Raw genomic sequence first — 288358 nt, forward strand, 5'->3', positions numbered from 1 at the left:
GCGCTGAAAACACACATGTATGAGTACATTTTGTAAAGCAACTTCCTGTTTTTATTTCTCCAGCACCTAGCTATAGAAATTAGCCAACAGCAATTTCTTTATTTAATTGTAATTATATATACATATATACAAAAGATTGCAATGATTGTATTTTCGTCGTTAATTGATTGTAAGCAGTGAATAGGATGGAAAACTTCCATAGTTACTTGAAGGATTGCAATTCTTCTCGTTGCAGTGTCGTTCCCACGCACTTCCGGACAAGATAGTTTCATCAAGCAGTCTAATACATTGATATTTTACATTCACTCCTATATGGTATGATGATTGATTACATAGCAGGCAGCAGTGCTCCAGTAGGGACACACTAGGAATACAAAACAAATTAAAATGCATATACACATACGTCATACTAACGGTAAACAGCGTGCAATCACCTATGTCACCGTGTCCCATGGCGCAATCGACTGAACAAATCCGCTATAGAGACAAACTCGTATTTTGATGATGAGTTCCGGGTTTTATATCTGTTCCATCTGAGTCTATAGCTTGTAGAGGTCATAGGTCTCTATGGTGTTATTAAACAGTGGGTGAATATACCAGAGTGCATCCAGTCAGTGAAACGACAAATTTGAACCATAAAACAAATCGATTCCTTATAAACATTGATTTGTTGTCGGTCGATTATGACTTTCACTTTCAAGTCGTGTCAAGGTTTGTCAACAACGCGAATCATCGTCGAAGATGTAACTATCGCAAGAGTATATATAAATTGAACAAAATACGAGCGAGGGTTTGTCTTTTTAACGTGCCACGGTGCCAGGCGAAACTATTAATTTACAAAAAAAAACGTCTGAGAAACTTGTTCTTCTTAGTTTCGGGGTGCATAAATGTGTGTAGAAAGATGTGAGATTATTGAAACCATATAACTTTTATTATTTGCTCTCAAGCTTGTTCGGATAACATAGTCATATATTCGTGACAACCCGCGCACTTACATAATAGAGAGTGAAACAGATCGTAGTGTGACGTCGTAGGTGACGTAGATGCGTTGGCCATATCTCTCGGTTTCAGTTTGCTTCAAAAGATATAAGCTCTCACGTCTTCGTGTCAATAAATAACATCGAGTAAAAATGACAGTTAATGAATGCGTGAATGACCAAGAGTGAGTGAGTAAATGAATGAATGAATGAATGAAACGATTCGCATGTGCACATTGTTATGAAAATTAAGACTTCGAGTCGAATAGTTTTCATCATCGTTGTGTTTTTCAGATGGCAGAAGCTTGGATTACAGAGAACGCATTTAAAGCGGAGGGTCGTCACCCCGGCCCGCGCGTGCGCGAGAATTGAGTCCCAAGCGGCGATAACAACACACGCTAAAAAACCAAAGGTTTATGGGTAGACGCTTGTTTGTAAACAGTGACACGCTATGACAATCTAACGCATGCGCAGGTGACGACTTCCCCGCTTTAAATATTCCATGATAGTAAAGCTTCTAATTTGATTTCAGAATTATGTTGGATAATATTTCTCACGAACCGTACGCAATCCAAAGCCTGTATAATGTGTGTATGGGTCAGTGAGAGGATTTCTGCGGGAATGACCTTTAAGGTAATTCGAATTTATTAAAATATACCTTATTTCTATTTCTATATCTGAATAGCATTACATGGTACATGGCCATCGTATGTCATAATAATTTATTTTCAATTTCCCGCCTAAATTCTCGACAATTCCACAACATACGTCCTGTTATAAAAGCGTATGATACAATGAAATTTTCTTTTTTTTCCTCAGCGTCGCGAAAAGTAGCTCATCGTTAAGTTATGAAAACGTATAGAGTGTAGAATTGAATCTGAAACACGAGGATATTGATTATCACTTCAATACATTGATATGAAGGTGAAATAAAAACCGAATGCTTAACGACTGACTTGCTTGAAAAAAAGACGCGACAAACAACAACTAACAAAACCGACGCATGCGCAATTTGCGTAAGAATCGAGCTAGAAGCATGCACGATGCTCATAGAAAGAAACGTGAATAACTAACCTTTTTGAAATGAATACAAAATTACAAAATGAAAACTAGACGCATCTCCGAACATTGTCTGGTTTCTGAAACCCTATCTGTATAGCGATTCAGAGTTGAAGGCTAGTACTCGTCCCTGTTTCTAACTCGGTTTATCCATTTTTGTTTCAATATTTGTTTAAATGGTCTGTTCACTCTAAAATGGTTTCTTTTTCCAATAGCAAATGTGTCAATTGACATTTGACATTTGACATTTGCTTTAATCGTTGATGGCTCGTTTCGCCACAATTTAAAAAAATGGATAAATAGGTACAATTAAACATGATAAAACTATTAAATAAAAACGTCTAAACTTGTTCAGCTTCGCTGATCCACTGCACATATTGATGCACAGTCGTCTTTTTTTATTTTTAATATATTCATCTTTGTAAAATTAAATGTCACAATTTGTGTATGACTTTTTTTCTCTCTTATTGAATTCTCACTTTTTCATTGTTAATTGATATGTATGTGATTATAGACTTATATTAGACCAACACGGATTATGATTTCCGATTCCGATTATGAACACATAATCACGCAAAGAGGCAAGTGTCTCACCACTGAAGACAGACGCACAGCACACCACGCCGCTCTACACGACCCAGAAAAGACGGCTCGAAATAGAATGTAATGAACGCGTAATATTACATCCGAGATATGGATATTTATTGTACGTGATTAGAATTATTATAAGGTTACGATGTCATTAGAGGTTTATACAGAATTACATGTTTAATCAGAACTGGCAGCTCTGTGAATTCAGCAATCAGGCAACCAAGTATTTATTAGATGCTCGATAATCGTACATATTGCCGGTGTTTGCTCACACCCGTTTCTAACTGAGTTGGATTTGACAGTTAAAGTGATGCTTAGTTTTAAGAGCACTGGTTTGAATTGAATTGCCTATCATGTTTATCCATTAGCCAGTTTCCTATGCTTAGGCGGTTTTTCTTTCCAATGTGAAAATCAGTTGACATATTGAAAGAATATTTATTGAAAATAATATTTAATACTCTATGTCTAACAGTTAGATTGCGCCCGCTAGCGTCGAATCGTTTCTGTGACGTAAATATGTAAAAGTATACTGTGTTTTTGTCTAGGTTGCTATATTACAAATGTTGAACGACTACTCGACCTAAGCGAGCTTTTTTTGGACGAAATTGGCCATTCCTTTTTACGTCATTATTAGGGAGGTAACAATAAATTGTGTGGTCATCTCATATATTCTAGTACGCTCGTCGCGTGGAATAGAATAAATCACAGTATAACCCCTCCCCCAACTTTATGCAATCAACACTGAATGAATGTCGAGTAAACTCCCGAATTTGTGATGACAAAACAATTATTAACTGTAAGTTTCGGGTATAAGAAGATTTTTTCCCTCGATATGACTAATATTCACTTCGGCTTCGCCTTATTTATCTTGACCATCTATAAACTATCAAACCAGAATGCTGCTGCTGATGTGTTTTTTCTAGAATGTTTGATATGGAAATTATTGCTGTACAACAATAACACATAACAAATGTAATGTGTTCAGTATATGTCGTATGTTTGTGGTTAAATTAAATTTTGCTATGATTTTGATGCAAATTAAAGATGGCTGCCGGAACTGGTCACGTGCGTCACACGTGACCTCAAGATCTTTTTTTTGGCCAATACACATTTTTGGAATAATTTAATCTGACCTAGATTCATCCCAAGAAAATTAAGAGACTTTTATAACTGACAGATATTTGATTAGCGGTCTTGCTCCAATTCGTGATTTTAAGAAATATCAAATTTTCAAATTGCGTATTAAAATTGAACTGTATCAACACATTGAAAACACGCATGACGATTGACAATAAATCTTAACAATATAATTTTGGGAGTTTTTTTTGTTCATCACCACCGGAATCGATACAAACAACGATACAATTATCAATAAGAGAATATCTCACAAAGTTAGGTAAACATGTCAGATGGAACGCGAATTTAAAAAAAAATATTCAGTTTGCCAATATATAAAATAGCTTCCAACATAAAGCTCGGTGAAGGGGTAGGCGGCGATGGCGACAGATGGCAATTTCATACTGAAAGCAATAATGAATCCCTTTGGCGAAATATACTATACTACGACATCTGGAGAGCTTTCAGTGAAATGGAGAACGTATTTTGCGTTTACGCCATTTTCTTTTCTAAAATAATGATTCGAATTGATAATCGCGGTCTGAAATGTATTAATAAATGCATGCATGTATGTTATGGAATTATTTAGTTTTAAAACAATGAATGCTTTTTGGTATCTATGGGGGGGGGTATTTTATTCAAATTGTTAAATATTTTTAAATTCAATTCGATGTTATATGGCAAGACGCCGAAGGAGGATAGTATGGTTCTTAAGAGTTGCATTGAGTCAGATAATATCTGTACAAATGACACTAGCTTACTAATGGTTTATCATGATAACGTATTCTGGACATTCGTTGAGTCAAACGGATATCAATTTCGTGGGGGTCATTAACAGTGAACTTTGACATACCAGTTCACGATGGCATTTTGATGCATATGTGACCTGTAGATATTTTATACTATACACGTTTTCAGAATTCGAAAAAATCGAAAAATTACGAGACTTTCATTCCCGGGGAGAAAGAACATTTATCAAATTTGCCATAACTGGTTGATATTTGATTAGCGGTCTTGTTCCAAATCTAATTGTGTATTAAATTTGATCTGTATCAACACATTGAAGACATGCATGACGATTGGCAATAAATCTTCAGTTTCTCAAGGTGTCTAATGAGCACAGTAATCGTATTATATACTTTAATATAAATGACTACACCCAATGTTACAAAGGTGATTATATATATGGAAATAGGATAGGAGTATGTTTTGTCTGTGTGTAACAATTGCTTAAAGCGGTGGAGTCGTCACCTGCGCATGCGTCAGATGGCCATAGCGTGTCATTGTTTATACACAAGCGTCTACCCATGAGCCTTTGCGTGTTAGCGTGTGTTATTATCGTCGCTTGGGACTCAATAACCGCGCGTGCGCAGGTGACAACCCTCCCGCTTTAACCCTCGGAATATATTTGCTTTATTTTTCGAAAAATTGAATTTACACAAACAGGGAGTACACAATTCGAATTAAAATTAAAATCTTCAGTGGGAAATATTATGTGGAAAAACGTGTTATTCTTCCAAATCGCTTGGGGTGGACTTGTAGAAAGAAGCAGTGGTAACCAAACAAACAATATCGTCTACAAATCTAATGTCGGTTGCTGGGGTTGCGCGTTTGAAACGTGTGGGGTTAACTGACCTCCTTCGGTAAAGATTGAAGGTGAACTGGTTTCTTCTATTGATCCCTTCAGTACCCTATATTAAATGACCCGTGAACATCATTTTAACGCTAATCTTTGAACCGCTTTAAAGTACTAGTTTTGTTCTCAGACAACCAATAAATTTATTTATTGGTTGTCGGGGTTTTGTTCAGTACACCCTCGTTTTCGGCGTCGCACAATACATAAAGAATACTGGGAATATATGATGGTAAGATACTGCTTCATTGTGGGTTAACTGGCACCCTTCGCTAAAGATTAGGCGAGAACTGATTTCTTCCTCCAAGTACCCCTACACTATGGCATGTGAACCAATCAGCGATCATCATAGAAACTTCTGTCCAATCAGAAACAGTATAGTCCATCGCAATTAGGCTCTCGCACTTATCATGCTGATAAGCATTATTTTAAAGGGCGGCAGTCGTCGTGCCGCGTTCTGTTCGATATGGGACTCATAGCAACGTATACAACGCGTGTAAAATACATTGTTTATTTACATGAAATTCGAACACGCGCTGCGCAACGACCACCGCGCTTTAACGCTAAATTTTCGAACCACTCCAAATACTAGTTTGTTAACACGAAATTCTAATTCCGCGCACATGGTGATCTTACAGTGCAGTAAGTATATGTAACACCACGTGATTAAGGGGGTCTTGTGAGGGCATCGACCCATTTATATTACTAGTATTTTGACGCCAAAGAGACGCATCTTATCACTAGAGGGCGCAGTGTATAGATGTTTTGCACTTTGTAACAAGTACCGCACGATTCGTGTTTAATTTGAAGTAATCTAAATCCCACGCTCTGCGTAGCGTGGGCGTCTTGGAAAAATGAGTCTCTCACAGCTCAGACAAATGCCTTTCAACAAATTATATCAAAATGTCAACATTGCTTATAGCCTTAACAAATTATTTCCAAATGTCAACCTTTTTAACGTCGAAGAAAATGCCCCGCGTGCAGCACAAAAGTAACAGCGTTGGTTTTCTTCATTTCTGACCAGGTTGAGTAAGATAAGGGTGATTTAACTGGAGGCATTATTCCCGCCAAGCTTCTTTGAAATTAATCTAGTGTCGTATACTACGCAATTTGCGACGTGTAGGTGTACCGCATGGAGATTATAAAACAACAACAACACGTAGTGGAGTAGAATGGTTAAAGTAGTTTAGAATTCAAGGCTAGATAAGACGGTTAAAAACACCCGTTAGCCACGTAAATATTGTATTCCTTGCTAGGTGGGCGGTAGATATGGCAATTACTCTGCGAACAGACCTGCGCGCAATATATACATATATGAGTTTTATGATACGTATTTTTATGGTAAATATTTATTTTTCAAATGTGTATGTAACCGCAGTATTTGATATAGAAATTTAAAAAATTTAAAAAAGATGTAATGTTTATTTTCAAGTTGTGTTGAGAGAGTACAAGCTGTTGTGTTTATGCATATTTACTGTTACGTGATATACACCACCTTATACTAGAAAAAGACATGGTCGGAACTCAAATCGAATATGGACAAACAACCGTTGAAATGTTACAATTATTATCATACCGTCAAGTCTCCGTAATGTATCCGAACAAATGAACGTAAAGCATTACAGTTAGTACATGTCAAAGGTCAACATAATCCCACCATCTCAAATGATGGAGTAGAGTAGAATCCTACTTGTGCGGTTTTCGGCATGTGCGCATATTTTTGCGCATGTAGAGATGACAATAATTCGTATTCAAATATGTCTACAATTAATCGTTTGGGTATTTGTCAACAGTATGCAAAATATATTTTTGATTTTATTGCCCAAATATCTGTCATATAATATGCATAAAATGACAATTTAGCAGCGGTTTCCATATTCTAATCTGGAAACTCACTACATCATTAAAAACTCATCATACATATTTTTTTATTACTTCCAGACACGAGCAATTACACTGTAAGACACAATAAATGCACCTGATGTTACCGACCAACATGTTTTAGATATTGAGATATATTCTTACCATATAAAACATGTATAAATGTCCTAAAACGAAAAATTCTTTTTTTCATTCTATTTTGTACATAGATTTTTGTTTTCTACCCGAATACGATGACCTTATATTTCATGTCACATATTTGAACTGCTCCACGGCATAGTGGGCGCATTATAGAGGTATTGTTTAAAGATATATTTACGCCCCGGGAGTTGTAACAATATAATATTCGTATAGCTATTAAAATGACTTTAAAATATATATTTTGTCTTTTTTTATGTATTGTTTCATCAAAATCTCAGTAAATCACATACGTATGTGACGATAAATGATAACATACATTTTAATATGATGCGCTTTTTTTAGTAACGAGTCAGTTTTTATGACCGAGGTGAACCACACAATATGGTAACTTTCAACTGTTTTCGTAAGACCGTCGACATTATTTAAAATATATTATACAGACAAAAAACAAGTAATACATTATGTATAATGTTTGATAGTCATCGACAAAATGACACAAAAACGGCAATTGTTCGTGCGAACGAATTCAGTCCCCCGGTATTGTGCTTCGCATAAGCTTGTACTGTAGCTCCCTGGTTTCGCGATCACTTCATAACGGACAAAATATTCCTATCGGCGATAAAAAAAAACTACAGAGAACGAGAGAAAACCAAAGAACTGCAGTTACGACGATACCCGTGTCATAGTTGGTGGAGTCATCTTAAACCCCGCTCAACTTACACGTAAAACCAATGACTCCACAGTTTACGCGATTCGATGTTCTGTATATTTTTATTTTTTACTAATCCGATAAACTGCTAAGCTGCGCTCTTTTCCCCAATCTTACCCTTTTCATATTAGTCTGCTTAGTGTACTGTAAAATATGTCTTTTTCGCGAGCATGTCTTTTTCGCAAATTTAGCGAGAGAACTGAGTCGCTAAATCAAGATGTCGCTGATATATTATAAATTCAAAATGGCCGCCATACAAAGAAATCAACAATGACAAGTGAGATTCGCTAAATCAACATTTCGCTATTACGTCATTTTACCACAATTCGCTAAAATTGCATGCCACTTTTTCAACATGTTTTACAGTATCTACACTTTCTGTAAACACTAACGTGGCTCGGCAAACAGCCATACAAGATATTTCATTTACGCAAGCAGCCATACAAAGTATTTCTAATATTATTAAATCAAACCCTTTGCTCCTTGACATGACTTTACGTGGCAGATTAAAAGACATACAATTGTGGACACAATTTTAAAATTTGGGTATTAAATATATTAGGTCACTAACATTACAAAAACTAAAAGCAGTTATTTCTATCAATTTTAAATATTTATTTAGGTGCTCACAAGTAAGTGAAAGGATAATGTCGCTTACAAAATTTAATAAGCATGAGTAAAACACTTTTCATTTAATAATATTTATTGTATTCCAAGTATTTTTGAGGAAGGCTCATCTAATGTATCTTCTTTCTTTGGGTGGGTTGAACATAATTGATGGCCGGGGGTGTCATTATTTTTTGTGAAGATTTCAGTTGCCAACCTCTGCCATTAATGAGCCGTCTCGTATGTCCCGACAGAGTAGTGTCAGAAATGAGATTGAGACTAAATATTTAACTTAAAATACAATATTTAATACTTAACACATCTCTCGACCCTCAATGGTCACGTGTCCACGCGTGACACCTGTCCACGCACCATGTGTACTTGAGACAACTCAGTCCTAGTTAAACATTCTCGTTTAAAAACAGAACAAAGCAACTTTTCTTAAATTGAAAGAAAAACCACTACAAAATGACATAATCATTTAAGATACAAAAAAAAAAAAACGTTAAAAGATCACAATATTCAACATGAAATGTGCATCGATGTATATCATGTGGTATTATGTCAATGAAGCGATGTGTTACAGATTCAGATTAATAATAATAATAATAATAATAATAATAATAATAATAATAATAATAATAATAATAATAATAATAATAATAATAATAATATAAACATTTAACAATCGCATATGTTTTATCCCACAGTACGGAACGATAAATACAATATTATATAGTATAGGAACTCTCAACACATCCGCCATGACACTTCTTAGGCACGAACACGCTTCAATACGAGCATCCGACATGACTGATACTTTTTTGTGAAATAGATAATCAATCGAATAAGATCAAATAATTGCGTTATGGAGTAATACGTACGTGTACGTGGCCGCGCCACTTTTAAATGTTGTATAAGTGCCTCTCAAATCAATATATTTATACTGGCAAAATAAAGGAACTCTTCTAAAAAAACACATGAATTGATAACTCTCAAAATCTCTTGACAAACTATGTGTTGCAAATACTTCATCTTCAGAGAAAACATTAAATTTACCAACATAAAGGGCCTCGCAAAGTTATCAAATATCTGTAATGAAACTGGGTTGCCTCCAGTCCACATAATGTGTGGGAAGGTTTCATTCCCACGCATCATGCGGGCTCGAGGCAACCCAGTTCCATAACATGGTACAAGTCCTCCAGGTAAAACATCCTCGTTTTAAAAACAAAATAATAATTAAAAAGAATCTAGTTTCTTTTACAATGAGTGACACGCATCATGTAAGCCACAGCCAACCAAGTTGTAGAATATCACGCAAAAATATAACATCACAAAAATAGTTCATAAATCGGACAGTATTTTTAATAATCCCTGTAATCAGTCAGGTGTTTTATTCATGCATTCATTCATTTCTCGAATATCATATCATATGTGAATTGTATTGACTCTACTATAATATGTACGATCCGTTCTGTAGCTAGTTGAGTTTCATGTAATGTACACTTCTAGCGGCACTAGGATACAGTGTACGCAATAACAGTATACCCAATTCCAGTTATTTCAAAATACTAGTATATAATTTACAAATCAAAGAATACCAAACAGACAACAAACAACTTACAAATTCTCTGCAGTACATTGTCATATCTGCGAGATAATGATATACGCTGTGAGGCAATCCAAGTCACTATCAAATGGTTTCTGAAAAAGGCTCGCGGTCTGCACCAGACTAATGGTATTGATCACTTCTGGAATTCATAACAAGAAATATGAAGGCAATTCATTCTCTTATCAACAAACCCTCTAATTTATCATGTCGACTAAAATGTTTGCCATTTTTTTCAGATTCGTTTTCACCAAATAAAAGTACATTCTATAATGTGTTAAATATATATGAATAGGAGGCAATTTCATTTTGTCGAACTATGGAATTCAGACATTAGTTTAGAATGTTTTTTAAAAAAAAAAAAAAAAAACCAACACATGTGTTCTCCTTGTCTTGGCTTAGCGAATGGGATAGGGAATATATATTGTTTACATCGGTAGTAACATTATGGTGACAAATCTTCTTCTCACTGCTTTCGATTACGGTGTGCCAATGCACTCCAAACATTTGTAAGTCGGTATGTTGATAATGCTGTATCTTTGATCCTTTTTGCTGTGAGTCACTGAGCATATTGTGCTTATCAGTGTCAGTAGCTTATAAGTAGACAGTGATTGATGTGTCATGTAGGCACTATATTCTTCGAGGAGCATTTCTATTTTTTCTGGGAAGGTGGTGACTATATAAATGTCAAATTCTATTTATCAACTGCTCAGATGTGGTATTCGATTTTGATTTTCCTTGTCATCTTCACACGTTCTATGAATATTCTTGAAAGTTATTTCGATTTGTAGCTAGATGGTGACTTACGTGCAATTGTTGTAAAATAAATGTGGTTAATTCGTCGATGGAGGGGCGCCATCTTGAATACCGCTCGAATATCTTTCTTTTAAATGACCTAACCTCGCGCGTGGACGTACTACTGGCTTGTATCAAAGTCAAAATAAAGCCAGTTACAAAAATCAGACATCGCAATTTGCGTGTATCTTACTTTGCAAATAACACTCCAAATAATATATCTAAAATAAAACAAATGCCAAGTATGAAGTCGGCGCTCTGTTTTCCAACAACACACAATCAAATTTAACAACTCATATTTCACAACCCTGCTGAACCTGATTCTAATCACAGCCAATCAGCGACGGTCTTACAGCTAGGTGACAATTTCGGTTTCAAATACCCCGGGAAAGTGTTCTATGTTCTTTGTGTAATTAGGTGTTTATATGCAAGGGATTTTTCCACACAAAAACGCCGAATTCGACCGAATTTTGTTAGCGGTTGGCTTAATATTATCCCAATAGTTCGTTTGGCTGTGAACGATCTGAAAATGCGTTTCACAACTTGTCTCTTTATTTAGTTTCATGCCATATTCAAGATGGCGGCCCATATAGTAAATATCGCATTAATTTTGTTATCACTTGTGTGCGCCAACTGACTGTGCTTCTAATAATAATATCCGGCCTAATGAACCTATTAACAGTCCGCCTGTAGTTGCACCCAGTAATTTGTCAAGATGTATGCACTACCAAATCCATATGCAAAATATCAAAAATTCTTAAAGATTGGGAAAAGAACCACGTGATATTTAACATAAATAAACAATATTTATATTTTGTGCAAACCAAACATCCCCGCCCCAATATCTAAGTCAAAAATACCAATAATACTACTGATACTCCTTCAACCACGGCGTATATCACTGCAGAGCAAACTACAACTTTAAACAAACACACTGCAGAAGGACTACTCACTAACAGAAAAAAGACCCACCCTCCTTATGGTCCCGCATCGTCGGATAGTCTATCCTAAACTCATCACCTAACACTATACAGACTTCAACCAGCATGCAACAGTGATACGTGTAAATCTTCAACTCCCCCAGGAACATCCTCAACTCGTGAGAGTACTTCTGAATTTTAACGTACTATAATCTCGGCTTTGCTGCATTCAACTAAATCATCAAATTCATTGACATCATTGACCTCCAAGAAGACTGGTTATATAATCCTGAGAAGACATTTTATTACATCCATACATTGGTGGTATTGCATTTATACGGGAAAAAAAACCCACAAAAAAGACCCACCCTCCTTATGGTCCCGCATTGTCGGATAGTCTCTCCTAAACTCATCACCTAACACTATACAGACTTCAACCAGCATGCAACAGTGATACGTGTAAATCTTCAACTCCCCCAGGAACATCCTCAACTCGTGAGAGTACTTCTGAATTTTAACGTACTATAATCTCGGCTTTGCTGCATTCAACTAAATCATCAAATTCATTGACATCATTGACCTCCAAGAAGACTGGTTATATAATCCTGAGAAGACATTTTATTACATCCATACATTGGTGGTATTGCATTTATACGGAAAAAACCCCCCACAATTACTAGACTCCTGATTCCCATACTCATAACATCAACGTTATTATTATCATAATCAATATAAAAGACACCTTTTTTGTTATAATTAATTCATACATGCCTTCAAGGGGCGATTCTAACTCTGACAAAGCTTCCTTTGCTATTCTCGGTATAATACTCAAAACCATTGTAAAATATCAATCTACATCATTCTTACTGATGACATGAATGCATCAGCTCATCGAGAAAAGCTGACTGCTAAAGATAAGTCTTGTAAAGATTTCTACCAAATACATAATCATCAAATCTCTTCAAAAGTATCCTTAAAACTTAACTTTTCAGCATTCAAATAAGATTGACTCTTTACAGATTGACATTATATCCCGTCTCAATTTCCTACCATTCTGCTATAATTGCTGAATACTTTATCCTTAATGAGGGGTCATCATGTTCCAGTTCTTGCAGTCGCTATTCTCCCCCGCTTCCAAATGATTGAATGATATTAAGACCCTTCCGAAATCACAATCCACTATTGCTCTAAATATACATTAATGTAACTTGAAGAAACTAGATCTGCTTGACTTTCTTGGCTCTTCTTTTTCTAAACCTCTCATCAAATATGGACACAAATGTTACAACCAGTCACCTGTTAAACGTACTGCACAAAGCTGCCTCCAGCTTTTCAAATAAGACGGCCACAACAAAATTGCGAAAATTATCCATAATAAAAAAAAAACTGCTGAACAGCTCCTAATTAGGGAGTCATTCCGCTTGTAGAATCATTTACTAAGTTAAACGTGGGTATTTCAAGAAATAATCCTGCATATCGACTTTACCATTTCTGCCAGCCACAATGCAAAATAAATAAAAGCTTGTACTCTCAGTCAATTGATTAAAACATAGCTTTCAAAACAATGACATGTGTTTTTGTTTTTAATTAACAAAAATTTATTTTTTCACTCTATAAAAACATCCAATTCACCTTATTTTCCTACTGAGTGTTTGCTCCTTGTAGTTCAGCATTGAAAAATACAAAAAAGTAGAATTTTGTTTTTCAAAGCAAAAAAACGTCTACAGGATCCTTAAACGCCTTTGTTTACCTTTCTAACTACTTTATCTAACTTGTATGCCAGTTGACTGAGAGTATTTGTGCAAGATTGGACTATGAGGGTTTCCAGTTGGATAGTGCTCTGGGGGGGGGGGGTCTCGTGGTTGTCTCTACAAAAGGCGATATAGCAAAAGGCGATATATAAGTGGAACGTCCTGTGCCAGTAGTCGATCCTCTCTTTGATAAACACGTTGGAGAACAGTCTCACCAGCATACATGTTTCAGAATCTATTTATACCCGTTTTATACATTATCAATTATGAATATTCAAATTAGTTGTACAGCTGAAGTAGCTGAATGTTCTGAATAGTGTCGCCATAGTGATCAGATAAAGATGTTCACATAGTGTTGAATGGACAACGCCAAACAAATTTATATTTGCTGGTAGGTGATCGTTGGGACATTTGAATATGACCCAGAGAATATTATTAGAATTTACTAGGACTAGTGGTGTGACGTAGCATGACGTAGGTATTTGGTATGAAAACATGATAGGAAATCGTGCTGAACAAAAGAGTTTGTCTAGCACGTCCCTGATGGGAATATTTTTAAGTTGTGCTTCGTTAGTTTTTTTCACCTTCAATTTCGAGTTTTCAATGTGTGAGCAAATTTCTACAACGTACATGTTTGTCTTAAAGCAGGGAAGTCGTCAGATGGCCATAGTGTGTCATGTTTTACAAACAAGCGTCTACCCATGAGCCTTTGCGTTTTTAGCGTGTGTTGTTAGCGTCGCTTGGAACTCAATTCTCGCGCGTGCGCAGGTGACGACCCTCCCGCTTAAATGTATATCTTTCGCTTTACTCTTTTGAGCGCCAATTTAAACTTTTGTCACCTTTTACAGAATAAAACCCACATATTTGTTGTTTTAAAATTATAAAACACATTTTAAACAAAATACGTTAATTTAAGAAAATGATGGCGCCTAAAAAGATTGAGGCACTAAAGAGCAGTAAACCAATCAAATTGCTTGGAACATTTTAGAGATTTTGAATAATTTTCTTGTTTTTGTAACTGCTTAATTTCGAAAAATCACGTGACAGTGAGTACAATTTCCAGCATGAACACAAATCGTATACTGGCCGTTACGTACTGGACTGTCGCATACTGTGGCGCGCGTCCGTTTACACTAGCACGGTGCGCTGCCGTGGTCGCGGGTTGTAACCTCATGTGTACGTGTCTATATGTTCGTAATCAGCCTGTATGTATATTGTAGGCATGTTCATTTCAATTATGTGATAAAATAACCACAGCAGTAGATTCGTTATTTATATCATTATTTCTCAATATTTAGTCACCCGTGCTTGTGAACAAGGACTCAACAATTGTATTATAGTGAAGCAACTTCACCTTCCTTCATTTTTAAAATGTGTTTTACTGTGTTTCGTATTTCATCACGTACTAATTTACTGTTGTATTTTCATAAAAGAATAAAAAATAAATAGCTACTAAAAACGTGACCCAAATGTCGGCTCACCTTTAGCATTAACTGAATATACAATAACAACAGTCGCATATTCACCCCTAAAGGGTTTCCAGAGGGCATAGATAAATGAGCATGAACCGAATTTAGTTCCGTATCTATAATACGACACGCCATATCACTGCAGTATCCTCGGGGCGGACATCCGGGCATTTTCTACCGCCTGGCAACCCTCGCGGTGAAAACAAAGACCAACAACTCGCAGAAAACAGTACTTTGCGATGGTTGTTGAGAGTCCCCTGAACAGTGTAACAAGATTAGCCTTACGTGTGTAACATATATAAATTTGGTTGTTCGGGATTACTTCAAAGTTTGTGTTGTTTTCTCGAATTTTCACCGGCTCGACCGGCGTTCCACAGCAGCGCGCACAGTCACTTGGGGGCTGAAAATCAATAAATACTAATTTTCAAAAAAAATCATCCGCTATACGTATATTAATAAACAAGTTGTGAAACACGGCACCTAGTAAATCGACACCCTGTCGGTTTCAAATGTCGATTTCTTACCTTAAAATGCGAAACAAAATTTTTAGAGGGGATCAGGTGTTACGTTAATGACCATTGTTCATAATCGCTAACTTGGTTTTATTCAAAACTGCACAAATCCCGCGTTTTCTGATGATATCCGACGATTTCATGAACGAAAATGGCCAGCAGCCAGAATCAAGGGGGATTCGCACAGAGTTCTGGGTAAATCAAGGAAATACTCGCTGTTACGGCACGCCTGATTGGCTGAAAATGAGTATGCGCACTTGATTTACCCAGTGACATGTGCAGATAGACAATATAAAAAGTTCTAAATAGAAATAACAAATTTAACAACAAAAGGACGTTGAATATTGCATTTGCACTATTCTTTGCGTGAAAATACACAACACACAGAATGGCAGACATAACCAGTTGAGTCGAAGCATATATACAACGCAGTATTTGATACGTCGAAAAACCCACCAACAAACAAGCTGCTCTCTGATTGGTCTGTCTGCTAGGTGTTAGGGTTTGGTAGCCAATCAGGTACAATCTTTTAATAAGCTTCGCAATGACTCGACGTATCTATACTTCTGACTTATGAGAGACACGCGACGTGAACGCCATAAGATATCGTACACAGTATAAAAACTTTCAAAGTGGAATATGTTGTACAATTAATTTTTATCACCCCCTCCTTCCCCGAAGCACTCACATACATGTACACATTTACCTGCTGTCGATGTATCACTGATGTAACATGTACACCTATCAGTGAAGCGTGGTGGTCGTCGCGCCGCGTTCTGCCAGTCGATATTCGATTAAGGTAGTTTGCTACCATTAAAAACTGTTCAGAAATCCTTGAAATCTAGCAAGAGGGGTTGGGTTACTGTAATGTTCAAAATTCTGAAATAAAAATATAGGGTCACCGAACTGAGTTTTCCACAGAACGACCTTTAAAATTTGTTCGAATAGTTTACAATTTTTTCCTATGGCAGAAACATTCAATCACAACACACACTTGAACTATGCTAAATAAATGATATGTAGTGCTACGCGGGCTAATTATGGCTGTCACGATAAAATGGAGAATTTTGAATAGAAGTATTCATAAGTCCATGGAATATTGTGTTTACATGGAATCCTATGGAAAATGTTCCAAAATGACTACTTTGTAGATTATTTTTCATATGTTTTCCTGGAAACACATCCTTCTTTCTCCGTGAAAACTTTAAATATGAATGACGTCCATGTATGCGGATCATCACACAACAATTTTTGAATGATTTACTGTGATCAAGTTTTTCCATGTTTTAATGGTAGCGATCTACCTTAATATAAAAAAAGAGATAAGAGAACCACCGATACCGTGCCAATCGCACGTGCCTCTGCTCCCCGATAATCTGTTCCTAATCTAATGTCCATAGGGAGTATACTCAGATAACTTTCTATTGGAGGTATCACATTACGTTAAAGTATGACTACTCCAAATGCTATTGTGATTGATGGGGTACCGCTGACAGGTGTTAACACAACGTGCTATTTTTAACTCTCTCTCTCTCTCTTGCTATTTTCCTCGTATTTATACGTTGATCTATCGATTATCTTTTGATTTATGGGATTTTGAGATGGTAAAATAGCGTCGTTCAATTTATTTATCATTTTGAAATGAAATATTATTCCAAGTTGCAATGCAGCTTAAAAATGGTGAGTGTTTCCTCAGTTTAACCGTGACAGAACTGACCCTGAATACATATAGCTATAATTCGGAGTAGTACTTGTATATTTGGAACATTAAAACGTAGTTTAGATAATAAATAATGGCAGCTATACTACCTATTCTATAGATATACAAATTGTCGTATCTTTTTCGGAGCAGGTAAGTTAAACAGTTTACATAATCTGAATTAAGAAATGAACGTATACTTCATATATTTCATTCAAAGCACACCAACTTAAAAACCCTTTCTGTATCTGCTCAAGGTCGTTAGTGTATGCGGCTTGCCGTGGAGACCATATATTACTATCCTCGGGGGCGGAGCTACGTCACAAGACGTTCCACGTTGCTATGGCGCGCACCACTGTACATGCATTTCTATTGGCCCTGTGCGCGCTGCTGTGGAACGCCGGTCGAGCCGGTAAAAATTCGAGAAAACAATACAAACTCAACTTTGAAGTAATCCCGAACAACCAAATTTATATATGTTACACACGTACGGCTAATCTTGTTACACTGTTCAGAGGTATTTCAACAATCATCCCAAAGTACCGTTTTCTGCGAGTTTTGGGGCTTTGTTTTCACCGCCGCGGGTTGCCAGACGGTGAAAATGCCCGGATGTCCGCCCCCGAGGATAACACTTTAATTGGCTTCTGACGCAACAAACATATGCATGTTTAAAGCGGGGCGTCGTCACCTGCGCATGCGTCAGATGGCCATAGCATGTCATTGTTTACAAACAAGCGTCTACCCATGAGCCTTTGCGTTTTTAGTGTGTGTTGTTATCGTCGCTTGGGACTCAATTCCCGCGCGTGCGCAGGTGACGACCCTCCCGCTTTAAATAAACCACATGTACGCTTCATAACTCCCATCATTTTCTAAGGCTTTTCAAATAAAGCCATGTTTTGGAGCGTTTCAATCACCACGCTAGCTAGGATTGTGAGTTAATAACGGGGCTTAAATTACTAAGAAACACTGTCGCATATGGGAAACCAATTGGTGCGCTAGTTGCTGGAGATTGGAGCAGAAAACCACTGCAGGGATCTTGTCAAACAGCGCTGGCGACTCAGTCGTAGATTTTGGACCGTTAATATTTACCGTGGAGGGCAGTATACAAGTAATTGATCTGAAGGCATATACCAAAATGGGGATAAACGCTTCTATCACAAAGTTAAAAAGGACAACATTATGGTGAACCGGAAGTTCTTTAAAACTCGAACTCTACCAAATGTGATACACTTAGGAAGTACACTTAGAATGTCCACACAAATAACCACTGAGTCGTATAAACAAAAACATCCTGAAGAGCTCGAAATTGGGAGGCAGGTTGATGAAAGAAAAACTACTTCAAAACCGAGAAAACAAAGAAGACTACTTTTTAAGTAGAATTATAGACAGTATATTCTAGTAACTAATGTGAATATCGGCAGACCATAGAGGGCGCACTAATGTATAGGAGATTGAACATGACATATTTAGAGTACATCATGTCTGACACATTTAAAGCGAAATAGGTCTAAGACCGGAGTATGTATGTTAAATACGTAAATCATATCCAGTCAGTAAAAAGTTCTTATGTTGGTTATTAACAAATTGATTCGGGGACCGCTAGATGTTTCATCTAACGGCTTCTCATTTTTCAGTGCAAATTGATTGGATTGATTTTAGGTAGGGCTGTAAATATAATGCAAATTATCAACTCTACCGATTTGATATCAGTAAAGGGCACCAGTGCAGCGTGGGCTCGGGTTTTGTGTAAATGCTGCGTCCATATCGAACGCGACATTGCACAGCGACCTCTGTCCTGTAAAGTCGCAGGTGAGCAAATTAACGCGACCGATTAGGCGGTACGCGGTATTGTATACCAGTACGCCAAGAGGTTACAACAACAGTAAGAACCTGGAATGACGTCACGATGTGTTATGGACTCGTTCTTCTTTAATTGGAAAATTTGTGTTACATTTCATCGAACAGTTTCCGTTGATTAATCGTTTATCAGGCATGGCAACCGCATCGTAAATAGAACACTTGACTGAAACTGATCACAGTCATTGGTTGACATAATTGCGTAAACTGTTTTTTTTTTTTTTTTTTGCTCTCATTTCGAGTTGTTGTGAATGGAATATCCATGCGCATGCCCTTAAGTAGTAATATTTTAGAAAGTAGATTTATTTTAAGAAGTAATATTTTAGGGCAAGCAAATAACTACTTATCACTTTCTACAAGTACCTAAATCATACTCGGGTGTGTAAATAGAGAAAATATCAAGACAAAATAATAAACAAAATAATTGAACACTGCATTCTTTGAAACATTGGGCCTTTTTTTCCAAAGACGAGCATCCTGGTACTAAGTTTATTAGGGAAAATAGCCACGGCAATCAAGAACACATACTACTCATGGCGTCGTTAAACAAAAGTCACGTGACCTTTAATTGGTTCTGTGACGAGTACGGTAAATCATTATCTGTGATGATTTCGTGTCGACTATCACAGCTGCGATCGCTTCCACTGCTCAATTATGAAACAGACAACTGATTCATTTTACATATGACGTCACGTTCTACCTCTAAGGGGCTTGCAATGTACGTAAATAAAAAAAGAAATATAGCCAAGAGAACTCGGGCTCGAGGGATGAGTTTATAGGCAATCGGAGCGAGATAAAGAGATAAATGTGGTATTGTGGTGACATCACAATGCGCTGTTCAAAATTGCAAGATTGATCACAAAATTGTAAGATTAAGTGCACCTTTCTAGAAATACCATGGAAAGTCATAATTAATGCAGAAAGTAAGGAAAATGGAAGAGTCTATTTAAATGGTTTTGCGCAGTCGCAGATCGTGTGTACTTTTATGTGTTCGAGAATGTGCGCGGGTAGTATACTAGTATGTCGTAACACGGTTATAGGTTAGTGCGCGCAATTTTATTCGCGCGCTGATTTTCTTTCGGAAATCCGCGAATTACGCGGACAATAAAACTGTGCAAAAAATGTCAACTTCTACACTATGAGATCAAAGTGCCGACAGCATAGAAGGAGCAGCCTTAAATTACATTTAAAATTTCACTTGCTTTTCAAATTTTGACTTCAGTTCAAACTTTGACGTTCATTTTCATTGAGATTTTGACTTGCACTAAGATGTTCCTATGCTCCCAAAGCCCAGACTGCAGTCATATCCATTAAATAATCTCGCGAATTGATTTTGCTGCAACTAAACGTAACGAACAGAGACTGTCCACATGGGTTCATGACGTTAAATTGAAAGGTCGTATAAATGCGCGGAATTGCGAAATATTACAAACTCAAACAAAATAATCCCCCATGAAAGGATTCATAAAAGCAATCTGCCATTATCATATGAATAAATCAGTTATCGATAACCTCATAATATATATATTTATATATCTCGCCTTTAAATAGCTGAAAAAGACACCCGGACAGGCCGAGCGTCCCTATGACGTCATTTATAAGAATATAAGTGCAATTCAAAGTCAAGGTGATACGCAAATACAAATTTCAATGCAAGTGAAATTTCGTGGTTTACGAGCATAATTGACACGTGGATTTTAAAATGTTATGCCATCATTGGTGTTATGGTTGCGCCATCTGCTAACAGCTTCGTTAGTAGCTATCGGTAGCGGGCGCAATAATCTGTGTGAAATCACGTTTGCTGGCCGTGGTGGAAGTATCCCCATCATGATGGCAGCGGGCCACTCAAGTAAGTATCTCCGTGGCATTGGGCCACTCAAGTAAGTATCTCCGTGGCATTGGGCCACTCAAGTAAGTATCTCCGTGGCATTGGGCCACTCAAGTAAGTATCTCTGTGGCATTGGGCCACTCAAGTAAGTATCTCTGTGGCATTGGGCCACTCAAGTAAGTATCCCAATAGCACCGGGCCACTCAAGTAAGTATCCCCATGACAGCGGGTCATTCAAGTATCCCCATGGCATTGGGACACTCAGGTAAGTATACCAGTAGCACCGGGCCACTCAAGTAAGTATCCCCATGGCATTGGGCCACTCAAGTAAGTATACCAGTAGCACCGAGCCACTCTAGTAAGTATACTTTGTTTATCTTTGAAAAGGCGTTCATAATCATTATATATCTCCGAGACGTATGTATGCGAAAAGCGTGATTAGGATGAAACTGTAATTCCATGTCCCATGTAGGACTGGGACGATACATGGGGGGGGGGGGTCAGTCGTAGTAAATGTTGCATGCTTCAACGCGTACATCATACATATTTTTGTATTGGAGAAAGTAATCCGACGACGTACCGGGGAATGGTAGGGGCATTCCCCTCGATCACAAAGAAAGTGTTTATTTATGTGAAAACGCAGTACGCAGGTAGCAGTTTCCCGTCTTTTGTTTGACGCGTACAGTACAGTACAGTACGCATAGTCTGAGTTCGTATGCAGTGTTTTAAAAGTTAAAATAATGCGACTATACACTGCAGCATTCTGCGTGATCTGTATGCTGCCTCTCCACACAGGTACGTATACAACACCCAACTCGCGATTCAGCCGTAGTAGTCCGTTTTTGCGTGCCTCAACTCCATATACTGACAAATTCTCGGAGGCGGAAGTTCGCGATAAAAAATTACATTCTAATGCTTACCACTCATTTAATCATCATGTAACTGGCATTCAAATTGTAAAAACAAAAACAAAAAAAACAAAACAACAAAACAAAACAGAAATCTACATTAAATTAATCTGGCTGTTGATTGTGTTGGCTTCTAACATATTGGTGTAACCATGGAAGGTTACACAACAGAATGCATGACGCGTAAAGTCGTAATTTACGAGATTTTCAAGACGAAAATGACTTACGTGTCTGTACTTTTGCTTTTATTCAAGTTGGTTTCGATTCTACTATTGAAATTGTACTATATAATCACGTAACAAATGAATGAATAGTTCATCATGTCAACTTGAACGCCAGTTGATCAAAAAGACTGGTAGAATTCAATTTGACCAATATTCAAAAACGATATATGACGACATCATCGCAAGTTCTAATTAATATTAATGAGCTGGTTCAACGTCGTCCAATCACCACGAACTTCATTTCAAAGCAGCTGCTATGTCACTCGAAGTCTTGCGCGCGTATTTACTAAAGGCGGTAGTCTAATGGAAATCACAAGTACGAGTTTGGTCCTAGGCGTCACTTGCACTAATTACCGCCGGCGACTCATTCGATACCTTCCAACCACAAAAAAAAAATCAAAATTAAAGCTTGGTATAAAAACGTAACCTCTCAGTTTGTACTCGTTGGTGTGCGCAGAAGTCAAAATCGCCATCTTTGTTTATATGAGACCCATATCCCACGCATGCGTGGCGCTACGACCACCGCCCTTTAAATATTTGGCTGAAAGTTGTTGATCGGTATTTATAGATTTTTGTGTGAATATGTTTATAAACTGGAGTACAACTTTCTGCCTTTCTTTCTTCCATTTTCGTAGCAATATGGGTATATATACGGGTTACTTAGGTATAAATGTGGTCAAACGTTTTAGGGCACTTCTACCCAACTATGGGTTTAGTACATGACCCTACAAATTATCAAGTAATAGCTTACATTTAAGTTTGTTTTTTCTCAGATGGACAGATGAATCCTCCAAGCTTGGTGTGGGTGGCCTACCGCAGCTACGACGCTTACGCTACTGTGCGAAGTCTTCCGGCGGATCCCGAAGACTATATAAGCTCGCCGTCGATCACTTCCCCGACGCACTTCTCTCAGTACGGCTCACAGTGGGCGGCCCTCGACAACCACTTTTCCGAGCGCGTCCTCTATTTCAGCGACTTGTCGAATGGCGGCATAATCAAAGGAAAGTTTGACGCTCAGCACGTATCCCAAAGTGCCGACTATCTGGTCCGTGGTACGTCTGTTATTGACGGCATCGCTATCGATTGGATTTCTGGTAATGTTTACTGGAGTGATATGCATTATAATTGGATAAAAGTCACCGACAGCACTGGTAGTAAACAGCAGATTGTGATCAAAAGTGGTTTAGATATTCCACGTGCTGTGGTGGTCTATCCACAAAGAGGGTAAGTGAGGAATTGGACCTTTAACAAATAAATACAGAAAATACAGTGGATTTTATGGAGGAATGAATGTTTTTATGTAAAATATTTACGGTTGATAAGAACTTGAACTTGAGCAAGCACAACGTGTCAACGGATACATGGCAGAAAACCCACCAATGATTGAAGGCACCTCGCAAAAACTGAGTAGCAGACAGCTTCTATAGCCAATGGATTCTTTGTGTTTGAATTATGCACACGGATATTCCAGGGTAAATGTTTTTTTTTTTAAACTTTCACAAAAAAACATTTAGGTTTTCATGGTATTAACTGTAATATAAATGAAACATTACTGTGAAAAAAATATGCAACAAAACGAGAACAATTAGTTAAAAACAAAACTTAATATTTGAAATGTAATCTCCAAAAAAAACAACGTGACTGCGATCTACTGAGGACTATCATCAGTTAAAGCGGGGGAGTCGTCACCTGCGCATGCGTCAGATGACCATAGCGTGCCATTGTTTACAAACAAGCGTCTACCCATGAGCCTTTGCGTTTTTAGCGTGTGTTGTTATCATCGCTTGGGGTTCAATTCCCGCGCGTGAGCAGGTGACGACCCTCCCGCTTTAAACATCTAGAAGTACTTCAAACAATTTACAAACAAATGCATTCTTCCACATACACAGCCGCGCGTCACAAAAATAAAATACACTTTTTACCGAATATAAGGCCTAAAAAAAAAGAAGGTGTGTTTCAGGTAACGAGCTAGAAAAAAATAGGTAGGGTAGGTCAGATTTCTTTTTTTTTTATTAATCTTTTTTTTTTCCATTCAAACAATTTCGACAAGTTGAAATACAATTTGCTGAAAAAATATAATTAGCATGAATATATCTGGGTCTTTATTCAATACCCAAATATTAATTGAATTTATATTTTGAGATGATAAATCTTTCTATTGGTCAAAATTGCTCACATTGGCAACTGATATTAGTTAGTTTCAAGTTAATGACACCACCAAGATATCAAGTATCATACTCAATGGATCTTGTTGATCTCAGAATTCAAAAACAGCCATTGAGGACAATTGTTGATATCTAGTTCAACTGAGGCCAACTAAATAGAATGTGAAAAAAGACAAGTTTCAAAGATGTTCAAGTTTTATTCAAGTTTCCATGTTCAATGTTCATTTATTTTCCATAGGGTCTCGTGCAGCATGGGAGATACCCTTCACTGGTGCATGCAGCTCATCTTTCCTTGATACAAAATGTATACCTGCTGCATTCTTCACGTCCGAACTGTAAACAAATATTAAATTGACCTACAACTTGCAAGTGTGTTGTTTTTAGGATATAAAAAATATATAGTTATGCTATTCTAATTTTTTACAGTTGTATAAAATCAATTAAAAAAAGACTATTTATAACATTTATTGCTATAAAACACACCGTTTTTACATTAAAATAAAGTTTGCAAATATATATAGGTACACATAAATACGTCAAATTCCCGGAATAACGAAGCCTACTTAATCTTATAATTGGACAAAATAATTTGTAGGCACTTTATATTAAAATTTAATGGATTGTCAAATTCAGTTACAAATTAAAAGTAACTCATTTATATTTCCTGAATACAGGTAAAAAATAAATACCGAACGTTATTTATAAGAGCGCCATAGTTTATACACGTACTTTGAGGTTTTGATCAATGGTAGAGACTTTTTCTTAGTCGAAGCAGACATCAGTACTTAGAATGGATTGTTCGTCTCTGGCGATGCGGGTTCTGTGCATTTATCAAGTCCCGAACACATCGTGCTGTCCGGCTCAGGGACACAAGTGAACTTTATGAATTTAGTCCCAAATGAATTGACAACGCTCGGCACGGGCGATTTGAACATCGAGTCCGTGTTTTCGATTTTTGTTCACGGCCCATGTTCGTTCTCTGCTAACGCAAACTCACAGAACGATTGTCCCGTACATGCGTACAAATCTTTTAAATCCTCAAAAGTTTCAGTTGTTAGAGAAATAAACGACCTCGATGTCCGAACATTGTGCTTTGAACATACATTTTTTATCGCACAAACGACGGCCGCACTTGCACTGGAGGCGGCCATTTTGGAATCTAAAAATAGGTAAAATGGTGGCACGTGATGTGGTATGCGATCGCTGATTGGCTAAAAGACGCATCATCGACCACACATTTCCAAACACCATCGGAAGTCGGGACGAGACGAAACGTCATCATCAAATAGCAAGTTTTTATTTTTTTTTTTAAATTTAAACTGTGCAATAAAATTAAAATCTTATATATGTTGAAAAAAAAATTAGGATCAGGACGTATTTTTAGGTAGGGTCGGGTTACCGGAAACACCTAAGCAAACTGTAATGTTTGTACTTAGCGCCATGACAACAGCAGGCGTCTCTCTGCACCCAAGTCTCACAACAAGTCTGGGAAAGTTGTCCATATCGCACAAATCACGGTCACTCAACAAATCATACTGAGTAGCAAGGGTCACGCGCCACCCTGCGGTAACGTCGCTGTGTTGCCTGGAACTGGTTTCAGAGAATGCGACTGGCTGTTAAGTCGTTCGTCATCGGGAATATGGTAAAATCTCCCAACAACATAATCCTCATTGATGAACGATTACAGATCAAAATGATATCGACAATTCGAGCGGTTTTTGTGCCGCCAATTCACGCATAGGAAGCGGTGTGTCACCAGAGGGCTCGATTTATGGAAAGGTGTGTTAGAAACACTTTGCCAGTGAACCCGCCACCCTGCCAAGTTATTTCAAACAATAAATAGTGTGGTTATTTTTTACATGAAACGTTGTATGGTGTATATATAGACCATTTCTGCAAACAGATAGGTACAAGGTAAAACTTATGTACCACAAACTGATTTTCTAGGAACTACTGATCCTCGGGGCGGAGCTACGCCACAAGACGTTCCACGTTGCTAAGACGCGCACCGCTGTACCATGCATTTCTATTGGCTCTGTGCCCTGCTGTGGCATGAACGCCGGTCGAGAAGCCGGTGAAAATTCAAGAAAACAACACAAACTCAACTTTGAAGTAATCCTGAACAACTGAATTTATATATGTTACACACGTAGGGCTAATCTTGTTACACTGTTCAGGGGAGTCTCGACAACCATCCCAAAGTACCGTTTTCTGAGAGTTTTTGGCCTTTGTTTTCATCGTGATGGTTGCCATGCGTTGAAAATGTCCGGATGTCCGCCCCGAGGATACATGGATACATGTCCCCCTCCTCGATACGGTTTTAGTTTTGACTCTAGATGGCGATGTTTCTGAAAACGCATTATCTGGTTTCAAATCATGGTGTTGCAAATATTTCTCGAAATATTTTTTGTTCACGAACTGTGAACATATCATCGTCGGCTGTTATAACAACAGCCTGTTAATTGCGAGTTTGCCATATGTCACGTGGCCGCATAATTATTCTGATGATTTGTGCTTAAGGTAGAAGCCTAGTCATATTTTTTGACAAAATTAGTCATAAATCGCATGACAATGTTCATTAGTTTATTATGTACAATCATGAAGCTAATGTTCCATGGTATAATGAAATAGCATTATTTTGTGTGTTACAGTTATGCTTTTTGAGAAACGTGTCCCAATATTTCTTAAAAATTGCTATTTTTAGAACAATTCCATAGAACATAATGTTAAAAAAAAATTGCATTTTTTGACACTTTTTAAAACCCAGATTTTTTTAATAATTCAGAACAACAAAAGGTACCCCATTATTAACAATATATGATTTTTTCAGCCTATGTCACCAGGCTAGATTGTGAGATATTGCATAATATCTCTGCCATAGGAACCTGTGGTAAAAGCAATATAATAGTGTCAAAATGGCGACTTTCTACTAAAATACAACTATCCATTTCTCGAAAAAAAGGCTGGTGACCCCCAACTTTTTTTAGGTCAATATCCTTATATTGCTTTGGAGTACAATTTATTGCAAAATGAATAAATTCTGGGTTTTTTAATTTATGAGTAGGCTTCTACCTTAATTGTTGATATTCGAAACTACTACCACCCAACATCAGGTATATTGTAATTGTTAGACGTAATTCTGATTAATTACATTTAAAAGAAAGGACAAATCAGACCTGGCAAGAATTGTGTCCTCTACCCGGTTGACAGAGGCGCACTTTTCTAATTCCAGCCAACTTCCAATCTGTTGCTCCCTCTAGCGGTGAAACGTCTCTACGACGCAAATCTTGTGTCTATGGGATCAATGAGGCATTCCGCTGAGAGTTAGCAAATTTAATGCAAAACAAACGCAGCCCTGACTTCAGTAAGTCTTATTTACACACAACACATCCAACAATCAGTGAACAATGTACACACAGTTACATAAAGTAAGTTTCATGCTAGGTTGTGGCCATGTATACACAGTCTAGTGAACCATTTGTTTGCCAACACACACAAAAGTAAAATATAATGGCAACATTGCATGTAGTGCACAAATTAAAAATAAACAGGGGCGGATCTAGGATTCTGGAATAGGGGGACGATAAGTTGGCCGAGGGCGAAGTTCGCGAGCGCCGTTGGCGCGAAGCCCTGTTGGTTGTTAAAAATAGGGGGCCGCGGCCCCTCGGCTCTTTCTAAATCCGCTCATGACAAAGCCAATTCAACTAACATTACTGGAGGGATAAATACTTACTTTTACTAGCACGCCGACCGCCGAGGCCAGGAAAAAAACCGATGGAGGGAGACTGGTGTACTCCATTGTGACAAACTGATACAAGAATTTCAAGCAAATTAAATTAAAAACTGCAGCATTACAAGACTGGCATATACTCTAGAATATAGAACCCCTGTCCCACACTTAAATACTCTCAGTCAATGCGTTGTCAGAAGATAATTGTTCGTAAAAAAGTTCAAATCAGTGTCACAAAATTGGTTGATTATTTTTGTTTTGACACACTGACGAGTACCTCGTTCAACTACAACTATTAGTCGCGTGTATGTATTGTTAAAACTGTAAGTGGCGTTAAAATATGAACACATTTAATCATAATCGAAAGTCAACTGTTGTAACATTTCACAAAACAAACCCGTATAAAAATCAGAAAAATCTTGTAGCAAGTGGGAAATTATGTCTGAAAATTGGAGGGAACTGGCAAAATGCTAACTGAAAATTTTGGCGCGAGAAAAATAGTACATAATAGTGGCACGACGGGGTCAGCAACACACATACGACATACATAAATGTATGCAAATGAACCAATACGATAAATAAATAATTAAATGCGCCACCTACGTGGAGCGATAAATAAGAAACTCGGCGGAGTACACAATTAACGCACAAACGGAAACAGTGGGGGCTTTTAAACTATTTCCGGTTGCTTTCATGATAGTGTTGATTGTTGTTTTTCAGTTTGACACGATGTACGTGCGCCGTGGTGAGTTTGTACATGTTATGTGCGCCGTTTTGCACGACCTTCAAGAAATTTATGAGACACTGAGCTGTAACGCAGTTCTGTTAAAAATATCCTACGTTCGTGGTGTACGGAGGTAGCCCTGAATACAGTCCTGTAGGTTGGCCTAATTCCGCTAATCATTCGGCCCCCACAGTCGCATCGACACTATGTGAAGAGCACAGTCAGCTGGCGCACACGTGATAATAAAATGAATACGATATTTACTATATGGGGCCGCCATCTTGAATGACGCATAAAACTAAATAAGAGACTCTTATTTAGTTTTATGCGTCATTCAAGATGGCGGCCCCCATTTAGTAAATATCGTATTTATTTTATTATCACGTGTGCGCCAGCTGACTGTGGTGAAGAGCTGTATCGGGCGATTTAAGAGGCATTTAGCTTTGCAATTAAAAAATAAGCATGTTGATACATCTAACTATCTCAAATACCTTAACTGGAAGCGAAATTACATAAAAAAAAATTTATGATCAAATCGACATTTTCTAACGTCAACAGAAAATATACGTCGCCATTTAGTTCTTGACGTATTTATAAACAAACCGTTGTTTTGTTGCGTAAAACTAGCTTTCGCCAATGTTCCAGTGCTGTAGGTTCATGTTTCGGCCACAAAAAAGGTATTTGTGATCGCTAGATTGGTCGATGGATTTTAGCTGGTGGTTACAATCATGAAAACTGCAGAAAGGTTCTCCGCCATAAATTTGTAGCTGGGTGTTAAAATCCCCGGTCTATGCGACTTCTCAGGACTGTGGGGCCGAATGATCAGTGGTAGGAGGCCAACCTACAGGACTGTACTCAGAGGTGGTACGGAGGGAGTGGGAGTATTATCTGCCATGCACGACTGATGTTCTATTTTTTGCCGAATTTTAGATTTCATGAATTTTTGTGAGACATGATAGATATATTTAGAAATAGTATTAGCCAACTTCATGAACAAGTGGTTCTCAATTATAACTTATACATTTGTAGTAAAATATTTACTATTTTTTTTTTTCAGTTTGTTGTTTTGGACAGACTGGGGAAGTGAACCAAAGATTGAGAAATCCAATTTAGCAGGTTACAACAGACAAACCCTGGTGCACTATGGACTTGTGTACCCAAATGGATTGGCTATCGACTATCAAACAAATAGGTGACTATTCCAATATGTAGATTGTATGTGAAATAGGGCAATGAAGTTTTATCATGTGTGAATATAACCCTGGATCCATGACGTTGTTAGTGGGCTTATTATATTCGGTTGCTTGACTGCCCACTCAACACCGCCATGGATCCTATTGCGCAAATTTCAGAGGAATGCGCAGCAAAAAGTAGCGCAGTAGTTGTGGGCTAACAAATGTGCTTGCTGCAAGTACGACTCAAGAAATTAAATATAAATACCCAACTCAGAGTGATTTTGCATTAGTTTGCTGTGCGACAGCGACCAGCCGTAAAACGTTCGGTGTTACAAATACTGAACACTTTGCGCATGCGCACTGTACAATAATAAAATCATATGACCTGTCAGGTGATTGTTTGCAGTTTGCACATGTGCACAACGTTCGGCTACCAAACTGGTTTCTTGTTTTGCGGTTTTTCGTTGTGGTACAATGATCTCGCACAAAATTGCTCTAAAGTCGTATGAATGGGTGATTTGTAGTGTCACATTTTATTGCTAATAATCAATACATTCGTTCTGACATGTTTTAGTCTAGAAAGGAGTACACTTCTATTCCTAGTCAAAATGCTATGGAAGGATCCATGGCGTTGGTAGAGCGGTCAGTCAAGCGACCGATGTAAATATCGTCCACTCGACACAACGACATGGGTCCATGGCTAGTGTGAATAAAGAGAACAGTTTTGATCACATATAGAATAGTTTTATCAGTTGAATGAATGAGGGCAATATAATTATAATATCACGTGTATTGCCGAGGGTAATAGTTTTGATCACATGGATGACTGTATGACCCTGACACTGATGCAGGGATGAGAATTTTCCACGGATCTGCGGAATTCCGCGGATTTCTAAGCTCCAGGGATCGATTATCTGAAACGTCTAAATCCGAAGAGAAAATTTTAGGGCAGGTAAGAATAAAAACCTTGTTCATTCACTGGAAGTAAACACTCTGTCGGGTCATTGTTGTTGGCTGCAAGAGGCCTGTATCAGTGTATGTTCAAAGGGAGACAACTCGCGGTGTCTCCAATGCGGAATGTTCACAACTCTTTTCATCAGTGCGTAAATCTGAAGTGGTTTCGAAGTGTTCGAAGTAATATGTAACGATTAACATGATTGGCTGGGTTTGCTCTGACGGACCAATCAGTGAAGAGCTTTTCACCAACAGCGTCATTTTATTGTTTTAATTGTTATCTGCGTTGGATCGTTGTTTACAAGTTTCATGCAGCAATAATGGTGAAATTGGTTACAAAAGACAACGAGTCAGCTGTGCGAGAGATCGATAAAGACATTAGGAACAAATTTCGTTGAGCATGGCTTGACAAGGAAGTGATTTTGACTGTGCGAATCGGGAAGAAAGATGAAGTGGTTCATCGGAAAGTGTGAGGTCCCGGGGAAGGCGTAATGTCTGTATTGTAATGATTTGATCAACTACGGTTCTCGGACCCCAGCTACTTCACTTTCAGCTGAAAATTAAAATTCTCATTCTCATCCCTGCTGATGTGTATGAAAGAGGGGCAATAGTTTGACTTGTGCAGCTGACAGGACGCATGATGGCACAGTCCTCACAGAAATACTGTAGTCTATAGAAATGTATATTCAGAATAAGCTTAGGCAGTCAATTCGTGTATGAATAATATCTAATGTGATTATAAATATTTGTCTAAATTCAGATTGTATTGGATTAATGTGGACAATGCAATACAGTTGGTCAGCACCATATCATCTTGTGATTTTGATGGCAATGATAAACAAGAACTGCACAGTGAGTCTGTCTACTCAGCATGGTACTTTGATCTCACTATCTATGAGGTAAGTGAGTCTGTCTACTCAGCATGGTACTTTGATCCCACCATCTATGAGGAAAGTGTGTCTGTCAACTCAGCATGGTACTTTGATCTCACCATCTATGAGGTGAGTGAGTCTGTCTACTCAGCATGGTACTTTGATCTCACCATCTATGAGGTAAGTGAGTCTGTACTACTCAGCATGGTACTAAGATCTCACCATCTATGAGGTAAGTGGGTCTGTCAACTCAGCACGGTACTTTGATCTCACCATCTATGGGGTAAGTGAGTCTGTCTACTCAGCATAGTACTTTAATCACACCATCTATGAGGTAAGTGAGTCTGTCAACTCAGCATGGTACTTTGATCCCACCATCTATGAGGTAAGTGAGTCTGTTTACTCAGCATGGTACTTTGATTTCATCATCTATGAGGTAAGTGAGTCTGTCAACTCAGCATGGTACTTTGATCTCACCATCTATGAGGTAAGTGAGTCTGTTTACTCAGCATGGTACTTTGATCCCACCATCTATGAGGTAAGGGAGTCAGTCTACTCAGCACAGTACTTTGATCTCACCATCTATGTGGTAAGTGAGTCTGTCTACTCAGCACGGTACTTTGATCTCACCATCTATGAGGTAAGGGAGTCTGTCAACTCAGCATGGTACTTTGATCTCACCATCTATGAGGTAAGTGAGTCTGTTTACTCAGCATGGTACTTTGATCCCACCATCTATGAGGTAAGGGAGTCAGTCTACTCAGCACGGTACTTTGATCTCACCATCTATGTGGTAAGTGAGTCTGTCTACTCAGCACGGTACTTTGATCTCACCATCTATGAGGTAAGGGAGTCAGTCTACTCAGCACGGTACTTTGATCTCACCATCTACGGGGTAAGTGAGTCTGTCAACTCAGCACGGTACTTTGATCTCACCATCTATGAGGTGAATGAGTCTGTCAACTCAGCATGGTACTTTGATCTCACCATCTATGAGGTAAGTAAGTCAGTCTACTCAGCACTGTATTTTGATCTCACCATCTATGAGGTGAGTGAGCCTGTCAACTCAGCACGGTACTTTGATCTCACCATCTATGAGGTAAGTAAGTCTGTCTACTCAGCACTGTACTTTGATCTCACCATCTATGAGGTGAGTAAGTCTGTCTACTCAGCATAGTACTTTGATCTCGCCATCTATGAAGTAAGTGAGTCTGTCTACTCAGCATGGTACTTTGATCCCACCATCTATGAGGAAAGTGTGTCTGTCAACTCAGCATGGTACTTTGATCTCACCATCTATGAGGTGAGTGAGTCGGTCTACTCAGCATGGTACTTTGATCTCATTATCTATGAGGTAAGTGAGTCGGTCTCCTCCGCATGGTACTTTGATCTCACCATCTATGAGGTAAGTGAGTCTGTACTACTCAGCATGGTACTTTGATCTCACCATCTATGAGATAAGTGAGTCTGTCTACTCAGCATGGTACTTTGATCTCACCATCTATGAGGTGAGTGAGTCTGTCTACTCAGCACGGTACTTTGATCTCACCATCTATGAGGTAAGTAAGTCTGTCTACTCAGCACTGTACTTTGATCTCACCATCTATGAGGTGAGTAAGTCTGTCTACTCAGCATAGTACTTTGATCTCGCCATCTATGAAGTAAGTGAGTCTGTCTACTCAGCATGGTACTTTGATCCCACCATCTATGAGGAAAGTGTGTCTGTCAACTCAGCATGGTACTTTGATCTCACCATCTATGAGGTGAGTGAGTCGGTCTACTCAGCATGGTACTTTGATCTCATTATCTATGAGGTAAGTGAGTCGGTATCCTCCGCATGGTACTTTGATCTCACCATCTATGAGGTAAGTGAGTCTGTACTACTCAGCATGGTACTTTGATCTCACCATCTATGAGATAAGTGAGTCTGTCTACTCAGCATGGTACTTTGATTTCACCATCTATGGCGTAAGTGAGTCTGTCTACTCAGCATGGTACTTTGATCTCACCATCTATGGGGTAAGTGAGTCTGTCTACTCAGCATGGTACTTTGATCTCACCATCTATGAGGTGAGTGAGTCTGTCTACTCAGCATGGTACTTTGATCTCACCATCTATGAGGTGAGTGAGTCTGTCTACTCAGCATAGTACTTTGATCTCACCATCTATGAGGTAAGTAAGTCTGTCTACTCAGCATGGTACTTTGATTTCATCATCTATGAGGTAAGTAAGTCAGTCTACTCAGCATGGTACTTTGATCTCACCATCTATGAGGTGAGTGAGTCTGTCTACTCAGTATAGTACTTTGATCTCGCCATCTATGAGGTAAGTAAGTCTGTCTACTCAGCATGGTACTTTGATCTCACCATCTATGAGGTAAGTAAGTCTGTCTACTCAGCATGGTACTTTGATCTCACCATCTACGAGGTAAGTGAGTCTGTCTACTCAGCATAGTACTTTGATCTCACCATCTATGGGGTAAGTGAGTCTGTCAACTCAGCATGGTACTTTGATCTCACCATCTATGAGGTGAGTGAGTCTGTCTACTCAGCATAGTACTTTGATCTCGCCATCTATGAAGTAAGTGAGTCTGTCAACTCAGCATGGTACTTTGATCTCACCATCTATGAGATGAGTGAGTCTGTCTACTCAGCAAAGTACTTTGATCTCGCCATCTATGAGGTGAGTGAGTCTGTCTACTCAGCATAGTACTTTGATCTCGCCATCTATGAAGTAAGTGAGTCTATCAACTCAGCTTGGTACTTTGATCTCGCCATCTATGAGGTAAGTGAGTCTGTCTACTCAGCACAGTACTTTGATCTCGCCATCTATGAAGTAAGTGAGTCTGTCAACTCAGCATGGTACTTTGATCTCGCCATCTATGAAGTAAGTGAGTCTGTCAACTCAGCATGGTACTTTGATCTCGCCATCTATGAAGTAAGTGAGTCTGTCAACTCAGCATGGTACTTTGATCTCGCCATCTATGAAGTAAGTGAGTCTGTCTACTCAACATGGTACTGTGATTGCGCCATCTATGAAGTAAGTGAGTCTGTCAACTCAGCATGGTACTTTGATCTCGCCATCTATGAAGTAAGTGAGTCTGTCTACTCAGCACGGTACTTTGATCTCACCATCTATGAGGTGAGTGAGTCTGTCTACTCAACATGGTACTGTGATTGCGCCATCTATGAAGTAAGTGAGTCTGTCTACTCAGCATGGTACTTTGATCTCACCATATATGAGGTAAGTGAGTCTGTCTACTCAGCATAGTACTTTGATCTCACCATCTATGACGTGAGTGAGTCTGTCTACTCAGCATAGTACTTTGATCTCACCATCTATGAAGTAAGTGAGTCTGTCTATTCAGCATGGTACTTTGATCTCACCATCTATGAGGTGAGTGAGTCTGTCTACTCATCATAGTACTTTGATCTCACCATCTATGAGGTAAGTGAGTCTGTCTACTCAGCATGGTACTTTGATCTCGCCATCTATGAAGTAAGTGAGTATCTACTCAGCACGTTACTTTGATCTCACCATCTATGAAGTAAGTGAGTCTGTCTACTCAGCATGGTACTTTGATCTCACCATCTATGAGGTGAGTGAGTCTGTCTACTCATCATAGTACTTTGATCTCACCATCTATGAGGTAAGTGAGTCTGTCTACTCAGCATGGTACTTTGATCTCGCCATCTATGAAGTAAGTGAGTATCTACTCAGCACGTTACTTTGATCTCACCATCTATGAAGTAAGTGAGTCTGTCTACTCAGCATGGTACTTTGATCTCACCATCTATGAGGTAAGTGAGTCTGTCTACTCAGCATGGTACTTTGATCTCACCATCTATGGGGTAAGTGAGTCTGTCACCTCATCATGGTACTTTGATCTCATCATCTATGAGGTAAGTGAGTCTGTCTACTCAGCATGGTACTTTGATCTCATCATCTATGAGGTAAGTGAGTCTGTCAACTCAGCATGGTACTGTGATCTCACCATCTATGAGGTAAGTGAGTCTGTCAACTCAGCATGGTACTTTGATCTCACCATCTATGAGGTAAGTGAGTCTGTCAACTCAGCATGGTACTGTGATCTCATCATCTATGAGGTAAGTGAGTCTGTCAACTCAGCATGGTATTTTCCTTTGTGTATACCAGGTGCAGAGGTTTAATGAAAATAAATTCTCGTCACTGAACACAATTGATCGTAAAGCATTTGAATTATTACTTTAATAATGAGAATTCTGTTGTGCATGAAGGCAGTGAGGGATCGCCTCAATTGGCATTACACTATGACCAACCTGATTCACCACACTGTTTGCGTGCATAATACTTTATTAGATTGTCGCCATGACTTTGTATTACATTCATTATTGTGTGTTATCCCAATAAAAATGCGGTAATTTTTAAAGTTCTCCATATTTTTTAGAATTATGTTTTTGTTAGTGATTGGGCAGAAAAAATGAAATGTATTTACAAGGATACTGGAGTTGAGTACTTCGGACTGAATACCGGTGCCAAGCCGTTTGGTGTCAGTATTTATGGTGACTACAACCAACCAACAGCCCCATGTAAGTATCTATCTGTAATGGAAAGTAAAAAAAATGGCTTCCATTATAAGTCAATGAAAGCATCATCTTTGGATTGAGTAATGCTTGTGAGAATCTTACAGGGTGAATGTTTTTTTAAATATTTTATAAATTTATTTTAGGCCAGACTTTTTTTATTCCTTGTTTCTCGAGTTTTTATAAGGCAATTTTTTTGAGGAGGGCAAAAAAAATATAAAATTAATTCTTTTTTTCCATTAGATTTATGTGATTCTCAAAGAATAGTAAGTGAGATCATTGATCGGAGAGAAGAAATGAAATAAAATTTTATTCCATGTATAACCTTGTTGCTAATCTGCGCGAGACTTTCTGTACTTTGATCATGATACTCCCAATAAAATGTTATGCCTTGGGATTGCCTAAAAGTGGTCACTATAGACAGGTGGTTTTCATACACAGGTTGCTCATTTGTTATGCCTTAGGACTATCCTAATGTGGTTTCTATAAGCAGGTGGTCTTTATATAGAGGTGGTCACTAACACAAGTTTGACTGTATGAGGTTATTATGACCACATTTGTGTAACAGATAATACTAATGTATATTTCTTAAACAGCTGCTTGTGCCGATGCTCCATGCAGTGACTTATGTGTTACTGATATTAGTGAGTACACATGTCTATGTACTGAACATGCGTATCTACTGGATGATGGTAGAACCTGTCAAAAAGGTTAGTTTTCAGTTTCCCTCATATCTTGAGTTGTGATGGTGTAAATGTATGGAAGATTATATTTCTTTGGTTTACCATATTTGCTCTGTTAGTAGCACATGTACTCACTTTGAATGACAGAGGTGTGTCTGTGTCTAAAGTAAGTCGTATTTTAATGATTGTGTATACAATACATACAACTGTTGGTTGGCATGCGCTCCTATTGGAGATGTGCTTCTAATAGAGCAAATACAGATAGAAATATAGATAGAGCAGATAGAAAAATGTTTTTTTTTATTGGCGCAATTTTTCGTAGTTATTTTTTGACACGCTCATAAGTCATTGTTTTCATATATTCAGACAACACTCTGCAATCTCCGCTGTTAATTTGGTCCACCACCAATTCTATCTGTACTCTACCGGTTCACATGGGTAATATGCACTTGCCGAATGACACATATAATTACCACTGTTTGCTGAGCGGTGAAGACCACGTAGTGGCAATTGACGCTGACATTCATGGCAAGTTCCTCTACTACTCGGATTACCAGCAGAGGGTAATAAAAAGAGCAAGATTGGTTGACGGGGAGACAACAGTTATTATAAATGGTGGAATCGGTAGTGTAGAAGGTCAGTGTCAACATCCGATCCAAATATTTTTTGTATTTATACATTTTATTAGTCCCTGTTTGGAGGCAGTCTGAAAACGGGGACTTATGTTTTGACCTCTGTGTGTCCATGCTCCTGTGCGTCTGTGGTTCTAGTGCCATATCTATGACTTGCTTTGACTGATTATGTTCAAATTTTATATATTCATTATACATCATATCATAGATATACAGATATATTGGTTTGAAGATCCTATTCGGTTTTTGTGCTAAAAAATCATCAAATATCAAGCATTTCTGGCATTTATGGATGGATTATGTTCAAACTTGGTACATACATTAAACATTACAGGTTCCTGATGCACATCATTTTATTTGTCAGATCGGATTCAGAATGGCTGACTAGCGGCCATTTTGTTTAAATAAAAGAATGGGTTTCTATGCTTTGACTGATTATGTTCAAATTTTATATATTCATTATACATGTATTCAAAATGCCGGATTTTGTTTTAATTAATGCTGTTCCAGGGCAATATCTCTTAATACACGTTTGACGATCAGATACAAATGTCAATAATTTTAATATCAAACAATCATCATAATCATATTCCTGACATGTTTATATTTCAGCTATATTACTATAAATAAAACTACATATCTTAAAATCGATAACCAACGGGGACTGTGCCATGCATGGCTTGTTTTACTGTATTTTTATTGTTTTTTTTGTTTTATTGCATGCATCTTATTTTGTTATTTTTTGTGAACATACATTGTTGAGAAAATGAATAAAATAGCAATAACAACAAACTAGGATTTATTTGAATTTTATTATTTCACATTCAATTCTGGTCTGAGGGGATTTGTCAACCAACTAGAGTGCATCTTACTAAAGCAGGCTATGTTGCTTTATAAAGCTGTTTGTAACAGACGTTCTGATAGGTTACTGATCCTACAAGACTTGACCACAATTTGCATATAGGCAATAAATCTTGGATGTAAGCAGCCAGCTATATCTTGTTGAGGGTGAGAACCACAAGACTCGTTTTTTCCTCTCAAACAGCGTTCCATTTTGTGAAATTTTGAAGATTAGAATGGAAATTTCACTGTTATGAGTTTGCTGTTTTTCCTGCCTTAGGAAAATCGCTGAAAAGTTTACAGAATGTGACATGCTTTCACTTTGAATTTTCAGGGATTGCTATCGATTGGATCAACTTTAACCTATACTGGACAGATAACCACCAAAATCACATCGCAGTATCTCGGTTGGATGGATCATATCGCAAGATTCTTATAACTAATCTTGATCAACCGAGAAGCATTGTTGTTGATCCTATTAATAGGTATGTTTGAAAAAAATGCGTTTTGAAAAACTGATAAATTTAGCAATTTTTCATTATTTTTTGAACTAAAACCAGAAAAATTTATCAGTTTTTAACAAGCGTGTCACAGCGATTGTAGTTCATGTTGTTATCTATTACAAGCTTTTCTTGAGAATAATTTTCTTTGAAAGGAAGTTTGTGCATGATTTGCTTTTATTTGCAGACTATTATGATGGTTTAAATCTTCTTAAAAGCAAAAAAAATTTATGTGAGTTCTGTGTATGGGAAATTTAACCCTTATCCTGCCATCCCTGTGTACTTAACCAGATCAGAGTTAAAGTCAAATGTTGACATTAAGCAAATCCTAGGGATTCTCAAGACTAATATTTTGCCTTAGAGGGGCCAGCACTATAATTACCTGGTGTATTATTGTGGAGGTTGTGGTATAGGGACTAACACCATGTGCCTGTTGTATCGTTGTGGAGAAAAAGTATTTTTTGCTTAGAGGAACAAGCATCATGCATCTGCAGTTGTATTGTTGTAAAGTTGTTGTGGTAGCTTAACTTTGGATGGGACGATGAAGTTGTTGGTTCAGCTTTCACTCTTGACTGCTAATTCAAATTATGCTCTCTTTCTGTAGGTACATGTATTGGAGTGATTATGGAACTTCTGCCAAGATAGAAAGAGCTGGACTTGATGGAACTAACAGGATAACATTTATAAGTGGCCTTATACAACCAATGGGTCTGGCTATAGATTTTTCCAAGAACAGGTAGTCACTTCATCTTAATATAGTTACCTATAATGCTAACTCTAATTCTTCATTAATATTTGCAACATTTTTAGCTCCGCTGTCGACTTTGTCGAGCGGAGCTTATCATATGAGTGATTGTCTGTCGTCCGTGTCAATGTTTTACTTTTTTGACTTCTTCTTGAAAACTACAAGCCTGAATGCTTTGATACTTGGTGTATATGTACCTTGGGTAGACCTCTCTTAGATTTGTTCATTTCATATTGATATCTTCAATTCTCTAATTTCAGTAAATATTTTTGTCATTTTTGGTAAAAAGTGATATTTTCAACTTCTTGTTAAAAACCGCAAGTCCAATTGCTTTGATATTACATATATAGGTACTACATTTGGGCCACTCTCATATTTGTTCATTTCATGATGATATCTTCAATTCTCTAATGTTGATGAATATTTTTGGTAAAAAGTGATATTTTCAACTTATTAAAAACCGCAAGTCCAATTGCTTTGATATTACATACATGTATATAGGTTCTACATGTGGACCTCTCTCAGATTTGTTCATTTTGTAATGATATCTTTAATTCTCTAGTTTTGGTGAATATTTTTGTCATTTTTGGTAAAAAGTTATATTTTCGACTTCTTGTTAAAAAGCACAAGTCCAATTGCTTTGATATTACATATATAGATACTACATGTGGACCTCTCTCAGATTTGTTCATTTTGTAATGATATCTTTAATTCTCTAATTTTGGTGAATATTTTTGTAATTTTTGGTAAAAAGTGATATTTTCGACTTCTTGTTGAAAACCGCAAGTCTAATTGCTTTGATACTATACATTTTCTAATGATATCTTCTGTTCTTTAATTGAAATGTGCATTGCTAACAGCGGAGCTATCTCAGCCGACAGGCTGCTTGTTTCCATATATCATATAAGTTTCTCATACATGTCTATGATACATTTTATATGCAAAATAAGTTCATATACAAATTAAAGCTGTATTTGTTATATTGGATGATTATTGAAATCACCTCTAACTTATACATTGTATTATACTGTAAAATGACTAATTTTCACTGGGTTTAAATTTCACTGATTTACCATTTCAGGCATATTCAGTGGGGCTTAAATTCACGGTTTTATCATTCAGATAATGTGTTCTATATTAAATTTTACATGTTCACTGGGTTAAATTTAGCGCATTTTCCAGTCAGCGAAATAAGCAAAATTAAATCCCAGTGAATAATTAACCCTTTTACAATACCATTGTCCATATTTAGACATATTGTTACATCATTGCTATACATCATCAGATGATAGAATATTTATTGTGTTCCATTGGCCCCGAATCTGTATAACATTTTATTGTTAAATTTCAGTGCTGAATAACCATGTAACTATTCTCGTGGGTTTGTGACATAAAAATATTAATATGAATGAACTCAAAAAAGTACTTTTCATGAAGAATATTTTAACTGTAAATATTTATTTATGATTGATGCAGTGTGTCGTGTTTGTATTCAAGCATTGCATGAGCGTACATTTGTACGGTGTTCTGCATTATCGACCATCCAGCACACTCGTCAGGTTTTGCCATAAAACAAACCAAATTTAAAACTCGCGCTGATGGTATATTTTAATATGCAGCTATTATGCATAGAATCTAGTCCTCATCCATAATGGCACTGAGGGTCATTTATTAAATCTTTTAACCACCAGATTTTCTCCCCCAAATTTTTCTTCTCTTGAACTCTAATTTTAGAGGCAACCGACAAAATTTGAGTAAATTTTCAGTTTTTATCCCAAAAATTTGCCTATTTTTGTCGCTATCTTCTGAAGGAAATTGCAGACTATAAACAGGACTATTTTGTGAATTTGTGATGAAAAGAGATAACTGGGGGTGAAGAGGTATAATGTCATATCCTCGGGGGCGGACATCCGGGCATTTTCACCGCCTGGCAACCCGTGGCGGTGAAAACAAAGGCCCAAAACTCGCAGAAAACGGTATTTTGGGATGATTGTTGAGACTCCTCTGAACAGTGTAACAAGATTAGCCCTATACGTGTGTAACATATACAAATTTGGTTGTTTGGGATTACTTCAAAGTTGAGTTTGTGTTGTTTTCTCGAATTTTCATCGGCTCGACCAACGTTCCACATAGAAATGCATGTACATTGGTGCGCGTCGTAGCAACGTGGAACGTCTTGTGACGTAGCTCCGCCCCCGAGGATTGCTCAAATAAGTAATACATGCATTTTTGGTTTACGGTTTACATGCATGTGTGTCTCTATTACAGATGCACTTTTAATATAGCAAATATGGTATGCTAATTTGTTATAATAATTTTTATAATTTATGAAATTGGTATTATGATTCTGTATGCAAATTCATATAATTTTTTCAATAAAAAATCTAAGAATTAGGAGAAAAGAAGCTGATAATGTCTAATCACTAATCAGTTAATCTGTTGTACATTATTTCACAGAATATATTTTGCTGATAGAGGTAGACAAATGGTTGAATCTGTTGACTTGAATGGTGGTGATAGAACCATTATTATAATAAAGCCTGGGGCAAAATTCTTTGATTTGGATATTTACCAGGTACTATTTGTTTTTGATCTCCATGACATATGTACCAGTTGTATTACATGTTGAAACTAGATTTACTGACCTCTTTGAAATATATATCAGACATGTTAACTAGATTTACTGACCTCTTTGAAATATATATCAGACATGTTAACTAGATTTACTGACCTCTTTGAAATATATATCAGACATGTTAACTAGATTTACTGACCTCTTTGAAATATATATCAGACATGTTAACTAGATTTACTGACCTCTTTGAAATATATATCAGACATGTTAACTAGATTTACTGACCTCTTTGAAATATATATCAGACATGTTAACTAGATTTACTGACCTCTTTGAAATATATACAAATGTACCAGGCATGTTAGCTAGACTTACTGACCTCTTTGAAATATATATCAGCCATGTTAGCTAGATTTACTTGCCTCTTTGAAATGTATACCAGGCATGTTAACTAGATTTACTGACCTCTTTGAAATATATACCAGGTATGTTAGCTAGATTTACTGACCTCTTTGAAATATATACAAAGGTAAGCGGCATGTTAGCTAGATTTACTGACCTCTTTGAAATATATATCGGACATGTTTAACTAGATTTACTGACCTCTTTGAAATATATATCAGACATGTTAACTAGACTTACTGACCTCTTTGAAATATATACAAATGTACCAGGTATGTTAGCTAGATTTACTGACCTCTTTGAAATATATACAAAGGTAAGAGGCATGTTAGCGAGATTTACTGACCTCTTTGAAATATATACCAGGCATGTTAACTAGATTTACTGACCTCTTTGAAATATATACCAGGTATGTTAGCTATATTTACTGACCTCTTTGAAATATATACAAAGGTAAGAGGCATGTTAGCGAGATTTACTGACCTCTTTGAAATATATACCAGGCATGTTAGCTAGATTTGCTGACATCTTTGAAATATATACCAGGTGTGTAAACTAGATTTACTGACCTCTTTGAGGTATATATCAGATACATGTATGTTACATGTTGTAACTAGATTTACAGACTAATATCTAATATAAACTTTTCATACTATTCCTTTCAAAAGGATTATTTATTTTGGACTGAATGGGATGATACAAATGGTATACATTTTGGTAATATGGATCACGGGTCAATTATCCGGCATTTAACGCATTCTGGTACTGCATATGGTATACGTACATATGACGAAACAAGACAACCTGAAGGAATGAGTAAGTAACAGTAAAGATCACTTACAGTCTATCACTGACCTACATTTGTTATATTCAGAACTGTATGAATGAGAGTGTCACACGCAACATAATATTACCGTAATTGGTATAGTACAGGTGTGATGGTTCTAATACCAAAATGGCAACAGTAACAGAAAGACTTCCCTGGCGGCAATGATAACATGCGAACGTGGAGCCAACAGATGAGGTTTCAACTGGTACTGGTATTATTATACTCTGCAAACATCAGTACAATAACGCGGTAAAACTCCACTACTCCAATAACTAGATACTTAAACTCCAATACAATTCAACGAGATCTACGGTCTGAACCCAGTGCTGAACAACTCCCCCATACACACCCCCACCACCCACAAATAGACCACTACATCAGCACACATAACGAGTCCGGAACCCACCACAAATCTCTAGAATGTTCCACCACCCTCCACCGCCTCCTACAGCGTTCCACCGCCTATTCAACCAGTTTCCAAAAAAAAATCTAGAACACTCCACCCAGACACAGCACGGCTCCAGAACACTCTCAGCGACACGGAAGTGGCAAATAAGTCGTATGCGACAGAGAGTGTATCGAATAATTTCAGAAAAAGATAGTATTCATATTCATATTGGCCTATTCATAATTGTATCAATTAAATACTCATCGTATATGCCAGCAAGTTAATTGTGCAAATTCCGTACTTGACCACGTTAGTGCCTGACCCTGGGCGCGCTAACAAGGTCAAGTACGGTATGTTGTTCTGATATGGCGTGAGTGTGTTTTTAACTATGCAAGCCATGGTAAAATACTCTGTATACTATGGATTTTCAGTTTTAGAATTAGGCCCCCAAACATGATTAACACAGTAGGTGCTCAGAAGTAATTTTGTTGACAATGCAAAAAAAAATGTTTGTCATCTGCTGTTACTTGCTCATGAACCCAGAAGTTTTGTTGATCTTCAAAATGTTATCTGGTGTTTGGTACTAATCAGGGTCTGTTTGTTTTTAAAAATAACATCAATTGAGATGATTTTATATGTGTCAATGTTGCCAAACAATAAGCAAAGCCAAAACTTGGGTGCGAATTTGCTCTTCCTGCTCAATTTATCTATAATTGCTGTATGCTAGTTCCAGGGCCCATTTTACAATGCTTCCTAGTAGAAGGTTTTGAGTGCTGTATTATGTGTAACACATTTGTACTTGTTTTTTGAAGCTTTAAAGTTATTTCCCTGTCTCAGAATTACTTTTAAAATGAAGTTGGCATAATGTAATGGCAATAAACCAGCATCAAAGTTGGGTATACCAATCTATTCCCATATACCAAGTATATCCATAACCCACCTTTGGTTCATATCTCCATGTTACATGTATATATATGTACAATCAATTTTCTATTTCGATCCTGAAAATATTTAATGAAAATTTGGTTGGTAATTGGGCAAACAACAAATGGCTAAAAATTTAATGAAAAACAAAATTTGCCAAAATTTGGTTTTCTTGCCAATTTAATGCATATATACCTCTATGTATTAATGAAAATTAAACTGATACTATTGGCCTATATAAATAAATTAATATAATTTGTGTTTTGTTTGTTATAGGTGTTTGTGGTTCTAACAATGGTGGATGTTCTCAGCTGTGTTTACCCCGAACTACCTCAGGATATGTGTGTGAATGTAGTCATGGATTTACATTGCATTCAGATGGTATTTCATGCATTGCAAGTACTTGTGAGTCAAAACTCTAAATATTAAAACAATATATACTCTCAGAGAGGTGTAAATCAGTTCCCATTACAAATATACACACTTCATAAACACATGACAGATAAAAATGACATGTGTACTTATATATAGGAGGAGTATGGAAGAACTCTATATACTCTTGGAGTTTGAAAACAGTGCACTTCCGTTTAGTGGGTGGCACCATTTTCATAAACACATGACAGATAAAAATGACATGTGTACCTATATATAGGAGGAGTATGGAAGAACTCTATATACTCTAGGAGTTTGAAAACAGTGCACTTCCGTTTAGTGGGTGGCACCATTTTTTTTTGTCCCTATTTAGACAAAGTCCGAAAACAGGGACTATTAATTTGGGTTCTTTCCCTCTGTTTGTCCATCCATACGAATGTACGTCCGGAGCTATATCTCAGACACCCATTGACAGATTCCATTCAAACTTTACATGAAGACAATACATAATGTCTTACATATGCGCATCAAGTTACTTTATGATCGGAGCAAAAAAGGCCTACTGGCATTTTGAATGTAAAATTTGCTATTTCTGATACCTAAACTTGTCTGCAGCAGTTTCTCGGAGATGACTAGACCAATTTGGATCAAAGTTGGTATGATGATCATACATATTAGGTTGTAGGTGCACGTCAAACGTTTAAATTTTGTACAAAGACAGTATACCAATAGATCAACATGAACGTTATTTTTGTAATTTGATTCAATATGACTGCCCAATGTCCAATACTCGTGTAAAAGCACTAAATCATAATATGGTTGCATGTCATATTTTTTCTGTGATTCAAACAAATATGGCCGACTGACGGCCATTTTGTTTTTCATGATACCCATGCCTACTTTCCCATGAATGCAATGAACATTTCTGTTTAAATTTTGTACAAAGACAGTATACCAATAGATCAACATGAACATTATTTTTGTAATTTGATTCAGTATGACTGCCCAATGTCCAATACTCGTGTGAAAGCTAGACAGCTTCTTCATAAAGCATGTTGTTAATGATACGGTAATCATTTTCTAGCTGCGGGCTGAAAATAATTCAACTTAGAATAGTGTTTCAGGTTATTTTTTCAGCGACGACACATGACTCATGCGTGGCGTCATCTTGAATTCCACTTAACTTGATCGCGCATGAACTAATAACTCAGCTTCTGCAGTTAATGCTTTAACATTGTATTGTTACGTCAGTTCTGTTTTTAGTAACTCATTAAACTATTCGGTTGTGTTCGCACACTGCACTCATTGCCTGCTACATATTATTAGGGTACCATACGTGTTCTATGAGTAACACACGCACTCACTTTGATATGTGATGTGTGTGTAAGGACAAAAAGTCATGCTATGTACAGGGAGGCATTCACTGGGTTTCACTGGATTCGATGTTGCAGGGATTAGTCACTGGGTTTTAAATTTTAAGAAACAATATTTTCTATTTGCATAATCACTGGGTTTAATTTTAGTGGATTTAAAGTGCCTGTGAAATGGCTGCTATTTTCACGCCTAAAATTATCCATTGATACATAAATATTATTATTTTTTTATGTTTCTAAGCATGAATTATTTTTTTAAGTGAAAAAATGTGTTTTAAACTCAATCTACGGCAACTTTATTTTTGTGTATTTTAAAACGAGGCTCCTCATTAGCTTCTTATTTGCATACAGAAATTCCCCTTGTGACGTCAGAAGGGGAAGTCGCATGGCAGCTTGCATTGCTGATACGTGTAAATAAGGCTAATTTCTTCTGCAGTTTTCTTGTCTTTGACTAAATTTTCATTTATGTACTTGTTCGTCGAGGAGGAATGGACCATAATGAACACATAGTATCAATTTTTGTTGCATGGGGTTGAGTTAGATGCAAAATATGTTCGTTCTGGTGTAGCTGGTCACCGTGATCGTCAGCGGTGCACGTTTGTACACTGTCGCTGGACAAAATAGAATTTGACGTCGGAATTATCTCGTTATTTAGCAGGTTACTAGGCACGTCACTACACTGTTTTATTTCATTGATCGTCTGAGTAAAACTTTCAAAATTAAAATAAAAGAGAACATATTTTGACATTAGACCACAGTGATCACTATAAAATAATTTAAAAAACGACAAATCACAGTTACTAAATAAATGACAGCCGCGTAGAAATAAATTGAAATTTTGTTGAAATAGGTGAACACGTCAGGTCACGACGAGGCGAAGTGCGTTAAAAGCGGCGTTTAATTGGATAACAAAAATAATCGAGATCGACACACATACAGATAAATTCAGAGTGGATTTGAGTTAGTGTGATCCATGGCGTGATCATCATATTAAAACTTTATTTGGTGGAAACACATTGACCAAGCCCGGATTCTTATTTCAGAAATTATTACGCAGATCAAGCTGCAAGCATGGAGGTAAAAAAAGAACAGAGGTGTGAATTCGACATTCAACACAAACCACCAAACAATTCAGAAATATTTAGTCTTCGAAAATGAAAACAATTAGCAGTGTGTAAGGGCTGTGTAATTTCCTGTTTGTCCGACGCTTCGTTTTCGTGTCACTGTCAAAATTATTGCTACCTTTTACTGAACAGGGACTAAATGGTCTCTATAAAACGATAATCAGGATCGCAAAAAAGTCAACTCATTTAAAACACTTGCCGTACGTCTCTCTCTCTTCTGAAATCCGTCTCGGTGATCATGGCGGAATCTATTTCTTTCAAAAGTGTTGCGCCAGGTTTATGTTGTCAGCGTTTCTCTTTAAACCTAGTTTTTTTTTGCATGGACGAGGACAGTTTTTCCGAAAAAATAAATCTGAGGTTAAGTGGCTTTCGTCCACTGATGTCGCACCTTCGGATCGATTAGAAACGTGTGAATACTTACACTATGACTATACGTTTCACTGCAACTGCCCACAACAAAATATCTAAAAACTCTCTCTCTCTCAAAAAAAAAGAAAATAGACAAAAAAAAAAGAAAGAAAAAAAACGCCGACTGAAAAATGTATATCGTTTAAAAGTATACTGAATGACCAGTGTTATTACGGCTCAGGGGTATGACTCCCTCTCACATTTTGGCATTTGGTGGCGCACTTTCGGTGAGAGTCGGAAATCTGGAAACTGTCGACCGTTTCAGGATAGGTGGGGTGGCTACAACACGAGAAATATCCCAAATTTACTTGGATACGAGTAATCATTTTCAGCAAAAAAAATCAATAACTGCCCATTTCAGTGGGATACAGATCTAAAATGGGAAACGTGGGGGTGGGCATTGCACAGGCACTTTAATGTTTTTTGGGTTGTGCTGGCACAAACCTGGTTTGTAAAGACATGGCCCCTGAAATTGATACACTTCACACCTCTTTGAGTTAACCAATCAGATTGCATTAATTTTGATCATTCATAGGGCTTTTTCTTAGCCTATCACTGTAATTCTGTTCGCAATGCGTGAGCGTTCTTGTTGGCTAAATTTTAGGAAATAATATATTCTATTTGCATAATCACTTGGGGATTTAGTATTGCAAGCATATTCTCTTTGTTTTAAATTCACTGGTTTATGGAGAAAAAAATGTATATTATAGCAGAGATTCATTACTTGTGGTTTGCAACGCGCATAGTACTTTATGGTGACATCATGCCATAATCCTATTCAAGTCCCATCTCGTAGATAGCGAGACTGATGCTACGACCTTCTGACATGACATAGGCGGTTTGTAATAAAACAATAAAACATGTATTACCACATTCATAGTGAAAAAAATGTAATACATCGAAAATGTAACCGTGAGCAGCTATTTTAATCCACCTGGACATCCCAGTATTCTAGTTACCTCGGGAATGCGCATTCGCACTTTTCTGAGTTGGAACGCGTATGCGAGAGCGAGATTGAAACAGGATCTTGGTATCATGTCATCGTAGTTGCAAACCCCAAGTACCCATGTATCTCTGATTATAGTTAACTTTGCATACTCACTGGGTATGGAGATGTTGTCTCAAATATTGCATTTTGTATTCATAAATAATAGGAAAGTAATCAGGCAAAATTAGGGCATGCAATTTTTTTTTTAATACTTTTATTGAGAATATGCTTTTAATACAGTAAATATAGTATAGAGAATTTATAAGGGCTTGATAATGATATATAACAAGTGTTAACTAATGGTTTTTTTAATTATAAATTACAGTGCCTGTACTAAATGATTTCATCTTTCTAAGTGACCCATATCTACATGGTATATTTCAAGTCGACTTAAACTCGCCATCATTGGAGTACACTGCTTTATCCATCGATGATATTATTATGGATTACCCACATGCTGTAGATTATGATCCTGTCTTGCAGCAGATTTACTGGACTGATGTTGGTCACAAATGTATCTATAAAGCCAATTTGAATGATTCATCTAGACAAACAATTGTAGAAGGTGATCTAGAAAGTGAGTAGCAATTTTGTGTATGTTAATTAGATCATTTGCATATAGTTGGCATATTTGAGCACATATTCCCACCAGATATACTGGACTGATGTTGGTCACAAATGTATCAATAAAGCCAATTTGAATGATTCATCTAGACAAACAATTGTAGAAGGTGATCTAGAAAGTGAGTAGCAATTTTGTGTATGTTAATTAGATCATTTGCATATAGTTGCCATATTTGAGCACACATTCCCACCAGATATACTGGACTGATGTTGGTCACAAATGTATCTATAAAGCCAATTTGAATGATTCATCTAGACAAACAATTGTAGAAGGTGATCTAGAAAGTGAGTAGCAATTTTGTGTATGTTAATTAGATCATTTGCATATAGTTGCCATATTTGAGCACACATTCCCACCAGATATACTGGACTGATGTTGGTCACAAATGTATCTATAAAGCCAATTTGAATGATTCATCTAGACAAACACTTGTATTCAAGTTATTTACAACACCAGGACATGCTGCAGATTTTGTATTCAACGTCCCGGTATGACTAATGCCAGGTATCGCGCATCTGTTGAACAGTTCAACGTACACCTGAGTGAACTCTTGTATTGCTGATGTGAACTCTTATTTTATTTTATTTTATTATAACTGTATTTGGGTAATACCTTTTATTTAAAAGGAATAATGTACCATCACTGTTGAACGTTAATACATTGTTCATGTATGTGTTGACTATTTTGCCTGTCTTTGAGAAAATAGAGAAAATTTGGTATTTGAAATAATTTTCAGAAATACCGGTAGGATAAATGTAAAGCGTATGTGTTTATTTCTGTTATTTTGGCAGCTCCACAGAGTATAGCTGTTGATTATATCTCTGGTCTACTGTACTGGTCTGATTCTACGCTATCAAAAATAGAAGTTGCTCAATTTGATGGTTCGAATAGGAAGACGCTGATAACTAGTGGTCTAACTAAACCAAGGCAGTTGACAGTAGATCCATTGGAAGGGTATGTTTCTATTGTCTTAACAGTGATCACACTATTTTGGTAAATTTATTTTCACTTTGAAAAATATCATGTACTGTAAAATGACTAATTTTCACTGGGTTTAAATTTCGCTGATTTACCATTTCAGGCATATTCAGTGGGTTTTAATTCATGGTTTTATCATTTAGATAACGTGTTCAATGCTAAATTTCACATATTCCCTGGGTTTTAATTTAGCACATTTTCCAGTCAGCGAAATAAGCAAAATTAAAACCCAGTGAATAATTAACCCTTTTACAGTATATGAGCTAAAATAATTCAATAACACTTCTGATTGGTTCATTGCTGACTGCTGAATTTTTTTTTTTTTTACAAAAATATGGCTCCCCAAAAATTTACTTTCATGTACCAATGAAAATTATTATGAATACTATCTGCCCATCTCAATAATCCTATCAATAGTTTTTTCTAAACCTTAATGCTGTCCAAGTATTTTCAGGAGAAACTTGACTGCTGTGTATGTGAAAATTCAGCTGGTCTATTCTTCAAAGTTACTAGTTTTTTTAGGCAACATTGTGTGTGAGGAAAAAGGCATCATTGCTGCCAAATGCAGTTCTGATTAACTTTAGATTTATATATTTTATACACCAACACATGAATTTAATTTTAATACAATTTCTTCTCACTCATAATTGCTGGACCACCAGAGATTTGAAACAAGTTTTTATAGAAATTTATAACAGAATATTTTGAATATTTCATGATTGTAATTAAACATCTACAGCCTGTTTCGCAGAGAAATTACACTAGAAACTGCCCTTTCCACCACCAAACTTTCTCACCCAAACTTTTCTAAACTTTTTTTTTATATTCTTCAATATTTCTGGAAATGAACTCTAATTTTAGAGCTAACAGACATAATGTGAGTCAATTTTCAATCAGTTTTTACTCAAAAACATTTGGCTATATCAGGACTATTTTGTGAATTTGTGATGAAACTTGTGGTGAAATGGTTAAGCAAGCATAAAATGGAACAATTTGTTTTTGAATTGAATTGAAAATAATTTAATTTATTCACTTAATTTACAGGCAATATTGTTAATATTGATGTTTGTGGATAGTGTTGTGTATGATATCACACTAAATATCAATGTTTGTTGATTCTATATAGCTATATTTACTGGTCAGATGTTGGTAATGATAATATCACCGCTACCATTGGTAAATCATACATGGATGGAAGTAATGTACAAATAATTATCAGTACAGAGATCTCTAAACCAGCTGGATTAGTTATTGATTATTCAGGTGAATTATAGCAGTTTTTGACTCCCATGTGCGAAGCACAAAATGGGAGTCTTTGCAGTTAGTGCGTCTGTATGTGTGTGTGTGTGTGTGTGTGTGTGTGTGTGTGTGTGTATGTGTGTATGTGTGTATGTGTGTCCGACTGTTCCACTGCTATCTCAAGAACCATACATCGGTTTTTGATGAAACTTGGTGCATAGATGCTCTGAACATATGCGCAGATTTGATTAGTTTTTGGTAAAAATCCGTGCATATTAATTACCTAATTTGCATGATAATTAGCTATTTTTTAGTGGTTCCATGACTGTTCCACTGATATCTAAACAACCACTCATTGGATTTTGATGAAACGTGGTACATAGATGCTCTGAACTAATGCTAGGTTTTGATTAGGTTTTGGTAAAAATCCATGCTCGTTAATTACTTAATTTGCATGATAATTAGCTAATTTTTAGCTGTTCTATGACTGTTCCACTGATATCTAAAGAACCACTAATTGGATTTTGATGAAACTTGGTACATAGATGCTCAGTTTTTGGTAAAAATCTGTGCATATTAATTACCTAATTTGCATGATAATTAGCTATTTTTTAGTGATTCCATGACTGTTCCACTGATATCTAAACAACCACTCATTGGATTTTGATGAAACTTGGTACATAGATGCTCTGAACTAATGCTAGGTTTTGATTAGTTTTTGGTAATAATCCGTGGATACTAATTACCTAATTTGCATAATGATTAGTCAATTTTCGGTTTTTCCACTGATATCTCAAGTACTAATCATCACATTTCAATGAAACTTGGTACATAGATGTCATATGACACTGCACAGACCTGATAGTTTTTATGGTAATATCAGTACATATAATTACCTAATTTGCATAATTAATTAATTTTCAGCTTTTGATATAAGTAGTGAGCATTACATTTCAATGAAACTTGGTACTCACATACTCAAGGACTATGCAGAGATTGATTGTTTTGGATAAATATTTGTGCATATTAATCACCTAATTTGCATAATTAGTTAATTTTCAGCTTTTCCATGGGTATCTCAAGTACTAATCATCGCATTTCAATGAAACTTGGTACATAGATCCTTTAGGACTATGCAGAGACCTGATTAGTTTCAGGGTAAATAATTGTGCATATTAATTACCTAATTTGCATAATTAATTTTCAGCTTTTCTACTGATATCTCAAGTACTAATCATCACATTTCAATGAATCTAGAATTATGCAGAGACCCAATTAGTTTTTGGTAAATATTTGTGCATATTAATCACCTAATTTGCATAATTAACCAATTTCCAACTTTCACACTGATATCTCAGGTACTAATGATCACATATCAATGAATGTTTATACATGGATGCTGTAGGACAATAGACAGACCTGGATAATTGTGGGTTAAAATCTGTACATATTAATTACCCAATTTGCATAATTAACCAATTTTAAGCTTTCACACTGATATCTAAAGTACTAATTTCCATTTTAATGAAACTTAGTACAAAGATGCTCTAGGACAATGTACAAACCTAATTAGTTTGGGGTAAAACTCTGTTCATATTATTTCCCTAATTAGCATAATAATTCATAATTTTTTGGTTCTAATCACATTTCAATTAAACTTGGTACATAGAGTTTTTGTTACATTGCGCAGACCTCATTAGTTTTACAATCAAATCTGTTCATGTTAATTTTCTGATTTGCATAATTAGTTTTCAGCTAAGTAATTTCAAATTATATTTAATGTGTCTCCAATACTCTCAGCACATGGGAGTTCTTTCTAAGCTTTCTTTGATTATGTAATGTGATAACATTATAATAGTACAGTGATTTATACATCACTGTTACAAAACAATAATATTAAGTATACGAGGTTATCATGAGAATACTGCAAAATTGTGCACAAAGGCAGTACAGTGTTGGCATTGACTGACATGAAGCGGAGGTCAATCCTGCTTGTATAACGTACTGCCTGAGCAGCATTCCCACTGTCTTTTTTAACTGAGGGTATATGTGTACCCTCTATACAGAAAACTGGAGGTATAACACACATTTTGGGGGTACACCTGTACCCTCTACATCAAAAATTGGGGGTATTTCTAGGAGGGCCAGTATTATTTATCTGCACTGGGATTGGTTGTTGTAGCTCAGAATAAAGATTATACACAAGATTTCACAGAATTTATTTATTTTGCAATTCTCATTTTTAGACAAATTTACACACGGTCTTCATGAAATTTTATAGCTGCTAATCTGACAACCTCATCCTGATTGTATCCTGGTTGCTTGGATGCATACTCAATTATCATTCTATGTACTACTACTAGGCCCTTCACGAGCTTGTGATTAAAATCCACAGCATCTGCCTGCTGCGGGTAAACATCTTCGGGTGTGACTGCCTGTTTTTCGTTTTGAACACCGAACTGTCCATGGTGTGTACCGCTACCTGCCGTAAAATAATTAAATATTGTGTTAATACGATCATGCTGACCCTCGGCTCTGCCGGCCATGGTAGAATTCCAGCACGTGACAGTTCAGAGTTGGCAATTTTTTTGCACGAAAAAACCCATTAAAATTAACTACAGTAAAATTCTACTGTTACAGTGTACGAGACAGTAAAACTCAAACATGTGTTACGGCTTGGATTCCCACATTGTCACTACAATAAACGCATTATGCAAGCAAATATCAATGAATACGTAGTTCAAAATTACAGAGATTACTTTAAAAACGGCGAAAATTATATGAAAACAGAATACATACCAGTTATACAGTTGATATGTTCGAGTTAAACGTGTAAGGTCCTCGCTAACTGCAAGCAACTACAAGCTAACATGCCGCCATTTTATTCTACAATGACCCTCGTTTACGATGACGTCTATGTGTTATCACGTAAACGGTCGTTTGATTGGCTATTTTTCCATCATCATTACAAAATTAACCAATCATTTTTTCTGTTACAAAAAAATACTCCTACTGTTTGGCTTTTCCATCTTTACGTAACTTACAAGCTGGTTGTCAAATGTTCGCGCGGAGTTCAATGATTTTCAGGCTAAATTAACGTTGATGTAGACCTATGAAAAACGTACGCGCAATATAATTTTATACGTAAATGGAACGTAGATGAGTTAAAATTTGGCACGCACTATTTTATTTATACGAGAATTACGTACTGCAGTACGTGAATGGGAATGCTGCTGAGTGCATCTTTTGCGGTATTCTATAATAATTTAATTAGAGAGCAAAGACAACATTTTTCACTGACATGAAACTATTTTTGTCACATGCTGTTGTGCTTCTGTATCCAATGTAAACAAAAAGTGTTTGAATATGATATTAATAACCTGGAACGTGTCAATGTCAGTTTACCCCATATTAGAGAAAATGTCAGAAACTGACCTGGCCCAGTCCAACCCAAACTGACTTGGCCCAATCTAACCCAAACTGACCTTGCCCAATCTAACCCAAACTGACCTTGCCCAATCTAACCCAAACTGACCTCGCCCAATCTAACCCAAACTGACCTGACCCAATCTAACCCAAATTGACCTCGCCCAATCTAACCCAAACTGACCTCGCCCAATCTAACCCAAACTGACCTGGCCCAATCTAACCCAAACTGACCTGGCCCAATCTAACCCAAACTGACTTGGCCCAATCTAACCCAAACTGACCTTGCCCAATCTAACCCAAACTGACCTCGCCCAATCTAACCCAAACTGACCTGACCTGACCCAATCTAACCCAAATTGACCTCGCCCAATCTAACCCAAACTGACCTCGCCCAATCTAACCCAAACTGACCTGGCCCAATCTAACCCAAACTGACCTGGCCCAATCTAACCCAAACTGACTTGGCCCAATCTAACCCAAACTGACCTTGCCCAATCTAACCCAAACTGACCTCGCCCAATCTAACCCAAACTGACTTGGCCCAATCTAACCCAAACTGACCTGGCCCAATCTAACCCAAACTGACCTGGCCCAATCTAACCCAAACTGACCTGGCCCAATCTAACCCAAACTGACCTGGCCCAATCTAACCCAAACTGACCTGGCCCAATCTAACCCAAACTGACTTGGCCCAGTCTAACCCAAACTGACCTCGCCCAATCTAACCCAAACTGACCTGACCCAATCTAACCCAAATTGACCTCGCCCAATCTAACCCAAACTGACTTGGCCCAATCTAACCCAAACTGACCTTGCCCAATCTAACCCAAACTGACCTGGCCCAATCTAACCCAAACTGACCTTGCCCAATCTAACCCAAACTGACCTGGCCCAATCTAACCCAAACTGACTTGGCCCAATCTAACCCAAACTGACCTGGCCCAATCTAACCCAAACTGACCTGGCCCAATCTAACCCAAACTGACCTGACCCAATCTAACCCAAACTGACCTTGCCCAATCTAACCCAAACTGACCTCGCCCAATCTAACCCAAACTGACTTGGCCCAATCTAACCCAAACTGACCTGGCCCAATCTAACCCAAACTGACCTGGCCCAATCTAACCCAAACTGACCTGACCCAATCTAACCCAAACTGACCTTGCCCAATCTAACCCAAACTGACCTCGCCCAATCTAACCCAAACTGACTTGGCCCAATCTAACCCAAACTGACCTGGCCCAATCTAACCCAAACTGACCTCGCCCAATCTAACCCAAACTGACCTGACCCAATCTAACCCAAATTGACCTCGCCCAATCTAACCCAAATTGACCTCGCCCAATCTAACCCAAACTGACCTGGCCCAATCTAACCCAAACTGACCTGGCCCAATCTAACCCAAACTGACCTGGCCCAATCTAACCCAAACTGACCTGGCCCAATCTAACCCAAACTGACCTGGCCCAATCTAACCCAAACTGACTTGGCCCAGTCTAACCCAAACTGACCTCGCCCAATCTAACCCAAACTGACCTGACCCAATCTAACCCAAATTGACCTCGCCCAATCTAACCCAAACTGACCTCGCCCAATCTAACCCAAACTGACCTGGCCCAATCTAACCCAAACTGACCTGGCCCAATCTAACCCAAACTGACCTGGCCCAATCTAACCCAAACTGACCTGGCCCAATCTAACCCAAACTGACCTGGCCCAATCTAACCCAAACTGACCTGGCCCAATCTAACCCAAACTGACCTGGCCCAATCTAACCCAAACTGACCTGGCCCAATCTAACCCAAACTGACCTGGCCCAATCTAACCCAAACTGACCTGGCCCAATCTAACCCAAACTGACCTGGCCCAATCTAACCCAAACTGACCTGGCCCAATCTAACCCAAACTGACCTGGCCCAATCTAACCCAAACTGACCTGGCCCAATCTAACCCAAACTGACCTGGGCCAGTCTAACCCAAACTGACCTCGCCCAGTCCAACCCAAACTGACCTGGCCCAGTCTAACCCAAACTGACCTGACCCAATCTAACCCAAACTGACCTGACCCAATCTAACCCAAACTGACCTGACCCAGTCTAACCCAAACTGACCTGACCCAGTCTAACCCAAACTGACCTGACCCAGTCTAACCCAAACTGACCTGACCCAGTCTAACCCAAATTGACCTGGCCCAGTCTAATCCAAACTGACCCTGCCCAGTCTAACCCAAACTGACCTGGCCCAGTCTAATCCAAACTGACCCGGCCCAGTCTAATCCAAACTGCCCCGGCCCAGTCTAATCCAAACTGACCCAGCCCAGTCTAACCCAAATTGACCTTACCAGTCTTGACCTGACCCAAACTGACCTGATCCAATAGAAAAAAAAAAACTGTGCTGACTTAACCTGACCCATGCCAACCCAAACTAATCTGATGTGACATGACTGAATCCAATCAAAACTGACCTGTCCCATTCCAACCCAAGCTGTCCTGACTTGACCCAATCTGACCCGACTTGACCCAGACTTGATCCAACACAAACTGATTTGATTTGAATTGACCTGACCTGGCCAGACCCATTCCAACCCAAACTGTCTCAACTTGACCTGGCCAGTAAAATTCTTTAAAAATTACAGTTTGTGTTATTCCTTAATAAAGAAAGAAAACTCTACTGGTGTGATTACCAACTCAGCAAACTAGAAAAATGTGATCTTGATGGAGAAAATAGAGTTACACTGATCCAGCTGTCGGTCAATGAAGAGCCATTTAGTTTAGTATTATCTGACAGTTGCATCTACTGGTCTGACTGGAGGAAACATGGCTTGATGAGAGCCGATAAGTCTACTGGTAATAATGTGATCAGTGTAGGATATCAAGAATTTAATATTATTTATCATATCCATCTTCATTCACAACAAACAATGATAACAGGTAAGTGCGTGTATGCAGATTTCTCTCAAAAATATATGTTTGTGACAATAAATTAAAGTGCCTGTGAAATGCCCACCAACACATTTCATGATTTAGATTTGTGTTTCACTGAAATAGACAGTTATTGATTTTGTTGTTGAAAATGATTTCTCGTATTCGAGTAAAGTTGAGGTATTTCTCGTGTTGTAGCCACGCCCACCTATCCTGAAACAGTCGACTGTTTCTATTTTTCCGAATCTAGTCGAAGTAAAAGTGTGCCATCAAAGGGCAAAATATGAGAGGAAGCCATACTCTTGCGCTATACTTTTATAATACTATTAGTGGTTTTTTGGTCAGCGTTTTTTTAAAACATATTTTTGGCAGATGTAGCAATGCATATAGTAATAGTGTGAGAATCGACATGTTTTCAAAGGATCCAAAGATGTGACATCAGTAGACGAACAACATAAAATCAATGAGAAAAAGTTGTACATTCTCCCTATCCTCGGGGGCGGACATCCGGGCATTTTCTACCACCTGGCAACCCTCGCGGTGAAAATAAAGACCAAAAACTCGCAGAAAACGGTACTTTGCGATGGTTGTTGAGAGTCCCCTGGACAGTGTAACAAGATTAGCCCTACGTGTGTAACATATATGAATTTGGTTGTTCAGGATTACTTCAAAGTTGAGTTTGTGTTGTTTTCTCGAGTTTTCACCGGCTCCACAGGCATCCCACAGCAGCGTGCACAAAGCCCATAGAAATACGTGGTACAGTGGTGCGCGTCTTAGCAACGTAGAACGTCCGTGACGTAGCTCCGCCCCCGAGGATACCATCGTACCGCAGATTCGCCAAACAACTACCGGTATATCCTGATTTATAAAAGAACAACATGGATTTATAAGGACAAGTGCTGAAAAATTAGACCTAGCACAGTACTCTCAAGTCCCAAATAAACAAACCCCGGAATAAATAAACCCCCCGGAAAATTTCCAAAATGATCGGTAAATTGTTCTCTTGCTTCTAAAAGGTGCAATTGCAAAATAACCCCCAAGATATAATAGGATATTTTTTTTTATACATGCATATACAGGTAGCAATGGTTGTTCTGATGCAAGAAATGGAGGCTGCAGTAGTCTGTGTTTACCAACCCCAACTGGCAGGTCATGTGACTGTCCACATGGGGTAGAAATGAAAGATGATGGGACAACATGTCATGGAGGTAACATTTCCTCTATCTTGTTGTATCTGACCAATACAGAATTTCTGCATGTGTCCTGACTACAATGCACATCTAAACTTCTTCAAATTTGAATCTCATAATTGTCCTAATTTGGGATTTTTTCATTTCATTTTGCTTTCATTTTAATAATTTTTTCATATATTCAATCATTTCAAAACATGTTAAAAATAAAATTAAAAGACAATGCAAAACTTATTTTTCTATATATTCAATCATTTCAATTTTATTTTGATTCATTATTTTTTTTTGCTGATTTATTTGTTTTTTAAGTAGGTGATTAAAAAAAAGCAAAAAATAATAAATAATAAAAAAATATGTTAAAAATAAAATTAAAAAAAAAATGCGCACCATAAAATACTTTAATTAAAATAAATTAGTCTGATTAAACTATTTGTCATATAAATTCAGGCAATTTTTACCTTCATTCTAATACTCTTGTTTTCTGGAAATATTCAAGAAATAATTATCTTGGTGTTAATTTACAATCTGCTGTTTGAGTGTATTTGTTTGCACCATCTTTGTTTTTGCTATAAGTAACAATTCTTCTATGCCATATTGCAGTTGAAAGATGCCCAGCTGATTTCTCACATGGTAGCGTGAGACCAGATTGTATTACATTACCGGGGTATACATGTACCATACAATGTGATCCAGGTTACCAGATATCCTCCAGTGACCAGATAACATGTTTAGCTACCGGACAGTGGGATACAAACCCATCAGTTTATTGTGTTGGTATGTATGATTCACTTACTTAGATATGAAATTTAGAACACCTTATTCATTAACCTACCTATAATCCGGTGCTCGATCAGTCAATTTTGTTATGAATGTGCACGCTTACCAAGATACTTACCATGACATTTAATACATATCTATTGTAACCACTGACAATAACTGGCAGGAAGGTGTTTTCGTATTATTGTTGGTTGAGTGTCACTTAAAAGGAGAGGGTCGTCACCTGCGTACGCGTGGGAATTGAGTCCTAATCAACGATAAAGACACGCTAAAAACACAAATGCTCATGGGTAGATGCTTGTTCGTAAACAATGACATGCTATGGCCATCTGACGCATGCGCAGATGACGACTCCCTTGCTTTTAATATTGGACATGGATGCAACAAAGCGTTCAACATTCACTACAAGATCGCACGTTATGTGGGAAATCAAACCTTAATACAGGACAAACAAAGGTCATAACGTCGTACTGGCATCAAAACATTGCGTGGGATCCAACAAATTCAAAGGTATTTTTTACGTATTTCTATGCTTTAATAATGCGATATACTTGGACATACATTTGATGATAGACAATTATTGAAATAATTGCATCTAAATATTTTCTGCTGAAAGCTCAGCATTTAAATATTGAATTATATAAAAAAAGTTCAAGATCAATTCATTCAGTTTTTGTAGAAGATGTTTGACCAAGCTTTTCACACATTACGCAAAATCTCGCAGTGAATGGAAAATACCTTTTGTATAAGTTATACCAAATTGTAGCAGGGAAAGGTTTCAATAGTTTTGCTATGTTTTATCTTTGTTATGAATTGTAGCATGGCAAGGTTTCAATATTTTTGCTATGTTTTATCTTTGTTATGAATTGTAGCAGTGAAAAGTTTCGATAGTTTTGCTATGTTTTATCTTTACAGCAATTCAGTGTTCAGAATTGACATCTCCTGTTCATAGCAGCACAGTGTCATGTCCGCAACCTCTTTATGGTTCATCTTGTATTCATCAGTGTGATGTAGGATATGTGGTACTGTCTGGAAATGAAGAACGAATCTGTCAGGCCAACGATACATGGTCTGGTACCACCTTGGTGTGCCAAAGTAAGTTTTAAGAACCAGTCATGGTCCGGTACCATCTTGGTGTACCAAAATAAGTTTTAAGGACCCATGAAGGTACATGTACATGGTCCACTACCATCTTAGTATACAAAAGTAAGTTTTAAGGACCCATGAAGGTACGTGTACATGGTCCGGTACCATCTTGGTGTACCAAAATAAGTTTTAAGGACCCATGAAGGTACGTGTACATGGTCCGGTACCATCTTGGTGTACCAAAGTAAGTTTTAAGGACCCATGAAGGTACATGTACATGGTCCACTACCATCTTAGTATACAAAAGTAAGTTTTAAGGACCCATGAAGGTACATGTACATGGTCCACTACCATCTTAGTATACAAAAGTAAGTTTTAAGGACCCATGAAGGTACATGTACATGGTCCGGTATCATCTTGGTGTACCAAAGTAAGTTTTAAGAACCCATGAAGGTACGTGTACATGGTCCGGTACCACCTTGGTGTACAAAAGTAAGTTTTAAGAACCCATGAAGGTACGTGTACATGGTCTGGTACCATCTTGGTGTACCAAAATAAGTTTTAAGAACCCATGAAGGTACGTGTACATGGTCCGGTACCATCTTAGTATACAAAAGTAAGTTTTAAGAACCCATGAAGGTACGTGTACATGGTCTGGTACCATCTTGGTGTACCAAAATAAGTTTTAAGAACCCATGAAGGTACGTGTACATGGTCCGGTACCATCTTGGTGTACCAAAATAAGTTTTAAGGACCCATGAAGGTACATGTACATGGTCCACTACCATCTTAGTATACAAAAGTAAGTTTTAAGGACCCATGAAGGTACATGTACATGGTCCACTACCATCTTAGTATACAAAAGTAAGTTTTAAGGACCCATGAAGGTACATGTACATGGTCCACTACCATCTTAGTATACAAGAGTAAGTTTTAAGAACCCATGAAGGTACGTGTACATGGTCCGGTACCATCTTGGTGTACCAAAGTAAGTTTTAAGAACCCATGAAGGTACGTGTACATGGTCCGGTACCATCTTGGTGTACCAAAGTAAGTTTTAAGAACCCATGAAGGTACGTGTACATGGTCCGGTACCATCTTGGTGTACCAAAATAAGTTTTAAGAACCCATGAAGGTACATGTACATGGTCCACTACCATCTTAGTATACAAAAGTAAGTTTTAAGAACCCATGAAGGTACATGTACATGGTCCACTACCATCTTAGTATACAAAAGTAAGTTTTAAGGACCCATGAAGGTACATGTACATGGTCCACTACCATCTTAGTATACAAAAGTAAGTTTTAAGGACCCATGAAGGTACATGTACATGGTCCGGTACCATCTTGGTGTACCAAAATAAGTTTTAAGAACCCATGAAGGTACATGTACATGGTCTGGTACCATCTTAGTATACAAAAGTAAGTTTTAAGAACCCATGAAGGTACGTGTACATGGTCTGGTACCATCTTGGTGTACCAAAGTAAGTTTTAAGAACCCATGAAGGTACGTGTACATGGTCCGGTATCATCTTAGTATACAAAAGTAAGTTTTAAGAACCCATGAAGGTACGTGTACATGGTCTGGTACCATCTTGGTGTACCAAAGTAAGATTTAAGAACCCATGAAGGTACGTGTACATGGTCTGGTATCATCTTGGTGTACCAAAATAAGTTTTAAGAACCCATGAAGGTACATGTACATGGTCTGGTACCATCTTAGTATACAAAAGTAAGTTTTAAGAACCCATGAAGGTACGTGTACATGGTCTGGTACCATCTTGGTGTACCAAAGTAAGTTTTAAGAACTCATGAAGGTACGTGTACATGGTCCGGTATCATCTTGGTGTACCAAAGTAAGTTTTAAGAACCCATGAAGGTACGTGTACATGGTCTGGTATCATCTTGGTGTACCAAAGTAAGTTTTAAGAACCCATGAAGGTACATGTACACGGTCCACTACCATCTTAGTATACAAAAGTAAGTTTTAAGGACCCATGAAGGTACATGTACATGGTCCACTACCATCTTAGTATACAAAAGTAAGTTTTAAGAACCCATGAAGGTACGTGTACATGGTCCACTACCATCTTAGTATACAAAAGTAAGTTTTAAGGACCCATGAAGGTACATGTACATGGTCCACTACCATCTTAGTATACAAAAGTAAGTTTTAAGAACCCATGAAGGTACATGTACATGGTCCACTACCATCTTAGTATACAAAAGTAAGTTTTAAGAACCCATGAAGGTACGTGTACATGGTCTGGTACCATCTTGGTGTACCAAAGTAAGTTTTAAGAACCCATGAAGGTACGTGTACATGGTCTGGTATCATCTTGGTGTACCAAAATAAGTTTTAAGAACCCATGAAGGTACATGTACATGGTCTGGTACCATCTTAGTATACAAAAGTAAGTTTTAAGAACCCATGAAGGTACGTGTACATGGTCTGGTACCATCTTGGTGTACCAAAGTAAGTTTTAAGAACCCATGAAGGTACGTGTACATGGTCTGGTATCATCTTGGTGTACCAAAGTAAGTTTTAAGAACCCATGAAGGTACGTGTACATGGTCTGGTATCATCTTGGTGTACCAAAATAAGTTTTAAGAACCCATGAAGGTACGTGTACATGGTCTGGTACCATCTTGGTGTACCAAAATAAGTTTTAAGAACCCATGAAGGTACATGTACATGGTCTGGTACCATCTTAGTATACAAAAGTAAGTTTTAAGAACCCATGAAGGTACGTGTACATGGTCCGGTACCATCTTGGTGTACCAAAGTAAGTTTTAAGAACCCATGAAGGTACATGTACATGGTCCACTACCATCTTAGTATACAAAAGTAAGTTTTAAGGACCCATGAAGGTACATGTACATGGTCCACTACCATCTTAGTATACTAAAGTAAGTTTTAAGAACCCATGAAGGTACGTGTACATGGTCCACTACCATCTTAGTATACAAAAGTAAGTTTTAAGGACCCATGAAGGTACATGTACATGGTCCACTACCATCTTAGTATACAAAAGTAAGTTTTAAGAACCCATGAAGGTACGTGTACATGGTCTGGTACCATCTTAGTATACAAAAGTAAGTTTTAAGAACCCATGAAGGTACGTGTACATGGTCCGGTATCATCTTGGTGTACCAAAGTAAGTTTTAAGAACCCATGAAGGTACGTGTACATGGTCCGGTATCATCTTGGTGTACCAAAGTAAGTTTTAAGAACCCATGAAGGTACGTGTACATGGTCCGGTATCATCTTGGTGTACCAAAATAAGTTTTAAGAACCCATGAAGGTACGTGTACATGGTCTGGTACCATCTTGGTGTACCAAAATAAGTTTTAAGAACCCATGAAGGTACGTGTACATGGTCCGGTACCACCTTGGTGTACCAAAGTAAGTTTTAAGAACTCATGAAGGTACGTGTACATGGTCCGGTACCACCTTGGTGTACCAAAGTAAGTTTTAAGAACTCATGAAGGTACGTGTACATGGTCCCCTACCACCTTGGTGTACCAAAGTAAGTTTTAAGAACTCATGAAGGTACATGTACATGGTCCACTACCATCTTAGTATACAAAAGTAAGTTTTAAGAACCCATGAAGGTACGTGTACATGGTCTGGTACCATCTTAGTATACAAAAGTAAGTTTTAAGAACCCATGAAGGTACGTGTACATGGTCCGGTATCATCTTGGTGTACCAAAGTAAGTTTTAAGAACCCATGAAAGTACGTGTACATGGTCCGGTATCATCTTGGTGTACCAAAGTAAGTTTTAAGAACCCATGAAGGTACGTGTACATGGTCCGGTATCATCTTGGTGTACCAAAGTAAGTTTTAAGAACCCATGAAGGTACGTGTACATGGTCTGGTACCATCTTGGTGTACCAAAATAAGTTTTAAGAACCCATGAAGGTACGTGTACATGGTCCGGTACCACCTTGGTGTACCAAAGTAAGTTTTAAGAACTCATGAAGGTACGTGTACATGGTCCCCTACCACCTTGGTGTACCAAAGTAAGTTTTAAGAACTCATGAAGGTACGTGTACATGGTCCGGTACCATCTTGGTGTACCAAAGTAAGTTTTAAGAACTCATGAAGGTACGTGTACATGGTCCGGTACCATCTTGGTGTACCAAAATAAGTTTTAAGAACCCATGAAGGTACGTGTACATGGTCCGGTACCACCTTGGTGTACCAAAGTAAGTTTTAAGAACTCATGAAGGTACGTGTACATGGTCCGGTATCATCTTGGTGTACCAAAATAAGTTTTAAGAACCCATGAAGGTACGTGTACATGGTCCGGTATCATCTTGGTGTACCAAAATAAGTTTTCAGAACTCATGAAGGTACGTGTACATGGTCCGGTACCATCTTGGTGTACCAAAATAAGTTTTAAGAACCCATGAAGGTACGTGTACATGGTCCGGTATCATCTTGGTGTACCAAAATAAGTTTTAAGAGCCCATGAAGGTACGTGTACATGGTCCGGTATCATCTTGGTGTACCAAAGTAAGTTTTAAGAACCCATGAAGGTACGTGTACATGGTCCGGTACCACCTTGGTGTACCAAAGTAAGTTTTAAGAAGCCATGAAGGTACGTGTACATGGTCCGGTACCATCTTGGTGTACCAAAATAAGTTTTAAGAACCAGTCATGGTCCGGTATCATCTTGGTGTACCAAAGTAAGTTTTAATAACCCATGAAGGTACGTGTACATGGTCTGGTATCATCTTGGTGTACCAAAGTAAGTTTTAAGAACCCATGAAGGTACGTGTACATGGTCTGGTATCATCTTGGTGTACCAAAGTAAGTTTTAAGAACCCATGAAGGTACGTGTACATGGTCCGGTACCATCTTGGTGTACCAAAATAAGTTTTAAGAACCCATGAAGGTACGTGTACATGGTCCGGTATCATCTTGGTGTACCAAAGTAAGTTTTAAGAACCCATGAAGGTACGTGTACATGGTCCGGTACCATCTTGGTGTACCAAAATAAGTTTTAAGAACCCATGAAGGTACGTGTACATGGTCCGGTATCATCTTGGTGTACCAAAGTAAGTTTTAAGAACCCATGAAGGTACGTGTACATGGTCTGGTACCATCTTGGTGTACCAAAATAAGTTTTAAGAACCCATGAAGGTACGTGTACATGGTCCGGTACCATCTTGGTGTACCAAAGTAAGTTTTAAGAACTCATGAAGGTACGTGTACATGGTCCGGTACCATCTTGGTGTACCAAAATAAGTTTTAAGAACCCATGAAGGTACGTGTACATGGTCCGGTACCACCTTGGTGTACCAAAGTAAGTTTTAAGAACTCATGAAGGTACGTGTACATGGTCCGGTATCATCTTGGTGTACCAAAGTAAGTTTTAAGAACCCATGAAGGTACGTGTACATGGTCCGGTATCATCTTGGTGTACCAAAGTAAGTTTTAAGAACCCATGAAGGTACGTGTACATGGTCCGGTACCATCTTGGTGTACCAAAATAAGTTTTAAGAACCCATGAAGGTACGTGTACATGGTCCGGTATCATCTTGGTGTACCAAAATAAGTTTTCAGAACCCATGAAGGTACGTGTACATGGTCCGGTATCATCTTGGTGTACCAAAATAAGTTTTAAGAGCCCATGAAGGTACGTGTACATGGTCCGGTATCATCTTGGTGTACCAAAGTAAGTTTTAAGAACCCATGAAGGTACGTGTACATGGTCCGGTACCACCTTGGTGTACCAAAGTAAGTTTTAAGAACCCATGAAGGTACGTGTACATGGTCCGGTACCATCTTGGTGTACCAAAATAAGTTTTAAGAACCAGTCATGGTCCGGTACCATCTTGGTGTACCAAAGTAAGTTTTAAGAACCCATGAAGGTACGTGTACATGGTCCGGTACCATCTTGGTGTACCAAAATAAGTTTTAAGAACCCATGAAGGTACGTGTACATGGTCCGGTATCATCTTGGTGTACCAAAATAAGTTTTCAGAACCCATGAAGGTACGTGTACATGGTCCGGTATCATCTTGGTGTACCAAAATAAGTTTTAAGAGCCCATGAAGGTACGTGTACATGGTCCGGTATCATCTTGGTGTACCAAAGTAAGTTTTAAGAACCCATGAAGGTACGTGTACATGGTCCGGTACCACCTTGGTGTACCAAAGTAAGTTTTAAGAACCCATGAAGGTACGTGTACATGGTCCGGTACCATCTTGGTGTACCAAAATAAGTTTTAAGAACCAGTCATGGTCCGGTACCATCTTGGTGTACCAAAGTAAGTTTTAAGAACCCATGAAGGTACGTGTACATGGTCCGGTACCACCTTGGTGTACCAAAATAAGTTTTAAGAACCAGTCATGATCCGGTACCATCTTGGTGTACCAAAGTAAGTTTTAAGAACCCATGAAGGTACGTGTACATGGTCCGGTATCATCTTGGTGTACCAAAGTAAGTTTTTTAAAAACCAGTCAGGCTGATGCTGGACAATTAAGACAATGATGGTTTGCTGCACAGTGAAAAGCATTAAGTTTTTCACTGTCTTTTAAATTCACAATTTTACCAGTTCCACTACCAGTACCAAAATTAAAACTCGGCGAATGTTTAATATGTTTACTGTATTTATAATCTATTTCAACCAAGGTGCTCAAGCAATTAATTTTGTTTGTTTTTTATCTAGGTCAACCTTGCCCTCCATTAATGCCTCCCACCAATGGATTCTATACTCCATTATCTTGCCAAAGTGAAGGAGGGTCTTTCAATGATGTGTGCCAGTTGTCATGCCAACAAGGATATCAACTTGAAGGTGTTAGTGTTTTTATATCCCAGAGTTGCTTGGCAACAGGAGAATGGAGTTCCTCTAATACCCTTCCAATGTGCCAAGGTATGATGATGATTTTAAAACATGTCGTTATGACATGTTGCGTTCAGTACAAGTCTCATGCAACATAAAATGCATCTTTTGTTTACATGAAATTTGAATGGATAAAATTTGGTCTTAATTCTGTCTTTATGAAATTTTTTTTTTTTTTTTTGCACATGACAATTGCATTGAAAAGGATGGTAACTATGTAGTTGGTGCAGCTTAATTTCTAAATTGGTGTAAAATTGTATATGACATTACGTGTGTTGTATCTGTCGCGTGGGACCCACAACGTACAAGCATTTTTAAAAGAGAAGTCAGTTCTGCAATTCTTTCACTTTGTTATGTGGAGGTGATTGGACTGTGACAAACTATAAAAAGTAAATGCAAAATTCTTTCTAAAGAAACCACCCCTCTGTTAAAAAAATGCCAATCGTGACATGCAACTTCCCCCTGCTTTACACCATCATGTCTGTTTTACAGATGTTGCCAAACCAGTATTGGCCAACTGTCCATTAGACATGACAGTTATGGCAGCCAGAAATCAACAAAGTGCCATTGTAAGCTGGGCTATTCCAAGTACTACTGATAACTCTGGAGAAGTCAATCAACTTAACTCATAGTGTACAACCACCTGTTGAGCTCAGTAATGGGCAGCATGCTGTTACAATCACAGCTACTGACCCCTCTGGTAACTCAGCTGTTTGTCAGTTCACTGTCACAGTACAAGGTGAGATATTCTTATTTTAAACTTTTGTCACAAATAAAAAGCACATAAATTTTGGTGCAGACAATGTAGACAAAGGAAGAGTAAGTCCATTTGGTTTAAAATTAACATATAAACTACAAGAACATACACAAAAATGTGAAAAAATGTTGCGCCAAATTTTTGCATCTTGTTTAAAAAAAGCATTCAAATTTTTTACCAAATTCATTCAGTTCAAGAATCCATATTTTATTTTTGAGTGATTTAATTTCTGCAACATGAAATTGTGATATGTATCTATTTCAGAAATTCTTCCCTGCACACATATAATTATAATTACATTATTTTAATTTCCTGTACAGTCATTGATTGTGGCCAACCATTGGTTCCATTACATGGTACATTGTTGCCATGTACAACCCACTATGGATCTACCTGTACCATCACGTGCAACATTGGATACGCGATTACAGGGTCAGGTCAAAGGTCATGCGAAATTTATCCCAATAGGCAACCATATTGGAGTGGCACCATTCCCAGGTGTAACAGTAAGTGCCTTTATATGTACATTCTGTCTGATGAAAGTCTTGGCTGCCCAGGATAATGTGAACAGCGTCCTCTATAGGTTTTTGGTTGAAATCTTTTTTTTTTTTAAATTGTTCAAAAAATGCATTATAGAGAATTTATGGGGTATGAGAAGTACCATAAATTTATCAATTTTATATCTGCTCTATTAAAAACACATGTGCTTATGTAAATGAAAGAGGAGAATCTATATTGTCAATATAATGATTTAGCTCAAGTCAAAGTCAAGATCTTCAGCATTATTTTCGATGCCATGTTGTTTCCTAGACGATTAGACCTGCTACAACTCCTCTTCTCCTGATAGGTCAAGTCTGTTATTAACTAATCGGAATGTTTTTTTGTACCAACGCAATGCTTTGGGAATTGGAAAAGTCAAACAACACTCAAAGACAAGGTGTTATGACTACGCTGTCAAATTTGGGGCTTGTTGTAAAGATTGAGCGCTTAGTTGAACATAACCCTGAAAATAGAAATGCTTAAAAAGTGGGGGTGGGCCCTAGCTTAGTCAAGCCTGAGCTCGAAAGTAGATGAGTATATTATGCTTTTCTATCAGGGATGTGCTTCTCCTGGAATAAATACCGTATATCAATACCATTTCTGTTTCTTTAAAAAAAATGTCTTGTCTGTGTATGTTACTATATCATCTGTATTTCCCTTTTCTGCCCTCTTGCTACAAAAAGAACATGACCAGAAACATAAAAATATGATTTTTAAAACAAAGTTAGTTTTAGTAAATAATTATGATGCATTACAAATAATTCATCGCTTTTTTTTTTTTTTTTTTTTTAGTTGTAGTATGCCCTGCCCCCCATATACCCCCACATGTTGTACAATCTGCTTGTATAGCACCATTTATCTATAACAATGTATGTACACATAGATGTGATATTGGATATGATCATACTAGTGGTAATCAGACTAAGATATGTCTGTCTAATGGAACGTGGTCCGGAGAGTCAATGCAATGTACAGGTATGAATCACATTCGTTTATGAATTCCACAACCTTTTAACTCTCATCTTAACAGCCTCATGTACTTGAACCTTGACTTGACCAAATAAGGTTTAAATCAACGCAATAACTTTCATAGAATTTGCTCTTCCAATGCTCTTAATTACTGATACCTGCTGTACACATTCTAATCATCAAAAATATTGAAAATAAATTCCATTACCGTACAAACTCTCTTATGAAAATAAAGATGATTGGTTGTTTAAGACACATACATGTATATTATAAAATACTCACACAAAGTTTGGTGACAAAATTTGGTTGTTTAGTCTACCCTAAATCAACTTGGGTAGCGAGAATTTTCCAAATTTCAAAATAACTAATGCCAAAAATCAGCACTTAAAATTTACGATTAAAATAATTTTCGCATCATAAATTATTAAAAATACTGACAAATTTAAATGCCTGCATGATGCAGTCTAAAGACATGAGTACATTAATCAATGTTGTACACTATATTTACACTGCTTTCAATGATACGTATTTTATTTTATTTATTATCTTGTAAAATGTTACATACTGATAGAAATTTGTATTTCTAAAGATGCAATAAACATATTATTAAAGGGCGGCAGTCGTCGTGCCGCGTCCTGTTCGATATGGGACTCATGGTGACGTATACTACGCGTGTAAAATACATTGTTTATTTACATGAAATTTGAACACGCGTTGCGCGACGACCACCGCGATACATTTACTTCTGATTTCACAGTGTGAACAGTGCATAATACCCCTGTACTATATAACTTGAAACAGTCAGATTAGAGGTTGTTATGTCATGTGTTGATGGACAGGACATAATAGGTGATTTTCAGTTCAACTGCGAGATCTCAACCGATGCATAAAAGGCGCCCGTCGAACCTCTGCCGCAAAAAACAAACGATTTGATTTTGAACTCTAATTTCTTTATTTCGTAGCTCACATCGACTGGTCGATCTTCGACAGAGGAATATTGTTTTCGAATACCCTGACTTAATCGAAATTGTCTATCATCAAATGTGTACAGCACATTATTAAGCATGGAAATGCCCCCCAAAATATTTTCGCGTTTGGTGAATCCCACGGTATGTTTGACGCCACTACAACGCTATGACCTTTGTTTGTCCTGTTTTTACATTCGATTTCACGCATAACGCGTGATTCTCGCAGTGAATGGAAAATGGTCTATTAGATCATCATGGATGTGAAATTTCAGTATTATTAAAATCAAAATATAACCAAGTTTGTTGAAAAACTAGACAGATGAAAACATCAAATGAAAAACCCTGATGTGCAAGATGATGGGAAATTTCAGTATTTATTATTCCTGCTATTAAACTAGAAATGTAATTTGCGACTTTCTCTGGTATAATACTATAAATATTCGGTTGAAATTTATTTGAACTTGTCTTGCAGCTAAAACATGCGATGTTCTTATTGATTTTTCCAATGGCATAATTTTGCCGCCATCTTGTACAATAACTGGTGGTTCCTATGGTGACGTTTGTTATGTATCTTGTAACCAAGGATATCAATTGCAAGGAGCCGCATCACACAGTTGCCTAGCAACTGGAGAATGGAGCAATGCTGATGATGAACATATTTGTGAAGGTAGGCTGAATTGTGGTTAAAGGTTTTAGTCCCAGTCAGATGGTAGTTCAAAATAGGAACTTATGTTTGGGTCTGTCTGTCCATATGTGTCTGATGGCATTTCATATGTAGACTAATTTGGTCCACAGTTGGTTTAAAGATCTATGTACATTGAATGGTTAATCTTCATTTGTTGTCTGCCGGTATTTAAAATAGAAATCTGATGTGATGTGGTTTTCTTGGTGATGTTTCTGCTATCTTAGACTACCGGCTTAGATAGGGGTAAATCATCTCCAACTTCTGACTCAAGTTTCGTGCACATTTTCCAGCAATTAGAACTGCTAGCTTTCACACACAGGAATACACAGTAAAAAGTACTCACAAAATGGTTGGGATACAGGGGTTTTTCTAGGAAAAAACTGCAAGAGGGAGCACTGCAATTCAGCGGCGCCACTAAGTGGGGAGATAGGGTTCTCCCTACCAGGGTGTGGAGTTTTTGATGATTCTAAGTTAAAATGAAGCATTCTATGGCTTCCTTGGGGCCAAAATTACTACCAGACAGGTCACAGTTGAAGACTGTGGCCACATGTGATCCCTGGTCAATCAGAATTTTATGGTTGATGGAGGATCTGCTCCTCGGGGTAAGGGGGCGCATGGCCATGGCGTGAGGGCGCTGCACCCCTGTTCCCTTGTTTAAAAAAATCCCTGCAGTGTTGTTGATTACATTAAGCAAACTGTTTTTGCGCTGACACGGCCAAATCAAATTTAAGTATGGCAATGCATGAGCCATTTTTTTTTGGTATACACAAAGTTTATATGGACGTTAAATATATAACCATGTGACTTCTTGCACAAGTATCAGTATCATCAACATTCTGGGATTATATTACTGAAACCACCTGTATAACCTTGACTTGACTTGGAATTGTGGGTAATCACCAATTTTAATTTAGTGGTAATATTTCTTTATTAGATGTAACAGCACCACACTTTAATGGTACGTGTCCGTCTGATATGGTGGTATATGCAGCGAAAGGCGAAACGTCTGCTGTTGCAACGTGGACAGTTCCAGTAGTAATTGATAATAGTGGACAGCCTGTAACCATGACAACATCCAAACCGAATGGTGCAAGTCTAACAGAGGGGTATCATGCTGTAGTTATATCAGTCATTGATGGTGATGGTAACCTAGCAACCTGTAGGTTCACTGTCCAAATCAAAGGTAATTGTAACTATGGTAACCTGTCAACTTATTAAATCATATAACTCAAACTGTTAAATTTTCACATCGCTGTCAAAATGGAATGCTTTCTTCCAGGTTCTAGTCCATAGACTTGTTGACCTTCACCACCAGACTTTCTCGCCCAAATTTCGCCCACTTTTTTCTTGTATTCTAAAATATTTCTGAAAATGAACCCTAATTTTGGAGCCAACAGACAAAATTTGAGTCAATATTCAGTTTTGACTCAAACAATCTGGCTATTTTCGTTTCAATCTTCTGAAGGAAATTCAGTGCAGACAATAAAGAGGGAACTTATCGTTGGGGGTTCCACACATGTCATAGTTTATGTAGAAATTTATACGATTATGTCATTGTTATATTTAGCTACAATGTATAGCCTTCAGCCAATCACATGGTTTACCGCTCAAATTTGTTATTGTTACAATTGGTCACTTTTCTCTTGGTGTTTGAAATAAAACTATTGAATGGTTAACTAATTCTCGTGACTGAGTGATTTTCCTGCATCGACCGTAGACGTTCCCGAATAAATTGTGGCTCTCCTCACAGAACTGGTGGTGAAAACGTTAAATAAAACATTCTGTAGAAATTGTCATTGTTAACTTCACCGCCAAATTCATTGATTTTAAACCTATTTTTTTTCTGTCAATTCTTTTGGAAAAACAAATCAGAAACTTTTGAATGTAATACTGTATATCTGGATGCCTTATATTAAACTATTGGTGCAATATTTTTGTTTTTTTCTTCATTAATCCAAATGAACATTATTTCCCCAAGGACGACATGTGATCAACATTTTGGAAAAAAATATGGAAAATGGTATGCTGCTTTATTTTGTGAAGGAGACAATACTTGGCTTAAATAGGTATAATGAAGAACCTATGCAGACAGTAATCACTGCATTTCTTTGCTGTTACTTTTTGATGTTTTGTTGGGAATCCTAAGGAATTTCTTGAACAAATAAGCCCTTGAGAAATGATTTTAACGCCACAACAGTAAATACATCTATTTTAGTTTTTTGACATTATTTCAAATGCTATATAACCTTATATTCTCATGACGTATTTTTTTTTGACAGTGATACGATGTGTTACTCTGTCATACCCACTGTTTGGTAGCATAGAAGACGCATGTACAAATCACTATGGTTCCTTGTGTACTATCCGTTGTAATACTGGATATAATTTAGTTGGGTCTGCTTACACAATTTGTGAATCTGATGACAACGAGAATGGTTACTGGACACCACATGGTTTATGTCAGCGTAAGTCATCATCATTCTATTCAAAGGATAAAACATAAAATCTGGTTGGTCAACAAGTGCAGTACAGATGTAAGCAGTTATCTGAATGGCTCAGACTGTCAGTTTTTGTTTTTGGTAGCCAATCACAACCATTCTTATAAATAAATAAGTTGTGCTTTATTCAAATCTAAAGAATACACTTCACGATGGAAACAATTTGATAAAAGTCATTGCAGGTTTCCTTCAATATATTGGCAAATTTTCGACTGTCCTTTTATAAATATTTCATATAAAAACCATTCATGTCTTACTGAAATTCACTGTATACACATCTGTTAATTATATATTTACTTTATTTTTAAAATTTGTTGTGCGTCTTTTCCAGTATTAACTTGATGTATTTATTCTTGTTGTAGTCACTCAATGTGCTCAGCTTGTGACACCATCCCAAAGTGATATAATAGGATGCGACAACTCTCAACCATGGCTGCCTTACAATACTATATGCCAATATCAGTGTAATCTAGGTTACCAGGTGACACAAGGATCAACAGAACAAAGATGTCAAGCTGACGGTACCTGGGATGGAACAAGTGTAGTTTGCCAAAGTATGTGGTTTTGTCATGTGACTTTTTATAATTTCTTCTGAGAGGGTGCTGTACTATTATTGCTATCATCTTTACATTTCAACTTTTTCTGAGAGAGTTTCATGTTAGACAAGACATTAGAATTTTAATATGGCCATCTGGTTGTTAAAAATGCTTGTGGTCGATAAGATATATAATAGTTTTTTGTCAGCCAATCACAAATCTGTGATAGCAGGGATGTGGTTCAGTTTATCTAATTAAAATATAAATGAGATAGATTCTGATTTTAATTTCAGTTAAAACCTGCAATGCATTGCCTGTCCCACCACAAGGAATATTATCACCATCTAGCTGTCATTTACAGAGTAACTATAGCGATGAATGTGTTTATACATGTCGAGATGGCTACCAAGTGATTGGTCCAACTACTCGGCTTTGTCTCCATGACGGCACTTGGAGTCATAGTGAAGAGAGTACAACATGTCAAGGTACACATTTTGAGTTAATCCGAAATTCTGCTTCCTGGTTTTTTCACTCCCAGTTTACCCCAAATTCACCTTCCCTGATTTCCTTTAAATTCTGCTTCCCGGATCTTCTGCTCCTACTCAACCCCAAATTCTGCTTCCCGGATCTTCCGCTCTCAATTAACTCCGAATTCTGCTTCCCTGATTCCTTTCATGTTTTGCTTCTCTGATTCCCCTCAAATTCTGCTCCTTGGAAGTTCCACTCTCATCAGTCAACTCCAAATTCTGTTTCCTGATTCTCCCACTCCCTGTTAACCCCAAATTCTTATAATAATTTTTTTTTAAATAGAAATAAATACAACTAGATTCCAGGTACTCAACAATATTTAGAAACCTTGTAGTTAACCAGTTGTTCTGACCTTGTAACATACAGAGCAATCTCAATGACAAAATCTTGGTGGTTTTTATTGTAAAAGTATTTTCTTCAAATCTTTTCAATCGTTGCCAATTTCATCAACTTCTACCAAAAAGTTCACTTCAAAATCTCCTTGTGAGTGTAAATTTTTATTTTTTATTCACAGACATTGAGGCTCCAACTTTCACGTGTCCACCCAATATGCTTGTTGTAACTGATAAATGTTTAACCATTGGTCTTGTTAATTTCACACACCCCATTGCGCATGATAATGAGGGGGTTGTATCAACCACGGGACCATACACACAGTCATTGCCGGCGTATTGGGATATTGGTCTTTATTCTCAACTCTACACAGCCACTGACGAACAAGGAAATATTGGGCAATGTCAATTCACAATCACTGTGCAAGGTAGGTGATTTCATATTGGATTGTTTGTTAAAATTGTAGTCACTTGGGGTAATATGGTACAGTAGTTAGTGTGTTTGCCTCACATCAGGGAGGTTCTGGGTAGGATTCCCAGAGCTGACTAATCTCTCAGCAATATAAATCAATGTACAGTCTGTCCTGCCTTCCAAATTTACAGTACTGTAAAAAAAAAAATTATCGCCGAAAAGACATTTTTGGTGTTTTGTATAGAATTTATTTTCACTAATAATTGACAAGTTGAATGTAAATTATAGGAAAAAAGGTATATTCACTGGATTTTATTTTCACTGAATCATTTCTTCAGCGAAAATTAATTTCAAGTGAAAATACAGTATTCTACAGTAATAGGTTTAGGAGATCACATGGTTCACACAAATGCATATGCATCTACCAATAATACAGCAGGGATATCAATGTTCGGAAATGACGTCCTGGCACAAAAATATTAAAATTTATCATCAATCGGTTGTTGCATGGGTAGGTCAAATTTTGAATACAAGGTAAATTGAAGAAAGCATATATCAGATCAGTAGGGATAAAACCACTGATCAAATTTGGTAATTTCCGATCCACATCTGAATTTCCAGTCCAACGCTGAACACGAATAAACCAATAATCACATTAAAATATTACTTATTTTGATCGTAAAAATGCCTCTAACAGCGTCCGGATTACTTTCGGAAATTCCGTCGCGTTTCGGAAAGTTTTAATTTTCAAAACTTTTGAATATTTATTTGTGCTTTTAGGTTAGTGAGAAGGTTATAATAATTCTTCATTTCACTTTAACACTGTTTTTACACCCCTCAGACCCCTTTAAAAAGTCACTTCTGGCCATTATAATGGCCACTATTTTCTTAATGGCCAGAGTATTGACCAGAATTTTTTAAGTGGCCAAAATATTTACCAGTGTTTTTAAAATGGCGGTTTTAATGACCCATGTTTTTTATACTGGTCAGAATAATTACAATTGCTTTTTAAATGATGGAGTTGATGAACATTTTTTTTTGATGGGCAGTATAATGGTCATTTTATTTTTCATTACATACATAAAATGACCAGTATTTTTGTTCATGTCTCTAAATATAATGGCCCAGAAAACAGCCTGCTACCTCGTGTGAGCTCAATATACGTGTGGGAATTTATTTTTCCCAAGTTTTACTGAAGCTTGCAAGTACACTTAAATGAAATTTCGCGAATATTGCCTCGATCCCCAGTGAAATTTCATAGTAACGCTGATGCCAGTGACTGCTGGTGGACTGCATAACCTGCGGAGTATTTAGATGGTGTTGAATCATAGGACGATTGCAGTACTGCAACTGGCACATCAAGGTATGAATTTGTAATTATTTTACCATTTTACAATGACTTCAATACAATATTAGATACTTTTGTTGTTGTTTATGTAGCAGGATAGTCTTTTGGGGCTTTCGTTTTTGTTCAGTCATGGCACACTGTGTAAGTAATGCTTCATTATTATTCATAATTGTCAAACAACAAGCTCAAGTAGGTGTTAATGAGGATTAGCTCCTATGTTTGTTAATACAAGAAAAGTATAAACAAAGGTTATTTCCAACTTCTGAAATCTGCAAAAAAACATCAACGTAAATTTGTTTCCATTCATGGCAATGTTTTCAAATTATTTTAATAAAATAATTTAACTGACTGCAAAATGTTTGTTTTTTTAAATTTTCGAAGACTATGTATATTGTTTTTTTTTTCTCTTCAGACAATACCAGCAATAGTGTACTGTACACTGGGAAATCTAATTTAGTAATCATGTATTAACTATACATGTATATATTATGCCCATAACATCAAATACCATACAGAATCCCTTTTTCCTGTAAACTAGTATAGATGATATATGCCTACAGTGTGCAACAGTTCATTTTTCTTTGCGCACAAAAGAAAAAAGTAAAACTCATACTCAAAATAACTTTTAATTTAGCATGGATTTAAACTAAATTTCAATTGAATCTAATATTCTTTGCTCATCTTTGAGCCCAATTTGATTTGAATGAGTTGTAGAGATCAATATAAAAGGGAAGTGAACCTGAATGTATGCACCTAAAGTAGGAATAAACAGAAGACACTTATTTGTAGCATTCACGTAGAGCTCTTTAGCAAATGTCCAATACGTTACCCTGTGCTAAAAAAATGTGCATGAATACAGGCTAAGAAATACTAGGTACAGAGTAAATCTGATCAGTCCAAAGCCTTAGCACAGGCAAAACAAAATATGCATGAACGCTTAGCTCGGCTAAAAAAACCATTGTATTTAATGTTCATTTAGGAGATTTACTACTATATTCATAACTTTTTATTTTGGTGTGCCATTTCCTGCATGACAATCAACGCTAACACATATAGAGAGATTGACTCAAGAAAAAATGTACCGATGATGAGACTGTGCTACTTCCTGTTATTCTGCAATTTGCACTTTCTGAATTTGCTTTGGTATTGTTTTATAACTGTAGAACTAACTTTCCTAGTTACTCTTACTGAGCACTCATAGTTAAAATTTCTGAAGATTTTGCCTATTCTTAATAAGTTTGGGCGTTCCTTACCCCGTGCTAACCATTGTTTCCTTCTGTGCATGAACTCAAACATATGAGATTAGCTTAAATCTTAGCCTGTACTTTGTGTAGCATGAACACTACTATTGAAGATACAGGGGGCAAATGGGCGAGACTTAAACAAAATATAATGAAGGTGTAATATGCAGTCAGTAAATGTCCTGGGCGTTTCTGGGTCAGCCAAATTGATCATGGGTACTCTGGCTCAACTGGGACAAAACAATATTTAGTCTATACATGTATAACATTACTTAAATCATAGACCTTAGAGAACAGGGACATACTACTGTGGCTACCCCTTTCATGTAACCTTAGTTATAATCCTCTACCCAAATTAACACCTTAGAGAAACTGATAATAAAGCTATGTCAACACCACTGTTACATCTTTTTCTATTTCATAAGCCAAACATGGCTGCCAGGGTGTAGCTACACAAAATGAGACAATTTTGTGGTTGGAATATAATCAGAAAAATTAAATTTTATCAAAACTTGAATAGCCAAGTCCATTCTATTGATGCGAGTGAAACTAAAAATTAACAATTTTTATTCCACTATGAAATCAGGAAAGGGAAACAAAAATGGTAAGTTTTCTCTGCAAGGAAACAAAACTGCCTAAAAGTAAACAATGACCAAGAAAATTTGTGTCATTATAACAAGTGGATTTTTCATCATATTTAGAACAGATATAGCATAGTGCACTTGTTATACACTGACTAATGGGAATACTAGTAAAAACTGTTTCAGATGTATAAATCTTCTAGGTACATGTATATGTATTAATGAGATTATACAGGAGGTTATAACCCACATTGCACATTGTCTCAGACAGAAGTTGCATGACCCTGTTTTCTAAGGTCATGCTTAAATCATAACCATCCGAATACCATTATTTCACTTTTCAAACTAAACTGTTTTTATATTTTTAATAGCATTTTTTTGATTTTGAAAAAAAAATATAGAAACAATATTACACTTAACATAATTACTCTATTAGCAGCACATGCGCTTAGGTAAATTACAGGGATCTTCAACGGTCGAAATATGTAATATTTTCATGATTTAGTATCCACAAATGTAATTTTAGAGCAAATATGGTATTGTATTGGATCATAATTATAATACAATTATTTATTTTGTGAAAGTACCTGGGGATCGATGAAGTTGTACATGCATGGTGGCATTCCCATTGTGGAGGGACTCTATAATTTTGTATGTACACAACTTCCTACTTTGAAAGACAAAATCATGCAGCTGCATTGTTACATAACATTCTTTTGTCTCTTGTAGGAAGTTAAATCCCCCTATTGTTCTCAGAAATTAGGTTCCCAAGTACAGCAATGTACTGTCCACAGAGGGACTGTGTACTGTCCTAGTCTCTCAAGAGATGAACTGTGTGTATATATGGCACAACCCCTTAATATATTCGGTTAGGAAACAATTTGATGTTATTCTGTTTTATTTGATATTTATATTTTTTCAATCAGAATGTACCGGGTATCATCTTTTTGGAAGTATATCTGAGTTGCATAGGGGAAAAATTGACATATCACAAGATGTCATTTTATCCACATTGTTATTTGTGAAGACAGAAATATGCCAGAATACACAGACACCACAAATTTTTGTTTCCAAAATTGATTACAAAGTGTCTTAATTAAAAACTGGTCATTGTAAGCTAATAGCAATCTGAATTATTTTTTGCAGATAATGACAATTTAAAAAAAGGAAATACTATATAAATGGAACGTAAGAAGTTGAAGAACCAGAATTTATGGACGTGACGTTAAGGGGAAAAAAAAGTTTAACCAGTATTGATGGATGCAATGGTTTAGCATTTGCATGTTTATCAGTTTTACATTTGCACACAGATTTTGAAAGTTCCAAGTGTGTAGAGTTACTGTACATTCCTTTTTTTATGTTTTCCCTCAAATAAAAGTGACATCTTTCAACTGGTATTTCATGATTTTCAGCTATCTTATATAGTTCTTCTTGCTGACCCTTTTGTACACACCCACACTCACTCCACAATCTTTCATCTTCTTAATAATAATTAACAGGAAAATATTATTGAAAAAATCCTGTAGAGATCAAAAACATGAACAAATTTGACACGCCTACATCTTTGAGAAAAAATATTTTACACTAGAAAAAGAATAGCACAAAAACAAAGAGGAGAAAAAACATTTTGCACAGCCCCCTCCTTAAGCTAATCGCCTCTCAAGAAAACTTGATGAATATCTGGAGGAGTATGACATTGCAAACCTAAAATATTATTATCCACTAAAACAGTCTGTATGGCTGTGCACTACATCATGATTTTTCAAAAACAAAACAAAACATGGCATACTTTTAATATTGCTTACATATTCTTGTTTTGTCTAATGTTTTCATTAATTATCCAATTTCTGTACTTTATGTGTTTGTACACTGAGCTGAATAATTAAGATGATGTTTTGAAGCACAGCGATAGAGGGACTGTGTTTGAAGCAATGTTTTAACCCCCCTCCCCCCATATGACTTTTTTACTTTGCAAAGCTGTACCTCCCAGATCTTTAGTTGTTTATGCATAGATGGTCTTTGGTTATAAATTATTTACTTTCCAGTCATTTTTGAAGTGTAAACCTTTGTCATACTTTCTGCTGTGTTGACTTCCTGTCACTATGCTTTTGTTTCCCTTTGGTTAGCTAAACATATGAACGCTTGTTGAAAATCACACTTGGAAGTAAGAGTTTCTAATGGAATAGCAAGCAATCTAATCTATTCCTGAAATTGTTAAATTATATATAGTGTTATTTGGAAATGTCAAAATAAACTTCTAGGAATCTGTTATTCAGTTCAAAAAATAAACTGGTTGCATGCAGAATCTCAGAGAAACAATTGCATGTATATGCAAGAATGGACGGATGTTGCAGCAGCAGAAGTTTGGGCCTGGACATTCCAGTCGCATTTTTAAAATGATTTTAAATAATGTACGTATTCTTAAACTGTTACATGAGAGGGGCCAGAGCATGAAATAATATTTTAGTTTTGGAAACTATGCAAAGATGTGTGTTCAGTAATTCAATACCTTTGATGAGCCATTATTAAATTAGCATACTAAGGGTTAGATTTGAATAGATTCCTAGTAAGATTGGTGCATTCTTAATTCAAAAAAACTTAAAAAGTTTTAATACTACTAAATTATACATATGTTTGATATAATTTATTGTAAAACATTAATGTTGTTGTGAAAATAGTTTCATACAAAACGGTGAAAATTTGTCAAAATCCTTATATGTGTTGCCAGTGATATGCTAGTTTCCATTGTTATTTAAATGTACTCATCAGGGAGGTAATCCATTACAAAACATCACTAATCCACAGTAGTCTGGTTTCAGGCTACACCAAGTCATAGTCATAAGAGGGACTTTGACCAAGTACAGGCTAAGATATAAGTGAATCCCAAATGTTTGCATATCAGCTATACCCACTTGTGTTCACTCACAGGAGGGCCCAACAGTTATAGCACAGGCCACAGTGTTGAGGGTCTCTGCACTGGCTAAGAACACCCAAACTTGTTTCCCAAGGGAGGCAGCAATTATGAACAAACAATTAAACAGCAATGGTACAGTGCCATAACTACACTGTTAACCAAAATAAACCAACCACAAATTATCAAAACAACCACCATATATTTCTCTCCCTTAATATTTTTTTTTTCATTCCTTTTCCATGTTTTATTGATTTATAATGCTTATTTTTTTTATTAATATCATCACCAGTTTTTTCAATTGTTTTTTTTTTAAACCATTGTGGTGCTTCCGATACTAGTTTGCTGATAGTTGTTAGAAGGGAATTTTTGTGATGTTGATTGGTACACTCAAAAGCAATATCACATGTGCAATTTACGTTACACCCCAAAACGGCATGCGTGCGCATGCGAAACACCATATCTTCGACTTCTGGGGAAGTCGTCTACTAGTATCCCACCAGTCATTAATTACTCCGTACACGCTTCCACACTGATTGGGTCGCTGTAGTAGAGCATACAACAACGCCAATTTGGTTCGCTGTCTACGACATGCACTAATAAAACTCTGCATTCTGTAACGCCGTTATATACTGTTCCTGTGCATCCAAATAAGTCGATCTGTCTACGCTCGTGTTCCAGTGCACTTCGCTTCATAAATTAGAATGAAACATGTCAGCAGCAGAAATTTTGCGTTCGTAAACAGCGCCCCTTAGCCCCCGTGCTAAGGACTGGCCCTCCCAATGCATGGATGCAATTGGGTCTAGTCAAAATGCAAACATCAGCTAAAATCTTAGCCAGTACTTCATGTAGCATGAACACTATTATTGTCCAGCATTATAATACCGTGAACAAAAAAACATGCCATTCACTGCTAAGTCAGCTAGCGCTACACACATGGAGCTCTATGCTAGACCCCCTCCCCCATATAACTTACTGAACCACCCAACCCAGTTTTGTACACATGCAGTAGTCGTGGAATATTTTCACAGATAATTTTCATATCACATTAAACCATTCATAATAGAGAAAATAGCAAAATATAAAAATAAAGCAGAGCATCATGGGTATTTTTTAGTTGACTGTGTCTTAGCCACTTTAAAATCACCTTCCATCAACCCTTCAACATAAACTTCTACAGTTTATAACACATGTTATGAAAAGTTTCAATTTAAAATGTTATAGTTTGGGTGTATTTGAAGACTAAACTTTAGTTTTTTGTCATTATTAAAATGGGAATTTTGTTTATGTTTGAGCTTAACCCCACTCATAAAGACAGGCTCTTTTTTCGGATTAATAACTCGCTGTTTATGTGACTTTTTGGAGTAACCAGCTGTTTATGTGACTTTTTTTGGTGGAAAGTCAGTTGCTGAGTATTTTTGGGGTTGCACACTTTTCAAAGGTTCAGTAGTGAATGTCTTGTTTGTTTGTTTGTTCAAGGTATTAAAATGCTGGATATTGCCTTTATAAGAACAAGATGTAGTACAGAGTCTCATTGTCAGTCCATTTTTATCTCAAGAATAATGTCACAGAATGTGCTTGTATTGATTGTCAAGTTTAGTATAGTTATGAATAAGAATAGTTATGAATATAATAGTTAAATTTTCAAATGGACATCAAGTACAATGGTATTTTGGGTGATTAGCCTGGGCTCAATGTTTGCACACACTTCGTTAGCGCCCGTGATAAGGGTCTAGGCCGAATTTTGAAAACGGGTCATCTTCTATGTTCAATAATAACCTATTGCATTATACTATATATTATTAAGTCAACAGTATCAAGTGCATGATTTGTTGTGATTTTAAAAACAAATTAACCCAAAACGTCATATTTTTTCAAGATATATAATTCCATATTTCAAATTTTTCAAAATCTTGTATTTTACGTTTACCTACAATTGTACTGGCTTAAAATTGAAGCAAACTGAAGCGAGTGAGGAAAAAGAGGAGAGCTGTCAATCCCCATGTGCCATTACCGGGTATATCTGTGACATGAAAAAAAAAATGACCATTTTATTCATGTAATGAAAAATAAAATGATCATTATAATACCCATTAAAAAAATAGATTGTCACCCACTCCATCATTAAATAAAAAATTACTATTATTCTGACCAGTGTAAAAATAGTGGTCATTATAACTACCAGTTTGAAAATACTGGCCAATATTTTGACCATTAAAAAATTTCTGGTTGGTATTCTGGCCATTAAAAAAAAAGTGGCCATTACAATGGCCAGAAGTGACTTTTCAAAGGGGTCTGAGGGGTGAAAAAAACAGAGTTAAAGTGAAATGAAAAATTATTATAACCTCCTCACTAGCCTAAAAGTATGAATAAATATTCAAAAGTTGTGAAAATTAAATCTTTCCGAAACGCGACGGAATTTCCGAAAGTTATCCGGACGCTGTTCTCTGTAATTTACATAAGTCCATGCGCAACTAATAGAGTAAATTTAGTATAGTAAACATAAAACTGCAGAATGATGTTTTTTTTCGGTTTGATTATATTGTGATTTTCTTAATAATTAGTTGTTGCGTGTCCGCCATTATCAAGTCCAGCTAATGGAGTGATTGAATCCCAGAGTTGCGGCAACAGTCACGGATCTGTGACTCACTTCCAGTGTTTCATCGGATATAACCTGATAGGATCTACAGATTTGGTTTGTGGAATTGACGGTGCCTGGCAAGGAGTGGCACCATTATGTCAAGGTCTGTACACATTACTGTGAGATCGTTTATAATTAGTGGTAATATTTGAATATACAGTAAAACATGTTGAAAAAGTGACATGCAATTTTAGCGAATTGTGGTAAAATGTCGTGATAGCGAAATGTTGATTTAGCGAATCTCTCTTGTCATTGTTGATTTTCTGTTTTCACAATACTTGTCTGTCGAGCGCCAAAACGAATGAGCAGTGTAATTTGATTCTGTTCTCAATGATGAGAAATGATTCAAATGGGATTTGAAAAAAGCGGGTATCGTTGCTGCGTTATATTCAGAACATTGACCTTTTATATTGGGACTCAAAAATTACTACTAAAAGTACTATTAATTTCCGTAATAATATATCAGTATCACTTCATTTATTTATTTTCATTGAAATATTGACCACAATGAATACGTTTATTTTTTTGTGTTAATTTACTTTTCAATAAAGTGTATCTATCATGTCAGTACGTTTTTTTGTGTGTTGTTTACAAAGTGTGTGTAGAGAAAAAAGACGTTGTTTGGCGGCCATTTTGAATTTATAATAAAATCATTAGCGACATCTTGAATTAGCGAATTAGTTCTCTCGCTAAATTCGCGAAAAAGACATGTTTTACAGTATACCAATGTTAGCTATGCTTTATTACAGCTATAATGTGTCCAACGCTGTCCACCCCTGCATACGGAGTGCTAAGTCCATTGGAATGTACTTTGGGTCCTGTACTCTATGGTACTGTGTGTAATCTGTACTGTTATGCGGGATTTGAACTTGATGGCATCCAACAAACAACATGTAGTAATGGTGGTATATGGTCACATGATATCAGTATGTCTAATTGTACAGGTGAGTATGTTCATGTTGTGCATGTGACTCGTATTATAAAATAAAACGAATGCTTGACTGTTAATTGCTCTTGATGGCTATACACTGGAATGTATACATTTCGTATAGAAATATGAACTGATTGCAAAACCCATATTCAAACATGTATGTAAGACAACAGCGCTATAAGTATGTTCATGTTGTGCATGTGACTCGTATTATAAAATAAAACGAATACTTGACTGTTAATTGCTCTTGTTGGCTTTACACTGGAATTTATTATACATTTCGTATAGAAATATGAACTGATTGCAAAACCCATATTCAAACATGTATGTAAGACAACAGCGCTATAAGTATGTTCATGTTGTGCATGTGACTCGTATTATAAAATAAAACGAATACTTGACTGTTAATTGCTCTTGATGGCTACACTGGAATGTATTATACATTTCGTATAGAAATATGAACTGATTGCAAAACCCATATTCAAACATGTATGTAAGACAACAGCACTATAAGTATGTTTATGTTGTGCATGTGACTCGTATTATAAAATAAAACGAATACTTGACTGTTAATTGCTCTTGTTGGCTTTACACTGGAATGTATATACATTTCGTATAGAAATATGAACTGATTGCAAAACCCATATTCAAACATGTATGTAAGACAACAGCGCTATAAGTATGTTCATGTTGTGCATGTGACTCGTATTATAGAATAAAACGAATACTTGACTGTTAATTGCTCTTGATGGCTTTACACTGAAATGTATTATACATTTCGTATTTAAATATGAACTGACAAGACAACATCACTCTTATGACTGCCCTTGCCATGAATAGAATTTGTCGTTCCATATAAAGCTGAGTTTGTTCCATAATGTATGTGCATTCGTTCCTGCAAATGAATTTTTCAAACCAGGTGTTTATTTAAAGTTAACTTTTTTGGACCAAACCTGCTGAACACCGGATAGTCATCTGTGAAACTGACCACTTTTCCCATTTACGTCTCCGTCAACTTATCTGTTAAAAAATTCAATAAACTGAATATGTTGGTAGTCTGTACAATATTTTCAATCAGGTTTCACTGTAATAATATAAAGAGTGTAATAAACTTATTGGTCTATCCACAGATATTGCGCAACCACGTTTTGGTGATACTTGTCCACCCAGTACTGTAGACCCTCTTGTGCTCCCATTTGGCTCTGCAACAATTAATGCATCATGGGAAATACCGATAGCAACTGATAACTCAGGTGAAGTGCTATTAACGTCACAGAATGGAATAGTGCCACCAGTTGAACTTGGCCCAGGCAGGACCTTCTTTTTCTACACAGCGGAAGATCCAACTGGTCTTAAAACAGTCTGCAGTTTCTTTATTGAAGTTGTTGGTAGGCTTTTAAATCAACTTTTAATTAATATAGAATAGAATAAAATAGAATTCTTTATTAATACCGTAAAGATAATGTGACATTAATAAAGTTTTTACATAGTTGAGCAGACATAAAACTATCCGTGAATAGTAAGACAATTTACAATATGTAAGAATATGGCATATGTTGTTTATTTATGCCGGTAATGTACATGTATTTCTTATGTTGTAACATTGTTCGATGTACTTTATGGTTTCTTTGATTAGTTAAGTGTTCTTATTACTCATTATTTGTATGAATTTAGTATATACGATATTTAATCTTCATTGCGAAATTTAAACATCGCAATGGAGTTTGTGGGTTTTCGAAATGAAACCCAGAAAAAAAAATATCATAAAACATGAGTTTTAATTTCAATTTTTCATAAAAATCGAATTCGTCTTTAATGCTTTTCAGATGAAGAACCACCCAGCGTTGTCTCCTGCAATTCTACACATTTGATAGAATCCAAAATAATGCCCGCTGAACTAAACTGTCCTGACGCTGTGTTCGCAGACAACGTTGGTGTCACTGTCCGTTCTGACAGAACACGTGGTAGATTAGTCTATGAGTGGGATGACTACGTTATCATACAGACAGCTACAGATGACGCAGGCAATCAAGCCATATGCAATACAACTGTCAGCGTTGTAGGTAATATGCATTTAATACTCTATTATGTTTTAAAGCTTTGAATAATCAATTGAGTTTTCAGAGTAAAATTCAATAATTACAAAAGGTTATACAGTACATAGTATGAATCAGTTGTTGCTAGAAGAGCAAAAATTGATCAATCTCACTCCCACTTTCTCAATGTTTTGGAAAGAGTTCCTCTGCTCCCCCAACCTGAACTCTATAAACACTTCATTTGCTGTAAAAAAACAAAACCTTCCCATTTTATCAGTCACTGTTCAAGGACTTATAGTTGTTTTTTTTTTGGAATATTTTTTTGTGCCAGGCGACAGTTTCGGACATTAAGTGTCACTGTTGTCTCTCCTGACTTCTTTTCTGTATGTGCAAATTGCAAGTGCTAGTGATGACACATAGTGCATTTTGCCACACGAGTCATATGACAGGGCTATGTGGCCATCTCTCTGTCAAATGGCAATTTGTAATGCGCTATCCTGGTTTCAACCAGGCCTGGTCGAACACAAGCACCTGCAGACCTTAACCAAGTTTCCCCCAAAGTCGCATTTGTTAGTGAATGAATCTCGGCCAGTGGAATTGGCCTTCCTATTGAGTCTGTGGCACACTCACCGAGGGTAGGGGTCGAGCCTAAGGTAGGATTTGAACTCGGGTCTACCGATCATGAGTCTGGTGCAATAACCACTAGGCTACCAGTGACCGGCAGGACTTATAGTTTAGTTTTCATGCATATATATGTGCATGCATGCATCCAGAGCTGTATCTTGGACACCCCTGGACCAATTCTTTTCAAACATCACACATATTTCATGATTTTCTCTTGCCTCGATCATAAAATTAAATCAGTTAACAGTATCTGGATCAAATAAATTAAATGTCATTATCCAATCGCAAGTGTTCATTCATAGGAAGAATATATACAGTATATATAAGCAAAAAAGAAGAAGAAAATAGTGCTGTGTTTTCCAAAATCCATGAACATGTATATTTTATTTTAACTTTAAAGTATAAATTACAGGTACAAGGTATCTGAAACTTTAACCTTTTTACTTCCAGTTTCCTCTTTTCTTTACAAAATAGTTTCCGTTTATAGTCTGTAATTTCCTTCAGAAGATTGGGACAAAAATAGCCAAATTATTTGAGTATAAACTGTGCATTTCCAGAAATATTGAATAAAAAAAAATGTGCAGAATAATTTGAGCGAGGACTTCTGGTGGTGGAAAGGTTAAAGCTAGAAAACTCTCAAATAAAATGTTGTTGCAACAAATTGCACATATAATTTATTTACTGGTTATAGTTTCCCCAATACTAGATCAATTTTACTGAAAAAATCTGGAAATAATTATTAGCCTTATTTTCTGAAAAAATTAACAAAAAATGACTTTGGTGTTCAGAGTGTTAACACATCATCTGTTGACAACATTATATACTATCTAAATCAGCTGATTTGATTTGACAACATTATATACTATTTAAATCAGCTGATTAGATTTTATGTCATTATATACTATTTAAATCAGCTGATTAGATTTTATGCCATTATATACTATGTAAATCAGCTGATTTGATTTGACAACATTATATACACTTTAAATCAGCTGATTTGATTTGACAACATTATATACACTTTAAATCAGCTGATTAGATTTGACAACATTATATACTATCTAAATCAGCTGATTAGATTTGATTTGACAACATTATATACACCTTAAATCAGCTGATTTGATTTGACATTATATACTATTTAAATCAGCTGATTAGATTTTATGCCATTATATACTATTTAAATCAGCTGATTAGATTTGATTTGACACCATTATACACTATTTAAATCAGCTGATTAGATTTGATTTGACGCCATTATACACTATTTAAATCAGCTCTCTGTGGAGGGTTTTTAGCAGGTGATGAGTTAACTGTAATGTAGTTTATAATATATGAACTCACATACTTAGATATAAGACTATACAATAAACAATCTGATTAAATTAAAATAAGCTTGTCATTCGTTTCATTGGATCCTTATATCTACATAATAAACTGACCTAACTGTTTTATTATTCCACATGAAAAGCTATTCATTTATCCACCTGCAACATGCTGCGTCTGTTATTGTAAACAAAAGTGATTTTTATTCTCAAATATTTACAATGTAGTTTGCATGCAACCTACATTTTCCCGCCAACATTTTTTGTGCAACATTTTTCTGTAATTTTGTTTTTAATTTTGGACCAAATCTACAAAATTTGCCATTTTCAATATTTAAAAATAAAATATGAGCTGGATTTTATAGTACCAGTTGATTAATTGACCTATAGAAATTTCCTTTTCTAATATCCCAAGGATTTGTAGTAATACAATATAGAGATCTTTACATCAGTCTTTGTGAACCTTTTTAATTTCACAAGAGTCAAATTTTGTGAGTCTGTGTAAATCAAAACATTTTCTGTGGGGTCCTACGCGGGGAGTGTTGGTGACTTTTGCAAAATGTTGTCTTCACATAATCCTATAAAATCAAATTTCCTAGCAGCGAAAATTAAATAGTTTACAGAATATGATTCATTTTTAGGGTGTTAAGTTATCCATTTTTGGGGTGGGGGGGTGGGGGTACCGGGTATATATGACAGACAACCAGTTTTTTTAAAAGTACTGTAAAATACTTTATTTTCGCTTGGAATTAATTTTTGCTATTTTCGCTGAAGGAATAATTTAGTGAAAATAAAATCCAGCAAATATACCTTTTTTCCTATATTTTACATTCAACTCATCAAACAATCAGTGAAAATTAATTTCAGCGAAAATAAAGTATTTTAAATTACAGTACATACATTCTCATTACAGCTACCATACCAGTAGATTATATTTAGAATTTATCAATTTTTTCAGAATTCATCTTCTTTTATCTGTAGATTATTGACATTTTCAGTTTGTGTTCCTTACTCACTGATAAAATAAAGCAGGTGCTCATTTTTTGACTCCTGTGTGTAAAGCACACAATAGGAGTTTTTGCAGTTAGTGTGCCTGTATGTATATGTGTGCACGCAACTGTTCCATTGATACCACAAGAACCATATGTGGGTTTTTAATGATGCATAGATGCTCTCGGCTAATGCGCATATTTATTACCTAATTTGCATAATGATTAGTAAATTTTGCGGCTTTTACACTGTTATCTCAAGTACTAATCATCATATTACAATGAAACTTGGTACATAGATGTCATATAGGACAATTCACAGACCTGATAGGTTTTGGGTAAATATCCATATTAATTACCCAATTTCCATAATTATATACATCCATACCAATTACCTAATTTGCATAATAATAATTTTTTGGGCTTTTCTTCGATTTTTTTTTAAGAATTAATCATCACATTATAATGAAACATATGTACATATGTGGAACAATAGACAGATACACCTAATTACCCCCCACCCCCACCCCCCCCTTTTCCCAGTATATACGTAGTTTGGGGTTGACATCTATCATATTTTTTTCCAAAATGGATAATTGCATTTAAACAAGACTTTGTAAGAGTGCCTGTAAACAATGCAGTAGTTTTGGATTGAAATACTAATTGTCGGTTTGAACAATGTGCATAATCATATTTCATTGAAATTTGGTTTATAGATGCTCTGGGATAATCCACAGACATTAGTTTAATAATGAAATACATGTATATTGATTTTCTAATTATTATTAGCCAATTTTTGATATCTCAAAAAATCAGATTCAAATTGAACTTGTGGTAAAGGTGCTCTTGTAAAATTAGACTATAAACCACAGATGTAAAATCAAATGTATTGTTTACAAGTATTATAAACTTCAATAATGTAGTTCACATTGTTTTCACGTTGTACCAATATTGGTTGCAAAGCTTCTTGTTTGGAAAGGTAATTAATTTTTAATATGTCTCCAATACTCTCAGCACAGGGAAGTTCTTTTTAAGCTCTCTTTGATTTGATTTTATGATTTTTTTTTTAATTTTATTTGCAAATTCAGAACAAATCCTACACCATATATACAAGATGACAAGTAACTTGAATATTATTTTTTTTTATCGAATCTAAATTTGTACTATATTTTCTTCATGTGAAGATTGACAATGGTGTTGTGAGGTCATAGGCTGTTGCTATAGCAGCCAAGTGGAATGGATCATCACTGAGACATTTTATAGTGATGTTATGACTTCCTGGTTCAAGGTTGGTGGCAATAACTGTTGGCCATGTGATTCGATGCTGACTTCTACCACTGATAGTAGCTGCTCGAGCAAAGTCATTGTCAACAATCGCCCGAACTGATCCACAATTCTCACATGTGAACGTTGATATAGCAAGTTTACTGGTGAGGTTTTCATAAGGCTCTATGCTAATTGGAAACCGGATGACACTGCCATTCTTACTGCCGACCCAAACTTGTTTACGATCACCAGAATCACTATGAACTGGTACTTTGTCCCATCCATCGGCTGCTCTGATTGGCCAAAGATATTCACCAATACCCAACTGTGGGAGCAATGCTGACCAACATTTTGGCTTTGTTACGCGCGTATCCATGAAATAAGTTGGTGGTAACGGCCCTGGCACGTGTTCAACCTCAGTCATAACTTCTGATGACAAACTTGTCTTTGATTCCAGGATCTCCCAAGTGACATTTGACAGAACATTCACCATAAAATACCTCAAGAATAACTCCATTTGTAAATGCGCCTTCGATGAGAGATGGTTTTTGTTAACTCCGCCAAGCAAGTCATCTGCTTTTCCAGCCTTTATTCTTCTACAGGCAGCTTTACTGAGGCTGATCGAAGGTACAGCATAGTACATGCTTAGTTCACGACCACCAGTATCTTCACTGTTATTGCATGATTTTTTAGCAATTTGTTTACCAAACAGAAAATTGACGTAAAGCAACTGCGGCTTGTTTGGCAACTCTATGACTTGACGTGTAATTTCTTCTTGTCCTGAGGGACTGACTCCTTTCAGGAAATCATTGACTGCTAACTCCCATATAATGATATCAAGATTTTGAGTGTCTAAGTGATTTCTCATACAGTAGGCGTAGTACTGACTGTCAGTCGCCCCGATAGCCCCGTTATAGATACTAACATCTGAATCCAAGATTCGTTTCAACGCTTTTTCCAAAAGACGTGGGTAAACATTAACAGCAGACACTGATCCGCCCATAATACCTATTTTTAGAACTCTGCCCGTCTCAATCACCTCTCTAAAGGCCCTTTTTAACCTAATAACATTACCCCAATTGACTATAGATCTATCCAGCACAGATTTGTCGAGCCCCATTTCATGGACAATACTTGTCATGTTCTCTTTCTCATGCTGAAGTCTGACAAAAATGCCCTGTATTTTTCTCCCCATTGGTGATTGTAGAAAAATTCTTTTTCTCGTTTTAGCTGCCTGCGATGTGTCAGTTTCTTGGTCAGTCTTTACCGGTTGTTCTTCTGATAACTCTGTAATCTTCACTGGCTGTTCATCTAATAACTCTGTACTCTTTATTGGTTGTTTATTTGATATTTCTGTAGTTTCATATTCAAGAACTGTTCTTTGTACTGAACCTAACACTTCGTTGCCGTCTCCAGACGTCATGACGACATATGTGAATGTTGCCAAGCAGCTCATTAAAGCCACAAAAGCAAAAGTCATCGCCATTTTATCTTGCGAAAATTTCTTTAATCCTGAAAAAAAAAGTTAAATAAGGTGTTAATTTTGGTGTAAAATTTAGCACATTTTTATAAAATTTGTTGTTACACAAAATAATCGAGAAAAAAAATATGAAAAACATATTGTGCCTGTTTGTGTCACCTTCACTAAATAGGTGGCATCAAAATTAATTTTGCAATATGTTTTGTGTTAGTATTTTTAACTGTCACACACATCAGATCATATGATAATGATTTGTATGGTTAATTTATATAAGGTAATGGGGTTCATGTGGTAAATACCATATAGTAATATCACTCATGTGGTATATATCGTATGGAATTAGAATTTATGTGGTGAACACCATATGATCATGTAATAGCATTCATGTGGTAATTACAATATGAAGTAAATATAGGGTTCCTGTGGTGAATATATGGTAAATACCACATGGTAATAAGGTTAATGTGGTGAATACCATATGATCATGTAATAGCATTCATGTGGTAATTACAATATGAAGTAAATATAGGGTTCCTGTGGTGAATATATGGTAAATACCACATGGTAATAAGGTTAATGTGGTGAATACCATTTGGCAATAGGGTAATGTACATGGTAAATAATACATGCTGTGGTAAACACCATGTGGTAATTTTGTTTACTGTTTGGTAAAAAGATTCGTGTGGTAAATGCCAAATATAGTAATATCACTCATGTGGTAGACACCACATAGAAATAGAATTCATGTGGTGAATACCATATGGAACAGAATTCATGTAGCAAAAGCCATATAGTAATGTTTATATTTGGTAATTGCCATACGTGGTGATAGGATTCATGTGGTAAATACCATATAGTAACATCACTTATGTGGTAGACATCATATGGAAATAGAATCCATGTGGTGAATACCATATGGAACAGAATTCATGTGATCACCACATGGAACAGAATGTGGTAAATGTCATATGGTACGGTAATATCACTCATGTGGTAGACACCACATGGAAATTGAATTCATGTGGTGAACACCACATGGAATGGAATTCATGTAGTAAATGTCGTATGGTAATTAATGTATATGGACATTACCGTACGTAGTAATAGGATTCATGTGGTAATAGGATAAAATCTCACCTGATTTGACACCAGTGCAACAAAATCTAGCGTAAGCTAACTGCCTTCTGACAGTTGGTCTTGATGTGCACAACTTGCCCATTTCTGCAAAAAAAAATTACATTCTCTAAATTAGCAGTGAAATTGCCATTTTTTTTTTACAGTAAAGTACCGGATAGTGATTGTTGTTACAATAGTACTCTTTATGTTTCAATTGGAAGTAAACTAACAATAACACATACGACGCATATTGAACACAACACATTGTGACCCCCCTTCCCCTCTCGCACTTAACTAAGAATTATATTTAGGATCGATAATTAAAATATGAATTTTCACATTTGATCTGAAATGTAAGCTGATATAAAGGGAAGATTTGGTGACAGATGTAGGATTATACGCTGAAATGCACTAGTCTGTAAATATTGTGATTTATAATGTTTAATTTACCAGAAAAAAACACACCCTAAACGATCAACTCGTGTGTATAGTCTTGTCACGGCACTCTGATAAAATTGTTTTGTTTACAGCTTTTGCGAGTCGCTAGTTTATGAGTAATTATCAAACCCTCTTCCAATTAATGTTTGCAACCCCCCTTCCAATCTTGCATATATCACTGCTAAAAATAATTTACAATAATTAATACAAAGAATACATCAGTGAACTTATTTACTAGAAATTCTACTGAATTGAAAGGGAAAAAAATGTATGATTAATAATGCAGTAAATATAACGTAATACAATTAAATAAATTTTACATTAATATTTATTCATATTTCCAAGGTTTCAAAATTCAATTAAAAATACATAATACCTCTGTTGCTCTATTTAAAAACCACACACAAAGCAACAATTGAATTTATTGTATGCAAAATCATAGAAATATGTTTTCTTTTGACCATAGACTCGCCTCTGTCATTTATGAAAGTAGTCAAGCGCTTATAATAGAGCAAATAATGGTAAATGTTAAACAATGAATATTCAAAAATATTAGTTTTGTAGTTTTCTGTGTTACCAAAACGTCAAATAGGCAATATGCATCCACTTTTTCTTTGTCGTGGTGTGGTGATCTTATTGATTATTTTAATAAAAAAAATAGTTAATATTATCATCACTTTCATTTCAGTTATGACTATTTGTGGTTCTATAAATCTTCATAGTAATCTGTCTTGAGTTATTTATTAAACTTTAGAGTACAAAAAATAAACTTTTGTCACCTTTCAAAAAACCTGCATAAAATTTTTAAAATTTTTGATCAAAACCTGCAATCCATGGTCACAAATTAATAAAAAGATAGAAAAATTAGACACCAAAATTTTGCAGGGAAAAGAAACGTTCAAAGTACCATTGGAGGGTGATGCAGTTAGTTTGATTAGACATACCGGTACTGTAAGCTGCCACATAGCAATGCAGTCATGTACTATCAAGTTATCGCTGTAATCACGGAGAAAATTATTATAACACATCTTTCCCATTAAAATTACTAAAATGTAGAATTAGACATACACAATGGAGATCTTTAGCACAAATGTTGCTACTTCCGGTGAAGCCCACGTGAAAAAAGCTGGCACCACCAGCACACCCAAGAATAAGCATGTACATATGCGTCTATTACACCATTTAAAATCATGCTGAAACAAACATGCACATGAATTGGAAATATGGAAGTAAAACTAAATGTTGTCCAGATTTCCTTATGACATAATTTTACCTGCCAAATTGTAATGAAACATTTTTATATATTTTTACCAGATGAATATAATTTCTCATTGACTACAGATTTTTATCAATATTTCTGAAAAAAAATAGGGAATACTGTAAAATACTTTATTTTCACTTGAAAATAATTTTTGCTATTTTGCTTAAGGAATGATTCAGTGAAAATAAAATCAAGCGAATATATCTTTTTCCTATATTTTACATTCAACTTGTCAAAAATCAGTGAAAATTAATTCCATACAAAACACCCAAAAAAGTCTTTTCAGTGAAAATTAAGTCCCGCTAAAATACAGTTTTTTACAGTATGCTGATGATTTTATTTGAAAGATGACAGAAGTTGAAGTGAAAATGAGTCAAATTATCAATGGGACACATGATAGTTTTTCCACAAGCAAAGACAAAAGATGCCTTTATCCGCGTAACAGATGTTTGTCAGATGTAATATCAGCAAAGCAAATCCAGCCTCATAATCGCTCACTGGATATTACACTTCAAAGCTTTTTTTTCAAAGCTTTTAAAAAGAAAATCCATTTTGATATTTGTCAAAGGGGACATTTTAAGTTGACAATTTGAATGAAGTTCATAACCTGAGTTTTCTTCCAACGGTTGACCCCTTTTTTTTGTTAAGTGGTAGAAATGACTGCAGCATATGTTGCCACGACGAGTACACATCATCAGTTTGCTTTCCTGCTATGACAGAATATATTGTTCAATGTGTGTACACGTTTTTGACATTATGCTTATCATGTCTGGCATTCAGCACAGTAAATATTATATTTCTATTCAATATTTCATTGCCGAATTATCTTGAACATTTTCTAATCTTTTTTCATATAATTCTTCAATATTTCTGGAAACGAACCTTAATTTTGGAGCCAACGGATAAAATTTGTGTCAATTTTCAGTTTTTACTAGAAAAAATTGGCAATTTTTGTCCCAATCTTCTGAAGGAAAGTGCAGACTATAAACAAGACTATTTTGTGAATATGTGATGAAAAGAAGGAACTGGTGGTGAAAAGGCTAATTGTTAGTTGAAAATATAACTTTTCACAAATCATTTAGATGCAGAAATTTAGATTTTGCAGTAAATTGATAATTCTGGAACAAATGTACATATGGACTGAAGTCGAACATTAAAAAAAATAAAAGATGGGGTAATTTGATTAAAGGCACCAGAATGTGATTTTGGCATTCAAAGGTTTATAAAAAACACAAATTTTCAAATTTTTTAATGTAACATTGATGTTACAAGATTCTAGTCCAATTGACAGTCAGATTTAGATTTTTGTGTACATGTATATACTTTTTATATTTGATGGACAACAGCAAAATACAAATATAACAAAAGATATAAGTGCAATGACTGCAATTATTCTATTACGTTTTACTTTATCATCATTCTTATTTTCTTTTCAGTTTTTCTGTGCAAGTACGCTTTTGTTTCTCTAAATTATTATTATTGTGTCAAAAATAAAAAAAAATATTATAAATAAAAAAAAAAAATAAGTATCATTATTATACATCTGTCACCGTAACGCCATAGGTTACAGCGTGTCGTAATTTTGCGGTATTTTACAAAGTATTTTCATCCTACCATATAAGGGAATGCGTATTCCAAATATGGAACGATTACGCGCGTAAGCGTCCTCTAATAAAAAACAAACAAACATGGCTGCCACCAGGGTTTGACCGGACTCCATACAAAGAAGTTTGCTGATTCTGTTCTAAACTTTTTAGATTTCGGCATTCCCATGATGTATCCTTGGTAGGAAAAGATGTATAATAATAAGGTTATTACGAAGATACCTTAAAGTATGCACTCAGACAGTACGCTGTCGCATCAACCTCCGCTGCGCGTCGGTCGATACTGCCGCTGTACTGTTTTTGTGCATACTTTGAGGTATCTTCGTAATAACCTTATATTATTAGGTTAGGTATATTTGTATATATTTTTTTATAATAGTCAAATTAGCTATATATTGTATCTTTTTTAAAAGTATTAAAAATCAAAACAAAACAAACACAATGGATGCATATTGTGTATTTGATGATCAATTTTGATAGGAAAAATCACAGAAAACTACACAACACTAAAATATAAACCTAACATTTTCACTTATTAGTTGTATTACATTTACCATATTGGTTCTATTAATAGCTCATATATAATCTAAATAGCAGAGGTGTATTTACAAGTCATTTCAACAAAGTTCATATTTGTTAATGCTTGTAACACCTAGTCTAAATGACCTTTGTTAGACCAGCTATTTACTTATATCATAAATATATGACATATCATTTATTTTATTTATTTGATATACTACAAAAATAAAAGATTAAAACAAAAATATGATGAACAATGCCCTTTCAAATGCCAACAATCTAATTCCTGGACGCATGGAGCCGGGAACAGCCACTGGTGGCGCTGTATGGAATCAAGACCTATTTCGGCTTGCCGTAGCTCATTTAGATTGTATTGTAAAACAAGAAAGCAGTTAAATTTGGTGACCATTTTAGTTTGATAGAAAGCGTTTACAGTCTTCAAATAACCACAATAGACAGAGTTGGGGTCAAGACTGAATATATGCGATTCCGGCGTTTCATACTAAATGCTTTCTATTAATAATTTCACTTTCAAATAATATTCATGAGATATGTTAACGTCATAATCTTGTTAAAGGTTATTAACATCTTGTGTATGCAGAGTGCATTCTTCGGGGTCTTTTTCCGTATTCCACAACGTATGCCTCATCACAGTGAGGTCAATTGAAATTTACGTTACATTCATCGTCACGTTTCACCATATTGATGGTGCTGAACGTTGCCTTCGTATACATAGCCCACACATAAGCAACACTACCAGATATATACAACAGTTAACAAGCCAGCAACTGCTGAGGATTTGTACACACTCCCTTTATGTCATCTGCTGTAATATGCAATGACAATTCTCGTTTAAATTCCTCATAACTCTGAATTTGCTGTATGTTTTGCGGTCTGTAGTTATTCTGTCTGCTCTAGGAATTAAGTTGACACACGTCTCAAAAACTCTTGACAAATCTTCGCGTGCTTGGTACAGATTATTATTCAAAATATGCATACAAAAATAAAGTTTTGTGGGGAAAACATCTGTTGGTGAATTTTTTTTCACCGAGCTGAGTGGCTTGATCTGTGGAAGTGTTAGGGTCTATTCTCACTGAGCTGAGTGGCTTTAACCATGGCTTCTAATAAGTGTCTATGCTTTAACACATTGACACCTCAATAGTCTGTGTGTATTGGTGTTAACTGTCAGTGTTTCACTTTACCTTCAATCAAAAAACTAAACCCTAAAACGTCAATAGAGTGTGATGTTAATAATTGGATTATAACACAGTGCCTGGTGAATGCCGCCATAAATAGCCAAAATAAATCAGAGAAATTAAACAACATCAGCAGAAGGGTGTGGTATAAAGCGATATTTGATTTATCTGTGCTAGGAGACACAAAAGTTAATGATACCCATAATATAATGAACAAGCTCAGTGATAATTTCTGTCAGTAAAACAATGTTTCCTAACACCATGGGTTATTGGTGAAATTTTTAAAAGGTAAAATATAAAATGGTGGGATGATTTAACCCTCATTATTAATTATTGAATATATGATATATAATGAATCAAGACTTCTATTTTTTAATATTAATTATTTCTATTTGGTACAAAATTAATAAATTCTAGAAACGTCTAAAACAATTTTCATCATGTTGTAACCGGAAAGATTGTGGCATACTAAAAGGTGTAAACTCGCTTCACTTCTACTGTCTTCCTAACAGAACTTGTGAAACAATAACAGAAATATTAATTCAAATCTTACCGACAACTTTTCTGATTATATATTGAACTGGAGAACACATTATGCGAGTTTTATCCTACCAACATGCTGAGATTTTGTCGTTGATTTCACTGATTGTTGCAGCAGAAGCAAAAAGACATGAAGTTGACGCTACAGTTGGCGCTCATCAAGTGACCACATGTGACACAGTCTGACATCACCACTATTATAAACACAATTACAGAGTACATTTACAATTCAGTAACAGCTGGCTCACAAACTAATGGACGATTATGGGAAAAGGGAATTATAGGCTTTGGAAATCTTTATTATCCGACTGAATATATTTATCTTAGAAATCAATTGCTGTATTATACATATGAATACAGAACTATCAGTAGCAAGTTAAAATGCAGACAACCCTGTAAAACGAACCAAACAATCAGAATTTACAATTTTTGATAATTAAAATCTTAATTTAAGACTACATAAATATAATTAATCTGTTTTTCATTACGTGTACAACCTTCAAAGATATAAAAAAAAAATCTAGGAGAGCAATCGTGTAATGCCACAAACAAAATTCTATAAATAGTTTTTCTCCAAATGTGTTAATTTGTGTACTTTACGTGTCAATGTATACAGTTCCTCTCATTCAACTCCACTACACATATTACATCAAGCATAATACAGTAGAATACTTTATTTTCGCTATTTTTGCTGAAAGGATGATTCCGTGAAAATAAAATTCAGTGAATATACTTTTTTCCTATATTTCACATTAAACTCGTCAAAAATCAGTGAAAATATATTCCAAGCAAAACGCCCAAAAAGCCTTTTCATCGAAAATTAATTCCAGCTAAAATAAAGTATTCCACAGTATTAGCTTACACACTTGATTATGCAAATTAGTAATAATTATGCAAATTTAGCATTCCGGCTCCTTCTATAGAATGAAATTTCATGGATATGCTCAGCTAAAAGCTTTTCCCCATTCAGATTCATATGAGCCATCAAACAGTAGGATTTTAATATACCAGACTCACACTGAACTAAATGTATGTATGTACTGTATCTACTGTGGAATACTTTATTTTCGCTGGAATTAATTTTCGCTGAAAATGCTTTTTGGGCGTTTTGCTTAGAATTTATTTTCACTGATTTTTGGTGAGTTTAATGTGAAATATAGGAAAAAAAGTATATTCGCTGGATTTTATTTTCACAAAATCATCCCTTCAGCGGAAATAGCAAAAATAAATTCCAAGCGAAAATAAAGTATTTTACAGTACCGTAAAATCTGTATTAGAAGCCGCATCCCTAATAGAAGTCGCACCCATTCTTTTTGAATAATTGAGAACCAAAAAGTCATCATTTCTCATATGTGTAGATGCTCTAATGGAAGCCACATCCCCTCTATTGCATTGTATCATTTTAATAGAAGCCGCGGATTCTAATACAGATTTTACAGTAGTTTTATTTTCGCTTATACATGTAGCCAAGTGAGTTAAAGCGCGGTGGTCGTCGCGTGTTCGAATTTCATGTAAATAAACAATGTATTTAACACACGTTTTATACGTCGCTATGAGTCCCATATCGAACAGGACGTGGCACGACGACTGCCGCCCTTTAAATTCCAAGTCAGTATAATTTCTTTGCAAACCAGTGACGTTAAGTCTTGCAGTGCTACATTGAATTGAATTGAATCAATATTCACATTTAGTGATAGAAGTTAGTGTTTTCGTTACTAACATAGTGAATATTTCTATAATATTAAATTTCTCTAAAATTTAAACCAAATGACCTATTTCAGTGTAATACGCTTTTTAACAATTTTTTTTTATATTTCTGTAAAAGCATACATGTACCGCGTATATGCTTCTATCAGTTTATAGCAAATTCTGCCATCTGTTTAACTGTTACATTTCAAACTTTGTCTCTAAAACCGAATGCTCTCACATTTGCAGTGAGTTATACTCCCTACAATACATTGGGTATTTCTCTCTCTGATTTTTTTAATTTTATGGTGATTTTTCTGATTTTCACAGTTCTTTATTTTGTGATAATATTTATAGTTTTGTGGTAATATTTTTTACTTCTTTTGAAACGTGGAAGCAATGCGGTGATCGTGATAGATGTGGCGTGCATGACAGCTATACGATGATCACAATGAATGTGATTGCAAAATACACATACACAATATAATGAGAGACATGTGCACATAGGTATAAATACAGTGATTGTTGTGAATGTGATTGCAAAATACACATAGAAAATATAGAGATCATAATGAATGGGACATGCATTTTTCATAATAATAATTTCTTTATTGCAATCGATTCCACAATTTTGATGTGAAGGAACAAATAAATAAGTGTAATAAATGGAAAAAAACCCAAAAAACATTAAAATGAAAGTATGTAATAATGTATAGATTATTATTATTTTGTGGTTTGAACTGAAGGCAGCGGCTGAAGTTCTTTTAACCTTTTTATGAAGCAAATGTGAACATATTTTGATTACTAAATTATTATTTCCCAGAATGAATATTAGTTTTTCTTCATATAAGGAAGATGTCCATAACATATGCAAATATGGCTGCCGAAAATTCTATTTTTATTTGCTGTGAGAAGTATAATAATACTTTTCTATTTTCAGGTCAAGTCAAGTGTTCACCTTTATCTGCACCAAAAAATGGTGGCATTGCATGCAATAATGATGATATGTGCACCATACATTGTGATACTGGTTTATACTTTGCCATAATGCCACTACCAGTCTACTTTTGTGTCATTACTGATAGTGGTACAGGTGTCTGGTTTCATACACAAGTCAGCAGACAACCAGAACTCCCAGCCTGTTCCTGTGAGTATTTTAACCTTTGACCTTTTATTCAGCTGTATTAACTTTATGAGGTGTTGTCTCGGCACAAACTTGTGTCATATGATGCCTTACTAGTTGATTTGGGCTAAAATAGTGCTTCGTCGCCTTTTTACACTTGTTCATACATGAAACTTGATACTTCTTTTTACAATTTAAGTTTATTTTTAATTGCATATTTTGGTAAAACATATAATAAAATTTGTGTTTGAATTTTCAATAAGCTCGAAATAGAACGTCCTTGAACGTGATGAATTCATGCGTAGAACGCTCTCCGAATCATGAACTAGCTGCAAATTTATGCATTTTTTAGGCCAGTTTATTTTTACAATATTTCTAAGTTTTGTTTTTTCATTATTGAGTAAAGAAATTACTGAAATGATTTTATATATCTACAAAAAATGTGCTGGTCGATGATTGACTTTGAAACGTTTTGAACAAACTCCTGGCACTCCTTTGTGCGGTATGCGTCAGATCAGTGTAGCAAGGAGCAATGCCTTATGAGGTTATCACAAGAATACAGCAGGGTACGCATAAGGGCATTACAGTGATCCTATTGACTGACATATGCATTGGAGGTCAATGTGATCCTGTACTACCTGAGAGCATACTTTTTGGTTGTCAGCAGCTTCTATTACACATTTTACAGTATATGTTTAATTTTAAGTTCTGCATGCTACATAATAAATTGAATAAATGGTGGATTTTATGATGTATTGTGAAAAAAATACAACTCGCAAATTGTCTATGATGTACTAGCTGCGAATTTGGCTAAGGGAAAACTGAAATAGAGGTGGTGGTCGATCGCTCCACACATCGTGATATTTATGTTTCAATTGTCCCAGGCAGTTTATATCAAACATTGGTACAGTCTTTCTTTTTTTGTACTTTTGTTCTATGCAACAGTCAAAACAGCATCTTCATTAATATAGAACCAATATCTCGCATACACGTGGCACAGCAACCACTGCCGTTTAAAAGATTTGTTGTTTTATTAACAGCTGGGAGGAGAGGTCGAAAACCAGGCTGGTCGGTGCAAGCTAAATTTGCATACCACCATCTGAGTACGGAGTGTGAAAATGCAGAGGACGAAATCAAAGATAGTTTTATTGAGTTGATAAAGTTGAGTACATTTGGTATGTCGGGCTACTGTCAACGAAAAGAAGAAAACTGTGCTAGGAGCAGTATCAATGTGAAGTGTGACACAGTTGCTAGGAAACGAAGAGATTTAGATGGAAAGATGGGAGAAGTATATGTGAATTTCACTTTTAATGTTGAGAGGTGAGTTTCGAGTGAATTACTTGTGCATCAAAGTTGTCATAAAATCAGAAATAACAATAACTGACATTTTACATGTATTGTACATTTTATTGCTGTCAACCAATGGAAACTTAGATGCAATAAATTCATTATTATTATGCATTAAGCCTCAAAGATTAATGAATTCAGTGTGAAAATCTTCTACATGTATGTTTTGAGTACGTCTGAAACCCACTCAACACCTGGAACCTTGGAATTATTCTACCTGCTCAAAATGCACCTGAATTGAAAATATAATATACCATATAATTTGTTGATAATTCATGAACTTACTTTGTGAATATCAACATACTAACATATGTATTTCATCCACTGGACATCACATCGTGTGGGTCCCATCCAATGTTTACAACACATGTTGAATGGCATGTCTATGGCCAATAATATTTGAATAATCCAGTATAAAATTAATCAATTACATGTGTTAAAACTGACCAGTCTCACAATGGTCTAATTTGGGGAATTTTATAAGAGATGGACGCTTAGTCGAACGTGATCCCAAAAATGAGGGACGAGTGGGCTGAGTCAAGCATGGGCACTAAGTCGGACGAGTACAGTAATGGTGTCAGGCAATTTGTTAAACAGCTAAATGTTAGGTTACGACATAGTTGGAGGTAATGACTGGCCGTTATATATTTCCCTATTTCTAGCCTTGCTTCTGAGACTGATGAAACACTTAATGACATGACACTGAGCGATCTATGGATGGAAAAAGATAAGATTGCGATGGTCGTCAATAATACCCATACAATGTACATTAATTTAGAAGATTCCTTCATTAAACCGATTTATAGCGACTGTGACCCTGGGAGTATACATGTAGATGACATGTGTGGTGAGTACATTAAACATTATGCATATTATTGTGTTTGCTTGGACAATGATGTCTGGCACACCAGCTGTAATACTATTATGAGCTAATACAACTCAACTGATTTAAGGTAGAAGCCTACTCATAAATAAAAATACCCAGAATTTATTCATTTTACTGCAAGGCAGTATAAGGACATTGACTTAAAAAAAGTTAGGGGTCACCAGCCTAATTTTCATGATAATGATGATTGTATTTTTAGTGAATAGTTGCCATTTTTGTAATATTATACCGCTTTTACTATGGTTACTATTATGCCATATCATGAATTGTTGACTGCTGAAAAATCATACTTTTTGTTCTGAAATATTTAAAATGCAATTGAAAATTGAAATTGAATTGAAATGCTATTTTATTGTACCATGGAACAATAGCACCATGATTTTACATAATACCATAAACCAACTAACATGGTGCACATTTTATAACTGTTTTTATGTTAGACTACCTGGTATTACATGAAGTTTTTGATAATGGTTAATGCTCATCATTTACAAATTTTGTCTAGCACATTTGAAAAGTATTCTGAAATTCACAACACTTCTGAAAGAGAGAGAGAGAGAGCATGCTTATACTGAGTTGACTGACACAAGTTTATCATTTCCAATTGTAGTGAATTGTCCCGCTGGCACTTACTACAACCAACACACCAAAGATTGCAAGACATGCCCTGTTGGACAGTACCAGGATGAAGAAGCACAGTTCAGTTGTAAAACCTGTCCAGAAAATACAACCACTATGGATAGTGGAACTACTTCTCAATCACGCTGCTTTGGTAAGCCAATTATCTAGAATACTCATTCATTAGTAAAAACTCGCAATTCAACCCCTCCTCTAAATGAGACTAATTAGCCCCCCCCCCCCCTCCTCAGACGTTGACTTATAAATTCACCTCTGTATTTTAGCCACAAAAATGCATGAAAATCTAGCAATTCTGCCACTCTTGAAATTTTAAATACTGTATTAAACATACTTTATTTTAGCTGGAATTTATTTTCACTGAAACAGTCCTTCAGAGAAAATAGCGAAAATTAAGTATTTTACAGAACCTAAACTGAACATCATAGAACTTTGATGTTTTGCAGAGAGAATTCAAAATGCCACAGACATTGGGACATTGCTGTTGTTTTATAATCAGATTCAAGATGGCAGAATGGCAACCATTTTTGTGCTAAAAAATCATCAAAGCATTTCTCGGTTATTTACAGATGGATTTTGTTCAAACTTGGTATATACATTAGACATTATGGGACCTTGATGCAAATAATTTAGTTTTTCAGATAAGATTCAAAATGGCTGACTGGCGGCCATTTTGTTTTAATGAATGGGCTTCTAGACCCATATCTCTGACTTGCTTTGACTGATTATGTTCAAATTTTCTATATTCATTATACATACCGTTAGCGCCCAGGGGCCTCAACTCAGAAAATCGTGATTTTTTAGGGGTGGGCGCTTACCCGAGCACCCCCCTCAAAAAAGAGTGCAAATGAAAAATTTGATTCATCAAGTAACAGATTACGTCTTTGAGGGAAATCAAATTACGAAATTAGTTGAGTCGTCATTGATTTTCACAATGAAGAAACAGAAATGATCACAAAAAATATGCACATTTTATTACAATATTAATTACGTACCACCAGAATTTACGAAATTAAAAACATTTGAGTCTGTTGGAACACAGTCGAAGTCAAAATTGTCATATTATCTCCACTGATGAAGGTGTTGGATCGTACGCAAACTTTCATCACAAATCACTTTCCGCTATGATGCATTTGCCGATTTCACCTGCAGTGGCGTTCTTTGACCTAATGGGTCAAGTTGGTTATTAACCAATCACAATGCTGTGTTGTACTGACGCAATTCTTTGGAAATTCCCGAAGACTTTCCGGTAACGCAATGCGGAAGTGAATTATCGATGTCGAAGTACGATCTGTTGGAATTGATTTCAGCGAATAAACGACATAGTTTTTCCAAAAAACTAGTACGTAACGAGCCATTTTTGAGAGGTAAACTGAATATGGCATGAAATATTTACCGCATTTTACTTGTATTAACAGGTCATTGTCGAAGCGTAGTTTACGCACGGTTACCGTGTTCTACGCATTCACAACATGTTCACAACGATCGATATCCACGCTGTATCATATAAAAACGATTACCAAGATTCGTTACGCAAGACCAAGTTTTAAATTAGTTGCATTTTGAAGGGGTAGGCGCTTTGCCGAATGTGACCTCGAATATAAAAATTGTGCAAAAGTGGGGGGTGGGCGCTTGCCCGGGCACTAACGCGGTCGAGTACGGTATATACATGTAATTAAAATGGCTGATTTTGTTTTAATTAATGCTGTTTCAGAGCAATAACTCTCAATATGGACAAGTACTTGTTTGACGATCAGATACAAATGTTAATCATTTAAATGTTAAACAATCATCATAATAATCATATTCCTGACATGGTTATATTCCAGTTATATTACTATAAACAAAACTGTACATCTTAAATTCGATAACTAATGGGAACTGTGCCATGCATGGCTTGTATTTTTTGAATTGAGTTCAAAATGAGAGACAATTTGTTTTACAAAAATGGTTCAGGATCCACATATACTTGTATTGATCAAGTTGAAATTTCGCACATGCATTTTTTTTTGCCATCATATCTAAAATAGCTGATGGGAAGTCTCGTTTTTAAATGAATGCAGTTTCTCTGAGCCATATCATACCAAGTCAGAAGCAAGAGTGTCCATTAACTATATATGCAGTAATGGTAGCCATCTTGTTTAAAGCGAGGGAGTCGTCACCTACGCATGGATCAGGTGTCTATAGCGTGTCATTGTTTACAAACAAGGGTCTACCCATGAGCCTTTGCGTTTTTGTGTGTTATAATCGCTTGCGACTCAATTCCTGTGCATGTGCAGGTGACAACCCTCTGGCTTCAAACGATTGCAGTTCCACATGTCAGAGGGCCAATTACTTGTTTTGTTGCATGCACATTCTAGACCATACTGATTTCTTTTAACCTTCCTTTTCAACAGAGATGTGCTCTGCTGGTAGTTTTTCATATAATGGTCTATCACCATGCCAGAAATGTCACTTAGGTTTCTATCAACCATCCAACAACAAAAAAGCTTGTCTACCATGTCCCAAGTATTATGTTACCTTTGAACTAGGAAGTACTTCAAAAAGTGACTGCAAAGGTCAGTTTCATTTAAATATATTCTAATAAGATGATAGAACTGCTCAAGTGATTGGGAATATGTTTGTATGTGATTTTAATATACTTCACCTTTTTACTACCAGTTCCCTCGTCTTTCTGATATGACGTCTATATTAGTAACCGGTGTTCCACAGGGCTCCGTCTTAGGGCCATTATTGTTCTCAATGTACATGCGTCCATTGGGCGAGTTATTGCGACGTCACGGCGTAAAATATCATTTTTACGCCGATGACACACAGATTTATTTATCGGTTTCTGAAGATGATCAAATTCGCGCCCGGGTGATACTTCAGACATGTATTCAAGATGTTAGCGATTGGATGTCTTGTAATTTCCTACTTTTGAATGTGTCGAAAACTGAATTTGTGTGCATGTCGTCTCGGAGATTCTCACAAGACTCGTGTCCTTTGTCTAGTATCGCAATTGGTGAAGAATTGGTTAGTGCTTCGTCAAGTGCTAGAAACTTAGGTGTCTTGTTTGATTCGCAGCTATCTATGGAAACACACATTTCTACTATTTGTAGATCTGGATATTCCCATCTAAGAAATATTAATCGTATTCGTAAATCATTATCCCAATCTGATACTGAAAAGTTGGTACATGCTTTCATATCTTCTCGCTTAGACAGCTGTAATTCATTATTGTCTGGTCTCCCTGTAACTAAGATAAAACCTCTTATTCGTGTACAAAATGCAGCAGCCCGCCTTGTCACTCGTGCTCGAAAATATGACCACATTACAGACATTTTTATTAAACTTCATTGGTTACCAGTTGTACAAAGAATCAATTTCAAATTACTTTTACTAGTGTATAAATCTTTGTATGGTTTTGCCCCAAATTATCTATGTGAATTAATCGAATTTTATGTACCGAGTCGTAGTTTAAGATCTGAATCGAAGTTTCTTATTAAAACTCGTCAGATGTGTAGTAAAAAGTCCAAGGTGTTATACAAAGACCGTGCTTTTGAAAATTTAGGTCCTAAACTTTTTAATGAATTACCTCTGTCTGTTCGTTCTAGTCCTTCAGTAGACATTTTTAAATCCAGACTGAAAACGCACTTATTTAAATGTGCTTTTAATATTTGACTGATTGTTTATTGTATCAGCGCCTTTGATCTTCATATGTTGGAATTGTTGCGCTTAATTAAATAGAGTTATTATTATTATCACAAATTCACAAAATAGTCAGGTTCATAGTCTGACCTTTCCTTCAGATGATTGGGACAAAATAGTCAAATTTTGTCAGTCAAATCTGAAAATTTACTAAAATTTTGTTTGTTGGCAACAAAATTAGGGTTCATTTCCCAGAAAAATTCAGAAAATTTTAGACGAGAAAGTCTGGTGATAAAATAAAGTACCGTAAAATCTGTATTAGAAGCCGCATCTCTAATAAAAGTCGCACCCATTCTTATTGAACAATTGAGAAACAAACATTCACCATTTCTCATATGTGTAGATGCTCCAATAAAAGCCGCATCCCCTTTATTGCATTGTACCATTTTAATAGAAGCCACAGCTTCTAATACAGATTTTACAGTACTATTTAATTTAAAAGAACTGTATCACCATACTTTGTTACCGGTACATTTAATGTCCTCAGAACATATAAGAATATCCTAAGAAGAAGATTTCATTGAAACTTGGGGCAATGCACAGAAATAATTATTTTTGAGTTAAAATTCATGCATAATAGTTAATTTTCGACTTTCTCCACATTATTTACAGACATGATTAGTTTAATGTTGAAAACCATGCATATTAATTGAACTTGTGGGCTCTGGAATAAATCAAACCATACACAGAGGCTTGTCAACTGACAGTGAATCCCCGAGTGCTGCGAGAATGAAGGACACTCCTCAGCTTCGATGACGTCACAGCTAAACATTATTTGAATTTTAGGCATTGATACACAGTTTAACTTTGAAAAAAAATCGCACACACTGAATGAATTATAATGTCAACATATTTAAATCAAAACCATGATCAGATCAAGCAAATATTACTGTGAAATCTGTATTAAAATGGTACAATACAACACAGGAATGTGGCTTCTATTAGAGTATCTACACATATGAGAAATGTTGAATTTTTGGTTCTCAATTGTTCAAAAGAATGGGTGCAACTTCTATTATGGATGCAGCATCTAATACAGATTTTACGATACCCATTTTCTAGGTTGGAAAATGTTCGAAGCGTTTCCTCTCCACGTAAGCTACCATCACAGCTGTTTGGCTGAAATAATGACAACTTTAATTCAAAAATTGGTGTACCGGTACTATGGCTGCCAGTTCGAGAATGACATACATTGCTGCAAATTGTGGCAAGTTTACTACATGATTGTTGGCTGAGGGAAAGACATGTCGTGACCCAAATCTAGGCGATTAGGCGCTGTGCACAAGTGTTGGTTTGAGTCGCGCACACAGTACATGTTTACTTTGATCTGATGAAGTATTTACCATGCCACTTATTCAGTGTTATCATGGAACTAAAAAAAAAAACAATTCCATGTTATTTACTTGCTTTATTTTATATGTCAGCAGCTGTTATGAATTCACAATTATATTTCCGTATTTATGCATGGTTATAATGCTGCGACTTTAATTTTGATTTTCACGATCATAGTACATACTGATTTGAGTGCCTTTGCCCTGATGTCTGGTGGATCGGCGAGGACGGTTTCATGTTCTCTACACGTAATAAGCGCGATTATTAAGCGTCTTTTTTTGGGGGGATGCTCAGTGGCTGAGAGAAAGACATGCACGCGAGGTTAAGCTAGGCGATTAGGTGCCGTATGCGAGTGTTGGTTCGAATCACGCATGCAGTGTACGTTTACCATGCCATGTATTCGATTCAGTGTATTTGCCGACTGTATTTTCACAAATAACAGTAGCTTGGGGAATCTTAGCACACGCCCACTATTTCCACCAATCAGCATCAAGTAAATTTTTTTGTTTGCCATTGACCTATAGAGGGAACCCTTCAAAAATGTATTCCAACCCAGAAAATGGCTAACGGCTGATATTTGCACGATTTAATCATGGTTTTGATTTAAATGCGTCGACAATATAATTTATTCAGTGTGTGTCACTGCCTAAAATTTAGATAATCTTTAGCTGTGACGTAATCGGGGCTACTCACACTCGGGGATTCGCCGTCAGTTGACAAGCCATACAAAAGAAATTGTTTAGCCTTTTCACCACCAGTTCCCTTTTTTCATCACAAATTCACAAAAAAGTCTTGTTATAGTCTGCACTTCAGAAGATAGGACAAAAAACTGAAAATTTACTAATGGTAATTTTTTTTTGTTCGCTCCCAGAAAAAAAAAGAATAAGAATTTGGTGGTGAAAAGGTCAACATGTAATGCTCACTCAGCTACAGAAACAACTTTTAGTTTTGTTCAAATCAGAGTATCAAGGTTTATGTAGGCAAAAAACAATTCGCTGCACGTTTCCTAACTGCGCCCTCACATCAGGGCAATAATTTCCTGTATCACACCATGGTTTTTCATCAATCAAAATGACGTTGTGTTTGAGGTCATGCCATGGTAAAATTGTATTTACAACTACATGTAAAAGGTATATGACCGCAAAAGCAATATCTGGTCCATAAAGATTTAATTCAGGCAAATGTTAATATAGTGTGGTGGGAATGTCACAATTACAATATTTTCACTTTTGCATGTTACTCACAATATGTTTTCTATTCAATTATTAGCATTGTTACCACAGCCTCGTATAAAAGAATTATCAAAAATATATGGATCACCGAGGATGGCACCTATTACAGACATCATGCTTGTAACCCCACCACTAGAGGGCAGGTTACCTATATCTGAGAAAACTTGGATGCCTCACTAGAGGTTAATGAACTTTACAATGGAATAATAAGTGTAAATGAATCTTCGCATGAATATGTATTTGAAATTGTTGTGATTATTATATGTATTACTGAAAATGTAAAAGATTTATTTATACAGTCTTTAATCGATGCATATTAATTACCTAATTTTTAGTTGTTCCACTGATATCTACTAAAGAACTGAGTAGAATTCTGGGACAAGGTGCAGACCTGACAAGTTTTGGGTAAAAATACATGCATATTGGTTACCGGTAGACAATTTTCCACTGATATCTCAAGCACTAATCATCACATTACAATGAACAGACCTGTTTTGGGGTTAATATCTGCGGATGCTCTAGGACAATGGACATACCTTTAGTTTTGATTTAAATCTGAGCATATTAAGTACTTGTCTTTTTTCAATGAATCTTGGTACATAAATACAATTAAACTGTAGTGTGTGTGGGTAACAACATTGTGATGACTTCAATTTAACTTTACACCGACTTGTGACTATGTTAGAATTTAAGTAAATAGGGAAGTTATGGTTCAATTTATATTAATCGTTGTATTGCCTTATAATTGAGTTTAATTAAACTCTAAATCACAACTATATTTAATCCAATGTGTGTTGTCACAATGATGGTACATGTATGTTTTTTTTTTTTTTTTTTAATGAAACTTGATGCATAGCTGTTCTACTTATTGGATTTTCTGGTGATATTTCAATGAAACGTGGTGCAGACCTGATTAGTTTTGGGTTGAAATCCAGGGATTATTAATGAATCCTTATGCACAAACTAGAATGTTTTGATTTTTTTAAATCGTTGGTACATGGATGCTCTGGGAATAATGCACAAACCTGATTAGTTTTTATGTTACAGAGGACCATATAAATTGTAAAACCGTCCTGATCATTGCTTGCAATTATATTTTTAAATACAATATTGGTACTTCATGCCTCCAGCACACAAGAGTTCTTTCTAAGCTTTCTTCACATAATTTAGTTTGGGGTTGAAATTTATGTATACTAATTGTCAAATTTGCATAATCATCTCAACAGAGGCTGCTTGTTTATTAGAATACTGTAAAAGGACTGTAGGTCTGAATGTGGCATTTTTTGTTCATGAGAAGTGAATGACTTCTATAACAGTACCGGTATTTGGTTTGCATATCGGGGAGTAGGCTTGGTAAGTTACCACTTATTCCTGAGTGTAGTTAAGATGAAGACTGAGGAATAGATAGTGTTCTGTAATTGTCAATAAAAAAAATGTTTTCCCACCACAAGAATTCTTATCAGTGAAATATTTTTTTTATCATGTTAAATGATATTGGGGATAATAAATCCAGTGATTCCCTACGAATACACATTGAGTATTCTAAAATTCTCTTTCATTCTTATATATGAACTTTGAATCACAATTTTGCAAGATTAGTATAACCAGTTTTGATCAAATAAAACTGAATTGCGAAAGCAAGGTTCTTTTAGCTAAAGATGCCACCACTTTTTAAAAAAAAAAAAACATGTTTATGAACATTACCAGAATATGCAAAAATCAAACTTTTTATTTGAGGAGGTCAGCCAGTGAAAGTACAGACTGGCATGTTGCAACTACTAGGAAACTTATGATTATCATAAATAGAAATTATAAACAGTGTGATAGTAATGTTATGGAAGATGAAATACATTTTCTGATAGAGTGCTCTAAATTTTACATCAAGACAAATTTCCCAAATTTATGTACATACTTGTTATTACTACCGGTACATGCTGATAGAAGCAACAATAAGTTTTTTGTCAAAATCTGTGCATATTACTAATATTACACACTGCCTGAAAACACAGGAAATTTCCCCATTGAGCAAAAAGCCAATTGGCATGTTATTCTTGCATGATCAAGGTGGTGTTTACTTTCCCCACACTACTGAACAAAATAATGTTTTTGAACGTCCTGGATTTGAATCCCAGATGGGCATGAGAAAAACCTCATTTTGAAAAATTTTCATTGTTTAGAGCAAAGGTGCTAGGAGGAAATAGGAACTGTTAAAATAATAGAGACAAGCGAAAAAGTAGTACTGTAAAATCTGTATTAGACACCGCGGCTTCTATTCAGAGGGAATGCAGCTTCTATTAGAGCATCCGCACATATGGGAAATGATGATTTTTTGGATCTCAATTATTCAAAAAATAATGGGCGCGACTTCTATTGGAATGCGGCAGTACAATCATTAACACACTACGTTTGGTGATAACAAGAAATTCTTTCCTGATAACTCAAAACATTATATTATTTGTATTTACAGCAAAGAAGATCATAAACATAGCCTGATTTAAAAAAAAAGAACTGAGCCAGGATATCCTGCCATATTCAATAGTGAAACAATCAGATTACATTTATTTAATCTAGATATGCTTTTGTTTTATCAAAAGCATGAATTGGTGGGTTATAGCGACAAAAGTATAAACACTTGAGGATGTGGTTGTTGAAAATGACACAGAAGAAATTGATCTTGTGAGGCGGCGTAATATAAAACCGTGTACAAAGCGACCATCTACAACATGGCCAGATTCCTGGAAGTAGCAAGGTCCATGGCTTTTTAAAGCAATGATCAGAACATTGTGTATTCACACACCTATCCTGAATAAATAAATAATAAGCCCAAAGTCCGCTGGGCGGCCATTATGTAAATTCCCTCATTTTGATTCCTGTTCATTAAAGGTTCTTCCATTGTGGTAGCAGATAACCTTATTGGTTATATCACAAATACTGTATCTTGCTGTGTGTGATCATGGTTTGATAGTAATGTAAACTGTCTTCATCATTGTCCGTAAGTACATCTGCAAAGACATATTAGTATTATCACAGGTTTGGCTTACTCTTTTCCATTCACCTGAATTCAGTTTATCATACATATACTGTGAAAAGGTTCTATTATTCATATTTATTGTATTTTTGACTTGTTTATGTAAACACTTTAGAAAAATTTACAAATGAAGCTAAAATCGTACCTTGGTCTTCAATGTTAGTATGTTTAAATGGTGGTGTAGAACTCAGTTGGTATGAGGTTGCAATACTGGTGCCAGGACTAGTCAACTTCAGTCTCCATGTTGAGGGATGTATGCTGTAAATTAATGTAATGACTAATATTCAATGAAATGACTAGCGGCTGGGCTCTTGGATAACACCAGAATAGTGGCCAGTTTTAAAGGCAGTGGTTCATACAGCTGGACTCTCTAATAACGCAGGAATAGTGGCCAAATTTAAAGGCCATGTTTCATACAGCTGGGTTCTTAGATAACGCAAGAATAGTGGCCAGTTTTAAAGACCATGGTTCATACAGCTGGGTTCTTAGATAACGCAAGAATAGTGGCAAGTTTTAAAGGCCATGGTTCATACAGCTGGGTTCTTGGATAACGCAAGAATAGTGGCCAGTTTTAAAGACCATGGTTCATACAGCTGGGCTCTCGAATAACGCAGGAATAGTGGGCCAGTTTTAAAGGCAGTGGTTCATACAGCTGGGCTCTCAAATAACGCAGCAATAGTGGCCAGTTTTAAAGGCAGTGGTTCATACAGCTGGGCTCTCAAATAATGCAGCAATAGTGGCCAGTTTTAAAGGCAGTGGTTCATACAGCTGGGTTCTTAGATAACGCAAGAATAGTGGCCAGTTTTAAAGGCAGTGGTTCATACAGTTGGGCTCTCAAATAACGCAGCAATAGTGGCCAGTTTTAAAGGCAGTGGTTCATACAGCTGGGTTCTCAAATAATGCAGCAATAGTGGCCAGTTTTAAAGGCAGTGGTTCATACAGCTGGGTTCTTGAATAACGCAGGAATAGTGGCCAATTTCAAAGGCAGAGGTTCATACAGCTGGGTTCTTAGATAACGCAAGAATAGTGGCCAGTTTTAAAGGCAGTGGTTCATACAGCTGGGCTCTCAAATAACGCAGCAATAGTGGCCAGTTTTATAGGCAGTGGTTCATACAGCTGGGCTCTCAAATAACGCAGCAATAGTGGCCAAATTTAAAGGCCATGGTTCATACAGCTAGGCTCTCAAATAACGCAGCAATAGTGGCCAGTTTTATAGGCAGTGGTTCATACAACTGGGCTCTCTAATAACGCAGGAATAGTGGCCAAATTTAAAGGCCATGTTTCATACAGCTGGGTTCTTAGATAATGCAAGAATAGTGGCCAGTTTTAAAGACCATGGTTCATACAGCTGGGCTCTTGAATAACGCAAGAATAGTGGCCAGTTTTATAGGCAGTGGTTCATACAGCTGGGCTCTCTAATAACGCAGGAATAGTGGCCAAATTTAAAGGCCATGGTTCATACAGCTGGGTTCTTGGATAACGCAAGAATAGTGGCCAGTTTTAAAGGCAGTGGTTCATACAGCTGGGCTCTCAAATAACGCAGGAATAGTGGCCAGTTTTAAAGGCAGTGGTTCATACAGCTGGGCTCTCGAATAACACAGGAATAGTGGCCAGTTTTATAGGCAGTGGTTCATACAGCTGGACTCTCTAATAACGCAGGAATAGTGGCCAAATTTAAAGACCATGGTTCATACAGCTGGGCTCTTGAATAACGCAGGAATAGTGGCCAAATTTAAAGGCCATGGTTCATACAGCTGGGTTCTTAGATAACGCAAGAATAGTGGCCAGTTTTATAGGCAGTGGTTCATACAGCTGGGCTCTCGAATAACGCAGGAATAGTGGCCAAATTTAAAGGCCATGGTTCATACAGCTGGGTTCTTAGATAACGCAAGAATAGTGGCCAGTTTTAAAGGCCATGGTTCATACAGCTGGGTTCTTGGATAACGCAGGAATAGTGGCCAGTTTTAAAGGCAGTGGTTCATACAGCTGGGCTCTCAAATAACGCAGCAATAGTGGCCAGTTTTAAAGGCAGTGGTTCATACAGCTGGGTTCTTAGATAACGTAAGAATAGTGGCCAGTTTTAAAGGCAGTGGTTCATACAGCTGGGTTCTTGAATAACACAGGAATAGTGGCCAAATTTAAAGACCATGGTTCATACAGCTGGGCTCTTGAATAACGCAGGAATAGTGGCCAAATTTAAAGGCCATGTTTCATACAGCTGGGCTCTCGAATAACGCAAGACCATGGTTCATACAGCTGGGTTCTTAGATAACGCAAGAATAGTGGCCAGTTTTAAAGGCCATGGTTCATACAGCTGGGTTCTTGGATAACGCAGGAATAGTGGCCAGTTTTAAAGGCAGTGGTTCATACAGCTGGGCTCTCAAATAACGCAGCAATAGTGGCCAGTTTTAAAGGCAGTGGTTCATACAGCTGGGTTCTTAGATAACGTAAGAATAGTGGCCAGTTTTAAAGGCAGTGGTTCATACAGCTGGGTTCTTGAATAACACAGGAATAGTGGCCAAATTTAAAGACCATGGTTCATACAGCTGGGCTCTTGAATAACGCAGGAATAGTGGCCAAATTTAAAGGCCATGTTTCATACAGCTGGGCTCTCGAATAACGCAAGAATAGTGGCCAGTTTTAAAGACCATGGTTCATACAGCTGGGCTCTCTAATAACGCAGGAATAGTGGCCAAATTTAAAGGCCATGGTTCATACAGCTGGGTTCTTGGATAATGCAAGAATAGTGGCAAGTTTTAAAGGCAGTGGTTCATACAGCTGGGCTCTCTAATAACGCAAGAATAGTGGCCAGTTTTAAAGATCATGGTTCATACAGCTGGGCTCTTGAATAACGCAGGAATAGTGGCCAATTTCAAAGGCAGAGGTTCATACAGCTGGGTTCTTGGATAACGCAAGAATAGTGGCCAGTTTTAAAGGCAGTTTTTTCATACAGCTGGGCTCTCAAATAACTCAAGAATAGTGGCCAAATTTAAAGGCAGTGATTCATACAGCTGGGCTCTCAAATAACGCAAAAATAGTGGCCAGTTTTAAAGATCATGGTTCATACAGCTGGGCTCTTGAATAACGCAGGAATAGTGGCCAATTTCAAAGGCAGAGGTTCATACAGCTGGGTTCTTGGATAACGCAAGAATAGTGGCCAGTTTTAAAGGCAGTTTTTTCATACAGCTGGGCTCTCAAATAACTCAAGAATAGTGGCCAAATTTAAAGGCAGTGATTCATACAGCTGGGTTCTAGGATAACGCAAAAATAGTGGCCAGTTTTAAAGGCAGAGGTTCATACAGCTGGGTTCTTGGATAACGCAAGAATAGTAGCCAGTTTTAAAGGCAGTGATTCATACAGCTGGGCTCTCAAATAACGCAAAAATAGTGGCCAGTTTTAAAGGCAGTGATTCATACAGCTGGGCTCTCAAATAACGCAAAAATAGTGGCCAGTTTTAAAGGCAGTGATTCATACAGCTGGACTCAAATAACACAAGAATAGTGGCCAGTTTTAAAGGCAGTGGTTCATACAGCTGGGATTTTAGATGTCAGGGAACCAAGCTTCAAGGGCAGTGGTTTATACAGTTTAGATTCATGATTTTCAGTAACCCAGTAAAAGTGGTGATTCTTACAGTTGGGCTACGAGATGTTGGAAAAGCACGAAAAAGTAGCCATCTTTAAGGGCAGTGGTTCATGCGATTCAAATTTGTCACACGACAGGGTAATGCAGTAACTTGTTCTTACCCTGAATAAAGTCCTTTCACTAATGGTGCTGGTACATGAAGATCAAAAATAGGAACTTCATTGTGTGGAGAGTCTTCATAAAATTTCAATGATTGTCTGTAAAGCAAATGCAAAGAAAATCGCCATTTCATTATTTAAATGTACATACTGTGACACTACATTTGAATTAATGTGAATAATTTTAAGATTTTTGCTTTGGAATGCATGCCAAATCTCGCAAACTGCTGGAAATGATATATTAAAACAGTTTGAATGTATAAGGCTGCAGTGGTACATTCATTTGATAATAATTCTGCAACTCCGATGCCGTGATGTGACACCTCTGTACCTACCGAATTAATGATCGTTGATTTGGTTGTGGTAATTTAAGAAATGCTTGTGATCCCACAGTAAGTTCTAGTACATTGTAAAACCTCTGTACTCTTTCTATTTGATCTTCTATCGGTATGGCAGTACTGGTGTAAAAATCTAATTCATTCATCATTATTAATTTTCCCCCTACAAAACAAAAATAATAATTCATGTCACCAATATGCATGCGGGGTGTATTCAGTTGGCTCAAGGAAACACAAAATATACAACTTTTTAGGCCCCACAAACAACTTTTTTGTTAACATCAAAAATACCCACATACCACAATGGGCCTAGTTTGTTTGCACACTTTTGTGCATGGCTCTTAAGATATAGATGTACAGGTTCATGGGCACTCGGAGTGACATTTTTTCTTTTGGTTTTTCTTGTCAATGCCGGAACATACTCACAAATCGATTTTAAAATATAGGAAGCACGAAAGTCCCGAAACTTTGTTTATGTTGATCTTTGATTGACAAGTCAATGTTGACGTTATATGCAAATGAGTTGTTGGCCTCAGTTGGCTGGCCCAAGCGCTATCAACTAGTCTTGCAAACTAAACAAACATACAGTAGTAAATGATAAGTAAACTTTTTCACCCTTAACTCGCAACATGTCGAGAACTTCTAGCCTGGCAGCTTCCAGTGCGGCTGATCTGCACTGGCTCGGAAGATGAATTCTGATTGGCTAAAAAAACAAAAAACTTGTGGCGTTGAATGCACGTTCATCGTCAGTATTGTTATGCAAATTCAAACTAGCTAATCATTTACAACTTTCCGAGCCAGTGCAGATTAGCCCTTCCAGTGGTATACTATTAAATAATTTATTTTTGTTCATGCATTTTTTTCTCCAAAGGCATTTTAAAACTGATGGATACATTTTTCGTTTCGCTGTAACGATCACTGTGCTGAATGGATAAACACCATTGCTGTGCTGTCATCGATAACTAACTTGTGGCAAAATATGCAAATGTAAAATGCTCTGTTAATTAAAAATAAAGAATACCCTGGAAATTACAGAAAAATCGGCAACGAAATGCTGTTTTTTAAAAACCACGGAAAAATCAAGCACTCTGCAAGCCATCTTGGTTACCTGAATCAGAAACCCCCCTTGTCAGCTAGCATACATCATCTTGTAGCGATGATGCAAAGTACGTTGTACGGCCGTGCTCGGCGATCTCAGGTACTAAGGCACTCTATGAACGAGGTATTTCCAGAGGTCTGGGTTCGTTTAATTTTTATCAACCCGTCTCGTCCGTAGTTGAATGAAACCTGTCTTGATTTACAATATTTTATTTTGAGTATGTTCCATTATTCACAATGCTAAGAAATTTCAACAGACTATAGCCAAGACTGTTTGGATAATAAAAAGCAAAAAAAAAATTCACAAGAACCTGCATCTATAACTTAAGACAAATGGACTCGCCAAATGTAAAAAAACTACCAGTAGTGGCTACAGATGTGTAATATAATCACACCCCAGGACTTCATTTTAATGCTTAGTACATATTTCACATAATTGTTCCAAAACCTCAAGAAATCTCTATGAATGATTTAAAACATTAACCTACTCTTGTCTCCTACATTGCTCCTAATTATGTAGGATCATTTCATTGCTGTCAGTTTTGAAATTTCAGCTGCTATGTAAATTTTCTTATTTTTCAAAAGTTACAGTTATGTAATACATTTTCAAATGTCATTATAAAGTTGAAACATGACAGAAAAACACTTTCTCTGTGGAGATGTAAAGAATATGACAATGTGTTGGTGCCATCATATAGAATACAACACTTTGATGAACTGCAAAACTACAAACACTGAATGTCTACAGGGCAATGCGTATTCAGTGTTTGGAAAACTACCTCTTCCTGTGTGGGGTTGGGGTAGCAGGAGGTTTTACTATTAAAAAAGGCCAAGCTGTCTATGGCCTTGCTCACTACGAAAATTATCAAATAAAATGAGCAAATTGTACAGTTTAATGTGTGTATTGAATGTGAAAACATGAGCACTGGTAACCTTTCGACCAGTACAGGCGACTTTCAAAAGTTACTAGTCCTGATGTCTGGCAATAATTTATAGCCAATTTCATACACTGGTGTATTCTTGATCTCATGGCACTTACCAACGAAGTATGTTGTGTAATCTCTTCTGATTTTATCCACTCCTAACTCGACCAATAACTCTAAAGGCTGGCTAGTATCCACTTTACGATTTTCAACTTTCCCTTGATAAGACAATCGAACCTCTTTTGCTAATAATGTTTGATTACTTCGGTGGACCTATCACAATTGAGAAAACATCACTTTTAGGCCAGGAAAAAAAATTTCTGTTTCTTGTTTCATGGATTTTTTTTTTTTTTTTTCGAAGACTGAGCTAAAATGGGGTAAATTTGAGACAAGTGTGAGTAAAAGCGCATTTTGGAATGCTTTAGAAGAAAAAAAAAAACATTTGAGGCACCATAGTTCAAAATGATGCGTGCCGAAAAGGAGAAACAGAGATTTTTTTTTTCTCAGCCTTACAATCAACCCTCAGATTATGTTACAGTATCAATACAACATGATTTAGGACAATGGTAAATATCGAAATCACATTACACACCATTCATTAAGCTATGTTACATGCGATTGATTCCTTTGCAATTGTGAAGAGTTATTGCTACGGTACCTTGTCAGTTAACGCATCTGTCCTTACCATTGTGATACGTATTTGTAGAATTGTTTTATTAATTGGCTCATTAACATGCATGCAAAACTACCTAAAACCAAAGTCTAGATTTGCTTTACAACAACACACTTTTTACATGGCTTTAAATACTGAAATGGAGATGCTGAATTGCTCAAGTTACAAACATTCAGTTACAAAAATGTAACTCACCCAATTTTGAGAAACTACACCCAATTTTACTAGTAAAAGATAACCAAACTTAGAGTTACGGGAAACATTAAACAAGACAAAAATCTATGTTGCTCACAACTTAAAGTTCTGTTAACTGTTAATTGAACATTGACTTACAATTTGGGCATGGTTTCGCAAATATGGGTGTTGTCATTTTTGTTACTTGATGTTCGCAACTAGAATAATTCAGCATATCAATGAGTTATTTTTGCTTGTCCAGCAAGTTAGTATACTGCCCTCTATAGTTTGGAATTGAACAAAAATCAAAGCAAAAAACTTGGTTAACTGTTAAAGTTGCTATTAACTCATATTCCAGTGAACAGTTAATTGAACACCAAGTTATAATTTGGGCTTGGTTCTAAAATATGGGTGTGGTAATTTTTTGAAAAATCTTGAAAAACAAACATAGAAATAATATTGATAATTAGTCATTCATTGTCAATGATATATTTCCTGTTTGTATTTGGATGCACTTGCAGACACAAAAGGGAGAAGGAATTGAGGCAAAACAAAAACACAAACAATTGGCATGCATATGAAAACCACAGTCTTGCCTTTGTACCAAAATTTTACAAAATCAGTTACGCACGTTTCGACCCCCCCCCCCCCCAAATGGTCAAAGAGTATGAATTAAACCAGCATGGCCACCAGTCGCATTTCAAATCAAACCACAAGACTAACATACATCAATGTCACATTCTATTCATACCAAGTTTGAATGAAATCGAGCTGGGCATACCCAAGAGTAATGGGTAATGTTTTTTTTGGACAAATATTTCTATAAATCAGCAAACAATGTGATTTTTGGCTCATATAAGCTTACTTAACCTTTTCACTACCAGACTTTCTCGCCCAAATTTTTCTGCATTTTTCCAATATTTTCAATATTTCTGGAAAATAATTTGGCTATTTTTGTCCCAAACTTCTGAAGGATCGTGTAGACTATAAACAGAAATATTTTGTGAATCTGTGGTGAAAAAGTTAAGTGCATGCAATACTATACATTGTATAAAAGAGACAATATACTTGTATCAAGAAAGCTTACCATAGGCTGTATATCTCCACACTGCAATGCTGAATGTATAATACCTAATGACTCGATAACTTCTTTATAGCTACCAGCATTACACAATATATTCCACAATTGTTCTGTAAAGTCTAAATCCTCCCTCTCTGGCATCATCTGATTGTGCAGCAGTGATTCAAAGTCCTTTTCTTTGCTACTTTCTTCCAGCCTGGGTTGTTCCTGTTTTTGGAAATACCATTACTGACCTAGGTATTCACGAAAAGCGACAACCGACCTGATGGCCGAAATAGCTGTGGTAATCAAGTCAAGTAATACACAACCATAAGACTGGCTGTTAAGAATGTACCAACTTCATCAAACAAATTGTTTACAAAAATGATGTACACATCAAATATTAAATCAATCGGGCAGATAGTTTTCAAAAATATGAAAATATCATTTTGTACCGAAATTAATAAATCAATAATATCACAAAACTAAAATCTGACAAATCTTGATAAACAAGCCTATTCAGGATACCTACATAAAACGTACTAAAAACAATGGGAATTGTATTTTTCAAGAAGTCACAAATACATGTAGCATTTTTGACTAAAAATTACCAAAATATTCACGACAGATTGACAGCGGAGTTAATGATAGTTGACTAATGACACTTTGTCAATAAAGGACAAAGGCCAAGCAAAATTGCTTTTTATTTTTATTCTGAAATTGTCATTAAATTTGTGATTTATCATGATTATAAAGGGAATTTATTTCCTTAATTTCATCCATTATTTCTAAAATTCTGCAAAAAGCTATGTTGTGAACGTTCAGAAACATGTATATTTTTTCTGCAATATGGAAGAGAACATGTAATTTTTAATATTGTTGATTGATACTGTATTTTGACAAGTACAGTTACATGATATCTTGTTTTGATCATAATTTAGTGGGAGTTAGTTAACATGCCGAAATGCCTACACATTTTATAGGATTCGCAGACAAGCAAGTTTTTTATTTTTATTTTCAGGAGTAAAAGCCACAAACAAGCGACCTGACGGTCAAAATAGCTCTGTTGTCCTAAAAGAAAATTGTAGTAGCCAAGTTGAGAACAAATAAATATAAATACATGTATAATAAATATAATTTTTACCAAAAATAGAGAACTGATCATATACATTAGTACAAAATGAACAAATCTGATATACTTAAATATAACGAAAAAGTTGAAAATAACATTTTGTACCAAGAATGACAAAAATATTCACTAAAAATAGAGAATTAAAGATATCTTCACAAAATGAGCAAATCTGATACCAAGTATCAAAGCAATTGACGTGACTGATGACGGATGGACTACGATGGATAATCACATAAATGAACAGCTCTGCTCTACGATGACAGTAGAGGTAAATGTATATAAATCATCAAATATTTTCAATGGTAACTACATGTAAATGGTTAGTAACAGACTTTTATGTCAAATATAATTAATTGTAATTCATAAATAATCTTTTTTGTTGGAGTTGACGTGTTGAAGTAAAGTTATACAATGCGTATCACTCAGAAATATGAACAAATGAAAGTGGGTGACAACCTCAGCTTATAAAAACAGCAATTGGCACAACTCTACCTTGCTTTTATATTTCACTCCTTTCTTCAGTTCATCAATATATCTGCGAACTTGCTCAGTAAGATTATCTTCTTCATCCTCTGATGTCATTCTAGCCCACTGTATTTCACCCGTTTGCAGACCTTTGTAGATGTTCTGAGAAATAAAATCTTGTGTGACTAAAATCATCTTGAATATGAATGTTGGCGACTTTGGAATGTTTTTACTGTTGCAATGTGTCATGCAGAAAAAAGAAACTATAGCGTCATTTTTGTACTTGTACATATTTAAGTTGACGGAAAAACAAATTAACCTAAATTATGGTTGATTATTATTTCCCTCACAATTTTCCCACAGCTAAACAAAACACATTTTGTAAGGCAGAACACAAAACGTTTCAAGCCCAGTCACACAGCATTGACCTTTTCACCAGACTTTCTTGCCCAAAATTTTCTGCTTCTTTTTTTTTGTATATTCTTTAATTTTTTCGGGAAAAGAATCCATATTTTGGAGCCAACAGACAAAATTTGGGTCATTTTTCAGTTTTTACTCAAAAAATGTGGCTGTTTTTCTACCAATCTTCTGAAGGATAGTGCAGACAATAAACAGGACTATATTGTTAATTTGAGATGAAAAGAGGTAACTGATGGTGAAAAGGTCAATGACATCAAATCTATGTTCTAGGGTTGGAATACATGTACTAAGATTTATATGAACTAATGGTATCTATCCAAGATCCATAGCACCAAGAGACTTTTCCAGACCTTTTCCCAAACTTTCTTGCATTCCCCCCCCCCCCCAAGACATTTTGACCCTTAATTCAGGCCAACAACATCACCAAAGCTCATCAAAGTTCAGAGGATATGGTAGTTCCCTGCAGAAAACTGGTCTTTCTAAAATGAATTAATAGCTATGACAAAATATATTTATTAAGATTTTTCAAGTTTTTTTTTTATTTTTCCTATAATTTAAAGACAACTCAAAGGCTTTCCAGACCTCAAAAAATCTAAAGACTTTCAAAGGATTTTCCCAACACTATGGACCCTGTCTATCTATGCCCAATACATTGCTTGACTTACCAAGACAGTACAAAGCTCTCTGTACATTGGGTGAATGATACTTCTTTGATCACCAGGCACAACTTTAACATGCTACATTTGTAAAAAAAGAAGTATGTTATTTATTATAATAATAATAGTTATAGTTTTCAAAGTAAGGCATTCAAATACTGTAATTTGTGACTTGATTTATTGTCAATATTGGGTTTGGCCAAAAATAGCTTTGCTTTCACATTCAAAAGAGAAACTGATGCAGGTTTTTTTAATTAGTTTTCAAGATAATTCAAAACATCAGCAACAAAATGTACTCTTCAGCTACTGTAAAGTACTTTATTTTCGCTTGGAATTAATTTTCGCTATTTTCGCTGAAGGTATGATTCAGTGATAAATAAAATCCAGCGAATATACGTTTTCTCCTATATTTTACAATAAACTCATCAGAATCAGTGAAAATAAATTCCATACAAAACACTAAAATAATCTTTTCAGCGAAAATTAATTCCAGTACATAATACACATATTAAAGTATGGTGCTTTAAATAGTTTATAATATAGTAGTACTTACCACAGTGGCCGTAGCGTTGACGGACGGCACTTGTAAAACATTAGTGACACTATCCCAAGAACAGTCAATGACTAAACTGCTACAATTTCCTGCATTGCCTGATGACACAGAGAGATCTAGTGCTAGGGATCCAAAGATGTCATACTGTGCAAATCCTTGTGTGGATACCTTGTGCAATGATAAATAACAAATGGTTTTTTAAGCAACAAATTTTAATTTTCGAGTGCAGCAACAACACAATAAGGAACATTCATTTTTAAGCACTGAACGTGTACTACATGGACTACGGATAATTCTGGCATTAACCTTCTCACCATCAGACTTTCTCGTCCCAATTTTTCTGAACTTTTTTCTAATGCTCTTCAATATTTCTGGAAATGAACCGTAATTTTGGAGCCAACAGATTTGAGTAAATTTTCAGTTTTTACTCAGAAAAATGGCTATCCCCGGTATTTTTGTCCCAAATTTCTGGAAGAAAGTGTCGCTGGATGCAGCAAGAACACTAAATATTACCGATAAATATGACAAATCAGAGACCGGTACCAGAAAGAGGCTGCATATCAGTTTCAGTGCACCAACTTCATTACTGTTCGATTACGTTCTTCTTTTGGAGTTTTCACGAGCTCAAGAGTGTAGTTTTTTTATATTGTTCTAAACTTTATTCAGTTGACAATAAACGGTGTTAGACGAGTTACATACTACGAGACTTTGCGTTATCCACAAGTCTACAAATTGAACCTGCTCGGCGACGCCTGATAAAATACAGCTCAGTCGTCAAGCCACAGAAAGTGCAGTTCATGAACAGAACTATTTTGTGAATTTGTGATGAAAACGGAACAGGTGTTGAAAAGGTTAATATTAAATCGTACTTACATTATGAGAGTCACTAAAACGTTTATGTTCCCCTATCAAATATTCAAGAGAAGGTAAAGCATGTTTATCCGCAATTGGACCTATAGTAATAAAAAGATGTGTATAATCAACACCTGTAGCACGATATCATGAGATAAGAATATTTTTGTATAGTAAATGCATTAATTATTCACTGGATTTTATCGCTATTTTTCGCTGATAAGAAGAAATACGCTAAATTTAATCTATGTGAAAATGTAATACAACAATAAATTGTTTCCTTGTCAAATTCGTAAAATTAAAACACAGTGAATATGCTAAAAACATAAAAATAATGTAAATAAAAATCAGTGGAAATAAATAGTTTTACAGTAATAGATATACGTTCACTTCGATACTCATGTACTGGTATGTAGAAACAGGACACACAAGATCATGGTGTCTTCAAATTATTTTTTTCTCTGAAAAATTGGTGTTTTGACATTGAACTATAAAAAAAGAAATTCAAATTCAAAATAAAATCATTTGGTTTGTGCAGTAGATGTTTGATCTGCGTCTTTCATGCAATACGCAACATCTTGCAATGAATGAAACCCCCTATTATAAAATTACATGGCAGTTCACAAATTCAATGTATGCGATGATGAATGTATGACTACTAATTGTAGTTGTGGGTCCATAGCCTTTCGGTTTTGGTTTTGGTGACAGTTTAATAAGGATTATCAATTGATGTTAGCTTCGATGGTGTGATGCGAGAAAATATTCTGTTTTTGTCAACATTTAGTAGCGATGCCATTTGGCGTCTCACGTTTGTGTTACACGAGTCTATTTGAGCAACCATAGCTATTCTGGGTCAATAAAAATAGCAAATTTAATGACACAAAATCAGAAATGACTAAAATACCATCCCAATGACTAAAAGGCCGACACAAGAAGAGCTATGGACCCACAGCTATACTGAATGAATAATTGTACATGTACACCCTGTATCAGCCAAGTTTGCACTTGTGTTAGACCTACACCTACACTGAACTTTTTTAATAGAATAAAACACAGCAGTTGACCATATTGATACTGCAAGCCTACTACGGTATCTAGAGTTTGTTAAGGAATATGTTAATAAATGTGCTTACCAGTACATGTGACTTTAAAATTTGATATTCCAATAGTTTTTCCTGATTTAGATGTTTCCACTTTACTTCCAATGAAAGATGCATATTCTGGACCCTTCCCATCACACGCAATCCATATTGGTAACACTGAGGTTTCATTGTTGTTACCCATGTATGGGTTGTAAGCAGTTGCATAAAACGATAAAATACGCCTAAAAAACAATGAAATTAAATGAACATTGCAACAACAAAAAAGATTTTGGGGACTTTTCAAACTTTTCCCTCAGGAGGTACATGTTTGAAATTACTGCAGTCAAACAGGTAAGCTTCAAGAATATATTACTAGACTTTATAGTCTAGTAATATTAGTAATATAGCTCAAACCTCATATTTGTGATTTTCATTTGAAGGGCGCATTGGATTGTGGGAAAATGAATGTTTATCAACACAAATGCTGTACATGCGCAGCGCGACGACTACCACCCTTCAATAATATTGATAGATTTGAATACCATTCTCATTCTTTCCATGTGATACTATACAAGTGATATATTGTATTCTGTTATTGCCAAAAAAAAACAACACTAAAATACCACAATAATACATACCAAGGCACTATTCATTGTTCTTTATTGCCACACAAAGGCATTACAATGCCACTTATAGGAAGGGCAATGACACGTGGAAGAGCAATAATGCCACACAAGAGATGATAGGGCAATAACATATACAAGGGCACCACCATAATACAATAATGCATACTGGGGCACATAAATAAGGATATTGCCACACAGGAAGGGTCATGACACACTGGGGAGCAATAATGCCACACGGGAGGTAGCAATAATAATTACACTACATATTGCTTTACATTGCCACACAAGGGTATATTGCCACATAGGAAAGCCAATGGCACATGGGAGAGCAATTAAGCCACACAAGAGATGATATGGAAATAAGACATACAAGAGATGATATGGAAATAAGACATACAAGAGATGATATGGAATTAAGCCACACAAGAGATATGGAAATAAGACATACAAGAGATGATATGGAAATAAGACATACAAGAGATGATATGGAAATAAGACATACAAGAGATGATATGGAAATAAGACATACAAGAGATGATATGGAATTAAGCCACACAAGAGATATGGAAATAAGACATACAAGAGATGATATGGAAATAAGACATACAAGAGATGATATGGAAATAAGACATACAAGAGATGATATGGAAATAAGACATATAAGGGCACTACCATAATACATATGGATCTATAATGCCATACGAGTATACTATGGCACATGGGAGAAATCAATAATGCCAAATGAAATGCCTTACAGAGGGGCTATATAATTCCATAAAAGCGCTATGCCAACGCAGCCTTGGAAGTTGCGAGTACCTACTCGCAACTGCGCCTAAAAAATACGTCTATGCGAGTACAAACTTGTAAGTATCCGCATTGAGCTTGTAGTTTTCAGAAACTATTTGTATTTTGCGAGTGAAAATTGAAGCCCTACACGCAGCTGAAACATGCCTTGCACGACTCAGACTAGACGAGATACCGTGCACAATTTTTAGGCTTTGAATAATTTACGATGTACTCGGAAAGTCTAGTTTCAGGCGCATGACAAGTGTCATGTTGCAATTGAGAGCATACAAGTCAAAATAAAGATCGAAATAGTAACATTGTAAATACGTTGTTGGCAGTTGTTTTGTTCTAGTCAAAATACGGGCATACAGGGTTTTTTAAATGAATGCCAGTTTACACTGTCGGCAGCTCTTTGATTGTCATTTAATTATTTTCATTGGCTAACGTGACGGCGTTTTTCAGTGTCGTGTTGGAAACATCAATAATCAAAGTCACACTGTCGCATTCTCAGCTCGAACAAGACATGGTGAATAAGCAGATTACTAATTTCTTTCGGCCGGTTGAGCAGAATAAAATTCCAGCAACAAACTTCGGGACATCAGATCCTACATCATCGCATCCAGTCACAAAACGAAAGATGTGGTTGATCTAATACTTATCAGCCTGGAAGACCCTAGCATGCAGTGTTGTGCCAAGGTTTGAAAAAAAGTGGGGACCAATGGCCCCATGACCCCCAAAAATGAGGCCATTTTGCCAAAAATTGGGTCAACACAAGTCAAACATAGAACTGATTATATTACATAACATGTAGTTTTATTTCCAGTTTTGTGTAACAATAACATCATTACAGTTAACTGGCAAACTAAAAGAAGATGGTTAAAGTGGTTACAACTGTACAGTAGTGGTCATTAATGTTTGTTACTTAGTAATAAAATGTTCAAAGATAAAAACATTTATTCAACTTGTGTGGAATATCTTTCTGTCTTTAGATTTTCTTTAATGTTGTAATGCTGCATTAAAGTCAAATGTTTCAATTGGGTCACCTTCAAGTTTGACTATTAGCAAGTCATCAACTCTTGCAAAGGACAGCCTATTTCTAGCAGCTGTTTTAATCTGGTTTTGGGCACTGAAACCCCTTTCACAATCAGCAGTATGGATTGGGGCAGTTAAAGCCAATGAGGCCAGAGTTAACAAATTTGGAAAATGATCTTTATGATACTTGTTAATCATTCCCCACAAATCAGCCATTTTGTCTCTTTGATAACCAGCTTTGACTACCAATGGCTTCACAAGGGACCACTTTTTTCTTGTAGTTTCTGCATCAATTATTGGTTCAACTGTCACAGGAGTCTTGTCATTCAGAGGTTTGGACACCTTAGGCATTCCATACTGGCAGACAAGTGTTTCTAAATGTTCATTACCCCATGTTTCAAGGTCTTTTCGAGAACAGAATGACATTGGCCTCATTCCAAGCACACCAAAAGCATACACAATATTACTATCATTATTTGGAAATCTCTGGTCAATTTTTTCCAAGATTCCATTAACAAATTTTTCCCTGATTGAATCAATGTTCTGTTTACCCTGTATGATATGGTTACCTTTGAAGGTAAGTCTCCCCTTTTCAGACTTCAGATGCTCACTCTGTAGCTGATACAGGTAAGTGTCATGTTCTACTTCAGAAGATTTCATCCTATTTAGAGCTGTTTTGCAGTGATCTACTGACACTTGCACTAAGCTAACATCAAGGTCAGATTTTTGAAAAACAAGGCACAATTCTGAGACTATTGGTAATATATCCATGAGCAGGTAAGTGGTAGCTAAAACATCGTACTTGGACATCTTACTGCCATAACCTTTAGATTTAGCATCTTTGTCAGTGGTAAAAAAATGTAATGAGTGAGTCTAAACACCTATACACAGTTTTTACAGCCAGATAGGCTATTTTCATTTTTTGCCACCTTCTGAAAGTCGGAAATCATTGAATGTGACATCATTGCTGGTTTGTGATCGTTACATTCTGCATGGCGAGTAAGTGTGCTTGTTCGGAAATTAGCATTCACTTTGGTCATAGTGTTCTGTTTATTATGCTTGATACACACTTTGCAGGTCATTGCATTCTTGGAAGCTTCACATTGTAGCCATTTAAAATCTCGTAGCCACTTATCTTGAAAACGTCGGACATACCTTGAAGTTTGCATTCCCGCGAAAGATGGTTCACTACCGATGCCATCTTCACGCTCTTGCGATGTAATAGTAGAATCACGTACCGTAGTTTTCGAAGACTGTGATGTTTCCGGTGGAGATAAAGACACATCTTCCACAGTGGTTGATTTTTCTGACTCATCTAACCCAATCTCGTCATTCGATTTGCTTTTCTTTTGAGCTGATGGACCGAAAAAGCTCAATATTATTCTACCCTTTCGTTTTGAACCATCGTGTGCAGACATCTTGCTTTCATTTACCAACTCAATAAAACGGCAGTGTTGATTGGTTGAGGGCGTGGGCTTCGCCAATGAAAATCAATTTCACAGTTGAGGGTAGGCTAACTGCGCTGGACATCGATGTGACAGCAAGCGTAAATTTTAGTACGCGAACTGAGCGAATCAAAATCAATTTCACAGTCGGGGCGTGCACTAATTGAGTAGTCGCTATGCCAACCGTGACTGATAGCGTTATTCAAGTCGTGATTTTAGCCAATGAAAATTGAGTTCACATCGGCGATTAGGTAGTATTGAGTAGACACAATATCAACACTGTACGATAGCATATAAATACATACACATGGATAGGTAAAGGCGATTTCGTTTTTTTTTTACTCATCATTAAAAAAAATGAGTCGTCAAAGTGGTGTGATTTCTTTGAAAGTATTTATTCATTACAGATTTGTACTGGCAAAATGAGTGCGCCCAAAGGCCCTTCCAGCCAAATAAAGTTGCGTCATTTGTTATTTTTTGTGGGAATGGCGCAAGAGCGCGGCCTCGGCACAACACTGAGCATGGCCGAATTTATCCTTCAAGTTCTGTTAACAGATGCATGCATGAATCAGTGCGGGCCAGACTACCAAATGTGAAACTGGTGTGGCCTGATAATATCGTACATGCAGTGTTCGACCAGGACTTTTTGTAACAGAACAGTATCTCTCATGTCATTATTGTAGTTGTATTCGCAAAGTTTAACATAACACATTTCATTTGTTCTACGCATGAAACAGTTTTGCTCCTAAAATTTTAGGTTTAGGAGCATTTTGCTCTTTGCCAAAAAGTTAACTTCTAATTCTGCTCATGGGAGTGATTTTTGCTAACCTGGCCTCTTTCACAGTAAGAGGTCTTGTCTTGCAAACATCAGTTGATGTATCTAGTTTCTCACATGACTCCTCTTGCATGTCCGCATCTCGTTCCTCTTCCTCCTCTTCCTCATCATCATCATCATCATCAGTGGGTTTTTGAGGCTATAAACAAATACATAATAAGTTACGACATGTATAAACTGTTTTAATTAGTGACAAATTAAAAGAAAGTTGCCAAAGAATTTCGCTTGGGGGGGGGGGGTAATACAGCTCAACCTGCACTGCAATATAGTCATTTTAGGATTTCTGGTGGGGTAGAACGTTTATGTGATTTATTTGATTCACGATTATGCATAAATTCAGTAGTCAAAACGAGCAGTAGTCAAGTTTCTCCAACCACTTTTGCAACCAAATAGGTAACCATGTAATTAAGACAGTCAGCAAATATACTTTATTTTCTCTATTTTACATTTAACTAATCAAAAATCAGTGAAAACAAGTCATTGAAAATGACACAGTCCCCGTTAAATTTTTGAAAGTTCTCTTTGTGCTCGTCATATTAACGCAGAGGGGTTGTCGCGAGCGTGTCCTTGAAACTTGAGTTCCTAGTGGCGTATACAACAGATTGTTTATTTACATCAAAACACGTGTTCCGTGTAGTAGTAATATGGCCAAAAATAAAAACAGCCATTATTCGGTCATCTTTGAACTGATTATGAAACACACTGATATGTATGATGTATGTGCCAAATACAAATGAAAATCGTACATAAATTGTGGAAATATAGTAGTAAGGCCAAAAAGTCAGAATTAGTACCACATAAAGTACTAGGCACATGCAAAGAATGAACAGAATCGGTCCAAGGGATTCTGAGATATGACTCCGGCCGGACGCACGAATGCACAGACGCATGGACGGACGGACGGACGGAGACCGAATTATAAGTCCCCGTTTTCGGACTTCGTCCGAACGGGGACTAATAAATTTCTTATGAAACACCCCAAAAAAATGTTCAGCAAATATTTATTTCAACTGTAAAGTCAAGTATTTTACAGTAGTATCTACACCTTTGCTGGAAAAAATAGTTTCTATATAAAAAAACAACAACATTAATTGAGCAGTAATTTGAAAAGCCAGATCACAGTACGACTTGCTTTGACTGACAACACTGTAAATGCCAACAATTATTGGATTACTTTGTGAACAAAGATATTTGGCGTAATAAAAGTACTGGTACCGGTAAACTCTTTCTCTCTCTTTTTATTTTGGCAGACATTTTTTTATGTGATCAACTAGTTTTTCAGAGTCAGTTGGCTCTTCGGACAACATAGTTTTTTTTTTTTTTTAGTTTTGACTCCTGAAATTGTACAAAAATTAATTCAAAGTTTTAGATTTCAGTGTGTTCTAGTGTCATTTACTAACAATTAAAATCATGTTTCAATGCTTATGAATTTACAAAGATTCATCATTGATCAAAATTAATGCAACCTGGAGGTGAATGCAGATGAACTCAAAAATATTTCACACAAGTCACACATATGCAAAATAACAAACGAGTCACATAAGACAAAAATCAGAGGTGGTGACTTTCCTTGACTTTTTTTTTGACCAAGCTTTGGGAAGAAGGTAGCGGGTAAGACATGTCAACACTGAAACTTCATATTCTGTTCATATTACTGTAAAATCTGTATTAGAAGCCGCATTCCTATCAAAAGAAGTCACACCCATTCGTTTTGAACAATTGAGAAGCAAACATTCACCATTTTTCATATGTGTACATGCTCTAATAGAAGCCGCATCCCCTCTGTTGCATTGCACCATTTTAATAGATGCCGCAGCTTCTAATACGGATTTTACAGTAGTCAGTTTGGTTACATAACACATGTATATTATTGCCAAGATGCTGAATTGCTCGAGTTTCGCACATTGAGTTATTGTTGAACGTTCACATTTAGTAACTCAAACTTGAATTAACAGTTAACCGAATTTTGAGAAACATTAAACAAAACAAAAAAATATATGTTGCTCAAAACTTGAAGTTTGGTTAACTGTTAAATGAACATCAAATTACAATTTGGGCATAGTTTCTAAAATACAAGCATGGTCATTTTTGTGACTTAATTTTTTCGTAACTCAACTCAACTCAATGTCTAACTCAAACAATTCAGTATCTCATTATTACCTCAGCATTTCTCTGTACAAATATGTAGTTACTACCGGTACTGCCAAGTGTTTTAACTAATTCTTTAACTGGAAACTCTTCTATAGCTCTTTTTTCCAAATGATATTTTTCTTGAAATGAGACACTATCAGATGCAAATTCTGTACTGCACACACTGTATAATAAGTATTATAAGTTACACTGTGATAAAACATTTTTGACACACAAAGTTATTAAGCCCTCATATTTAAATTATTGAGCCTTCAGGAAAAAACCTAGGTACCCAAACTAATTCTTGAATTATAATCCTTGACTGAATGTATTTTGATGTTTTTTCAAAATAAAAATGATAGCCAGAATTTTTTGTAGAATTTTATTTCAGCAAATCACAAAATCTTCTTTTCCATGGGTAACTACTTTCTACATGCCGTTTGTCATTTATTTGATGATACTGTTCAAAGTTTAAATGGTTTGGATTTTTGCTTTTGGCTGCAAATAAACCTCTTTATCAGACATGCAAAATCTCATATAACACATTAAAACTGAAATAAGGATTGAATTCAGACTGTTGATCTTAAATGACCCTTAAACAAGTTTTGATACTCTGATTAATGCACAAAAAACTTGTGACATGGCTGTTATTGACATTGTAAACACATCTTGGAATTGAATATTATATCAAATTAATATGTGGCAATCAGGTTATTTATGAGACAGGTGCATTCTGGATGTTAAATGTTGTCCTTGCATCTTTGAATGAGTAGTTATACTGTGAAAATATTCATAATTGTGACACTATTTTATCTTGGGGTGCAGATACAAAAGGTAATTCTTTCTTATCACATGGAGTTTCCTGCTGTACGGCAAAAGAAATATTACACTTAAACATTATTTAAACATTCCAAACTTTTATTAACATTTTTTACAATGGTATGTATAAATTTGAATAATTTGGTTTTTATATAACATTCTGTGACAATCGATTGTGAAGGTTTTTATTTCATAATTAGACTACAAATGCAATCAGTCAGTCTTCATAAATAAATACGTATATGCTTTATCTCACTTGGTTTAGAATTAAATGATAGTATAATGTTGATATTAAATTTTTGAAAGTTCTCTTTGTGCTCGTCATATTAAAGTGGAGGGGTTGTCGCGAGTGTGTCGTTAAAACTTGAGTCCAAAGTGGCGTATACTGGTACATTAGATTGTTTATTTACATCAAATTCGAACATGTGTTGCGTGACAACCCCTCCGGTTTGAGCCATAGCAAAGAAAAACATAGATCACAAGTGAAAGCATGGCCAAGTTATCACATTTTAAACAAACAAGATGGTCGCCAGTCAGCCATATTGAATCAAATTGCAAATTGAATTGACATGTACCCATTTTTTTTTTTTTTTATTTAAACAATATTTTTATTTTGTTTCAATAATGGACATACAACACAAAATATTACATCACATAATGGAAAAATAAAGAAAAAAAAAACTAAGAAAAAAAAAAAAGAAAAAAGAAGATCTGGTATAACATCTAAATTTACCCATTATCTAACCAATTAGTTAATGGTTCCCATTTCTGATAATGGATAAGCTCTTTGTTTTTGTTTATTGCGATTTGTAGTTCAATATTTCTATTTTCCCTGATCCAACTTTTATATGCGTATTTTGTTGGATGAACCTTTTGAACCCTACATGTATATACATATTTTTTAAATAATAAAATAAAATGATTTAACAGTATATTTTCCGGTTCACATAGACCTATAATAATATTTTTGACATTACAAACCAAATTGGCAATAAGTTTGCAATCACTTTGCAACAGTCTCCACAGTCTCTTTACAACAATACAGTTAACAAATAGGTGTTCTAATGTTTCTTCTTCTTTTTCACAAAAAGAACAGTGGGGGGAATTGATTATTTTCCATTTATACAGTTTTACGTTAGTTGTTAAAACTCTGTGTAGAATTTTGTATTGGAATGCTCTAAGATCTGTGGAGATTGTTGTCTTGAAAGGTAGTTTGAAAATTACATTTTGTTTCATCCCATACAAATGTTGGAAGTCTATGGCAATATTTGGCTCTTCAATAATGTTTTCACACAAAGACTTGTACACCTTTTTGCTCGTCAGTGTATTAATTGCAACATACTTAGAATTCCATTTGACTTTGTTTTGAAAATCACACCACTCATGGGTATTAGCATGAATGTTCTCTCTCCATTCATCTGGTATTGCAGAGATTAGGCCTTGTATAGTATGGTATTCTGTCAAAGTGATACCTTTTACCTTCCAATATTGCCAGTCATGAAAGTTTCCATAGAAATCGATTTGGTCTATTATTCTTAATACTTTTTTCCTTGCCAAACTTTTCAGATAGACTGTACGAAAGCCAATTTTTAAAAATCTATTGTTCCATAATATTTGTTTATCAATTTCAGATGTTGTTTTTGGAGTGTATGATGTCAGAGATGACCATTCCCGGATGATATCATAATAAAAGGGTGGGATTTTATTTTCAAATTCTGATTCATCATAGTTGCAAAAAAACACAAGGTCCCCAAACTTTTTCAATAGTCCCTTCAATATATCCTTCCATCCGGCTTGGCTATCAGAAACAATCCGTTTCACCCACATAATCTGTTGTGCTTTAAAAAAGGAGTCCACCTCAATCATATTCAATCCACCGCTTTCAATATCTGAAATAAGGATGTTTCTTTTAATTTTATCCTTTCCATTCCAAATAAAATTGTAAATAATACTATTGATTATAAATAATACTAAGATGGTCGCCAGTCAGCCATATTGAATCAAATTGCAAATTGAATTGACATGTACATGTATCCATTTATGACATGCTAAATATCAATGAAAATAAAAATGATACATGGATGACGGAGATATAGTAATATGGCCAAAAATAAAAACAGCCGTTATTCGGCCATCTTTGATCTGATTATGAAACAAAGTGACATGTATGATGTATGTGCCAAATACAAATAAAAATAGTACATAAATTTTGGAAATATAGTACTGTAGTAATTAAGACCAAAAAGTCAGATGGTTGTCAATTGACCACCCTTGATCCGATTTTGAAACAAATTGTCATGGACATGTATCCTAACATGTTTAAAGCGTTGTGCCAAATTTGAATGAAAACTGACAAAGCATGTCCAAGATACCACATTTAAAAAAAACAACAAGATGCCTGCACGAACGAACGATCGTAGATCGAATTATAAGTCCCCGTTTTCGGACTTTGTCCGAACAGGGACTAATAACATGAGTACAATAATTAAAATTTTTGTAGTGATCAAAGACATAGGTTATAGAGCTAGGCGTACAATATTTTCATGTGTACAACCAGTTTTTCAGAGTGGCTGTCCCAAATAGATTTTTTAGTTTAACTATGCCTTTTTGCATCAGCTACCTGAATTTCACTTCTCTTCAGGCGAAATCTCTCGCTTTTGGAGACGTTGTTTTGGGGGAAGGTATCTTACTGATGTTTTTACGATTCATAGTGACATAAAAAGGATATTTGATATGAGACTGACTTGCTTTTAAAGAATTTGTGGATCATTCTTGTGTGTCATTATTATGTAATTAGGGATAGTCTATTTACAATCCTGGGGGGGGGGTGATTCTTTTCACTTTACAATGTGGTGCCGTTTTTCTGTACCTTAACAACCATGACAGCCCTTTTTGGCCAGATTGTTTTTAGAAATAGAAACTTTGAAAATTTGTATTTCTGCTAGGTAAATATAAGCCGCCACTACCCCCCCCCCCCACCACCGTTTTAGGTGGCCCATCCCAAGATATACATATATACACTATGTGATCTAGGGGCTGTTGGCAGTGAAACTCGTGCATTCATGGACTGTGAAAATATTGAAATTAAGAATAGTCGTATAGAATTTTTAAATATGGTTTCAGTTTATGATGAAAAAAATTCAAGAATTATCTAAGAATAACTTAATTACCTAAAAAATTATTTACCTCAAATGATAGTTTCATTGTTAACAGTCTCGGAAAATTTGTTCAACAAATTATAATGTCTAACAATATCTAAAAAAAAAAATTTCCCTTGTTACTACTAATATTTTATATTTCTTTGCTTACTTATTGTTTTATTTGTTATTGATGTTTGTTACTTGTTGTTGTTGTTGTTGTATTGACCATAGATAATGTATATTCAATGCATTATTTCGTGCTAAATAAAATATACTATCAGAGGTACATTACTTGGGGTTTGCAACTCGCATAGTACTGTATTGTGGCAGCATGTCAAGATCCCATTCAAGTCTCTTCTCGTAGATAGCGAGACTGAGGCTACGACCTTCTGACATGACATATATCAATGTTCAAGGTTTGTAATGAAAAAATAAAACTTTTCTTGTCATATCATAGTGAAAAATGTAATACATCGAAAATGTACAGAAAATATAGTTCCCGTAATCCGTCATATCATGGGCAGCTATTTTGATCCACCTGGACATCCCAGTATCCTAGTTACCTCGGGCATGCGCATTCGCATTTTTCTGAGTTGGAACGCTTATGCGAGAGCGAGATTGTGACGGGATCTTGGTATCATGTCACAGCGTTGTGTCGTCACCAGAAGCGCTGTCCCAGCACAAACCTGTGTCATATGTTCGCTGGTTCCCGGCGTCCTTTGCGAATGGCAGGTAGGACGCAGGTAACTAGTAATCGCCATATTGTTCCATTTGGGCCGGTTTTCCGGCCGGAAGGAACGCAACTGGGTGACGTAATTTGAAAACATTCCAAGTTCCGTTTTGCGTAAACGTGTCTGTAATGCTATTATAAAGCAATGCTCATACATTCTGCCTGCTTAGATTTACAGATTTGATATGTTCTGTGCAAATTTATAACAAAAGAAACAGTATTTTTTATTCGCCCAACTTTCGAAAGTAAAAGGAAACCCCTGAACGGCCACGAGCGTAAGCGCTGACGTCAGGTAACTAAGGGAAATGGAACAAGCAACGAGAAAGTGATGTACCAATCAGAATGCCGGAACCGTTACTAGTTACCGGCCTCTTGTGCAGTGCTTTAATTTTATTTATTTATTTATTTATTAACACACAACATCCCCCGGAGGGGATGAAAAGGGTTACAAATCAGATATTAGTAAAAGAAAAATAAGTAAGGGAACAAAAAGGCATAAAAAAAAAAAAAGATAATAATTTGAATACAAGGAATGTATTACTGGCTTAGTTTATATGTAGGTGCTGCTGTCTTGTATTAAAACAGTTTTTTAAATATTGCGCTAAAGGAATAGACATTTTCTCGTCACTTAGTAATGATATGAATTTATTTTCATTACTAAATTTGTCAAAATTTGGTATACGTTTATTAGCTACAATGTAAAGTTTTAATCTTATTTCATTGTAATGAGGACAATTTGTGACAAAATGTTGTTCATTTTCAACATGGTCATTGTCTCACATATTGCAGACTGTCTTTAAAATCCAATCCTGTATGCCGGCCTGTTTCAATTTTCAGACAGTGGTTGCCAAGTCTAAATTTTGTTAAGGATTTGCGAAGTTCACTGTTTTTCATAATTGTGACTTGGTACGCCACGACACTTGAGGCGGGAACCAGCCAATGTCATATGACGCCTTACTAGCCGATTTTGGCTAAAATTCCGCTCCGCCGCCTCTTTACAACAGTATTTATACGCGGAACTTGATATTGCTTTTTACAATTTGGGTTGCCTTTGAATCACATATTTTAGTGAAATATTGTTTATAGAGTGAAATATTATTGTCATACATAATTCAATCTTTGAAACAACAGAAACTAACACATAATAACGATAATCAAATTTGTGTTTGAAGTTCGAAAGTAGTTGCGTTATTTCCGGTTTCAACTAGTTCGAAAATAGAACGTCCTTGAGCGCAATAAAATCACGCGTAGAACTCCGTCCGAACCAGACTCTAGCAGCGTAAACTTATTGCAATTTGCGCAATTTGGGCCCAGTTTGTTCTTACAAGTTTTCTAAGTTTCATTTATTATTATTTAGTAAACAGGTCTCTGGAACGATTAAATATATCCGTAAAATACGTGCCAATCGACGATTGACTTCGAAACGTTCGAAATTTCGAACAAACTCCCGGCACACCTTGCGCGATATGCGTCAGATCGGTGTAGAAGACGCCGAACTGCAGCGTCAATGATGTCACCGTAGTTACAAACCCCAAGTAATATACCTCTGATACTATACATATATTTGTTGAACAAACACTTATCTGACAAGTGTAAACAATCGCAACATTGCATTTAAATGATACATGCCAAATATGAAACAACTCACTGCTCCAGGATATTCCTAATTTCTCGAAATATTTCCATATTCCCCTTTTCGTCGTCACCAGAGTTCGAAGTTTCCGCCTTAGCGCCGCAGTGAACCATGGGAGAACCCTAGAGGTCACTCGTTGAAACCCCATTCATGACCCCGGCCACATCACCGCTTTTTTTTTTTATTCGAAAAAAAAAATAACTCCAACATATATTGAGTAAAATAAATGAAAAAATAGCACTGCTACATTAGTATATGTGTTAGTTTTGTTTTAATTTCAAAACTAAAACCGAGATATGTCTTTTGGATGTAATTTCGTTCTATTTTAGTGTGTTAAAAATATGTAATTTATTCGCAACAGTGATAAGGCTCAACTTATTAACATATCGTTCTTTTCGTCTGGTAACGTCGCCATATTTAGTGAACGAGGCATTACCGGCCTCAGATATTTGGCGAAATGGTGAGTTTCCTGACAAATAATGAAGTATTGATTAAGTCATAGATAAAATGGGTGTCTACGTATTCGGGATATCATTATTGTTCGCGAAGAACTACCACTTATGAAATAAATATAAACTTCCAAAATGTTTGTGGAAGTGGCCATTTTAGCTGGATAAGGTGGACATGTGTTGAACACATGTTTAGGTTGGACACCACATTCGGTCGCTTCGTATGTTAGGGGGAATCAGAATATGAACTGTGCTACGTAAGACTGACAATAAATTATAACATTAACATTCAGTTCATTGGTTTTTGTCGCTCATAAGTACATCTATTTTGCAGGCGTTGTCAGCAGCACGTCCCCTTATAAATGTGTACTCTGAGAAGAATGAATTATCTGGAACAACGATCACTTTGCCGGCTGTGTTCAAGGCACCCATCAGACCAGATATTGTCAATTTTGTTCATGCAAACTTGAGGAAAAACAGTCGCCAGCCTTATGCCGTCAGCAAGGCAGCAGGTAAGTAATAATCATGTATCCGCGGATAGGTTCGTTAGTATTTTATACACAGCAACACTACCGTACAGGCTGGACCCTGTTTCCGCTGTGCAACCCTGTTCGCAATTAATTGGTAAAGTTGTGTTCAATGACCTGGTTTCATGACTTGACAGTTAAATTTGTCACATTTCGGAAAGGGTGAGCACTTTTTAATGTGTCACCCTGAAAACACAACCCCCGCCCCCTAAAAATCAAAAGTGGGGGTTGACATGGGGTGCCAAATCGAACAAGTATGTTATTAACGAACATTGACTGCAAAGATATGATGAATACTCACTCTATGGTCTGTGTTATTGACTTAATATGATAATTCACATTTTCTGATCTTTGCATTCCCGCAAGCTTCTGGCTTCAGGACCCTGATTTAGAAATTTAGGGGATTTAGAAATTTATGTATTGGAATAATTTCAATTCACAGGTCATCAGACTAGTGCAGAATCCTGGGGAACCGGTCGTGCTGTAGCACGTATTCCACGTGTGCGTGGTGGTGGTACGCATCGATCCGGTCAGGGTGCATTTGGTAATATGTGTAGAGGTGGTCGTATGTTTGCTCCAACTAAGACTTATAGACGCTGGCACCGTAGAGTAAATGTCAACCAAAAACGTTACGCCATGTGTTCTGCCATTGCTTCAACTGGAATTCCGGCTCTTATCATGTCTAAAGGTAGGAACAGCAGATGGATTTTAAATATGCAAATTGTATGCAAATGAGAATAGTCTTTGTTGTTGGTGGTACCTAAATAAGAATTGGATGAGAAAAAAAAATCAACAAGTGGGTTGGGACAGCACCAAGGGGAGATGATCGTCAGTTTTGACCTTTGACCTTTCAGAAGAAAAGTAACCTGATAGCCTCGTGATAGAAGCAATCCACTAATCGCTGCAATTTGTACACATACAAATGTAGTTTGATGCTAACTAACATATCTGTATTTGTCTCGGCAACTGTGTATGAATATTAGTGTAAAATACAGAAAATGAATATTTGCATACATAATGAGCTCATTAATTAAGTATAGCAGTAAGACGAGACGTGTTTGTGTTGTCATGTCACATCAATGTACACTGCTATATACAATAGTACCGGTTGTCAATCCAATCCAATTGCTGATTTATTCCGAGCAATTTGGGGGAATTTAGCAACACATTAAGTAAATAAAAAGTACACAAATTTGAGACGGATCTATCCATTTTAATCATTCATTATAACTTCTATATACACCAACAAGAGCTACTTCTTTGGACAGCCAGAAACCTAGAAGCAAAAAAAGATGTGAAAAAAGTATATTCTTTTAACATTTTGACCCTTTTAAATAGAGGAAAGACTACAATTTTCTTGTACATGACATACACAAATTGTATTATCTGCAATACAACAAAGTGAACATTTCAAACTATCCTAAAATATCACACTTAGAAAAATGATGCATTTAAAAATTAACAGACAATCTTTGTTTCACCACAAAACTATTTCACAGAATTGTACAATTATCGTTAATAATCGCTAATAATAATAATTTGTGCTCTAGTTGACTGGCACTATATACATATACAATGTGCACTTGTATTTTAAGAAAATTAGATCAATCGGGTCCAATTTATATTTGAATGCTGCAGTATACTTGAAATGCAATTTGTGGTTAACATGTGCATATACCGGTAATATAGATGCTCTTGTAATCAACAAAATACATGATGTAATTTAGTCAGAGTACATGTAAGTGCGCCATTAACCACTTTTCACCACCAGACTTTCTCGTCCAAATTTTTCGGCAGTTTTTTTTTCTTGTATTCTTCAATATTTCCTGAAATCTATTTTTTGAGCCAGACAACTTTTGAGACAAGTTGCAGTTTTTACGTTCAGTTTACTATTTTTGTCCCAATCAGACTATAAACAGAACTATTTGTGAATTTGTAATGAAAAGAGGGAAGTGGTGGTAATAAGGTTAATGATTACTTATTTGAAGGCAGTAAAACCATCTCATTACAGTATAAACTGTGGAATACTTTATTTTCGCTGAAAAGGCTTTTTGGGAGTTTTGTATGGAATTTATTTTCACTGATTTTTAATGAGTTTAATGTGAAATATAGGAAAAAAAGTATATTCATTGGATTTTATTTTCACGGAATCATCCCTTCAGCGAAAATGACGAAAATAAATTCAAAGCGAAAATAAAGTATTCTACCGTATTGTAATAGTAAATCAATTGTGCAACCTTGAACACTCAGCCATATGACATATTTAGTGCACAACATAACTCCTGTCGTTAAGAACAATCACTCCTTGGGTATACCCAATGTATACCCTTCTTTTATATTTTAGATTAATATTTATAGATAATCCCACAAAGAGTGTTGCACCTTCATGCCATTGTGAGATCATGTTCACCCATTGAAGCTATTTTGTTAGGATCAAGTTTTAATTTTAATCTTCAACTTATTTTTGATGTTGTATACAGCACTATCCAAAGCTATTACAAACGCTGATTTTAGTTGGGGATATTACAAGTTTCCAATTTTAGATGAATTTCTTAAGATCTGGAAAACGATCAGACCTTATTTTTCGTGTACACGCAATCGAGGTCACAACTAACAAATGTTCATAGGTTAGACCAAAGTATATTGATTTTTCACCCAAGATTTCACTATCAAAACTTGCTATGTCATTTATTCAAGTATGATAACTTATACAAACACTTTGAAGCGATATACCATGGCCTAATATAACATTCTAAACGCTAGGGTCAAAATTACAAAGCAAAACTACAAAGCAAAACTAAACGCATCAAGAACACAACTTCCCGAAAAATGTAACTTTTCAGGTCATTTGCCTGACCTGAAAGAAAAGTGCCCTCAGTGTCAGCTGCGGTTACTACGTGACGGTGATTATATAGTCTATTTAAATTTCTATTTTTAGGTCACCGCATTGAGGAAATACCAGAGGTACCTTTGGTTATAGCGGACAAAGTCCAAGAATTTAAAAAAACAAAAGAAGCTGTTGCCTTTTTAAGAAAATTCAAAGCTTGGTCAGATATTCAAAAAGTAAGTATTGTGATTTGGTTTTTAGATGATTTACTATATTCGTTTGACAAAAAAATTTGGTAATGTAGGAGAATTATTCACCTAGTGATGTTAAAGATTCTTTCACAAGATCCACTCAACTGTGAAAAAAACAAATTTTGTTATATTTGAATAGTTACTGGGTTTTAATTATTTATTCAGTGCATTTAGCAGTCAGTGAAACAAGCAAATATAGAACCCGATAATATTTACGCCCAAAACATCAGTATTAGTTTATCTATCTAAACATGAATGCAATATTAAGGACCAAATGAATGGTATTATTAGGGATTGCATTAGTGTTCGATAATGTGGAGTCCCTGGGACGCACCCTTTATAAAATGTGTGGGTCCCTTAAAAATATGTGGGGTCCCTGACGCTGCCGCACTTTATTTTACACAAACATATTCAGGCATTAATCACATTTATATTGTACTTTATTTACATGTTCATTCCACCCTTTACATGTCAGCAATCTGCATTATTTACATGGTTTTCTTCTATTTTTACTGTTATTAAAATATAATGCTGCTTTTACAAATTTTAAATCATTAACGGGTTTACCCTCAAGTTTTTCATAAGCCATAATAAATGAGCTGGTGTCAGACTTAACTTGGACTTAATACGATTCTGACAAGAAAAGGCATGGCCACATGGAACCTGCCAGGGAGGCGATCTTGCAAATAACTAATCGATCCATGGCTTCTAGAAAAGTGATTTTTTTTCGCCCATAGTCACTTGTGTTATATAAATAAATAGTTCATTGTTTCGATTAATATTGTCCCCAGAAAACAATGCACCCAAAATTTGTACATACTGGTACTTGTACCAGATTCTGCAGTAAATTCACCTCTGGGCAGTTTGGGTTTTAAAAAAAAATAAAATGAGATCAAGAAATCGGCTATTTTTTGGCAGATTTTATTTATTTGTTATTTAAATATTTTGGCGTCATTTTTCGGACATTACAATTTTTCTTGACGCCTAAAATAGTTTTTATTCAAGAGTATGTTTTTTGTGACGAGTGTGAGTGCTTAATCTTCGTTTAGGTTTGAGTTGTCACTGTAAACGATGTTAAATTAGTCTTCAAATGCTCAGTTTATCTTTTGAAAAAATAAAATCATGTCGTTTTCCTATAAAAATCCAAGCCAAATGATCGTACTACAACATCAGTAAATCTCTTCCGCGTTGCGTTCAATAACATTAACATATTTGGCAACGTTGGCGTCATCCACATTTGTATTGGTTAATTAGGGATTTGACCTATTAGGTCAACCATGCAAGACAAGAAACATGGCGGATACTCAACAGCATCGAGCGTTAATTTGCGATCGGAATTATTTGCTTATGACGAAACAAAGTTGAATTTTATTTGCATTTCATAACAATTCAATAAATTTGTTTTTTTGTACATTATCATAATCACTACTGAGTAATAATCAACAATTGTGAAACGCAGCCGTGATTATTTGTTGCTCGGCAGATGTGTTCGTTTTTACTTTGTTTAGAATATAATTTCGTTACCAATAAAATTAGGAAAAAAGTGTATTTGACGTACCGGGTTTGTTAAAGTGATTTTTTGGAGAAAAATTATCCTGGCTGACATTGTAAGATTTAGGCGGTTAAATTAGCAGGTCACAGTGCATTCTACTTGTCTCAGTATTGACTGTCTCGCCGTACTTCAGACGGGACTTCACATTTTCCATTGTGAAATGTACCGTTAAAATCCTATTATAAATCGCGGTTTATATTACAATGTATCAAATAAAAAATTGGGATCAACAGCTCAAGTTCGGGGTGCAGTTTCTATTACGTACATATTGCAATCACTAAATGGGCATGGTCATTTTTTGCCACATCACTTGCACAAAACAAACAATACACCGTACATCTTTTGCATATAAGGGTAACTCCAATTTAGATGTCAGGGAAGAGTGATAAGCGTCACGTCACAAAAAAACTGTTCACATGAAAAAAAAAATACTTTTAGTGTAATGCATTTATTTTTTTAATTTTCTTCGTAACGGAAAGTATGGTATATTCTGAGAGGTGTTTCAAATAAAAACAAGCACTAAAAAAGTACGGTACCGTGGGTACGGTAACGCAATCCGGCCATGCTTCAGCTCACAAGTGAATAACTTACTTGTTTTCGAAGTGTTGAAATTGTTGATTATTACTCAGTAGTGATTATAATAACGCATGAAAAATTAATTCGTTGAATTGTTATCAAATGCAAGTAAAATTCAACTTAGTTTCACCGTAAGCGAATTATTTCGATCACATGTAAACGATCGATGCAATAAGACATCCGCCATGTAGTTTGAATGCACATGAGACGTTACTTGATCAAATAGGTCAAGTCGCTAATTAACCAATCAAAATGCTGGATGGTGCCCACGTGTTCAAACTACCTTGGTTCATTTAAGTATGTTAATGACAGGTCACCGACTTCATGGTGAACGAAACCCGGAAGAGATTTAGCGATAATGTCGTGCGATTTTTTGGCTTTGATTTCCATGGAAAAATGACTTTTTTTTTTAGCTCCGCTATCGACTTTGTCGAGCGGAGCTTATCATATGAGTGATTGTCCGTCGTCGTCCGTGTCAATGTTTTATTTTTTCGACTTCTTCTTGAAAACTACAAGCCTGAATGCTTTGATACTTGGTGTATATGTACCTTGGGTAGACCTCTCTTAGGTTTGTTCATTTCATGTTGATATCTTCAATTCTCTAATTTTGGTAAATATTTTTTGTCATTTTTGGTAAAAAGTGATATTTTCGACTTCTTGTTAAAAACCGCAAGTGCAATTACTTTGATATTACATATATAGGTACTACATGTGGACCTCTCTCAGATTTGTTCATTTTGTAATGATATCTTTAATTCTCTAATTTTGGTGAATATTTTTGTCATTTTTGGTAAAAAGTGATATTTTCGACTTCTTGTTAAAAACCGCAAGTGCAATTACTTTGATATTACATATATAGGTACTACATGTGGACCTTTCTCAGATTTGTTCATTTTGTGATGATATCTTCAATTCTCTAATTAATTTATTTTGGTGAATTTTTTTGTAATTTTTGGTAAAAAGTGATATTTTCGACTTCTTGTTGCTTTGATACTATTCATATTGTTCATTTTCTAATGTCTTCAGTTCTTTAATTGAAATGTGCATTGCTAACAGCGGAGCTATCTCAGCCGATAGGCTGCTTGTTAAATTAAGAAATTAGTTGTTTTCGAAAGATAAACTGAGCATTGAAAAAGCATTTAACGGTTTTTCGGTGATAACAGCTCATTGTCGAAAACTTGTGACATGTGGACGTATTCATAAGGAGTATTGACAAAAGTTGTCGCAAGAACAAAAGCAAAAGCGTGTTTGACATCCTAACACTACTGAACAATAAAGAGGTGTGAATATTTTTAGGCACGTTGTTGAAACAAATAAATAGGATTAGGAACAATGTACCAGCTGGTTGAAACAAAGTCAGTCACGGTCTTGTTGAATTGGGGTTGCGGTTAGTAATAGGTACTTTTCATGTTTTCAATTTTTGTTGAGAACACTTTAACACTGAAGCCAAAATCGGGGGTGCAGTTACTATTAGGTATGCGGTTTATAATAGGATTTTAACGGTAGATGCTAATAGGTGTTTTTGAAGACAATGGCACAGTATTTTAGGTGAATTTACAAGCTCTATGAACTTTGTATGCAGGACAATGGCATCACAAACGTACACAATGCCTTTAGATCTATCATAATACGACCGAGGCGTGTGCTCACCGGATGCATCCCAGGGACTCGCCAGTTGAAAAATTCATGCGTCCCACAGAAAAACTATGCTTCCCGGACGCAGAATTCCGCGTTAACGCAATCCCTGGTATTACTTATGGTCAGTCTATCATTAAAACGGACACACGAGAATTGCTTGTCGTTTGTAATTAGTGTGCTGGCTTCCTCCCCTCCCCTCAAAAATTTGATTTGCTATTCTGTGATCATAGATGTCCCCTGGAAAATATTCTGCAATGTACAGTTTGACTAGCGATGTCTCAATCATTTCCTCATTTTTGATAGGTTGTACTTTTCCCATAATCCTTTGCCAGAGAATGAAAATGTGATATTGCTTTCTCCAGCATTAGTCTTTCAGGAAGACTTCCTTGAGGTCCTAACGCTAACACTCCAGCCCCCAATGCATTTGTATTTTTACCTTCTGATAACTATACATGTCTGGAAAAGTTGCATGTACAATTGAAATAGGGGAAGTGCACTAGAGGTACAAAGTTAGGATTAGAGGGGGGGCTAAGGCTATTTTTTGTCATTGCTCTATTTTGACCACAATTTTGAGACATGTACACCAATTTGAATGTAGGTATGCCCAGAATGATGAGATAATTTTGATTATACTATGGTCAAAGGACGTTACTTTACATTTACAAAGTTTAGTTATAAATGTAAAACAAGTTTACTGTACAAGGTTCTACTGATGTAAAAATTAGTGTGGTAAAAACTGATATTGAAATCTGTATTCTTTTATTACAGGTTTATAAATCAAAGCGTATGCGTGCCGGAAAAGGTAAAATGCGTAATAGAAGACGTATACAAAGACTGGGTCCTTGTATTATATATGACCAAGACAATGGGCTTACCAGAGCATTCAGAAATATTCCTGGTGAGTTGATGCTAATCACGACTTCTGTCTGAAAATGTGTATCAATTGTAATAAGGACCTTCCTGGTAGTTTCAAAAACCAGATTGAATTGGGTAAAATTTTAATATGAAAAATGCATGAAACTCTATATGAAAATGTATGGTTGGTGAGGGCAAGTTACCTTAATTCGTTAAAGTTGTTTTTACTGCAAGTTTAGTGTGAAGTAGAAGTATGAAGCAGCAATTATTAGTTCACTTCTAGATAATAAAAAACTACATCCTGTTACCCAGTAAACTCAAAGAAGTTAGTGATGGTATTTACACTGATCTATTCTTGGCTAGAACTTTGGTGTTGTTAGGGGCACTTGAATTCATGGATTGAGGAAAGGCATCTATTTGATTTAATAGAAAGGGCAACTTTCCTCCACCAGTCCAAAAAGTGATCGATTTGTTTTAAAGTATCACTTACTGGAATGAGTAAAAAAAAATTAGGCAATGTGTGGAAAATAAGTTTCTACATTTATTCTGGATAACAATATTCCACAATTTTATCACATTGATCATTGCTTGCTTTGAAATACACAATATGCGTTTTAGCTATTTATAGTCTCTGGCTGCTTCTCAAGAGGCACTTGGATGTTGGACTTTTATTATGTTACTTGTTAGCTGATAATAAATCTGGATATTTACCTTTATCCTGGAAGTGACCAGTTATTTGATGACACTACAGTATGTACTATAGAATATGAAGTTTTAAAGGGAGTTTATGGTCTAAGATTAAGTAATTATATATCCTACCGTCTAACTAAATTTTGCATTGTATTTAGGAATTACACTCTTGAATGTCAGCAAATTGAATCTACTCAGAGTTGCACCTGGTGGTCACGTTGGACGTTTCTGTATTTGGACTGAAAGTGCTTTCAGAAAGTTGGACAATCTCTACGGCACATGGAGGAAACCTTCTAAAGAAAAGAACAACTACAAGTAAGTTAGAAATGTGGGTCTATATGGGTGCTTAATGTTAGATGTATTGTCGGCAAAATTTAGCCCTTTTTACCTTGCCTGTATCATCAAAGATGGAAGGGAAAAATTTATGTTCGGCATTGTCATCGTTGATAATATAGCCCTTTTAATGCTAAGTAACTAAACCAAAAATCAAATCTGAAAGTTGCAGCACTTGTGTTCCACACTGGTCTAAATCTAAATTATTATGCCATTTATTACTGCTATATTTATTGACTTCACTACAATAAATCTTAGTCATGCATTGCCATTTAGAATTCTGCTTTGGGAGCTTACTGAATGCATTTAATCTAGGAAGTTTGGAATTTGCTTGGCCACTGTGGCAATACTAGTAAACCAGTGAAAATGCTTCACATCGAATATTGATTTTTGTTATACTCCTCCAACTTTTATCATGAAGTTAGATGACTCGCTAAGATGCTGGTATCATTGCTGATACTCCATTGCAAAGAAATGATGAGACTTTAACTTCATGGTCCGTGTTTTTGATATTCTTTGATAAAACTGAAGTTCTGATCTTTGCTGTGAAATCAATGTCGCTAGTTTTTCATCATAGTACAATTGTAATATTTACGCAAGTTTTGTTATTTCAGCTTGCCAATGCCCAAGATGACATACACTGATCTTGGAAGACTTATGAAGAGTGATGAAATCCGCAGACAACTCAAACCAACAAAGTAAGCGGAAGTTTGTTGTTGCATGCACACTAAATCTACCATATTTAGTTCTCATTTTGCCAGTAGGCTTGAACAAAAATTGAAATTTGCCAGTCGTAATTTCATGAATTTTGTATTCAAATACATCTCATTCATAGTGTTTTATAATGAAATCACAATGTTATTCAGCCTCTTATTTTTATTTGGGGTGGTGGGGGGGGGGGGAGGGGGTACTGCTACTCGTCAGTGGCTAAAATACTGTAAATTGTTTGTGAATACAGGATTTTTGTTATGGCATTCCTAAAAAAAAATTGTGAATGTAGCTGACTCTCCGGTCATAGGACCCCAGAAAAATTTTCACTGCTTTAAAATGTGATTTCCATGGGCTCATGAAGTTTGCAAAGATGTCTCTTGAAAAAATAAAGCGGTTTCCAGAATTATAAGCTGCCAAATTTACCCATTTTTTTTAAAAATCTGTGTAGAAGGAAGGAGGATATCACACTCAGGCTTGATGTTAACTTTGTAACTAAATGTACATTGCATATATATTTACTATTGTCTGTTAAGTATAGAAATTTCACTTGTCCTGTGCTTAGGACTACCCACTCTAATTGCATCAAGGCCCTAAATTTAGAAGTCGCAAACACCACAAAATGCTTTAATGCATTATACAGATATTATTCAAAATTACTTCCCATCATTTTTAATTTGGGTTAGTGAAATGTATCATAGTATATACTGTAGTTCACATGATTTCCCTAGGTTGGCCAATTCAATTTGTAGTGTCCTGCCCTGGCTTGCACATATTTTGTTTTAGCTCAGTTCATTATATACTGTTAGCATTTTTCTATTGCGAAGAAATGATGAGTCTTCAACTTCATGGTCCGTGTTTTTGAAATTCTGTGATAATATTGAAGTTCTGATCTTTGCCAAAAACTTGTTTGTCTTCAGTGCTCAAGTTCCTGTTATTGAAAAAGCACAGGTGATTCATTTTCATGTATATGCAAATACACCTGATTCAAAGTAGTCTAGAGATGAATTTAAATTTCTTGGTAATGTTTTAAATTTGCTTAGAACAAATACTTTAGCAGTCTTACTCTAAATCAAACTTGCATGGCCAGAACAATTTGATGCTAATTTCTGGTACCTTTATTGCAGTCGTAAGGCCGTTAAGCGCCATGTACTGAAGAAGAATCCACTGAAGAACGTGCGTGTGATGACTAGATTGAATCCCTATGCCAAGACAGCTAAGCGCCATGCTAAGCTGTTCGAGGAGAGACGTCAGAAGGCAAAGGATGACCTTCTTAACAAGAAACGTGGTGTAAGTATCATAACAAAGTGAGAGTGGTTTTATAATTGTATAAAAATAATTTCAGGCATGAAATGTAACGCACAACCTGTGATTCAAACTCGCACACCAGGCTTGTTAACGCCTTGTCAATGTTGGTGGATGGCTGACCACATTCACATAACGCTCAACCTGCGATTCAAACTCGCACACCAGGCTTGTTAACACCTTGTCACTGCCGATGGATGGCTGACCACATTCACATAACGCACAACCTGTGATTCAAACTCGCACACCAGGCTTGTTAACGCCTTGTCAATGTTGGTGGATGGCTGACCACATTCACATAACGCACAACCTGCGATTCAAACTGGCACACCAGGCTTGTTAACGCCTTGTCAATGTTGGTGGATGGCTGACCACATTCACATAACGCACAACCTGTGATTCAAACTCGCACACCAGGCTTGTTAACACCTTGTCAATGTTGGTGGATGGCTGACCACATTCACATAACGCTCAACCTGCGATTCAAACTCGCACACCAGGCTTGTTAACGCCTTGTCACTGCCGATGGATGGCTGACCACGAGACAAATGGTGTATCATGTAGCTCTGATACGGATGTTCATTTATACAGTATCTGTTCTATATAGTAACACATGCACTTGTTTGAAAATGACAGGTGTGACCATGGTAAAAATAAGTCGTATTTAAATGATGCACATGCATTTATGTAAAAAAAAAAAACATAATTCTATTGTCAAAATAAATTAACCTCTAATCATCCAGCATACAATACAATTTTTAGTTCATTTGCACACCTATTGGAGATGTGCTTCATGACTGTTTCAGATTTTATTTTTCTTGCATATTCACATATTAAAGCCACTATTCACTACGTTCAATTACCAATGTAGACTCCTGTCAGTCAAAATGACTATTTTGAACTGTAGGCATTAATTAGTGATTCTGCCAATGACTGAGAGATAGAATCTAGGTCAGGGGAAGTCCCATGACCCCAAGATTCTTTCCCCTTGCGTCACGAACTAAGTGACCGAGCCCATATGGCGGCGCCATTATGGCTGGATATCCACTCTTCTTTTTCTCTGCATCGAGCGGGGATGAAGTTTAGCGGCTCTGCCTTGATCACTTGCTTTTTCCTGTCTGTGTTTCCAGCTTGGGTTGTTTCCGCTTCTGCGGCATTCGACATTGTAGCTGGTAGGATAAGTTTTCCTTGTCATTTTTACCCTAGTGCCGTTTTTCCTTTTGTGTGTAGCATTTTTCAAAACGAAGAAATAAAACATGATTTTCCCTAGGTTGGCGAATTCAATTTGTAGTGTCCTGCCCTGGCTTGCACATATTTTGTTTTAGCTCAGTTCATTATATACTGTAAGCATTTTTCTATTGCAAAGAAGTGATGAGTCTTCAACTTCATGGTCCGTGTTTTTGAAATTCTGTGATAATATTGAAGTTCTGATCTTTGCAAGAAACTTGTTTGTCTTCAATAAGTCATATTTAAATGATGCACATGCATTTATGTAAAAAAAACATAATTCTATTGTCAAAATAAATTAACCTCTAATCATCCAGCATACAATACAATTTTTAGTTCATTTGCACACCTATTGGAGATGTGCTTCATGATTTTATTAGTCTCTGTTTGGACGTAGTCCGAAAACGGGGACTTATGTTTTGCCCTGTGTGCGTCCGTCCGTGTGTGATCACCTGTATCTCGAACATGCATGGACCGATTAAGTTCAAACTTCACTCATACATCACACATCATATGGGACATATGCACATGCATTTTTTTCATGATCCGATTAACGATAGCCGAATAGCGGCCATTTTAAGGCCGCAAATGCATCAAAATCACACTTTTTCACTATTCCGGACCCGGATCTCAGTTATGCATTGACGGATTTTGTTCAAATTTGGTACATACATTAAACATAATAGAACCTTGATGCACGTCATTTTTTATTTTGGATCGGGTTTGAAATGGCCGACTGGCGGCCATTTTGTTTTAAAGAATTCAGTTCTGGATTCGTATCCGAGACGTGTCTGGATTGATCAAGTTCAAACTTCACACACACAAGGTACATCATGTCACAAATATGTATGTGCATTTGTTTCATGATCTCATTAACGATAGCCAAATGGCGGCCGCTTTAAGGCCGAAAATGCATTGAAATCGCACATTTTCACCATTCCGAACCCGGATCTCAGTTATGCATTGGCGGATTTTGTTCAAATTTGGTACATACATTAAACATAATAGGACCTTGATGCACGTCATTTTTTATTTTGGATCGGGTTTGAAATGGCCGACTGGCGGCCATTTTGTTTTAAAGAATTCAGTTCTGGATTCGTATCCGAGACGTGTCTGGATTGATCAAGTTCAAACTTCACACACACAAGGTACATCATGTCACAAATATGTATGTGCATTTGTTTCATGATCTCATTAACGATAGCCAAATGGCGGCCGCTTTAAGGCCGAAAATGCATTGAAATCGCACATTTTCACCATTCCGAACCCGGATCTCAGTTACGCATGGACGGATTTCGTTCAAATTTGGTACTTACATTAAACATAATAGGACCTTGATGCACGTCATTTTTTTTTCTGATCAAGTTCGAAATGGCCGACTGGCGGCCATTTTCTTAAAGAATTCAGTTCTGGATCAGTATCCAAGACATGTCTGGATTGATCAAGTTCAAACTTCACACACACGTGGTACATCATGTCACAAATAGATTTGTGCATTTGTTTCATGATCTGCTTAACAATAGCTAAATGATGGCTATTTTAAGGCCGAAAATGCATTAAAATCACGTATTTTCACAATTCCGGAACCAGATCTCAGACGTCGAGTTAGAGGCTTGATGGTGGAGGTATCGATATTTTTTCGGTCTCCCCCTGCCGATCGGAGGGCATCCTCACAATCGGTGTTTTCAGGCGATGGTTTACCCGACTTTACCGGCTACAGCGAGGCTGTGCCCCTGGGGGTCTTTCCTCCTATGGGGCTTGTTGCGGGTCTCTTTGTGGATCCTCGCACGGCGCCGGGTTTGCCTCCGAGTTGGGGGCTTCGGTCGAAGGACTGTCTGAGCAAATTGCGTCCCTGGCAGGCCGGGTAGATCAAACTCAGTCGAAGCGAGCTGTCTCCACTGTGGCCCTTCAGTGGGCAAGCAGGAAGGAACACGAAAGCATCGCTCGCATTCAAGTCTCTTCCGGGGAACCCTGCGAATTTACCTTAGTGTCCGGTCCCCGCTGTGGGTTTTGACTCTCTTCTTCGGGCGTCCTCAGGGAACCGACCCTGTCATGAGACGCACAGTCAAACATGCACACTCTCTCTTAAGTGGAAAGGAGACGGTGCGCTCGCGTTGGATATAGCTGGGACCTCGGGCAGTCCCTCAGTCTTCCATCCGTAACGACTCGCTGAGCTACGCCATTGGGTTGATGCAGTATCATTGATCCTAGTTATACGATGTAAATACCCTCACCCTTGATCCTAAGGTGACCACTTACGGTTGCTTCAACGCTTATGGGGTCACTGGCGTTGGGATCCAAAGCAACCCTGCCGGCACGTCTCTCCCTGTTCGGCCGAGTGGGGCGCGCAAACATTGTTGATGGGTGGACGTTGGTCAGCCGCGGAGGAGGTAATACTTAAGTCTCTTGGGTGGGGTAAAATCTTATGCAATACTTTCCGCTGGACCAATCGCTACCCGGTCGGTGTGGTTTCGGGATCAGACCCAAAAGTCTGGGATGAAACCAAAACACCTCCCAACCGGATCTCAAGGCTCCTTCCCCAGACCCCGGTACCACGATGAGCGTTCTCGCCAGCTCAATCTGAGACGATCCATCACACCCTGAGGGCAGAGTTGCTTGAGTGCATTATTTAGACTGGCGTAGTAGTAGTTTTGTAGTTTAAATAAAATAAAAAAATTCGCGAAATGGAGGTGTTAGTGCGAAATCCCCTGTAACTGCGAAATCACCCAGACTGGTTTATTCTGTATGGCCCTCTATCGAGACTGCCCGAACCTGTCGATTTTTCAACGGGTAATTATGGTAATGAGTGTTCTAATTGACTATCATCTAAGCCAATCACGTCTCTTCAACTGACCTCTGACCGAGAAGACATCGGCTGATTGTAGCAGCTGATTTTTTTTTTTTTTTCATTCTACGACTAGTACGAGTTACTATTTTACACGTTGTGATGAATTAAAAACGACTACTACGACAAACTTAAATTTCAACGTGCTGCCATGTTGGGTCTGCAGTGTGACCTTTACAATGTTGACCTCATTATGCACGTATTTCCGTGCCCACCTCATTATAATATGTGCATCATGAATATTTAATAGCAATGAATTTCCTACAGAATAAACCAGTGATTTCGCACTAACACCTCCATTTTGCAGATTTTTTTTTATTAGCTCCGCTGTCGACTTTGTGCAACAAGGTGCAGTCTTAGACGCGCATTTTTCGCTGGCAAACTGAGTCAGGCGGTACATCTCCACCTCAGTGACGCAGACTGGAAATCTTCCACCCTCTTTGTTCGGGGAATGGCGGGTGCAGTCTCGGAGCTTCGGAGTGCATTGAACCAGAGGGTTCAGATTTTATTTTTCTTGCATATTCACATATTAGAGCTACTTTTTATGGAATGTCATTCTCTGGTTTCAAACAGTTTTCATGTTACCAAGGACAATGTGCTGCTATATTGCATCCACAATTGATAATTTCATAAGAAAATGAAAACAGTTTTAATTCATTGGATATAATCTGTGTTTTTTTGCTAGATTTCTCCTAAAGCTGCTAAGAAGCTGAAGAGAAACAAGGGCAAAGCAAAGGGAAAGGGAAAACCAAAACCAAAAGGCAAAGATGATGGAAAAGGCAAGGCTAAAGGAAAAAAATAAATGCTCTCAGTATTCAGAGTCAAAATAAAATGTACTTCTGACCACTTGTAATGTCATAGATGGATAGAAGGAATAAATAAATGCATGCAAACTTGTATTGTTTGTTTATATTGCTGTAGGTATGGTACTGGAATTGTACTTCCCATTAACAATGTGAAAATATAGGACAGAGCCAAAGATTTTAGTTAAAGTTGTAAACCCATATTTAAGAAACTTTGAAGATTGGCCTGATTAGCTAGCCAATCTGGTTTAACAGCCAGACCAATCAACAGTGTGCATAAATCAACCACTTGGCTTTTTAGCTCCGCTTTCATGATATCTTCAATTCTCTAATTTTGATGAATATTTTTATCATTTTTGGTAAAAAGTGATATTTTCAACTTATTGTTAAACCATAATCATTTATGGGTGAAAAATGATATTTTTGAATTCTTGTTGAAAACGGCAAGTTCCATTGCTTTGATACTATACATATTGTTCATTTTCTAATGATATCTTCTGTTCTGTAATTGAAATGTGCTATCTCAGCCGAGAGGCTGCTTGTTTGGTATTTGCCCCAGTTACAAATTCCCTTCAATATCAATCCATTTCAAAAATGTATCTTTACTAAAATAGTGCTCCCAAATCAGCATTTTGGGTATTCTGTTTGAAATACTGGCATGCCCAAAGTATTTACTACATTGGCTGCAATCCCCATTTAATTTGGCCATTTGTGGTGGCATGCTGCAGTATACAATGTTGGTGTACCTCTGGCAATCCACCACTCCATTCGAATAGTTGTGTGAAATTTTATAGTGCAGTACTTAAAAGCTTGGTTACTTGAGCCTTGCTTTGTACATGCCCTGTGATGTCACCAGATTGCACATTGATATTTTGTCTAGGTGCATGGAGAAAACTAAATCGTATTCTAGACGTGCGTCAGAGGCACATGGTTTCTTGGGTAACCAGTAGTAATGTCCAAATTTATCAATTGTGAAAGAAGATTGAGCAGAGCAATAAATAAAATCCTAATGTCTATAAACGAATTCAAGGAAACCAAATGTATCAGAAATAACAGTGATGACAGAAATGGTACTTTGGTATAAACATGGGTATAGATTTTGCCACTATCTAGGTATAAAAATGGTCACACTCGGGGGGGCACCTCCCTACCCAGCTGTGTATCAACTGCCCCAACGTTTTCAAAAAATGGATGACAGTGGTATGTTTTCCCTCGCGCGTTGTCAGCTGTTTTATCAGTTACGAAAGCCGAATGCTCCTTTCTGAGCATTCTGTGTGCAGCCTGAGAATGGAAATATTAGTATCCAGATGACAGCACGTTCTGAGACCAGACAAGGGGAAAAGATTATGGAAATAAAGTGTGGTTTAAAAATGCTTCGTGGCAGATAAAGTGATCTTAACTTTCCAAGGTATAATGATGGCAGCTTACCTGAGGAGAGAAGGATAAACAGAAACTAAAAAATGAGTTTGCCGGATATGCATTCGTGAAAATTTATTTGTAAATTTACTTTAACGATGACTGGAAAAACACTTTCAAATTGTGGGAAAAGTAGGCTATGAAGGTGTTTGTAACAGTTGTATGGAAATAGAATTATTGATTTGACAATTTGGAAAAGTAGTCTGAATGTTTTCGTAAATTTCACTGAACACATAAACACGGAATACATTGTATTTAAGCTCTATCTTCTTTATTGAAAACCACATAAAAGTCCAAATGCTTGAAATACAGGGTTAGTCAATCACTAAATCCAACATCAATAAACCGGACCTTCATGGGCCATATACATTTGGCCTGCTCAAGTCCGGGCGTATTACAGACAGTTGGATCAAAGATACACAAACGTGCGTATATTCGGTAATACCTATGAAATTTCCATCTACATAAATGATAAACAATGTTGTAAATTTAACGACACTCAGTTTGTCCACCCATCTTAAGAGTTATACGAGTGACAACTAAACGTGTATATGCCGAATCATTGCCGGCCAAAAGCGTAAAAATACACACCTTTGCAGAAGTAGGTATCATGCCATACTAAGATTCAATTATCAATATCTAAGAGTAATTAAAAACAAAATTTTTCACATTTTCCCACATAATCAAATATTTATAAGATGAGGATATGCAACTTATATGACAACGATGAAAATCTCTAAGAGGTCACGCGAATTGCGAGATTATTAAAAAAATCCCGAAATTCTAATGAGTAAGTCTGACCAGGGAGCTGTACTGAGTCTCATTACAGCTCCCTGGTCTGACGCAGAACTGTGTTGTTCGTGACGGTTGTTTTTCTGGTGTCATTGCTCATTTGCAAAGCGTGCCCTTTTGAATACAACGTAGATCTTCATCGTTTCTCTGCCGTTTACACAATCGAACTTATCCGAGCGTTCGCTGCGTTCTGTGGTGACAAAGATTTGATACAAAGATTTACCGTGACCAGAACGTAAAAACTTATTATTGTAGCAGCTGAACGTATAATAGCTAAATGAAATAATGAGTTACGCAAATACCAATAAAGTTGTTACAATAATAATTTGAAGGAATGAATGTAATCATATTATCTGCAATTGAACAGTTAAGGATACTATCTGTTTTTATGTTGGATTCAACCTGACAACATTAAAGGTGAATTCAAACAACGTTAGCCATGATGATGTAAACACGAAACACAACCGTACTACTTAATTTAGATATGTTTGTTTGTTCCACGTAATCGTTACATAAAACAATCGAACCAAATATCGTGCAAAATTTCAATACAACTAAAGTAAAAAAAATGTACTGTTTGTATCGCCATGGTTACACAGACGCATGCGTAATTGTTACAAAATATACCCATATTACATAATACTGCAATGAAATCATAAGTACTTTAGTAGATGTGTATTTATTTATTTAGAACTACATGTTTGTAAAAATAACGAAATCGGTACCAGGCCGAACGACAATGTTCCGTGATTCACGAAGTGATTAATATTTTTTAATATGATCAATTTCTTTCGTCTTATACCAAGATCGCTTATAAACCTAGTGGTCATACGTCTCTGTGTCTAGTTTAGGACAAACTAGCTTCATTGAGCTCGCCTTACGACACAGGTTTATTATGCAATACGATTTACAATTACTGGCCAAAATCGGAATAGCATGTCATCGCAAAATTTCAATAAGAAACATGCAAATTAGTAACCCGATGGACGGACATGTAACCCCTGGTAACCAACCCCATTCACAGTTGATCGCACACACAATCGCGCAATTGCACATTTAGAGAACGTTTGAATACGCAAAGCCGAATGCTCCTTTCTGAGCATTCTGTGTGCAGCCTGAGAATGGAAATATTAGTATCCAGATGACAGCACGTTCTGAGACCAGACAAGGGGAAAAGATTATGGAAATAAAGTGTGGTTTAAAAATGCTTCGTGGCAGATAAAGTGATCTTAACTTTCCAAGGTATAATGATGGCAGCTTACCTGAGGAGAGAAGGATAAACAGAAACTAAAAAATGAGTTTGCCGGATATGCATTCGTGAAAATTTATTTGTAAATTTACTTTAACGATGACTGGAAAAACACTTTCAAATTGTGGGAAAAGTAGGCTATGAAGGTGTTTGTAACAGTTGTATGGAAATAGAATTATTGATTTGACAATTTGGAAAAGTAGTCTGAATGTTTTCGTAAATTTCACTGAACACATAAACACGGAATACATTGTATTTAAGCTCTATCTTCTTTATTGAAAACCACATAAAAGTCCAAATGCTTGAAATACAGGGTTAGTCAATCACTAAATCCAACATCAATAAACCGGACCTTCATGGGCCATATACATTTGGCCTGCTCAAGTCCGGGCGTATTACAGACAGTTGGATCAAAGATACACAAACGTGCGTATATTCGGTAATACCTATGAAATTTCCATCTACATAAATGATAAACAATGTTGTAAATTTAACGACACTCAGTTTGTCCACCCATCTTAAGAGTTATACGAGTGACAACTAAACGTGTATATGCCGAATCATTGCCGGCCAAAAGCGTAAAAATACACACCTTTGCAGAAGTAGGTATCATGCCATACTAAGATTCAATTATCAATATCTAAGAGTAATTAAAAACAAAATTTTTCACATTTTCCCACATAATCAAATATTTATAAGATGAGGATATGCAACTTATATGACAACGATGAAAATCTCTAAGAGGTCACGCGAATTGCGAGATTATTAAAAAAATCCCGAAATTCTAATGAGTAAGTCTGACCAGGGAGCTGTACTGAGTCTCATTACAGCTCCCTGGTCTGACGCAGAACTGTGTTGTTCGTGACGGTTGTTTTTCTGGTGTCATTGCTCATTTGCAAAGCGTGCCCTTTTGAATACAACGTAGATCTTCATCGTTTCTCTGCCGTTTACACAATCGAACTTATCCGAGCGTTCGCTGCGTTCTGTGGTGACAAAGATTTGATACAAAGATTTACCGTGACCAGAACGTAAAAACTTATTATTGTAGCAGCTGAACGTATAATAGCTAAATGAAATAATGAGTTACGCAAATACCAATAAAGTTGTTACAATAATAATTTGAAGGAATGAATGTAATCATATTATCTGCAATTGAACAGTTAAGGATACTATCTGTTTTTATGTTGGATTCAACCTGACAACATTAAAGGTGAATTCAAACAACGTTAGCCATGATGATGTAAACACGAAACACAACCGTACTACTTAATTTAGATATGTTTGTTTGTTCCACGTAATCGTTACATAAAACAATCGAACCAAATATCGTGCAAAATTTCAATACAACTAAAGTAAAAAAAATGTACTGTTTGTATCGCCATGGTTACACAGACGCATGCGTAATTGTTACAAAATATACCCATATTACATAATACTGCAATGAAATCATAAGTACTTTAGTAGATGTGTATTTATTTATTTAGAACTACATGTTTGTAAAAATAACGAAATCGGTACCAGGCCGAACGACAATGTTCCGTGATTCACGAAGTGATTAATATTTTTTAATATGATCAATTTCTTTCGTCTTATACCAAGATCGCTTATAAACCTAGTGGTCATACGTCTCTGTGTCTAGTTTAGGACAAACTAGCTTCATTGAGCTCGCCTTACGACACAGGTTTATTATGCAATACGATTTACAATTACTGGCCAAAATCGGAATAGCATGTCATCGCAAAATTTCAATAAGAAACATGCAAATTAGTAACCCGATGGACGGACATGTAACCCCTGGTAACCAACCCCATTCACAGTTGATCGCACACACAATCGCGCAATTGCACATTTAGAGAACGTTTGAATACGCATTATTATTTAAGGGCGGTGGTCATCGCGCCGCGCATGTGCGACATTTGTGTTCATAAACATTGTGCAACATTCACTAATTACCGCCGGTGACTCCTTCGATACTTTCCAATCATCAAAAGAAATTATCTAGTTATAGCTTGGCAACGTCTCAGTTTGTACTCGTTGGTCTGCCAGTGCGTAACAGTCAAAATCGTTCATATGAGTCCCATGTCTCGTGCATGCGTGGTGCGACGACCACCGCCCTTTAATGTTGTGTTTTCTGATCATAAATGTGGACATTTTGAAAGCACTACCAATTCTTAATATTTTGACGAGTGAGAGGTTCCATCAAATAAATTACAAAAAGCAAATGAAAATCGAGGAACCCGAACTTGTGTACATGGTAATGTTGACTCTGCGATCCCGTGTAGCGCTGAACTATATTTAGCGTTCATTTTGGGTCGGAAAATGGGCAAAATACAAAATTTAGGTTTATGATTCAAAAATTAAGCGTTTTCTACAAAATTTAACATAGTCATTCGCAAAGAATAGTATTATAGCAACCACGACGAAATATCAGTGAAATAATGCACTTTGATTCATTACTGCGTAACATACTGCTGAGTTCATTATTTGAACAAAAGAATACTTTTTTTCCAAGCGCCGCAGACGCAACGTTTGTAATTCATGATAAATCAAGTCAAATCTTTCTACCAACATCACTGAAATTTAAACTATACTATCAGGACTGTTACAACGAAAATGACATTAATATTAAAATCAGCCTCAGGTCTACAGCGCTCTGACCTGTCCGGCTTATTCGGAATACGGTATAATGTCCTTGCGGTACTTCAGCTCAATATACCAAGGCGTCGGTGCAGGCTGTGGCAGATCTTCAGTTGGTTCGTTCTCGGTTACTGGTATCAGCGTGGTATTTCCGTAGTAAATGTGCCGACACATCTCCCCGAATGGATTATCCAGATGTTGTATGTCATCGGGCGTGTAGCTGTTGATAATCATCCATTCGCCGTCCCAAATGTGAAAACCCAGAAAACCTTCCCAAGATGCCTTCATATGGAAATACTGTATCCACGTCTTAATCCCCGTCTGTATGAATGAGTCCGTTTCAATGTGCAAATCGCCTTGGTATTTACGGGCTAACTCATTATGACCCAAAATAGAGTTACAATCGTAACAGCTTACGTCATAATATTTGTATGTTTCATAGAAGTGTGCCAGAAAAGTGGAAGATTTCGAAGCCAAAATTATCCCTGTGTTTAATTTCATGCGATTTTCTGTGGTGGCTACGTAGTCGTATCTCCGCAATTTGTCCAATGAATCAAAGATGAGAACGTCGAGATCGAAATATGCACCGCCGTGTTCTAAGAGCACTTCGAGTCGAGACACATCGGCTTGGTGTTCAGGCCATTTTGGGTTTATATCCAAACCGAATACCTTCGTCGGTGCATGGCGGTGTTTTACTACAAGCGTGGGGATTGTTTTTACTTCTTCCCACCATCGTCCTACCGGCTCGCAATCCGTGTGAAAGAATATCTTGTCTGGTTTCATATATCTGTGCACACTGACAATACTTAAGAGATTGATGAAGTCGAACGGGTGACAAGTAAACCAGATGAAATGTGCGATGTTTGGAACCACGTCATGGTCATGGGGTTTAAGGGTGCCGTTGAAGGAAGGCCAGATCTCGTTAACAACAGGCAGGGAATCCAGCCCAAAGAACGGAATAAGTAGTTTAAAATGTCGAAATTTGATCAAGCTGACTTTCCCTTCGAGGTATAGCATGTGGTAGACAGTGAAGAACATGCACAGAATGAGGGCGCTCTTAAATGCGTTCGCTATTTTGCTCGCCATTGTCGTTTAAGTGAAGAATAATGTTGGATAATTATCTTGTCTTGGTTAGATGCAAATACACAATTTCCGCAGCGTCAGGTTTGGTTCTTGAGTTCTCCTGAAAAATACAAAGTTTAGAAATGGTTACACATAATGACATTACTTTTTTTTCTGTTTCAACCGAGTGAGTCATATGATCGCTTCTGTTGGGCGATATTGCTTTCAGCAATCTACGCTACGTCACAGTCACAAGAGGGCGCGACTAACAGTCACTGTATAACACGTAACCAAATCAGAAACCACGCAAAACTACGATTGGAACAACTATGATGAAAAGGTTCTAAAACTTACAAAATGGCCGCCGTTATTTACATTGTATGTTTAACATTTTTTCGAAAAATATTTACCACTTCATAATTTATGTAAAGTCGAATATGAATGCAAATAAGCTATGAAATACTGAGAATGTGTCGTGGGATATGCACAAAATGCAAAAGTGTTAAAATTGATAATAGACTGAGGTCAGAATAATCATGGTATTATTGAGATTCTATGTAATTATTGTACGTATGTCATTTTGGTTTTACTAAATGGAAAAACTCTCCGGAGCATTCATTCTCAAGAACATAAAATTAGAAAGCAGATTTGTTTACAACGGACCATTTTCAAAGTTAGTATTGTTTTATTTTTCCTGAAACCTGGAAGAGGGGCGGGGGGGGGGTCCCAGTGAAGATCTGTAACATTTGTTGAATTTAAAACAGCATGACTTGTGATCTTTTAGACAGATATGTCTTCATATAAAAAATGATTGTGTGTCTGTGTTGATTGATCAGTCAGTCTACCTCAGCTAGTGTTCGCATAGCCCAAAATTATACATCGTAGTTTTCAAAAAAAGTTTTGGTTCATCTGGGAGATAACCCATCTATCGTTTGCTAACTTGTGAACGAACTTGCTGTCAATCGGGTAAAATTGGTTGATGAAAAGATGTGTAGGAACTGCTCTATGCTGATGATATCGCTATAATCACTGAAAATGAACTGACATGAAGTATATGTTAGACGCAAATCAGCTAATTTAAACTGAAAAATTAAGTTTATTATCAAAACAAAATGAGAACGAAAGGCGAAAGCAGTGTTTAATACGCACACTCATACCTATATTTGGGCGTTTTACTGTACTCACATCTCGATAACCAAATAACTACAGATTTCGTAACAAAATCTGGAAATGAGCACTAGGTGCAATTATCAATTAATTCAAATATTAAGGCAATATAGGTTTTAACAGTTTTATAAAGCTAAATATTTTTCTGTGATGTCGTCAAAACTGGTCATCAGAATTATGGTATATTTTAGAAATTTGAAAGAGAGAAGACATATATTTCTGGCCATGGATCTATGAACTCACTCAATGTAAATTATTCTCCGAGTTTAAAAGTTCAAAAGGCAAAACGACGGACATATGTATCGTTTAAATATTGTATGTCATTATGAAGCTTTCATGCCCCCAACGCTCATATTTGTCACTTTTCTTTTATTCTGCCTTTGACTCAGGACTCAGGTTTTTCATATTATGAGTGAAGTTGAAGACGAAACTCACTTCCTGTTAAACTGCACACTATATGACGAGTTTAATTGGATAGATCGCTGTAACCATTGATCAATAACGATGAAGCGTAAAGACAGTGATATGTTTATATGTTTAAACACATTCAGTCTGTTACTTTTACTAGTTTAAATAATTTAAAATATGTATCAGTCAAGCACAGTCCCTCAAAAGAGGGACTGTGAGTCAAGGTAGTGTTTACCACGTGAATGTACCACGTGAATGTGAATATAAGCCATGTGTGGGCAGACCCGGGGTCTGTGTGGTTACCACAAAAAACACTATAATAAACATACACGGCATATAAATAGATATTACGTTACGTGTTGCAAGACGATGTTATTTTTAACCAATTACGTCATTGGACGTTTAATATGGTCCCACGCAACGTATGTAACGGATGTAAAATACTAAATACATTTTCGCTCGTGTGTATATGTCGTTAAAACAGGTCGAAATGCCGTGGTGTAACTTTCCTCGGGGGTTGTTATTCCTTAATTATATTTCACCAGTTTGTCACACCTGTAAATGCACGAATATGATTGGATGAGAGGTAGTTTTGATTATGCAAGCAATCTAAAACATGACTGGTCAGCATTTGAATAGAAGCAGAACATGTCCCAAAGCCAAGATTGTTTTTACAGAAACAATGTTAACTATCAAGTATTAAAAACGGAACTACCTGGATATGATAGTCGTGGAATTTATTAATAATTTACTGTACTTTGAAATACAATTATGGGAGTATGTGACAGTATGTTGTATGGCAATTTTTCAATTCCTTTTTTAAATTTTCGTCCGACGCGAAATTACTATAATTATTAAATTAAATCTGCGTCAACGCGAAATATTCTAAAAACTCATTCCAAAAAAGAATTATCAAATAAAACAATGAAATTGGCTAGAATTAAATTAGTTATTAAGACACACCTGTTCTGAATATCGATAAGTGACAATGCACCAATGATTTAAATACAATACAAGTTATTGATCTTAAAAAGGGGTGAACTACAAGTCACATTATAATTGTTATAAAACGACACAAATTTGGTCACTTTTAGATAACTATATGCAAATTGAAAATCACAAACACGCAAAATATTTATTTATACCCCCAACTATTCATAAATGAATTTATTCATTAATTCACACGAAATTAATCATTTGATTAATTAACATTTATAAGTCATTCATTTACTAACCCTATTTCCATTCTATTGATTGATTCATCTATTCGATGGCAATAGACAAGAACGTTACAGTGGACACAATGAGTGAACTACACATCTTGTTTGGTTCTGAAGAGAATGATTACCCAGTCTAAATAATAACTAAACTTCCCAATATTATAATCTAATGTTAGATAGTGACTAAACTGCTTAAAATACTAGTAATTTGATGTTGGATACAGTGAACAAATTCGTGCCCAACTTCTGAACTAGCCTATCCTGCCCAAATAATGAAAGTGTATACTGATATTGTCACCCGAAGCAGAGAACCAATCATAAATCGACATGTGTATTACTATATTTGTTTACACTATATTAACCTTAAGAAGGCAATAATTTGTCCAACCAGAATGATGTTGCTAAAGTTTTCCTATTTTCTATGTGTCTATGTGTCTTTCATTGTTTGGATAATTTTTTTGCCAAGTGGATATACAATGCAATTTCACATTGGCTAAAGGTCTTGATCAATACTTTGGGGAATCAGTGAGTAAAAATAATATGGCATAAATTGACTTCAGCCGCAAAAGGCTCAATAACCAGTAATTATGAAATTATCTTGTGGTTAACTGCACATGTTATAAACTGCAACATCACATGACTTAGTGTATATCCGACTGGTTATAATATTCTCATTGATACTAGCTGGGACATGGTAAATATGTTGTCACATATTAGGTTATTAAACGCAAGATTTATGATCAAAATAATATATTATACCAATAATACATGCTATGGTTTGAACAATGCAATCATTATCACGGGGTCATTTCACATAGCAACATAGGGTCATTTCACATAGCAACATAGGGTCATTTCACATAGCAACATAGGGTCATTTCACATAGCAACATAGGGTCATTTCACATAGCAACATAGGGTCATTTCACATAGCAACATAGGGTCATTTCACATAGCAACATAGGGTCATTTCACATAGCAACATAGGGTCATTTCACATAGCAACATAGGGTCATTTCACATAGCAACATAGGGTCATTTCACATAGCAACATAGGGTCATTTCACATAGCAACATAGGGTCATTTCACATAGCAACATGGCCAACCAAATTAACAATTTGAATATTGTTGGCAGCAAACCATAGATTCCATAGCAACCGCTTGTGACAGATAGTAGACTGTGAGCACAATGAGAAAGTGGAGTATGTCAGAATTCAATAATCATCCAGATTATTGTCCCTCAATTGGATATATGCCAATTTAACAGTCTACGCGAAGGTGAATATGTCGAGAAGGAAATCACCATCAGATGTGAAACAGTATTCCTAAAGGTAGACTCATTTAGAATTTATTGATTATTCAGATTAATATCTTTTGGTTGACCAAAGTGTCAGTTTATTAGTCTGGGCATTCATTGTATGTTTGTATTTACTTGAAAAGGTAAGTATGAGAATATACCAGAAAGAATCAAAGCCATTAGATGTGAACAAGTTTTTATAATATCAGACTATTATTGTATCAGATTATTATCGCTCGATATTGGAAAAGATCACAGTCGGTTAATAGCAATATGTATCTAAAATGAATGTAATAATAAAGGAGAGAAAGCCAGTATTACAAATCAAAGGAATGCTCATTTTTTAAATGAAAGAATTGCGAATAAAAACACCTAACAGCTTAATTGTATTTTTGTCAGTACTTTTCATTAAATAAATGAATTTCTGCAAATTAGTGATTGTTTCTTTTAGGAATTTGATATTGGAAAAAGTTTCTTTTCGATATTTTTGGTATTTTTTGGCATACCAAAAAGAAGTGTATATAATCTTCCATGTCATGCAATGAACAATGTCGACAAATTCTCTTTTCTGATGGTATTTTTGGATGGGAGTGTCTTCCTTTTTTCAATGGCTAAATTGTGATTACTTGTTCTGAATTTTAAATTTAAGGTATATTCTAAGTTTTGTTTTATCATTTGTCATATTGCCTCTCCAGTAGGAGACTTTTTTTCATGTTTTGCTATGATAGTGGAGATGTTGTAGGGTTGTGTATGTCTTTTACAATATTTTTCACTCAGTAATCCCATTGTAATGTTGACACTGTCTGGTCATTTAATGCTACTTTTGCATAATTATTTAGTGGCATATTTAATAATCGTGACCAAAATTTTATCATGTTTATTTTAACATCGATTATCAAGGTGAATTTTCCTATTTCATCCCCGAGATGCATTATTTGCTGTGTATTTGTTAATACCTAGTAATATTTTCCCATTTATTATTACTTATATTTTCCATCCCCCCAAATTTTAGATCCATAAAAAAGCATTGGTTTAATACATGTATTAAAAAGATAAATTTATGTTTGGCAATCAGTTTTCAATTGGCAATGACTTTTTAGCACATACATTACTTTGATAGCTTTATCTGCCAAGTTGTCTCTAGTCTCAGTGAATCTTCCATTTGATTTAAAAATGATTCCAAGATAGTTGTACGAGTTCACACAACAATGTTTTTCTTTTTGGTAGTAGAATTTGTCATTACTTTTTAGTGTTCTTCTTCTAAATATAATGAATATGTAAGTATGTTCCTCGGTAGGCTAATCAATGATTATTTTGACAATATGACATCCATTGATTGTCTGTGTCAACATAGAAGTTGAATATAAGAAGAATTCAAAGTCATTTTATGTGAAGCAGATTGTTTAACAATATACGAACTCAAAATTCAGGATTATTTAGTTTAGGCTATTAAGGTAGGCTAATCAATGATTATTTTGACAATATGACATCCATTGATTGTCTGTGTCAACATAGAAGTTGAATATGAGAAGAATTCAAAGTCATTTTATGTGAAACAGATTGTTTAACAATATACGAACTCAAAATTCAGGATTATTTAGTTTAGGCTAATAAGGTAGGCTAATTCAATGATTATTTTGACAATATGACATCCATTGATTGTCTGTGTCAACATAGAAGTTAAATATAAGAAGAATTCAAAGTCATTTTATGTGAAGCAGATTGTTTAACAATATACGAACTCAAAATTCAGGATTATTTAGTTTAGGCTAATAAGGTAGGCTAATTCAATGATTATTTTGACAATATGACATCCATTGATTGTCTGTGTCAACATAGAAGTTGAATATAAGAAGAATTCAAAGTCATTTTATGTGAAGCAGATTGTTTAACAATATACGAACTCAAAATTCAGGATTATTTAGTTTAGGCTAATAAGGTAGGCTAATTCAATGATTATTTTGACAATATGACATCCATTGATTGTCTGTGTCAACATAGAAGTTGAATATGAGAAGAATTCAAAGTCATTTTATGTGAAGCAGATTGTTTAACAATATACGAACTCAAAATTCAGGATTATTTAGTTTAGGCTATTAAGGTAGGCTAATCAATGATTATTTTGACAATATGACATCCATTGATTGTCTGTGTCAACATAGAAGTTGAATATAAGAAGAATTCAAAGTCATTTTATGTGAAGCAGATTGTTTAACAATATACGAATTCAGAATTCAGGGTTATTTAGTTTATTATTACCTGGGCTGTCGTGTTTCGTAGTCCCAGCAACTAAAAAAAGTATATCCGTTCATATAATGTTTTATAGTAAGTAGTCTATGGCATCGCTGCCATTACAATTGTATATGGTATGCATTTGTGTTGAAATAACATTTGATACATATGTTCAAAACTTGTTTTGTGACCTTTTGCGGAAGTCAAATTCGGCGTGGTCAGTCTGGTTACATTATAATGTGACGTTCTATAGATAATAAATACGAAACTCATGCGATGCGACGGCGTACTGTCTGAGTGCATACTTTGTGGTATCCTCATAAGGATACATCATGGGAATGCCGAAATCCAAGAACAAACTTCTTAGTGTCAAGTCTGGTCCGAAACCCTTGGGGCCGCCATGTTTGTTTTTATTATTGGAGGAAGTTCATGCGCGTAATCGCTCCATATTTGAAATTCGCATTTCCTAATATGTTAGGATGAAAATAGTCCGTAAAATACCGCAAAATTACCGCACGCTGTAACATATGTCGTTACGGTGACAGATGTATAATAATAACTGATAATTTTAATTAAATTAATTGCAGGTTCATTGCAGTATTATGTGTTACAGATGTATTTCAGAATAATTACGCATGCGACTGTGTAACCATGGCAATTAAAACTGTCCATTATATGATGAAATATAAACAAGTTATGAAAACTAAATATTGAAAATTTGAAACCAGATCATAAACATGCACTCACGGTTTACTCGTTAAATTGAGTTTTATGGTGATATTTTACTTCCGTTTAATGTTTGTAATGTTACTAGTCATTACATGTTTAGATAGCATGTTGTCGTTCAGTAAATATATTGATTTGTCTATGTTAATTATTTACATGTTTTAAATGAAGGGAAATTAATCCACTGCCTGCCTTCCCGAAAGGTCAATTGTGGGAGTTCCCACCAGGGCCAATCATGCTCGAGGCTGAAGTAAGCTTGGCAGCCTCAACCAATCACAAGCCAGCTTAGTGCTGATTCGGGTTGACTCTGTCACCGGAAGCAGAGATCTGATTAGAGATGGACATGTTTAATACTAGTATAAATGATTCTAAACTTTCTTATCGTATTGTGGTCAGACATAACTGAAATGTTTGAATATCTTATTAGTGTAACTAGTTTAATATTCATTATATCACGTGTCGAGATTTTTTTATTCAAATTTTATCATAACGGTTCCATCCGTTGACCTTCTCTCCATCAATATAATGGATGTCTTCAACAGAGTCTGTTTTTGTTTAAGATTAACTTTTTGGCGGTTATAGGGCGGCAGTCGTCGCGCCGCGTCCTGTTCGATATGGGACTCATAGCGACGTATACAACGCGTGTAAAATACATTGTTTATTTACATGAAATTCGAACACGCGCTGCTCGACGACCACCGCGCTTTATACGTTTTCCAGCCAAGATGTTGGTGTAACAGTTTGCCTATCTCCTATGTACTTTTTCTGTAATTATTTTGATGATTTTGGACCAAAGGAATATATCCTTTTTAGTTGCAGATCTTGATCAACACTTTAGGAAAAAAAGGGGAGAAATATGTGAGTTTTATTTTGTGAAAGACGACGAAAGTTGATTTTCAACCCAAAAGGTCCAGAGATTATCTTATGGTAATATGTTACTCCTTAAAAGGTCGTGTTCGATATGGGACTTCATAGCGACGTATATAATACATGTAAAATACAATGTTTGTTTATTGTAAAAGGGTTAGTTATTCACTGGGTTTTAATTTTGCTTATTTCGCTGGCTGGAAAATGCGTAAAATTAAAATATATGTGAAATTTAGCATAGAACACATTATCTAAATGATAAAACCGTGAATTTAAAACCCACTGAATATGCCTGAAATGATAAATTAGCGAAATTTAAATTTAAAATTAGTCATTTTACAGTACACGAAATTCGAAAATGCGAAGCGCGACGACTACCGCCGTTTAAAGCGACGACACCAACACACGCTAAAAACGCAAAGGCTCATGGGTAGGTGCTTGTTTGTAAACAATGACGCGCTATGGCCATCTGACGCATACGCAGGTGACGAACCCTTCCCCACTTTAAACACGCTTGCTACAGCCACTTACGCACACATGCACTGAAACAGCACATAAGGCCAAGCTGTCAAAAATTACTGAATATAATGAGAGTTTTTGCGACCGGTATAGGCTCCCTGATGCAGGGCAGACATCCTAAACATTTCTCATGAATCAGGTTATTCAACCCGAGAACACAAATCCCAAAATACCTGACTCGGAGAATACTGTAAAGGGGTTAATTATTCACTGGGTTTTAATTTAGCTTATTTCGATGACTGGAAAATGCGCTAAATTAAAACCCAGTGAATATGTAACATTTTGCATAGAACACATTATCTAAATGATAAAACCGTGAATTTAAAACCCACTGAATATGCCTCAAATGGTAAATCAGAGAAATTTAAACCCAGTGAACATTAGTCATTTTACAGTATACTAAAATAAGTGTGATTCAATAAGTTTAAAGGACGGCAGTCGTCGTGCTGCGTCCTGTTCGATATGGGACTCATAGCGACGTATACAACGCATGTAAAATACATTGTTTATTTACATGAAATTCGAACACGTGCTGCGCGACGACCACCACGCTTTAAGTATGGTCACTTAACAACACATCAAAACTTTGAAGTTGCAAGCCATCTTGCTAACTGACTGACCGAATAATTTATAGAACCGTTGTAATATGGGAGTAGAAAATGAAAGAATATTCTTGATAGTCAGTTCGATACAGATGATTTAATATTTGTAAGAACATTCAGCATGTATGTGTGGTGAAGCGTCCCGAGTCTATGTCTTAGTCCGCCGCTGAGGGAGCAGAAACCAAGCTGGAAAGGACCAAAGTCTCAACGGGTTAAAGGGTGTATTCTGTATTCACAACAAATACATGGCCATGAATTGTCACTCATGGGTCTATCTTAGTACACACCTTTTATGGATGGTGGATTTCATGTGCGTAGAACAGATAAAAGCTGACTGTTTGCAACTTTCTAAATAGGAGAGGCATATACAGAAGGGGGCGTATTGAAACTAGTTGTAGCCCCTTCCAAGGTACACATAACCATTACTAAGAATATACATAGCCCCTTCCAAGATACACATAACCATTACTAAGAATATACATAGCCCCATCCAAGATACACATAACCATTACTAAGAATATACATAGCCCCTTCCAAGATACACATAACCATTACTAAGAATATACATAGCCCCATCCAAGATACACATAACCATTGCTAAGAATATACATAGCCCCTTCCAAGATACACATAACCATTACTAAGAATATACATAGCCCCATCCAAGATACACATAACCATTACTAAGAATATACATAGCCCATTCCAAGATACACATAACCATTACCAAGAATATACATAGCCCCATCCAAGATACACATAACCATTACTGAGAATATACATAGCCCCATCCAAGATACACATAACCATTACTAAGAATATACATAGCCCCATCCAAGATACACATAACCATTACTAAGAATAAAAATAGCTCCATCCAAGATACACATAACCATTACTAAGAATATACATAGCCCCTTCCAAGATACACATAACCATTACTAAGAATATACATAGCCCAATCCAAGATACACATAACCATTACTAAGAATATACATAGCTCCTTCCAAGATACACATAACCATTACTAAGAATATACATAGCCCCTTCCAAGATACACATAACCATTACTAAGAATATACATAGCCCTTTCCAAGATACACATAACCATTACTAAGAATATACATAGCCCTTTCCAAGATACACATAACCATTACTAAGAATATACATAGCCCCTTCCAAGATACACATAACCATTACTAAGAATATACATAGCCCCTTCCAAGATACACATGACCATTGCTAAGAATATACATAGTCCCTTCCAAGGTACACATAACCATTACTAAGAATACACATAGCCCCATCCAAGATACACATAACCATTACTAAGAATATACATAGTCCCTTCCAAGATACACATAACCATTACTAAGAATATACATAGCCCCATCCAAGATACTCATAACCATTACTAAGAATATACATAGCCCATTCCAAGATACACATAACCATTACTAAGAATATACATAGCCCCATCCAAGATACACATAACCATTACTAAGAATATACATAGCCTCTTCCAATATACACATAACCATTACTAAGAATATACATAGCCCCATCCAAGATACACATAACCATTACTAAGAATATACATAGCCCCTTCCAATATACACATAACCATTACTAAGAATATACATAGCCTCTTCCAATATACACATAACCATTACTAAGAATATACATAGCCCCATCCAAGATACACATAACCATTACTAAGAATATACATAGCCCCTTCCAAGGTACACATAACCATTACTAAGAATATACATAGCCCCTTCCAAGATACACATAACCATTAATAAGAATATACATAGCCTCTTCCAATATACACATAACCATTACTAAGTATATATATAGCCTCTTCCAAGATACACATAACCATTACTAAGAATATACATAGCCCCATCCAAGATACACATAACCATTACTAAGAATATACATAGCCTCTTCCAAGATACACATAACCATTACTAAGAATATACATAGCCCCATCCAAGATACACATAACCATTACTAAGAATATACATAGCCTCTTCCAAGATACACATAACCATTACTAAGAATACACATAGCCCCATCCAAGATACACATAACCATTACTAAGAATATACATAGCCCCATCCAAGATACACATAACCATTGCTAAGAATATACATAGCCCCATCCAAGATACACATAACCATTACTAAGAATACACATAGCCCCATCCAAGATACACATAACCATTACTAAGAATATACATAGCCTCTTCCAGGATACACATAACCATTACTAAGAATACACATAGCCCCATCCAAGATACACATAACCATTACTAAGAATACACATAGCCCCATCCAAGATACACATAACCATTGCTAAGAATACACATAGCCCCATCCAAGATACACATAACCATTACTAAGAATACACATAGCCCCATCCAAGATACACATAACCATTACTAAGAATATACATAGCCCCATCCAAGATACTCATAACCATTACTAAGAATACACATAGCCCCTTCCAAGATACACATAACCATTACTAAGAATATACATAGCCCCTTCCAAGATACACATAACCATTACTAAGAATATACATAGCCTCTTCCAGGATACACATAACCATTACTAATAATATACATAGCCCCATCCAAGATACACATAACCATTACTAAGAATATACATAGCCCCATCCAAGATACACATAACCATTACTAAGAATACACATAGTCCCATCCAAGATACACATAACCATTACTAAGAATATACATAGCCCCATCCAAGATACACATAACCATTACTAAGAATATACATAGCCCCATCCAAGATACACATAACCATTACTAAGAATATACATAGCCCCATCCAAGATACTCATAACCATTACTAAGAATACACATAGCCCCTTCCAAGATACACATAACCATTACTAAGAATATACATAGCCTCTTCCAGGATACACATAACCATTACTAATAATATACATAGCCCCATCCAAGATACACATAACCATTGCTAAGTATATATATAGCCCCTTCCAAGATACACATAACCATTACTAAGAATATACATAGCCCCATCCAAGATACACATAACCATTACTAAGAATATACATAGCCCCATCCAAGATACACATAACCATTACTAAGAATATACATAGCCCCTTCCAAGGTACACATAACCATTACTAAGAATATACATAGCCCCTTCCAAGATACACATAACCATTGATAAGAATATACATAGCCCCATCCAAGATACACATAACCATTACTAAGAATATACATAGCCCCTTCCAAGGTACACATAACCATTACTAAGAATATACATAGCCCCTTCCAAGATACACATAACCATTGATAAGAATATATATAGCCCCTTCCAAGATACACATAACCATTACTAAGAATATACATAGCCCCTTCCAAGGTACACATAACCATTGCTAAGAATATACATAGCCCCTTCCAGGATACACATAACCATTACTAAGAATATACATAGCCCCATCCAAGATACACATAACCATTACTAAGAATATACATAGCCCCTTCCAAGGTACACATAACCATTACTAAGAATATACATAGCCCCTTCCAAGATACACATAACCATTGATAAGAATATACATAGCCCCATCCAAGATACACATAACCATTACTAAGAATATACATAGCCCCTTCCAAGGTACACATAACCATTGCTAAGAATATACATAGCCCCTTCCAGGATACACATAACCATTACTAAGAATATACATAGCCCCATCCAAGATACACATAACCATTACTAAGAATATACATAGCCCCTTCCAAGATACACATAACCATTGATAAGAATATACATAGCCCCATCCAAGATACACATAACCATTACTAAGAATATACATAGCCCCTTCCAAGGTACACATAACCATTGCTAAGAATATACATAGCCCCTTCCAGGATACACATAACCATTACTAAGAATATACATAGCCCCATCCAAGATACACATAACCATTACTAAGAATATACATAGCCCCTTCCAAGGTACACATAACCATTACTAAGAATATACATAGCCCCTTCCAAGATACACATAACCATTGATAAGAATATACATAGCCCCATCCAAGATACACATAACCATTACTAAGAATATACATAGCCCCTTCCAAGGTACACATAACCATTACTAAGAATATACATAGCCCCTTCCAAGATACACATAACCATTACTAATAATATACATAGCCCCATCCAAGATACACATAACCATTGCTAAGTATATATATAGCCCCTTCCAAGATACACATAACCATTACTAAGAATATACATAGCCCCATCCAAGATACACATAACCATTACTAAGAATATACATAGCCCCATCCAAGATACACATAACCATTACTAAGAATATACATAGCCCCTTCCAAGGTACACATAACCATTACTAAGAATATACATAGCCCCTTCCAAGATACACATAACCATTGATAAGAATATACATAGCCCCATCCAAGATACACATAACCATTACTAAGAATACACATAGCCCCATCCAAGATACTCATAACCATTACTAAGAATACACATAGCCCCTTCCAAGATACACATAACCATTACTAAGAATATACATAGCCTCTTCCAGGATACACATAACCATTACTAATAATATACATAGCCCCATCCAAGATACACATAACCATTGCTAAGTATATATATAGCCCCTTCCAAGATACACATAACCATTACTAAGAATATACATAGCCCCATCCAAGATACACATAACCATTACTAAGAATATACATAGCCCCATCCAAGATACACATAACCATTACTAAGAATATACATAGCCCCTTCCAAGGTACACATAACCATTACTAAGAATATACATAGCCCCTTCCAAGATACACATAACCATTGATAAGAATATACATAGCCCCATCCAAGATACACATAACCATTACTAAGAATATACATAGTCCCTTCCAAGGTACACATAATCATTACTAAGAATATACATAGCCCCTTCCAAGATACACATAACCATTGATAAGAATATATATAGCCCCTTCCAAGATACACATAACCATTACTAAGAATATACATAGCCCCTTCCAAGGTACACATAACCATTACTAAGAATATACATAGCCCCTTCCAGGATACACATAACCATTACTAAGAATATACATAGCCCCATCCAAGATACACATAACCATTACTAAGAATATACATAGCCCCTTCCAAGGTACACATAACCATTACTAAGAATATACATAGCCCCTTCCAAGATACACATAACCATTGATAAGAATATACATAGCCCCATCCAAGATACACATAACCATTACTAAGAATATACATAGCCCCTTCCAAGGTACACATAACCATTACTAAGAATATACATAGCCCCATCCAAGATACACATAACCATTACTAATAATATACATAGCCCCATCCAAGATACACATAACCATTGCTAAGTATATATATAGCCCCTTCCAAGATACACATAACCATTACTAAGAATATACATAGCCCCATCCAAGATACACATAACCATTACTAAGAATATACATAGCCCCATCCAAGATACACATAACCATTACTAAGAATATACATAGCCCCTTCCAAGGTACACATAACCATTACTAAGAATATACATAGCCCCTTCCAAGATACACATAACCATTGATAAGAATATACATAGCCCCATCCAAGATACACATAACCATTACTAAGAATATACATAGCCCCTTCCAAGGTACACATAACCATTACTAAGAATATACATAGCCCCTTCCAAGATACACATAACCATTGATAAGAATATATATAGCCCCTTCCAAGATACACATAACCATTACTAAGAATATACATAGCCCCTTCCAAGGTACACATAACCATTACTAAGAATATACATAGCCCCTTCCAAGATACACATAACCATTACTAAGAATATACATAGCCCCATCCAAGATACACATAACCATTACTAAGAATATACATAGCCCCTTCCAAGGTACACATAACCATTACTAAGAATATACATAGCCCCTTCCAAGATACACATAACCATTGATAAGAATATACATAGCCCCATCCAAGATACACATAACCATTACTAAGAATATACATAGCCCCTTCCAAGGTACACATAACCATTACTAAGAATATACATAGCCCCTTCCAAGGTACACATAACCATTACTAAGAATATACATAGCCCATTCCAAGGTACACATAACCATTACTAAGAATATACATAGCCCCTTCCAAGATACACATAACCATTGATAAGAATATATATAGCCCCTTCCAAGATACACATAACCATTACTAAGAATATACATAGCCCCTTCCAAGGTACACATAACCATTACTAAGAATATACATAGCCCCTTCCAAGATACACATAACCATTGATAAGAATATACATAGCCCCATCCAAGATACACATAACCATTACTAAGAATATACATAGCCCCTTCCAAGGTACACATAACCATTACTAAGAATATACATAGCCCCTTCCAAGATACACATAACCATTGATAAGAATATATATAGCCCCTTCCAAGATACACATAACCATTACTAAGAATATACATAGCCCCTTCCAAGGTACACATAACCATTACTAAGAATATACATAGCCCCTTCCAGGATACACATAACCATTACTAAGAATATACATAGCCCCATCCAAGATACACATAAACATTACTAAGAATATACATAGCCCCTTCCAAGGTACACATAACCATTACTAAGAATATACATAGCCCCTTCCAAGATACACATAACCATTGATAAGAATATACATAGCCCCATCCAAGATACACATAACCATCACTAAGAATATACATAGCCCCTTCCAAGGTACACATAACCATTACTAAGAATATACATAGCCCCATCCAAGATACACATAACCATTACTAATAATATACATAGCCCCATCCAAGATACACATAACCATTGCTAAGTATATATATAGCCCCTTCCAAGATACACATAACCATTACTAAGAATATACATAGCCCCATCCAAGATACACATAACCATTACTAAGAATATACATAGCCCCATCCAAGATACACATAACCATTACTAAGAATATACATAGCCCCTTCCAAGGTACACATAACCATTACTAAGAATATACATAGCCCCTTCCAAGATACACATAACCATTGATAAGAATATACATAGCCCCATCCAAGATACACATAACCATTACTAAGAATATACATAGCCCCTTCCAAGGTACACATAACCATTACTAAGAATATACATAGCCCCTTCCAAGATACACATAACCATTGATAAGAATATATATAGCCCCTTCCAAGATACACATAACCATTACTAAGAATATACATAGCCCCTTCCAAGGTACACATAACCATTACTAAGAATATACATAGCCCCTTCCAAGATACACATAACCATTACTAAGAATATACATAGCCCCATCCAAGATACACATAACCATTACTAAGAATATACATAGCCCCTTCCAAGGTACACATAACCATTACTAAGAATATACATAGCCCCTTCCAAGATACACATAACCATTGATAAGAATATACATAGCCCCATCCAAGATACACATAACCATTACTAAGAATATACATAGCCCCTTCCAAGGTACACATAACCATTACTAAGAATATACATAGCCCCTTCCAAGGTACACATAACCATTACTAAGAATATACATAGCCCATTCCAAGGTACACATAACCATTACTAAGAATATACATAGCCCCTTCCAAGATACACATAACCATTGATAAGAATATACATAGCTCCTTCCAAGATACACATAACCATTACTAAGAATATACATAGCCCCTTCCAAGGTACACATAACCATTACTAAGAATATACATAGCCCCTTCCAGGATACACATAACCATTACTAAGAATATACATAGCCCCATCCAAGATACACATAACCATTACAAAAAATATACATAGCCCCTTCCAAGGTACACATAACCATTACTAAGAATATACATAGCCCCTTCCAAGATACACATAACCATTGATAAGAATATACATAGCCCCATCCAAGATACACATAACCATTACTAAGAATATACATAGCCCCTTCCAAGGTACACATAACCATTACTAAGAATATACATAGCCCCTTCCAAGGTACACATAACCATTACTAAGAATATACATAGCCCATTCCAAGATACACATAACCATTACTAAGAATATACATAGCCCCTTCCAAGATACACATAACCATTACTAAGAATATACACAGCCCCATCCAAGATACACATAACCATTACTAAGAATATATACATAGCCCCTTCCAAGATATACATAACCATTACTAAGAATATACATAGCCCCATCCAAGATACACATAACCATTACTAAGAATATACATAGCCCCATTCAGGATACACATAACCATTACTAAGAATATACATAGCCCCATTCAGGATACACATAACCATTGATAAGAATATACATAGCCCCATCCAAGATACACATAACCATTACTAAGAATATACATAGCTCCTTCCAAGATACACATAACCATTGCTAAGAATATACATAGCCCCATCCAAGATACACATAACCATTAATAAGAATATACATAGCCCCATCCAGGATACACATAACCATTGCTAAGAATATACATAGCTCCTTCCAAGATACTCATAACCATTACTAAGAATATACATAGCCTGATTCAGGATACACATAACCATTGATAAGAATATACATAACCCCATTCAGGATACACATAACCATTGATAAGAATATACATAGCCCCTTCCAAGATACACATAACCATTACTAAGAATATACATAGCCCCATCCAAGATACACATAACCATTACTAAGAATATACATAGCCCCATCCAAGATACACATAACCATTACTAAGAATATACATAGCCCCTTCCAGGATACACATAACCATTACTAAGAATATACATAGCCCCTTCCAAGATACACATAACCATTACTAATAATATACATAGCCCCATCCAAGATACACATAACCATTACTAAGAATATACATAGCCCCTTCCAAGATATACATAACCATTACTAAGAATATACATAGCCCCTTCCAAGATACACATAACCATTACTAAGAATATACATAGCCCCTTCCAAGGTACACATAACCATTGCTAAGTATATATATAGCCCCTTCCAAGATACACATAACCATTACTAAGAATATACATAGCCCCTTCCAAGATATACATAACCATTACTAAGAATACACATAGCCCCATCCAAGATACACATAACCATTACTAAGAATATACATAGCCCCTTCCAAGATACACATAACCATTACTAAGAATATACATAGCCCCTTCCAAGATACACATAACCATTACTAAGAATACACATAGCCCCATCCAAGATACACATAAGCATTACTAAGAATATACATAGCCCCTTCCAGGATACACATAACCATTACTAAGAATATACATAGCCCCTTCCAAGGTACACATAACCATTGCTAAGTATATATATAGCCCCTTCCAAGATACACATAACCATTACTAAGAATACACATAGCCCCATCCAAGATACACATAACCATTACTAAGAATATACATAGCCCCTTCCAAGGTACACATAAACATTGCTAAGTATATATATAGCCCATTCCAAGATACACATAACCATTGCTAAGCATATATATAGCCCCTTCCAAGATACACATAACCATTACTAAGAATATACATAGCCCCTTCCAAGATACACATAACCATTACTAAGAATACACATAGCCCCATCCAAGATACACATAACCATTACTAAGAATATACATAGCCCCTTCCAAGATACACATAACCATTACTAAGAATATACATAGCCCCTTCCAAGGTACACATAACCATTGCTAAGTATATATATAGCCCCTTCCAAGATACACATAACCATTACTAAGAATATACATAGCCCCATCCAAGATACACATAACCATTACTAAGAATATACATAGCCCCTTCCAAGATATACATAACCATTACTAAGAATATACATAGCCCCTTCCATGATACACATAACCATTACTAAGAATATACATAGCCCCTTCCAAAGTACACATAACCATTGCTAAGTATATATATAGCCCCTTCCAAGATACACATAACCATTACTAAGAATATACATAGCCCCTTCCAAGATACACATAACCATTACTAAGAATACACATAGCCCATTCCAAGATACACATAACCATTACTAAGAATATACATAGCCCCATCCAAGATACACATAACCATTACTAAGAATACACATAGCCCCATCCAAGATACACATAACCATTACTAAGAATATACATAGCCCCTTCCAGGATACACATAACCATTACTAAGAATATACATAGCCCCTTCCAGGATACACATAACCATTACTAAGAATATACATAGCCCCTTCCAAGATACACATAACCATTACTAAGAATATACATAGCCCCATCCAAGATACACATAACCATTACTAAGAATATACATAGCTCCTTCCAAGATAAAAATAACCATTACTAAGAATACACATAGTCCCTTCCAAGATACACATAACCATTACTAAGAATACACATAGTCCCTTCCAAGATACACATAACCATTACTAAGAATATACATAGCCCCATCCAAGATACACATAACCATTACTAAGAATATACATAGCCCCATTCAGGATACACATAACCATTCATAAGAATATACATAGCTCCTTCCAAGATACTCATAAACATTACTAAGAATACACATAGCCCCTTCCAAGATACACATAACCATTACTAAGAATATACATAGCCCCATTCAGGATACACATAACCATTGATAAGAATACACATAGCCCCTTCCAAGATACACATAACCATTACTAAGAATACACATAGCCCCTTCCAAGATACACATAACCATTACAAAGAATATACATAGCCCCTTCCAAGATACACATAACCATTGCTAAGAATATACATAGCCCCTTCTAAGATACACATAACCATTACTAAGAATATACATAGCCCCATTCAGGATACACATAACCATTGATAAGAATATACATAGCCCCTTCCAAGATACACATAACCATTACTAAGAATATACATAGCCCCATTCAGGATACACATAACCATTGATAAGAATATACATAGCCCCATCCAAGATACACATAACCATTACTAAGAATATACATAGCCCCTTCCAAGATACACATAACCATTACTAAGAATATACATAGCCCCATTCAGGATACACATAACCATTACTAAGAATATACATAGCCCCTTCCAAGATACACATAACCATTGCTAAGTATATATATAGCTCCTTCCAAGATACACATAACCATTACTAATAATATACATAGCCCCATCCAAGATACACATAACCATTACTAATAATATACATAGCCCCATCCAAGATACACATAACCATTACTAATAATATACATAGCCCCTTCCAAGATACACATAACCATTACTAAGAATACACATAGCCCCATCCAAGATACACATAACCATTACTAATAATATACATAGCCCCTTCCAAGATACACATAACCATTGCTAAGTATATATATAGCCCCATCCAAGATACACATAACCATTGCTAAGTATATATATAGCCCCTTCCAAGATACACATAACCATTACTAATAATATACATAGCCCCTTCCAAGATACACATAACCATTGCTAAGTATATATATAGCCCCATCCAAGATACACATAACCATTGCTAAGTATATATATAGCCCCTTCCAAGATACACATAACCATTACTAATAATATGCATAGCCCCATCCAAGATACACATAACCATTACTAATAATATACATAGCCCCATCCAAGATACACATAACCATTACTAATAATGTACATAGCCCCATCCAAGATACACATAACCATTGATAAGAATAGACATAGCCCCATCCAAGATACACATAACCATTACTAAGTATATACATAGCCCCTTCCAAGATACACATAACCATTACTAAGAATATACATAGCCCCATCCAAGATATACATAACCATTACTAATAATATACATAGCCCCTTCCAAGATACACATAACCATTACTAAGAATATACATAGCCCCATCCAAGATACACATAACCATTACTAAGAATATACATAGCCCCTTCCAAGATACACATAACCATTACTAAGAATATACATAGCCCCTTCCAAGGTACACATAACCATTACTAAGAATATACATAGCCCCTTCCAAGGTACACATAACCATTACTAAGAATATACATAGCCCATTCCAAGATACACATAACCATTACTAAGAATATACATAGCCCCTTCCAAGATACACATAACCATTACTAAGAATACACATAGCCCCTTCCAAGGTACACATAACCATTACTAAGAATATACATAGCCCCTTCCAAGATACACATAACCATTACTAAGAATATACATAGCCCCTTCCAAGATACATATAACCATTACTAAGAATAAACATAGCCCCTTCCAAGATACACATAACCATTACTAAGAATATACACAGCCCCATCCAAGATACACATAACCATTACTAAGAATACAAGCCGGTAGGCTGGTTGGCGATCCGCTCCGCTCAAAAACAAGCAACATGTTTTTTTGGCTGTTTCCATGGTGACATAAACGTGAAGCTGACGTCGGTTTATAACTAATACGAAGTTCGCAAACACCATTCAGTCTTTAGAAGTCACTTAGTTTAGTACTGGGACCACAGTTACTCTCTCCTAGTAGAGTAACTGTGCTAGAACGTATTCTGCTGTTACATTTATTATTTCCAACCGTTTTGCGATAGCATTTTTCAGAATGAAGCGTTTCCCGGAAATGCTGGAAAGCGAAATAATGAAATAACGAAATGGTAAATATTTACCTAAATTGCAGTGTGTTGACCTTCATAACAATATACTTCATAATGCAAAACACTAGTCACAGTGAGTAATTTAAATATACGACTCCTAATCGAAAAATATGACCACAGTCCAGAATTTCAGACGGATATTAAGCAACCTAAGAGCATATCAGAAGCATTTACTCTAAAATATAAAAAAAGAACTGCAGTCAAAAGTCAAGAATGTCAGCAAATAAAGGACTCTGTCCCACAATCCTTTGTGCGCGTTATTACGGACACGCGCAAAAAACTGTACCACGCTTGTCAAATCTGGGTCAAATATACAGTACGCTACTATCTTGCCACAGATTGTTTAGTAGTGGAGTGTTCGGTGACCATTGAATTAGCCCGTGATTCATATTTTATGTGTATTAATTTATTCATCAATTTTCGTGACTGACAGTACTGCCCAAATTTTAGTCAAAAAACGCAACTGGTGAAACAGAAGAGCATCGCCAGGGATGGACGCAGGGCTCTTTGGCAATGACCGCATGCCGCATAGAGGTCAAAATACGCGTTCTATTTTTACGCATTAAATTTGGCTCTTCCCTTTCGCCCCCTCCGGAATGTTCTACTTTTGCAGCCTAATAGCAGGTTTTTCGAAAAACGTCTAAAAAACACAAGAATTAGTAGAAATGTTCCTGTTTTGGGCGGATTATTGATAGAGAATAATGTCTTTATTACAAAAATGCTGAAAAACCGTGAGTTGTTGCCTTAGTTATTTTTTTATTGGCGAAAAACTGCGAACTCGGCAAATTTGGTTGCACAACTTCCCTTTATCATATACACCCAGCGACACCGATGCCAGCTGAATGTGTACAAAACTGGTAGGAGGTAATATATTTGGGGCGAAAGTATTCAAAAATCAGTTTTTGGATATTGCAATGGCAGTGGTGGGCCAGGATTTTTTTCCAATTAGTGACGGCACGACCTACCTGTGAAGTATGAACAAAGCCGTTGCTGGTGAAAAGTTACCCCAAATTTGGGGTCAAATTTCTCGGTAATGAAAACAGATATCAAAAATTCAAATGGTAACTTTGTGCCCACACTCAAGCTGAGTAGAATGAGCTATGTTTGAAGTATTTTATCCCAAATTTGTAGGAGGAGATACATTTGGCGCGAAGCTATCCAAAAATCAGTTTTTTGGCTGTTGCTATGGCAACGGTGGGCCAAAAACATTTTCCAGATTTTTCCTTATAACTAGGGTTAAGGTGTGACCTACCTGCCAAGTTTGAACGAAATCGGCCTAGCCAAAAAAATCACAGAAGAAATAATACGTGAACACTGGAACACTGGAAATGTACACACACAGACACACACACACACAAAACGACAAAAGTGATTATAAGGGCAATCCTAGCGGAGCGGATCGCCAATATACATAGCCCCTTCCAAGATATACATAACCATTACTAAGAATATACATAGCCCCATCCAAGATACACATAACCATTACTAAGAATATACATAGCCCCATTCAGGATACACATAACCATTACTAAGAATATACATAGCCCCATTCAGGATACACATAACCATTGATAAGAATATACATAGCCCCATCCAAGATACACATAACCATTACTAAGAATATACATAGCTCCTTCCAAGATACACATAACCATTGCTAAGAATATACATAGCCCCATCCAAGATACACATAACCATTACTAAGAATATACATAGCCCCATCCAGGATACACATAACCATTGCTAAGAATATACATAGCTCCTTCCAAGATACTCATAACCATTACTAAGAATATATATAGCCCCTTCCAAGATACACATAACCATTGCTAAGAATATACATAGCCCCTTCCAAGGTACACATAACCATTACTAAGAATATACATAGCCCCATCCAAGATACACATATCCATTACTAAGAATATACATAGCCCAATCCAAGATACACATAACCATTACTAAGAATACACATAGCCCCTTCCAAGATACACATAACCATTACTAAGAATACACATAGTCCCTTCCAAGATACACATAACCATTACTAAGAATATACATAGCCCCATCCAAGATACACATAACCATTACTAAGAATATACATAGCCCCTTCCAAGGTACACATAACCATTACTAAGAATATACATAGCCCCATCCAAGATACACATATCCATTACTAAGAATATACATAGCCCAATCCAAGATACACATAACCATTACTAAGAATACACATAGCCCCTTCCAAGATACACATAACCATTACTAAGAATACACATAGTCCCATCCAAGATACACATAACCATTACTAAGAATATACATAGCCCCATCCAAGATACACACAAACATTACTAAGAATACACATAGCCCCATCCAAGATACACATAACCATTACTAAGAATACACATAGCCCCATCCAAGATACACATAACCATTACTAAGAATATACATAGCCCCTTCCAAGATACACATAACCATTCCTAAGAATATACATAGCCCCATCCAAGATACACATAACCATTACTAATAATATACATAGCCCCATCCAAGATACACATAACCATTACTAAGAATACACATAGCCCAATCCAAGATACACATAACCATTGCTAAGTATATATATAGCCCCTTCCAAGATACACATAACCATTACTAAGAATACACATAGCCCCATCCAAGATACACATAACCATTACTAAGAATATACATAGCCCCATCCAAGATACACATAACCATTGCTAAGTATATATATAGCCCCTTCCAAGATACACATAACCATTACTAAGAATATACATAGCCCCATCCAAGATACACAAAACCATTACTAAGAATATACATAGCTCCTTCCAAGTTACACATAACCATTACTAAAAATACACATAGCCCCTTGCAAGATACATATAACCATTACTAAGAATATACATAGCCCCTTCCAAGATACACATAACCATTGCTAAGAATATACATAGTCCCATCCAAGATACACATAACCATTACTAAGAATATACATAGCCCCTGCCAAGATACACATAACCATTACTAAGAATATACATAGCCCCATCCAAGATACACATAACCATTACTAAGAATATACATAGCCCTTTCCAAGATACACATAACCATTACTAAGAATATATATAGCCCCTTCCAAGATACACATAACCATTGCAAAGAATATATACATAGCCCCTTCCAAGGTACACATAACCATTACTAAGAATATACATAGCCCCATCCAAGATACACATAACCATTACTAAGAATATACATAGCCCAATCCAAGATACACATAACCATTACTAAGAATACACATAGCCCCTTCCAAGATACACATAACCATTACTAAGAATATACATAGCCCCTTCCAAGGTACACATAACCATTACTAAGAATATACATAGCCCCTTCCAAGATACACATAACCATTACTAAGAATATACATAGCCCCATCCAAGATAACATAACCATTACTAAGAATATACATAGCCCATTCCAAGATACACATAACCATTACTAAGAATATACATAGCCCCATCCAAGATAACATAACCATTACTAAGAATATACATAGCCCATTCGAAGATACACATAACCATTAATAAGAATATACATAGCCCCTTCCAAGATACACATAACCATTACTAAGAATACACATAGCCCCTTCCAAGGTACACATAACCATTACTAAGAATATACATAGCCTCTTCCAGGATACACATAACCATTACTAATAATATACATAGCCCCATCCAAGATACACATAACCATTGCTAAGTATATATATAGCCCCTTCCAAGATACACATAACCATTACTAAGAATATACATAGCCCCATCCAAGATACACATAACCATTACTAAGAATATACATAGCCCCATCCAAGATACACATAACCATTACTAAGAATATACACAGCCCCATCCAAGATACACATAACCATTACTAAGAATACACATAGTCCGTTCCAAGATACACATAACCATTACTAAGAATACACATAGCCCCATCCAAGATACACATAACCATTACTAAGAATACACATAGCCCCATCCAAGATACACATAACCATTACTAAGAATATACATAGCCCCTTCCAAGATACACATAACCATTCCTAAGAATATACATAGTCCCATTCAAGATACACATAAATATTACTAAGAATACACATCGCCCCTTCCAAGATACACATAACCATTACTAAGAATATACATAGCCCCATCCAAGATACACTTAACCATTACTAATAATATACATAGCCCCATCCAAGATACACATAACCAATACTAAGAATATACATAGTCCCATCCAAGATACACATAACCATTACTAAGAATATACATAGCCCCTTCCAAGATACACATAACCATTGCTAAGAATATACATAGTCCCATCCAAGATACACATAACCATTACTAAGAATACACATAGCCCCTTCCAAGATACACATAACCATTACTAAGAATATACATAGCCCCATCCAAGATACACATAACCATTACTAATAATATACATAGCCCCATCCAAGATACACATAACCATTACTAAGAATACACATAGCCCAATCCAAGATACACATAACCATTGCTAAGTATATATATAGCCCCTTCCAAGATACACATAACCATTACTAAGAATACACATAGCCCCATCCAAGATACACATAACCATTACTAAGAATATACATAGCCCCATCCAAGATACACATAACCATTGCTAAGTATATATATAGCCCCTTCCAAGATACACATAACCATTACTAAGAATATACATAGCCCCATCCAAGATACACAAAACCATTACGAAAAATATACATAGCTCCTTCCAAGTTACACATAACCATTACTAAAAATACACATAGCCCCTTGCAAGATACACATAACCATTACTAAGAATATACATAGCCCCTTCCAAGATACACATAACCATTGCTAAGAATATACATAGTCCCATCCAAGATACACATAACCATTACTAAGAATATACATAGCCCCTGCCAAGATACACATAACCATTACTAAGAATATACATAGCCCCATCCAAGATACACATAACCATTACTAAGAATATACATAGCCCTTTCCAAGATACACATAACCATTACTAAGAATATATATAGCCCCTTCCAAGATACACATAACCATTGCAAAGAATATACATAGCCCCTTCCAAGGTACACATAACCATTACTAAGAATAGACATAGCCCCATCCAAGATACACATAACCATTACTAAGAATATACATAGCCCAATCCAAGATACACATAACCATTACTAAGAATACACATAGCCCCTTCCAAGATACACATAACCATTACTAAGAATATACATAGCCCCTTCCAAGGTACACATAACCATTACTAAGAATATACATAGCCCCTTCCAAGATACACATAACCATTACTAAGAATATACATAGCCCCATCCAAGATAACATAACCATTACTAAGAATATACATAGCCCATTCCAAGATACACATAACCATTACTAAGAATATACATAGCCCCATCCAAGATAACATAACCATTACTAAGAATATACATAGCCCATTCCAAGATACACATAACCATTAATAAGAATATACATAGCCCCTTCCAAGATACACATAACCATTACTAAGAATGCACATAGCCCCTTCAAGGTACACATAACCATTACTAAGAATATACATAGCCCCTTCCAAGATACACATAACCATTACTATGAATAAACATAGCCCCTTCCAAGATACACATAACCATTGCTAAGAATATACATAGCCCCATCCAAGATAACATAACCATTACTAAGAATATACATAGCCCCTTCGAAGATACACATAACCATTACTAAGAATATACATAGCCCCATCCAAGATAACATAACCATTACTAAGAATATACATAGCCCATTCCAAGATACACATAACCATTAATAAGAATATACATAGCCCATTCCAAGATACACATAACCATTAATAAGAATATACATAGCCCCTTCCAAGATACACATAACCATTACTAAGAATGCACATAGCCCCTTCCAAGGTACACATAACCATTACTAAGAATATACATAGCCCCTTCCAAGATACACATAACCATTACTATGAATAAACATAGCCCCTTCCAAGATACACATAACCATTGCTAAGAATATACATAGCCCCATCCAAGATAACATAACCATTACTAAGAATATACATAGCCCCTTCGAAGATACACATAACCATTACTAAGAATATACATAGCCCCATCCAAGATAACATAACCATTACTAAGAATATACATAGCCCATTCCAAGATACACATAACCATTAATAAGAATATACATAGCCCCTTCCAAGATACACATAACCATTACTAAGAATACACATAGCCCCTTCCAAGGTACACATAACCATTACTAAGAATATACATAGCCCCTTCCAAGATACACATAACCATTACTATGAATAAACATAGCCCCATCCAAGATACACCTAACCATTACTAAGAATACACATCGCCCCTTCCAAGATACACATAACCATTGCTAAGAATATACATAGCCCCATCCAAGATACACTTAACCATTACTAATAATATACATAGCCCCATCCAAGATACACATAACCATTGCTAAGAATATACATAGTCCCATCCAAGATACACATAACCATTACTAAGAATACACATAGCCCCTTCCAAGATACACATAACCATTACTAAGAATATACATAGCCCCATCCAAGATACACATAACCATTACTAAGAATACACATAGCCCAATCCAAGATACACATAACCATTGCTAAGTATATATATAGCCCCTTCCAAGATACACATAACCATTACTAAGAATACACATAGCCCCATCCAAGATACACATAACCATTACTAAGAATATACATAGCCCCATCCAAGATACACATAACCATTGCTAAGTATATATATAGCCCCTTCCAAGATACACATAACCATTACTAAGAATATACATAGCCCCATCCAAGATACACAAAACCATTACTAAGAATATACATAGCTCCTTCCAAGATACACATAACCATTACTAAGAATATACATAGCTCCTTCCAAGATACACATAACCATTACTAAGAATATACATAGCCCCTTCCAAGATACACATAACCATTACTAAGAATATACATAGCCCCTTCCAAGATACACATAACCATTACTAAGAATATACATAGCCCCATCCAAGATACACATAACCATTACTAAGAATATACATAGCCCATTCCAAGATACACATAACCATTACTAAGAATATACATAGCCCCATCCAAGATACACATAACCATTACTAAGAATATACATAGCCCATTCCAAGATACACATAACCATTACTAAGAATATACATAGCCCATTCCAAGATACACATAACCATTACTAAGAATATACATAGCCCCATCCAAGATACACATAACCATTACTAAGAATATACATAGCCCCATCCAAGATACACATAACCATTACTAAGAATATACATAGCCCCTTCCAAGATACACATAACCATTACTACGAATATACATAGCCTCTTCCAAGATACACATAACCATTACTAATAATATATATAGCCCCATCCAAGATACACATAACCATTACTAAGAATATATATAGCCCCATCCAAGATACACATAACCATTACTAAGTATATACATAGCCCCTTCCAAGATACACATAACCATTACTACGAATATACATAGCCTCTTCCAGGATACACATAACCATTACTAAGAATATACATAGCCCCATCCAAGATACACATAACCATTACTAAGAGTATACATAGCCCCATCCAAGATACACATAACCATTACTAAGAATATACATAGCCCATTCCAAGATACACATAACCATTACTAAGAATATACATAGCCCATTCCAAGATACACATAACCATTACTAAGAATATACATAGCCCATTCCAAGATACACATAACCATTACTAAGAATATACATAGCCCCATCCAAGATACACATAACCATTACTAAGAATATACATAGCCCCATCCAAGATACACATAACCATTACTAAGAATATACATAGCCCCTTCCAAGATACACATAACCATTACTAAGTATATACATAGCCCCATCCAAGATACACATAACCATTACTACGAATATACATAGCCCCATCCAAGATACACATAACCATTACTAAGAATATACATAGCCTCTTCCAAGATACACATAACCATTACTAATAATATATATAGCCCCATCCAAGATACACATAACCATTACTAAGAATATACATAGTCCCATCCAAGATACACATAACCATTACTCAGAATATACATAGTCCCATCCAAGATACACATAACCATTACTCAGAATATACATAGCCTCTTCCAAGATACACATAACCATTACTAAGAATATACATAGCCCCATCCAAGATACACATAACCATTACTAAGAATATACATAGCCCCATCCAAGATACACATAACCATTACTAAGTATATATATAGCCCCTTCCAAGGTACACATAACCATTACTAAGAATATACATAGCCCCTTCCAAGATACACATAACCATTACTCAGAATATACATAGCCCCTTCCAAGATACACATAACCATTACTAAGAATATACATAGCCCATTCCAAGATACACATAACCATTACTAAGAATATACATAGCCTCTTCCAAGATACACATAACCATTACTAAGAATATATATAGTCCCATTCAAGATACACATAACCATTACTAAGAATATACATAGCTCCTTCCAAGATACACATAACCATTACTAAGAATATACATAGCCCCTTCCAAGATACACATAACCATTACTAAGAATATATATAGCCCCATCCAAGATACACATAACTATTACTAAGAATATACATAGCCTCTTCCAAGATACACATAACCATTACTAAGAATATACATAGCCTCTTCCAAGATACACATAACCATTACTAAGAATATACATAGCCTCTTCCAAGATACACATAACCATTACTAATAATATATATAGCCCCATCCAAGATACACATAACCATTACTAAGAATATACATAGTCCCATCCAAGATACACATAACCATTACTCAGAATATACATAGCCCCATCCAAGATACACATAACCATTACTAAGAATATACATAGCTCCTTCCAAGATACACATAACCATTACTAAGAATATACATAGCCCCATCCAAGATACACATAACCATTACTAAGAATATACATAGCTCCTTCCAAGATACACATAACCATTACTAAGAATATACATAGCCCCATCCAAGATACACATAACCATTACTAAGAATATACATAGCCTCTTCCAAGATACACATAACCATTACTAAGAATATACATAGCCTCTTCCAAGATACACATAACCATTACTAATAATATATATAGCCCCATCCAAGATACACATAACCATTACTAAGAATATACATAGTCCCATCCAAGATACACATAACCATTACTCAGAATATACATAGCCCCATCCAAGATACACATAACCATTACTAAGGATATACATAGCTCCTTCCAAGATACACATAACCATTACTAAGAATATACATAGTCCCATCCAAGATACACATAACCATTACTAAGAATATACATAGCCCCATCCAAGATACACATAACCATTACTAAGGATATACATAGCTCCTTCCAAGATACACATAACCATTACTAAGAATATACATAGCCCCATCCAAGATACACATAACCATTACTAAGAATATACATAGCCTCTTCCAAGATACACATAACCATTACTAAGAATATACATAGCCCCTGCCAAGATACACATAACCATTACTAATAATATATATAGCCCCATCCAAGATACACATAACCATTACTAAGAATATACATAGTCCCATCCAAGATACACATAACCATTACTCAGAATATACATAGCCCCATCCAAGATACACATAACCATTACTAAGAATATACATAGTCCCATCCAAGATACACATAACCATTACTCAGAATATACATAGCCTCTTCCAAGATACACATAACCATTACTAAGAATATACATAGCCTCTTCCAAGATACACATAACCATTACTAATAATATATATAGCCCCATCCAAGATACACATAACCATTACTAAGAATATACATAGTCCCATCCAAGATACACATAACCATTACTCAGAATATACATAGCCCCATCCAAGATACACATAACCATTACTAAGAATACACATAGCTCCTTCCAAGATACACATAACCATTACTAAGAATATACATAGCCCCATCCAAGATACACATAACCATTACTAAGAATATACATAGCCTCTTCCAAGATACACATAACCATTACTAAGAATATATATAGCCCCATCCAAGATACACATAACCATTACTAAGAATATACATAGTCCCATCCAAGATACACATAACCATTACTCAGAATATACATAGCCCCATCCAAGATACACATAACCATTACTCAGAATATACATAGCCTCTTCCAAGATACACATAACCATTGCTAAGAATATACATAGCCCATTCCAAGATACACATAACCATTACTAAGAATATACATAGCCCCATCCAAGATACACATAACCATTACTAAGAATATACATAGCCCCATCCAAGATACACATAACCATTACTAAGAATATACATAGCCCCATCCAAGATACACATAACCATTACTAAGAATACACATAGCCCCTTCCAAGATACACATAACCATTGCTAAGAATATACATAGCCCCTGCCAAGATACACATAACCATTACTAAGAATATACATAGCCCCTTCCAAGATACACATAACCATTACTACGAATATACATAGCCTCTTCCAAGATACACATAACCATTACTAATAATATACATAGCCCCTTCCAAGATACACATAACCATTACTAAGAATATACATAGCCCTTTCCAAGATACACATAACCATTACTAAGAATATATATAGCCCCTTCCAAGATACACATAAGCATTGCAAAGAATATACATAGCCCCATCCAAGATACACATAACCATTACTCAGAATATACATAGCCCCTGCCAAGATACACATAACCATTACTAAGAATATACATAGCCCCATCCAAGATACACATAGCCATTACTAAGAATATACATAGCCCTTTCCAAGATACACATAACCATTACTAAGAATATATATAGCCCCTTCCAAGATACACATAAGCATTGCAAAGAATATACATAGCCCCTTCCAAGGTACACATAACCATTACTAAGAATATACATAGCCCCATCCAAGATACACATAACCATTGATAAGAATATACATAGCTCCTTCCAAGATACACATAACCATTACTAAGAATATACATAGCCCCTTCCAAGATACACATAACCATTACTAAGAATATACATAGCCTCTTCCAAGATACACATAACCATTACTAAGTATATACATAGCCCCATCCAAGATACACATAACCATTACTAAGAATACACATAGCCTCTTCCAAGATACACATAACCATTACTAAGAATATACATAGTCCCATCCAAGATACACATAACCATTACTCAGAATATACATAGCCTCTTCCAAGATACACATAACCATTACTAAGAATATACATAGCCCCATCCAAGATACACATAACCATTACTAAGAATATACATAGCCCCATCCAAGATACACATAACCATTACTAAGAATATACATAGCCCATTCCAAGATACACATAACCATTACTAAGAATATATATAGCCCCTTCCAAGATACACATAACCATTACTAAGAATATACATAGCCTCTTCCAATATACACATAACCATTACTCAGAATATACATAGCCTCTTCCAAGATACACATAACCATTGCTAAGAATATACATAGCCCATTCCAAGATACACATAACCATTACTAAGAATATACATAGCCCCATCCAAGATACACATAACCATTACTAAGAATATACATAGCCCCATCCAAGATACACATAACCATTACTAAGAATATACATAGCCCCATCCAAGATACACATAACCATTACTAAGAATACACATAGCCCCATCCAAGATACACATAACCATTACTAAGTATATATATAGCCCCTTCCAAGATACACATAACCATTACTAAGAATATATATAGCCCCATCCAAGATACACATAACCATTACTAAGAATATACATAGCCCCATCCAAGATACACATAACCATTACTAAGAATATACATAGCCCCATCCAAGATACACATAACCATTACTAAGAATATATATAGCCCCATCCAAGATACACATAACCATTACTAAGAATATACATAGCCCCATCCAAGATACACATAACCATTACTAAGAATATACATAGCCTCTTCCAAGATACACATAACCATTACTAATAATATATATAGCCCCATCCAAGATACACATAACCATTACTAAGAATATACATAGTCCCATCCAAGATACACATAACCATTACTCAGAATATACATAGCCCCATCCAAGATACACATAACCATTACTCAGAATATACATAGCCTCTTCCAAGATACACATAACCATTGCTAAGAATATACATAGCCCATTCCAAGATACACATAACCATTACTAAGAATATACATAGCCCCATCCAAGATACACATAACCATTACTAAGAATATACATAGCCCCATCCAAGATACACATAACCATTACTAAGAATATACATAGCCCCATCCAAGATACACATAACCATTACTAAGAATACACATAGCCCCTTCCAAGATACACATAACCATTGCTAAGAATATACATAGCCCCTGCCAAGATACACATAACCATTACTAAGAATATACATAGCCCCTTCCAAGATACACATAACCATTACTACGAATATACATAGCCTCTTCCAAGATACACATAACCATTACTAATAATATACATAGCCCCTTCCAAGATACACATAACCATTACTAAGAATATACATAGCCCTTTCCAAGATACACATAACCATTACTAAGAATATATATAGCCCCTTCCAAGATACACATAAGCATTGCAAAGAATATACATAGCCCCATCCAAGATACACATAACCATTACTCAGAATATACATAGCCCCTGCCAAGATACACATAACCATTACTAAGAATATACATAGCCCCATCCAAGATACACATAGCCATTACTAAGAATATACATAGCCCTTTCCAAGATACACATAACCATTACTAAGAATATATATAGCCCCTTCCAAGATACACATAAGCATTGCAAAGAATATACATAGCCCCTTCCAAGGTACACATAACCATTACTAAGAATATACATAGCCCCATCCAAGATACACATAACCATTGATAAGAATATACATAGCTCCTTCCAAGATACACATAACCATTACTAAGAATATACATAGCCCCTTCCAAGATACACATAACCATTACTAAGAATATACATAGCCTCTTCCAAGATACACATAACCATTACTAAGTATATACATAGCCCCATCCAAGATACACATAACCATTACTAAGAATACACATAGCCTCTTCCAAGATACACATAACCATTACTAAGAATATACATAGTCCCATCCAAGATACACATAACCATTACTCAGAATATACATAGCCTCTTCCAAGATACACATAACCATTACTAAGAATATACATAGCCCCATCCAAGATACACATAACCATTACTAAGAATATACATAGCCCCATCCAAGATACACATAACCATTACTAAGAATATACATAGCCCATTCCAAGATACACATAACCATTACTAAGAATATATATAGCCCCTTCCAAGATACACATAACCATTACTAAGAATATACATAGCCTCTTCCAATATACACATAACCATTACTCAGAATATACATAGCCTCTTCCAAGATACACATAACCATTGCTAAGAATATACATAGCCCATTCCAAGATACACATAACCATTACTAAGAATATACATAGCCCCATCCAAGATACACATAACCATTACTAAGAATATACATAGCCCCATCCAAGATACACATAACCATTACTAAGAATATACATAGCCCCATCCAAGATACACATAACCATTACTAAGAATACACATAGCCCCATCCAAGATACACATAACCATTACTAAGTATATATATAGCCCCTTCCAAGATACACATAACCATTACTAAGAATATATATAGCCCCATCCAAGATACACATAACCATTACTAAGAATATACATAGCCCCATCCAAGATACACATAACCATTACTAAGAATATACATAGCCCCATCCAAGATACACATAACCATTACTAAGAATATATATAGCCCCATCCAAGATACACATAACCATTACTAAGAATATACATAGCCCCATCCAAGATACACATAACCATTACTAAGAATATACATAGCCCCATCCAAGATACACATAACCATTACTAAGTATATATATAGCCCCTTCCAAGATACACATAACCATTACTAAGAATATATATAGCCCCATCCAAGATACACATAACCATTACTAAGAATATACATAGCCCCATCCAAGATACACATAACCATTACTAAGAATATACATAGCCCCATCCAAGATACACATAACCATTACTAAGAATATATATAGCCCCATCCAAGATACACATAACCATTACTAAGAATATACATAGCCCATTCCAAGATACACATAACCATTACTAAGAATATACATAGTCCCATCCAAGATACACATAACCATTACTAAGAATATACATAGCCCCTTCCAAGGTACACATAACCATTACTCAGAATATACATAGCCTCTTCCAAGATACACATAACCATTACTAAGTATATATATAGCCCCATCCAAGATACACATAACCATTACTAAGTATATATATAGCCCCTTCCAAGATACACATAACCATTACTAAGAATATATATAGCCCCATCCAAGATACACATAACCATTACTAAGAATATACATAGCCCCATCCAAGATACACATAACCATTACTAAGAATATACATAGCCCCATCCAAGATACACATAACCATTACTAAGAATACACATAGCCCCTTCCAAGATACACATAACCATTGCTAAGAATATACATAGCCCCATCCAAGATACACATAACCATTACTAAGAATATACATAGCCCCATCCAAGATACACATAACCATTACTAAGAATATACATAGCCCCATCCAAGATACACATAACCATTACTAAGAATACACATAGCCCCTTCCAAGATACACATAACCATTGCTAAGAATATACATAGCCCCTGCCAAGATACACATAACCATTACTAAGAATATACATAGCTCCTTCCAAGATACACATAACCATTACTAAGAATATACATAGCCCCATCCAAGATACACATAACCATTACTAAGAATATACATAGCCTCTTCCAAGATACACATAACCATTACTCAGAATATACATAGCCCCTTCCAAGATACACATAACCATTACTAAGAATATACATAGCCCCTTCCAAGATACACATAACCATTACTAAGAATATACATAGCCCCATCCAAGATACACATAACCATTACTAAGAATATACATAGCCCCATCCAAGATACACATAACCATTACTCAGAATATACATAGCCTCTTCCAAGATACACATAACCATTACTAAGAATATACATAGCCCCTTCCAAGATACACATAACCATTACTAAGAATATACATAGCCCCTTCCAAGATACACATAACCATTACTAAGAATATACATAGCCCCATCCAAGATACACATAACCATTACTAAGAATATACATAGCTCCTTCCAAGATACACATAACCATTACTAAGAATATACATAGCCCCATCCAAGATACACATAACCATTACTAAGAATATACATAGCCTCTTCCAAGATACACATAACCATTACTCAGAATATACATAGCCCCTTCCAAGATACACATAACCATTACTAAGAATATACATAGCCCCTTCCAAGATACACATAACCATTACTAAGAATATACATAGCCCCATCCAAGATACACATAACCATTACTAAGAATATACATAGCCCCATCCAAGATACACATAACCATTACTAAGAATATACATAGCCTCTTCCAAGATACACATAACCATTACTCAGAATATACATAGCCCCTTCCAAGATACACATAACCATTACTAAGAATATACATAGCCCCTTCCAAGATACACATAACCATTACTAAGAATATACATAGCCCCATCCAAGATACACATAACCATTACTAAGAATATACATAGCCCCATCCAAGATACACATAACCATTACTCAGAATACACATAGCCTCTTCCAAGATACACATAACCATTACTAAGAATATACATAGCCTCTTCCAAGATACACATAACCATTACTAAGAATATACATAGCCCCATCCAAGATACACATAACCATTACTAAGAATATACATAGCCCCTTCCAAGATACACATAACCATTACTAAGAATATACATAGCCCCATCCAAGATACACATAACCATTACTAAGAATATACATAGCCTCTTCCAAGATACACATAACCATTACTAAGAATATAAATAGCTCCTTCCAAGATACACATAACCATTACTAAGAATATACATAGCCTCTTCCAAGATACACATAACCATTACTAAGAATATACATAGCCCCATCCAAGATACACATAACCATTACTAAGAATATACATAGCCCCTTCCAAGATACACATAACCATTACTAAGAATATACATAGCTCCTTCCAAGATACACATAACCATTGCTAAGAATATACATAGCCCCTTCCAAGATACACATAACCATTACTAAGAATATACATAGCCTCTTCCAATATACACATAACCATTACTAAGAATATACATAGCTCCTTCCAAGGTACACATAACCATTACTAAGGATATACATAGCCCCATCCAAGATACACATAACCATTACTAAGAATATACATAGCTCCTTCCAAGATACACATAACCATTACTAAGAATATACATAGCCCCTTCCAAGATACACATAACCATTACTACGAATATACATAGCCTCTTCCAAGATACACATAACCATTACTAAGAATATATATAGCCCTTTCCAAGATACACATAACCATTACTAAGAATATATATAGCCCCTTCCAAGATACACATAACCATTACTAAGAATATATATAGCCCCTTCCAAGATACACATAAGCATTACTAAGAATATACATAGCCCCTTCCAAGATACACATAACCATTACTAAGAATATACATAGCCCCTTCCAAGATACACATAACCATTACTAAGAATATACATAGCCCTTTCCAAGATACACATAACCATTACTAAGAATATACATAGCCCCTTCCAAGATACACATAACCATTACTAAGAATATACATAGCCCTTTCCAAGATACACATAACCATTACTAAGAATATACATAGCCCCTTCCAAGATACACATAAGCATTGCAAAGAATATACATAGCCCCATCCAAGATACACATAACCATTACTCAGAATATACATAGCCCCTGCCAAGATACACATAACCATTACTAAGAATATACATAGCCCCATCCAAGATACACATAGCCATTACTAAGAATATACATAGCCCTTTCCAAGATACACATAACCATTACTAAGAATATATATAGCCCCTTCCAAGATACACATAAGCATTGCAAAGAATATACATAGCCCCTTCCAAGGTACACATAACCATTACTAAGAATATACATAGCCCCATCCAAGATACACATAACCATTACTAAGAATATACATAGCCCAATCCAAGTTACACATAACCATTACTAAGAATACACATAGCCCCTTCCAAGATACACATAACCATTACTAAGAATATACATAGCCCCATCCAAGATACACATAACCATTACTAAGAATACACATAGTCCCATCCAAGATACACATAACCATTACTAAGAATATACATAGCCCCATCCAAGATACACATAACCATTACTAAGAATACACATAGTCCCATCCAAGATACACATAACCATTGCAAAGAATATACATAAACTTGAAGAGATGGGTAATTCTTCTCCAAAGGAATATTGGAATTTGATCAAGGAGCTTAGAAATGGTCAAATTAATAATGACAGTGAAAACATTGAAGACCAAAAATGGTATGAACATTTCAGACAATTAAATGCAATAAATAATACTGATGAAAGCACTTTAAACGAAGAGATTGCTAAGCTTGAACAGGAAATTAAACCTATTACTGAGCTAGACCAAAATATTTCACAGTTAGAAATACAAACTGCAATTAGCAACTTGAAAAATAAAAAATCTCCAGGCATTGATAATATTAGAAATGAGATGATTAAAACAGGGAGAAATGTGCTCATCAAACCTCTACAAAAAATGTTCAATCTCATCCTAACGAGTGGCCATTTCCCTAGCTCTTGGAATTTGGGCATTATCACTCCAATATTTAAAAAAGGGGAAAAATCTGATCCAGGCAACTACAGAGGGATAACTCTTTTAAACAGTCTTAGCAAGCTCTTCACAGCCGTATTGAAACAAAGGTTGACCAAACATGTAAAAATCAATAATATCATAATTAAAGAGCAAATTGGTTTTCTTCCAAAATTCAGCACAGCGGACCATATCTTTGTTCTCAAACAGCTAATAACAAAATATCTTAATAAAGGAAACTATTTATTTGCATGTTTCATCGACTTTAAGAAGGCGTTTGATTCCATTTGGCACCTCGGTCTTTTATATAAACTTCACAAAAACAAAATCTCAGGAAAATTTCACAACATAATTAAATCTATTTATCAGAATGCCACTGGCTGTGTTAAACTAAAAGGTGGTTTGACTGCTAGCTTTCCAGTTCAAAGGGGTATCAGACAGGGAGATGGTTTAAGCCCACTCCTTTTCAATCTTTTCATTAATGATATCAAATGCCAGATAGAATCATCCAATAATGAACCCCCTTTACTTGTAAACAATTATTTGTCATGTTTGATGTATGCGGATGACCTCCTCCTCCTATCACAATCTAAAAATGGTCTGCAAAATGCAATACGCACTGTGGAAACATACTGCAAACAATGGAAACTAGATATCAATGTGTCAAAATCAAAGATTATCATTTTCAACAAGCAAGGTAAAATATTAAGTAAGTTCAGATTTCAAATCAATAGCCAAAAATTGGAAAACGTCTCATCATACTCCTACCTTGGTGTTAAAATCAATGCTACTGGTAAACTGAACAGAGCTCAAGAAGACCTTAGTCACAGAGCAATGAAGGCACTTTTTAAACTAAAACAATTACTCTATGCAGACCCAAATATTCCAATCAAAACACATCTGAAATTGTTTGATGCTATGGTTAAACCAATTTTACTCTACTGTAGCGAAATCTGGGCAAGCGATATTATTAATATGCACTCAACAGACTTGTTTAAACAATCCTTGCCTATGAAAAAATTACATCACAAAATGTGCAAGTACCTACTACAAGTAAACTGTAAAGCCACAAACTTGGCATGTTTACTTGAACTGGGAAGATATCCACTTATCATCTCAAGCATCAAACGTATGATTAACTACTGGCTGAAAATAAAACATATGGATGAAACCACTCTGATCTCTGAGGCCTACAAACTTGGCACCAATTTGGACAAAGAAAACGTCAGTAATTGGACCACAGGCATAACAAAATTACTGAAGCTTTTGGAAATTAGTGATGTTTGCGAAAAAACCAGTATTATCCCATTAGCTACAAAAAAACTAAAAAATATGTTTGAGAAACACTGCACAGAAACAATGCATAATGACAATAAAGGCAGTAATCACAAAAATAAACTTCGTACCTACAGACAGCTGAAAACTGATTTTGCACTTGAAAAATACCTTGAAATTATTAAAAACCCCATCCACAGATCATCTATGACTAAACTGAGGATAAGTGCCCACATACTTCAGATTGAAGTTGGGCGATATCACAACATAGATGTCTTAAATAGAACATGCCCTGTCTGTGACTCCAATGAAATTGAAGATGAAGAACACTTCCTCTTCAATTGTAACCAGTACAAATTTGAAAGAGATGCTTTGTTTGAAAACGTAAACTTATCCGGTAATCTGAAAGCACTTCTCAATAACAAAAATTCTGAAACCGTCCAAGCAATTGCCAAGTTTATCAGCGACTGTTTCAATAAAAGAGAGAATTTCATGAAAAGCAATTTACCAGCTGCCTCACAATAACACCATAAAAATATTTATATAATAATATTTTCACAGTATTACTATTTATTTCTTTTTTATTATTATTATTACTTATGTATTTTATTGTTCCTTATATCCTTATTGTATTCTAATCTAGATCCCAGAAGGGATACGATATCAATAAAGGTTGTTATTATTACATAGCCCCATCCAAGATACACATAACTATTGCTAAGTATATATATAGCATCATCCAAGATATACATAACCATTACTAAGAATACACATAGCACCATCCAAGATACACATAACCATTACTAAGAATACACATAGCCCCATGCAAGATACACATAACCATTACTAAGAATATACATAGCCCCATCCAAGATACACATAACCATTGCTAAGTATATATATAGCCCCTTCCAAGATACACATAACCATTACTAAGAATATACATAGCCCCATCCAAGATACACAAAACCATTACTAAGAATATACATAGCTCCTTCCAAGATACACATAACCATTACTAAGAATACACATAGCCCCTTCCAAGATACACATAACCATTACTAAGAATATACATAGCCCCTTCCAAGACACACATAACCATTGCTAATAATATACATAGTCACATCCAAGATACACATAACCATTACTAAGAATATACATAGCCCCTTCCAAGATACACATAACCATTACTAAGAATACACATAGCCCCATCCAAGATACACATAACCATTACTAAGAATATACATAGCCCCATCCAAGATACACATAACCATTACTAAGAATATACATAGCCCCATCCAAGATACACATAACCATTACTAAGAATATACATAGCCCAATCCAAGATACACATAACCATTACTAAGAATATACATAGCTCCTTCCAAGATACACATAACCATTACTAAGAATACACATAGCCCCTTCCAAGATACACATAACCATTACTAAGAATATACATAGCCCCTTCCAAGATACACATAACCATTGCTAAGAATATACATAGCCCCATCCAAGATACACAAAACCATTACTAAGAATATACATAGCTCCTTCCAAGATACACATAACCATTACTAAGAATACACATAGCCCCTTCCAAGATACACATAACCATTACTAAGAATATACATAGCCCCTTCCAAGACACACATAACCATTGCTAAGAATATACATAGTCCCATCCAAGATACACATAACCATTACTAAGAATATACATAGCCCCTTCGAAGATACACATAACCATTACTAAGAATATACATAGCCCCATCCAAGATAACATAACCATTACTAAGAATATACATAGCCCATTCCAAGATACACATAACCATTAATAAGAATATACATAGCCCATTCCAAGATACACATAACCATTAATAAGAATATACATAGCCCCTTCCAAGATACACATAACCATTACTAAGAATGCACATAGCCCCTTCCAAGGTACACATAACCATTACTAAGAATATACATAGCCCCTTCCAAGATACACATAACCATTACTATGAATAAACATAGCCCCATCCAAGATACACATAACCATTACTAAGAATACACATCGCCCCTTCCAAGATACACATAACCATTGCTAAGAATATACATAGCCCCATCCAAGATACACTTAACCATTACTAATAATATACATAGCCCCATCCAAGATACACATAACCATTGCTAAGAATATACATAGTCCCATCCATGATACACATAACCATTACTAAGAATACACATAGCCCCCTCCAAGATACACATAACCATTACTAAGAATATACATAGCCCCATCCAAGATACACATAACCATTACTAAGAATACACATAGCCCAATCCAAGATACACATAACCATTGCTAAGTATATATATAGCCCCTTCCAAGATACACATAACCATTACTAAGAATACACATAGCCCCATCCAAGATACACATAACCATTACTAAGAATATACATAGCCCCATCCAAGATACACATAACCATTGCTAAGTATATATATAGCACCTTCCAAGATACACATAACCATTACTAAGAATATACATAGCCCCATCCAAGATACACAAAACCATTACTAAGAATATACATAGCTCCTTCCAAGATACACATAACCATTACTAAGAATATACATAGCTCCTTCCAAGATACACATAACCATTACTAAGAATATACATAGCCCCATCCAAGATACACATAACCATTACTAAGAATATACATAGCCCCTTCCAAGATACACATAACCATTACTAAGAATATACATAGCCCCATCCAAGATACACATAACCATTACTAAGAATATACATAGCCCCATCCAAGATACACATAACCATTACTAAGAATATACATAGCCCCATCCAAGATACACATAACCATTACTAAGAATATACATAGCCCATTCCAAGATACACATAACCATTACTAAGAATATACATAGCCCCATCCAAGATACACATAACCATTACTAAGAATATACATAGCCCCATCCAAGATACACATAACCATTACTAAGAATATACATAGCCTCTTCCAAGATACACATAACCATTGCTAAGAATATACATAGTCCCATCCAAGATACACATAACCATTACTCAGAATATACATAGCCCCTGCCAAGATACACATAACCATTACTAAGAATATACATAGCCCCATCCAAGATACACATAACCATTACTAAGAATATACATAGCCCTTTCCAAGATACACATAACCATTACTAAGAATATATATAGCCCCTTCCAAGATACACATAAGCATTGCAAAGAATATACATAGCCCCTTCCAAGGTACACATAACCATTACTAAGAATATACATAGCCCCATCCAAGATACACATAACCATTACTAAGAATATACATAGCCCAATCCAAGTTACACATAACCATTACTAAGAATACACATAGCCCCTTCCAAGATACACATAACCATTACTAAGAATATACATAGCCCCATCCAAGATACACATAACCATTACTAAGAATACACATAGTCCCATCCAAGATACACATAACCATTACTAAGAATATACATAGCCCCATCCAAGATACACATAACCATTACTAAGAATACACATAGTCCCATCCAAGATACACATAACCATTGCAAAGAATATACATAAACTTGAAGAGATGGGTAATTCTTCTCCAAAGGAATATTGGAATTTGATCAAGGAGCTTAGAAATGGTCAAATTAATAATGACAGTGAAAACATTGAAGACCAAAAATGGTATGAACATTTCAGACAATTAAATGCAATAAATAATACTGATGAAAGCACTTTAAACGAAGAGATTGCTAAGCTTGAACAGGAAATTAAACCTATTACTGAGCTAGACCAAAATATTTCACAGTTAGAAATACAAACTGCAATTAGCAACTTGAAAAATAAAAAATCTCCAGGCATTGATAATATTAGAAATGAGATGATTAAAACAGGGAGAAATGTGCTCATCAAACCTCTACAAAAAATGTTCAATCTCATCCTAACGAGTGGCCATTTCCCTAGCTCTTGGAATTTGGGCATTATCACTCCAATATTTAAAAAAGGGGAAAAATCTGATCCAGGCAACTACAGAGGGATAACTCTTTTAAACAGTCTTAGCAAGCTCTTCACAGCCGTATTGAAACAAAGGTTGACCAAACATGTAAAAATCAATAATATCATAATTAAAGAGCAAATTGGTTTTCTTCCAAAATTCAGCACAGCGGACCATATCTTTGTTCTCAAACAGCTAATAACAAAATATCTTAATAAAGGAAACTATTTATTTGCATGTTTCATCGACCTTAAGAAGGCGTTTGATTCCATTTGGCACCTCGGTCTTTTATATAAACTTCACAAAAACAAAATCTCAGGAAAATTTCACAACATAATTAAATCTATTTATCAGAATGCCACTGGCTGTGTTAAACTAAAAGGTGGTTTGACTGCTAGCTTTCCAGTTCAAAGGGGTATCAGACAGGGAGATGGTTTAAGCCCACTCCTTTTCAATCTTTTCATTAATGATATCAAATGCCAGATAGAATCATCCAATGATGAACCCCCTTTACTTGTAAACAATCATTTGTCATGTTTGATGTATGCGGATGACCTCCTCCTCCTATCACAATCTAAAAATGGTCTGCAAAATGCAATACGCACTGTGGAAACATACTGCAAACAATGGAAACTAGATATCAATGTGTCAAAATCAAAGATTATCATTTTCAACAAGCAAGGTAAAATATTAAGTAAGTTCAGATTTCAAATCAATAGCCAAAAATTGGAAAACGTCTCATCATACTCCTACCTTGGTGTTAAAATCAATGCTACTGGTAAACTGAACAGAGCTCAAGAAGACCTTAGTCACAGAGCAATGAAGGCACTTTTTAAACTAAAACAATTACTCTATGCAGACCCAAATATTCCAATCAAAACACATCTGAAATTGTTTGATGCTATGGTTAAACCAATTTTACTCTACTGTAGCGAAATCTGGGCAAGCGATATTATTAATATGCACTCAACAGACTTGTTTAAACAATCCTTGCCTATGAAAAAATTACATCACAAAATGTGCAAGTACCTACTACAAGTAAACTGTAAAGCCACAAACTTGGCATGTTTACTTGAACTGGGAAGATATCCACTTATCATCTCAAGCATCAAACGTATGATTAACTACTGGCTGAAAATAAAACATATGGATGAAACCACTCTGATCTCTGAGGCCTACAAACTTGGCACCAATTTGGACAAAGAAAACGTCAGTAATTGGACCACAGGCATAACAAAATTACTGAAGCTTTTGGAAATTAGTGATGTTTGCGAAAAAACCAGTATTATCCCATTAGCTACAAAAAAACTAAAAAATATGTTTGAGAAACACTGCACAGAAACAATGCATAATGACAATAAAGGCACTAATCACAAAAATAAACTTCGTACCTACAGACAGCTGAAAACTGATTTTGCACTTGAAAAATACCTTGAAATTATTAAAAACCCCATCCACAGATCATCTATGACTAAACTGAGGATAAGTGCCCACATACTTCAGATTGAAGTTGGGCGATATCACAACATAGATGTCTTAAATAGAACATGCCCTGTCTGTGACTCCAATGAAATTGAAGATGAAGAACACTTCCTCTTCAATTGTAACCAGTACAAATTTGAAAGAGATGCTTTGTTTGAAAACGTAAACTTATCCGGTAATCTGAAAGCACTTCTCAATAACAAAAATTCTGAAACCGTCCAAGCAATTGCCAAGTTTATCAGCGACTGTTTCAATAAAAGAGAGAATTTCATGAAAAGCAATTTACCAGCTGCCTCACAATAACACCATAAAAATATTTATATAATAATATTTTCACAGTATTACTATTTATTTCTTTTTTATTATTATTATTACTTATGTATTTTATTGTTCCTTATATCCTTATTGTATTCTAATCTAGATCCCAGAAGGGATACGATATCAATAAAGGTTGTTATTATTACATAGCCCCATCCAAGATACACATAACTATTGCTAAGTATATATATAGCATCATCCAAGATATACATAACCATTACTAAGAATACACATAGCACCATCCAAGATACACATAACCATTACTAAGAATACACATAGCCCCATCCAAGATACACATAACCATTACTAAGAATATACATAGCCCCATCCAAGATACACATAACCATTGCTAAGTATATATATAGCCCCTTCCAAGATACACATAACCATTACTAAGAATATACATAGCCCCATCCAAGATACACAAAACCATTACTAAGAATATACATAGCTCCTTCCAAGATACACATAACCATTACTAAGAATACACATAGCCCCATCCAAGATACACATAACCATTACTAAGAATATACATAGCCCCTTCCAAGACACACATAACCATTGCTAAGAATATACATAGTCCCATCCAAGATACACATAACCATTACTAAGAATATACATAGCCCCTTCCAAGATACACATAACCATTACTAAGAATACACATAGCCCCATCCAAGATACACATAACCATTACTAAGAATATACATAGCCCCATCCAAGATACACATAACCATTACTAAGAATATACATAGCCCCATCCAAGATACACATAACCATTACTAAGAATATACATAGCCCAATCCAAGATACACATAACCATTACTAAGAATATACATAGCTCCTTCCAAGATACACATAACCATTACTAAGAATACACATAGCCCCTTCCAAGATACACATAACCATTACTAAGAATATACATAGCCCCTTCCAAGATACACATAACCATTGCTAAGAATATACATAGCCCCATCCAAGATACACAAAACCATTACTAAGAATATACATAGCTCCTTCCAAGATACACATAACCATTACTAAGAATACACATAGCCCCTTCCAAGATACACATAACCATTACTAAGAATATACATAGCCCCTTCCAAGACACACATAACCATTGCTAAGAATATACATAGTCCCATCCAAGATACACATAACCATTACTAAGAATATACATAGCCCCTTCCAAGATACACATAACCATTACTAAGAATACACATAGCCCCATCCAAGATACACATAACCATTACTAAGAATAAACATAGCCCCATCCAAGATACACATAACCATTACTAAGAATATACATAGCCCCATCCAAGATACACATAACCATTACTAAGAATATACATAGCCCAATCCAAGATACACATAACCATTACTAAGAATATACATAGCTCCTTCCAAGATAAACATAACCATTACTAAGAATACACATAGCCCCTTCCAAGATACACATAACCATTACTAAGAATATACATAGCCCCTTCCAAGATACACATAACCATTGCTAAGAATATACATAGTCCCATCCAAGATACACATAACCATTACTAAGAATATACATAGCCCCATTCAGGATACACATAACCATTGATAAGAATACACATAGCCCCTTCCAAGATACACATAACCATTACTAAGAATATACATAGCCCCTTCCAAGACACACATAACCATTGCTAAGAATATACATAGTCCCATCCAAGATACACATAACCATTACTAAGAATATACATAGCCCCTTCCAAGATACACATAACCATTACTAAGAATACACATAGCCCCATCCAAGATACACATAACCATTACTAAGAATATACATAGCCCCATCCAAGATACACATAACCATTACTAAGAATATACATAGCCCCATCCAAGATACACATAACCATTACTAAGAATATACATAGCCCAATCCAAGATACACATAACCATTACTAAGAATATACATAGCTCCTTCCAAGATACACATAACCATTACTAAGAATACACATAGCCCCTTCCAAGATATACATAACGATTACTAAGAATATATATAGCCCCTTCCAAGATACAAATAACCATTACTAAGAATATACATAGCCCCATCCAAGATACAAATAACCATTACTAAGAATATACATAGCCCCTTCCAAGATACACATAACCATTACTAAGAATATACATAGCCCCTTCCAAGATACACATAACCATTACTAAGAATATACATAGCCCCATCCAAGATACACATAACCATTACTAAGAATATACATAGCCCCTTCCAAGATACACATAACCATTACTAAGAATATACATAGCCCCTTCCAAGATACACATAACCATTACTAAGAATATACATAGCTCCTTCCAAGATACACATAACCATTACTAAGAATATACATAGCTCCTTCCAAGATACACATAACCATTAATAAGAATATACATAGCTCCTTCCAAGATACACATAACCATTACTAAGAATATACATAGCTCCTTCCAAGATACACATAACCATTAATAAGAATATACATAGCTCCTTCCAAGATACACATAACCATTAATAAGAATATACATAGCCTCTTCCAAGATACACATAACCATTACTAAGTATATACATAGCCTCTTCCAAGATACACATAACCATTACTAAGAATATACATAGCCCCATCCAAGATACACATAACCATTACTAAGAATATACATAGCCCCATCCAAGATACACATAACCATTACTAAGAATATACATAGCCCCTTCCAAGATACACATAACCATTACTAAGAATACACATAGCCCCATCCAAGATACACATAACCATTACTAAGAATATACATAGCCCCATCCAAGATACACATAACCATTACTAAGAATATACATAGCCCCATCCAAGATACACATAACCATTACTAAGAATATACATAGCCCAATCCAAGATACACATAACCATTACTAAGAATATACATAGCTCCTTCCAAGATACACATAACCATTACTAAGAATACACATAGCCCCTTCCAAGATATACATAACGATTACTAAGAATATATATAGCCCCTTCCAAGATACAAATAACCATTACTAAGAATATACATAGCCCCATCCAAGATACAAATAACCATTACTAAGAATATACATAGCCCCTTCCAAGATACACATAACCATTACTAAGAATATACATAGCCCCTTCCAAGATACACATAACCATTACTAAGAATATACATAGCCCCATCCAAGATACACATAACCATTACTAAGAATATACATAGCCCCTTCCAAGATACACATAACCATTACTAAGAATATACATAGCCCCTTCCAAGATACACATAACCATTACTAAGAATATACATAGCTCCTTCCAAGATACACATAACCATTACTAAGAATATACATAGCTCCTTCCAAGATACACATAACCATTAATAAGAATATACATAGCTCCTTCCAAGATACACATAACCATTACTAAGAATATACATAGCTCCTTCCAAGATACACATAACCATTAATAAGAATATACATAGCTCCTTCCAAGATACACATAACCATTAATAAGAATATACATAGCCTCTTCCAAGATACACATAACCATTACTAAGTATATACATAGCCTCTTCCAAGACACACATAACCATTGCTAAGAATATACATAGTCCCATCCAAGATACACATAACCATTACTAAGAATATACATAGCCCCTTCCAAGATACACATAACCATTACTAAGAATACACATAGCCCCATCCAAGATACACATAACCATTACTAAGAATAAACATAGCCCCATCCAAGATACACATAACCATTACTAAGAATATACATAGCCCCATCCAAGATACACATAACCATTACTAAGAATATACATAGCCCAATCCAAGATACACTTAACCATTACTAAGAATATACATAGCTCCTTCCAAGATACACATAACCATTACTAAGAATACACATAGCCCCTTCCAAGATACACATAACCATTACTAAGAATATACATAGCCCCTTCCAAGATACACATAACCATTGCTAAGAATATACATAGTCCCATCCAAGATACACATAACCATTACTAAGAATATACATAGCCCCATTCAGGATACACATAACCATTGATAAGAATACACATAGCCCCTTCCAAGATACACATAACCATTACTAAGAATACACATAGCCCCATCCAAGATACACATAACCATTACTAAGAATAAACATAGCCCCATCCAAGATACACATAACCATTACTAAGAATATACATAGCCCCATCCAAGATACACATAACCATTACTAAGAATATACATAGCCCAATCCAAGATACACATAACCATTACTAAGAATATACATAGCTCCTTCCAAGATACACATAACCATTACTAAGAATACACATAGCCCCTTCCAAGATACACATAACCATTACTAAGAATATACATAGCCCCTTCCAAGATACACATAACCATTGCTAAGAATATACATAGTCCCATCCAAGATACACATAACCATTACTAAGAATATACATAGCCCCATTCAGGATACACATAACCATTGATAAGAATACACATAGCCCCTTCCAAGATACACATAACCATTACTAAGAATATACATAGCCCCTTCCAAGACACACATAACCATTGCTAAGAATATACATAGTCCCATCCAAGATACACATAACCATTACTAAGAATATACATAGCCCCTTCCAAGATACACATAACCATTACTAAGAATACACATAGCCCCATCCAAGATACACATAACCATTACTAAGAATATACATAGCCCCATCCAAGATACACATAACCATTACTAAGAATATACATAGCCCCATCCAAGATACACATAACCATTACTAAGAATATACATAGCCCAATCCAAGATACACATAACCATTACTAAGAATATACATAGCTCCTTCCAAGATACACATAACCATTACTAAGAATACACATAGCCCCTTCCAAGATACACATAACCATTACTAAGAATATACATAGCCCCTTCCAAGATACACATAACCATTGCTAAGAATATACATAGTCCCATCCAAGATACACATAACCATTACTAAGAATATACATAGCCCCATTCAGGATACACATAACCATTGATAAGAATACACATAGCCCCTTCCAAGATACACATAACCATTACTAAGAATATACATAGCCCCTTCCAAGACACACATAACCATTGCTAAGAATATACATAGTCCAATCCAAGATACACATAACCATTACTAAGAATATACATAGCCCCTTCCAAGATACACATAACCATTACTAAGAATACACATAGCCCCATCCAAGATACACATAACCATTACTAAGAATATACATAGCCCCATCCAAGATACACATAACCATTACTAAGAATATACATAGCCCCATCCAAGATACACATAACCATTACTAAGAATATACATAGCCCAATCCAAGATACACATAACCATTACTAAGAATATACATAGCTCCTTCCAAGATACACATAACCATTACTAAGAATACACATAGCCCCTTCCAAGATATACATAACGATTACTAAGAATATATATAGCCCCTTCCAAGATACAAATAACCATTACTAAGAATATACATAGCCCCATCCAAGATACAAATAACCATTACTAAGAATATACATAGCCCCTTCCAAGATACACATAACCATTACTAAGAATATACATAGCCCCTTCCAAGATACACATAACCATTACTAAGAATATACATAGCCCCATCCAAGATACACATAACCATTACTAAGAATATACATAGCCCCTTCCAAGATACACATAACCATTACTAAGAATATACATAGCCCCTTCCAAGATACACATAACCATTACTAAGAATATACATAGCTCCTTCCAAGATACACATAACCATTACTAAGAATATACATAGCTCCTTCCAAGATACACATAACCATTAATAAGAATATACATAGCTCCTTCCAAGATACACATAACCATTACTAAGAATATACATAGCTCCTTCCAAGATACACATAACCATTAATAAGAATATACATAGCTCCTTCCAAGATACACATAACCATTAATAAGAATATACATAGCCTCTTCCAAGATACACATAACCATTACTAAGTATATACATAGCCTCTTCCAAGATACACATAACCATTACTAAGAATATACATAGCCCCATCCAAGATACACATAACCATTACTAAGAATATACATAGCCCCATCCAAGATACACATAACCATTACTAAGAATATACATAGCCCCTTCCAAGATACACATAACCATTACTAAGAATACACATAGCCCCATCCAAGATACACATAACCATTACTAAGAATATACATAGCCCCATCCAAGATACACATAACCATTACTAAGAATATACATAGCCCCATCCAAGATACACATAACCATTACTAAGAATATACATAGCCCAATCCAAGATACACATAACCATTACTAAGAATATACATAGCTCCTTCCAAGATACACATAACCATTACTAAGAATACACATAGCCCCTTCCAAGATATACATAACGATTACTAAGAATATATATAGCCCCTTCCAAGATACAAATAACCATTACTAAGAATATACATAGCCCCATCCAAGATACAAATAACCATTACTAAGAATATACATAGCCCCTTCCAAGATACACATAACCATTACTAAGAATATACATAGCCCCTTCCAAGATACACATAACCATTACTAAGAATATACATAGCCCCATCCAAGATACACATAACCATTACTAAGAATATACATAGCCCCTTCCAAGATACACATAACCATTACTAAGAATATACATAGCCCCTTCCAAGATACACATAACCATTACTAAGAATATACATAGCTCCTTCCAAGATACACATAACCATTACTAAGAATATACATAGCTCCTTCCAAGATACACATAACCATTAATAAGAATATACATAGCTCCTTCCAAGATACACATAACCATTACTAAGAATATACATAGCTCCTTCCAAGATACACATAACCATTAATAAGAATATACATAGCTCCTTCCAAGATACACATAACCATTAATAAGAATATACATAGCCTCTTCCAAGATACACATAACCATTACTAAGTATATACATAGCCTCTTCCAAGACACACATAACCATTGCTAAGAATATACATAGTCCCATCCAAGATACACATAACCATTACTAAGAATATACATAGCCCCTTCCAAGATACACATAACCATTACTAAGAATACACATAGCCCCATCCAAGATACACATAACCATTACTAAGAATAAACATAGCCCCATCCAAGATACACATAACCATTACTAAGAATATACATAGCCCCATCCAAGATACACATAACCATTACTAAGAATATACATAGCCCAATCCAAGATACACTTAACCATTACTAAGAATATACATAGCTCCTTCCAAGATACACATAACCATTACTAAGAATACACATAGCCCCTTCCAAGATACACATAACCATTACTAAGAATATACATAGCCCCTTCCAAGATACACATAACCATTGCTAAGAATATACATAGTCCCATCCAAGATACACATAACCATTACTAAGAATATACATAGCCCCATTCAGGATACACATAACCATTGATAAGAATACACATAGCCCCTTCCAAGATACACATAACCATTACTAAGAATACACATAGCCCCATCCAAGATACACATAACCATTACTAAGAATAAACATAGCCCCATCCAAGATACACATAACCATTACTAAGAATACACATAGCCCCTTCCAAGATACACATAACCATTACTAAGAATACACATAGCCCCATCCAAGATACACATAACCATTACTAAGAATAAACATAGCCCCATCCAAGATACACATAACCATTACTAAGAATATACATAGCCCCATCCAAGATACACATAACCATTACTAAGAATATACATAGCCCAATCCAAGATACACATAACCATTACTAAGAATATACATAGCTCCTTCCAAGATACACATAACCATTACTAAGAATACACATAGCCCCTTCCAAGATACACATAACCATTACTAAGAATATACATAGCCCCTTCCAAGATACACATAACCATTGCTAAGAATATACATAGTCCCATCCAAGATACACATAACCATTACTAAGAATATACATAGCCCCATTCAGGATACACATAACCATTGATAAGAATACACATAGCCCCTTCCAAGATACACATAACCATTACTAAGAATATACATAGCCCCTTCCAAGACACACATAACCATTGCTAAGAATATACATAGTCCCATCCAAGATACACATAACCATTACTAAGAATATACATAGCCCCTTCCAAGATACACATAACCATTACTAAGAATACACATAGCCCCATCCAAGATACACATAACCATTACTAAGAATATACATAGCCCCATCCAAGATACACATAACCATTACTAAGAATATACATAGCCCCATCCAAGATACACATAACCATTACTAAGAATATACATAGCCCAATCCAAGATACACATAACCATTACTAAGAATATACATAGCTCCTTCCAAGATACACATAACCATTACTAAGAATACACATAGCCCCTTCCAAGATACACATAACCATTACTAAGAATATACATAGCCCCTTCCAAGATACACATAACCATTGCTAAGAATATACATAGTCCCATCCAAGATACACATAACCATTACTAAGAATATACATAGCCCCATTCAGGATACACATAACCATTGATAAGAATACACATAGCCCCTTCCAAGATACACATAACCATTACTAAGAATATACATAGCCCCTTCCAAGACACACATAACCATTGCTAAGAATATACATAGTCCCATCCAAGATACACATAACCATTACTAAGAATATACATAGCCCCTTCCAAGATACACATAACCATTACTAAGAATACACATAGCCCCATCCAAGATACACATAACCATTACTAAGAATATACATAGCCCCATCCAAGATACACATAACCATTACTAAGAATATACATAGCCCCATCCAAGATACACATAACCATTACTAAGAATATACATAGCCCAATCCAAGATACACATAACCATTACTAAGAATATACATAGCTCCTTCCAAGATACACATAACCATTACTAAGAATACACATAGCCCCTTCCAAGATATACATAACGATTACTAAGAATATATATAGCCCCTTCCAAGATACAAATAACCATTACTAAGAATATACATAGCCCCATCCAAGATACAAATAACCATTACTAAGAATATACATAGCCCCTTCCAAGATACACATAACCATTACTAAGAATATACATAGCCCCTTCCAAGATACACATAACCATTACTAAGAATATACATAGCCCCATCCAAGATACACATAACCATTACTAAGAATATACATAGCCCCTTCCAAGATACACATAACCATTACTAAGAATATACATAGCCCCTTCCAAGATACACATAACCATTACTAAGAATATACATAGCTCCTTCCAAGATACACATAACCATTACTAAGAATATACATAGCTCCTTCCAAGATACACATAACCATTAATAAGAATATACATAGCTCCTTCCAAGATACACATAACCATTACTAAGAATATACATAGCTCCTTCCAAGATACACATAACCATTAATAAGAATATACATAGCTCCTTCCAAGATACACATAACCATTAATAAGAATATACATAGCCTCTTCCAAGATACACATAACCATTACTAAGTATATACATAGCCTCTTCCAAGATACACATAACCATTACTAAGAATATACATAGCCCCATCCAAGATACACATAACCATTACTAAGAATATACATAGCCCCATCCAAGATACACATAACCATTACTAAGAATATACATAGCCCCTTCCAAGATACACATAACCATTACTAAGAATACACATAGCCCCATCCAAGATACACATAACCATTACTAAGAATATACATAGCCCCATCCAAGATACACATAACCATTACTAAGAATATACATAGCCCCATCCAAGATACACATAACCATTACTAAGAATATACATAGCCCAATCCAAGATACACATAACCATTACTAAGAATATACATAGCTCCTTCCAAGATACACATAACCATTACTAAGAATACACATAGCCCCTTCCAAGATATACATAACGATTACTAAGAATATATATAGCCCCTTCCAAGATACAAATAACCATTACTAAGAATATACATAGCCCCATCCAAGATACAAATAACCATTACTAAGAATATACATAGCCCCTTCCAAGATACACATAACCATTACTAAGAATATACATAGCCCCTTCCAAGATACACATAACCATTACTAAGAATATACATAGCCCCATCCAAGATACACATAACCATTACTAAGAATATACATAGCCCCTTCCAAGATACACATAACCATTACTAAGAATATACATAGCCCCTTCCAAGATACACATAACCATTACTAAGAATATACATAGCTCCTTCCAAGATACACATAACCATTACTAAGAATATACATAGCTCCTTCCAAGATACACATAACCATTAATAAGAATATACATAGCTCCTTCCAAGATACACATAACCATTACTAAGAATATACATAGCTCCTTCCAAGATACACATAACCATTAATAAGAATATACATAGCTCCTTCCAAGATACACATAACCATTAATAAGAATATACATAGCCTCTTCCAAGATACACATAACCATTACTAAGTATATACATAGCCTCTTCCAAGACACACATAACCATTGCTAAGAATATACATAGTCCCATCCAAGATACACATAACCATTACTAAGAATATACATAGCCCCTTCCAAGATACACATAACCATTACTAAGAATACACATAGCCCCATCCAAGATACACATAACCATTACTAAGAATAAACATAGCCCCATCCAAGATACACATAACCATTACTAAGAATATACATAGCCCCATCCAAGATACACATAACCATTACTAAGAATATACATAGCCCAATCCAAGATACACTTAACCATTACTAAGAATATACATAGCTCCTTCCAAGATACACATAACCATTACTAAGAATACACATAGCCCCTTCCAAGATACACATAACCATTACTAAGAATATACATAGCCCCTTCCAAGATACACATAACCATTGCTAAGAATATACATAGTCCCATCCAAGATACACATAACCATTACTAAGAATATACATAGCCCCATTCAGGATACACATAACCATTGATAAGAATACACATAGCCCCTTCCAAGATACACATAACCATTACTAAGAATACACATAGCCCCATCCAAGATACACATAACCATTACTAAGAATAAACATAGCCCCATCCAAGATACACATAACCATTACTAAGAATATACATAGCCCCATCCAAGATACACATAACCATTACTAAGAATATACATAGCCCAATCCAAGATACACATAACCATTACTAAGAATATACATAGCTCCTTCCAAGATACACATAACCATTACTAAGAATACACATAGCCCCTTCCAAGATACACATAACCATTACTAAGAATATACATAGCCCCTTCCAAGATACACATAACCATTGCTAAGAATATACATAGTCCCATCCAAGATACACATAACCATTACTAAGAATATACATAGCCCCATTCAGGATACACATAACCATTGATAAGAATACACATAGCCCCTTCCAAGATACACATAACCATTACTAAGAATATACATAGCCCCTTCCAAGACACACATAACCATTGCTAAGAATATACATAGTCCCATCCAAGATACACATAACCATTACTAAGAATATACATAGCCCCTTCCAAGATACACATAACCATTACTAAGAATACACATAGCCCCATCCAAGATACACATAACCATTACTAAGAATATACATAGCCCCATCCAAGATACACATAACCATTACTAAGAATATACATAGCCCCATCCAAGATACACATAACCATTACTAAGAATATACATAGCCCAATCCAAGATACACATAACCATTACTAAGAATATACATAGCTCCTTCCAAGATACACATAACCATTACTAAGAATACACATAGCCCCTTCCAAGATATACATAACGATTACTAAGAATATATATAGCCCCTTCCAAGATACAAATAACCATTACTAAGAATATACATAGCCCCATCCAAGATACAAATAACCATTACTAAGAATATACATAGCCCCTTCCAAGATACACATAACCATTACTAAGAATATACATAGCCCCTTCCAAGATACACATAACCATTACTAAGAATATACATAGCCCCATCCAAGATACACATAACCATTACTAAGAATATACATAGCCCCTTCCAAGATACACATAACCATTACTAAGAATATACATAGCCCCTTCCAAGATACACATAACCATTACTAAGAATATACATAGCTCCTTCCAAGATACACATAACCATTACTAAGAATATACATAGCTCCTTCCAAGATACACATAACCATTAATAAGAATATACATAGCTCCTTCCAAGATACACATAACCATTACTAAGAATATACATAGCTCCTTCCAAGATACACATAACCATTAATAAGAATATACATAGCTCCTTCCAAGATACACATAACCATTAATAAGAATATACATAGCCTCTTCCAAGATACACATAACCATTACTAAGTATATACATAGCCTCTTCCAAGATACACATAACCATTACTAAGAATATACATAGCCCCATCCAAGATACACATAACCATTACTAAGAATATACATAGCCCCATCCAAGATACACATAACCATTACTAAGAATATACATAGCCCCTTCCAAGATACACATAACCATTACTAAGAATACACATAGCCCCATCCAAGATACACATAACCATTACTAAGAATATACATAGCCCCATCCAAGATACACATAACCATTACTAAGAATATACATAGCCCCATCCAAGATACACATAACCATTACTAAGAATATACATAGCCCAATCCAAGATACACATAACCATTACTAAGAATATACATAGCTCCTTCCAAGATACACATAACCATTACTAAGAATACACATAGCCCCTTCCAAGATATACATAACGATTACTAAGAATATATATAGCCCCTTCCAAGATACAAATAACCATTACTAAGAATATACATAGCCCCATCCAAGATACAAATAACCATTACTAAGAATATACATAGCCCCTTCCAAGATACACATAACCATTACTAAGAATATACATAGCCCCTTCCAAGATACACATAACCATTACTAAGAATATACATAGCCCCATCCAAGATACACATAACCATTACTAAGAATATACATAGCCCCTTCCAAGATACACATAACCATTACTAAGAATATACATAGCCCCTTCCAAGATACACATAACCATTACTAAGAATATACATAGCTCCTTCCAAGATACACATAACCATTACTAAGAATATACATAGCTCCTTCCAAGATACACATAACCATTAATAAGAATATACATAGCTCCTTCCAAGATACACATAACCATTACTAAGAATATACATAGCTCCTTCCAAGATACACATAACCATTAATAAGAATATACATAGCTCCTTCCAAGATACACATAACCATTAATAAGAATATACATAGCCTCTTCCAAGATACACATAACCATTACTAAGTATATACATAGCCTCTTCCAAGATACACATAACCATTACTAAGAATATACATAGCCCCATCCAAGATACACATAACCATTACTAAGAATATACATAGCCCCATCCAAGATACACATAACCATTACTAAGAATATACATAGCCCCTTCCAAGATACACATAACCATTACTAAGAATACACATAGCCCCATCCAAGATACACATAACCATTACTAAGAATATACATAGCCCCATCCAAGATACACATAACCATTACTAAGAATATACATAGCCCCATCCAAGATACACATAACCATTACTAAGAATATACATAGCCCAATCCAAGATACACATAACCATTACTAAGAATATACATAGCTCCTTCCAAGATACACATAACCATTACTAAGAATACACATAGCCCCTTCCAAGATACACATAACCATTACTAAGAATATACATAGCCCCTTCCAAGATACACATAACCATTGCTAAGAATATACATAGCCCCATCCAAGATACACAAAACCATTACTAAGAATATACATAGCTCCTTCCAAGATACACATAACCATTACTAAGAATACACATAGCCCCTTCCAAGATACACATAACCATTACTAAGAATATACATAGCCCCTTCCAAGACACACATAACCATTGCTAAGAATATACATAGTCCCATCCAAGATACACATAACCATTACTAAGAATATACATAGCCCCTTCCAAGATACACATAACCATTACTAAGAATACACATAGCCCCATCCAAGATACACATAACCATTACTAAGAATAAACATAGCCCCATCCAAGATACACATAACCATTACTAAGAATATACATAGCCCCATCCAAGATACACATAACCATTACTAAGAATATACATAGCCCAATCCAAGATACACATAACCATTACTAAGAATATACATAGCTCCTTCCAAGATACACATAACCATTACTAAGAATACACATAGCCCCTTCCAAGATACACATAACCATTACTAAGAATATACATAGCCCCTTCCAAGATACACATAACCATTGCTAAGAATATACATAGTCCCATCCAAGATACACATAACCATTACTAAGAATATACATAGCCCCATTCAGGATACACATAACCATTGATAAGAATACACATAGCCCCTTCCAAGATACACATAACCATTACTAAGAATATACATAGCCCCTTCCAAGACACACATAACCATTGCTAAGAATATACATAGTCCCATCCAAGATACACATAACCATTACTAAGAATATACATAGCCCCTTCCAAGATACACATAACCATTACTAAGAATACACATAGCCCCATCCAAGATACACATAACCATTACTAAGAATATACATAGCCCCATCCAAGATACACATAACCATTACTAAGAATATACATAGCCCCATCCAAGATACACATAACCATTACTAAGAATATACATAGCCCAATCCAAGATACACATAACCATTACTAAGAATATACATAGCTCCTTCCAAGATACACATAACCATTACTAAGAATACACATAGCCCCTTCCAAGATACACATAACCATTACTAAGAATATACATAGCCCCTTCCAAGATACACATAACCATTGCTAAGAATATACATAGCCCCATCCAAGATACACAAAACCATTACTAAGAATATACATAGCTCCTTCCAAGATACACATAACCATTACTAAGAATACACATAGCCCCTTCCAAGATACACATAACCATTACTAAGAATATACATAGCCCTTTCCAAGACACACATAACCATTGCTAAGAATATACATAGTCCCATCCAAGATACACATAACCATTACTAAGAATATACATAGCCCCTTCCAAGATACACATAACCATTACTAAGAATACACATAGCCCCATCCAAGATACACATAACCATTACTAAGAATATACATAGCCCCATCCAAGATACACATAACCATTACTAAGAATATACATAGCCCCATCCAAGATACACATAACCATTACTAAGAATATACATAGCCCAATCCAAGATACACATAACCATTACTAAGAATATACATAGCTCCTTCCAAGATACACATAACCATTACTAAGAATACACATAGCCCCTTCCAAGATACACATAACCATTACTAAGAATATACATAGCCCCTTCCAAGATACACATAACCATTGCTAAGAATATACATAGTCCCATCCAAGATACACATAACCATTACTAAGAATATACATAGCCCCTGCCAAGATACACATAACCATTACTAAGAATATACATAGCCCCATCCAAGATACACATAACCATTACTAAGAATATACATAGCCCTTTCCAAGATACACATAACCATTACTAAGAATATATATAGCCCTTTCCAAGATACACATAACCATTACTAAGAATATATATAGCCCCTTCCAAGATACACATAACCATTGCTAAGAATATACATAGTCCCATCCAAGATACACATAACCATTGATAAGAATATACATAGCCCCTTCCAAGATACACATAACCATTACTAAGAATATACATAGCCCCTTCCAAGATACACATAACCATTACTAAGAATATACATAGCCCAATCCAAGATACACATAACCATTACTAAGAATATACATAGCCCTTTCCAAGATACACATAACCATTACTAAGAATATATATAGCCCCTTCCAAGATACACATAACCATTGCAAAGAATACACATAGCCCCTTCCAAGATACACATAACCAATACTGAGAATATACATAGCCCCATCCAAGGTACACATAACCATTACTAAGAATATACATAGCCCCATCCAAGATACACATAACTATTACTAAGAATACACATCGCCCCTTCCAAGATACACATAACCATTGTTAAGAATATACATAGCCCCATCCAAGATACACTTAACCATTACTAATAATATACATAGCCCCATCCAAGATACACATAACCATTGCTAAGAATATACATAGTCCCATCCAAGATACACATAACCATTACTAAGAATACACATAGCCCCTTCCAAGATACACATAACCAGTACTGAGAATATACATAGCCCCATCCAAGGTACACATAACCATTACTAAGAATATACATAGCCCCATCCAAGATACACATAACCATTACTAAGAATACACATAGCCCCATCCAAGATACACATAACCATTACTAAGAATATACATAGCCCCATCCAAGATACACATAACCATTACTAAGAATATACATAGCCCCATCCAAGATACACATAACCATTACTAAGAATATACATAGCCCAATCCAAGATACACATAACCATTACTAAGAATATACATAGCTCCTTCCAAGATACACATAACCATTACTAAGAATACACATAGCCCCTTCCAAGATACACATAACCATTACTAAGAATATACATAGCCCCTTCCAAGATACACATAACCATTGCTAAGAATATACATAGCCCCATCCAAGATACACAAAACCATTACTAAGAATATACATAGCTCCTTCCAAGATACACATAACCATTACTAAGAATACACATAGCCCCTTCCAAGATACACATAACCATTACTAAGAATATACATAGCCCCTTCCAAGACACACATAACCATTGCTAAGAATATACATAGTCCCATCCAAGATACACATAACCATTACTAAGAATATACATAGCCCCTTCCAAGATACACATAACCATTACTAAGAATACACATAGCCCCATCCAAGATACACATAACCATTACTAAGAATATACATAGCCCCATCCAAGATACACATAACCATTACTAAGGATATACATAGCCCCATCCAAGATACACATAACCATTACTAAGAATATACATAGCCCAATCCAAGATACACATAACCATTACTAAGAATATACATAGCTCCTTCCAAGATACGCATAACCATTACTAAGAATACACATAGCCCCTTCCAAGATACACATAACCATTACTAAGAATATACATAGCCCCTTCCAAGATACACATAACCATTGCTAAGAATATACATAGTCCCATCCAAGATACACATAACCATTACTAAGAATATACATAGCCCCTGCCAAGATACACATAACCATTACTAAGAATATACATAGCCCCATCCAAGATACACATAACCATTACTAAGAATATACATAGCCCTTTCCAAGATACACATAACCATTACTAAGAATATATATAGCCCCTTCCAAGATACACATAACCATTGCAAAGAATATACATAGCCACTTCCAAGGTACACATAACCATTACTAAGAATATACATAGCCCCATCCAAGATACACATAACCATTACTAAGAATATACATAGCCCAATCCAAGATACACATAACCATTACTAAGAATATATATAGCCCCTTCCAAGATACACATAACCATTGCAAAGAATACACATAGCCCCTTCCAAGATACACATAACCATTGCAAAGAATACACATAGCCCCTTCCAAGATACACATAACCAATACTGAGAATATACATAGCCCCATCCAAGGTACACATAACCATTACTAAGAATATACATAGCCCCATCCAAGATACACATAACTATTACTAAGAATACACATCGCCCCTTCCAAGATACACATAACCATTGTTAAGAATATACATAGCCCCATCCAAGATACACTTAACCATTACTAATAATATACATAGCCCCATCCAAGATACACATAACCATTGCTAAGAATATACATAGTCCCATCCAAGATACACATAACCATTACTAAGAATACACATAGCCCCTTCCAAGATACACATAACCAGTACTGAGAATATACATAGCCCCATCCAAGGTACACATAACCATTACTAAGAATATACATAGCCCCATCCAAGATACACATAACCATTACTAAGAATACACATCGCCCCTTCCAAGATACACATAACCATTGTTAAGAATATACATAGCCCCATCCAAGATACACATAACCATTGCTAAGAATATACATAGTCCCATCCAAGATACACATAACCATTACTAAGAATACACATAGCCCCTTCCAAGATACACATAACCATTACTAAGAATATACATAGCCCCATCCAAGATACACATAACCATTACTAATAATATACATAGCCCCATCCAAGATACACATAACCATTACTAAGAATACACATAGCCCAATCCAAGATACACATAACCATTGCTAAGTATATATATATAGCCCCTTCCAAGATACACATAACCATTACTAAGAATACACATAGCCCCATCCAAGATACACATAACCATTACTAAGAATATACATAGCCCCATCCAAGATACACATAACCATTGCTAAGTATATATATAGCCCCTTCCAAGATACACATAACCATTACTAAGAATATACATAGCCCCATCCAAGATACACAAAACCATTACTAAGAATATACATAGCTCCTTCCAAGATACACATAACCATTACTAAGAATACACATAGCCCCTTCCAAGATACACATAACCATTACTAAGAATATACATAGCCTCTTCCAAGATACACATAACCATTGCTAAGTATATATATATGGCCCCTTCCAAGATACACATAACCATTGCAAAGAATATATATAGCCCCTTCCAAGGTACACATAACCATTACTAAGAATATACATAGCCCCATCCAAGATACACATAACCATTACTAAGAATATACATAGCCCCATCCAAGATACGCATAACCATTACTAAGAATATACATAGCCCAATCCAAGATACACATAACCATTACTAAGAATACACATAGCCCCTTCCAAGATACACATAACCATTACTAAGAATATACATAGCCCCATCCAAGATACACGTAACCATTACTAAGAATACACATAGTCCCATCCAAGATACACATAACCATTACTAAGAATATACATAGCCCCATCCAAGATACACATAACCATTACTAAGAATATACATAGCCCAATCCAAGATACACATAACCATTACTAAGAATATACATAGCTCCTTCCAAGATACACATAACCATTACTAAGAATACACATAGCCCCTTCCAAGATACACATAACCATTACTAAGAATATACATAGCCCCTTCCAAGATACACATAACCATTGCTAAGAATATACATAGCCCAATCCAAGATACACATAACCATTACTAAGAATATACATAGCCCCTTCCAAGATACACATAACCATTACGAATAATATACATAGCCCCATCCAAGATACACATAACCATTACTAAGAATATACATAGCCCCTTCCAAGAAACACATAACCATTACTAAGAATATACATAGCCCCTTCCAAGATACACATAACCATTACTAAGAATATACATAGCCCCATCCAGGATACACTTAACCATTACTAAGAATATACATAGCCCCATCCAAGATACACATAACCATTACTAAGAATACACATAGCCCCATCCAAGATACACATAACCATTACTAATAATATACATAGCCCCATCCAAGATACACATAACCATTGCTAAGTATATATATAGCCCCTTCCAAGATACACATAACCATTACTAATAATATACATAGCCCCATCCAAGATACACATAACCATTACTAATAATATACATAGCCCCATCCAAGATACACATAACCATTGCTAAGTATATATATAGCCCCATCCAAGATACACATAACCATTACTAAGAATATACATAGCCCCTTCCAAGATACACATAACCATTGTTAAGTATATATATAGCTCCTTCCAAGATACACATAACCATTACTAATAATATACATAGCCCCATCCAAGATACACATAACCATTACTAATAATATACATAGCCCCATCCAAGATACACATAACCATTACTGATAATATACATAGCCCCTTCCAAGATACACATAACCATTGCTAAGTATATATATAGCCCCATCCAAGATACACATAACCATTGCTAAGTATATATATAGCCCCTTCCAAGATACACATAACCATTACTAATAATATGCATAGCCCCATCCAAGATACACATAACCATTACTAATAATATACATAGCCCCATCCAAGATACACATAACCATTACTAATAATGTACATAGCCCCATCCAAGATACACATAACCATTACTAAGAATACACATAGCCCCTTCCAAGATACACATAACCATTACTAAGAATATACATAGCCCCTTCTAAGATACACATAATCATTACTAAGAATATACATAGCCCCTTCTAAGATACACATAACCATTACTAAGAATATACATAGCCCCATCCAAGATACACATTACCATTACTAAGAATACACATAGCCCCTTCCAAGATACACATAACCATTACTAAGAATATACATAGCCCCATCCAAGATACACATAACCATTGCTAAGAATACACATAGCCCTATGCAAGACACACATAACCATTACTAAGAATACACATAGCCCCTTCCAAGATACACATAACCATTGCTAAGAATACACATAGCCCCATCTAAGATACACATAATCATTGCTAAGAATACACATAGCCCCATCCAAGATACACATAACCATTACTAAGAATATACATAGCCCCATCCAAGGTACACTTAACCATTGCTAAGAATACACATAGTCCCATCCAAGATACACATAACCATTACTAAGAATACACATAGCCCCTTCCAAGATACACATAACCATTACTAAGAATATACATAGCCCCATCCAAGATACACATAACCATTACTAAGAATATACATAGCCCCTTCCAAGATACACATAACCATTACTAAGAATATACATAGTCCCATCCAAGATACACATAACCATTACTAAGAATATACATATCCCCTTCCAAGATACACATAACCATTACTAAGAATATACATAGCCCCTTCCAAGATACACATAACCATTACTAAGAATATACATAGCCCCATCCAAGATACAAATAACCATTACTAAGAATATACATAGCCCCTTCCAAGATACACATAACCATTACTAAGAATATACATAGCCCCTTCCAAGATACACATAACCATTACTAAGAATATACATAGCCCCATCCAAGATACACATAACCATTACTAAGAATATACATAGCCCCTTCCAAGATACACATAACCATTACTAAGAATATACATAGCCCCTTCCAAGATACACATAACCATTACTAAGAATATACATAGCTCCTTCCAAGATACACATAAACATTACTAAGAATATACATAGCCCCTTCCAAGATACACATAACCATTACTAAGAATATACATAGCCCCTTCCAAGATACACATAACCATTGCTAAGAATATACATAGCTCCTTCCAAGATACTCATAACCAATACTGAGAATATACATAGCCCCTTCCAAGATACACATAACCATTACTAAGAATATACATAGCCCCTTCCAAGATACACATAACCATTACTAAGAATATACAAAGCCCCTTCCAAGATACACATAACCATTACTAAGAATATACATAGCCCCATCCAAGATACACATAACCATTGATAAGAATACACATAGCCCCATCCAAGATACACATAACCATTACTAAGAATACACATAGCCCCTTCCAAGATACACATAACCATTACTAAGAATATACATAGCCCCTTCTAAGATACACATAATCATTACTAAGAATATACATAGCCCCTTCTAAGATACACATAACCATTACTAAGAATATACATAGCCCCATCCAAGATACACATTACCATTATTAAGTATACACATAGCCCCTTCCAAGATACACATAACCATTACTAAGAATATACATAGCCCCATCCAAGATACACATAACCATTGCTAAGAATACACATAGCCCTATGCAAGAAACACATAACCATTACTAAGAATACACATAGCCCCTTCCAAGATACACATAACCATTGCTAAGAATACACATAGCCCCATCTAAGATACACATAATCATTGCTAAGAATACACATAGCCCCATCCAAGATACACATAACCATTACTAATAATATACATAGCCCCATCCAAGATACACATAACCATTACTAATAATATACATAGCCCCATCCAAGATACACATAACCATTGCTAAGTATATATATAGCCCCATCCAAGATACACATAACCATTACTAAGAATATACATAGCCCCTTCCAAGATACACATAACCATTGTTAAGTATACATATAGCTCCTTCCAAGATACACATAACCATTACTAATAATATACATAGCCCCATCCAAGATACACATAACCATTACTAATAATATACATAGCCCCATCCAAGATACACATAACCATTACTAATAATATACATAGCCCCTTCCAAGATACACATAACCATTGCTAAGTATATATATAGCCCCATCCAAGATACACATAACCATTGCTAAGTATATATATAGCCCCTTCCAAGATACACATAACCATTACTAATAATATGCATAGCCCCATCCAAGATACACATAACCATTACTAATAATATACATAGCCCCATCCAAGATACACATAACCATTGCAAAGAATATACATAGCCCCTTCCAAGGTACACATAACCATTACTAAGAATATACATAGCCCCATCCAAGATACACATAACCATTACTAAGAATATACATAGCCCAATCCAAGATACACATAACCATTACTAAGAATACACATAGCCCCTTCCAAGATACACATAACCATTACTAAGAATATACATAGCCCCATCCAAGATACACATAACCATTACTAAGAATACACATAGTCCCATCCAAGATACACATAACCATTACTAAGAATATACATAGCCCCATCCAAGATACACATAACCATTACTAAGAATACACATAGTCCCATCCAAGATACACATAACCATTGCAAAGAATATACATAGCCCCATCCAAGATACACATAACTATTGCTAAGTATATATATAGCATCATCCAAGATATACATAACCATTACTAAGTATACACATAGCACCATCCAAGATACACATAACCATTACTAAGAATACACATAGCCCCATCCAAGATACACATAACCATTACTAAGAATATACATAGCCCCTTCCAAGGTACACATAACCATTACTAAGAATATACATAGCCCCATCCAAGATACACAAAACCATTACTAAGAATATACATAGCTCCTTCCAAGATACACATAACCATTACTAAGAATACACATAGCCCCTTCCAAGACACACATAACCATTGCTAAGAATATACATAGTCCCATCCAAGATACACATAACCATTACTAAGAATATACATAGCCCTTTCCAAGATACACATAACCATTACTAAGAATATATATAGCCCCTTCCAAGATACACATAACCATTGCAAAGAATATACATAGCCCCTTCCAAGGTACACATAACCATTACTAAGAATATACATAGCCCCTTCCAAGATACACATAACCATTACTAAGAATACACATAGTCCCATCCAAGATACACATAACCATTACTAAGAATATACATAGCCCCTTCCAAGATACACATAACCATTACTAAGAATATACATAGTCCCATCCAAGATACAAATAACCATTACTAAGAATATACATAGCCCCATCCAAGATACACATAACCATTACTAAGAATACACATAGCCCAATCCAAGATACACATAACCATTGCTAAGTATATATATAGCCCCTTCCAAGATACACATAACCATTACTAAGAATATACATAGCCCCATCCAAGATACACATAACCATTGCTAAGTATATATATAGCCCCTTCCAAGATACACATAACCATTACTAAGAATATACATAGCCCCTTCCAAGATACACATAACCATTACGAATAATATACATAGCCCCATCCAAGATACACATAACCATTACTAAGAATATACATAGCCCCTTCCAAGAAACACATAACCATTACTAAGAATATACATAGCCCCTTCCAAGATACACATAACCATTACTAAGAATATACATAGCCCCATCCAGGATACACTTAACCATTACTAAGAATATACATAGCCCCATCCAAGATACACATAACCATTACTAAGAATACACATAGCCCCATCCAAGATACACATAACCATTACTAATAATATACATAGCCCCATCCAAGATACACATAACCATTGCTAAGTATATATATAGCCCCTTCCAAGATACACATAACCATTACTAATAATATACATAGCCCCATCCAAGATACACATAACCATTACTAATAATATACATAGCCCCATCCAAGATACACATAACCATTGCTAAGTATATATATAGCCCCATCCAAGATACACATAACCATTACTAAGAATATACATAGCCCCTTCCAAGATACACATAACCATTGTTAAGTATATATATAGCTCCTTCCAAGATACACATAACCATTACTAATAATATACATAGCCCCATCCAAGATACACATAACCATTACTAATAATATACATAGCCCCATCCAAGATACACATAACCATTACTGATAATATACATAGCCCCTTCCAAGATACACATAACCATTGCTAAGTATATATATAGCCCCATCCAAGATACACATAACCATTGCTAAGTATATATATAGCCCCTTCCAAGATACACATAACCATTACTAATAATATGCATAGCCCCATCCAAGATACACATAACCATTACTAATAATATACATAGCCCCATCCAAGATACACATAACCATTACTAATAATGTACATAGCCCCATCCAAGATACACATAACCATTACTAAGAATACACATAGCCCCTTCCAAGATACACATAACCATTACTAAGAATATACATAGCCCCTTCTAAGATACACATAATCATTACTAAGAATATACATAGCCCCTTCTAAGATACACATAACCATTACTAAGAATATACATAGCCCCATCCAAGATACACATTACCATTACTAAGAATACACATAGCCCCTTCCAAGATACACATAACCATTACTAAGAATATACATAGCCCCATCCAAGATACACATAACCATTGCTAAGAATACACATAGCCCTATGCAAGACACACATAACCATTACTAAGAATACACATAGCCCCTTCCAAGATACACATAACCATTGCTAAGAATACACATAGCCCCATCTAAGATACACATAATCATTGCTAAGAATACACATAGCCCCATCCAAGATACACATAACCATTACTAAGAATATACATAGCCCCATCCAAGGTACACTTAACCATTGCTAAGAATACACATAGTCCCATCCAAGATACACATAACCATTACTAAGAATACACATAGCCCCTTCCAAGATACACATAACCATTACTAAGAATATACATAGCCCCATCCAAGATACACATAACCATTACTAAGAATATACATAGCCCCTTCCAAGATACACATAACCATTACTAAGAATATACATAGTCCCATCCAAGATACACATAACCATTACTAAGAATATACATATCCCCTTCCAAGATACACATAACCATTACTAAGAATATACATAGCCCCTTCCAAGATACACATAACCATTACTAAGAATATACATAGCCCCATCCAAGATACAAATAACCATTACTAAGAATATACATAGCCCCTTCCAAGATACACATAACCATTACTAAGAATATACATAGCCCCTTCCAAGATACACATAACCATTACTAAGAATATACATAGCCCCATCCAAGATACACATAACCATTACTAAGAATATACATAGCCCCTTCCAAGATACACATAACCATTACTAAGAATATACATAGCCCCTTCCAAGATACACATAACCATTACTAAGAATATACATAGCTCCTTCCAAGATACACATAAACATTACTAAGAATATACATAGCCCCTTCCAAGATACACATAACCATTACTAAGAATATACATAGCCCCTTCCAAGATACACATAACCATTGCTAAGAATATACATAGCTCCTTCCAAGATACTCATAACCAATACTGAGAATATACATAGCCCCTTCCAAGATACACATAACCATTACTAAGAATATACATAGCCCCTTCCAAGATACACATAACCATTACTAAGAATATACAAAGCCCCTTCCAAGATACACATAACCATTACTAAGAATATACATAGCCCCATCCAAGATACACATAACCATTGATAAGAATACACATAGCCCCATCCAAGATACACATAACCATTACTAAGAATACACATAGCCCCTTCCAAGATACACATAACCATTACTAAGAATATACATAGCCCCTTCTAAGATACACATAATCATTACTAAGAATATACATAGCCCCTTCTAAGATACACATAACCATTACTAAGAATATACATAGCCCCATCCAAGATACACATTACCATTATTAAGTATACACATAGCCCCTTCCAAGATACACATAACCATTACTAAGAATATACATAGCCCCATCCAAGATACACATAACCATTGCTAAGAATACACATAGCCCTATGCAAGAAACACATAACCATTACTAAGAATACACATAGCCCCTTCCAAGATACACATAACCATTGCTAAGAATACACATAGCCCCATCTAAGATACACATAATCATTGCTAAGAATACACATAGCCCCATCCAAGATACACATAACCATTACTAAGAATATACATAGCCCAATCCAAGGTACACATAACCATTGCTAAGAATACACATAGCCCCTTCCAAGATACACATAACCATTACTAAGAATATACATAGCCCCGTCCAAGATACACATAACCATTACTAAGAATATACATAGCCCCTTCCAAGATACACATAACCATTACTAAGAATATACATAGTCCCAACCAAGATACACATAACCATTACTAAGAATATACATATCCCCTTCCAAGATACACATAACCATTACTAAGAATATACATAGCCCCTTCCAAGATACACATAACCATTACTAAGAATATACATAGCCCCATCCAAGATACACATAACCATTACTAAGAATATACATAGCCCCTTCCAAGATACACATAACCATTACAAAGAATATACATAGCCCCTTCCAAGATACACATAACCATTACTAAGAACATACATAGCCCCATCCAAGATACACATAACCATTACTAAGAATATACATAGCCCCTTCCAAGATACACATAACCATTACTAAGAATATACATAGCCCCATCCAAGATACACATAACCATTACCAAGAATATACATAGCCCCTTCCAAGGTACACATAACCATTACTAAGAATATACATAGCCCCTTCCAAGATACACATAACCATTACTAAGAATATACATAGCCCCATCCAAGATACACATAACCATTACTAAGAATATACATAGCCCATCCAAGATACACATAACCATTACTAAGAATATACATAGCCCCTTCCAAGATACACATAACCATTACTAAGAAAATACATAGCCCCATCCAAGATACAAATAACCATTACTAAGAATATACATAGCCCCTTCCAAGATACACATAACCATTGCTAAGTATATATATAGCCCCTTCCAAGATACACATAACCATTACTAATAATATACATAGCCCCATCCAAGATACACATAACCATTACTAATAATATACATAGTCCCATCCAAGATACACATAACCATTACTAAGAATACACATAGCCCCTTCCAAGATACACATAACCATTACTAAGAATATACATAGCCCCGTCCAAGATACACATAACCATTACTAAGAATATACATAGCCCCTTCCAAGATACACATAACCATTACTAAGAATATACATAGTCCCAACCAAGATACACATAACCATTACTAAGAATATACATATCCCCTTCCAAGATACACATAACCATTACTAAGAATATACATAGCCCCTTCCAAGATACACATAACCATTACTAAGAATATACATAGCCCCATCCAAGATACACATAACCATTACTAAGAATATACATAGCCCCTTCCAAGATACACATAACCATTACAAAGAATATACATAGCCCCTTCCAAGATACACATAACCATTACTAAGAACATACATATCCCCATCCAAGATACACATAACCATTACTAAGAATATACATAGCCCCTTCCAAGATACACATAACCATTACTAAGAATATACATAGCCCCATCCAAGATACACATAACCATTACCAAGAATATACATAGCCCCTTCCAAGGTACACATAACCATTACTAAGAATATACATAGCCCCTTCCAAGATACACATAACCATTACTAAGAATATACATAGCCCCATCCAAGATACACATAACCATTACTAAGAATATACATAGCCCCATCCAAGATACACATAACCATTACTAAGAATATACATAGCCCCTTCCAAGATACACATAACCATTACTAAGAATATACATAGCCCCATCCAAGATACAAATAACCATTACTAAGAATATACATAGCCCCTTCCAAGATACACATAACCATTGCTAAGTATATATATAGCCCCTTCCAAGATACACATAACCATTACTAATAATATACATAGCCCCATCCAAGATACACATAACCATTACTAATAATATACATAGCCCCATCCAAGATACACATAACCATTGCTAAGTATATATATAGCCCCATCCAAGATACACATAACCATTACTAAGAATATACATAGCCCAATCCAAGATACACATAACCATTACTAAGAATATACATAGCCCATTCCAAGGTACACATAACCATTACTAAGAATATACATAGCCCCTTCCAAGGTACACATAACCATTACTAAGAATATACATAGCCCTTTCCAAGGTACACATAACCATTACTAAGAATATACATAGCCCCATCCAAGATACAAATAACCATTACTAAGAATATACATAGCCCCTTCCAAGATACACATAACCATTACTAATAATATACATAGCCCCATCCAAGATACACATAACCATTACTAATAATATACATAGCCCCATCCAAGATACACATAACCATTGCTAAGTATATATATAGCCCCATCCAAGATACACATAACCATTACTAAGAATATACATAGCCCAATCCAAGATACACATAACCATTACTAAGAATATACATAGCCCATTCCAAGGTACACATAACCATTACTAAGAATATACATAGCCCCTTCCAAGGTACACATAACCATTACTAAGAATATACATAGCCCATTCCAAGGTACACATAACCATTACTAAGAATATACATAGCCCCATCCAAGATACAAATAACCATTACTAAGAATATACATAGCCCCTTCCAAGATACACATAACCATTGCTAAGTATATATATAGCCCCTTCCAAGATACACATAACCATTACTAATAATATACATAGCTCCTTCCAAGATACACATAACCATTACTAATAATATACATAGCCCCATCCAAGATACAGATAACCATTACTAATAATATACATAGCCCCATCCAAGATACACATAACCATTACTAATAATATACATAGCCCCTTCCAAGATACACATAACCATTGCTAAGTATATGTATAGCCCCATCCAAGATACACATAACCATTGCTAAGTATATATAGAGCCCCTTCCAAGATACACATAACCATTACTAATAATATGCATAGCCCCATCCAAGATACACATAACCATTACTAATAATATACATAGCCCCATCCAAGATACACATAACCATTACTAATAATGTACATAGCCCCATCCAAGATACACATAACCATTACTAAGAATACACATAGCCCCTTCCAAGATACACATAACCATTACTAAGAATATTCATAGCCCCTTCTAAGATACACATAATCATTACTAAGAATATACATAGCCCCTTCTAAGATACACATAACCATTACTAAGAATATACATAGCCCCATCCAAGATACACATTACCATTACTAAGAATACACATAGCCCCTTCCAAGATACACATAACCATTACTAAGAATATACATAGCCCCATCCAAGATACACATAACCATTGCTAAGAATACACATAGCCCTATGCAAGAAACACATAACCATTACTAAGAATACACATAGCCCCTTCCAAGATACACATAACCATTGCTAAGAATACACATAGCCCCATCTAAGATACACATAATCATTGCTAAGAATACACATAGCCCCATCCAAGATACACATAACCATTACTAAGAATATACATAGCCCCATCCAAGGTACACATAACCATTGCTAAGAATACACATAGTCCCATCCAAGATACACATAACCATTACTAAGAATACACATAGCCCCTTCCAAGATACACATAACCATTACTAAGAATATACATAGCCCCGTCCAAGATACACATAACCATTACTAAGAATATACATAGCCCCTTCCAAGATACACATAACCATTACTAAGAATATACATAGTCCCAACCAAGATACACATAACCATTACTAAGAATATACATATCCCCTTCCAAGATACACATAACCATTACTAAGAATATACATAGCCCCTTCCAAGATACACATAACCATTACTAAGAATATACATAGCCCCATCCAAGATACACATAACCATTACTAAGAATATACATAGCCCCTTCCAAGATACACATAACCATTACAAAGAATATACATAGCCCCTTCCAAGATACACATAACCATTACTAAGAACATACATAGCCCCATCCAAGATACACATAACCATTACTAAGAATATACATAGCCCCTTCCAAGATACACATAACCATTACTAAGAATATACATAGCCCCATCCAAGATACACATAACCATTACCAAGAATATACATAGCCCCTTCCAAGGTACACATAACCATTACTAAGAATATACATAGCCCCTTCCAAGATACACATAACCATTACTAAGAATATACATAGCCCCATCCAAGATACACATAACCATTACTAAGAATATACATAGCCCCATCCAAGATACACATAACCATTACTAAGAATATACATAGCCCCTTCCAAGATACACATAACCATTACTAAGAATATACATAGCCCCATCCAAGATACAAATAACCATTACTAATAATATACATAGCCCCTTCCAAGATACACATAACCATTACTAAGAATATACATAGCCCCTTCCAAGATACACATAACCATTAATAAGAATATACATAGCTCCTTCCAAGATACACATAACCATTACTAAGAATATACATAGCCCCTTCCAAGATACACATAACCATTACTAAGAATATACATAGCCCCTTCCAAGATACACATAACCATTACTAAGAATATACAAAGTCACTTCCAAGATACACATAACCATTACTAAGAATATACATAGCCCCATCCAAGATACACATAACCATTGATAAGAATACACATAGCCCCTTCAAAGATACACATAACCATTACTAAGAATATACATAGTCCCATCCAAGACACACATAACCATTACTAAGAATATACATAGCCCCATTCAGGATACACATAACCATTGATAAGAATACACATAGCCCATTCCAAGATACACATAACCATTACTAATAGTACACATAGCCCCATCCAAGATACACATGACCATTGCTAAGAATATAAATAGCTCCATCCAAGATACACATAACCATTACTAAGAATATACATAGCCCCTTCCAAGATACACATAACCATTACTAAGAATATACATAGCCCCTTCCAAGATACACATAACCATTACTAAGAATATACATAGCCCCTTCCAAGATACACATAACCATTACTAAGAATATACATAGCCTCTTCCAAGATACACATAACCATTACTAAGAATATACATAGCCCCATCCAAGATACACATAACCAATACTGAGAATATACATAGCCCCTTCCAAGGTACACATAACCATTACTAAGAATATACATAGCCCCTTCCAGGATACACATAACCATTACTAAGAATATACATAGCCCCATCCAAGATACACATAACCATTACTAAGAATATACATAGCCCCTTCCAAGATACACATAACCATTACTAAGAATACACATAGCCCCATCCAAGATACACATAACCATTGATAAGAATATACATAGCCCCTTCCAAGGTACACATAACCATTACTAAGAATATACATAGCCCCTTCCAAGATACACATAACCATTACTAAGAATATACATAGCCCCATCCAAGATACACATAACCATTACTAAGAATATACATAGCCCCTTCCAAGATACACATAACCATTACTAAGAATATACATAGCCCCATCCAAGATACACATAACCATTACTAAGAATATACATAGCCCCTTCCAAGGTACACATAACCATTACTAAGAATATACATAGCCCCTTCCAAGGTACACATAACCATTACTAAGAATATACATAGCCCATTCCAAGATACACATAACCATTAATAAGAATATACATAGCCCCATCCAAGATACACATAACCATTACTAAGAATATACATAGCCCCTTCCAAGGTACACATAACTATTACTAAGAATATACATAGCCCCTTCCAAGGTACACATAACCATTACTAAGAATATACATAGCCCATTCCAAGATACACATAACCATTAATAAGAATATACATAGCCCCTTCCAAGATACACATAACCATTACTAAGAATACACATAGCCCCTTCCAAGGTACACATAACCATTACTAAGAATATACATAGCCCCTTCCAAGATACACATAACCATTACTAAGAATATACATAGCCCCTTCCAAGATACACATAACCATTACTAAGAATAAACATAGCCCCTTCCAAGATACACATAACCATTACTAAGAATATACATAGCCCCATCCAAGATACACATAACCATTACTAAGAATATATACATAGCCCCTTCCAAGATATACATAACCATTACTAAGAATATACATAGCCCCATCCAAGATACACATAACCATTACTAAGAATATACATAGCCCCATTCAGGATACAAATAACCATTACTAAAAATATACATAGCCCCATTCAGGATACACATAACCATTGATAAGAATACACATAGCCCATTCCAAGATACACATAACCATTACTAAGAATACACATAGCCCCTTCCAAGATACACATAACCATTACTAAGAATATACATAGCCCCTTCCAAGATACACATAACCATTGCTAAGAATATACATAGCCCCTTCTAAGATACACATAACCATTACTAAGAATATACATAGCCCCATTCAGGATACACATAACCATTGATAAGAATATACATAGCCCCATCCAAGATACACATAACCATTACTAAGAATATACATAGCCCCATCCAAGATACACATAACCATTACTAAGAATATACATAGCCACATTCAGGATACACATAGCCATTATTAAGAATATACATAGCCCCATTCAGGATACACATAACCATTACTAAGAATATACATAGCCCCTTCCAAGATACACATAACCGTTACTATAAATATACATAGCCCCTTCCAAGATACACATAACCATTGATAAGAATAGACATAGCCCCATCCAAGATACACATAACCATTACTAAGAATATACATAGCCCCTTCCAAGATACACATAACCATTACTAAGAATATACATAGCCCCTTCCAAGATACACATAACCATTACTAAGAATATACATAGCCCCTTCCAAGATATACATAACCATTACTAAGAATATACATAGCCCCTTCTAAGATACACATAACCATTACTAAGAATATACATAGCCCCATTCAGGATACACATAACCATTGATAAGAATATACATAGCCCCATCCAAGATACACATAACCATTACTAAGAATATACATAGCCCCTTCCAAGATACACATAACCATTGCTAAGAATATACATAGCCCCTTCTAAGATACACATAACCATTACTAAGAATATGCATAGCCCCATTCAGGATACACATAACCATTGATAAGAATATACATAGCCCCATCCAAGATACACATAACCATTACTAAGAATATACATAGCCCCATCCAAGATACACATAACCATTACTAAGAATATACATAGCCCCATCCAAGATACACATAACCATTACTAAGAATATACATAGCCCCTTCCAAGATACACATAACCATTACTAAGAATATACATAGCCCCTTCCAAGATACACATAACCATTACTAAGAATATACATAGCCCCTTCCAAGATATACATAACCATTACTAAGAATATACATAGCCCCTTCCAAGATACACATAACCATTACTACGAATATACATAGCCCCATTCAGGATACACATAACCATTGATAAGAATATACATAGCCCCATCCAAGATACACATAACCATTACTAAGAATATACATAGCCCCTTCCAAGATACACATAACCATTACTAAGAATATACATAGCCCCATCCAAGATACACATAACCATTGCTAAGAATATACATAGCCCCTTCCAAGATACACATAACCATTACTAAGAATATACATAGCCCCTTCCAAGATACACATAACCATTACTAAGAATATACATAGCCCCATCCAAGATACACATAACCATTACTAAGAATATACATAGCCCCTTCCAAGATACACATAACCATTACTAAGAATATACATAGCTCCTTCCAAGATACTCATAACCAATACTGAGAATATATATAGCCCCAACCAAGATACACATAACCATTACTAAGAATATACATAGCCCCATCCAAGATACACATAACCATTACTAAGAATATACATAGCCCCTTCCAAGATACACATAACCATTACTAAGAATACACATAGCCCCTTCCAAGATACACATAACCATTACTAATAATATACATAGCCCCATCCAAGATACACATAACCATTACTAATAATATACATAGCCCCTTCCAAGATACACATAACCATTACTAAGAATATACATAGCCCCTTCCAAGATACACATAACCATTACTAAGAATATACATAGCCCCATCCAAGATACACATAACCATTACTAAGAATATACATAGCCCCATCCAAGATACACATAACCATTACTAAGAATATACACAGCCCCTTCCAGGATACACATAACCATTACTAAGAATATACATAGCCCATTCCAAGATACACATAACCATTACTAAGAATATACATAGCCCCATCCAAGATACACATAACCATTACTAAGAATATACATAGCCCCTTCCAGGATACACATAACCATTACTAAGAATATACATAGCCCATTCCAAGATACACATAACCATTACTAAGTATATACACAGCCCCTTCCAAGATACACATAACCATTACTAAGAATATACATAGCCCCATCCAAGATACACATAACCATTACTAAGAATATACATAGCCCCATCCAAGATACACATAACCATTACTAAGAATACACATAGCCCCATCCAAGATACACATAACGATTACTAAGAATATACATAGCCCCATCCAAGATACACATAACCATTACTAAGAATATACATAGCCCCATCCAAGATACACATACCCATTACTAAGAATATACATAGCCCCTTCCAAGAGACACATAACCATTACTAAGAATATACATAGCCCCATCCAAGATACACATAACCATTACTAAGAATATACATAGCCCCTTCCAGGATACACATAACCATTACTAAGAATATACATAGCCCCTTCCAGGATACACATAACCATTACTAAGAATATGCATAGCCCCATCCAAGATACACATAACCATTACTAAGAATATACATAGCTCGTTCCAAGATACTCATAACCAATACTGAGAATATATATAGCCCCATCCAAGATACACATAACCATTACTAAGAATATACATAGCCCCATCCAAGATACACATAACCATTACTAAGAATATACATAGCCCCTTCCAAGATACACATAACCATTACTAAGAATACACATAGCCCCTTCCAAGATACACATAACCATTACTAATAATATACATAGCCCCATCCAAGATACACATAACCATTACTAATAATATACATAGCCCCTTCCAAGATACACATAACCATTACTAAGAATATACATAGCTCCTTCCAAGATACTCATAACCAATACTGAGAATATATATAGCCCCATCCAAGATACACATAACCATTACTAAGAATATACATAGCCCCATCCAAGATACACATAACCATTACTAAGAATATACATAGCCCCTTCCAAGATACACATAACCATTACTAAGAATACACATAGCCCCTTCCAAGATACACATAACCATTACTAATAATATACATAGCCCCATCCAAGATACACATAACCATTACTAATAATATACATAGCCCCTTCCAAGATACACATAACCATTACTAAGAATATACATAGCCCCTTCCAAGATACACATAACCATTACTAAGAATATACATAGCCCCATCCAAGATACACATAACCATTACTAAGAATATACATAGCCCCATCCAAGATACACATAACCATTACTAAGAATATACATAGCCCCTTCCAGGATACACATAACCATTACTAAGAATATACATAGCCCATTCCAAGATACACATAACCATTACTAAGAATATACATAGCCCCATCCAAGATACACATAACCATTACTAAGAATATACATAGCCCCTTCCAGGATACACATAACCATTACTAAGAATATACATAGCCCATTCCAAGATACACATAACCATTACTAAGAATATACACAGCCCCTTCCAAGATACACATAACCATTACTAAGAATATACATAGCCCCATCCAAGATACACATAACCATTACTAAGAATATACATAGCCCCATCCAAGATACACATAACCATTACTAAGAATACACATAGCCCCATCCAAGATACACATAACCATTACTAAGAGTATACATAGCCCCATCCAAGATACACATAACCATTACTAAGAATATACATAGCCCCATCCAAGAGACACATAACCATTACTAAGAATATACATAGCCCCATCCAAGATACACATAACCATTACTAAGAATATACATAGCCCCTTCCAAGGTACACATAACCATTACTAAGAATATACATAGCCCCATCCAAGATACACATAACCATTACTAAGAATATACATAGCCCCTTCCAGGATACACATAACCATTACTAAGAATATACATAGCCCCATCCAAGATACACATAACCATTACTAAGAATATACATAGCTCCTTCCAAGATACTCATAACCAATACTGAGAATATATATAGTCCCATCCAAGATACACATAACCATTACTAAGAATATACATAGCCCCATCCAAGATACACATAACCATTACTAAGAATATACATAGCCCCTTCCAAGATACACATAACCATTACTAAGAATACACATAGCCCCTTCCAAGATACACATAACCATTACTAATAATATACATAGCCCCATCCAAGATACACATAACCATTACTAAGAATATACATAGCCCCTTCCAAGATACACATAACCATTACTAAGAATATACATAGCCCCTTCCAAGATACACATAACCATTACTAAGAATATACATAGCCCCATCCAAGATACACATAACCATTACTAAGAATATACATAGCCCCTTCCAAGATACACATAACCATTACTAAGAATATACATAGCCCCATCCAAGATACACATAACCATTACTAAGAATATACATAGCTCCTTCCAAGATACACATAACCATTACTAAGAATATACATAGCCCCTTCCAAGATACACATAACCATTACTAAGAATATACATAGCCCCATCCAAGATACACATAACCATTACTAAGAATATACATAGCCCCATCCAAGATACACATAACCATTACTAAGAATATACATAGCCGTATCCAAGATACACATAACCATTGATAAGAATACACATAGCCCCTTCCAAGATACACATAACCATTACTAAGTATATACATAGCCCCATCCAAGATACACATAACCATTGATAAGAATACACATAGCCCCTCCAAGATACACATAACCATTACTAATAATATACATAGCCCCTTCCAAGATACACATAACCATTACTAAGAATATACATAGCCCCTTCCAAGATACACATAACCATTACTAAGAATATACATAGCCCCTTCCAAGATACACATAACGATTACTAAGAATATACATAGCCCCTTCCAAGATACACATAACCATTGCTAAGAATATACATAGCTCCTTCCAAGATACTCATAACCAATACTGAGAATATACATAGCCCCTTCCAAGATACACATAACCATTACTAAGAATATACATTGCCCCTTCCAAGGTACACATAACCATTACTAAGAATATACATAGCCCCTTCCAAGATACACATAACCATTACTAATAATATATATAGCCCCATCCAAGATACACATAACCATTACTAATAATATACATAGCCCCTTCCAAGATACACATAACCATTACTAAGAATATACATAGCCCCTTCCAAGATACACATAACCATTACTAAGAATATACATAGCCCCATCCAAGATACACATAACCATTACTAAGAATATACATAGCCCCATCCAAGATACACATAACCATTACTAAGAATATACATAGCCCCTTCCAGGATACACATAACCATTACTAAGAATATACATAGCCCATTCCAAGATACACATAACCATTACTAAGAATATACATAGCCCCATCCAAGATACACATAACCATTACTAAGAATATACATAGCCCCTTCCAGGATACACATAACCATTACTAAGAATATACATAGCCCATTCCAAGATACACATAACCATTACTAAGAATATACACAGCCCCTTCCAAGATACACATAACCATTACTAAGAATATACATAGCCTCTTCCAGGATACACATAACCATTACTAAGAATACACATAGCCCCATCCAAGATACACATAACCATTACTAAGAATATACATAGCCCCTTCCAGGATACACATAACCATTACTAAGAATATACATAGCCCCTTCCAAGATACACATAACCATTGCTAAGTATATATATAGCCCCTTCCAAGATACACATAACCATTACTAATAATATACATAGCCCCATCCAAGATACACATAACCATTACTAATAATATACATAGCCCCATCCAAGATACACATAACCATTGCTAAGTATATATATAGCCCCATCCAAGATACACATAACCATTACTAAGAATATACATAGCCCCTTCCAAGATACACATAACCATTGCTAAGTATATATATAGCTCCTTCCAAGATACACATAACCATTACTAATAATATACATAGCCCCATCCAAGATACACATAACCATTACTAATAATATACATAGCCCCATCCAAGATACACATAACCATTACTAATAATATACATAGCCCCTTCCAAGATACACATAACCATTGCTAAGTATATGTATAGCCCCATCCAAGATACACATAACCATTGCTAAGTATATATAGAGCCCCTTCCAAGATACACATAACCATTACTAATAATATGCATAGCCCCATCCAAGATACACATAACCATTACTAATAATATACATAGCCCCATCCAAGATACACATAACCATTACTAATAATGTACATAGCCCCATCCAAGATACACATAACCATTACTAAGAATACACATAGCCCCTTCCAAGATACACATAACCATTACTAAGAATATTCATAGCCCCTTCTAAGATACACATAATCATTACTAAGAATATACATAGCCCCTTCTAAGATACACATAACCATTACTAAGAATATACATAGCCCCATCCAAGATACACATTACCATTACTAAGAATACACATAGCCCCTTCCAAGATACACATAACCATTACTAAGAATATACATAGCCCCATCCAAGATACACATAACCATTGCTAAGAATACACATAGCCCCTTCCAAGATACACATAACCATTACTAAGAATATACATAGCCCCATCCAAGATACACATAACCATTGCTAAGAATACATATAGCCCTATGCAAGAAACACGTAACCATTACTAAGAATACACATAGCCCCTTCCAAGATACACATAACCATTGCTAAGAATACACATAGCCCCATCTAAGATACACATAATCATTGCTAAGAATACACATAGCCCCATCCAAGATACACATAACCATTACTAAGAATATACATAGCCCCATCCAAGATACACATAACCATTACTAAGAATATACATAGCCCCGTCCAAGATACACATAACCATTACTAAGAATATACATAGCCCCTTCCAAGATACACATAACCATTACTAAGAATATACATAGCCCCGTCCAAGATACACATAACCATTACTAAGAATATACATAGCCCCTTCCAAGATACACATAACCATTACTAAGAATATACATAGCCCCTTCCAAGATACACATAACCATTACTAAGAATATACATATCCCCTTCCAAGATACACATAACCATTACTAAGAATATACATAGCCCCTTCCAAGATACACATAACCATTACTAAGAATATACATAGCCCCATCCAAGATACACATAACCATTACTAAGAATATACATAGCCCCTTCCAAGATACACATAACCATTACAAAGAATATACATAGCCCCTTCCAAGATACACATAACCATTACTAAGAACATACATAGCCCCATCCAAGATACACATAACCATTACCAAGAATATACATAGCCCCTTCCAAGGTACACATAACCATTACTAAGAATATACATAGCCCCTTCCAAGATACACATAACCATTACTAAGAATATACATAGCCCCATCCAAGATACACATAACCATTACTAAGAATATACATAGCCCCATCCAAGATACACATAACCATTACTAAGAATATACATAGCCCCTTCCAAGATACACATAACCATTACTAAGAATATACATAGCCCCATCCAAGATACAAATAACCATTACTAAGAATATACATAGCCCCTTCCAAGATACACATAACCATTACTAAGAATATACATAGCCCCTTCCAAGATACACATAACCATTAATAAGAATATACATAGCTCCTTCCAAGATACACATAACCATTACTAAGAATATACATAGCCCCTTCCAAGATACACATAACCATTACTAAGAATATACATAGCCCCTTCCAAGATACACATAACCATTACTAAGAATATACAAAGTCCCTTCCAAGATACACATAACCATTACTAAGAATATACATAGCCCCATCCAAGATACACATAACCATTGATAAGAATACACATAGCCCCTTCAAAGATACACATAACCATTACTAAGAATATACATAGTCCCATCCAAGACACACATAACCATTACTAAGAATATACATAGCCCCATTCAGGATACACATAACCATTGATAAGAATACACATAGCCCATTCCAAGATACACATAACCATTACTAATAGTACACATAGCCCCATCCAAGATACACATAACCATTACTAAGAATATACATAGCCCCATCCAAGATACACATAACCATTACTAAGAATATACATAGCCCCATCCAAGATACACATAACCATTACTAAGAATACACATAGCCCCATCCAAGATACACATAACCATTACTAAGAGTATACATAGCCCCATCCAAGATACACATTACCATTACTAAGAATATACATAGCCCCATCCAAGAGACACATAACCATTACTAAGAATATACATAGCCCCATCCAAGATACACATAACCATTACTAAGAATATACATAGCCCCTTCCAAGGTACACATAACCATTACTAAGAATATACATAGCCCCATCCAAGATACACATAACCATTACTAAGAATATACATAGCCCCTTCCAGGATACACATAACCATTACTAAGAATATACATAGCCCCATCCAAGATACACATAACCATTACTAAGAATATACATAGCTCCTTCCAAGATACTCATAACCAATACTGAGAATATATATAGTCCCATCCAAGATACACATAACCATTACTAAGAATATACATAGCCCCATCCAAGATACACATAACCATTACTAAGAATATACATAGCCCCTTCCAAGATACACATAACCATTACTAAGAATACACATAGCCCCTTCCATGATACACATAACCATTACTAATAATATACATAGCCCCATCCAAGATACACATAACCATTACTAAGAATATACATAGCCCCTTCCAAGATACACATAACCATTACTAAGAATATACATAGCCCCTTCCAAGATACACATAACCATTACTAAGAATATACATAGCCCCATCCAAGATACACATAACCATTACTAAGAATATACATAGCCCCTTCCAAGATACACATAACCATTACTAAGAATATACATAGCCCCATCCAAGATACACATAACCATTACTAAGAATATACATAGCTCCTTCCAAGATACACATAACCATTACTAAGAATATAGATAGCCCCTTCCAAGATACACATAACCATTACTAAGAATATACATAGCCCCATCCAAGATACACATAACCATTACTAAGAATATACATAGCCCCATCCAAGATACACATAACCATTACTAAGAATATACATAGCCGTATCCAAGATACACATAACCATTGATAAGAATACACATAGCCGTATCCAAGATACACATAACCATTACTAAGTATATACATAGCCCCATCCAAGATACACATAACCATTGATAAGAATACACATAGCCCCTCCAAGATACACATAACCATTACTAATAATATACATAGCCCCTTCCAAGATACACATAACCATTACTAAGAATATACATAGCCCCTTCCAAGATACACATAACCATTACTAAGAATATACATAGCCCCTTCCAAGATACACATAACGATTACTAAGAATATACATAGCCCCTTCCAAGATACACATAACCATTGCTAAGAATATACATAGCTCCTTCCAAGATACTCATAACCAATACTGAGAATATACATAGCCCCTTCCAAGATACACATAACCATTACTAAGAATATACATTGCCCCTTCCAAGGTACACATAACCATTACTAAGAATATACATAGCCCCTTCCAAGATACACATAACCATTACTAATAATATACATAGCCCCATCCAAGATACACATAACCATTACTAATAATATACATAGCCCCTTCCAAGATACACATAACCATTACTAAGAATATACATAGCCCCTTCCAAGATACACATAACCATTACTAAGAATATACATTGCCCCATCCAAGATACACATAACCATTACTAAGAATATACATAGCCCCATCCAAGATACACATAACCATTACTAAGAATATACATAGCCCCTTCCAGGATACACATAACCATTACTAAGAATATACATAGCCCATTCCAAGATACACATAACCATTACTAAGAATATACATAGCCCCATCCAAGATACACATAACCATTACTAAGAATATACATAGCCCCTTCCAGGATACACATAACCATTACTAAGAATATACATAGCCCATTCCAAGATACACATAACCATTACTAAGAATATACACAGCCCCTTCCAAGATACACATAACCATTACTAAGAATATACATAGCCTCTTCCAGGATACACATAACCATTACTAAGAATACACATAGCCCCATCCAAGATACACATAACCATTACTAAGAATATACATAGCCCCTTCCAGGATACACATAACCATTACTAAGAATATACATAGCCCCTTCCAAGATACACATAACCATTGCTAAGTATATATATAGCCCCTTCCAAGATACACATAACCATTACTAATAATATACATAGCCCCATCCAAGATACACATAACCATTACTAATAATATACATAGCCCCATCCAAGATACACATAACCATTGCTAAGTATATATATAGCCCCATCCAAGATACACATAACCATTACTAAGAATATACATAGCCCCTTCCAAGATACACATAACCATTGCTAAGTATATATATAGCTCCTTCCAAGATACACATAACCATTACTAATAATATACATAGCCCCATCCAAGATACACATAACCATTACTAATAATATACATAGCCCCATCCAAGATACACATAACCATTACTAATAATATACATAGCCCCTTCCAAGATACACATAACCATTGCTAAGTATATGTATAGCCCCATCCAAGATACACATAACCATTGCTAAGTATATATAGAGCCCCTTCCAAGATACATATAACCATTACTAATAATATGCATAGCCCCATCCAAGATACACATAACCATTACTAATAATATACATAGCCCCATCCAAGATACACATAACCATTACTAATAATGTACATAGCCCCATCCAAGATACACATAACCATTACTAAGAATACACATAGCCCCTTCCAAGATACACATAACCATTACTAAGAATATTCATAGCCCCTTCTAAGATACACATAATCATTACTAAGAATATACATAGCCCCTTCTAAGATACACATAACCATTACTAAGAATATACATAGCCCCATCCAAGATACACATTACCATTACTAAGAATACACATAGCCCCTTCCAAGATACACATAACCATTACTAAGAATATACATAGCCCCATCCAAGATACACATAACCATTGCTAAGAATACACATAGCCCTATGCAAGAAACACATAACCATTACTAAGAATACACATAGCCCCTTCCAAGATACACATAACCATTGCTAAGAATACACATAGCCCCATCTAAGATACACATAATCATTGCTAAGAATACACATAGCCCCATCCAAGATACACATAACCATTACTAAGAATATACATAGCCCCATCCAAGGTACACATAACCATTGCTAAGAATACACATAGTCCCATCCAAGATACACATAACCATTACTAAGAATACACATAGCCCCTTCCAAGATACACATAACCATTACTAAGAATATACATAGCCCCGTCCAAGATACACATAACCATTACTAAGAATATACATAGCCCCTTCCAAGATACACATAACCATTACTAAGAATATACATAGTCCCAACCAAGATACACATAACCATTACTAAGAATATACATATCCACTTCCAAGATACACATAACCATTACTAAGAATATACATAGCCCCTTCCAAGATACACATAACCATTACTAAGAATATACATAGCCCCATCCAAGATACACATAACCATTACTAAGAATATACATAGCCCCTTCCAAGATACACATAACCATTACAAAGAATATACATAGCCCCTTCCAAGATACACATAACCATTACTAAGAACATACATAGCCCCATCCAAGATACACATAACCATTACTAAGAATATACATAGCCCCTTCCAAGATACACATAACCATTACTAAGAATATACATAGCCCCATCCAAGATACACATAACCATTACCAAGAATATACATAGCCCCTTCCAAGGTACACATAACCATTACTAAGAATATACATAGCCCCTTCCAAGATACACATAACCATTACTAAGAATATACATAGCCCCATCCAAGATACACATAACCATTACTAAGAATATACATAGCCCCATCCAAGATACACATAACCATTACTAAGAATATACATAGCCCCTTCCAAGATACACATAACCATTACTAAGAATATACATAGCCCCATCCAAGATACAAATAACCATTACTAAGAATATACATAGCCCCTTCCAAGATACACATAACCATTACTAAGAATATACATAGCCCCTTCCAAGATACACATAACCATTAATAAGAATATACATAGCTCCTTCCAAGATACACATAACCATTACTAAGAATATACATAGCCCCTTCCAAGATACACATAACCATTACTAAGAATATACATAGCCCCTTCCAAGATACACATAACCATTACTAAGAATATACAAAGTCCCTTCCAAGATACACATAACCATTACTAAGAATATACATAGCCCCATCCAAGATACACATAACCATTGATAAGAATACACATAGCCCCTTCAAAGATACACATAACCATTACTAAGAATATACATAGTCCCATCCAAGACACACATAACCATTACTAAGAATATACATAGCCCCATTCAGGATACACATAACCATTGATAAGAATACACATAGCCCATTCCAAGATACACATAACCATTACTAATAGTACACATAGCCCCATCCAAGATACACATGACCATTGCTAAGAATATAAATAGCTCCATCCAAGATACACATAACCATTACTAAGAATATACATAGCCCCTTCCAAGATACACATAACCATTACTAAGAATATACATAGCCCCTTCCAAGATACACATAACCATTACTAAGAATATACATAGCCCCTTCCAAGATACACATAACCATTACTAAGAATATACATAGCCTCTTCCAAGATACACATAACCATTGATAAGAATACACATAGCCCCTTCCAAGGTACACATAACCATTACTAAGAATATACATAGCCCCTTCCAGGATACACATAACCATTACTAAGAATATACATAGCCCCATCCAAGATACACATAACCATTACTAAGAATATACATAGCCCCTTCCAAGATACACATAACCATTACTAAGAATACACATAGCCCCATCCAAGATACACATAACCATTGATAAGAATATACATAGCCCCTTCCAAGGTACACATAACCATTACTAAGAATATACATAGCCCCTTCCAAGGTACACATAACCATTACTAAGAATATACATAGCCCCATCCAAGATACACATAACCATTACTAAGAATATACATAGCCCCTTCCAAGATACACATAACCATTACTAAGAATATACATAGCCCCATCCAAGATACACATAACCATTACTAAGAATATACATAGCCCCTTCCAAGGTACACATAACCATTACTAAGAATATACATAGCCCCTTCCAAGGTACACATAACCATTACTAAGAATATACATAGCCCATTCCAAGATACACATAACCATTAATAAGAATATACATAGCCCCATCCAAGATACACATAACCATTACTAAGAATATACATAGCCCCTTCCAAGGTACACATAACTATTACTAAGAATATACATAGCCCCTTCCAAGGTACACATAACCATTACTAAGAATATACATAGCCCATTCCAAGATACACATAACCATTAATAAGAATATACATAGCCCCTTCCAAGATACACATAACCATTACTAAGAATACACATAGCCCCTTCCAAGGTACACATAACCATTACTAAGAATATACATAGCCCCTTCCAAGATACACATAACCATTACTAAGAATATACATAGCCCCTTCCAAGATACACATAACCATTACTAAGAATAAACATAGCCCCTTCCAAGATACACATAACCATTACTAAGAATATACATAGCCCCATCCAAGATACACATAACCATTACTAAGAATATATACATAGCCCCTTCCAAGATATACATAACCATTACTAAGAATATACATAGCCCCATCCAAGATACACATAACCATTACTAAGAATATACATAGCCCCATTCAGGATACACATAACCATTACTAAAAATATACATAGCCCCATTCAGGATACACATAACCATTGATAAGAATACACATAGCCCATTCCAAGATACACATAACCATTACTAAGAATACACATAGCCCCTTCCAAGATACACATAACCATTACTAAGAATATACATAGCCCCTTCCAAGATACACATAACCATTGCTAAGAATATACATAGCCCCTTCTAAGATACACATAACCATTACTAAGAATATACATAGCCCCATTCAGGATACACATAACCATTGATAAGAATATACATAGCCCCATCCAAGATACACATAACCATTACTAAGAATATACATAGCCCCATCCAAGATACACATAACCATTACTAAGAATATACATAGCCACATTCAGGATACACATAGCCATTATTAAGAATATACATAGCCCCATTCAGGATACACATAACCATTACTAAGAATATACATAGCCCCTTCCAAGATACACATAACCGTTACTATAAATATACATAGCCCCTTCCAAGATACACATAACCACTACTAAGAATATACATATCCCCTTCTAAGATACACATAACCATTACTAAGAATATACATAGCCCCATTCAGGATACACATAACCATTGATAAGAATATACATAGCCCCATCCAAGATACACATAACCATTACTAAGAATATACATAGCCCCTTCCAAGATACACATAACCATTACTAAGAATATACATAGCCCCTTCCAAGATACACATAACCATTACTAAGAATATACATAGCCCCTTCCAAGATATACATAACCATTACTAAGAATATACATAGCCCCTTCTAAGATACACATAACCATTACTAAGAATATACATAGCCCCATTCAGGATACACATAACCATTGATAAGAATATACATAGCCCCATCCAAGATACACATAACCATTACTAAGAATATACATAGCCCCTTCCAAGATACACATAACCATTGCTAAGAATATACATAGCCCCTTCTAAGATACACATAACCATTACTAAGAATATGCATAGCCCCATTCAGGATACACATAACCATTGATAAGAATATACATAGCCCCATCCAAGATACACATAACCATTACTAAGAATATACATAGCCCCATCCAAGATACACATAACCATTACTAAGAATATACATAGCCCCATCCAAGATACACATAACCATTACTAAGAATATACATAGCCCCTTCCAAGATACACATAACCATTACTAAGAATATACATAGCCCCTTCCAAGATACACATAACCATTACTAAGAATATACATAGCCCCTTCCAAGATATACATAACCATTACTAAGAATATACATAGCCCCTTCCAAGATACACATAACCATTACTACGAATATACATAGCCCCATTCAGGATACACATAACCATTGATAAGAATATACATAGCCCCATCCAAGATACACATAACCATTACTAAGAATATACATAGCCCCTTCCAAGATACACATAACCATTACTAAGAATATACATAGCCCCATCCAAGATACACATAACCATTGCTAAGAATATACATAGCCCCTTCCAAGATACACATAACCATTACTAAGAATATACATAGCCCCATCCAAGATACACATAACCATTACTAAGAATATACATAGCCCCATCCAAGATACACATAACCATTACTAAGAATATACATAGCCCCTTCCAAGATACACATAACCATTACTAAGAATATACATAGCCCCATCCAAGATACACATAACCATTACTAAGAATATACATAGCCCCTTCCAAGATACACATAACCATTACTAAGAATATACATAGCTCCTTCCAAGATACTCATAACCAATACTGAGAATATATATAGCCCCAACCAAGATACACATAACCATTACTAAGAATATACATAGCCCCATCCAAGATACACATAACCATTACTAAGAATATACATAGCCCCTTCCAAGATACACATAACCATTACTAAGAATACACATAGCCCCTTCCAAGATACACATAACCATTACTAATAATATACATAGCCCCATCCAAGATACACATAACCATTACTAATAATATACATAGCCCCTTCCAAGATACACATAACCATTACTAAGAATATACATAGCCCCTTCCAAGATACACATAACCATTACTAAGAATATACATAGCCCCATCCAAGATACACATAACCATTACTAAGAATATACATAGCCCCATCCAAGATACACATAACCATTACTAAGAATATACATAGCCCCTTCCAGGATACACATAACCATTACTAAGAATATACATAGCCCATTCCAAGATACACATAACCATTACTAAGAATATACATAGCCCCCATCCAAGATACACATAACCATTACTAAGAATATACATAGCCCCTTCCAGGATACACATAACCATTACTAAGAATATACATAGCCCATTCCAAGATACACATAACCATTACTAAGTATATACACAGCCCCTTCCAAGATACACATAACCATTACTAAGAATATACATAGCCCCATCCAAGATACACATAACCATTACTAAGAATATACATAGCCCCATCCAAGATACACATAACCATTACTAAGAATACACATAGCCCCATCCAAGATACACATAACCATTACTAAGAGTATACATAGCCCCATCCAAGATACACATAACCATTACTAAGAATATACATAGCCCCATCCAAGATACACATAACCATTACTAAGAATATACATAGCCCCTTCCAAGAGACACATAACCATTACTAAGAATATACATAGCCCCATCCAAGATACACATAACCATTACTAAGAATATACATAGCCCCTTCCAGGATACACATAACCATTACTAAGAATATACATAGCCCCTTCCAGGATACACATAACCATTACTAAGAATATGCATAGCCCCATCCAAGATACACATAACCATTACTAAGAATATACATAGCTCGTTCCAAGATACTCATAACCAATACTGAGAATATATATAGCCCCATCCAAGATACACATAACCATTACTAAGAATATACATAGCCCCATCCAAGATACACATAACCATTACTAAGAATATACATAGCCCCTTCCAAGATATACATAACCATTACTAAGAATACACATAGCCCCTTCCAAGATACACATAACCATTACTAATAATATACATAGCCCCATCCAAGATACACATAACCATTACTAATAATATACATAGCCCCTTCCAAGATACACATAACCATTACTAAGAATATACATAGCTCCTTCCAAGATACTCATAACCAATACTGAGAATATATATAGCCCCATCCAAGATACACATAACCATTACTAAGAATATACATAGCCCCATCCAAGATACACATAACCATTACTAAGAATATACATAGCCCCTTCCAAGATACACATAACCATTACTAAGAATACACATAGCCCCTTCCAAGATACACATAACCATTACTAATAATATACATAGCCCCATCCAAGATACACATAACCATTACTAATAATATACATAGCCCCTTCCAAGATACACATAACCATTACTAAGAATATACATAGCCCCTTCCAAGATACACATAACCATTACTAAGAATATACATAGCCCCATCCAAGATACACATAACCATTACTAAGAATATACATAGCCCCATCCAAGATACACATAACCATTACTAAGAATATACATAGCCCCTTCCAGGATACACATAATCATTACTAAGAATATACATAGCCCATTCCAAGATACACATAACCATTACTAAGAATATACATAGCCCCATCCAAGATACACATAACCATTACTAAGAATATACATAGCCCCTTCCAGGATACACATAACCATTACTAAGAATATACATAGCCCATTCCAAGATACACATAACCATTACTAAGAATATACACAGCCCCTTCCAAGATACACATAACCATTACTAAGAATATACATAGCCCCATCCAAGATACACATAACCATTACTAAGAATATACATAGCCCCATCCAAGATACACATAACCATTACTAAGAATACACATAGCCCCATCCAAGATACACATAACCATTACTAAGAGTATACATAGCCCCATCCAAGATACACATAACCATTACTAAGAATATACATAGCCCCATCCAAGATACACATAACCATTACTAAGAATATACATAGCCCCATCCAAGATACACATAACCATTACTAAGAATATACATAGCCCCTTCCAAGATACACATAACCATTACTAAGAATATACATAGCCCCTTCCAAGATACACATAACCATTACTAAGAATATACATAGCCCCATCCAAGATACACATAACCATTACTAAGAATATACATAGCCCCTTCCAGGATACACATAACCATTACTAAGAATATACATAGCCCCATCCAAGATACACATAACCATTACTAAGAATATACATAGCTCCTTCCAAGATACTCATAACCAATACTGAGAATATATATAGTCCCATCCAAGATACACATAACCATTACTAAGAATATACATAGCCCCATCCAAGATACACATAACCATTACTAAGAATATACATAGCCCCTTCCAAGATACACATAACCATTACTAAGAATACACATAGCCCCTTCCAAGATACACATAACCATTACTAATAATATACATAGCCCCTTCCAAGATACACATAACCATTACTAACAATATACATAGCCCCTTCCAAGATACACATAACCATTACTAAGAATATACATAGCCCCTTCCAAGATACACATAACCATTACTAAGAATATACATAGCCCCATCCAAGATACACATAACCATTACTAAGAATATACATAGCCCCTTCCAAGATACACATAACCATTACTAAGAATATACATAGCCCCATCCAAGATACACATAACCATTACTAAGAATATACATAGCTCCTTCCAAGATACACATAACCATTACTAAGAATATACATAGCCCCTTCCAAGATACACATAACCATTACTAAGAATATACATAGCCCCATCCAAGATACACATAACCATTACTAAGAATATACATAGCCCCATCCAAGATACACATAACCATTACTAAGAATATACATAGCCGTATCCAAGATACACATAACCATTGATAAGAATACACATAGCCCCTTCCAAGATACACATAACCATTACTAAGTATATACATAGCCCCATCCAAGATACACATAACCATTGATAAGAATACACATAGCCCCTCCAAGATACACATAACCATTACTAATAATATACATAGCCCCTTCCAAGATACACATAACCATTACTAAGAATATACATAGCCCCTTCCAAGATACACATAACCATTACTAAGAATATACATAGCCCCTTCCAAGATACACATAACGATTACTAAGAATATACATAGCCCCTTCCAAGATACACATAACCATTGCTAAGAATATACATAGCTCCTTCCAAGATACTCATAACCAATACTGAGAATATACATAGCCCCTTCCAAGATACACATAACCATTACTAAGAATATACATTGCCCCTTCCAAGGTACACATAACCATTACTAAGAATATACATAGCCCCTTCCAAGATACACATAACCATTAATAAGAATATACATAGCCCTTTCCAAGATACACATAACCATTACTAAGAATATACATAGCCCCATCCAAGATAACATAACCATTACTAAGAATATACATAGCCCCTTCCAAGATACACATAACAATTACTAAGAATATACATAGCCCCTTCCAAGATACACATAACCATTACTAAGAATATACATAGCCCCTTCCAAGATACACATAACCATTACTAAGTATATACATAGCCCCTTCCAAGATACACATAACCATTACTAATAATATACATAGCCTCTTCCAAGATACACATAACCATTACTAAGAATATACATAGCCCCATCCAAGATACACATAACCATTACTAAGAATACACATAGCCCCATCCAAGATACACATAACCATTACTAAGAGTATACATAGCCCCATCCAAGATACACATAACCATTACTAAGAATATACATAGCCCCATCCAAGATACACATAACCATTACTAAGAATATACATAGCCCCATCCAAGATACACATAACCATTACTAAGAATATACATAGCCCCTTCCAAGATACACATAACCATTACTAAGAATATACATAGCCCCTTCCAAGATACACATAACCATTACTAAGAATATACATAGCCCCATCCAAGATACACATAACCATTACTAAGAATATACATAGCCCCTTCCAGGATACACATAACCATTACTAAGAATATACATAGCCCCATCCAAGATACACATAACCATTACTAAGAATATACATAGCTCCTTCCAAGATACTCATAACCAATACTGAGAATATATATAGTCCCATCCAAGATACACATAACCATTACTAAGAATATACATAGCCCCATCCAAGATACACATAACCATTACTAAGAATATACATAGCCCCTTCCAAGATACACATAACCATTACTAAGAATACACATAGCCCCTTCCAAGATACACATAACCATTACTAATAATATACATAGCCCCTTCCAAGATACACATAACCATTACTAACAATATACATAGCCCCTTCCAAGATACACATAACCATTACTAAGAATATACATAGCCCCTTCCAAGATACACATAACCATTACTAAGAATATACATAGCCCCATCCAAGATACACATAACCATTACTAAGAATATACATAGCCCCTTCCAAGATACACATAACCATTACTAAGAATATACATAGCCCCATCCAAGATACACATAACCATTACTAAGAATATACATAGCTCCTTCCAAGATACACATAACCATTACTAAGAATATACATAGCCCCTTCCAAGATACACATAACCATTACTAAGAATATACATAGCCCCATCCAAGATACACATAACCATTACTAAGAATATACATAGCCCCATCCAAGATACACATAACCATTACTAAGAATATACATAGCCGTATCCAAGATACACATAACCATTGATAAGAATACACATAGCCCCTTCCAAGATACACATAACCATTACTAAGTATATACATAGCCCCATCCAAGATACACATAACCATTGATAAGAATACACATAGCCCCTCCAAGATACACATAACCATTACTAATAATATACATAGCCCCTTCCAAGATACACATAACCATTACTAAGAATATACATAGCCCCTTCCAAGATACACATAACCATTACTAAGAATATACATAGCCCCTTCCAAGATACACATAACGATTACTAAGAATATACATAGCCCCTTCCAAGATACACATAACCATTGCTAAGAATATACATAGCTCCTTCCAAGATACTCATAACCAATACTGAGAATATACATAGCCCCTTCCAAGATACACATAACCATTACTAAGAATATACATTGCCCCTTCCAAGGTACACATAACCATTACTAAGAATATACATAGCCCCTTCCAAGATACACATAACCATTAATAAGAATATACATAGCCCTTTCCAAGATACACATAACCATTACTAAGAATATACATAGCCCCATCCAAGATAACATAACCATTACTAAGAATATACATAGCCCCTTCCAAGATACACATAACAATTACTAAGAATATACATAGCCCCTTCCAAGATACACATAACCATTACTAAGAATATACATAGCCCCTTCCAAGATACACATAACCATTACTAAGTATATACATAGCCCCTTCCAAGATACACATAACCATTACTAATAATATACATAGCCTCTTCCAAGATACACATAACCATTACTAAGAATATACATAGCCCCTTCCAAGATACACATAACCATTACTAAGAATATACATAGCCCCTTCCAAGATACACATAACCATTACTAAGAATATACATAGCCCCTTCCAAGATACACATAACCATTACTAAGAATATACATAGCCCCTTCCAAGGTACACATAACCTTTACTAAGAATATACATAGCTCCTTCCAAGATACACATAACCATTACTAAGAATATACATAGCCCCTTCCAAGATACACATAACCATTACTAAGAATATACATAGCCCCATCCAAGATACACATAACCATTACTAAGAATATACATAGCCCCATCCAAGATACACATAACCATTACTAAGAATATACATAGCCCCATCCAAGATACACATAACCATTGATAAGAATATACATAGCCCCATCCAAGATACACATAACCATTACTAAGAATATACATAGCCCCATCCAAGATACACATAACCATTACTAAGAATATACATAGCCCCATCCAAGATACACATAACCATTACTAAGAATATATACATAGCCCCATTCAGGATACACGTAACCATTGATAAGAATACACATAGCCCCTTCCAAGATACACATAACCATTGCTAAGAATATACATAGTCCCATCCAAGATACACATAACCATTACTAAGAATATACATAGCCCCTGCCAAGATACACATAACCATTACTAAGAATATACATAGCCCCATCCAAGATACACATAACCATTACTAAGAATATACATAGCCCTTTCCAAGATACACATAACCATTACTAAGAATATATATAGCCCCTTCCAAGATACACATAACCATTGCAAAGAATATACATAGCCCCTTCCAAGGTACACATAACCATTACTAAGAATATACATAGCCCCTTCCAAGATACACATAACCATTACTAAGAATATACATAGCCCCTTCCAAGATACACATAACCATTACTAAGAATATACATAGCTCCTTCCAAGATACACATAACCATTAATAAGAATATACATAGCCCTTTCCAAGATACACATAACCATTACTAAGAATATACATAGCCCCTTCCAAGATACACATAACCATTACTAAGAATATACATAGCCCCATCCAAGATACACATAACCATTACTAAGAATATACATAGCCCCATCCAAGATACACATAACCATTACTAAGAATATACATAGTCCCATCCAAGATACACATAACCATTACTAAGAATATACATAGTCCCATCCAAGATACACATAACCATTACTAATAATATACATAGCCTCTTCCAAGATACACATAACCATTACTAAGAATATACATAGCCCATTCCAAGATACACATAACCATTACTAATAATATACATAGCCTCTTCCAAGATACACATAACCATTACTAAGAATATACATAGCCCCTTCCAAGATACACATAACCATTACTAAGAATATACATAGCCCCATCCAAGATACACATAACCATTACTAAGTATATACATAGTCCCATCCAAGATACACATAACCATTACTAAGAATATACATAGCTCCTTCCAAGGTACACATAACCATTACTAAGAATATACATAGCCCCTTCCAAGATACACATAACCATTACTAAGAATATACATAGCCCCTTCCAAGATACACATAACCATTACTAATAATATACATAGCCTCTTCCAAGATACACATAACCATTACTAAGTATATACATAGTCCCATCCAAGATACACATAACCATTACTAAGAATATACATAGCTCCTTCCAAGGTACACATAACCATTACTAAGAATATACATAGCCCCTTCCAAGATACACATAACCATTACTAATAATATACATAGCCTCTTCCAAGATACACATAACCATTACTAAGTATATACATAGTCCCATCCAAGATACACATAACCATTACTAAGAATATACATAGCTCCTTCCAAGGTACACATAACCATTACTAAGAATATACATAGCCCCTTCCAAGATACACATAACCATTACTAATAATATACATAGCCTCTTCCAATATACACATAACCATTACTAAGAATATACATAGCTCCTTCCAAGGTACACATAACCATTACTAAGAATATACATAGCCCCTTCCAAGATACACATAACCATTACTAATAATATACATAGCCCCTTCCAGGATACACATAACCATTACTAAGAATATACATAGCCCCATCCAAGATACACATAACCATTACTAAGAATATACATATCCCCTTCCAAGATACACATAACCATTACTAAGTATATACATAGCCCCTTCCAAGATACACATAACCATTACTAAGAATATACATAGCCCCTTCCAAGATACACATAAGCATTGCAAAGAATATACATAGCCCCATCCAAGATACACATAACCATTACTAATAATATACATAGCCTCTTCCAAGATACACATAACCATTACTAAGAATATACATAGCCCCTTCCAAGATACACATAACCATTACTAAGAATATACATAGCCCCATCCAAGATACACATAACCATTACTAATAATATACATAGCCCCATCCAAGATACACATAACCATTACTAAGAATATACATAGCCCCATCCAAGATACACATAACCATTACTAAGAATATACATAGCCTCTTCCAAGATACACATAACCATTACTAATAATATACATAGCCTCTTCCAAGATACACATAACCATTACTAAGAATATACATAGCCCCTTCCAAGATACACATAACCATTACTAAGAATATACATAGCCCATTCCAAGATACACATAACCATTACTAAGAATATACATAGCTCCTTCCAAGGTACACATAACCATTACTAAGAATATACATAGCCCCTTCCAAGATACACATAACCATTACTAAGAATATACATAGCTCCTTCCAAGATACACATAACCATTACTAAGAATATACATAGCCCCATCCAAGATACACATAACCATTACTAAGAATATACATAGCTCCTTCCAAGGTACACATAACCATTACTAAGAATATACATAGCCCCTTCCAAGATACACATAACCATTACTAAGAATATACATAGCTCCTTCCAAGATACACATAACCATTACTAAGAATATACATAGCCCCATCCAAGATACACATAACCATTACTAAGAATATACATAGCTCCTTCCAAGGTACACATAACCATTACTAAGAATATACATAGCCCCTTCCAAGATACACATAACCATTAATAAGAATATACATAGCCCCATCCAAGATACACATAACCATTACTAAGAATATATATAGCCTCTTCCAAGATACACATAACCATTACTAAGAATATACATAGCCCCATCCAAGATACACATAACCATTACTAAGAATATACATAGCCCCTTCCAAGATACACATAACCATTACTAATAATATACATAGCCCATTCCAAGATACACATAACCATTACTAAGAATATACATAGCCCCTTCCAGGATACACATAACCATTACTAAGAATATACATAGCCCCTTCCAAGATACACATAACCATTACTAATAATATACATAGCCTCTTCCAATATACACATAACCATTACTAAGAATATACATAGCCCCTTCCAAGATACACATAACCATTACTAAGTATATACATAGCTCCTTCCAAGATACACATAACCATTACTAAGAATATACATAGCCCCTTCCAAGATACACATAACCATTACTAAGTATATACATAGCTCCTTCCAAGATACACATAACCATTACTAAGAATATACATAGCCCCTTCCAAGATACACATAACCATTACTAAGTATATACATAGCTCCTTCCAAGATACACATAACCATTACTAAGAATATACATAGCCCCTTCCAAGATACACATAACCATTACTAAGAATATACATAGCTCCTTCCAAGGTACACATAACCATTACTAAGAATATACATAGCCTCTTCCAATATACACATAACCATTACTAAGAATATACATAGCTCCTTCCAAGGTACACATAACCATTACTAAGAATATACATAGCCCCTTCCAAGATACACATAACCATTACTAATAATATACATAGCCCCTTCCAGGATACACATAACCATTACTAAGAATATACATAGCCCCATCCAAGATACACATAACCATTACTAAGAATATACATATCCCCTTCCAAGATACACATAACCATTACTAAGTATATACATAGCCCCTTCCAAGATACACATAACCATTACTAAGAATATACATAGCCCCTTCCAAGATACACATAAGCATTGCAAAGAATATACATAGCCCCATCCAAGATACACATAACCATTACTAATAATATACATAGCCTCTTCCAAGATACACATAACCATTACTAAGAATATACATAGCCCCTTCCAAGATACACATAACCATTACTAAGAATATACATAGCCCCATCCAAGATACACATAACCATTACTAATAATATACATAGCCCCATCCAAGATACACATAACCATTACTAAGAATATACATAGCCCCATCCAAGATACACATAACCATTACTAAGAATATACATAGCCTCTTCCAAGATACACATAACCATTACTAATAATATACATAGCCTCTTCCAAGATACACATAACCATTACTAAGAATATACATAGCCCCTTCCAAGATACACATAACCATTACTAAGAATATACATAGCCCATTCCAAGATACACATAACCATTACTAAGAATATACATAGCTCCTTCCAAGGTACACATAACCATTACTAAGAATATACATAGCCCCTTCCAAGATACACATAACCATTACTAAGAATATACATAGCTCCTTCCAAGATACACATAACCATTACTAAGAATATACATAGCCCCATCCAAGATACACATAACCATTACTAAGAATATACATAGCTCCTTCCAAGGTACACATAACCATTACTAAGAATATACATAGCCCCTTCCAAGATACACATAACCATTACTAAGAATATACATAGCTCCTTCCAAGATACACATAACCATTACTAAGAATATACATAGCCCCATCCAAGATACACATAACCATTACTAAGAATATACATAGCTCCTTCCAAGGTACACATAACCATTACTAAGAATATACATAGCCCCTTCCAAGATACACATAACCATTAATAAGAATATACATAGCCCCATCCAAGATACACATAACCATTACTAAGAATATATATAGCCTCTTCCAAGATACACATAACCATTACTAAGAATATACATAGCCCCATCCAAGATACACATAACCATTACTAAGAATATACATAGCCCCTTCCAAGATACACATAAGCATTGCAAAGAATATACATAGCCCCATCCAAGATACACATAACCATTACTAATAATATACATAGCCTCTTCCAAGATACACATAACCATTACTAAGAATATACATAGCCCCTTCCAAGATACACATAACCATTACTAAGAATATACATAGCCCCATCCAAGATACACATAACCATTACTAATAATATACATAGCCCCATCCAAGATACACATAACCATTACTAAGAATATACATAGCCCCATCCAAGATACACATAACCATTACTAAGAATATACATAGCCTCTTCCAAGATACACATAACCATTACTAATAATATACATAGCCTCTTCCAAGATACACATAACCATTACTAAGAATATACATAGCCCCTTCCAAGATACACATAACCATTACTAAGAATATACATAGCCCATTCCAAGATACACATAACCATTACTAAGAATATACATAGCTCCTTCCAAGGTACACATAACCATTACTAAGAATATACATAGCCCCTTCCAAGATACACATAACCATTACTAAGAATATACATAGCTCCTTCCAAGATACACATAACCATTACTAAGAATATACATAGCCCCATCCAAGATACACATAACCATTACTAAGAATATACATAGCTCCTTCCAAGGTACACATAACCATTACTAAGAATATACATAGCCCCTTCCAAGATACACATAACCATTACTAAGAATATACATAGCTCCTTCCAAGATACACATAACCATTACTAAGAATATACATAGCCCCATCCAAGATACACATAACCATTACTAAGAATATACATAGCTCCTTCCAAGGTACACATAACCATTACTAAGAATATACATAGCCCCTTCCAAGATACACATAACCATTAATAAGAATATACATAGCCCCATCCAAGATACACATAACCATTACTAAGAATATATATAGCCTCTTCCAAGATACACATAACCATTACTAAGAATATACATAGCCCCATCCAAGATACACATAACCATTACTAAGAATATACATAGCCCCTTCCAAGATACACATAACCATTACTAATAATATACATAGCCCATTCCAAGATACACATAACCATTACTAAGAATATACATAGCCCCTTCCAGGATACACATAACCATTACTAAGAATATACATAGCCCCTTCCAAGATACACATAACCATTACTAATAATATACATAGCCTCTTCCAATATACACATAACCATTACTAAGAATATACATAGCCCCTTCCAAGATACACATAACCATTACTAAGTATATACATAGCTCCTTCCAAGATACACATAACCATTACTAAGAATATACATAGCCCCTTCCAAGATACACATAACCATTACTAAGTATATACATAGCTCCTTCCAAGATACACATAACCATTACTAAGAATATACATAGCCCCTTCCAAGATACACATAACCATTACTAAGTATATACATAGCTCCTTCCAAGATACACATAACCATTACTAAGAATATACATAGCCCCTTCCAAGATACACATAACCATTACTAAGAATATACATAGCTCCTTCCAAGGTACACATAACCATTACTAAGAATATACATAGCCCCTTCCAAGATACACATAACCATTACTAAGAATATACATAGCTCCTTCCAAGGTACACATAACCATTACTAAGAATATACATAGCTCCTTCCAAGGTACACATAACCATTACTAAGTATATACATAGCCCCTTCCAAGATACACATAACCATTACTAAGTATATACATAGCTCCTTCCAAGATACACATAACCATTACTAAGAATATACATAGCTCCTTCCAAGGTACACATAACCATTACTAAGTATATACATAGCCCCTTCCAAGATACACATAACCATTACTAATAATATACATAGCTCCTTCCAAGGTACACATAACCATTACTAAGAATATACATAGCTCCTTCCAAGGTACACATAACCATTACTAATAATATACATAGCCTCTTCCAATATACACATAACCATTACTAAGAATATACATAGCCTCTTCCAAGATACACATAACCATTACTAAGGATATACATAGCCTCTTCCAAGATACACATAACCATTACTAAGAATACACATAGCCTCTTCCAAGATACACATAACCATTACTAAGAATATACATAGCTCCTTCCAAGGTACACATAACCATTACTAAGTATATACATAGCCCCTTCCAAGATACACATAACCATTACTAATAATATACATAGCCCCTTCCAAGATACACATAACCATTATTAAGAATATACATAGCCCCATCCAAGATACACATAACCATTACTAATAATATACATAGCCCCATCCAAGGTACACATAACCATTACTAAGAATATACATAGCCCCTTCCAAGATACACATAACCATTACTAAGAATATACATAGCCCCTTCCAAGATACACATAACCATTACTAAGAATATACATAGCTCCTTCCAAGATACACATAACCATTACTAATAATATACATAGCCCCATCCAAGGTACACATAACCATTACTAAGAATATACATAGCCCCTTCCAAGATACACATAACCATTACTAAGAATATACATAGCCCCTTCCAAGATACACATAACCATTACTAAGAATACACATAGCCTCTTCCAAGATACACATAACCATTACTAAGAATATACATAGCTCCTTCCAAGGTACACATAACCATTACTAAGTATATACATAGCCCCTTCCAAGATACACATAACCATTACTAATAATATACATAGCCCCTTCCAAGATACACATAACCATTATTAAGAATATACATAGCCCCATCCAAGATACACATAACCATTACTAATAATATACATAGCCCCATCCAAGGTACACATAACCATTACTAAGAATATACATAGCCCCTTCCAGGATACACATAACCATTACTAATAATATACATAGCTCCATCCAAGATACACATAACCATTACTAATAATATACATAGCCCATTCCAAGATACACATAACCATTACTAAGAATATACATAGCCCCTTCCAAGATACACATAACCATTACTAAGAATATACATAGCCCCTTCCAAGATACACATAACCATTACTAAGAATATACATAGCCCCATCCAAGATACACATAACCATTACTAATAATATACATAGCCTCTTCCAATATACACATAACCATTACTAATAATATACATAGCTCCTTCCAAGATACACATAACCATTACTAAGTATATACATAGCCCCTTCCAAGATACACATAACCATTACTAATAATATACATAGCCCCTTCCAAGATACACATAACCATTACTAAGAATATACATAGCTCCTTCCAAGGTACACATAACCATTACTAAGTATATACATAGCCCCTTCCAAGATACACATAACCATTACTAATAATATACATAGCCCCTTCCAAGATACACATAACCATTATTAAGAATATACATAGCCCCATCCAAGATACACATAACCATTACTAATAATATACATAGCCCCATCCAAGGTACACATAACCATTACTAAGAATATACATAGCCCCTTCCAGGATACACATAACCATTACTAATAATATACATAGCTCCATCCAAGATACACATAACCATTACTAAGAATATACATAGCCCCGTCCAAGATACACATAACCATTAATAAGAATATACATAGCTCCTTCCAAGATACACATAACCATTACTAATAATATACATAGCCCCTTCCAAGATACACATAACCATTACTAAGAATATACATAGCCCCATCCAAGATACACATAACCATTACTAATAATATACATAGCCTCTTCCAAGATACTCATAACCATTACTAAGAATATACATAGCCCCTTCCAAGATACACATAACCATTACTAAGAATATACATAGCCCCATCCAAGATACACATAACCATTACTAATAATATACATAGCCTCTTCCAAGATACTCATAACCATTACTAAGAATATACATAGCTCCTTCCAAGATACACATAACCATTACTAATAATATACATAGCCCCTTCCAAGATACACATAACCATTACTAAGAATATACATAGCCCCATCCAAGATACACATAACCATTACTAATAATATACATAGCCTCTTCCAAGATACTCATAACCATTACTAAGTATATACATAGCCCCTTCCAAGATACACATAACCATTACTAATAATATACATAGCCCCTTCCAAGATACACATAACCATTATTAAGAATATACATAGCCCCATCCAAGATACACATAACCATTACTAATAATATACATAGCCCCATCCAAGGTACACATAACCATTACTAAGAATATACATAGCCCCTTCCAGGATACACATAACCATTACTAATAATATACATAGCTCCATCCAAGATACACATAACCATTACTAAGAATATACATAGCCCCGTCCAAGATACACATAACCATTAATAAGAATATACATAGCTCCTTCCAAGATACACATAACCATTACTAATAATATACATAGCCCCTTCCAAGATACACATAACCATTACTAAGAATATACATAGCCCCATCCAAGATACACATAACCATTACTAATAATATACATAGCCTCTTCCAAGATACTCATAACCATTACTAAGAATATACATAGCCCCTTCCAAGATACACATAACCATTACTAAGAATATACATAGCCCCATCCAAGATACACATAACCATTACTAATAATATACATAGCCTCTTCCAAGATACTCATAACCATTACTAAGAATATACATAGCTCCTTCCAAGATACACATAACCATTACTAATAATATACATAGCCCCTTCCAAGATACACATAACCATTACTAAGAATATACATAGCCCCATCCAAGATACACATAACCATTACTAATAATATACATAGCCTCTTCCAAGATACTCATAACCATTACTAAGAATATACATTGCCCCTTCCAAGATACACATAACCATTACTAATAATATACATAGCCCCTTCCAAGATACTCATAACCATTACTAAGAATATACATAGCCCCTTCCAAGATACACATAACCATTACTAAGAATACACATAGCCCCTTCCAAGATACACATAACCATTAATAAGAATATACATAGCCCTTTCCAAGATACACATAACCATTACTAAGAATATACATAGCCCCTTCCAAGATACACATAACCATTACTAAGAATATACATAGCCCCTTCCAAGATACACATAACCATTACTAAGAATATACATAGCCCCATCCAAGATACACATAACCATTACTAATAATATACATAGCCCCTTCCAAGATACACATAACCGTTACTATAAATATACATAGCCCCTTCCAAGGTACACATAACCATTGATAAGAATATACATAGCCCCATCCAAGATACACATAACCATTACTAAGAATATACATAGCCCCATCCAAGATACACATAACCATTACTAATAATATACATAGCCCCATTCCAAGATACACATAACCATTACTAATAATATACATAGCCTCTTCCAAGATACACATAACCATTACTAAGAATATACATAGCCCCTTCCAAGATACACATAACCATTACTAAGAATATACATAGTCCCATCCAAGATACACATAACCATTACTAAGAATATACATAGCCCCATCCAAGATACACATAACCATTACTAAGAACATACATAGCCTCTTCCAATATACACATAACCATTACTAAGAATATACATAGCCCCTTCCAAGATACACATAACCATTACTAAGAATATACATAGCCTCTTCCAATATACACATAACCATTACTAAGAATATACATAGCCCCATCCAAGGTACACATAACCATTGCTAAGGATATACATAGCCCCTTCCAAGATACACATAACCATTACTAAGAATATACATAGCCCCTTCCAAGATACACATAACCATTACTAATAATATACATAGCCCATTCCAAGATACACATAACCATTACTAAGAATATACATAGCCCCTTCCAAGATACACATAACCATTACTAAGAATATACATAGCCCCTTCCAAGATACACATAACCATTACTAAGAATATACATAGCTCCTTCCAAGATACACATAACCATTAATAAGAATATACATAGCCCCTTCCAAGATACACATAACCATTACTAAGAATATACATAGCTCCTTCCAAGATACACATAACCATTACTAAGAATATACATAGCCCCATCCAAGATACACATAACCATTACTAAGAATATACATAGCCCCTTCCAAGATACACATAACCATTACTAAGAATATACATAGCTCCTTCCAAGATACACATAACCATTAATAAGAATATACATAGCCCCTTCCAAGATACACATAACCATTACTAAGAATATACATAGCTCCTTCCAAGATACACATAACCATTACTAAGAATATACATAGCCCCATCCAAGATACACATAACCATTACTAAGAATATACATAGCCCCATCCAAGATACACATAACCATTACTAAGAATATACATAGCCCCTTCCAAGATACACATAACCATTAATAAGAATATACATAGCCTCTTCCAAGATACACATAACCATTACTAAGAATATACATAGCCCCTTCCAAGATACACATAACCATTACTAAGAATATACATAGCTCCTTCCAAGATACACATAACCATTAATAAGAATATACATAGCCCTTTCCAAGATACACATAACCATTACTAAGAATATACATAGCTCCTTCCAAGATACACATAACCATTAATAAGAATATACATAGCTCCTTCCAAGATACACATAACCATTAATAAGAATATACATAGCCCCTTCCAAGATACACATAACCATTACTAAGAATATACATAGCTCCTTCCAAGATACACATAACCATTACTAAGAATATACATAGCTCCTTCCAAGATACACATAACCATTAATAAGAATATACATAGCTCCTTCCAAGATACACATAACCATTACTAAGAATATACATAGCTCCTTCCAAGATACACATAACCATTACTAAGAATATACATAGCCCCATCCAAGATACACATAACCATTGCTAAGCATATATATAGCCCCTTCCAAGATACACATAACCATTAATAAGAATATACATAGCCTCTTCCAAGATACACATAACCATTACTAAGAATATACATAGCCCCTTCCAAGATACACATAACCATTACTAAGAATATACATAGCTCCTTCCAAGATACACATAACCATTAATAAGAATATACATAGCTCCTTCCAAGATACACATAACCATTAATAAGAATATACATAGCTCCTTCCAAGATACACATAACCATTAATAAGAATATACATAGCCCCTTCCAAGATACACATAACCATTACTAAGAATATACATAGCTCCTTCCAAGATACACATAACCATTACTAAGAATATACATAGCTCCTTCCAAGATACACATAACCATTAATAAGAATATACATAGCTCCTTCCAAGATACACATAACCATTACTAAGAATATACATAGCTCCTTCCAAGATACACATAACCATTAATAAGAATATACATAGCTCCTTCCAAGATACACATAACCATTACTAAGAATATACATAGCTCCTTCCAAGATACACATAACCATTAATAAGAATATACATAGCTCCTTCCAAGATACACATAACCATTAATAAGAATATACATAGCCTCTTCCAAGATACACATAACCATTACTAAGAATATACATAGCCTCTTCCAAGATACACATAACCATTAATAAGAATATACATAGCTCCTTCCAAGATACACATAACCATTACTAAGAATATACATAGCTCCTTCCAAGATACACATAACCATTAATAAGAATATACATAGCTCCTTCCAAGATACACATAACCATTACTAAGAATATACATAGCTCCTTCCAAGATACACATAACCATTAATAAGAATATACATAGCTCCTTCCAAGATACACATAACCATTAATAAGAATATACATAGCCTCTTCCAAGATACACATAACCATTACTAATAATACACATAGCCCCATCCAAGATACACATAACCATTAATAAGAATATACATAGCCTCTTCCAAGATACACATAACCATTACTAAGTATATACATAGCCTCTTCCAAGATACACATAACCATTACTAAGAATATACATAGCCCCATCCAAGATACACAAAACCATTACTAAGAATATACATAGCTCCTTCCAAGATACACATAACCATTAATAAGAATATACATAGCTCCTTCCAAGATACACATAACCATTAATAAGAATATACATAGCCTCTTCCAAGATACACATAACCATTACTAAGAATACACATAGCCTCTTCCAAGATACACATAACCATTACTAAGAATATACATAGCCCATTCCAAGATACACATAACCATTAATAAGAATATACATAGCCTCTTCCAAGATACACATAACCATTACTAAGAATATACATAGCTCCTTCCAAGATACACATAACCATTAATAAGAATATACATAGCTCCTTCCAAGATACACATAACCATTAATAAGAATATACATAGCCTCTTCCAAGATACACATAACCATTACTAAGAATACACATAGCCTCTTCCAAGATACACATAACCATTACTAAGTATATACATAGCCTCTTCCAAGATACACATAACCATTACTAATAATATACATAGCCTCTTCCAAGATACACATAACCATTACTAAGAATATACATAGCCCCTTCCAAGATACACATAACCATTACTAAGAATATACATAGCCCCTTCCAGGATACACATAACGATTACTAAGAATATACATAGCCCCTTCCAAGATACACATAACCATTGCTAAGAATATACATAGCTCCTTCCAAGATACTCATAACCAATACTGAGAATATACATAGCCCCTTCCAAGATACACATAACCATTACTAAGAATATACATAGCCCCTTCCAAGATACACATAACGATTACTAAGAATATACATAGCCCCTTCCAAGATACACATAACCATTGCTAAGAATATACATAGCTCCTTCCAAGATACTCATAACCAATACTGAGAATATACATAGCCCCTTCCAAGATACACATAACCATTACTAAGAATATACATTGCCCCTTCCAAGGTACACATAACCATTACTAAGAATATACATAGCCCCTTCCAAGATACACATAACCATTAATAAGAATATACATAGCCCTTTCCAAGATACACATAACCATTACTAAGAATATACATAGCCCCATCCAAGATAACATAACCATTACTAAGAATATACATAGCCCCTTCCAAGATACACATAACAATTACTAAGAATATACATAGCCCCTTCCAAGATACACATAACCATTACTAAGAATGCACATAGCCCCTTCCAAGGTACACATAACCATTACTAATAATATACATAGCCCCATCCAAGATACACATAACCATTACTAAGAATATACATAGCCCCATCCAAGATACACATAACCATTACTAAGAATATACATAGCCCCATCCAAGATACACATAACCATTAATAAGAATATACATAGCCCCTTCCAAGATACACATAACCATTACTAAGAATATACATAGCCCCTTCCAAGATACACATAACCATTACTAAGAATATACATAGCCCCTTCCAAGATACACATAACCATTAATAAGAATATACATAGCCCCTTCCAAGATACACATAACCATTACTAAGAATATACATAGCCCCATCCAAGATACACATAACCATTACTAAGAATATACATAGCCCCTTCCAAGATACACATAACCATTACTAAGAATATACATAGCCCCATCCAAGATACACATAACCATTACTAAGAATATACATAGCCCCTTCCAAGATACACATAACCATTACTAATAATATACATAGCCCCTTCCAAGGTACACATAACCATTACTAAGAATATACATAGCCCCATCCAAGATACACATAACCATTACTAAGAATATACATAGCCCCATCCAAGATACACATAACCATTACTAATAATATACATAGCCTCTTCCAAGATACACATAACCATTACTAATAATATACATAGCCCCTTCCAAGGTACACATAACCATTACTAAGAATATACATAGCCCCATCCAAGATACACATAACCATTACTAAGAATATACATAGCCCCATCCAAGATACACATAACCATTACTAATAATATACATAGCCTCTTCCAAGATACACATAACCATTACTAATAATATACATAGCCCCTTCCAAGGTACACATAACCATTACTAAGAATATACATAGCCCCATCCAAGATACACATAACCATTACTAAGAATATACATAGCCCCATCCAAGATACACATAACCATTACTAATAATATACATAGCCTCTTCCAAGATACACATAACCATTACTAATAATATACATAGCCCCTTCCAAGATACACATAACCATTACTAAGAATATACATAGCCCCATCCAAGATACACATAACCATTACTAATAATATACATAGCCTCTTCCAAGATACACATAACCATTACTAATAATATACATAGCCCCATCCAAGATACACATAACCATTACTAAGAATATACATAGCCCCTTCCAAGATACACATAACCATTACTAAGAATATACATAGCCCCATCCAAGATACACATAACCATTACTAAGAATATACATAGCCCCTTCCAAGATACACATAACCATTACTAATAATATACATAGCCCCTTCCAAGGTACACATAACCATTACTAAGAATATACATATCCCCTTCCAAGATACACATAACCATTACTAAGAATATACATAGCCCCTTCCAAGATACACATAACCATTACTAAGAATATACATAGCCCCATCCAAGATACACATAACCATTACTAAGAATATACATAGCCCCTTCCAAGATACACATAACCATTACTAAGAATATACATAGCCCCTTCCAAGATACACATAACCATTACTAAGAATATACATAGCCCCATCCAAGATACACATAACCATTACTAAGAATATACATAGCCCCATCCAAGATACACATAACCATTACTAAGAATATATATAGCCCCATCCAAGATACACATAACCATTACTAAGAATATACATAGCCCCTTCCAAGATACACATAACCATTACTAAGAATATACATAGCCCCTTCCAAGATACACATAACCATTACTAAGAATATACATAGCCCCATCCAAGATACACATAACCATTACTAAGAATATACATAGCCCCATCCAAGATACACATAACCATTACTAAGAATATACATAGCCCCTTCCAAGATACACATAACCATTACTAAGAATATACATAGCCCCATCCAAGATACACATAACCATTACTAATAATATACATAGCCTCTTCCAATATACACATAACCATTACTAAGAATATACATAGCCCCTTCCAAGATACACATAACCATTACTAAGAATATACATAGCCCCTTCCAAGATACACATAACCATTACTAAGAATATACATAGCCCCATCCAAGATACACATAACCATTACTAAGAATACACATAGCCCCATCCAAGATACACATAACCATTACTAAGAATATATATAGCCCCTTCCAAGATACACATAAGCATTACTAATAATATACATAGTCCCATCCAAGATACACATAACCATTACTAAGAATATACATAGCCCCATCCAAGATACACATAACCATTACTAATAATATACATAGCCCCATCCAAGATACACATAACCATTACTAAGAATACACATAGCCCCTTCCAAGATACACATAACCATTACTAAGAATATATATAGCCCCTTCCAAGATACACATAAGCATTACTAATAATATACATAGTCCCATCCAAGATACACATAACCATTACTAAGAATATACATAGCCCCATCCAAGATACACATAACCATTACTAATAATATACATAGTCCCATCCAAGATACACATAACCATTACTAAGAATATACATAGCCCCATCCAAGATACACATAACAATTACTAAGAATATACATAGCCCATTCCAAGATACACATAACCATTACTAAGAATATACATAGCCCCTTCCAGGATACACATAACCATTACTAAGAATATACATAGCCCCATCCAAGATACACATAACCATTACTAAGAATATACATAGCCCATTCCAAGATACACATAACCATTACTAAGGATATACATAGCCCCTTCCAAGATACACATAACCATTACTAAGAATATACATAGCCCCTTCCAAGATACACATAACCATTACTAAGAATATACATAGCCCCTTCCAAGGTACACATAACCATTACTAAGAATATACATAGCCCTTTCCAAGATACACATAACCATTACTAAGAATATACATAGCCCCTTCCAAGATACACATAACCATTACTAAGAATATACATAGCCCCTTCCAAGATACACATAACCATTACTCAGAATATACATAGCCCCATCCAAGATACACATAACCATTACTAAGAATATACATAGCCTCTTCCAAGGTACACATAACCATTACTAAGTATATACATAGCCCCTTCCAAGATACACATAACCATTACTCAGAATATACATAGCCCCTTCCAAGATACACATAACCATTACTAAGAATATACATAGCCCATTCCAAGATACACATAACCATTACTAAGGATATACATAGCCTCTTCCAAGATACACATAACCATTACTAAGAATATACATAGCCCCTTCCAAGATACACATAACCATTACTAAGAATATACATAGCCCCTTCCAAGGTACACATAACCATTACTAAGAATATACATAGCCTCTTCCAAGATACACATAACCATTACTAAGAATATACATAGCCCCTTCCAAGATACACATAACCATTACTCAGAATATACATAGCCCCTTCCAAGATACTCATAACCATTACTAATAATATACATAGCCTCTTCCAATATACACATAACCATTACTAAGGATATACATAGCCCCTTCCAAGATACACATAACCATTACTCAGAATATACATAGCCCCTTCCAAGATACACATAACCATTACTAAGAATATACATAGCCCCTTCCAAGATACACATAACCATTACTAAGAATATACATAGCCCCATCCAAGATACACATAACCATTACTAAGAATATACATAGCCCATTCCAAGATACACATAACCATTACTAAGGATATACATAGCCCCTTCCAAGATACACATAACCATTACTAAGGATATACATAGCCCCTTCCAAGATACACATAACCATTACTAAGAATATACATAGCCCCATCCAAGATACACATAACCATTACTAAGAATATACATAGCCCATTCCAAGATACACATAACCATTACTAAGGATATACATAGCCCCTTCCAAGATACACATAACCATTACTAAGAATATACATAGCCCCTTCCAAGATACACATAACCATTACTAAGGATATACATAGCCCCTTCCAAGATACACATAACCATTACTAAGAATATACATAGCCCCTTCCAAGATACACATAACCATTACTAAGAATATACATAGCCCCTTCCAAGGTACACATAACCATTACTAAGAATATACATAGCCTCTTCCAAGGTACACATAACCATTACTAAGAATATACATAGCTCCTTCCAAGATACACATAACCATTACTAAGAATATACATAGCCCCATCCAAGATACACATAACCATTACTAAGAGTATACATAGCCCCATCCAAGATACACATAACCATTGCTAAGAATATACATAGCCTCTTCCAATATACACATAACCATTACTAAGAATATACATAGCCCCATCCAAGATACACATAACCATTACTAAGAGTATACATAGCCCCATCCAAGATACACATAACCATTACTAAGTATATACATAGCCTCTTCCAAGATACACATAACCATTACTAATAATATACATAGCCTCTTCCAATATACACATAACCATTACTAAGAATATACATAGCCCATTCCAAGATACACATAACCATTACTAAGAATATACATAGCCCCTTCCAAGATACACATAACCATTACTAAGAATATACATAGCCCCATCCAAGATACACATAACCATTACTAAGAATATACATAGCCCCTTCCAAGATACACATAACCATTACTAAGAATATACATAGCCCCATCCAAGATACACATAACCATTACTAAGAATATACATAGCCCCATCCAAGATACACATAACCATTACTAAGAATATACATAGCCCATTCCAAGATACACATAACCATTACTCAGAATATACATAGCCCATTCCAAGATACACATAACCATTACTAAGAATATACATAGCCCCATCCAAGATACACATAACCATTACTAAGAATATACATAGCCCATTCCAAGATACACATAACCATTACTAAGGATATACATAGCCCCTTCCAAGATACACATAACCATTACTAAGAATATACATAGCCCCTTCCAAGATACACATAACCATTACTAAGGATATACATAGCCCCTTCCAAGATACACATAACCATTACTAAGAATATACATAGCCCCTTCCAAGATACACATAACCATTACTAAGAATATACATAGCCCCTTCCAAGGTACACATAACCATTACTAAGAATATACATAGCCCCTTCCAAGATACACATAACCATTACTAAGGATATACATAGCCCCTTCCAAGATACACATAACCATTACTAAGAATATACATAGCCCCTTCCAAGATACACATAACCATTACTAAGAATATACATAGCCCCTTCCAAGATACACATAACCATTACTAAGGATATACATAGCCCCTTCCAAGATACACATAACCATTACTAAGGATATACATAGCCCCTTCCAAGATACACATAACCATTACTAAGAATATACATAGCCCCTTCCAAGATACACATAACCATTACTAAGAATATACATAGCCCCTTCCAAGATACACATAACCATTACTAATAATATACATAGCCTCTTCCAATATACACATAACCATTACTA

General features: G+C 35.6%; 4 protein-coding genes, 1 long non-coding RNA gene and 3 other non-coding genes across 9 annotated transcripts; 6 read left to right on the plus strand and 2 right to left on the minus strand.

Moving 5' to 3' along the window:
• The first annotated feature begins 21645 nt into the window (after positions 1 to 21645).
• Positions 21646 to 114009, plus strand: LOC100374813 (uncharacterized). The gene is given in 40 exon segments (XM_085494868.1): positions 21646 to 21948; positions 23059 to 23509; positions 29962 to 30096; positions 31794 to 31932; positions 36332 to 36473; positions 37064 to 37177; positions 37517 to 37786; positions 38957 to 39107; positions 39727 to 39858; positions 42325 to 42442; positions 43513 to 43660; positions 45262 to 45390; positions 49576 to 49827; positions 50667 to 50829; positions 51980 to 52116; positions 58179 to 58451; positions 59522 to 59650; positions 60233 to 60406; positions 61325 to 61504; positions 68179 to 68382; positions 68845 to 68963; positions 68965 to 69091; positions 69430 to 69615; positions 70442 to 70624; positions 72059 to 72253; positions 73206 to 73454; positions 74551 to 74736; positions 75132 to 75323; positions 75599 to 75790; positions 76348 to 76593; positions 85223 to 85402; positions 86049 to 86243; positions 87361 to 87618; positions 88057 to 88293; positions 103251 to 103457; positions 104474 to 104753; positions 105443 to 105627; positions 106277 to 106438; positions 108699 to 108860; positions 112594 to 114009. Coding segments are annotated over 40 exon segments (7380 nt in total). The 5' UTR covers positions 21646 to 21893; the 3' UTR covers positions 112737 to 114009.
• Positions 80163 to 81138, plus strand: LOC146729649 (uncharacterized). Its single transcript, XR_014927997.1, has 2 exons — positions 80163 to 80615; positions 80894 to 81138. It is a non-coding gene; the product is annotated as an uncharacterized LOC146729649 (long non-coding RNA).
• Positions 89242 to 100789, minus strand: LOC102803470 (uncharacterized). Its single transcript, XM_006811981.3, has 3 exons — positions 100638 to 100789; positions 95088 to 95171; positions 89242 to 93982 (listed from the first exon to the last, which is right to left on the minus strand). Exons 1-3 carry the CDS (start codon positions 100675 to 100677, stop codon positions 92379 to 92381), a joined length of 1728 nt encoding a protein of 575 aa, XP_006812044.3. The 5' UTR covers positions 100678 to 100789; the 3' UTR covers positions 89242 to 92378.
• Positions 114010 to 115087: 1078 nt separating the features above from the next.
• Positions 115088 to 142097, minus strand: LOC100374963 (protein zwilch homolog). 2 transcript variants are annotated; one of them, XM_006811982.3, is made up of 14 exons: positions 141942 to 142097; positions 135635 to 135788; positions 133468 to 133613; positions 128802 to 128992; positions 127690 to 127769; positions 126817 to 126984; positions 126273 to 126344; positions 125215 to 125349; positions 123618 to 123818; positions 121800 to 121956; positions 119660 to 119825; positions 119328 to 119423; positions 115730 to 115842; positions 115088 to 115558 (listed from the first exon to the last, which is right to left on the minus strand). In XM_006811982.3, the coding sequence occupies exons 1-14, from the start codon at positions 142037 to 142039 to the stop codon at positions 115479 to 115481; spliced, it is 1857 nt and encodes a 618-aa protein (XP_006812045.2). In that variant the 5' UTR covers positions 142040 to 142097; the 3' UTR covers positions 115088 to 115478. The 2 variants fall into 2 exon arrangements, with proteins under 2 accessions (XP_006812045.2, XP_085350993.1); XM_085494867.1 differs by having other exon boundaries at positions 141923 to 142097.
• A 209-nt stretch (positions 142098 to 142306) lies between these two features.
• On the plus strand, positions 142307 to 158602 carry LOC100373756 (large ribosomal subunit protein uL4A-like). The gene is made up of 9 exons (XM_002731125.4): positions 142307 to 142386; positions 142710 to 142887; positions 143345 to 143590; positions 145841 to 145965; positions 150515 to 150644; positions 151450 to 151606; positions 152239 to 152322; positions 153460 to 153622; positions 158395 to 158602. The coding sequence occupies exons 1-9, from the start codon at positions 142384 to 142386 to the stop codon at positions 158509 to 158511; spliced, it is 1203 nt and encodes a 400-aa protein (XP_002731171.2). The 5' UTR covers positions 142307 to 142383; the 3' UTR covers positions 158512 to 158602.
• Positions 152094 to 152165, plus strand: LOC144356746 (small nucleolar RNA SNORD18). Its single transcript, XR_013421509.1, has one exon. It is a non-coding gene; the product is annotated as a small nucleolar RNA SNORD18 (small nucleolar RNA).
• LOC144356740 (small nucleolar RNA SNORD18) lies at positions 153157 to 153228 on the plus strand. The gene has a single exon (XR_013421505.1). It is a non-coding gene; the product is annotated as a small nucleolar RNA SNORD18 (small nucleolar RNA).
• On the plus strand, positions 155001 to 155072 carry LOC144356741 (small nucleolar RNA SNORD18). Its single transcript, XR_013421508.2, has one exon. It is a non-coding gene; the product is annotated as a small nucleolar RNA SNORD18 (small nucleolar RNA).
• Positions 158603 to 288358: the final 129756 nt, after the last annotated feature.

This window comes from Saccoglossus kowalevskii, chromosome 21 (genome assembly GCF_978046115.1).
Source record: "Saccoglossus kowalevskii chromosome 21, keSacKowa6.1, whole genome shotgun sequence".
Lineage (NCBI taxonomy): Eukaryota > Metazoa > Hemichordata > Enteropneusta > Harrimaniidae > Saccoglossus > Saccoglossus kowalevskii.

Coding starts and splice junctions, on each gene's coding strand:
- LOC100373756 (XM_002731125.4), top strand. Junction 145,966..150,514: donor CTTGGTCAGATATTCAAAAA/GTAAGTATTGTG, acceptor CTTTTATTACAG/GTTTATAAATCAAAGCGTAT. Junction 153,623..158,394: donor TTCTTAACAAGAAACGTGGT/GTAAGTATCATA, acceptor TTTTTTTGCTAG/ATTTCTCCTAAAGCTGCTAA.
- LOC102803470 (XM_006811981.3), bottom strand. CDS start 100,677: ATGTGTTCTCCAGTTCAATATATAATCAGAAAAGTTGTCG. Junction 95,172..100,637: donor TATAATCAGAAAAGTTGTCG/GTAAGATTTGAA, acceptor TTTTTTTTGCAG/AAATGGGCAAGTTGTGCACA. Junction 93,983..95,087: donor TTGCACTGGTGTCAAATCAG/GTGAGATTTTAT, acceptor TTTTTTTTTCAG/GATTAAAGAAATTTTCGCAA.
- LOC100374963 (XM_085494867.1), bottom strand. CDS start 142,074: ATGGGGTTTCAACGAGTGACCTCTAGGGTTCTCCCATGGTTCACTGCG. Junction 135,789..141,922: donor AGTGAGTTGTTTCATATTTG/GCATGTATCATT, acceptor CTTATTATACAG/TGTGTGCAGTACAGAATTTG. Junction 119,826..121,799: donor TTACACAACATACTTCGTTG/GTAAGTGCCATG, acceptor TTTGTTTTGTAG/GGGGAAAATTAATAATGATG.